The sequence below is a fragment of the Lynx canadensis genome, chromosome D3 (genome assembly GCF_007474595.2).
Source record: "Lynx canadensis isolate LIC74 chromosome D3, mLynCan4.pri.v2, whole genome shotgun sequence".
Lineage (NCBI taxonomy): Eukaryota > Metazoa > Chordata > Mammalia > Carnivora > Felidae > Lynx > Lynx canadensis.
Window position 1 is genome coordinate 72,407,941 of NC_044314.2, and position 254,678 is coordinate 72,662,618.

At 42.3% G+C, this 254,678-nt stretch overlaps 4 protein-coding genes, 1 long non-coding RNA gene and 2 pseudogenes across 31 annotated transcripts; 3 read left to right on the forward strand and 4 right to left on the reverse strand.

Moving 5' to 3' along the window:
- The first annotated feature begins 10,220 nt into the window (after positions 1-10,220).
- DRG1 (developmentally regulated GTP binding protein 1) lies at positions 10,221-46,113 on the forward strand. 2 transcript variants are annotated; one of them, XR_003973094.1, is made up of 10 exons: positions 10,221-10,360; positions 11,206-11,329; positions 13,247-13,422; positions 20,190-20,259; positions 23,526-23,695; positions 25,461-25,591; positions 27,258-27,425; positions 27,699-27,821; positions 33,963-34,508; positions 41,662-46,113. XR_003973094.1 is itself a non-coding variant. In XM_030335653.1 (9 exons), exons 1-9 carry the CDS (start codon positions 10,319-10,321, stop codon positions 34,060-34,062), a joined length of 1,104 nt encoding a protein of 367 aa, XP_030191513.1. In that variant the 5' UTR covers positions 10,221-10,318; the 3' UTR covers positions 34,063-34,590. The 2 variants fall into 2 exon arrangements, 1 of the variants encoding a protein (XP_030191513.1); XM_030335653.1 differs by lacking the exon at positions 41,662-46,113 and having other exon boundaries at positions 33,963-34,590.
- EIF4ENIF1 (eukaryotic translation initiation factor 4E nuclear import factor 1) lies at positions 39,906-84,472 on the reverse strand. 4 transcript variants are annotated; one of them, XM_030335651.1, is made up of 19 exons: positions 84,379-84,472; positions 83,319-83,441; positions 70,867-70,940; positions 67,637-67,764; positions 64,624-64,910; positions 63,901-64,102; positions 59,046-59,221; positions 53,736-53,871; positions 53,343-53,522; positions 52,371-52,603; positions 49,441-49,512; positions 48,802-48,985; positions 47,749-47,828; positions 47,278-47,417; positions 44,512-44,596; positions 43,101-43,239; positions 41,675-42,019; positions 41,236-41,400; positions 39,906-40,664 (listed from the first exon to the last, which is right to left on the reverse strand). In XM_030335651.1, the coding sequence occupies exons 2-19, from the start codon at positions 83,412-83,414 to the stop codon at positions 40,423-40,425; spliced, it is 2,964 nt and encodes a 987-aa protein (XP_030191511.1). In that variant the 5' UTR covers positions 83,415-83,441; positions 84,379-84,472; the 3' UTR covers positions 39,906-40,422. The 4 variants fall into 4 exon arrangements, with proteins under 4 accessions (XP_030191511.1, XP_030191509.1, XP_030191510.1 ...); XM_030335649.1 differs by having other exon boundaries at positions 47,278-47,420; XM_030335650.1 differs by lacking the exon at positions 84,379-84,472 and adding an exon at positions 84,081-84,159 and having other exon boundaries at positions 47,278-47,420.
- Positions 84,473-88,971: 4,499 nt separating this feature from the next.
- Positions 88,972-192,231, forward strand: SFI1 (SFI1 centrin binding protein). 20 transcript variants are annotated; one of them, XM_030335886.1, is made up of 34 exons: positions 88,974-89,094; positions 89,226-89,453; positions 98,139-98,262; positions 112,346-112,519; positions 114,413-114,484; positions 123,232-123,342; positions 127,998-128,092; positions 140,393-140,510; positions 142,798-142,900; positions 152,567-152,723; positions 154,088-154,249; positions 156,071-156,141; positions 157,463-157,555; positions 159,617-159,714; positions 161,115-161,181; positions 165,018-165,148; positions 177,906-177,987; positions 178,304-178,482; positions 179,250-179,325; positions 179,792-179,887; positions 180,077-180,189; positions 180,269-180,364; positions 181,377-181,479; positions 183,329-183,425; positions 186,319-186,491; positions 186,941-187,015; positions 187,890-187,964; positions 188,089-188,265; positions 188,343-188,602; positions 189,352-189,456; positions 189,554-189,785; positions 191,025-191,356; positions 191,833-191,944; positions 192,017-192,227. In XM_030335886.1, exons 3-34 carry the CDS (start codon positions 98,165-98,167, stop codon positions 192,119-192,121), a joined length of 4,038 nt encoding a protein of 1,345 aa, XP_030191746.1. In that variant the 5' UTR covers positions 88,974-89,094; positions 89,226-89,453; positions 98,139-98,164; the 3' UTR covers positions 192,122-192,227. The 20 variants fall into 20 exon arrangements, 19 of the variants coding, with proteins under 19 accessions (XP_030191757.1, XP_030191748.1, XP_030191750.1 ...); XM_030335877.1 differs by having other exon boundaries at positions 191,833-192,227; XM_030335885.1 differs by having other exon boundaries at positions 186,319-186,461; positions 191,833-192,227.
- On the reverse strand, positions 107,119-107,494 carry LOC115528090 (annotated as a pseudogene).
- Positions 112,591-113,382, forward strand: LOC115528707 (annotated as a pseudogene).
- On the reverse strand, positions 177,795-180,881 carry LOC115528091. The gene is made up of 2 exons (XR_003973133.1): positions 180,294-180,881; positions 177,795-178,471 (listed from the first exon to the last, which is right to left on the reverse strand). It is a non-coding gene; the product is annotated as an uncharacterized LOC115528091 (long non-coding RNA).
- PISD (phosphatidylserine decarboxylase) lies at positions 192,177-228,751 on the reverse strand. 4 transcript variants are annotated; one of them, XM_030335903.1, is made up of 9 exons: positions 228,660-228,739; positions 219,656-219,735; positions 215,708-215,894; positions 196,729-196,894; positions 195,093-195,329; positions 194,788-194,926; positions 194,437-194,583; positions 194,056-194,216; positions 192,177-193,460 (listed from the first exon to the last, which is right to left on the reverse strand). In XM_030335903.1, the coding sequence occupies exons 1-9, from the start codon at positions 228,722-228,724 to the stop codon at positions 193,236-193,238; spliced, it is 1,407 nt and encodes a 468-aa protein (XP_030191763.1). In that variant the 5' UTR covers positions 228,725-228,739; the 3' UTR covers positions 192,177-193,235. The 4 variants fall into 4 exon arrangements, with proteins under 4 accessions (XP_030191763.1, XP_032451355.1, XP_030191767.1 ...); XM_032595464.1 differs by lacking the exon at positions 196,729-196,894 and having other exon boundaries at positions 215,719-215,894; positions 228,660-228,751; XM_030335907.1 differs by lacking the exons at positions 215,708-215,894; positions 219,656-219,735; positions 228,660-228,739 and adding exons at positions 198,438-198,686; positions 202,896-203,115.
- Positions 228,752-254,678: the final 25,927 nt, after the last annotated feature.

A 254,678-nucleotide genomic window follows, 5' to 3' on the forward strand; every position in this document is an offset into this window, starting at 1 on the left:
AACATTAAAAATATTTATCTATGTATTTATTATTTACAGTGCTCTTTTAAAAATTTTTTTGAAATGTTTATTTTTGAGAAAGAGAGACAGAGTGTGATCAGGGGAGGAGCAGACAGAGAGACACACAGAATCTGAAGCAGGCTCCAGGCTATCCGTGTAGAGCCTGACATGGGGCTTGAACTCAAGAACTATAAGATCATAACCTGAGCTGAAGTCAAGTGCTCAACCAACTGAGCCACCCAGGTGCCCCTTAAGATTTTGTTTTTAAGTGATCTATCTACCCAGAGTGGGACTCGACTTGAAACCACAACCCCAAGATCAAGAGTCACACGCTCTACCCGCTGAGCCAGCCAGGCACCCCCTAGTTCAGCAGTTTAAAGATATTGCTCTGATATCTTCTGGCATTTGCTACTGCTGAGAAGGGCGTTGTCACATTTATTCTTTTCTACCTATATGTAAATGTGTCTTTTCCCTTCTGGCTACTCCTTAGATTTTCTCTTTATCAGTGTTTTCAGTGCTTTGAATATTATGTTTTCAGGAGTGTGTTTGTATTTATCTTCCTTGAGGTTCGCTGAGCTTCTTAGATCTGTAGGATGATGTTTTCTGCCAAATTTGGGAAATTTGGGCCCTTCCTTCTTCACAAGGTTTTTCTATCCTTTTATCTCTTTTTTACATTTAAAAAAATTTTACATTTTTTACATATTATACATTTTTAATATTTTTTACATTTAAAAATTTTTTACATTTTAATATTTTTTACATTTTTAATATTTCTTATTACAGATATGTTACAGTTTGATATTACCCTATGGGACACTGAGACTCTTCATTTTTTTCTCAACTTTTTTCCCTTTGTTTTTCAATTTAGATCATTGTTATTGATCCTTCAAGCTTTACTCTGCACTTTTTAATCTTTTCATTTAATGATTTTTCATTTAATGATTGTACTTACCTATTCTATAGATCCCATTTTTTGTATCTTCCATTTCTCTGCTGGGTGGTTTCCTCAGGTTTATAATAGTTGTGTTAAATCCTTTTACTAATTCCAACATCTGGATCCTCTTGGGGTCTTTTTCCATTGACTTTCTGTAGATTGTGTGTCTTGTTTTCCTTCATCCTTGCAAAGGTAATAATTTTTTATTGTATAGTAGACATGAATGACACATTGTAGGGCATCTGAATTTTGTTGCATGCTTTTTAGTGGTTTGAGTTTTGTTCTGGTAGGTGGTTAAATTACTGGTGGAGCCTGTTGTACCTATCAGGTTTGGTTTTAAGTTTTCTTTGGGAGAGTCTCTTGGTATTGTCTTTGGTTCTAGGGCATGGCCCTTACTCTAGGACATAGTCCTTTGTCCCATCGCACGGCCTTTTGGAGTCTTAACTGAATGCCCAAGATGTTCAGCAGGCCTACTCTGGTTAGGTTTGAACTCTAACATGTTCCAACACTGAGCAAACTGTGGTATCTCTGATCAGCTCCCAGCCCTGAGCAGTTGTGCTCTGCTAATCCTCCCAGAGGCTCACTCTGTACACACATAGCCCACAGCCCAGCCTTCTTTGGTCAAAGACTCAAGAAGTCTGTGTAGACTTCTGCCTCCTCCTACTCCCTGTTGCATTATTCTCTGCTCTTCTGTACCCTGACCTGCAATTTCCTGCTGCTTCAGCATCTCTGAATACTGATTTCTGCCTCTTAAGCTTGGGAAGACCACTCCTTTGCTTGGGATTCACTGCAGTTGGGTAATTATCCCCAGGCAGAAAGCCAGGACAAACGTGGGACTCATCTAGTCTATTTCTCTTTTTCTCCAGAATCATAGTCTATGTTGCCTATTTTCCAATGCCTGAAAACAATCATCTCCAGTTTTAGAGTTGTTTAGTATTAGAGGATTAGCTCATCATCACTGGAGTGGAAGTTCTACTTAAAAAAAATTTTTTTTTAAATGTTTATTTATTTTTGAGAAAGAGAGAGACAGAGTGTGAGCAGGGGAGGGGCAGAGAGGGAAGGAGACACAGAATCGGAAGCAGGCTCCAGGCTCCAAGCTGTCAGCACACAGCCTGATACAGGGCTTGAACTCATGAACTTTGAGATTGTGCCCTGAGATGAAGTTGGATGCTTAACCAACTGAGCCACCCAGGCATCCTACTTTCTTTTTGTAACATCTTTCTTGTCTTTTTGTAAACATCTTTTTAAAGGTATCATTGGCATACAATACATTGTATACATTTACTTATTTAAGTTTTATTTATTTATTTTGAGGCCAGGGGGAGGGACAGAGAATGAGGGAGAGAATCCCAAGCAGGCTCTGTAGTGTCAGCTCAGAGCCCAATGTGGAGCTCAAACCCACGAACTGTGAGAGCATGACTTGAGGCAAAATCAAGAGTCAGATGCTTAACTGACTGAGCTACCCAGGTGCCCCTACGTTGTACATGTTTAAAGTGTATAATTGATGCATTTTGATTTATGCATATACCCATGCAACCATCACCATAATGAAGAAATGAAGATAATGAACACATCTACTACCCCCAAGTTTCCTCTTGTTCTTTAAAACTGAAGACAGTTCAGTTGTAAAACCATCTGTACTTGGTGCTTCTAAGATGATTGATACTTATCTTTCCCATCTCTTTTATAGTTATTAATTTATTTAGGCCTTCTTTCTCTTCTTAGAGGAATTATAGGTTTTTGTTTTTTGGGGGGTTTTTTTGGCCAGGATATATTTCCCCTAGATTTTCTAAATATCTGGCATAGAGCTACACATAATATCCTCTTTTAATTGCTATTATTGCTGGTTATATTTCCTTTCTCATTCACGATTACTGTTTATTATTGTTTTTTATATACTTTACCCTCTATTCAGGCTTGCCAAGATATTTTTTCTCTCCTATTTTATTGGTCCTTTCAAATTCTTTAAACTATTTTTGACAAATTGTTATTATGTTTAGTTATTTTTTAAAGTTTATTTATTTTGAGAGAGAGCAGGGGGAGGGGGCGGAGAGATAGAAGAGAGAACATCCCAAGCAGGCTCTGCACTGTCAGTAGGAGGCCCACGTGGGGCTCATATCTCACAAACCATGAGATCATGACCTGAGTCAAACTCAAGAGTCAGAGGCTTAACCTACTGAACCACCCAGGGGCCCCTATTTTGTTAATTTTAGATTTTAACTTTTTTGGAATTTTCTTTCCATTTTATTTGGGTTTACACAGTTCTTATACTAACTTTAAATTTTGAATATTTAATTAATTCATCTTTTTTTTGAATAATAAAAACCTTTAAGACTCTAAAATTCACAGGGCACCTGGGTGGCTCAGTCAGTTAAGTGTCTGACTTCAACTCAGGTCATGATCCTGTGGTTGCGGGTTTGAGCCCCATGTTGGGCCCTGTGCTGACAGCTCAGAGCCTGAAGCCTGCTTCAGATTCTGTGTCTCCCTCTCTCTCTGCTCCTCCCCTGCTCACACTCTGTTTCTCTCTTGCTCTCAAAAATAAATAAAACGTTAAAAAAAAAAAAAGACTCTACAATTCCCTGTGAGTACATCTTTAGCAGTATTCCTATGTCTGGTATGAAGTGTTTTATTCCATAAGATTACAGACAACTTGAAATTTCACTTTTTGATTTTACTTCTTTAGGAAAGTATTTCTTAATTTCCAAGTCGTTACATTTTCCTCCTATATTTGTTGCTGATATTTAGTTTTCCTGGATTATGTTCAGAGAATGCAGCCTATGTAATCTCTACTATTTGGAGTCTTTGAAAGATTTTTAAAAATATTCTTGTATTGGGGGACCTGGCTGGCTCAGTCACTGGAGCCTGAAGCTCTTGATCTGGGGGTCATGAGTTCAAGTCCCATTTTAGAGATAGAGATTACTTAAAAATAAAATCTTAAAATATGTATTCTTGCATTTTTTTACTACAATGGTTTTTAGCACATTCACAAGGTTATGCAGCTATCATTACATTACATCATCACCTCAAAAATAAACTTCATACCCCTTAGCAGTTATTCCCCTCAGCCCTTACCCCCTAAAGTCCTAGGCAGCCACTAATCTACTTTCTGTCTCTATAGATTTGCTTATTCTGAACATTTCATACAAGTGGAATTATATAATATGTGGTATTTTTGGTTGGCTTTTTCCATTCAACATAATATTTTTAAGTTTCAAGTATTTTGTAGCATGTATCAGTAATTCGTTCATTTTTTCATTGTTGCATAATGTTCTATTCATGGATATAACTACAGTTTATCCATTCATCAGTTGATACACATTTGGCTTATTTCTACTTTTTACCTATTATGAATAATGCCATTTGCTTTTTGTTTGCATTTATCTCACATATATATTTTAACATATTTTTAAATGTGTATTTATTTATTTATTTTGGGGGGGGCAGGCAGAGAGAGAGAGAGAGAGAGAGAGAGGGAGAGAGAGAATTCCAAGCAGACCCTACCCTGATGGTGCAGAGTTCGATATGGAGCTTGATACCATGACTGAGCCATCCAGGCGCCCCTATCTGGCATATATTTGACCATGTATAAATCTGTTTTCATTCATTCTTTTCTTTTAAGTAATCCACCCAACATGGAGCTCTGACTCATGTCCCTGAGATCAAGAGTCGCTTGCTCTATGGACCGAGCCAGTCAGGCACCCCCATTTGTTGAATTAATCAATCAATTAATTAATTAAAGTAAGCTTCACATCCAGTGCAGAGCCCAATGAGCTTGAACTCATGACCTCGAGATCAAGACCTGAGCTGAAATCAAGAGTCGGCCACTTAACCAACTGAGTCACCCGGGTGCCCCCCATTCATTTATTTATAACCTTTCGTTGTCACATTGTTTAGGCTAGTCTAAAAAAAAAATCCAATTTAACAATATCTGTTTGAAAGGGGGAATTCAGCCTGTTTATTGTATAATAACAGATACATCGGATGTTATTCCTTTCGTTCTATTTTATGCTTACTATTTATTCTACTTTATGATTCCCTTTGTCCTTTTCCTTACTTTTATGCCTTAATCACATTTCCTTATCTCCCTGTTATGTTAGTAATCTATACACCCAAAGTGGGGCTCAAATTCACAACCCCAAGATCAAGAGTCACATGTTCTTCTGACCAAGCCAGCCAGGCACCCTACTCTCCCTGTTATTTTAGAAGCTCTACTATGCTATTTACTTCTACCATGGTTACCTTCCCATAGCTGTATTTTTTTTATTAACATACTACAATTAAATAATGACTAAGTCTTTAGGGCACATTTATTTCTCTATTCTTTCCCATTCTCAATGCCTCCATTTCGCTACACTAGATTGACATTTCTAGTCCAGGTTTTTTTGTTTGTTTTTTATATTCTACCATTTTAATTAGATTAATTAGATTTACCTTTAATTCATTTCTTTGTTGTTTTTTATTATTTTTTTAATTTAAAAATTTTTTTTTGTTTTTTAATTTTTAAAAAATTTTTAATGTTTATTCATTATTGAGAGACAGAAAGACAGAGCATGAGCATAGGAGGGGCAGAGAGAGGCGGAGACACAGAATCCAAAGCAGGCTCTGGGCTCTGAGCTGTCAGCACAGAGCCCGACACGGGGCTTGAACTCACAAACTGCAAGATCATGACCCAAGCCGAAGTCGGACATTTAACCGACTGAGCCACCCAGGTGCCCCATTTCTTTGTTTTTTAAAGAGAAGGGAAGAGAATCTATTTTTTTTTTTAATTTATTTATTTATTTTGAGGGAGAAAGAGACAGCATGAGTCAGGGTGGGGCAGAGAAAGAGACAGAGAGAGATTCCCAAGCAGGCTCCATGCTGCCGGCACAGAGCCCAATGCGGGGCTTGAACCCATGAAACCGGAAGATCATGACCTGTGCCAAAACCAAGAGTAGGATGCTTAACTGACTGAGCCACCCAGGCCCCCCCTACTAATTTTTTAATGTTTAGTTTTGAAAGAGAGAGCATGAACAGGGGTTGGGGAAGAGAAAGAGGATCTCTCAGAGGCAGAGGATCTGAAGCAGGCTCTGTAGGACTCGAACTCACTAACTCATTGAGTGAGATAATGACCCTAGCCAAAGTCATTGAAAAATTGAGCCACCCACGTGACTTTTCATTTCTTCCGTTTTGAACAAGTTTTTCTTTTCTTTTTAATTTTTTTTAAACGTTTATTTATTTTTGAGACTGAGAGAGACAGAGCATGAACGGGGGAGGGGCAGAGAGAGAGGGAGACACAGAATCGGAAGCAGGCTCCAGGCTCTGAGCCATCAGCCCAGAGCTCCACGCAGGGCTCAAACTCACGGACCGCAAGATCGTGACCTGAGCTGAAGTCGGACGCCTAACCGACTGAGCCACTCAGGTGCCCCTTGAACAAGTTTTTTAAACACTTTTACAACTTTCTCAGAAGGTGGCTAAAGAAGGAAAGTGAATTATCTTTTTTGACAAAGTAGTATTTTGCTTTTTACAAAAAAAAAAAAAAAAAAAGAAAAGAAAAAAAAAAAAAGAAGAAGAAGACTGCCTATGTGACCACAATGCCATCTCAGTTGGGTGAGCAGGATGTGTGTTGATGTTCAAGGATAATTTTCTGTTTGGGGAAGTCAGCATATACACTTACCCAGCCCAACAGTGCTCATGGAGAATACAGATGTGTGCTGTGCCTCCCTTTGCCCTGTACTTGTTCATCTGTCTGGAATGTTTCCTTTCTTCCACATCTGTTTCTATCTTCCCAGGCTCCTCTCTTTCAGAGCCCTTTTCTGACCCAAACCAGATGTGGGCACCTCCTTTGAAGCCCACAAGGTTCCTTGTTTATATCTCTTCTGATACTTACCTCATTCACTGGGCCTTGTATTACTGAGGTTTGAGTATTTTCATACCTTCACCTCTCCCCTCTTCTCTTTCTAGGAGAAAAAATACAAGGTATCTTGTCTTTGTATCCCCAATGCACATAGTCCCTGGCACATAATACATGCTGAACTGAAATGACCAGAATGTATTATATGGGTCAAGGAATCGCCCACTTGGCAAGAAAAGAAAGAAAGAAAGAAAGAAAGAAAGAAAGAAAGAAAGAAAGAAAGAAAGAAAGAGAAAAAAAGAAAAAAAACCAGACTTTGATTTAGTGAGAAGTCTTTTGTATTTTTATTATTTGCATCTAAGAGACAAAATGTTTGTAGAGAAGAATTGTCTTCATCATGCCTTAAATGAGCACATTCTCCAGAAACCCCCTTCTAGAAGCAAAACATTTATCATTCATTAATGATATGAATAACTATCCTTCATCAAGGGCTTCCTACTCTCTATTGCTACAGTATCCTGGGAATTTTGATCTGTTTAGAAAGTAGGCTTAAAAAAGTGGTAACATGGATTTTTCATGTGTCATTATCCTGTTACTTCTCATTCCATCAACTAGAACCAGGTGTTTAGCTCGTAATCACTATGGTGTCTGTAATGTTATAAATGCTCGTTTAGGGGAAAAGGGCATTTAAATATCTGTTCTGCTTCTTAAATTTTTTTTCTCTGTCTCTTTGTTCTTATTCTCATTTGTTTAATAAATATGTTTCAAGAGCTTGGTATAGCTGCCTCCATGCTGGTTCTGGAGATATACACTGCTTCTCCCTGTGGTCATGGGTTGGTGGGGAATCAGACAAGCAAACAAGCAGAGTGATTGCTCTTTGATGGGGTGGAGCCCTGTGACTGGAGAACCTGGAAGCGGACTCCTTACTAAGCCTTGAGTACCAAGGAAAGTTTCTCAAAGAGTTCAGAAGACTATGAGGTTGAGGAAGAGTTAGCTAGAAATGGGTGGTGGAAGAAGGAAAGGGTGGGAGAATAGGATACTGAGCAGGAAAAAAAAAATGCCAGTGAACCCCTGCACATTTGAAGAAGTGCAATTATTTCAGAATGGTTGGAGTGTCCTGGCAAGAGATGAAGCTTTTTTTTGTCTTTCTTCTGTTTCATTATTTTTATTTATTTATTTATTTATTTATTTATTTATTTATTTATTTATTTATTTATTTTTAAAGAAATAGTTGGGGCGCCTGGGTGGCTCAGTCGGTTAAGCATCCGACTTCGGCTCAGGTCATGATCTCACAGTTCGTGGTTCAAGCCCTGTGTTGGGCTCTGGGCTGACAGCTCAGAGCCTGGAGCCTGCTTCAGATTCTGTGTCTCCCCCTCTCTCTGCCCCTCCCCTGCTCATGCTCTCTCTCTGTCTCAAAAATAAATAAAAACATTAAAAACATTTTTTTTCAATAATAATAATAAAAAAGAAATACAATGCCAAGGCACTGGTGGTTTAGCCATCTGGCAAAACAGGTCCTCCACTGCAGTTAGTACCAAGCTGACCTGAGTTAGCTATGGCTCTTAGGAGCTGAGCTTAAAGGCCTGGCCTTGGCCTCCTAACCTAGATACTTCTTAAGTGCAGAGACAGTGTCTGATTCACTTTGCTCTGTCCCCAGTTCTGGTACAGTGCCAGGCAGCAGTCAGACCTCAGTAAATATTAGTGGAATGAGTAAGACGGCCACCCAGAACCCTGGGGAAGATGAATATTACCCTTTGGCACACTTTTGGCAGCTTGGGGCCCCCCAGGTGAGTCCTGGGGTGTCCTTGAGCAATGAGATTGTTAACTTAGTTGCAGGAGAACCTACTCACAGAGCAGCGATGCCCTTGATACTGTCAGCCAATTAATTCCTTAAGTACTTTGAGTTAGGAAAGACCTGCTGATTTGATTTTATCTGTCTTTTAAGACTGATCATCATATCCCATTCCAGCTGGACTTCCTCTCCTCTTCTTCCCTCCTCCATTACCAATGGTAGAAGATCTAATTACCTCATCACCCCTTAATTTATTTATGAAAAGGCTGAGGTTAAAAAAAAAGAACAACGAAACTACTAGGCCCTTTGGGGATCTAATGTAAAAGCTTTCCTTTCCCCATCCCCTCCCTTATGCCTAATAAAACCTCCTTTTCTGTCTCTGGCAAGTTGGACTTCTTCTTACTTACAAATTTATATAAATAAACTTCCCTCCCAGGGCTGAGTGGAGGCCAGCCTTGTGGGTTAAGCCTAGCCCAGGGACTCCCAGTGGATCAACCAATCTATCAACAAGAATTCATTGATCCCACAGGAAGCTGCTTTCAAAACCAGCACATAGCTCCTGGATGTCCTGGCTTCCTCTGCACAAGACATTCAGGGAAGAGAATTGTCTTTTGCAATTTTTAATTTTATTATTACACAAGTAATACATGCATAACATTCATCTTTTTAAAAAATTCAAAAGATGTAGATGTAGAATAACAAGTTAAAGTCTTTCTTCCTCTCTCCTTGTATCCCATTCCACTGTTAGGAGCTTGAGACTGTATCCTTTTATTCAGACCTTTAAACAATGCACTTTCATACACGTATACCTATATAAACACCTCATTAAAAAAAATAACATAAATGGGATCACAACGTAGGTGGTTATTTATTCATTTTTAAACAGTATGTCCCGTACATCTTTCCAGTCAGACCTCACAGATCTATGTTTTAATGGCTCAAATAGTGTTTTACGTTATTTATCCATTTCCCTACTGATAGGCCTTTAACATAGTTTCATAGTTTTCAGTATTACAAGCTATGTTACAAACACTGGTACTGACATTTATCCATTCAACCATGCACTTATTGCAGGTTCACCATGTGCCACACACTGCACTCGGGGTTAGGGACAGACAAAACAGACACCTAAATATAGTTTTGAATGACTGAAAGGGGGCATTTTCTTTTTCCAAGAGGGCAAGACAGGCCGAAGATCAGTCTCTATTCAACCTAGGAGGCCGAGGGGTTCGCCGGGGACTGTCCCCAGCTGTGAAAAGGGGCCTCCGAAACCGTAGGTGCTGTTGAGGAAGAGAAGTAGATGGTTTGAGTGAGCTTTTCACTCACACCGGGCGTTGACGCCCAAGGTCGGAGGGCTGCGGCTCTGTCCGGCAGTAACCAGAAGCCACTATCACACACCAAGCGCGGGGGGCCGGGCGCGGAAGAGTACGTGGGCGCAGGTCCGGTGGGGCGGGGCCGAGCGGCGCGCGACCCTCCGCGCGCTCGGGGAGGCACAGACCAGGTCGGCCTCTCTGGCCCCCGCTCCCGCGGGCTCTATGACACCGCGCTGGCTCGCGGGACGGGGCGGGGTTGATTGAAGGGGAGGAGATTCCTCCAAGCTGTACATCTCGCGGTGAACCTTGCGCGAAGTCTCTCGCGAGAAGTAGGAAGTACCGCGCTTGCGCGCTGCAGTAACGCCGGTGGCCTTAGCAGGTCCGCAGGCGGCTGTGTGAGGGGAGGTAGGCTGTGTGCAGGCCACTACGCCCCCCGGTGACTCGCCGCCATGAGCAGCACCTTAGCCAAGATCGCGGAGATCGAAGCCGAGGTAATGGGCACAGCTGGCGCTTCACTCTCCCTCGGAGCGTTCCTTTTTCGGCAGTGTTGCCCTTGCCTGTACTCCCTTCAGCCGCGTCAGGACCGGGCCTGCGTTCTCCGACTCCTCTCAGCCCGGCCCCGTGTCCCCCCACTCCCCTCAGCCTCCGCCGGAGCCCCCCGACTCCCCTTAGCTCGGACCTTGCACCTTGGTCGGTACCCCGTTCCAGTGTTCGGCTCCTGTCCGAACATCGTTCCTCTCAGTCTTCCTTTTCTGTGGTCAACACCGAATCCTGTTCCTCTCTGTGGTCCAGCCCTGACCAGCTCACGTACTTCGTTCAGTATCTTTCTTCAGCGTTCAAAACCCTTCTCCCTTTCCCCCAATCTCTACTTGATGGCTGAATTTCCCAGAGTATTGCTCCCGGGAATGGATCTGGGATAACATCTGTGGTAGCTGTTGATTCCACACGAATTACTATGTGATTGTATTGTCTGAAGTGCTCAGAGCTCTTTAAAATCGGGAAAGTGGTGACCCTGTATCAGACGGTGCATATCAGGTACAAGCATTGGAAAAGGAATCCACAGCTCAGTTTTAGTCTGATCTGTGAATGCTAATTGTAATGACCTTGGTCGTGTCTTCTTTTTGGGCCTCAGTTGTTTGCTCTGTAGTGAGAATGGGCTGGGTGATGAAGAGAATGGATTTTTACACCCCCCCCCCCTTTTTTAAGTCTGACTAAAATGGGTATACTGACAGTAGGATCTGGAAAAAAATCATTCAGATTTGAGGGAGCATTCATTCTGGATATTTTAACCTGTGGGAACTGCTTCTGATTTATGACTGTGATTCCTCCCTTACAGATGGCTCGGACTCAAAAGAACAAGGCCACAGCACACCACCTAGGGCTCCTTAAGGCTCGCCTTGCTAAGCTTCGTAGAGAACTCATTACCCCCAAAGGTGGTGGTGGTGGTGGGCCAGGAGAAGGTTTGTGTTTTTCTTCAGCATTGGTTTGTTTTGTTTTGTTTTGTTTTTTGGTGTATTTTCTATCAAAATAATATAGCTGTGTGGTTTAAAAATAATTAAAAAATTTCTATCAAAGTAGGTGCTCCTGGTTGGCTCAGTTAGAGAATGTGACTCTTGATCTTGGGGTTGTGAGTTTGAGCCTCACATTGGGTGTAGAGATTACTTAAAAATAAAACCTTAGGGGTGCCTGGGTGGCTCAGTCAGTTGAACATCCGACTCTTGATTTCAGCTCAGGTCATGATCTCACAGTTTGTGGGTTCAAGCCCCACATCGGGCTCTGCGCCGACACTGCGGAGTCTGCTTGGGATTCTTTCTCTCCTCTCTGCCCCTCCCCTGCTTGCTCACTCTCCCTCTCAGAACAAACAAACAAATAAGTAATTAATTAAAACAAAAATCTTTAAAAAAGTCTATCAAGGTAGATTTGTATTTTCTAATCCTAAATTCTTGAGCTGTGCTTATTTCAGTCTGCTGATTTCAAAGGCAAATGAGTATTTTCTAGGTAATGAACTAGGGTTCTATATATATCTTTTTTTATTTAAAAAAATTTTTTTATGTTTATTTCTGAGACAGAGAGAGAGCATGAGTGGGGGAGGGGCAGAGAAAGAGGGAGACACAGAATCAGAAGCAGGCTCCAGGCTCTGAGCTGTCAGCACAGAGCCTGACACGAGGCTTGAACTCACAAACCATGAGATCATGACCTGACCTGAAGTCGATTGCTCAACCGACTGAGCTACCCAGGCACCCCTATATATCTTTTTTTTTTAAGTTTATTTATTTATGTTTGTAATCTCTACACCCAATGGGGCCCGAACTCACGACCCCAACATCAAGAATTGTATGCTTTTCTCAGAATGTAGGCATAACCTATGTCCCAGGAGTTCTACTTCTGGGGGCAAGCCTATCAAAAATGCATACATATAGTCATCAAAAGAAATGTACAGACTTGTTCTTAATCCCAAGCAGAAAACTCCCAGATGACCATCAACAGCAGAATAGTTAAGTACATTGTGATATATTGTATTTATAAAATGGAATGCTGCACCAAAATGAGAAATCAAATGGGACTGATCTGTTGTCGTAGAAGTCAGAATGGCAGTTATTCTTTTGTCAGTAATAGCAGGATTGGGGGATGAGGGGGCTTCTGAAGATGGTGAATATGATTTCTTGTGGTGGATGCTGATTACTTAGCTGGTTTGCCTTGTGATAATCAGACACTTTTCTATGTGTATCTTTATGCTTCAATAAAAGGTTTAAAAAAAAAAAAAAAAGACAGCCAGACAGGAGCCCTTATGTATATCTTGTATTGATCCCAAAGAGGTTTTCATTGGCTTACAGGAATATGTACATACATACATCAACAAAATAAAAAATAAGGATATTGGTGCAAAGGGAAATGTAAGTAGGAAGAATAAGTTGAAGCCAAGAGAGAGAAGGTTGGGACCAAAAATAATGTCATAAAGTCTGTACACTTCCTAGAGGAGGGCCATAAATTTGCCTTTGAACTTGTTTGCAGCCATTACAAAAAAAAAAAAAAAAAAAAAAAGAAAAGCAAACCTAGTTAATCATACAGTTCTTAGAGTTTGTAAGACAAAAAAGAAACCCATTTTTTAGATCAATTATTATATAACCTTCGAGCCTAAAATACTGTGGGTGCTAGAAATGTATATAACAGTGAAGAATAAAGTTTCTAAGTAAATATTCCATGTTAATTGCTCTAGGGAAAATCTTGTGTGCTTAAGTTCTGGAAAGGTAAACTGTAGAAAGCTGGAGAAATATGTCCTAGATGGATAGACTACTAGAATGTGAAAGGAATTACCTGAATCTCAACATTTTAAGAGATAACTTTCCTCTTCTTTTTGATATTTATTGATGTTTTAGGTTTTGATGTGGCCAAGACAGGTGATGCTCGAATTGGTTTTGTGGGTTTTCCATCAGTGGGGAAGTCAACACTACTTAGCAACCTGGCGGGAGTATATTCTGAGGTGGCAGCTTATGAGTTCACTACTCTGACCACTGTGCCTGGTGTCATCAGATACAAAGGTGCCAAGATCCAGGTGAGTCAGGCCTGCAGGCCACAGAAGGGAAGAAATCCAGTCTTTCGTTAATTTAAAAAGCACTTATGGGAAGCTGTGCGTATGCCAGGCCTAACCTTTGAACTACTAGGCCCTTTCTGTCTAGCAAGCATGATAGAGTAGTACATACAGACAGTAATACAGTGGGATAGTGCCTGTCAAAACACATAGAAAGAAGGGACTGCTTTTTCACCTGAGTATATTGGGGGAAGGTCTGGTAGAACTAAAAAAGCTTCGTGTAGAAAATGACAATGGAGGAGTGTCTGGGTGGCTCAGTCGGTTGAGCGTCTGACTCTTGATTTTGGCTTAGGTCATGGTCTCATGGTTCGTAGGATTGAACCCCATGTTGGGCTCTGTGCCTTGGACTGACTGTCTCTCTCTTTCACAAAATAAATAAACGTTAAAAAAAAAAAAAAGAAAAAGAAAATGACAGTGGAGGTGGGTCTTGAAGTTCAAGTAGAATTTTATCAGCCAGAGAAGGTGAAGGGCAATTTCAGGCAGCCATAATGGTAAATAGCTTGCTGTGGTACAAGCTTAGGTGTGGACAGGAGTGGTAGAAACTGAATCCGGAAAAGTAGGTTGGAGCTTAATTATGAAGGCCCTTGTGTGCCTGCTAAGGAAGTTGAATTTTATCTTATATGTAGCTAGGAACCATCAGAAGCTTTTAAAAAAAGAAATAACATGATAAAATCCTTTTTGGAAGATAATTCTTATCCGTGAGGCCTGATGAAGTTAGTGTCCTGAGTTTTTCTTAGATGATAGATTTAGGGCTCCCAAATGAAGAGTTCCTTTGGGTATGAAAGAAGGTGTACTATAAATGTAAGATATAACGGAACATATTCTTGTTGGCTGCACAGCTAAGAAAGCAAGATTCTGATTTTTTTTTTTAAGATTCTGAATTCTATGACATTTGAATCTAGGCTGGAGGTTCCCAGACTTGCTTGATTCACAGCACCCTTAGTGTCTTAGTAATTATTTCCTGACAACTTTTCTTCTCCCAGTAATTTTTCATGGCACTCTAGGCCAAAATAAATACCTAATGGTTCCGTTTGTTAGGTCCAAGCAACAACCTAAGTATTTATGTCCTTACAGCTACAGTTATTTATTAATGGGATGTGTGCACTGTTGGGTACCACATAACTTCTCAAACCATGGAATCAGATTGGATACCACCACATTTGTTTCCTTTTCCACATTGATTTTTGTGTGGTGCTTTTTATTATAGCCACTGATGAAAAATCTAACTTCCCAAAATTTCAATCTGACATAATTGAAAGCGGTGTAGTAGGCTGTAGTGTTGAAATTGTGAAGTATGTGGAGCTAGTAGTTTCCCCATTGTCTGACATATATCAAGAATTGCTGTTTCTCTTGAAAATTTAGAATATCCCATGGGACTCTGAGTTCTCTGTGGTGCCACAGAGTACCTTGGCTCATTGTTAGGGAACTCTTGGTATAAGCATTTGTTTTCCCTCTTGCTGAGCTATGCAGAGAGTTGTAAAGTGTATTCATACTTCTTTATTATAGAATCTGAAGTTGGAAGGGACCAGTATCTTGGTAATATCTTCTTTCCTTTTTTTTAATGTTTATTTATTAAAAAAAATTTTTTTTAACGTTTATTTATTTTTTGAGAGACAGAGAGAGACAGAGTATGAGCAGGGGAGGGGCAGAGAGAGAGAGGGAGTCACAGAATCTGAAGCAGGCTCCAAGCTCTGAGCTGTCAGCACAGAGCCCGACGCAGGGCTTGACTCACAAGCAGTGAGATCATGACCTGAGAGGAAGTTGGACGCTTAACCGACCGAGCCACCCAGGTGCCCCATAATGTTTATTTATTTTTGAGAGAGAGAGAGTGTGTGCATGCTAGCACTAGCTGGTGGGTGGGGAGGCCGGGTGGGGAGGTGGGTGCAGATCCAGAGGGAGACAGAAGATCCGAAGTAGGCTCTGACAGCTGACAGCAGAGAGCCCGATGCAGGGCATGAACTCATGAACCTTGAGATCATGACATGAACCTAAATTGACACTTAACTGAGCCACCCAGGAGTTCCACCTGGTAGTATTTTCAATGGCTTTTTTTTTTCCTGCTGGTTAGGTGCCCATGCAGATCTTTCTGGTACTCCATGTTCAAATGTATATAATAAGAGTGAGGATGCTTGGGCATATCTGGACCACTGCTTGATTGCATCTTGTTTCAGAGTCTTACTGATAATCACAGTTTTGGCAGCTCCTAGAATAACCTCTTCCCTGATGAGATGCCATTGACATCTCTTTTAGGGCTTCTGAGTGTATCAGAATAAAGAGTTACTTAGCCCCTTTCTTTACTTGTGTTTCCCACAAAGCATTCATTTCAGTGTCTCCTGACCTTTTAGGTGTTTTCCCCCTTTTTTGCATGGTGCTTTCTTTTCTGCCTGTGCACTCTCCTCTCTTTTTCCTTCCCTTCTGACTTTCTCCAGAAACCAAGTTAAGGAGTACACAACAGGATTAAGATGACTGCCCTCGAATGTTTTTTAAATGGTTGCTTTGTGGCAGAGCACTCATTATCTGTGACTTGGAAGGGAGAGGTGTACAAAATTAGAACCATTTACTACTAAGAATTATAAGGAGGGAGATTTCTGGGTTTTTTGTTAGGAAGGATGATGTTTTTTAATAGTAAAGGTGTCTAAAAATGGAATGGTACCTCCTGAGACAAAGAATTACTACGTCTGGAGGTGACTGAACCACCACTTACCAGGGATGTTATAAAGAAAATTGATGTATCACATAGGTGGAGATTAGCCTGCAGAGAGGATGTTCAGTTTTTAAAATTATGGGGCTTGTTTTCACCTTGCTAGTGTCCCTAGCACTCCTGTTATTCTATGTATATAATTGATTTGCATATTTAAGTTAGTTGCTTTAACCTCTAAAGGCATTTGAGTTTGAATTAGTTTAACATTGAATTCTTTTTTTTCAACGTTTATTTATTTTTGGGACAGAGAGAGACAGAGCATGAACGGGGGAGGGTCAGAGAGAGAGGGAGACACAGAATCAGAAACAGGCTCCAGGCTCTGAGCCATCAGCCCAGAGCCCGACGTGGGGCTCGAACTCCCGGACCGCGAGATCGTAACCTGGCTGAAGTCGGATGCTTAACCGCTGCGCCACCCAGGCGCCCCTAACATTGAATTCTTAAAATCCTACAGTTTCATGATTTAAACAAATATTTATTCTTTTCTTATCTCTTGGTTGTAATATGAAATTCAGATATGTTAAGCATTTGTTATTTTATTGAATGAAATTTGATTGCCACGTCTACAGCCATATCACCCTGAATGTGCCTTGATATTGTCTGAAATTTAGTTGCCACATTTAAATGGTTCATTCTAACCTTAAAGATATTTCCCTCTCAAGACAAGCTAAAATTAAGTTGTTTTTACTTTTCTAGGGCCTCAATAAATTTTCCCCTGCGTTTTAGTTGCCATAGGTAGAAAACTTGTGTTCTTTTCTCTCAGTGTAATATTCTCTTTCAGATGCTGTTTTATATGATATTATAGTCATATTCTATGTTTAAGAGTTTTAGATTATCCAGATGGATTTTCCTTTTGAGTTTTTGATAGCATCAGCGAGGTTCAGTGTATATAGTAAAGCCTTTTGCTTATGTTATGTATATACATATAATATATATATTATATTATACTTATATAATTATTATATAGAATATATATTGTGTAAAATATATAATTAGGTTATAATTATATAATTAAGTATAATATGTAATTATATATATTATATATATCATAATATATATAGCAGAAAGAGATTTACTAAGTGTTAGATTATAGACTCTTTGGGAGAGTTGAAGTAGACTCTAGACTTAATTTCTAGGAACAACTGATGATGAACTTTTTGTTTTTTCAAACCTCTTTATTGAGGTGTAATTTACATACAATAGACTAGATAAAGTATAAAATTTAGTTAGTTTTGACTTAGCTATATACTGGTGAAAACATCACCACAATCAAGATCATGAACATACCACCCCCAGAAATTTCCAAATGCCCCCTCCCTCATGGTCCCCTTCATCTCCAAGCAATTACTTATTTATATTTTGTCATTGCAGATTAGTTTACAGGTTGAGTTGTGTATAAATAAGACCATTGTGTAAATATAAACGTACTCTCTTTTGGTTAGCTTCTTTCATTCAGCGTAATTATTTTGAGGTTCTCTTGTATCACTCATCTTGATGCCTCTTATGTTAATATTCTACATAATCACAGAAGAATTACTAGAGATAGATTAATATAGATGCAGTGATCACTAAACTACAGACTGCAGATTTTTACCAATTTTCCCACCAAATGCCTTCTCATTCCATGGTGCATTTAGTTCTTTTTTTTTCATTCACCTGCTGTCTGTAATAATTACTCTGTCCTGTCCTTTAAGACCTTGACACTTAAAGAGTACTGAGTAATTGTTCTGTAGAATGTCCCTCAGTTTGGGTTTGTCTGATATTTTCTCATAATTAGACTGAGGTTTTAATATATTTTTGGTAAGAATGCCCTGAAGTGATGGTGTGTCCTTCTCAGTGCATCTTATCATGGGATTCATGATGTTACAGGTTTTAAATGCTGTTGCTGACCTGCATTGGTTGGTTAAATACATTAGTATCTATAGGATTTCTCTACTGTAAAGCTATTATCTTTCTTTTTTAAAAAGTTATTACCTTTCTTTTTGTAGTTAATAAGTATCTTGGGGGAGGTACTTTGAGAAGATGCAAATCCTGTTTCTCAAACTTGCCCACTCATTTTAGCGTTCATCTGTGGATCCTGTCTGCAGTAGTTATTACTCTGCTTCTGGCCTAATAGTGATTCTTTTTTTTTCTCTTTCCTACTACATGTTTTTAATTGGAATTCTGTTTGGAAGAATTTTTCTGTCTTATTTATTCAATAGTATGTATCAATGTAGGCTCATGGATATTTATTTTATGGGTTATAGTCCAGTACTGCCATTATTTTAGTACTCGTATTGTTCCAGTTTTGACAATTAGGATCTCCTTCAGGTTGGCTCTTGTGTTCTTTTCCATAAGCCCCCATCTTTTTGAGAGTACTTATTTTTTGGCAAGACAATGCTAATCTTAGATTTTTTTCCCTGCTCTAGCCCTGAAGTCAACCACTTCTGAAGGAACTCTAGTTTCTTTTATTGGAGAATGATGTTTAGAAATCAAGATCTGGTGTGCTTATTACTTCCCATGTAGCCTTGTAAATCAGAGTAACTAAAGTTTCCAAGACAAGGTTGATGTATTCAACATGCATTATCTTTTGTGAAGAGAGAGGATTTTGTTGTGTTATATTAGTCTTAGAGAAGGTAACATTATTATGTAGTGAAGAATAGGGAGGAGATTTGAGTAGGTTCTTGAAAGGAAAAGTTGAACTGTTTAAACACCTTCTGAATTCTTTTTCATTGTGGTTTATTTAATGTGAAGTATGTTTTTATAAGGTCAGATGGGCTTATAGCAAAAGCTAGTTTTAAATGATGTTTTGATGAGCTGCAACTCTGTTCCTTGTCCATTTATGTGGATAATTCAGTATTGGCCATGCAGTGGACCCTTGGTATTTTCAGATTTTGTATATGCTCTTAACTGTTTTCAGTGGACTCTTAAGGGCTTATGACTAATAGTTTGCAATTTTGCTGAGATGTGCATTTGATTTGTGTGCTATGAAGTTGGTTTTTATGTTCTTACTGTTAGGTATACACAGTAGGACTTCTCTGAAGTTTTACTTTACTGCATTTTCTGGGCATTTGAGCGGTCATTTTCAATTGGGAACACACATCAGAGTCACCCATGGAGCCTTTTGAAGTACATATCAATACGTGAACTTTGCTCTTCTAAATTAAAAATTTTTTTTTTTTCAACGTTTTTTATTTATTTTTGGGACAGAGATAGACAGAGCATGAACGGGGGAGGGGCAGAGAGAGAGGGAGACACAGAATCGGAAACAGGCTCCAGGCTCCGAGCCATCAGCCCAGAGCCCGACGCGGGGCTCGAACTCACGGACCGCGAGATCGTGACCTGGCTGAAGTCGGACGCTCAACCGACTGCGCCACCCAGGCGCCCCTGCTCTTCTAAATTAGAATTTGCAGGATGGGGCTCAGATATCTGCATTTAAAAAGGTTTTGCAGGTGACTATTCTGTGCTCACCAGCTTAAGAATGACTGCAGAAATTTTTGTGAATTGGGCAATTTGGAAGATTGGCAAAGCTCTGAGTGTATCATGTGAATATCAAGATCTGGCTATTGTCTACAGTAAGGAATTGGTGTGGGGGGCTCAACCTTCTGAAAAGAAGGGGAATATTAGGGGAATACTAATGCAGAATAATGAGTTTGGCCCTCAAAATGTGAGGGTTTTTTTTTTTTTTTTTTGATTTAAATTTTAGTTAGCCAACATACAGTGCAATATTGGTTTCAGAAAATTAAGATCTTACTTGATTTGGACTGTGATTTTGGGCAAATCACTTAACCTGTATGAACCTCAGCCAATATCCTGGTCTCAGGGTTGTTAGACATTTTAAACTAGATGTAAAGTATATAAAAAACTTGTAGCTGACATTTGGATGCATAGTAAAGTAATACACAGCTTATAAGGAAGATCAGATTTGAATCCTTTATATTTTGGATACTTGAAAAATAAATTATTCTATTTGATCTGTTTAGATTTATGACTGTTTTTTGTGTTTTTTTTTTTTTTTTTTCCTTCTCTCCTTTCCCCATCCTTAATCTTGCAGCTCCTGGATCTTCCAGGTATCATTGAGGGTGCCAAGGATGGGAAAGGCAGAGGCCGTCAAGTCATTGCAGGTGAGTGGTCCAGGACTGCCATCATTCTGGGATATCATCCCTTTATCAGGTACTGTTGCTTTAGATGGGGACTGTTGGACTTAGAGATTTTACTACAATGAAGGGCATAGTTTTACTTGACTTCTTACTGGAATAGAATGTCAGAACCTGAAGGGACCTCAGAGAGTAACAATCCAGATCTCCATTTGAGGAGAAACATTAAGGACAGGAAAAGTGAAGTGCTTCAGTCCAGTGTAGCACTGTTTGTGGCAGATTCAGAAGGATTCAGAACTAGAACTCGGGTTTCCTGACTTCCACCCATGTCTTTCCTTCTTCTTTTATGTAGAGTAAAATGTTACAGGGGTGCCTGGGTGGCTCAGTTGGTTAAGTGTCAACTTCTGCTCAGGTCATGATCTCGTGGTTTGTGAGTTCAAGCCCTGCTTCGGGCTCTATGCTGACAGCTTGGAGCCTGGAGCCTGCTTTGGATTCTGTGTCTCCCTCTGTCTTTGCCTCTCCCCTGCTTGTTTTCTCTCTCTCTCTCTCAAAAATAAATAAACATTTAAAAAAAAGTAAAAATGGGGGCGCCTGGGTGGCTCAGTCAGTTAAGCGTCCGACTTCGGCTCAGGTCACGATCTCACGGACCGTGAGTTCGAGCCCCGCGTCGGGCTCTGGGCTGATGGCTCAGAGCCTGGAGCCTGTTTCCGATTCTGTGTCTCCTTCTCTCTCTGCCCTTCCCCCCTTCATGCTCTGTCTCTCTCTGTCTCAAAAATAAATAAACGTTAAAAAAAAAAATTAAAAAAAAAAAAGTAAAAATGTTATAAAAGGCCAGTCATAAATTGCAACAATCTGCTACTCCACCTCTCCTCACCTCCACCATCATCCCCATTGGCAAATATTCAACGGTTCTTTCTGTTTTTTACCTTCATTTTTTTTTTTAAAGTTCATTTATTTTGAGGGAGGGAGGGGGGGGGGGGGAGAGAGAGAGAGAGAGAGAGAGAGAGAGAGAGAGAGAAAACACACGTGTGAACTAGGGAGGGGCAGAGAGGGAATCCCTAGCAGACTCTGCACCAATAGCACAGAGCCTAATGTGGGGCTGAACTCAAGAACTGCGAGATCATGACCTGAGCTGAAATCAAGAGTTGGTTGACTGACTGAGCCACCCAGGCGCCCTTGCCTTCATATTTTTAAATATTATGCTTATATTGCCATTTCATGACTAATTAATTAATTTTAGATATCATCTGTTGGTTTCATGTCATGGTTGAGAATTAGCTCTCTTATACTCTATACGACTTTTCCTATTTTTTTTTTAAGATTTTATTAAAAAATTTTTTTGTGTTTAATGTTTATTTGAGAGAGAGAGGTGCGCGTGTGAGCGGGAGAGCAGAGAGAGAGGGGAACAGAGTTTTCCGAGGCCAGTACTGCGCTGACAGCAGAGAGCCTGATATGGGGCCCTAACTCACGAACTGTGAGATCATGACCTGAGCTGAAGTTGGATGCTCAACTGACTGAGCCACCCAAGGGCCCCAAGATTTTATTTTTAAGTAATCTCTACACCTAATACGGGGCTTGAATTTATAACCCCAAGGTTAAGAGTCGCTTGCTTCACTGACTGAGCCAGCCAGGTCCCCACCTACCCCTTGTCTTTCAAAGAAATTATATCACAGTTTGTAGTTAACTTATCAATTGTAATTTACATTATTATGTAATGAATATATAACTTTTGTTCAATGCTAAGATAAGTAGTGTGTTGTGACTTCGCTGCTTTTCTCTTGAATCTGTTTTTGAAATTTGTTTTTCATGGAGTAATTGTTTTGTTTTATTTACATTTCTGTGTTTGCTACTATTTTTCAAATATTCTAACAGATCAAATGCTTATCCATCAGTATTTTTCTAGATACTTAAATATAGCTCAAGAGTTACTGATTTCATTCTTTCCCCACAACCCTGACACTACTGTCCTGTACCCTGTCTTCTTTCTTTTTAATTTTATTGTCTTTTTTAAGTAGGCTCCACATGCAGGGTGGGGGTTGAACTCACAACCCGGAGATCAAGAGTCACATGCTCTACTGACTGAGCCAGCCAGGCACCCTGTCTTCTTGCTTTAATCTGGATTGGTTGCTTTCTAGATCAGCACTGTCCAGGAGTGCAATGTTCTGAATCTATGCTCTCCAGTATGGTAGCCCCTAAGCATGTGTGGTTGATGAGTGCTTTAAATGTGCCTAATGTGACTAAGGAACTGAATTTCAATTTTTTTTCACTTTAATTAGTTTAAATTTAAATAGCCCAGGTGGCTAGTGGAGTCTATATTGGATAGTGCAGTGCTAAACTCTTTTGCATGGCTGTCATCCTGAGACTTTCTTCTGTGTTCTTGTGTGGAATCCTCTGTTTCCTAGAGTCGGTGTTCTTTTTGGGGGTCATTTTTGTTTTGCTGAAGCACATTCTTTAGTAAACTACCAGAAAAAAGATAAATTGATAGGTAAATTTTTCTGTTTTTTTCATGTTTGAAAGTGTTTTTATTCTACCTTTATATTGAATTACTAATTTTAACTATTTATAGAATCATATGTTAAAAGTTATTCGTGGATGAATATCAGAAACATTATGCTAAATTAAAACGGTCAGGAACAAAAGACTGTATTTTGTATTATTCCATGTATATGAAACTTTAAAAATTGCCAAACTAACCTATGTGACAGAAAGCAGATGAGTAGTTGAATGGGAATCAAGAGGAAGATTGATTTCAGAGGTGATGGAAATGTTCTGTATCCTGCTTGCTTATGGTGGCCATACAGGTATATATATTTGTCATTAAACTGTATGACATGGACACAGTTTATTTTTTTTTAATTACACTGATAATATATAATATATGTAATATATGTGTATATAATTATGCTGGTAATAAAGTTGACTAAAAATATGCTAAGCAGATGATCTTTTTTAGAATTCTTACTGTTTTAAATCTTTCTAAACTTTTTCAGGGATTTAGGTTATTGCCTGGTTCTTATCTTCATTCTGACTTGTTTTTCTGCTAGTGTATCTAGAAGTTAACACATCTTTTAGAGATACCAGGAGAAAACAAGGCATACATTGCAAATTGACTTCTGGGATAGAATTTGGTAACCTTAAGAACTTCATGTGTGTCTTTATATTAATAGGAAAAAAAAGTCCTTTGTTTCTAAATGGAATTCTACCCCTCCCAATACTCCAGCTTTTGAGTATTTGGCTTAGTTAAGTCTTTAGTGACCTTTGCTTACATATAAATTATTTTTTCCATTCTTCAGTGGCCCGAACATGTAACTTGATCCTGATTGTTCTGGATGTCCTGAAACCTTTGGGGCATAAAAAGATAATTGAAAATGAGCTGGAAGGTTTTGGCATTCGTTTGAACAGCAAACCCCCTAACATTGGCTTTAAGAAGAAGGATAAAGGAGGCATTAATCTCACAGCCACCGTAAGTGGAGGTGACATGGGTGGGACAGGCTGCTGAAGGAACTAGGGTGGAAGGATGTTGACATTTGGAAATTACCTGGCTTCTAGCACTAACTGAGGTAACACAACAACCTTGTAATGACTGACAGAGTAGGACAAGAATCAATCTCAGACTTAACCTTTGCAACTTCATTTCTTCTTTTAGGTTATTTTTTGGTATGGTATGGGAGTATAGACCAGTCTTAATGCTTGCATAAAGTACATGGCTACTAATATCAAGTGTTTTCATTCATTCAACACAGATTTATAGAGCGCCTACCATGGGCAAAATGTTGTTTTAGGCCCTTGTTGGGAAGGGAGGGAAGTTGGAAGAGGGAGCAAAATAGACAGAAATCTCTGTCCTTACATTCTGTGTGGAAAAGTAACGAACAAAATTAATGAGTCCATACAGTATATTAGATGATGATAAATCTAAAAATTAAACTAGGGAAAAGGGATGGAGAGTGTTGGTGGGGTTGTAACAGTGGGGGAGATAGAAGTGCTTGATTGTCAAAAGATTTTGGAAGTAGCTGGTAGGAATTACACCTGATTTGGATGTGGGTTGTGAGAGAGAGGACTATAAGATTTTTTCCTCAGCTGGAAAAATAGACTCTTATTATTAAAATGGTAGCACTTTGGGTAGGATAGGATTGGAGGGGAGGGGAAGATCAGGACATTCGGTTTGAGATGCTAGTGAGACATCCAAGTATTACCATCAAATAGGCATATGAGGAATAATCAAGGCTGGAGGTACAAATTTGCTGGTTAGCAACTGTAGAGCCATGGGCTTAGCTGAGATCACTAAGAAGTAAGTATAAATAGAAAAGAGGTTCAGGGATGGAGCTTCCTCCCCAACTCCCGCCCCATGATTATAGATTGGGGAGATAGGAAGAACCAGCAAATAAGACTTCTTAGAGAAAGAAGGAGGAGAACCAGAAGAGTTTGAAATCTTGGAAGCCAAGTAAAGAAAATGTTTCATATTGGAGGAGTAATCAGTTTGCTCCATGCTGCTTGCTTCTAAGTCATATAATTGAGGTCTGAGAATTTCCTACAACATTTAACATTCTAGAGGTCCAGATAATATGACTAGCATAAAGTTAAGCTGTCCTGCCCAAAAGATCTTTCCCGTTATCCTGTCATAATTGAATTTGAACATTTCATATTATTTCTGAATTTTTTGCTAAGGCTGCCATAATAAACTGCTATATAGATTGGGTGGCTTAAACAACAGAAGTTTATTTTCTCTTAATTCTAGAGGTGCTGGGTATCTGAGATCAAGGTACGAGTAGGGTTGGTTTCTTCTGAGGCCCCTCCTTGGTTTGTAGATGGCTGTCTTCCCTTTTTGTCTTCAGATGGTCTTCCTTCTGTGTGTCTGTATCCTAATCTCCCTCTCTTGTAAGGATATCAGTCACATTGAATTAGGGCTCATTCATATGACCTCATTTTAACTTAGTTAACTCTTTCAAGACACTGTCTTTAACCCTAAAGGTCACATTCTGAGATACTGCGGTTGGGACTTCAACATATGAATTTGGGTGGGAGTGATTCAGTCTATAGCACCTTCATTTGAGTTTAGAAAGATTATTAGTTTTCAAGTATTTGCTAATAAAAGTCATGTACTCTCATCCAGGATAACAGACTTCAGAAATGAACTTGCTCCTTAGCTAGAATTATTCGGGTACAATGATGGATACTCTTGGGAGACTTTTTTGCTCTGTGACCAGTTACTGTCTTCTGTGCTCATTTAGTGCCCTCAGAGTGAGCTGGATGCTGAAACTGTGAAAAGCATTTTGGCTGAATACAAAATTCACAATGCTGATGTGACTCTGCGTAGTGATGCCACAGCAGATGACCTTATTGATGTGGTGGAAGGAAACAGGTACTGACTACATGTACAGTCTGGTGCTTGAGTTTCAATTTAAGCCTTGTAGTGGAAACATTGGATTATGAATCTGGATATTCTAATTCTGGATATCTTGATTCTAACTCTAGCTGTGCTAGTATCTCAGATAAATAGTGGGCCTTGGTTTTGTTAGCTGTAAATTGATTTTGGTTTTTGTAAATTGAAATTGGTTTTGATTTCTAACATCCTTCTTTGCTCTTAAATTTGGTTATGATGGTTAAATTCCCCATTTCAGTTACTTGCTGTGGACTAGGTTGTCCCCTAAGCTGTGTCATACAATGGTGGAAGGGAGTAGTTCACAACCTGCTGTCCCAGAATTAATCCATCTGAGAAAGCCTGTAGGCTGTCCTATAGAACTCAACATGCTGGGCTGTATCTGTTCTCTCTAAGGGTAACCTAAGGGTATGTAGCTAAAGCCCTATTTCATGAAAAAGTACTATTATTAGTATTTTAAATTAATAATTTAAGCTACTGTAAAAATTTTTCCTGGCATTTGAGCATAATATTTTTTATTTTTATTATTTTTTATTTTATTATTTTTAAATTTTATTTTTATTTTTTCCTTTATTTATTTTTTAAATATATGAAATTTATTGTCAAATTGGTTTCCATACAACACCCAGTGCTTATCCCAAAAGATGCCCTCTTCAATACCCATCACCCACTCTCCCCTCCCTCCCACCCCCCCATCAGCCCTCAGTTTATTCTCAGTTTTTTTTTTATTTAAAAAAAAATTTTTTTTTTTAACGTTTATTTATTTTTGAGACAGAGAGAGACAGAGCATGAACGGGGGAGGGGCAGAGAGAGAGGGAGACACAGAATCGGAAGCAGGCTCCAGGCTCTGAGCTGTCAGCACAGAGCCCGACGCGGGGCTCGATCTCACGGACCGTGAGATCATGACCTGAGCCAAAGTCGGACGCTTAACTGACTGAGCCACCCAGGCGCCCCTATTCTCAGTTTTTAAGAGTTTCTTATTGAGCATAATATTTTTTAGTTGCTTTCCTGTTCATTTGTTTCTATTTGTTGGATGGATTTATTTGATTTTCATTTGAAAACAAGCAAAGGCTAATTCTTTGAGTTAGGCCATTGTATAAGTGAGGCATTTGAAGCATGAGAAGTTGTGGCTTGCTATCAATAATTAGTAGCCTTGGCTGCCCTATTGATTGGACATTAGGATTGTGACTTTGCCAGATGTTATGTTTTTTATTTAAAAAATTATCATGAAACATGTTATTAAAAGTTTATTTACATTTATAATTCATAAAACAACTTTGTAGGAAATTGACTCTGAGACTTTCCCAGGGACTTACATCTAGGAAGTGACAAAGGTGGGAGTAGATTTAGTCTGTGTGACTCCAAAGCTTGTGTTTCTTCTATTGCAGTATGATCTCTCAGTAATTAGCTGCATGGCTCAGACTAGGGCCTGAGTTTTGTTACTTCTCAACCCATAGTTTACTTTTTCAGACATTTGACCTTATTTTGGTAGGAAGCCTTTCGTGGGGAGGGATTGAGGGGTTGATCTGCCTCTTGCGCCTCTTGAGAATCTCTGATTTGGGGTCCTGAGCAAGGAGATGCTAATAATCACACTGAGAGTTTTGTCAAAGGCTCCAGACTAATGTCTTATTTTATTCTATTTCTGTAGAGTTTATATCCCTTGTATTTATGTATTGAATAAGATTGATCAGATCTCCATTGAGGAATTGGATATCATCTATAAGGTGCCTCACTGTGTCCCCATTTCTGCCCATCACCGCTGGAATTTTGACGACCTATTGGAAAAGATCTGGGACTATCTGAAGCTAGTGAGGATGTAAGTCTTAGTGGAAAGGGTCATATTGCTGTAGGAATTAAACCAGACTGTCCTAAAATGATACTTCCTGGAACTCATTAACATAATTTGTCTCTTTTTGGAGATACAAGTATATTAATTTCTATCATGTGCCAGGCCATATTGTGGGCACTTTCTTCCTCAAGTTGAAAGTTATCTGTGTCTGATCTTCTCAGGGGTGATGGAGGGTTGATTTGCATTTAACACATGAAACGTTCCAAGAAGTAAGCAACCTCTGCTCCCTCTCTGTCCTAGTTACACCAAACCCAAAGGCCAGTTGCCAGATTATACATCCCCAGTGGTACTGCCTTACTCTAGGACCACGGTGGAGGATTTCTGCATGAAGATTCACAAAAATCTTATCAAAGAATTTAAATAGTAAGTATCATGGGCATGTAGTGCCTTCTTTTCTATGGGAGCTACTGATTCCACTAACTACCAATTCTTAGGGTAGCATTAAAGAAAACGGGCATCAGGGAGACTGCTGAAATGCTTGCTTGGTTAGAACTCTGCAATGTCTTCCTAAAACCATGCTAAGTTGGAGCAGGAAGAGCTCTAGAAGCCTCATCGGCTCAGGAGAGCTGACAGTACAAAGGGCTCTGACTTTATTCTGTTAATTCATATTCCTCTTGGCAAACACAAATGTGAATTCTTCTTGCCAGCATCATATTGGCCTCCAGTGGTTACTGAGACCCACTCTAAACCTTAAGCATGGGTAAATTTCCCTAAATCTCTTTCATATACTTTTCATTGCTGATACAGGCTGAAAAAAAAATTCTAACAGGCTGAAAAAAAAAAAAAAATTCTAACATTATATTTTGAGCTAAGTGAGCTAATTTTAGACTTACAGAAAAGTTGAAAAATTAGGTAAAGAGTTTCCTTATATCCCTCACCACTTTCTGATGTTACCAGCTCACATAACCATAGTACAGTTATCAGGAATAGAAATTAGCATTGGTATAGTATTAACTAATTTTTAGGCCTTATTTGAGATTTATTTATTTTTTTTATTTAAGTAATCCTACACCAAACATGGGGCTTGAACTCACAACCCTGAGATCAAGAGTCCCATGCTCTTCTTTTTTTTTTTTTTTTAATTTTTTTTTTTAATGTTTATTTTATTTTATTTTATTTTTTTTTCAACGTTTATTTATTTTTGGGACAGAGAGAGACAGAGCATGAACGGGGGAGGGGCAGAGAGAGAAGGAGACACAGAATCGGAAACAGGCTCCAGGCTCTGAGCCATCAGCCCAGAGCCTGACGCGGGGCTCGAACTCACAGACCGCGAGATCGTGACCTGGCTGAAGTCGGACGCTTAACCGACTGCGCCACCCAGGCGCCCCATGTTTATTTTATTTTTGAGAGAGAGAGAAAGAATGCGAGTGGGTTAGGGCGGAGAGAAAGGAGACACAGAAGCAGAAGCAGGCTCCAGGCTCTGAGCTGTCAGCACAGAGCCCAATGCAGGGCTCGAACTCACGAGCCGTGAGATCATGGCCTGAGCCTGAGTTGGACGCTCAACCGACTGAGCCACCCAGGCGCCCCATGAGTCACATGCTCTTCTGACTGAGCCAGCCAGGTGCCCTTTATCTGAGTTTTAATACCTTTTCTACCAGTGTCCATTTTGTGTTTCAGGAATCTACGTGGCATATAGTTGTTACTTCTCCTTAGTCTTCCAGTTTTTCAGTCTCCCAGTAATATTTCTTTAGCTTTTCACTGTCTTTGATGACCTTGGCACATTGAAGAGTACTGGTCAGTTATTCTGTAGAATGTCCCTCACTTTGGGTTTGTTCAGTGTTCTCTCACGACTGAAGTGACATGCGTTTTTGGTAAGAATATCACAAAAACTATGACATATCCTCAATGCATCCTATCAACAAGAATCATGATGTCAGTATATCCTATTGATAGTGATATTTACTTTAATCACTTGGTGAAGTTGGTGTTGGTTCGGATTCTTTACTGTAAAAATAGTACTTTTCTTTCTTTGTATTTGATAAATATTTTGGGGGAGTTACTCTGAGACTATGCAGATCATGTTTCTCTTCTTGCTGATTTTAGTACCTATCAGTGGAGCTTGTTGGCAACTTTTATTGCAGTGTTGTTTGTCTAATGGTGATTCTTTATTTCCCTCTTTGATTTTACATTTATTTACTGGAGTTCTGTGAGTTAGAGCTATTGCTTCTCTCCTATTAATTTAATTCATAATTATATTGGTATGAGCTGTTGGGTATTTTTTCCATGGGCCATAATCCAGTACTACCATTATTTTGTTACTCAAAGTGTTCTAGGTTTGGCAGTTAGGAACTCCTTCAGTTGGCTCCTGTGTTCTTTTAGTAAACTGCCATTTTTTTTTTTTTTTTTTTTAAGCATTTCCTTACTTTTTGGCACTACTAGATGTTCCTGATTCATAATGATTTTTCCCTGCACCACCCCTGGAATCAGTCACTTCTCCAAGAAGCCCTGGTATACAAGATGTGTGTGCTAGGTGTGTTTGTTCATTGTTAGTGGGCTATCATTGTTTATAGGCCGTTTCAGCAGACAGCTAGGAAGTGTATGTATGGATACTAACCCATGCTTACATCTTTATTTCTGTGTCTCTCTTGTCCTTCCTATTTATCCATCTGTTTACCCACCCTCGCATCCTTATCTTAAAAACCATGAACTTAGGGACGCCTGGGTGGCTCAGTCAGTTAAGCATCCGATTCTCGTTTTTCGGCTCAGGTCGTGATCTCATGGTCGGAGATCAAGCCCTGCATTGGGCTCTGCACTGATGGTGCTTCTGTCTCCCTCTCTCTGCCCCTCCCCTGCTGATACACACACAAACACACACACACATTTTTTCTTTCTCTTTCATAAATAAATAAATAAATACATGCATACATACATAAATACATAAATAAAAACCAAAAACCTGTGAGCTTATATGGTTACCTCTGATTCCAGTTCGACACCACAGGGTTTGTTTTAAAGCCTTTTCCTTTTTCTTATCTTTAACATCTTTCTTCAACCATGAGAAACCTGGCTATCATTACTTAATCTACTTATTTACTTCATTCTAGTGTGTGTGTGTGTGTGTGTGTGTGTATACACATATATATATGTAGTAGTTCAGAATTGCAACCTATAACCCTATGAGAAATATTTTAACTAACTGGATTATAGTATCTATGAATAGTTCTTTTCAACTCTATGGGCTGAAATTTAAAAAGTTGTTTTAAAATTGAAGAAAATAGAAAATCATTGTAGAAGATCAGGAAAATATGGAAATAATGACATTTTAAAAATACTTGTTTTTTGTCCATTGATTGATGAATGGATAAAGAAGATGTATACACACACATACATGCACTGGAATATTATTTGGCCATAAAAAGAATGAAATCTTGCCATTTGCAATGATATGGATGAATCTAGAGAGTATAATGCTAAGTGAAATAAGAGAAAAACATACCATATGATTTCACTCGTGTGGAATTTAAGAAACAAAACCAATGAGAGAAACCAAGAAACAGATTCTTAATTATAAGAAACAAACTGATGGTTACCAAAGGGGAGGTGACTAGGAGGTGGGGGGATGAGTTAAATAGGTGATAGGGATTAAGGAGTGCACACTTGTCTTGTTGAGCACTGGGTGATGTATGAATTGTTGAATCACTATATTGTACATCTGAAACTAATATGACACTGTTAACTGACTGAAATTAAAATAAAACTTGGGGTGCCTGGGTGGCTCAGTTAGTTAAGCACCTGACTTCAGCTCAGGTCATGATCTCACGTTTTGTGGGTTTGAGCCCCATAGTGGGCTCTGTGCTAACAGCTCAGAGCCTGGAGCTTGCTTCAGATTCTGTGTCTCGCCTCACTCTCTCTCCCCCTCCCCTGCTTGTACTCTGTCTCTCTCTGCCTCTCAAAAATAAATAAATGTAAAAGAATAAAAAAAATAATATACGTAAAAAAATAAAAATACTTGGGGTGCCTGGTGGCTCAGTCAATTAAATGTCTGACTTCAGCTCAGGTCATGATCTCGCAGTTTACGAGTTTAAGCCCCATTCACCCTCTGTGCTGACAGGTCAGAGGCTGGAGCCTGACTCAGATTCTGTATCTTTCTCTCTCTCCCTCTTTCTTCCTTTCCCTGGCTCATGCTCTGTCTCTCTCTGAAAAATAAACAAAAAAAAAAAATAAAAATACTTGTTGCTGATCCTAAGAATATTAGAAGAGTGAAGACCTTTATTAAGCCTGACATTCCTTTAATCCAAAGTAACTAAATTCCATGTGCAGGTGCTAATTTTCACTATCCTCAAACCATTATATTTTAGCATATATTTCAATTAATGCAGGAGAGTCTTGTGAAGTTAGATATTTTCCATTTTCAAATGTGATAGATTTCTAGATAATTCTTACCTTCCATGGTGGCAGGACGCTGTTCTAAGCCTCTAGAGAACTGTGTTAGCCAGGGAATTAAATGAGGAGGGAGAAAAATATTTTGGAGAAGAGACCTATCAAAGCAAATAGAGGGGCACCTGGGTGGCTCAGCTGGTTAAGCATCTGACTTCAGCTCACGTCATGATCTCACAGTTTGTGAGTTTGAGCCCTGTATCAGGTTCTGTGCTGACAGCCTGGAACCTGCTTCGGATTCTGTATCTCCTTCTCTCTCTGCCACTCCCCTGCTTGTGCTCTGTCTCTCTCTCCCTCAGAAATAAAATAAACATTTAAAAAATAAAAAAAAATTTAAAAAAAACCAAACAGAGTTTTGTTTGGTTGCTATTTTTCTGTTTTCTTTCTTTTTTTTAATTTTTAAAGTTAAAAAATTTTGTAGCACATGCACTGGGAAGGGGCAGAGAGAGAGGGAAAAAGCATCCCAAGCAGGCTCCAGGCTGTCAGTGCAGAGCCTGATGCGGGGCTCGATCTCACACACCTTGAGATCATGATTTGAGCCGATATCAAGAGTTGGATGCTTAATGAACTGAGCCACCCAAGGCACCCATCTTTTTTTTTTTGATGATTAAACAAAGAGCATTTTAACCATCTTAATAAAAATTCAGCTTTAGGCCTACTAATTATAACATTTGTCCTTGTTGCATTCTTTTTATGTCCTTGACCACATATACATGTCCTTTGATCATTTACTACATGTTTTCTGTGTGTTGCAAGATTCACATCATTTTTATAACCATGTTTTTGCATTTTTTGCTACTTTACATAGTTTTCTTGTCTTCATACACAGACCTTTCCCTTTTAATTACTTTAATCTAGGATTAGTAATAATATGGCCTTTGATATGTTTTGGTGCATTGCTCTCCAAAAGGGCTGAACCTGTTTACACTGCCATCAATAAAATAGGAGGCACTGATATTGCCGCAGGCATTGAATATGATTATTAAAAACTAGTTTTCTAGTTTAAGATTATAAAATGGTCACCTTGCATTTATCTTGCTTGTTAGTGCATTGAAAAATTTTACCTATATTTGTTTTACTAATGGTGTTGTATCTGTAACTGTCATTTATCTGTTTTCCACAAAGTGAAATCTCGTTCAGTGATTTCTTTTTGGAACTAGGTTTTTAAAGATGTTTTGTTGCAAAGACCATATAATAACAACATGGCCACCTTTTTCTATCGCTTGGTACAAGATTCTTAGCCTCTGTGAGGCAGGTCTTAATGTTTTGTTCAATTTCCGTTACTAGCACAACAAATTTTTAGTATTGGAGGCCTGTAGATAAAAAATTATCTTCATAATTCAAAAAATCAGGAGAACATACTAGTTACGGTGTCTTGGGAGGGAGGAAGAATTTTCCTAGCATGGCTGAGGAGGGAGGTGCTTTATGGTTTTAGTAGACCCAATAAAAACTGGTATTTCAGTAATAGTCTGTAACTGACAGTATAAGAATCAGTTTTCAGTCTGAATTATTTCAGTGGATTTTCTATGACCCTTATTTTTTCCTTTTAATTTTAAATTAGTCTTGTAACATTTCTCATTTGTGTTTTTTCTCTTTGACTTTCCTAAATTGGCTCTGGAAGAAGAGGAACCACACAACTTCCAAAATTTTTTGCCACTTTGTATCTGAAGGTGCCATTGTGCTATACTGCCGGGAAAGTTAATACCTCTGGGCTTTGAATTTGGTCCTTGCTCTGGAGAGGGGGATTTTGGCTGTTGTAAGCCTATAGTTCTTAAGAGCTAGAATGCTAAATCTGAGCAGAAAGGTGGCATCCAGGGGCGCCTGGGTGGCGCAGTCGGTTAAGCGTCCGACTTCAGCCAGGTCACGATCTCGCGGTCCGTGAGTTCGAGCCCCGCGTCAGGCTCTGGGCTGATGGCTCAGAGCCTGGAGCCTGTTTCCGATTCTGTGTCTCCCTCTCTCTCTGCCCCTCCCCCGTTCATGCTCTGTCTCTCTCTGTCCCAAAAATAAATAACGTTGAAAAAAAAAAATTAAAAAAAAAAAAAAAAAGAAAGGTGGCATCCAGGTAAATAGGGTAGAAGCTAGGTGATTATTTACACTGACTATTTTTTTTATTTCCCTTCTCTACAGCGCTCTGGTCTGGGGTCTGTCTGTGAAACACAATCCTCAAAAAGTGGGTAAAGACCATACGTTGGAAGATGAGGATGTCATTCAGATTGTGAAGAAGTGAAACCTATCCCTCTGCCAGGCCAACCACAAGAGCTTTCCCCATGACTAAGCACCCTACCCGAGACCCCTTCTGGCTTTGGCAGCCAGTGGATCAGGATTCAGGGGAGGGAAATGGAGGCACCCAAACTGGAACTTTACTTATCTTAACTTGGTGTCACCTTGTAAATTCAACTGCATAAAGGACCTGGTAAGCCAGCCAGCTATATGCAGTTCACGTGTCATTGTCAGAATTTGTTTTGGGATGGACTGAATGAAGATGACTATGTACAGTGAGGCAGCTGCAGAAGGGGTTATTTGGGAGCTTGGTTTTGAGTGTGAAATGGATAAAAATGTGACTGCAACATCTTACTTGATGTTTAGTCATGGGAAACCCTTCCAACTGGATGTGGCCTTCACTCTTCTCAAGTGGCCTTTCGCAGATGATACTGGAAAGAGGAAGGACTTGATGTAAGTTACTGATTATTCCCTGCAAGGCTAGCCCATGTGGGAGATGTGTTATGTAGCAGTTGAGTAAAGTACTCTGACCAGACGCAAGATTTCGAATTGCATGGCCACTTCTAATTAGCTTTGAAACCCTGCATAAATTATACAACCTCTATAACCATCAGTTTCTTCATGTAACATGGAGATGGTAATAGCATTTGTGTTCTAGAGTGAGATTGTTAGTATTAAGGGAGATAGTACTTGTCAAATACTTAGCACGGTATCTGGCATGTAGTACTTAGTGAATGTTGGCTCTTATTGGTCTCTTTCCTTACCTGAGCAGAGGTTTGTGTGTCCACATATGTGTATGTATGAAGGGGGATGTTAGATGGAAAGGTGAGGTCAAGACTATTTAAGAGGGCACTAAGGGCATAATCAGAGGTTTTTGCTGGAAAGACAGGAATAAAGGGATTTCCTTGAATATTGGGAAATTTATTGGCAAAAATTTTGTGCAGTAGACTGGTTAGTGAGAATAATGGCAAAGGGAAGGTGTGGGCATGTACGTACCGAGATTGACTTGCTCTGTGGAAGAAGAGAAGTCAAAGATTATTCAGTATGGATTACAGGGGTGATAGAGAAGGGTAGTCCCTGAGAAAATTAGGAAGGGAAACAGATTTGCAGAAGTTTGATTTTAGGTGAAGTGAGCTAGAGCTTCTAACAGGTTGGGGGCTGAGGATGTGGGATTATCCATATACTCAGCCTTTTCCAGTGCTTGTTACTTATGCTACCTGAGTGACAGTTGTTTCCCTGATAGTTTTCCTGGAGCTTGAGCTCACCTCTGTCCCCAGACATAGGAGATAAGCCCCTCAGGCCTGGTGTCCCAGTCACTTTGCAGGATATGGACCTTGATATCCCTGGTGCATTCATGATAGAGGCCATACTCTAGAGCCTACCCCAATTCTTTAGAGAAACATTGACTTTCTGAGCTGTGAGATTTCCAGCAAGGTTTGCTCTCCAACCAGAGCAAATACTGTGTTTTCAGGGGAGTCCTCATGTTCAAATTTACATCATTGGGCAGAGAATTAGCATTGCTAGGATGTTGGGTAGGGAAGGTTGCTGAAATCCAGTTCATCCAGGGACTTCTGATGTGCTTTGAATAGGCCTTGCTTCCATCATTCAACATCCTCCCCTCCCTGCATCATTGGCCCCTTGATGCTTGAGGAGAACATTACCTTACCTTTTTCCTTTCTTTCTTTTTGGGCTCAGACTTGAGAGTTCTGGGAGAGGAGTATAGTTTTGTGTTAGAAATGCTGTCTGGGGTAGGGCTGCTAAGGAGAGGCATTCCCATAGTAAAGGCTTTCTCTTGAACTCCAAGACTACAGTGGTTTGGCTTTCAAAGCTTGAATTCCCTGTACAGTTACATACTCCATTTCTTTCCTGGTTTTTAAAAAAATAATTTTGTTGTTGTTGTTGTTTATTTTTGAGAGGAGAGGCAGACTGCAAGCACAGGAGGGGCAGAGAGAGAGGGAGACACAGAATCCAAAGCAGGCTCTAGGTTCAGAGCTGTCAGCACAGAGCCCAATACAGGGCCTACACCCACGAGCCGTGAGCTCATGACCTGAGCTGAAGTTGGATACTTAACCGACTGAGCCACCCAGGTGCCCCTTTAGTTTTTTTTTTAAGTTTGAGAGAACTTGTGTGTGCATGCCTGTGGGGGAGGTGTAGAGAGAGAGGGAGATAGCGAGAATCCCACGCAGGCTCTGCACTGTCAGTGCAGAGCCCCACGTGGGGCTTGAACTCGTGAACCGTGAGATCATGACCTGAGCCATAGTCAAAAGTTGGACACTTAACTGACTGACCCACCCCGGCACCCCTTAAGTTTATTTAAACAATCTCTACATCCAATCTGGAGCTTGAACTCACAACCCTGAGATCGAGAGTCACATACTCTAATGAGTGAGCCAGCCAGGCACCCCTTTCCTGATCTTTTTTATAGCACAGATAAGCAGACTCAGTGTCCTGTGCCTTTAATGTTAGAATGCGTTTAGTTGTATTTTACAGCAAATACTAACTAAACCAGCTGAAGTGGAAGGAAACTTGGTGTCTCACATAAGTTGTCTGGAACTCACTCAGATGGGCTCATGGCAGCTGTAATGCCATTGAGGATCCAGATTTTTTTTATCAATCTACTCTGTCCACTGTAGTTTGGGTTTGCTGAGCAGCTGGCTCCCCTCACAATCACAGAATACGATTTACATTGATGCTTTACATCAGCATCCAGAGGATACTAAAGAGGGCTGGTTTTTATCTTTTTTGGGAAGCTATTTCCCAGAAACTGCCCAATTTGTCCTGTGTCTTACGGCCTTAATTGGGTCACATGCCTATTACACAGGGTTTGAACCCACAGACCGTGAGATCATGACCTGAGCCAAAGTTGGACGCTCTACCAACTGAGCCACCCAGGCACCTCGCCTATCCTTGAATCTGTTGTTGGTAAAGGACATAGAATTATTGAAGAATCAGAGTATACACCTGTAAGTTATCTTCATTCCTGGAGTTTGTGCTCTTCTCTTTCATTTACAAAGAAGTCAGTGGACCTGACTTCGGTTCAGTCTTAGAGTCTGGCTTATAAGGTATTCAACTATGTTTTGAAAAAGGGTTGGCTGTACTTGCCAATTTTTTCCCCCACTTCTCATTGCTTGCACTGACTTCCCAAGTACTGGCTGCTCAACCGCTTCCTTTTGGAGGCACCGTTCTTTCCTCCTACCTGACCACTCTCCTTAACAGTAGGTCTTCCATGAGGTTCTTTGTGGCCTTCTTCTGTTTTGCATTGAGGAGGCCTTCCATATTCCTTAGCTCTTAACCTTTTTTAAAATTTTTATTTTTGGGGCGCCTGGGTGGCTCAGTTGGTTAAAGCATCAGACTTCGGCTCAGGTCATGATCTCACGGTTTGTGGGTTTGAGCTCCACGTCGGGCTCTGTGCTGACAGCTCAGGGCCTGGCGCCTGCTTCAGATTCTGTGTCTCCCTCTCTCTCTGCCCCTCCCCTGCTGGCGTTGCTCTCTCTCAAAAAATAAACATTAAAAAAAATAAAAAATAAAATTTTTTTTTTTTTAAAGATTTTGAGAGTGAGAGCACAAGTCGGGGAGGGGCAGAGAGGATAGAGGATCCGAAGTGGGCTCTGCACTGACAGCAGTGAGTCCAATGTGGGGCTTGAACTCACAAACTATGAGATCATGACCTGAGCCGAAGTAGGCCGCTCAACCTGCTGAGCCACCAGGTGCCTCTTAACCGTTTTGTTTTTTAAATTTAAGTATAGTTGACACACAATGTTACATTAGTTTCAGGTATACTACAGTGATCCAGAAAGTTTTACATGTTATGCTATGCTCACAGTTGTAGCTGTCCCCATACAGCATCATTGCCTGTATTCCTTGTGCTGTGTTTTATTCCCATGACTTCATAACCTCTGTGTTGCACATCCTTCTAATCCTGATTGCTTCTAATCTCATGCCTGCTAGACTTCCCAAAGTTGGTCCATTTAAGACCTCTCTCCTGTTAGCTTAGACATCACTTCCTCCTGCTCTACCCTTTTATCAGGTCTTAGCTCCTTAAGACTGAATTAGCTTCCTGTTTTGCTTCCACTCCCCCCACCCCAACACCAGAATAGTTTTGAAATCTGTAGGTCTACTTCGTAATGTGCTAGCGTTAGCAGCATTCCCTTATTTCCTTCTGGCTGTATCTTACCAATCAGTGGGCTAATGGCTCTGCCAGTTGCTTGGTGCCTATGTTCATTTGATCCCTACTAGCTTCTAGCCTGAAGAGAAACCCTTGGGGCGCCTGGGTGGCGCAGTCGGTTAAGCGTCCGACTTCAGCCAGGTCACGATCTCGCGGTCCGTGAGTTCGAGCCCCGCATCAGGCTCTGGGCTGATGGCTCAGAGCCTGGAGCCTGTTTCCGATTCTGTGTCTCCCTCTCTCTCTGCCCCTCCCCCGTTCATGCTCTCTCTCTGTCCCAAAAATAAACGTTGAAAAAAAAAATTTAAAGAGAAACCCTTATTGGCAGCTCCAGCTGAATTCTTCCCACCCTACTTCTACAACTCTTGGTTCAACACCAAGGGGAAAAGAAGTCAAAGAGGACAACACAGGAAAGGTAGGACTGGATTCAGGCATCTGTGTTCTCCCATTGTTACTTGAGACTGCTTTCTAGCTTACACCTGTGGCATTTGTAAGAATTCTAAACATAGGATCTGTTTCTGAAGCTAATGGCATCCCACTGATGTAAATCCCATGGGGGTTTGGGGAGCAGGAGGATTAATGAAATACTTCCTAGGAAGACTTCATGCTCAATCCACAAAGCTAGGTTTAAGGCAACCTGTTTTCTTATATTCCTGGAAGTGATAGGGTGGACAGCTCCAGGTTTATAGGCAATGCGCCTAACACTGAAGACTCAGGCTGTTTTTTACCCTTGCAAGTCAAAATCCAACTACCTAGCCCTTCACCTGTGAATCCAGAACAGCCTCATTATTTGACCCTCTAGCATGAAGTCAAAGTAGTTTGATGGCCCTAAATGAACAAGTACTGAGAACTAGGGCAAATTAACTTGAGAAATAAGTTACCACCTCAGATCACCAGGACTGAAAAACCTTCAGTCAGGAAAAGGGGACTCAAGACCATAGCTATAGTATTCTTGTAGAATCCTGTTCTCTAATGCTATGCATATAGTTAAGGTGAATAAAATAATTGTGAGCTGAGGATGAGATACAAAACACAAGGAGACTGCATCAGTCTTAAGGATAGTTTCGTATGGAAAAAGAATGGGTTGAATGAGAACTAGGAGGCCCTGTTTTTCTTTATAGGTGACTTTGAGCTTGGAGAACAGGATGCCACAGACTATTCAGTTCTGCCCTAGTAAATGTGGATTTGTTTGGGAAAAGCTACCATATGCATGATTACCCAATAAATTGTTTTCACTAGGTGGTTTTAAATCTAAGATATTATACATTATAATCTGGTGTTAACCACAAGTCTTTCTATAGGGCCATTCAGCCTAAGCTGTCCCATTAGAGTCTTCAAGGCCCAGAAAATGTGGACAGTGTTTCCTCCTCCTAAATGAGATCGAGCTCAATTCTGAGTTTTAAAGGAAAATTAAGGGGCACCTAGGTGGCTCAGTCAGTTAAGGGTCCGACTTCAGCTCAGGTCATGATCTCGTGGTCTGTGAGTTTGAGCCCTGTGTTGGGCTTTGTGCTGACAGCTCAGAGCCTGGAGCCTGCTTCAGATTCTGTGTTTCTCTCTGTCCCTCCCCTGCTCACACTCTCTCAAAAATAAACATAAAATTAAAACTTCAGGTTCCCTAAGGGAACTTCCTGAACCTCATAGGTCAGCTGTGGTAAATGAGAAGAATGAATTGAAACACAACAGCGCCATTCACTTCATTCACACACTTAGCATATGCAACTTTAATCAACCAAAAGAAAAAGTCCCAAATGTACAAGTGAAAAAAATCCAAACTGTTGACACAGGCTTAACTAATACCAGCTACTTTTATATACAGCTGTATAAGTTCAAAAAAGCTATCCTATATGTATATACAAAAGTTGTTTATACACAAGTCTGTACATAGGGTCTATACATTTATTTCCTTAGAACCCTTAGGTGCCACCTCTTGGTGAAGACACCAACACTTCATTCACATATCTTACAAAAAAAAAGACTATTTCCAGGACTGACAACACTGTGCATCCTATATTCAGACCATGTAGGCTCCATTCAATTGGTTAAGATCCTTCTGTCAATGCAGACCACACCAGGTGCCTGGGCTTCCCTAAACAGCTTTGCACAGAATGCTCCAAAGTAAAAGCCTGTAAATCAACCCAAGATGAAGCAGAATCCTGATCAGGGTACCACCATAGGTCCAGGCATAGGTGAGCCTGCCTGCCCTGTTCATTGTCGGTATTCCAATTCATCTACACTGATGACTTTGGCAGGCATGGAGGGTAGGGGCTGCTGTAGCACATCTGAGCCAAACCACTTGGCGAGGCCCACTGGGGAGCTGCTCCTCTGGCTGGGGCGGTGCTCCAGCTGAGAGTGCATGTGAGGCAGGCCTGATCGGGTGGGCACATTCTGAGGGTTCGTCTGAACGCTGACACCTGCTGCCTGGGAACCAGAGCCTGGGGGATGAAGAAACTATGGGGATAAGAAAGAAGGGTTATCACTCAGCATGTAGGGAAAGTAGTTCTGTATCAGAACTTGCCTTACTCAAATCCTATTCATAAAACTACAAATAGAATTTTTTACCAGAGGATTTATTATAGGGCTTAACTCCTTTACAAAATACCTTGGAAAGCAGGGCTATTCAGAAGTCATCCACATTGAGAAGCCATCCTAAATGGCACGTCCACTACTTACCATGACAAGCAATCATATCATAAAAGTACTAACATTAGATGGGGAGAAGGCATCTACTCTGTACAGTCCCTGTGCTGAACCTCTGTCAGGATTCTCAGCCTCCTCTCTTCAAGAGGCAAAGGACAAAAATGCCAGAGCATCATCAGCTCCCATTGTCTTTACAGGGACAGGAGTTCCAAATCCCACAGAAGTGGGTTCGTATTCTCTGATTATCCCCTTATCCCGATCTTGCTAGGATAAGTTTAAAGAATGAACTGTGTTAATTCATCCCCTCCACTGGAAACTGGTCCAAAAGATTTAAGCCTGTTCAGCCCATCCCCAGCTCCCCTGGCCCATTCCTGAACCTACCTGAGCGCTGTAGCTGCTGTTGCATCATTGCCAGATGCAGAGGTGTCCCAGGACGAGGGTTTAGGAGAGGGTGACTAGCTGCAGGTAAAGGGTAGAAGGGTTGACCCAGGATTGGGCCTGATATTCCCTGTAAATGAGCCAGGTCCATCCCAGGAGGAAGCACACCTGTTGGACAGGGGGAAAAAAAGTGATGAGAAGTAATCTACCTGGAAATTTTCAAGCTTTGCTGATCTACAAGTTTAACAATGAACAGTGCTTAAGTTAGGTTCCTAATATTTTAATGGACTAAGGGATAGACTGGATTGGACCCACTGCCCACCAGTTAGATGGAAAAATCTAGCAACATCTTTCTAGAGATAAGAAACAAACAAAAAAACCTCTCATAGTACAGTACTTCATCCATTCTGGCAAATGCTGTCATGCCAGGTCAGAAACTTACCAGCTTGGAGCAAACTTGGAAGATGCTGTGGATGTACTCCCTGGGCCAGCATCCTTTGGACCAACCCTGGGTGAAGCTGGTGAGCAGGCCGAACGATTGGAACGTGGGGGACAAGGGGAACTTGGTGGACAGGGCGGAGAAAAGGTGTTCCTGGAACTGGGGATGCCAAGGTGGGTGTTTTTCTCCCAGTTGCTTTAGGTCGATAATCTTGCTCTTTGGTGTAACGGTTGGTCTGAGATAGTGGGGTAGAACATGAAGACCGCTGCAATGTTGACAGTTTGGGATTTGTAGTGGGAGAAGAGTCTCGATCAGCACTGGGCACAGAGTTGGAGGACACTAGGTTCTCTGTAAGGACCCAGACAGAGAATATTTTGGTACTGGCAAACTTCTCCCAAACATGCTGTCTTCCCAACGATCCAGTAAATCTCACTTCTTAGGAAGTTTACAATCTTATTTGATCTTACAAATTCAGAGGATTGTTTCATAGGAAACACCATGTACCTTATGGGTAGGCCTAGTCAAGGACACAGGGGTAGTTTGTCAGGGACAGAGCTGGAACAAGACCACAAGTTTTCTAGTCTCCAAATACATTGCTGGAACAGAGTTTACTCTTCTTCTAATCTTCCCAACCCAGGAATAGCTATGGGCAAGTGAATCTGGCTTATGGTCTGGTGGTCTAACTCAGGCACCTTGCTTGCCTGCCCATATGGTTGTGGTCTGGATCTGTGTGGGAGCTAGTACTATCCTAGATTAACATGCTTTTTTAGCCTAAGGGGAAAGTCAAGTGAAAGTAAAATTATGCAAATCCACTGCAATGGAAATTTAAATTACAGACTAGTGAAGAAATCTGAATTGCCTTTTAGTAGGACTGACAGGATTTTTTTTTCAGAAGCTTTCTCACAGGCAAAAAGCTCTCAGACCAAGACTCTAGACTTGTGTAAACCTATTAGAACCACTTCACCATGTCCTTGACAATCCCAACTGTGCAATTCCTAAAAGCCTTGCTCACATTTTCTATACACTTCTAAAAGGCTTTCCACACCTTATTATTCACCCATTGCACAGATTTTGTTGGATACTTAGTCTCTGTAGACCAGAGAGAATCTTTCAGAAGTAAAACTGGTTGTACCATGTTAATTTAATTTGCTGAATGTACTAATAATTCAACTATGAAGCCTCAATAAGGATTCTAAACGAAATCTCAATCTTCATCCTGTACCACTATTAGATTGGTCAGAATTTCAAGTGGTTAAGCAACCGTGAAGCTGGTTGAACACTTCTCATTGTCAAACACAGAACTGTGTATTCCAAAGCAGGCAGGGGTTTTGTGCAGGGATTTGCAGAAAATCAGGTCAGCTGATTAGCACTCAAGCCCGTGCTCTGTCACATACTCTTAGGCAGTACACCCTCAACAGCTCTGCAGTACCTTCACTGGCCTTCTGAGTGTCCTCTTTACTGTCACCAAGAGCTGCTGCTGCTTTTCCAGATGCTGGCTCCTCCTTGCTTTTCTCTTTGCTCTCATACATCTTACGGATCACTGAGGTAGGGGTGAAGGAAGGAGAAAGCTGCAGAGAAAAACAGTATTAGCACATTCTCTAACTGCCTTTCCTAATCAAGCCAGAGTTAATTGGTCAAACTGAAGAGTCCCCTTACTGGCTACACGTGCAGAGGCCAACTCCAATGTTCTGGTGTTTACCCGCTAGAGGAAAAGAAATAGATGGGCCATATGGGTGGTGTCCCAAGTGCATCATCCCTTGCTCACATCTCACTTTCACCAAAACCTAGACTTAGCTCTAGCACAAAGGTAGTTAAAGCATAGAACTTCAACCTACCTGTCTGTGTCTGTGTTGATAGGGACCTACCTATGCAACCTCTGCTTCAGCCATTTTCCCAGCCTGGGATTAGGCTGAGAACAGGGGAAGAACATGGCCAGAAGTATACTCTAGAGCAAGAGCCCTGTCAACTGGGAAAGGATAATTCAGAGACAACCTCAGAACCTAAATTCCTCTATAGTCTTAATTATACCCCATCTTAACTTGGCTACCAGGAAATTCACAATTATCTTAATAATCTCCTCAGGCCCTAGGACTCACCATTTGGGGTCATTTTTTCCTCATCTCTTCACTGCCTGTTTTACTTTGATGATTTACTGTGCATGTGACTTTTCTCATTAACCCTAAATCCTTGATGGTAGGAGACAGGGCATGAATTATGAACACAAGAGCCCCTTCTAGTAATGCAGAGACCCATTTGGGGTCCGGAAGCAGAGTAATAGTTTTTCCCTTTGTCTATCAGCTTTAACTAGGTGATAAAGATCTTTGGGGGATAAAACTTAAAAAAAAAAAAAAAATGCTGGTACATGAATGAGTCAGTGGTAAAATTAGATTTATCATCATAAAGAAGCAAACTCCTTTGTCCTAGCCTTAATTCATATCACTGAGACCTGAATCTGAATTTGTGAAGTCTCCACTGTTTCATTGGATTCCTCATGATCCAACCCCATTCACCCCTCCATCTCACCTATCTTTGGCCCCTATCCTCCCCTACTCCCCAATCCAACTGTTCATTTGTTTGAACACACATTACCTTATATGTTATAGATCATACTCCTCTATCTGCTGGAACAAACTTTCCCCAATGTAGGGGCTTCACTAGAATCTTAAGAGTTAGACTATATCCTGAAAGGGGAAGACCTAATAAATAAGCAAGTGTAAAAGACTGAGTCAGTTATTCCTATGGAAGGCACTCAAGGACACTTTGGGGCACAGAGTGATACAACATAGGTACAATTGAACGGAGAAGCCTTGAAGTTGTTCACAAAAGCAAATGTCACTGACCATGCTTGTGATGGAGGCAGCAGGGGCAGGGGAAGAGGAATTCCCTCGGTGCACGGGTGCTGGTGACTTGGTCACTCGTTGTTGCCTGTGAACAAACCAAGTATCAGTATGAGCTCCAAGCTGCTCCAACTCCAAATCCTAAAACCACAGAATACTCAAGACCAGCTTAGAACTTTAATATCCTGTTTCCCTCATCCATTTCAATTTCCCAAGCATTTATTAAGTGCCTCATATATGCAAAACCACGTGCTAAGTTCTAAGGGAAGACAAAAGATTAAACATGGTCCTGGGCCTTGCAGGAACTCTTTTGTCCACTGGGGAGACGCTAACCTAGGGGAAACTAAGGTATGTACATATTAGATACTAATAAGGTGTAATGGGAAAATGAGGTATAGAAGGAGTGACAGAATACTCCTACTGAAGGGACCATGGGAAGGAACTGCATTGAATTGGGTGTGACCAATGAGAAAGCTAGAAGATGGAGAACAATGATTCAGGTAGAAGGATCAGGTATACGGTCTTGGGAATGTAGTTATCCAGGGCTGGCATATACTTTACTTGTAGACTATGCCAGTGAGGTAGGCTAAGGAGGGCCTTCGTTCTGTGGTCCAGGTTGTGCTCCAGAGAGTAGGGAGCAATACTGATCAGCACAGGGCCTGGCACAGAATTGATGCTTCGTAAGACACTGGTTCAAATAGAGGGCCAAGAGCTTCAGCTATTTTAAGACCCAGTTACATGCAGCATTCCCCATCACTCTTGGTCCACACACAAAGTTGATCCCAAGTCTTCCAAATAAAGTTTAAAACAACAGATTTCTCTTCTCTCCCCGTTGTATCCATTCTCCCTTAACTTGGAGAAAACAGATGATGAAGATGTAAACAGGCTGAGAGAAAAATGAATTATATGAGCTCACTGGCTAATGAGAGTTTCACTGCATTTCAGCTGTCAGACCTTGTGCCATGAGGGCCAAAGCCTTAGTGATTCTGGAAATTCCTAAATCATAAAGATGAGAATGCTAAACCATGGCTTCTTTCCAGTCAGTACCAGATAAGCCCCACTGCTGCCACAGAGAATCTGAGCATGACAACAAAGAAGAAACAGATCAGTAGTACTCTGAGTGATCATGAGGAAAACCCCAAGTCTGGTGGTTCTGCACAACCTATCATATATTCCTTCTGATAAACATTTTTGTGCTAGAAACGGGTAAGTGCTGGCGATCCAGCAATAAACAAAACAGACAAAAAAAAATCTCTGGCCTCATTACATTCTTTTGTTTGTAGGGCAGAAAAGTTACTATAGGCAGAGAAATAGACAAAACATAAATAGTAACCTGGAAGGTGATAAGCACAATAAGAAAAAATAGAGACAAGGAGAAAGGCATATCTGTTAGGGGACATAACTGTATACAGGGTGTTCAGGGAGGGCCTTAGAGGTTGACATTTGATCCAAACAACATAAAGGCTCTACTGACACTGACTTGGGTCTTCATTTTGAGTAACTTGCATTTTAAAAACCTAAGTTTCTGTATCTGTAAAATGCAGTTATTTACACCATCTACCTCAGGATTGTTGCCAAGAGCAAATAAAATTATGGATATCAAAAGTGCTTTGAAAGTCAATTAAATCAAGTCAATGAATTATTAAGAAACTACATTATATTACAGAGAGAAATCCAGTGACGGGTTCAATAGACCAGTCCTGAGATCTCCCTTTAGGGTGAGGGCTACTATATATAGGATGCATTTATGCAAGAATACACAGTACTTACTAAGTCTCAGTGTCTTCTGAAAGGGTCAACATATAAAAACAGATGAAGCCAGACAATGAGACACTGATACAATTTTAAGAAAAATACCAAAACACAAGTACCTCTTAACTACCGAGTATACTGTATGGGCAGGACTTAATGTTTCAGGGATAAACATTTTGGTGATAAAATTGAAGAAATGAAGGTGGCATTTCCTTTTATTTTTCTTCAATTTTTAAAAGTTTATTTTTTTTAGTAATCTGTACACCCAACGTGGGGCTTGAACTCATGACCCTGAGATCAAGAGTCACATGCCCCTCCTACTGAGCCAGCCAGGTGCCCCAGTATTTACTTTTAAAGGCTGGATGGGATGACTTCTGAGGGAGGAAAGGGGTATTACTGGTACAGGGCACATAGCTTCTGGATAGCTAACAAGGATTTTGTCTTGTATAAGCTGTACATTTGTTTAATGCAGTTTTCTGTTTTATTTTACAACAAAAAAGAACAATATTGCTAGCCCTTTTCCCCTAAGTAATGGCTTGTTTTACTACTTGTTGCAAATATCGGAAGGAACAGGAGGAGACTGAAGTCATTAATCATTTGTTAATAGCTTTGATCAACAAACCTTAACTCTGACCAACAAACCATGGATCAACAAACCTGCATCAAAGGACAGTTTGGTAACTCAACAAGGAATCTGTAGGGGAAGAACCTAGGTGGAGTTTTACTAAATTTTCATCATCTAACAATTATAAATAAGGAGCTATATTAGCTAGCTACATTTGTAAAAATGAATCCTTTAAATCAAGAATATAAAAATCCTATATAATGAAAAAAGCCTATGTCCCTGCAGAATTCAATCATATCGCTTCCTCTACTGAACACTTGGGAGACAGAATTCTCACCATATATTGTACAATGTAGCAGTGTGTATCACAGAATTTTACTATGGATAACCAATTTGCTAATCTGATGAAAATTAATATGCAAATCCCCACAAGGGCAGGATTAGTAACTTACCTGTTTCTGAATCCGTCTCTGGTTCTGTCCACCTGTGGTTTGCCAAAACCAGGCTGGTAGAAGTTTGCTGCTTGCACCGCAAGGTCATGTGGCAAGGCCAGCCCCTCCAAAGCTGCCTGTTGTAATTCTAGCTGGCTCATCTGCTGAGCAGAAGAGGCAGAGGAAGATCCGAGAAAAATGAGGACAGTCAATGCACTTTCTACAAAGGTCTCTCTTCACTCTTAGAAAGGTATGTTTATGCAGCAGCTGAGAGAAATTAGATACTGCAAACCTGACTAAACTGTGCTGCCACCCACCGAACAAGATTTTAACAAAGTGTGACTTTGTTCACCAATTTTCTGGCCTTCATTGAGCTTGGTTTATAGTTCAAACTCACTTCTAAGCATTGCAACAATTTAATTTTCCATCCCACAGTCAACAAGAAGGATGAAAAACAAGCGAAAAATTGAGTTAGAGAAAGCTCAGACTGACCTGGGCCGTGACTGGGCTCATGGGTTTGCGCATGCCTTGGAATGGATCTCCGAGTAGCTGCTGTGGTCCTGGTGTAAAACCTGATGGGAAAGTTGCAGATTCAATGAATGTCAAGAGAGCACACATCCATTAGAGAGACGTTATCACTAATGCATGCTGCTTCTTACTGAACACCATCTCTTTCAGGGAAGTGTTGACTTCCAGGCTGATGATGTCCCTCTTCTGTAGTCCACACTGGGTGATGTGGACCTTAATCAGAGCACTTAATGATCCAAACTGCTATATTCACATCTTCCCCACTAAGCTTCAGCTCTGTCCCTTCAGAGCTGAGAACTCTCAGAGAAGTGCTTTTTACTCAGTGATTTGGCTCCTTATCATGGAAACAGCTGACAACCAGAGTCCAGTGCTTTGAGGTTTACATTCTTTCCATTCTATCTTGCGAATTGTGGAAGGAAGATTACAAAAACTTACTCTCAAGGTATGACTGGCAGGGGCCAGAGTGGCCAGCAGCCTAATGTGGTCCAGGGTGACAGAAAACAATGAGATTTTGCTCAACACTTATGTTAGACCGCTTTCTAGAACTGCTTCTTCTATTTACATTCTGTATCAGCGCTCACAGTTAACTGCATACCAACTTCATTAGGTTGGTAGAGAGCCACTAGCCTGACTTCTACTCTATTAAGGAAAAACCTAGTAAGCCAAATTAACTTTTTTGGATTGAATTCCCAAAATAGGCAACAAGACTAAAGAGCTAGATCCAATTTATATAATTGTGATCAATCTTAGGAGAGAAAACTATAATATGAACATATTTATCTAGAAGGGCAGCCAGATAAACTATCTTCCAATTTTGTGCCTCACCATACCCCCCCCAAAAAAAAGCATAATAAATTCTCAGATTTCTTTTTAAATTCTTCAAGGATACCCATGAAAAAGACTTTGCCAGTTCTAGGGGACAAGTATAACCTTTGTGGTGGTTTAGGGGAGAATGGACAGACATCTGTGCACAGCAGCATTTACCACCCAGGCGCCCCAATGCACAGCAGCATTTACCAATTGGTGATGGTATTCTAGGACGAAGGTAGTCTGCTGAGGCTGCTCGCGTTTGAAACACCTGTGACAAGGGAGGAGAAGGTGCTCTTTGGCCTAATAAAGATGTTGTAGGCTCCAAACTCCCCATAAGGCCACTGAGAAGATTGGAAGAAGCAGGTCTCTGAACTGGTGGACCCAGAAGTTCCTAAAGGCAGAAAAAGTAATCCTTGTGAACAAGCCTATTTCTTTCTCCTAGTCAGAGGCTATGAATTATGGATTAACTTTTGGAAGCCAACGATGAATCTCTCTCATGCTCCACTGAAGGAATTGGCACATGTACATGCAACACATTTCTCTCATTGTTCAGCTAGCAACATTTGCTTTAAGTTAGTGCTACAAATATAGGTTAGATACTTTAAATTTCTATAGAAACTGCAAACCTGTAAACTGGAAGTCAAGAGCTTTGTCATCTTCAGCCACCTCCCCACCCCACAATGAGATTAACAGTGACACAGAACTATGCCAGGTAGCAACACTGTACCCTCAACTGTCAGACCACATGGATCATTCTCTAAGGCCCAAAGTTGGACCACTACACAAAACCAGTTCAGAGGACTAGTGTTCAGGACTCCGAGGCCATGATATAAGATGGTGAAGTACCTGCAGGATGTTCTTAGGGACAGGCTGGCCTGGAATCTCAGCAGGGGACATCAAATGGCTTTCAAGGTTTCGCTAAAAAAGTCAAAGGAAAACTTATTTTAACCTTCTTACACACACAACTTACAGATTAATTGGGGACCACAAGAAAGCATTAAAAACTCCCCAGGGAGTTGGCACTTAAGCAGAATGATGTCAAAAGCACAGAAATCTAAGTTGGATCAACCTGTTCCACTTGCTCATCACACACAGGTCCCAAAGATCTGGAAATGGAAAGAATCTGCACGTGTACATGCAAAGTCCACTCAGAGACCCTCAGATGGTCTTTTCCTCCCTGTGGTAACCCTAGTGCATTTCACTGTCTCTACTACTGTGACCCAAAGAAGAGAAAAAGGAAATGGTGAAATAGAGGAGCACCTAGTAAGAAGCAACAAGAAGGAAATTTTGATAATTTATAGATTTTAATTTTCAAGGCAACCTTTGCTACCCATTATCTTTGAAACAGGATTTATAGACTACAGATGGTAGTTAAAAACCTAGTAAACAACATTAAAGGTTGGCCAGGATTGTTATATTTCAGAGTTTCACATTTCAGGAAATTTAAACTTTAGTATTTTTAATGAGCTGTTACAAAATGGGTCTCATATACAGGACAAAATTCAGATCCTCCACTTCTTGTGCTTTTAATGCAGCAGCAGTCATCCAAATGACATTACCTCCTGCACTTCAGGACATCCTTATGTCCATTTAGCTCTGCCTGAAGTGCTTTCTCTGGTACACAGTTTTCTTTTCTACTAGATGAAGCTGCCAAGGTCCACAGCAATGTCCTCAGGCATGACAAACAACCCAAAGATCTCCAAGTGTTTTATTGTTGGTTTTGGAATTGGGACTGCAGAGGATTTTAATAAGAGATCTCAAGAGTCATTTAATTCCATCTAACAAAAAAGGGCAACTTTATACTACATGGCTTACTGTATTTGGAGGATAGAGTCTCTACAATTCAATTTGAAATGGAGGTTAGATGGAACCAACATATCCTTTTTTGGTGATGAAACAATATGGTTGAACCTAGACAGATGGACGCGGATAATAGTATACACATAACACACACAGCCATAGTAATTGACTTGATTTTAAAATAGACCATGAGTTAACAACAACATGCAGCTCAAGCAATACGTTGGGATAATACCTGGTGTGCTAAACATTAGTTTCCTTGTTGCTTTCTTTTCTAGGTTAGGTTGAGTTTGTGTTACTTTTTGTGTAGCAACTTGAATTATATCATCCATCCCTTTACACAGGTGTTTGAGGCTCACTCCCTTGGCCAAATATTATTTCAGACCACTGAAACCCCAACATCAAACCAGTTACCCTCACAAGGCAGGGTCAACTGTGTCAATATCAAACCCTAGCATCACATCTGAAACAAAATGTTCAAAAGCATCAGGTAAACTTTTGAATCCTCCTGTTCCCACTTCTTTACTCATTCACACTAAAAGAAGGCACTTAACAAGACTTGACTCAAGCACTTGACTTACAAGCACACAATCACCGAGACACAGATGAATGAGAAAAGTATAGTTTGCGATCTTTTAATCTGGTGCTCATGTGAAAGCATCTGGATCTAGTAATTCTTTGTATGGACGTAACTCTGAAGCAGTTTAAGAGAAAACATTCCCCTATAACTGGCATGGTGTGGTCAGATACAAAGGAATGAGTCTACTTAAGATGATTTCTTCCAGAGGTAGTCAGTCCTGGCATTAAGGCCAGGAACAATGGCATCTCTGTTGGAATCTGTCAACTGCTGGTCAGATAAAAAAATTCCCACAATCAATTGCGCCTTCCCTTGGTACAAGGCACGATGAATCAAACAGTTACTGATACCATGACCAACTTGTAGTTCCCAGAAATGATGATGTTAGAAGAAAACAAGAGGCTGGGGCACCTGGGTGGCTCAGTCAGTTAAGTGTCTGACCAGCTCAGGTCATGATCTCACAGTCCGTGAGTTCGAACCCCATGTCGGGCTCTGTGCTGACAGCTCAGAGCCTGGAGCCTGTTTCAGATTCTGTGTCTCCCTCTCTCTCTCTCTGACCCTCCCCCATTCATGCTCTGTCTCTATTTCAAGGATAAATAAACGTTAAAAAAAAAAAAAAGAAAGAAAACAAGAGGCAAAACTCAATTTAATAAATTTGCTGTAACTTAGCAACAAATCTATGTTTACGTTTTTATTGTTCATGTTTGCCCTGCTTCCCTTATCACGTTGTATCATCAAGGGACAGCAATACTGACACAGGCCATGGCTAAGAACCACCGCTAATGTGTTATGACAAAGACCAGTACGCACTATACACCTGCATCTGCTGGCATGCAGTCACTACCTAACCAACTTCATGCCCCAGGATGGTTTTACATGTCACAGCTTTTTCTAGTTAGTAAATTAACAGAATGCAATAATCTTGAAAAATCCATCTTAGATACTTTACAAGTTATTCATAGCACTGTCAATTGCCTGATCAAGAAAGCAGGTAATTCCCGGTGTGTAGGAGTGATTAAAAAACGTAAAAAGAAAGATGTACTGTAAACATATGGTGAATTATTTTGGCTTAAGTAGCTGAATAAATAGGAAACTTTCTTTAGAGTACAATCCAAAAATATTTTTACACCTTTTTTTGGCAATGACTTAAAGTTATATCTGAATTTTTCTATCTTTATAAACTATCACCTATAAAAGATCCATCAACCACAAGCTGCTTTTTCTAGTAACAAATAGCACAGTGATAATTAAAGAACACACAAAAGCATCAAGGACCAAATGCCTATTAAAGAACTTCCAACTTAGAATACCATTTTTTTTAAAGTCCATTTATTATAGGGGGAAGTGGAACAGAAAGAAGGAATAGGAGAAAAGGCTTGGGTTTGTGCCAAATACTTACGCTGACTTTGGGCTGAGAAGGCAAAGTCCCACTTGCCTTCATGGTGCTCACTAGTTTGTTGAACGCGGTCATATCTCCATCTTTTTTGAGTTGTCGATTGCTGGTTACAGCACTCAGGGTCTCCTCTAAGTGTTCTGCCATGAAGGGAGTTGAATTCTTCACTTGCTGGTCCACCTTCAAGCCCTTGAGCCCTGCTTCTACCTCTTCTACTGACAGCACAACTCCTGAATGCGCTGAAACATTGAGAAAATCCAGATTAAGCCAAGTAAGGGAGTATGTGGTAGGAGTTCTCTGGGGCTATCATGATGGTTAAAGTGAAAATTTATTTCACAGTTGAAGTGAGGTTGCCAGAAAAGGTTGATGCCCTAAATGACAAACTGATAACCCTTAAAATCACAGCTGCACAGTGGAAATAAGGCCATAACTATGTACTCAGTACGAAATGGCATAAATAAACCTTAAGTGTTACAATGCTAGAAACGGGAGACCACTTGGGGTGTAATGCTTTAAGACTTGATAAGATCTTTAATGTGCATCTTGCAGGAGGACCTCTCATAATAAGTCTTCTGGAGACTTGTTATCAGGGACAAGAATCCCAGATAGCCTAACATCAGTAAGGTTGCTACCTTCGCTATGGTTATTTTATCATTAAGGTTTTATGTTGAGAGTGCATAACATAAGAAAATGGCAGACTGGGGCAAACGTGTGAGAAGCTGCCAAGTTATGCCCAGGAGAACTATAACATTAGCTGGAAGTGTTATGATCAGGATCCAGGTAATAAGGAAGACTTGGATGGAAAGTCTACTGACTACCAGATTCTCAAAGAGGTGGTACTGTTTGATAAAAAGTTTTTTGAAAAACATTAAATAGAACCCACTATCTGACTTTTGATGAAACAGCAGTATGTTAGAACCAACTGCCTGATATCCACACTTTTCCAAATGCCTAAAGCAGACTCTAATAAACACTTACAGCTCTCCTTAAGCTTTTCTTTATTTGCAGAAAGACTGGAAAGAAGAGGTTTTAAATCCACTTTGGCTTTCTGTAGCATTTCTAAAATATCCACTTTATTTTCAGCATGGTCTTCCAGTGGGATAGGAGCAAAATAATTCCCCGAGTTCTGTCCAGGAGAGAGGATGGCTTGTTCCAGACCTAATATTGCAAGTAAATACATTTATAATCAATTAGTCCCAATAAAACACAGAAACAGATCTTCAACAGTATTAAGAAGGCATAAACTGAAGGGGTTTTTAAGTATCCAGAGAGCCTTTAACCCTAATGGACCCTAACTAATGAAGACAGAATGAACCATTATCAGAGAAAGCTCCAATCTACATTCAAGGTCAGAATCTGAAGCCATTTTACCTGCTAGTCTCTCCAGTTCTTCATGTGGTGTTGACCCGAGACTGCTGGATCGGCTTCCTGATCGGCTCGGGTTAGAGAACCACCTACTGAACCGACTGGCAGAGACTGACCCTTCTCCCAAAACATCTTCTATCATCTAAAGGGAAAGACAAAAGGAGCTAAGATAACAGTTTCTAGGTGAAAGGGACAACAAGGTTCAAATTTTAAGAAAAGGTCACTTACTTTGAAGCTTCCTTTGATGCTGCTGACCTGAAGGTAAATACTCTCAGAAATTACGATTTTCAACATCTTTAATTTTTCTTCCCCTCCAAGGTCATTTGAGTAACCCAAAGGTAGGCGTTACTGATCATGTACTTTCTAAGCATATAACGAAAAATCTCTTGCCATATAATGTGTTTTGGATTTCTATCCTTTGCCTCATTAGAAACTCCATGAACTACTTAATGTTCTCAGAGGACATAGTTTCAAAATCAAAATTACCATAGTAAAGCATTCCATTGCCAAGCTGATGAGTGGTCTTCAACTAAATATTAAGTATAGAGAGATGATGACAGCCCTTACTTCAAACTTCAACTTTCTCAAGGCTGTAATGAACATCAGAAAATTCAATGGTGACAATTTCGGAAGCCAAAAGCTAAAAAGTAGAGCTCACAGAGATCATAATTGCAGTCAAAGTTTAGAATGTGTCAGGATGTGAAAGATTAACTTTTAACTGTCCTCTAATATTGGTTTATTTTTTTAAACGTTTATTTATTTTTGAGAGACAGCGCGCGAGCAGGGGAGGGGCAGAGAGAGAGGGAGACACAGAATCCCAAGCAGGCTCCAAGCTCTGAGCTATCAGTGCAGAGCCCGACGTGGGGTTCAAACTCCCAAACTGTGATATCATGACCTGAGCTGAAGTCGGAAGCTTAACTGACTGAGCCACCCAGGTCCCCTTGTCGGCATGAATTTAATAGGGAGTTTGCAGGTGTTTGTTTTCTTTTAACCCCAATCTCAACAGTTTTCAGTTTAGTAAGAACAATTAAATGATGCATTATAATCAGAAATAATTTCTCAACACTATTTCATAATAATTTCCATGATCAATCCTTCTTAAAAACTAGATTGAAGCATTAAAAAAATGCATATTTTAATTCTATGCTATCATAAATCCAGTTAAATATCCAAATTGATCTTTATGCAGTGTTCTTATCCATATTTAGAAAAGACAAGGTAAAGCAAATGTCAATCCAAAAAATGAGGCACATCCTTGAAAGTAAGGCATAAACTTTCATTTCTATACCAATGATAAAGAGAAAACAGGTTTTCCCCAAAACTGGTACACGGATGGCAAAGTTAGTGACTCTGTTTCATCTAAGGCCTGGAACCCCCAATTTCCAAAGTGCAGCAACAACAGGTTAGATTCTTTTATTCTCACCTGGGAGAATTTCCTTATAATGTACCCAAACTAAGCCACAGAGTACTTCTCTTGAACACAAGAATGAAGGATTTTAACTCATGACATTTATTATTTGTGGCACTTCTATTTTCTGATTCAATTTCAATCACACTTCACTTGTAAGACTCACACACCTTCAATATTAATGCTGTCAAAGTGTAAATTTTTTGCAATAATTAAAATATAAGAGAAACATTATTAAATATTTTTTCACTGAAAAATTGAAAATTATATCTAAAGTATAACCATGTCAGTGACAAATAGGAATTATTTTAAAACTAAAAGCTATAGCCATTAAAAATGTTATAATGTTGAAGAGTTTGACATTTTATAAATAGCAAAAATCTCTTTGCATTTTAATCCTTTTATTTCCTCTGACCATAGTGTATAGGAAAAAGGTCAGAAGATACACAGGAAGAACATGAAAAAGGACATGAATATAAAGTAACTGGACATTTTCTAAAGATATGACAGTAAGTGTTGAGAAAGTCATTTCCTTCCATACTTCGATTAATGACCAACTTTGTTTCTGTTAGAGTGGTTTTATTATAGCTAAAACATAAAAAGTAGAAACAAAGTTACTCATTCAATTAACTTTTATTTATTAAGTAGGCTCCATGCTCAAGGTGGGGCTTGAACTCATGACCCTGAGATGAGAGTCATGTGCTCTACGGACCGAGCCAGCCAGGCACCCCTGACACTAAGTTACTCTTACACACATTTATTGGAAATTCCACTTTCAGGAAAGTAAAGCATTTTAAACCCCAAAGGAATCCTGAGAGGATTCATCCAAGCAGTCATTATTACCACACAGCAAGCAAGGATCTAGCAGTAGTTAGATTTCCTGCACCTTGGTACAGGAAATGGAGAGCTGCACCCACTGCTCTGACTTCTTGGTTAAGACATCCTCTGTGAACATTCTTGTCAGCTATCAGCTGTTCAAGAAGAGGAGCCTATAAATGTAATCTGGTAGGTTTCATCTGCTCTTTCTAGATTTTTAATAACCTTTCAAAGTAACTTACGACTGTTAGTCTGGTCCTTCAAACAAAAGTCATTTGATAAGTCTTATCTTAGGATTTGTATTATTCTGATCAGATACTGTAAAATATTTTCTTTGACAATGACTAGTAAATGATTAACATTCTTCTTTTTTTTTTTATTAAAATTTTTTTTTCAACGTTTTTTATTTATTTTTGGGACAGCGAGAGACAGAGCATGAACGGGGGAGGGGCAGAGAGAGAGGGAGACACAGAATCAGAAACAGGCTCCAGGCTCTAAGCCATCAGCCCAGAGCCCGACGCGGGGCTCGAACCCACGGACCGCGAGATCGTGACCTGGCTGAAGTCGGATGCTTAACTGACTGCGCCACCCAGGCGCCCCAACATTTTTCTTTTAGTACCTTCCACTTTTATGGAAATTTCTATATTTTTGTATTTGTTTCACTCTAGTTTGACTTTGGGGATTTGCAATTAATGTACCTAAGGCTATACCTTTTCTTCTGAGCATACTTCTGATCACACCACCAAGGGTTTTCTGTGTCATGGTCCTTGTTCATCACTCTAAATCATTTACGATTTCCACTTTGATTTCCTTTTTCTTCATTCAACATACATAAGCACCTGTTACATGTCAGGCCCTATAGTAATAGTTGCATCATATCTAAAACAAACTTATTTTTAATTATTTAACTGAAATTACTTGCACATGTGATCCAAATTTTCAGTTTGCATAGATTTTTATGACTTTCAACTTCTAATGTGATGTAATCCCAGTAAATATAGCCTACAAATACAGGTATAATTCTATTTTTATCTATTAATACCTAACACTGGTAGAGCTTACTAAGTGCCATGCACTACTTCAAGCACTTTATATAACACTTGTCAACTGATGCTCAAATCCTATATAGTTCTTATTTTTCCGAATTGGTCATTTAATGAGCAAATATTAGAGTTATACAGCATAATCAGTATTTTTAACTGATCCCAGTTTTGCTTTTAAGTGAACCTATAGAATATACACCTTAATGAGCAGGACTTTCATGAAAAACATGGAGACCTCTTAGCCTAGTAGCAACTACTGCTCAGCTTTAGCCAAATTTTGGTTGAGGGTGAGGGCCAAATATAGTGTGAAGTTCCTATTCCTCCTTTTATACTTTAGAGGCAGTCTAATAGTTATGGTGAACTGAAAACAAAAACTCTTAACTGAAACTGCATGAATCAAAATTCAGTTTCTACCACTTACTACATGTGTGACTTTGGGCAAGTTATTTAAACCTGTGCCTGTTTCCTCGTCTGTAAAATGGAAACTGTAGTAATTAATTTATAAGGGTTTTGTGAGTATTAAATGACTTATTGTATGTAAAGCCTATAACAATCAGCACTCTATGCGTGTTACCTATTATCAGGTTTAGTTTTGGATTCTTCTTCTACGTAGGCACACGCGTTAAGCTTCACAGGTGCTCACATTTGGAGCCATAATACGCCTATAAATTTTTACCTTTTGCTGTGAAAACTTTTTATAGTAAGATTTCCACCTAAGAGAGTGAAGGGGGGGGGGGATGGGGAAGCCACTAACATCCCCTCAAAAGCTAAGAATTTTACACCAAAAAAATTAAGCTCACATCTGAATGCAACATCTCTGCTCACAGTGAGCCAAAGGACTACTACTGACTGGCTGACTGTAAGTGAGAACCAAACACACAGTTACCTGAAGAGTGCTCTAGACAAGTGTGTTCTTGGACCACATGGAGGTAAGTTGAGAGAATGAAAGTAAATGCTTAGAAACTGCAGCAATTTGGCACTGCTGTGACTTTTGTACTTTATACTCAAGTATTGGTTCTCAATGGACTGAAAATAGAACCTGGCCCCTCACCACAGAGAATTTAAGAGGTACTGCCCTAGAACTCACCTGCAGCCCCATACCTATTAGTGCTAGGCAGTGTCTGCTCACCTGTTCCAGGTGGCCATCTTTTGAGGACTGGGACCACAAATGACAAAGGAGACAAGCCAATATTCTTGGGTTCTGTCACACCCAGTTCTCTCTGCTCACGGGATAATCAAATAAGGAGCCATCATAGTTAGGAAGTACAGTCATTTAAATTCCATGAATCACCAATTTTAAAGGACAGGTCAAATGTATTTGCTATTGTAAATGGGACCTCTAGAACATACAGATGCTTTTGGGCAAATGTTTTTAAAATTCTGTTTCATCATGGTTCTCTGCACTCTTTCAACAACCACAGAACAACTTCATTTCTGTGTGCACAGGTCAGAGTGCTATCTTTTCTCCAATTTGTTGAGGCTATAGTAATCCCTAAATGACCAAAGGGGCGAGGAGCAAAGGCAGCAGCAAGTGAGGATTTGGGATGCTTACTGATTCTACTTTGAAAGTTGAGAAAAACTGGACCTCAGTAGTTTAACAGCAACACTGAAAGTATTCCAAGCTGCTTTTCATTGAAGATTTTCAGAACCATCACACCACAAAGTTATCACCTAACAAGTCAACCTTACCCAAGGAATGTACATCAGCATGATACTAATCACCAATTATAAAAATCCACCTCTGCAGCAAGTCTAACAAACACTTAACTACCTAAAAATAAAAGCAATGTTCTTAACATCTAAAGATTTCTTACTTCAATGCTACCAGACTAGAAAAAGAGGTAAGTGGTACAGAATTCTCAACTTGGTCATTTCCACTCAGACTCCCAAAACAAAGCCACAAAAACTCAAATAATATTTAAGAATAAAAGCCAAAATCCCCAAAACATCTACCAAAACAATACTTTAAAAAGAGGTATCTGAGATACTTAGGTCAAATTTAACCATACAGTTGCTCCATCTCATTTATAAGCGTGCTGCTACACTCACCGAAGCCAAGCATGGCACCTTATCAAGGTTAAAGAACTCATTAAAGTCAAATTCTCCTGGGGACTGCTCAGGCAAGACGGCGTCCCTTGGCACTTCCTGATCAGCAGCAGGCTCCTGTGCCAGGATGACCTCCACCTCATCCTCTTCGGCCACTCCTCCATTGCACTCGACTATGCCTGAAAGCAAAACCAGGACAAAAACAGACTTGATCAAGTGAACTGCTCTAGACTTATTCTGTGGCCTCAGCCATCATCACACATGCAAAAGAGCCATAGCTAACTTTAAAGACAGACCTTAGGTGCCGATATAGTATTTACAACAGTAAAACCATTCGCTTCCTATGGGAGCTAGGAAAAAAGCCCTAGTAACAAGCCAGAACACCAACACAATGCAGGAAAGATTATGGTCCCTCCACCACCCATTCTTCAAGTTTTCCGTAATGCAGCAGGTTCTATTTCTAATGGCATTTTTTTTTTTAAAGATAGTTTTTTCAAGTCTCTTGCTGCTTAAAAATGGAACCAAATTAATTTGGCTCTGCCTTCACCCATGTAATCTATACCACTGCTTTAAGTCAGGGTTCAACAATCTAAGGTATTTATGTGAAATCTGGCATGAGGGCAATTTTCACTTGCCTACAGGTTGGTTGTAGCTCATCCTTCAAGGCAAACCTCAAATGGTACCTCTTCTGGGAAGGCTGACCTGCCTACCTGTATTTACCCTGCCCAGAAAAATTAATCACTGCCTTCTCTATAATCCTTGTGTTGTCTCTCAAAGTGTCTACTGATACCGACCTTCCTGAAGGCAGGTAATCTGCTCTAATCAGTTTCGTCTTACTCTCAAGTGCCTGGTATATCTAAAACTTAGTATTGTTCGATTGTCGTTATTAGGATAAGAAGGTAGGGTCTAAATGAAACTACCAAGTGTTAACATTTGAGGAATCTAGTATCTTCGTTTTAGCTGGGATATGGGCAAAAGGCAAAATACTTAGGATAAAAAATTTTTCTTCTTTTAAAGAAGTGCCCTGAGATATACTAGACATTCAACTTTTTAAAAAATGTTTATTTACTTATTTTGAGAAAGAGAGCATGAGTGGAGTAGGGGCAGAGAGAGGGGGAGAGAGAGAGAATCCCAAGTAGGCTCCATGCTGCCAGTGCAGAGCCCAATGTGGGGCTCAATCTCACCAACTGTGAGATCATGACCTGAGCCAAAATGAGTCAGATGCTTAACCAACTGAGCCACCCAGGTGCCCCTAGACATTCAAATTTTTTTTTTTTTTAACATTTATTTTTGAGACACAGAGACAGAGCACGAGCAGGGGAGGGGCAGAAAGAGAGGGAGACACAGAATGTGAAGCAGGCTCCAAGCTCTCAGCTGTCTGCACAGAGCCCGAAGTGGGGCTCAGACTCACGAACCATGAGATCATGACCTGAGCCAAAGTCAGACGCTTAACCGACTGAGCCTCCCAGGCGCCCCATCAAACTTTTTAGTTTGAAGGACAGAACTCCCAAAGCCCCATGCTGCAAAAGTACCAATGTAAGAACTGCCTGTACTTTCAAGATCTACAGCAGACACGAAGCCTTCCCGTTAAAAAAAAAAAAAAAAAAAAGCGCCAAATCTTGGACCCATCCCTTCTCAAAAGTCCCTAATAGTTACCTCAGTCTTGTTATTAATCAGACCAAGAGACACTAAATGCCATCAGCTGCTTTCATTCCAGTAATGCTTCAAACACTGCACAGCAAAGCAGGGAATTCAATAACTAAAGGGTTAAGTGGCTTGCTTACCCAAGGTCTCAATACTAGCCAAGTGGCAGAAGCTTTAACCCTAAGATGGCCACCGATACTCTTCCACACCAAGCTCTGAGTATTACAGCAGCACTGCTCCTCCACAGGGGTGGCTGCCATCTAACTACCGTGAGCCTTCTGACAACCAGTGAAACAGACAAGGTTTGTGAGCCATCGATAAAGCAATCAGCAGTCTCTCCAGTGGGTTAGAACATACTTACTGAAAAGAGAAGCAAATACTATCCCTTAGAAACTGACATTTAAACTAAAATGACTATTTGGTGGAGGTATCCTCACTTTACAAAGAAAATGGGCCCTAGAAGAATTAACAATAGCCTAATCAATGCCCAGTTTGTGTCCTTTTCCATTAGAGCAGTGCTTCTGCCTGATCCATTTTACTAAGCAGAACCTGCCAGCCCACCTCAGGATCGACAAGTGATAATACATTTTGCTGTAGTTTTGGGTCCCAACTTAAGGATGAAAGCCAGAAACAAGAGTCTGTACTTGGTTCATACATTTACAAAAGAAATTTTAATATTTCTCCTATGCCTTTTATTTTGTGTTGAGATGAGAAGATCTCTTAACAGATAAATAGCTTTTGCAGATAACAAGAATGTTCCACATGCAATTTTATGCCAGTGTCAAGGTTTCTGGAAAGCAGACAGGGTCTGTCAACTGAGAGTGGGTATGAGTGGGTAGGGATATGCATTAGTAGACAAACACAACTGGCCATTTATCATGGTAGACTCAAAAGGCAGAGGCCCAGAAAAGATAACTAGGGGCAAGTTTTACCACATTCAGAAGGACCACATACTTTCATTAGAGAGAAAAACTGAAATTTTCTTTTCTATCAATGGGGGGATTTAGCTATTTCTGACTTCTACATAATTTATTTTCTGGTTACAGGTGTAATGCACATTCAAATTGTTTCGTTAATATTACCATATATGCATCACCTAACTGTCTAGAGTGAGTACTCAATACACATCAATTTTAAAATCATACAGGCAGTGAACATGTTTGTCCTATTAACTGCTACACTGCCAGCACTAGTATGTGCCTGCAGAGAACTGCTACATAAAAAATTCAGGGGAGGGGGGCCTGGGTGGCTCAGTCAGTTAAGTGTCTGACTCTTGATTTCAGCTCAGGTCATGAACTCACAGTTGTTGAGGTGGGCTCCCCACTCAGCATGGAGCCTGCTTGGGGTTCTCTCTCCCCCTCTCTCTTTGCCCTCTCCGCTTGTGTGTGCATATGCACGTGCTCTCTCAAAATAAACATTAAACAAAAATTCAGGGTAAAGTTAGAATACAAATAAAAACTGGACTAAAAGGCACTCATCATCCCTCCTCTCATTTTTGTAGCCAAGATGAAATTACGGGGTACCTGTTTATCCTAAATACAGTGGTTAGGACAGCCTAGGGACCACTGGCAATTAACTACTGGGATGAGTGAGCTAGGACTCCCGGATTCCACATGGGGCTCTGCCATGAAATCCATGTGACAGGGTCTTGGGTTGTCCCCTCTTCCAGGCCTGTCTCTCTCTGTATCTATAAAGTAAGGAGGTGATACTCTCACTCCTTTTGTTCATCCACTTGTTGATACAAGAATGGTTGAAATTCACATTGCAGTTGAGTTATGAAAACATGTGCTTCTTTTCACCAGAAGCCTTATCTTTATCATTATGTGAAAAGACCACACTGGGCTGGTGCTCGTTAGCCTGAGAATGACACAAAGCCATGTCTCAAAGGTTATTTAAGAGCAAAGCTTTACAAGTTACCCACTGATGTCATGCATCACTCTAGGGAACAACATGTAACAGCATAAAGATAATGGTAATGTCTACTGTATTTTAAAGATATTACAAAAAAAAAAAAAGACAAGTGATTTCTCCCTTTCCTTTCTCTTAAATTCCACTAGCTCATTTTCTACGCAAATATATCTTAGCCTTATAATTTTAAGGTGGCACTACACATTTATGTATCAAAATAGCTTTCTTTCTTTCTTTTTTTTTAAGTAATCTCTACACCCAATGTGGGGCCTAAACTCATAATCCTGAGATCATGAGTGGCACACTTTACCAACTAAGCCAGCCAGGCACTTCTAAAATAGCTTTCCACTTTTGTTGCCTAGTAGCTGCCAAAAGGTATTTTCCAACCAAACGTGAAGGCTGAAGAGAACTGGAATTTACTGAAGAAGTGCCCACAAGAGGCTGAGCTCTGATGTTCACATTCAATCTTTAATGCTAAGAGTAACCCTTAAAATTATAGAGTAGGCAGTCTTCACCTTACAAAGAAACAAGTCCACCTATAAAGAGTTTTATCAAAGATTATCCTTTTTGTAAGCAACTGCCCCAATACTCAAATCCAGGCTAGCCGGCCTGGCCACCTCAAAGCCAGGCTACTGGAAAATGACTAATGGGACCCCCCAACTCTGCACCAGGCACCTCTCACACTGTTAACTCTGGCTTTTCAGTTTAGTATGGGAGCTACCTGACCTTATCTCATAGTTGACTGAGTCTGGGAGAAGCCAAGTCAGAAACAATTGATGTAGGAAGTCTAACAGTATGGTGAAGAAGGTGGGCTCTGAAGTACAAAAGAAGTTGCTCAATTCCCAATTTCACTACTTACTTCGTTAGTGTCCACAGACAAGTCACTCAAGCCTTCTGTGCCTCCATTTGCTCATCCACAAGATGGGGAAAGAAGTACCTACCTCATAGGGTTGTTAGAAGTAGGATTACACAGACAAAACACTTATCACTGGGTCTAGTGCTCAATGAATCAAACTCCTCCACTATTTTTACCACATTTCTTATCTCTGGGGAACCCTTTTATGTACACAGTACTCTTACAGGGGAATGTGAGACTTTTCTGTTTAGCACCACAGGCAGAACAAGTTGAGGATATAGTATCCACACCTAATAAATTCAAACTTAGCAGCTTCAAAATCAGGCTGCAATGTTAGAAACTTGCTACTTCCTTGCAATGGGTACAGTTGTTCCTAAGTGCACATTCAGGCCAATTACAAGCACATCTCATTTTAGAACAGTGAGCTCCCCTCTCAAAGTTTTTTCTGACCTTCCTTCACAGAAGTTGTCCGTCGCCTTGTTCTTTTTCTCCCCTTGTGATCTTCTTCCAGTATCTTATCATCAAAGCCAGTCAGCTCAATGGTTTCAGACTGACTTGTGGGTCCAGCTGAGAACCATTCTGGTTCTTCTTCTGTGTAGGAATCATTTCTTCTTCGCTCACCAAAGACACGTTTACTATCCCCAAACTCCCTCTGGAAAAGTACACAATCAAGATAAAAAAAAATAAGGTTCTAGTTAAGGCATTTCTACCTCAGTCAAGGTCTTGATGAATTAGTTAATGCTCAATAATGTAACGAAGATACTATGCTGCAGACTTGAAGCACCCCCACCCCCACCCCACCCCACCTCCAGCACTCTTTCTGCTCCTCTCTATCTGGCTTAAGAATGGGCTCTGTTGGCGCCTGGGTGGCGCAGTCGGTTAAGCGTCCGACTTCAGCCAGGTCACGATCTCGCGGTCCGTGAGTTCGAGCCCCGCGTCGGGCTCTGGGCTGATGGCTTGGAGCCTGGAGACTGTTTCTGATTCTGTGTCTCCCTCTCTCTCTGCCCCTCGCCCGTTCATGCTCTGTCTCTCTCTGTCCCAAAAATAAATAAACGTTGAAAAAAAAAAAAAGAATGGGCTCTGTTCATCCAGCATCTCAAAATAACCTGGTATAAACAAACTGCATATCAAGTCCCTAAGCACATGAGGGGCCAGAGGATCTAGAAGACAAACCCTAAATCGCTTGTCTTTATAGTCCCTCTCTCGATCTCGGTCTCTCAAGTCCCGCAGGTCCTTATCACTGAGTCGGTGATCCTTCTCAAAGGTCCGAGCAGAGATTATTCTTCCACTGCCAATCCTTCGTCCGCCAAGCAGGCGAAGCCCATCACTGTCTTTTTCCAATGGACTTCCTGAGTGCCGGGAACTAACAGCGGCTGTCACATGGCAGCCCCCTCCAAAGCTTCGTCTCTGTGGGCTGAGAACAACATCTAAGTCATCTTCTTTCACACGCTCTCGTGGATCTGGAAAGGTGGCAGAAAGGGAAAGTTAAGCAAACCAGTAGGGTATTTTTATTTTCTCACTGGTATGTCCATGACTAGTGGTGGTGAGAGTATTGGAAAAGAATTACCACTGAAATAGTTACAGAGTGATATGTACATTACATATTTAAATAAGACTGAGTCTTTTGCTTTTTCTCTTTGGAGCAATAAATGTACTTCATAATAATTTTCCAGGATTACTCTCCACAATCCCTAAGACCTTATGTATTAGAAAATATCTTGTCAATTAAAAAACTATATTAGGTGTCAGTATTTGAAAGAATAACTGAAAAGTTGAAGTGTTTCAAAAACAGGTTAAAGTGTTTCTTCAACAAATGGTATTTAATAGGTGTATACCCATATGAAGAACTTGAACTGATACCTGGTACCACATACAAAACACAAAATAGATCATAGATCTAAACTATCTAATGATAGAAAACTTCCAGAAGAAAATATAAGAGGAAATCTTTGTGACATTGGGTTAAGCAGAGTTTTCTCAGGCACAACACCAAGAGCACAACCCACTAAAAAGAAGAAAAAGCAGGGCGCCTGGGTGGCTCAGTCAGTTGGGCATCTGACTTCAGCTCAGGTCAAAATCTCACGGCTCGTGACTTTGAGCCCCACATTGGGCTCTGTGCTAACAGCTTGGAGCCTGGAGCCTGCTTCGGATTCTGTGTCTCTCTTTCTCTGTCCTTCCCACTTGTGCTTGGTCTCTGTCTCTCTCAAACATTTAATAAAAAAAAAAAAGATAAACTGGAGTTGATCAAAGTTTAAAACTTCTGCTCTTTGCAAGGTACTATTCTGAGAATGCAAAAACAAGCCACAGACTGGGAGAAAATATTTAGAAGTGTACATGTGATAAATGACAGACCTATATCCAGTACGTATAAAAACTCTTCAAATTTAAAACACAATCGGATTTAAAAATGGATAAATGCTTTGACCAAACATTAAAGAGGGTATCTGGATGGCAAATAAACATATGAAAAGATACTCAACATCATTAGTCATTAGGGAAATGCAAATTCAACCATAACGTGATACCACTACACATCTATTAGATTGGCTAAAGTCGCAAAGACTCATCATTCTAAGTGGTGACAAGAATGTGGAACAAACAGAACTCTCATACACTGCTGCCAGAAATGTAAGGTGGTATAGCCATGTTGGAAAACAGCTTGGCAGTTTCTCAAAACGTTAAACATACATTAACTATAGGACCCAGTCATTTTACTCTTAGGTATTTACCCAAGAAAAAAGTGTATGCCTATATAGAGAATTGTATATGAATGTACATAGTTTTGGTTAATTGTCAAAAACTGGAAACAACTCAAATGTTCACCAACAGATATATGGATAAACTGTGAATTCATACAATGGAATACAACTAGTCAATAAAAAGGAACTATACACCCAACATCACGACTGAATCTTAAAATAACTATTCTGAGTGAAAGAAGCTACCCAAAGAGTGTATACCGTAGAATTCTATTTATAATGAATTCTAGGAAATGTAAACTAATCTGTAGTGATAGAAAGCAAATCAGTGCTTGGCTGGAGGGGTGGGAAGTAGGAGTTGGGACTCACAGAGATACTAGACAACTTTTGGGCATGATGGAAATGCTTATTCCTTTGATTGTGGTAATGGTTTCACAGGTGTATACACTGTCAAAACATCAAATTGTACACTTTATGTGCAGTCTATTGTAGGTCAATTATATCTCAATAAAGGTGTAAGAAAATCAAACATGTCACCACACTAAAATTCTTCCTAGAAAAACCAGAAAACCATAGTCCAAGTGAGGAAAAGCTCCTTTAATCTTCTCACCAGAAATAATACCTAAAATGGTATGTACTTCTCCAGAATTTCTGTGTAGTGTCTCCATGTTTTCCAAAAACCAGACACAGTATGGACAAGCTTCCAATTTACAGTTTAATACTCCTACATATGGATGTACCAAAGTTTACACAAACCGTTTCTACCACTGGCCATTTAAGTTGTCTAGGAGTTTTCATCACTTATTAAAATCTCCATGCACATCTTTGATGATTCTCCTAAAATTCTGTTTGAGGGACATTACTGCACTAAGCATACTGTACAATTGTGTAGAAGGATCAAATATCTCAAGGTAGAGTCACCCCTATCTTCTTTGCCAGTTCCAAATTTGTTTTATGATGGTATTTCCACTTATCACAAAAGAAGCTCCCTCTGCAACAAGTTCCTTGACTAGTTTCTATACTGCCAGCCTCCATTTCACTCTTCAGTATCTTTTCTGGTTTAAATCGGTAAAGGTACGGAAAATCTAACTTCAGTCCAGTCTCAAACCATATCCAAACCCTGTATTAAAATTGTAATCTACTATTAAGAACTGCCAGACTGTTTAATACCTGAGGACTAGGTCTCATACATAAGACTAAGCAGAACCAGATTTCCAGCACAGCATTATGCTCACTACCCTTACTCAGTTACCCTATCGATGAAAAACATCAGTACTTTTAATTCCAAAAGCACATAGTCTAATACGGTCTACTTGTCACTGCTATATAGGAAGGCCAAGATTTTTCTCTGTTAATCAGGAAAAACCCAACTGATAAATCAGTTTCCTGATCATGACATTTTCCCTGAATAAAACTCTCCACTAAGAATGAAACTAGCAGCAAAGAACACTGTCTCCAAAATTGCTGCCCCACTTCTACATGCTCACCTACTATCCTGCGCACAAGGGAAGGCCGGTCTGAATCCAACTCTTTCTTCAGACTTTCCACTGGTGAGTTCCTCCCTGAAGCTGGATAGAGAGAGGCATGCCACTTTTCAGGGTCCCAGACGCCATCACTATAAGTCAAAGGGTACCAACAGTTAGCACTTACACCCATAGATTACATGTGTGGTCTGATTTCTAAACTTCTTCAGGCAGTAAGTCATGGAAACCCCTTTCCAATTTAAAACTTCATGGATACCATTAGAATGGTTAGCTCTTTTAAGATGGAAACAAAAACAGCTACAGACAGTCCCTGTGGTTCACCTAAAGATGGTTCCATTTTTCAATGGTACACATTCAGTAGAAACTGTGCTTTGAATTTTGAAGTTTGATCTTTTCCCAGGCTAGCAACATGTGATCCAATAACCTCTTGTGATGCTGTGTACCAGCAGTAAGCCACAACTCCTAGTCAGCCAACGTGAGTACAAGAGTAAACCACACCATTCTGTACCCAACCATTCCGTTTTTTACTTTCAGTATTTGTATATATATATTTTTAATTTTTTTAAATGTTTTTATTTTTGAGAGAGAGAAACAGAGTGCAAGCAGGAGAGGGACAGAGAGAGGGAGACACAGAATCTGAAGCAGGCTCCAGGCTTTGAGCTGTCGGCGCAGAGCCTGATGAGGGGCTCGAACTCACAAGCTATGAGATGATGACCTGAGCTGAAGTCAGACATTTAACTGACTGAGCCATCCAGGAGCCCTCAGTACAGTATTCAATAAATTATATGAGATGTTTAACACTGCATTATAAAATAGGCTTTGTGTTCGATGACTGCCCAACTGTAGGCTAGTGTAAGTGTTCTGAGCACTTTTAAGGCAGACTAGAGTAAGCTATGATGTTTGGTAGGTGAGGTGTATTAAATGCATTTTCGACTAATAATATTTTCAACTTATGATGGGTTTATTTATTTAAAAAAAATCTTTTTTAATGTTTTTTTATTTATTTTTGAGACAGAGAGAGACAGAGCATGAGCAGGGGAGGGGCACAGAGAGAGGGAGACACAGAATCTGAAGCAGGCTCCAGGCTCTGAGCTGTCAGCACAGAGCCTGACACGGGGCTTGAACTCATGGACTGTGAGATCATGACCTGAGCCGAAGTCAAACGCTTAACCAACTGAGCCACCCGGGTGCCCCTCCCTAAAGGCTCTTAATAACGTAAAGTGTGTGCTTTGGGTTCTATTCTGTTACTCCCTAATGATAAGGTGGCAGTTGGTACAGCGTGCAAAGCAGAAACGTTACAGCCCAATGATTTGGGATCAAATTCTAGTTTTGCCATTACCACCATGGACCTCCAGGACAAGTTAATAAGCTATGCCCTTCACTATTCTTTTGAAAGGACTTCCCAAACCCGAGACTAGACCAGGCTGTGCTATACACTAGCAGGGTACTCTGCACTTGTCCTTCACAGTCTATAATGGTGGTAATGATAAACTCTTGAGTATCTGACTGTATCCTTCCATGGACCAATGTTCCATTAAGGCAATTTCTGATAGTACCTGACATAGTATTTGCCACCTAACAGGTTCCAACTGAACATCTCTTGAATAAGTGAGTCAACCTCTCAATCTCTAACACCTCACAATAAAGGAAATATCACATATCTTCTGGTATGTTGTGAGGATTATTTGGAGTTTAAGAATCAAACAAATTTTAATTCTGAGAAGAGAAATACCAGGATGACAAGCTCTTTCCTCTTTCTCTCTTATTTTCATTACTATTACTAGCACATCTTTACTTAAAATAAAAGTGAGTAGGGGCGCCAGGGTGGCTCAGTCAGTTAAGCGTCTGACTTTGGCTCAGATCATGATCTCACGGTTTGTGGATTTGAGCCCTGTGCTGACAGCTCAGAGTCTAGCTTCAGATTCTGTATCTCCCTCTCTCTTTGCCCCTCCCATTTGCGCTCTCTCATTTTCTCTCAAAAATAAATATTAAAAAAAAAATATTTAAAAAATTTAGAATAAAAGTATGTGGACCATAATTTTATTTTATGCCAAGAAGAAATAGATCTAAGAAAATTCAACTTGAGGCATAAAAAAGATTGACAGCTTTAATGAAGGAAAAAACCCAAACAACAGCTTATCTGAGACTTATCAAAAAATCCTAACCAACTGGAACCGCCTTTATTCAAGTATCATCTTCATCAGCAGAAAATGGTGAGGAGTCCAGACTTAGCAACCTTCTGAGTAGATATACAAATAAAAACAGTATGCCCTATTCAACAAAGAAACTAAACATAATATATACTTTATATGTTAAAAATGTGGGCCATATGAACCATTTACCTTGATATTTAAGAAGTGACCTTATAGTCTTAAGATGACCATAACAAGTGCAATGTAGGGTGATTGTAAACATTTTCAGACCGTAATTTGGCTCTAGTCTTCTCAAACCAAAGCGTTCTGCTTATGAAGCAGCCCAAGATGCAAAAGGGCTCGTCTGAGTGGCTGAATGGTTTTTTCGTTTGGGAACAGAAGGATGGGGTAATGCTACATGGCTCAGAGTCCTCCTGATCAGCTTTCTCTGGGCAGGCCCTTGAAGGACCCCCAAAGTACAGTGTGAAAACCACCACTGACAGAAGACCCTGGAGAGGACTCATGTGTTTAACTCTTAAAATTGCTTTCTCACTATTGTCTCTGACCAAGTCATTTTCTAACTTTAGTTTCATTATCAGTTTGTTGAAAGGAAATTGGGTTGGTTGTCCTTAGAGTCCTGTAAAGCTCAAAAAAATTTTTTTAATGTTTATTTAGAGAGCACGTGTATGAGAGAGTGCACGCACAGAAGCAGTAAGGGGAAAAGAGACAGGGAGACCGAGAATCCCAAGCAGGCTCTGTGCTGTCAGCACACAGCCCAATACAGGGCTCGATCCTACAACTGTGAGATCATGATCTGAGCTGAAATCAAAAGTTAGACAACTGACTGAGCCACCCAGGCATCCCCTCAAATTTTTGAATAGTTTAAAGCTAATTAATAATGAAACCAATGAGGACAATGCAGGAAACTATTTAGTTCATAACTTATCTAGGATATATTTGTGTAGAAGCCCTAAATCATTATCCCTGAAGTCTCCCCCACTCATCATTCTACCAAAAAACTCCAAAACAATTCTTAAATTACCATGTTTGGTAAACAAGACGTTGACTAGGAGGAGCACTCCGCTCCCCCTTCACCCATACCTGTCATATTTTTCAGAGAGGCATGATGGCCTCTGTTTGGAATGAGGGCGTTCTTTTATATCCAAGAGCTCCTCCTGGAAAGAGAAACAAATGGTGATTTTGAGTAATATTTCTCATGCCACATATTTTCAACTTATATTTGTTCTCAGTAATGACTGGAGTGCCTATCTTAAGCATGTCACACAGTTCTTATTTTTTTATGCCTTGACTTATTCCAGAAAGGACTGGAGTTAGCTCAAGATTCTTACAAGAAGATGCTCAAGCAGAATTGGCAAATAATAGTGATTAGCTTTTTTCTAAAACAATTTTCTCACAAATTGCCATCCAATTACATAGTTATAGTCGACCACACTGAATGTTCATCAAGGTACGGAAGCTTCAGGCTTAAATAAAATTTCCAGTTAATTTTTCTACTCTTAAATGTATTAGAGGCCAACTTACAAGTAGATAGTTTTTTTTTTGTTTTTTTTTTAAATTTTTTTTTTTCAACGTTTATTTATTTTTGGGACAGAGAGAGACAGAGCATGAACGGGGGAGGGGCAGAGAGAGAGGGAGACACAGAACCGGAAACAGGCTCCAGGCTCTGAGCCATCAGCCCAGAGCCCGACGCGGGGCTCGAACTCACGGACCGCGAGATCGTGACCTAGCTGAAGTCGGACGCTTAACCGACTGCGCCACCCAGGCGCCCCGACAAGTAGATAGTTTTAACATAAATTTGCAGAGAAAAAAAAGCACAAAGCACACACCCATTTACCATTTATCTGATCTGCCTGTTAACATTTTACTTTAGCATTTGGGTTCTCCACACCTTTTTTTGTTTTTGTTTTTGTTTTAAACCATATAAGTGTTACTCCTCAATACTTCAGTGCTTATTTCCTAAGAATGAGGATACTCTTTCATAGTCTCTTATCTGGTTCCATGAGAAAATTAAGCCTTATAAAAAATGATTTGAGTGACTAGTTTTACCATTCTCCCAAGGATTATGCTTGGCCTGTATCATTGCAGATGCCTAAGAGAGAGGCAAATCCATTACAAACAACACATGCCTGAGGGCCTAAGGGCTTACTTCTGAAGAACCTAGTTAAAAAGGGCTGTCAGTTTTATACAATTATAAATGATACTTTTATCTAACCTACCCCTCCAGATTCCAATTTGTCAATTGACCCAACAAGGTCCTTTATACTGTTTTACCCTCCAACACAGGACCCAGTCTAGAATCAGATATTGGTTGTCCTATTTCTTTGGAACATTTCTACAACTGGAACATCTCTACAACTTTTGTCTTCGATGACACTGACATTTCTACAGAGTGCAGCCTTTTTTTTTTTTTTTTTCTAAGAGAACATTATTCATTTTGGATTTATCTACTGTTTCCTCATGATTAGATTGAGGTTAAGTATCCAAAGAAGAGAATACTAACCCCAGAGATGTTGTGTCCATCTCAGAGCATCACCTCTGGACACCTGTGATGTCCATCTGCTGCTTAGTAGTGGCAGTATGCAGTCTGTAGGGAGACTGCAAATATCCTGGTCTTCATCAAAATTTCCCCCTAAATTTAGCATCTATTGATGAATCTTGCCCAAATTGATCGTGATTTCCCAACTCTAGGCCTCTCTCCATATTGACCAGTCAGCACTTGGCATTTCACTGGTAGGGCAAACACTAATCCTCCCCTTTCCCCTCCCTGTGTGTTTACCTATTATTGGCATGGGCTCACAGATACCTAATTTTTCCAATGGTCTATAATTCATTAATGCCCTTAATTGTTCAGGGGCTCAAATTAGGAGCCTCTTCAAGCTGGTTCCTGGGTCCTCTGTACATTCCCCATCATTTTCTAAAAAGCCCTTCCTTACTTTCTGTCTTATCTTGTACCATCCTAGCCCTAGTGTCAGCCATTTTCTCTGAGAAATCTGAGTTCCTTTAAGTGAAGCATGGTATCAGAAACCAAGGTCTGGGAACTAAATATTCCCATTTGCTTCTCGGTTCTCTCAGAACTAGGAAACATGTGCAATTACACATGCACATATATACCTATGTGTTAATGCACACACATTTGCTCATACACCTGCATATACACGAAAACCCACGGCCTTTTTATTTACATTTCAATACTTTTACGATAAAGTAAAAAAGGCAATTCCCAACCTTTCACTACCAGTAAAACGCTACAACTACCTTGCAAAAAAGTATATACATACCACTGTGCCGGGGCCTCTGCAAGCCTCACAATAGAATGCTTGCTGTTGCTCTGATCACTGCTTCCCATATCTTGGGGTAAATATGGGGGAAGAGACTTACTCTTTCAGCCTATAGGAATCATTGCACGTAAGCATGCCATGAGTTCACTCAGTGTCTTCAGACACTTGAAGCATCTAAATATTTTCTCCATGATCGCAAAATGCCCTATGCCCAGATGACATTTTAATTTTTAAAACCAGATTATCAATCATGCATTTGCATTGTTTTAGGATTTATGAATTATAAACAAATAATTTGGGAAAAAATACGTAGAAAAATGAAGAAGTCTGAGATAAACAAAATTCCAAATATAAGAAAGTATTTAGAGAAGGCCCCAAATTCTGAAAAAATTGTCAAAGCAACGACCTACAACCTAGAAATCATCAGTAATGACTCAAGTCCAGTGAAATCTACAGGGCAAGCGCGGTGTCAGTGGCGCAGGGTGACACAAATTTGGCAGTGGGTGGAGGAAGGGTGGATGGACCAATAGTAGTTACAATGAAGTAAATATTACAAGAAAGAAATCCTGAGGACAGGAAGGCTTAAAACATTTTCCAGCAGAAACAGGAAAGATCTTACAATACAGGAAATACTTATACATATACTACAGGAAAAAATATTGCAAAGCAATTTTCTGTTATTAGAAGCAACCCAAAGATTATTTCATATTCCCTTACTCCACCACCCTCAAATACAAATATTGAACTGAACCCTAGTATACTATTAAACTAAGGGCAATATATTTTATACTTAAATATGTATGCTTCATATACTCAAATTTCTAAACAATAAGGCTTTGTTTGAAACTTTTAATCCCCAAAGGTAACAGGGAGCCCAAGTGATAGGCGTTTTCTATTACTACAGCTGTCTGCTGAAACTCATGATTTTACTGATTTATTTAGGAGTCAACTGGAAAAGATTTAACATTTTAACATAGCCACAAAACATGCTGGAGGACCAAATGTTCTATTTGTGGGGAATCAAAAAAAATATTTTCACAAAGGTAACAAACAGTCTTACAAAAGGGAAATGGGAAGACTAAGGAGAGAGGATGACAAATTGAATGTGGAATCCCAGATGGGATCCTGGGACAGAAAAAGGACATTAGATAAAATAAAGGACAGGTAAGTAAAGCATGGACTCTAGTTAATAACATGTATCAGCATTGTTAATTGTAACAAATAGACCATACTAACATATTAACAGGGAAAACTCTACTATATTCCCAGTTTTTCCATAAATCTCAAACTGTTCTAAAAGATAAAGTTTACTTCCTTCTACCTCATACCATATACAAAAATGAACTCAAAATATATCAAAGACATAGATATAAGAGCTATAATTATAAAACTCTTTGAAGAAAATGCAGGTGTAAAAAGTTCATGACCTTGGATTAAGCAATGTTCCTCTAGCTGGGACACTGAAAAAGGGTAAGCAACCAAAGGAAAAAACATATAAATTGGATTTTAAGTTTAGGAACTTTTGCGCTTCAGATGACTATCAAGAAAGTAAAAAGGCAATGCACAGAACAGGAAAAAATATTTACAAATCATGGATCTGATAAGGGTCTAGGGTCCAGAATACAGAGAGAACATGTAAAATTTAACAACAAAGGGGCACCTGGGTGGTTCAGTCAGTTGAGCTTTTGACTCCAGCTCGGTGATGATCTCGCAGTCGTGGGATTGAGCCCTGTGTTGGGCTCCACACTGGGCATGAAACCTGCTTGGAATTCTCTGTCTCCCTCTCTGTCCCTTCCCAGCCCATGCTCTCTTTAAATAAAACAGATAAAAGATTTCAATAGATTTTTCTCCAAAGAAGATACATAAATGACCAACAAGCACATGAAAGATGTTCAAAATCATTTGTCATTAAGGAAATGCAAGTCAAAACCATAGTGAGATACCACTTCACGTGTACTAAGTTGGCTATTAAAAAAGAAAAATGGGAAAATAACAAGATTGACAAGGATGTGGAGAAACTACAGCTGCCAGTGCAGCTGCTCTGGCAAACAGTGGCCGTCTCTCCAAAAGTTACAGTTACTATATGACGCAGCAATTACAGTCCTAAGTATATACCAAAAGGAACTGAAAAAATTATGTCCACACAAAAACTTGTACACAAATGCTCACAGCAGCATTATTTACAATAGCAAAAAAAATAGAAAGCCGTATGCCCATCAACTGATGAATGGATAAACAAAATGTGGTAAATCCATACAATGGAATATTATTTGGCAATAAAAAGGAATGAAGTACTGATACATGCTATAACACAAACCTTGGAAACATTACGTTAACTGAAAGAATCCAGGCAAAAAAGGCCACATGTGGTAGGATTCTGTTTATATGCAATGTTTAGAATAGGTAAATCCATGGTCAGAAAGTAGATTAAGGCTTGCCAGGGTCTGGGGAAAAGGGATAATGAGAGTGACTACTAATGGGGGTACAGAGTTCCTGTTTGGGGTCATGAAAATATTTTGGAATCAGATAATAGTGATGGTTGTACAACTCTGAATTTACTGAAGACCACTGAATGGTACACCTTTAAAGGGGTGAATTTTATGTTAATTATATCTCAAAAAAATATTTTATTTTGAGAGAGAGGAGGAAGTGGGGAGGGGCAGAGAGAGAGAGATGAAGGGAGAGAGAGATTCCCAAGCAGGTTCCAAACCCTCAGTGCAGAGCCTGATGCAGGGCTTGAACTCCCGAGCCGTGAGATCATAACCTGAGCGGAAATCAAGGTTGGATGCTTAACTGAGTCACCCAGGCACCACTCGATAAAAAATATTTTTTTTTTTTTAAATTTTTTTTTTTCAACGTTTTTTATTTATTTTTGGGACAGAGAGAGACAGAGCATGAACAGGGCAGGGGCAGGGAGAGAGGGAGACACAGAATCGGAAACAGGCTCCAGGCTCCGAGCCATCAGCCCAGAGCCTGACGCGGGGCTCGAACTCACGGACCGCGAGATCGTGACCTGGCTGAAGTCGGACGCTTAACCGACTGCGCCACCCAGGCGCCCCTAAAAAATATTTTTAAGTAAATGAAACTAAGGTGTTCAGTTACCCAGAGGTTAATATTTTATTTAATTTCTTTCTTACAGACTTACTGCTCTAACCACAGACTGATAAATGCCAACTATTCTCAGATGAGAGTTGCTTAGGTTGGTAAAAATGTTTTAATTTTCCTTCCCAAGTTATTCCAGTTTTCTTTGTTGACTTTATATGCTTAACATATACTAGGTGTTAATAAATATTCCAGGGACTGATTATACAACTTGACAGGCCTATAAGAGCACAGGGTAGAGCAGTGAGCCAGCTGTATACACTGGCATTAACCATGCCAGCAGCACAAATGGTGCTGCTGACCAAGTGCAATGGCTAAAACGTCGCCCACCTGTCTATAGAGGATGAAGAGCCATTTTGTTTAACAGGCTGATAACTGGGAAAACAAAATGGTTCTTGGATTGTAAAAGCTGCTGGGAATAACTTTAAACATCTAGATAAAGTTCTACTTACTGTTCTTGAAAGCAGGGCTTCTTAAACCAATTTCATGGCCTCAAGGAAACCATATGCAACACTGCATTTGTGCAATTTCTGCAGTGAGTACTCACACCTTCAAAAGATTTCCGATGGGCCCCAAAGAAGTTAAGAAGTGGTACTTTAAATGGTTGTTTCTGAAAATGTGGCCCAAAGTGCACTTGGACATTTAGGGACAATGAGAGCTCCTCCTCGTGGGGTTTAGAGAGTTAGATCTGTTATACCTTCCACCAACATCTTAAGTGGCATCAGATGGTATCCCAGACTAAGAAGGTTCCCCATTAAGGTGGGGAGGGGAGAAAACATGAGCTAATTCAATACAAAAAATTGCTTTTTTCATAGCTGTACACAGAACATTTCCTGCGTACCAGGCTTAGTATCTAGAATACACAGATGACCCTTGGCCCTGACCCCATAGCTCTCCAGTTTCTCAAGAGAAGTGTTCTTGAACTTGCCATTTCATCAAGAGCCCTTTAAGAGCAATATTCCAGAAAAGGCAAACTCTTTGGGATATTTTCAAAGAAAACCTTCAACTTTGGCTAAAGGCAAAATACGTGGAAAGTGTTCTCTGAGCTGGGAATGCTCCTTCCCTAAGAATATTTCAGGGGGTAATGGGAGATTACCCTTTTGCAGACTCCTACGAACCCACAGGAATTTACTAATTATAAACAAATTCACGGGGTGCCTGGGTGGCTCAGTCAGGTAAGCGTCCGACTTCGGCTCAGGTCATGATCTCGCAGTCCATGAGTTCGAGACCCACGTCAGGCTCCGTGCTGACGGCTCAGAGCCTAGAGCCTGGAGCCTGTTTCGGATTCTGTGTCTCCCTCTCTCTGACCCGCCCTCGTTCATGCTCTCTGTCTCAAAAATAAATAAACGTTAAAAAAAAATTTTTTTTTATAAACAAATTCACTACAATTACCATCTGGACAAGAGAACAGTTAATATGTGAGACCTTACTTTTTGCACAGGTTTTAAAACCTGACTAGGCAAGAATAAGCTGCTAACTGCCCAACAGCCATTTTCTTAGTTTTAGCAGCTAAACTAACATTTTCCTTAAAGAAAATGTCAAGCTTCCCAAAACAATTTGAGAAGTACTAATATGGGCACCCACTTTTAGTGATCAATATTAAAGTAAAAAGCAAATGAATGTGAATATAAGCCCAAAACAACAGTGGTTAAAATCCACATCCAGTTTCTTGTTGCAGAAATCTCATGCAGAAGCAGCTGCAGGTTCTGATGACATTCTTATGTTCTAGAAGAATTTCACATGAGTCACTGACATAAGATGAAAGGGGAAATATTTACCTTTGTGAGTTGAATTCAATTCACAAGAGCAAAAAGCTCAACTTTTAAAATATTAAGAGATATTTTATAAAAAACCCAAAGTTTTATTTCATTGTTAATGGTCAAAGCACTGTAGAAGTGACCCAGTACCTTATTAGTGTGTGTGTGCCTGGCTCTTCCTAAAGAGGCTCTGCCTAAAGAAGGCAAATGTCCCCAGAACAGTGTTTATAGGTTGGGTCATCTGCCTTTGACCTTCTCTCCCAGTCCCCACCCTCAATACAACCACTAGCACTGGGACTGGTCATTGGGCTCTTAGATGGTTGCTGACTGACCAGATATTCATTCTGTTGAGTCAGATGACTTTTCTGAAAGGATTAGAAACCTGTTAAAAATAGATCACAACGAGGTAATGGTACCCACAGATGATAGCCGGGGCAACGGTGAAGTAACAACATAGGGAACACATGGGATACATTCCACCATCCACCATTTATGAAGTTTGTTGCTGTGGGCACCATTTATAACAGTTCTTACAGGTAGGTCAGAATTCAAAGGATCCTGCAGAGCTGTTAAGCAGGACCTCAGACCTGGATTCATCCAAGCATCTAATGGTGGCTGATCTGATGCAAAGACTTTCGCCTACTGAAAGATTTGAAACTAAGAAAATGCGAATGGGGGAAAAAAACCCACCAAAGTCTGTTTTCTCCATTAATCTGGCCAACACAAAAAAATTAATCTTGGCTTTTAAATGTGTTTATACAATGGATAAAAAACAATATAAAATGTTAAGTAGGTAAATACTAGAAGAAAACTTAAAACCATTTTTAGGGTAGTGACATTACATCTTCAATAGGGCTTTCTGGTTTCATATTAAACTGGAAATAGTTACTGTGACATTTAAAAATTAAGCATCTTGATCTGAAGTTGGTATCTAAAGAAGATATCTTTTAATACCCTCCTTATTACATCCTAAAGAGTTTTTAGCACTTACTGTGCGTCAGCCACTTTTCTAAACACTTGACGTGCATTTTCTCATTTATTCCCCACAAAAATCCTATGAAGTAGATACTATTCCACTTGGCATTTTACAGAGGAAAAGGATGAGAACCAGAGAAGCTAAGTACGTGACTGAAGGCCACACCAGGTAAGTAAGTGGTGATCCTAAATCAGGCAGTGGGGCTCAATGCCCCTGATCCTCTTGTCTTCACTGCTTCTCTGGGGAGGACAAGGAAGGTGCATGACACCTCCCAGCAGCTGCCACTCAGTGTTGGGTTTGTCCCTGTCCAGCGGGACTACCAGGAACCCTGAGCCAAACTGCCACATCCTTGGGTAGGCTTTCCTTAAGTCAGCCTCCCTTCATAGCATCCTTCACTGAATCAAAGGCCCAACCCACAAATCTTAATGTTAACAGTTCCAATTGTAAAATGACCGGTTTCTTATCTAGCTAGAAGTTCCCACCGTGAGCAAGGAGGAAAGTATACTCATGGGGGCAAGAGCCCTGAATCCCCACTTTTCAAGATGACTTAGAATTGGAACAGGTAAGAAAGAACAACCATAAGACAGTATCTATGGTGTTGCCAGCTGACCCCCTGTAAGAACTTGTAGTTACCTAGTTTTCTGAACAGCTGAAACATTAAGATTGTATGATTTTTCATACCATAATTCCCCAATATAAACAAATATCCTTAACTTTTATATTAGCTTAAGTTTGTAGCTAAGTATGTCACTGAAATGCGACCTGTTAGAGGTTACTTCTCAACTTGGTTTATGAAAGGTATCTACGAAGTTATCAAATTAGATATCTAAAAATTAGATCAGGTATAGTTAAACCTGATCATCTGACTACTGATTTCAAGCTAGGACTTAAATCATAGGCCCTCTTTTCTCAGAGGCTGGACTTCAAGTCTTATAACTGATTCTCTCCAAGAAGGCTAGGAGAATTACTCAAATTAGTCCACTTCTGGTGCCTTTTTTTTTTTTACCGGTTTAAATTTTTTTTTTTTTTTTTTTAATATTTATTCTTCAGACAGAGAGACAGAGCACGAGCTGGGGAGGGGCAGAGAGAGGGAGGAACACAGAATCTGAGGCAGGCTCCAGGCTCAGAGCTGTCAGCGCAGCTGTCAGGGTTCAAACTCACGAGCCGCAAGATCATGACCTGAGCTGAAGTCGGACGCTCAACCGACTGAGCCACCCAGACGCCCCTTTTAAATGGTTTTAAAGCAAAGATATAAACATGGCTGTATCACGGTGATTAAGTGCCCATCAGCCACAAATCAGGGTGGAGTGCCTCCTCTGAAGATCCCTACAGACACCAAAATGGTGCCAAGGCAATGAGCACACATGAAATTAAACTCAGTAAAATCCAATCCCTACTTTTTTTAGCTGGTAAATTGGACAGGTATGATTAACCTGGGCAGTACTAAGCTGAATGTTAGCAGTGCCCCCTGCTTTTATACCCTGTTCAACTGGCAGGTGATAAAATTTGATAAGGAATCAGTGACAAGACACAGGAGCAGAGAAGGAGCAGCACTAAATATGTACATCCTAAAATCAGTCTGTCTACTCAAAGAAAAAGAACATGGATCTGAATAGTGGAACAGTCCAAAGCATTTCTACTTTGTGTTTGAAGCAGAAGATGGTGTCACCAAGAGCAGGTACCATACCTCAAGAACTAGTAAACAACAAGGACCTCTGATGAAGGTAAGAAAAACTTGAATAGGCCTCAAAGTCTTTCCATTAATAAGCATGACCACCTTATCTTGTTTTCCTAAACCAACAGTTCTCAAACTTGAATCAGAGTCAGAATTCCCTGAAAGACTTGTTATATGTGGACAAGGCCCTATCCCTAGAATCTGATTCAATACCACTGAAATGGGGCTTGAGGTTTTATATTTCTAAGAGGTTACCAGTTGGTGCTAAACACTAGTTCAGAGACCACTGTTTGAGAACCACTGTCTAAAAACACTTTTAATCCATGACTTTGAGGGGGAGATCCCACTGTGTAACCTCCAAAAGCTCTTCAACATAATTCAAACACTTTATACATGCACATTTAAGTGTTACCAAAACATAGCTTTTGGTCTTGGGAATCTGGCCTAGCGAAACGGACCTGAGTGAGCTTATAAATTAAGGGCTCAAGATTCCCAGAATAACAGGTGCATATGATACATCCACTTATAACCATTCCAGTTAATCATCACTGAGGCTTAGGGGTAGGCCTGAAAGTACCTAATGTGATTCTTAACTTGACTTCCTAATACATTCATGGAAACACAATGGACACCAACAGAACCCTAGGGAGTAATTATGCATCTGACTTGCTTGACAACATCAAGACCATATATCAAGTTCTCCAAGGAAGACTAAAGACTTGCTATTCAAAGCATGGTCAGTGGACCTGCAGTAAGGGCACCACCTGGGAGGTTAAAAAGCCAAAATTTGAAGCCCACTCCTAACCTAACAGAATTCACACTTTATAAGGGTTCATAGGTAATCCCCAGACAAACCAACATTTAGGAAGCAAGATGGACAATATAGCACAGGAGACTCTGATATGTTACTTTTAAAAGCACTAGGACAAATATCTGGACTTCTCCACCTTCATGGAAAAAACTCTAGAATTCTGAACAGACTACTAACATCATCTCATAAAACAAATGAATGCTAAACTAAGAAGGGTCAAAGTTTAAGAAGCCCTCTCATCTAGCCAATATGTTTTTTAGTCTTGTAGTTAACATTCCACATTTACAAGTTCTCACAAACACATCACCTATAAAAATCACTGAGGACAGTTTCCTTCTATTGCTTCTAAACTTTCTAGCCCATGCAGAAACATTACTATATGCTTTATTCCAACAGTTTGATCTCAGTATGTAGGTAAGGAGTAGGATGGCTGAAGTATTATTCCAGTTGTGCAAAAACAGACCACTTACTATAGTTCTCAGAACACAGGATTGTTTCAAGCTTTCTTCAAAGGAGAAAGGCTTAGTTTGCCTCAAGGACTAGATTAAGTAGACTGTGAGAAACACATATGCATGAAACCACTACCCTAACACTGCCTAAACATGATCCTAAAACTGCCATGAACTAAATCTTCTCGAATGGAATGGACAGTAAGCCAATTTCCAATCAATTTTGGTAGAGAAGACCATTAAATCTAAGATTCACTGTCATTAACCTAAAAAATGCTCTTAATCATTTCTTTGAGGCACATTTATCTAAGTATGACAAAATTCTAAGACTATATTATCAAAAGTGGGCAAGACTGACCTTCTTTATCTTTACTGTAGACACACACAAGTTCTAGCCTAAGAGAGATCAATAATACCTTCCCTAAAAATGACTTAAGCCTAAATATGGATATACATATAAAGATGGTCTATACATGCCGCCCTTTGATCATTATGAAAGTGATTCAAAAGCCTCTCTGCCTGGATTCTACAAGTAGAATACCAATTAAGAACTTTTATTCAAAAAGTGCTAGGAAAGTTGAAGTCACGTAAGCATATAAAATAAGCAGTTCAAATCAGTTTCTCTTCATTTAATAAGATTTTCTGCATTTGGAATTCAACTATCAACATTTTAGATAATGAATTTAAATTGTGAAACATGGCTTCAGCACTTTCAGGTTTGAGAAAAACTACATTTGGGAAGACCAAATCTGAATGAAAAAATGAAATGCTTTCAGATTTTAATACTAAAAATGAATATTACTCTAACAGCACTTGATACTTTACCAAGTAGTGGCACCAGTACACAAACAAGGCCTGACTTCAAAATATTAATCATTATTCTGGAAAGTCAGGGATAATAACCACATCAGAACCCTTGATTGGGTCCATACTTAGGAAATACAGATATGGGACCAACTAGAACATGACTCTTCCTGTCAACAGTCCCAAGCACATTTTTTGTACTCCGGCCAATACATTTCAGGGAACGAAAAATGAATTCACAGCTGAGTCCTGTCAACCTCTTCAGAAACATTTAGGAGCCAGTAAGATACTGAGCAGTAGCTTCAACAAGTACAGAACCTTGAGTGATTCGCATGCAAAACTGGAATCCTTACTCTACAGTATATAAATCAGTAATATACCAGTTATGGTTGTTATAGAACATTTGAGCCAACATACACTGATCCACAAATTCATATGCCATCTAAGCCAATATTCTCTTCACATGAAAACTACTCAGAAGCAAATTCTAGTTTAAATTGCGTATTCACACTTCCAGAAAAAAATTCAAAGAAATGCTTTACTAAATTTAGTAATATTTAGTCCATATAGTGAGTCAGAATGAGACTCCCACTTTTGATAATACTAATGGAATATCTACACAATGTTACCAACCTCCCCCACCTATAAAGAAACACTATTTCATTAGTAACAAAGCTTACTTTTGTATAGCGATGGGGGGATTTGGAGGCTGGTTGCTTCTTCAGGTCAAGAAAGGCATCTCCGTTTTCTGTTTCTCCCACACTTCTCCTATCCATGGCTCCTTGGTCTACAATTCTTTGCACCTGGAAGATAAATCAGCAAAACTGTTACAGAGAACACTATGTTTTCAGAAGACTGTTTGAAACTCTTTTATCTCTTAAAATGACTACCTTTTAAAAACAAAGTCTCATTCAACAACTATTCCATAAACCAGAACCTACTTGGAAATAGAACGACTGGTACTTAGCTCTTCTAGTTAAGTGTTCTAAGCATCAAAGGGGTAAGGAAAGCATAAGTAGAAGGTGCCCAAATCAGGGTACAGCCTTCAAGCAGCTTTTAAACAAAAAGAAACCAAAATTAGTCACTGCCACCCATGAGGACCTTTCAGACAGCAGTGGGGAAGTTTTCCGAGTGGGGGCAGGTAGGAGACTAGTTGGGGCTGGGGATCCGGGAAGTCGGACTGTGGTAAAGTGCCTGTCACTTGCCAATGGACGGCGCCAGCTGCCCCTTGTTATCCAGAGGCCAGGGGCTGGGGCCCGAGCGCCCCCCACCCGGCCGGCGGCACCTGTGGCCATGTCAGGGGCGCCCGTAGCAAGGAAGGGGCGAGATCCGGCTTCAGCTCCGAAACTCGGCTTTCCCGGGCCGCGACCCCAACCACCGGCCCCTCGCGCAGGCCGCGGCCCAGCGGCCTCCTTCGGAGGAAGGGCGGGGACTGTACTCACGGAGGGGAAGCGGGCCGAAGGGAGCGGGGAGACCGAATCCCCCGGCCCGGCCGCTCCAAGCTGGAGCCGGCGCAGGCCCGCCGCCGTCCGCCCCGGCCCGGCGGCTCGGGCCCCGCCAGCCCGCCAGCCCGCTGTCCGCCGGCCGCCCCGCTGGCCTCGCGTCCCTGCCCGCCCCCCCGCGCGCGCCCCGGCGCTCGCGCTCACGCACGCGACCCCGGGAGCAGCGCGCCCGCGCCCCTGCCCTTCCTGCGGCCCTTGGCGCGCGGCGCCTCGGCTCCCGCCGCCACCAGGCCCTTACTCTGTGCCTCCGCCGCTCGGCGGCCCTTCGCCTCGGCCGCCGCTCCCCTCCCTACTGCCCGCGCCGGTCAGAGGGCTGCTCCGCGCGGCCTTCGCTCTCGCCCCCCCCCTCCCCCCGCCAGCTCGGACTGTCTCTCTTCAGCCGCCGTAACCACGGCCCAACCCTCCGCCCCTCCTCCCGGGCCCCCTCCCCCTTAATAACTCCCTCCACGCACCCGGGCCCCAGCACCGCCTTCACCGCCGCGCGCCCGGATGTGAGGTGGCCGCGGCAGTGCCGGGCGGAAAAGAGAAACATCTCGGCGCGCTCCTGGGGCGCCGGCCCTTGCGTGTGTCCGGCGGCGGGGAAGCGGAGGCGCGGAGGAGATGGCGGCGGCGGGGAGCGGGAGGCGGCGGGGACGGCAGAAGCCCTTACCGGTGCACACAGGCGGTCGTCCTGGGCAGCCCTGAGGAGGACTCTGCGTTCCCACGCGCGCTTCGGGGCGGAGCAGAACGGGCGGGCGGTGCTGGGAGGCCGAGGCCAGAGGCTGGCAGTTCTCCCTGGAAGGCGGTGGCACCAGCGAAGTGGGCCAGGGTCTGCGGCCTGGTGCGACTTGGGAGCGCGTCGACTTCGACGTTCGCACAGTTCGCAACGGCGGAGAAGCCTGGGGCTTCGGCAGTGGCAGTCTGAGGAGAACCTGGGGGCTTTTGAGCTTCCCAGTTGTGGGCCCGAATCTCAAGTTTTTCATTAGTGGGTGTAATGTTGGGCAAAGCCCGAACAACTTTTGAGTTTTCGCTCTCCTTTCTAAAACGGCCCCTTTCTATAAATTTATGAGATTGTGCGTTGTTGCATTAACAAACTTGCCGCGACTGCTTTCGATTGAGCGAAGGGCGACTGACAGATTCATTGAAAGGGTTTTTTCCCCCATCATAACTCGAACCTTTCCATAGCTTGCACAGGAAGGGGAAGGGCGAGTGTCAAGCGCTTAGCACAGTGGCGAGACTGCAAATGGGAACACAGATGCAAACATAATTTCCCTACTCTGAGACATAAGAGTAACTGCCGTGCTTGGGAGGAGCGATCAGTAAAGGTATGACGGTGATCACCTGTGAGCCTGATCTGCGGTAATATCACGAGCCCCAGTCTCTGTCCCTTGCGACCGCCTGGGGTTGATGTGAAATGATGTGTGGGCGTAGATTGGGATTGGGCATTGAGTGATCACTAAATTCCCTTCCTAGGAGTCTTGCCAACCGAGAAAATTATGAAAACGTTTTTCATCTGGAACACGGAATAAAGTGTATACTATCTTTGCAGGCAAGAGGCAGAGGGAAACGTTTGCAAATTAGGCCTGAGTTCACATCCCAGCTCTACCACACACTACAGGCTGGGGAGAGTTAGGCCATTTATTTATCCTTAGCCTTGGTTTTGTAGTCTGTAAAATTGGAAAGATAATCCACTCACAGGGGCTGTTGTCAAGATTAAAAAGGTTAAGGTGGTTAAAAAGCCTTATACTGGTTTTGTGTGTGTATGTGTGTTTTAAGCCTATTGAGAGACACATTGTAAGTAATGAAACATTGTTCGTCTTAATATTTTAGAAATCAAGCTGCTTTTGGAATCCAGGTTCTTCAGAAGACTGAGGAACTGGTCTAATCCCATTGCTCTCAGGAGTAGTGAAGAAGGCCTATTCTTTCAAGCTCTTAAATCCTGGCTCTGCCACTTAGTGTGAAACCTAAGCCAGTCATTTCACCTTCCTGAACCTGTTTACTCCTCTGTCAAAAAGGGACAGCAGTACCTATTTTTCAGGCTTATAGTGGGAATTAGAGATAACATTAAAAAAATTGCTCTAGTCAAGTATGGCTGTATAATCAACCATCCCCAAACTCCAGTGGCTTAGCTCAATATTTATTTTGTACCCAAACCTTCAATTTAGGCCAGTTCTACTGGGGACAGCTAGAACTAAATGGTCTCTGCTCCATTTAATAGGTGGAAAGCTTGGGGCTAGGATCATTTAGTGGCTCGCTTACTCACATATTTGGTGTTTGATGGTGGCTGTCAGCTGGGACTACTGGAGCAGTTGGATGGAAGTTTACACATGGCTTCTCTCTGTGACCTGAGCTTTTCTTACAACATAGTGCCAGGATTCCGAGGGCAGCCAGTTGCTGAATTGTCTTTTCTAATCTAGCCTTAGAGCCACTCGCTGTTCTGCCACAAGAAACTATCTGCTCCTTAGATAGAAGTCACCAAGGGGAGGGGACTTAGACTACTTTTATATGGGAGAAGTGTCAAAGAATTAGTGGGCATATTTTCAAATTACCACAAATACACACAAAATCTGCTCGAGGCAATGTAGCTACCATGATAGAGGCCTGGTGCTAATTTTCTGGGCCCTCTGGTCTAGTTGGGATGCAGTCTTCCACCAGGCTCTTCTTCAGTACCTTGTAGAACCTTGGTCTTAACTCCCTTATCTTTCAGAGACTCAATTTGTCCTTGTGAAAAGAGAAGCAAATTAGTACCTGGGAATAAAGGTAATAAATAAAGGAGGGCATCTATAAATGTCTTTCACCTGTGCCATGCAAAAGCTAGATGCTTGCAAGTCCTTGTTTCATTGTAGCTTTCGAGTATCATTCTCCTTGGTAAGAATGATAGTTTGTAATTCTACAATGCCTCTCTTTGCAGTTAATAATGAATTTTCAAATATCAGTATGAGAAGCCTCTTTGAGAGAATAAGAGAAATTACTCTTGTTCTTTAATACATATTTGTAAGGTCTTAGTTTAGGTTCAATTGTTGGCTCAAAGTTTGGCATAAGGGGACTCAAAAGGTCAGTCTGTTGGGGAAATTAGCAGTCCAAGGGCAGTAGAGAAGCACATGAAAATACTAAAAACCTGGTAATTTTGAGAGCAGCCTCATCTCAGTTGGGATTACACCTCAACTACCCAGCACCTCTCTAAGTGGGCTTTTCTTGTTCATTTTTTCCTGCTCCAAGGGTAATCCCTGGTTCCAAGAAAATAAAATTTCAAGTTTCACAGGTATGTGGCATCATGTACTCAGGTTAAAGACCATAAAGAAATTAAGGGACTTTTAGAAGACCACACAACAGGGGCACCTGCATGGCTCAGTTGGTTGAGCATCCAACATAGGCTCAGGTCATGACCTCACAGTTCTGAGTTTGAGCTCCGTGACTGACTCTGTGTTGACAACTCAAAGCCTGGAGTCTGCTTCAGATTCTGTGCCTCCCTCTCTCTCTCCCCCACTCACATTCTGTCTCTCTCTCAAAAATAAACATTAAAAAAAAGAAAAAAGACCACACAACAAATTCTTTGCAGAGCCTCTACCATTTCTGGGACTTTATATCTTTGATTTTATTTATGGGAAGTACTTAAAACAGAAACGGATGAAATCATGCAAGTGCTACCGCACTATTATTCTATACAGTTATGTTCTAATCTTTCCTGGCAGGAGTAATTATATGCATCATAATAACTCAAATGAAAATAACCCTTCCTAAGTTAGAGTTGTTGGTAGTAAAGGCACATGACAGGAATAAAGTATCCACAAATCATCTAGAAAGTATAAAGTACTCATAGGACTAATTTTAGTAAATGTTAGTGTTAATTAGGACTTTGAAACTCACTCAATTAGTCATCCCTAAAAGATTGGTTTCACGTGTCCAGCTAACGTGGAACGTCTTTTAAACAACTTGTTTTTGGCAACAAAAATTAGCACACGTAAAAAGCAGAGCAGAAATGCAAATTACCTGCGTGATTCTAATCCAGGGATATTCAACAAGTTATTTTACCTCATGTTTGTAATATATAATCTTCCAAGCATTTAAGTACAAAATGCTAGCCTTTGCTCTCTCCACCAGAAATCTCATGTGCTTTCAAATGTTTTATAAAGCATAGGAGAAAAGCATACAAAGATGCCCCACCTACTTTCTCTCACCCCTATTTTTAAAAGATCGGAATAGACTCATTTAAAAAAATTTAACGACTGTTTACTAACAATTAGTGATCGCTAATTACAATTTTAAAGGAAGAGTTAAGAGAAGATACCAGCTGGGGATAAATTAAATTCGGGGGCTGCGGAAAGACATCTCCCTCCCTCACCCTTCCAGATTGACTACGTCCCTGGTCCACGCGTGCGCGTCCTAGTCCTTAGGAGCTGGCTCGCACTCCCTGGGAACGCACCGTGGAGAACCAAGAGCCAGAGAGGCTCACGCGGTAGCCTGAAGGTGGGGGGGTGGGGGGAGGAGAACCTTCGTCATCGTGGGCCACCAGACGGGAACCTCATACCTAGTGCTTGCCGCACGAGGCGTAGCTCCGAGATCCGCTTCGAAACAGCTCCTACCCTTGTCTAAAAGTAGCTGTAGGAAGCTGAGCTGTGAAAGAAGCGAATGGGCCAGGAGGCCGAAAACTCTCCTTGGGGTTGCCCAAACGATGCATTCCTCCCCACACCTTGGGACCAGCTCGGCATTGCAGGTGCCCCTCGACTGCCAGAGGGAGGCGTGTCATCTACCGGACGGAGGCTGCGCGAACTACAGGGTCCCAGATGGGGCGTCTCACACGCTTGCCGCGTCACCGTGGAGACGGGGGCGGGGCCGGCGCAAGACTCCAGAGCAGAGGCGCGGGAAGCGCCAAAGGCCGGCGGTGGCCGCGGGGGGCTAGAGCAGCGCCAGCTACGTCTGCCCACTCCCGCCGGGGCTTCTGGAGGCGCGAGGCCTGAGGGCTCGGCTTGTCCAGGTATGAGGCTGGATCGAATCGTCCCCAGCTTGTGAGTGGCTCGGCCTCCTCGGTTGGGCGGCGAGAGCATGTCCCTCCGAGTTGGGCCCAGTAACCTACTCTCCTCTCTGAGCCTCCGCTTCCTTCCCTAGAAGTAAGTGCAAGCGGTGCTGCCTACCCACTGACTGTGATTCGGGTGTGGAAGAGGTGTGAAGAGAGCGCGTAGGAGTCGCGGAATCCGCCTTTCTCGCCCAGCGCGGAGCTCGCGTCCTTCTCGTCCGGGGCTGCTTCCGGTCAGCGACTTGTTGCTCAGGCCCCGGGGCGCCGCATCCTCCCGCGATTCTGGTGCGCTGAAGGCGGGTGCGGGTGCGTGCGTCCGGGTAAGGCTCTTTAGCTTGCGCGGTTCCCCGCTGCGTGGCCGGGCCAGGGACTTCTGTGCACAGACCTCGGGTCCCCGTCTGATCCCCGAAGGGCCTAACAGAGCAAAAACAGTGAAGCCTCTCCAGCAGTGGGAGACCAATGCTTCGTTTTTATTTCATAAGAGGCTAGTCAGGTTTCCTGTCAACCTCTGTGTAGATGCAGTCAATGTTGAACGGATGGTGTTAGGGACCTGAGTACCAGCCCTACAGCTTAGCTAGTTACCTCAATTAGATACTTCGTTGGTAAAATGAAATGGCTACCGCCCGTTCAGGTGGTTGTTAAAAAGCAGGTAATTAATGAAAAATGCTTAGTACCATCTATACTTGGCACAGAGTACCCGCTTCATTAGTGGTGTTTGTTTTGTTTTGTTTTTGGTCTATTCGTTTTAGATTTAGTGGTACCCGCCTAACTAAGTGCGTTGAAGGTATGAGACTTCTAATGTCAGAGAAGCCTTCCTGGAAGAAGTAGTTGAAACTTATTCTGGGGCTTAAGATATAAACATAGGCCTTTCATCGCTTTTCTTTCGTAGGATCACTCATTTCTCATTGTTAGCAGCCACAAAATACTGTAGAAACTTCTTTTTTTAATTGTTTCTTTTTTTTTTTTAACGTTTTTATTTATTTTTGAGACAGAGACAGAGCATGAATGGGGGAGGGGCAGAGAGAGAAGGAGACACAGAATCAGAAGCAGGCTCCAGGCTCCGAGCCATCAGCCCAGAGCCCGGCGCGGGGCTCAAACTCCCGGACCGCGAGATCGTGACCTGGCTGAAGTCGGACGCTTAACTGACTGCGCCACCCAGGCGCCCCTAGAAACTTCTTTAAGAAGTTAACTTCGTCGGAAGGACATGCTCTCGCCGCTCAACCGAGGAGGCCGAGCCCTCAGGCCTCGCACCTCGAGAAGACCCGCCGGCAGTGGGCAAATATACGTGATTTTTAAAAACTAATATTAAAAGTTTGTAATAGAAAATAGCCCTATTCCCCAGTTATAATTTCCATTCTGCTAGCTCTTTCTCTGGCTCTTCTAGAAGTTGGAAGTAAATATCCTTATGGGTGATATTTCCTGATTTTTTGGTTTTACACATAAAGTATTGACTGCTTCTTGTGGAAGATAAGTGCTTAGCTCAGTTTTCCTTCCATCTTATCGCCATTGTGGTTATGTGTTAATTTAATGTTAAATTAATGGTCGGGGCCCCGGGGTGGCTCAGTTGGTTAAGCATCTCTTAGTTTTGGACTCAGGTCTGATCTCATGGTTGGTGAGTTTGAGCCCCGCATCAGGCTCTGCACTGATGGTGAGGAGCCTGCTTGGGATTCTCTTTATCTCCCTCTCTCTCTCTCTGCCCCTCCCCCGCTCAGGTGTGCACGCACACGCTCTCTTTCTCTCTCTCTCTCAATAAATAAATAAACTTAGCAAAAAATTTTTTTTAAATTAATGATCAATGTTCTATAACATTTCATAGCTAAATCAAGTAGAGTACTGCAACTCTTTCTTGTCCATCCCATTATTTTTTCTGAGAATTAATAATTATCTTTTTTTCTCATTTGCCTGGTATTCCATACACAGATCATTAATTTTTTTTTCTGAGTGATTCAGCATTTCTTTTATGCCTATCAGTAATTTTCTGCAAAATTACTCTAAAAATGGTCAATTTCCTCTCTTTCTTGGAGATCCTCCTCTTCTCTAATCTGAACTGGTTGCTCTGCGCCTGCTGTACTCAGTTCTAATCTGGAGACTTCTTTTCACATCTATCCTGGGATTTTCTTCTTTTTGATATTGTATTGAATTCATTCTTGCCTGTATTCCCGTTTTTTCCCCCTTAATTTGCTTCCTTGGTTTTTGGGATACCTTTTCCTGTAATAACTGCTACTTCTACTTCCTCCTTCTCTTTTTCTTCCTTAAACAGCTTTATTGTGATGTAAGTCGCATATGATACAATTCACTAATTGAAAGTGTTCAGTATTTTTTAAATCTATTGTTATGCCACCATCTCACCATACTCAATTTTAGAACATTTTCACCATCCAAAAAAGAAACCCTTATTTGTTAGTAGTAATTCCCTTTTCCCTTCAATCCTCCCAGCCCTAGACAGCCAGGAATTTACTTTATGACTCATAGATTTATCTGTTCTGGACATTTCATATAAGTGGAATTGTATGATGTTATAGGTCTTTGTAATTGGCTTCTTTCACTTAGCATGTTTTAGCATGCAACCATATTTTAACATGTAACAGTACTGTGTTTCTTTTTATGGTTGCATAATATTTCATGGTATGGTTATACCATATTTTGTTTGCCCATCTATGAGTTGATGGACATTTGGGTTTTCACTTTTTTGGCTATTATTAATGTCGCCGTGAACATTCATGTACAAGTTTTTGTATAGACGTTTGTTTTGAGTTCTTTTGGCTATGTACATAGGAATGGAACTGCTGGATCAAATGGTAACTCTATTTATCTTTTAGAGGAACTGCCAGTTTTCCAAAGTGGCTTGCACCTTTTTATATTATCATCATCAGTGTATGAGGGTTTCACTTTCTCTACATCCTCACCAACACTTACTATCTTTTTGTCTTTTTATTTTGAAGTTTAATCTCTACACCCAACATGGGACTTGAATTCAAGACCCTGAGATCACATTGCTCCCTCCAACTAAGCCAGCCAGGTGCCCTAATCTTTGTCTTTTTGATTACAGCCATCCTAATGGTTATCTTATTTGATTTGCATTTTCCTGATGGCTAATAATGTTGAACATCTGTAATGTGCTTATTGGCCATTTATGTATTTTCTTTGGAGAAATGTCTATTCATATCCCTTGTCCATTTTTAAATTGGGTTTTTTTATGGAGTTGTAGGAATTTTTAAAAATATAAACTAGATGTGTCTCTTAGCAGATTTGCAAATATTTTCTCCCATTCAGTGAGTGGTGTTTTCACTTCCTTGATGGTGTCCTTTGAAACACAACTGTTTTTAATTTTGACAATGTCTAGTTTTCCTGTAACTTCTCAAGAACCGGGTAGCTTAAGCTTTTTCTCCCTGCACGTGGGAAAAAGTGTTTGATCTACTCTGACATTTAGCCTCTGTGCGGGACCTCTCATCTGAGGATTTATTTCAATTTTGAGAGACTTTCTTCTCATTTCTTTGATCATTTCTTCCTCTTTCACTCTCATCTCTCTCTGGAATACCTGCTAGTTGCATATCTGATCCCCTGGATTGAGCCTCTGATTTTCTAACTTTTTTTTCCTTTTGTCATTCCCCCCTCCCTTTCTCTTTCTGGGACATTTCTTCAATGTTATCAGCCACCTCCTAATGTTTTAGCTCTCCTGTTTCTTGCTCTTCTTTTGTTTTCTTTTAAATAACCCTTATTTTATTCAATGGATTATATTATTCTATAGTATGTACTCTTTATGTTTTTGAGGATATTAACTATAAGAGTTGTCTTTTTGTTGTTGTTGGTTTTTTCTTGTGTTCCCCATATTGTCTTTGTTTCATCCAGAATTTTAAGAAACATTTTGTTATGAAATGTTTCAAGCACTTATAATATGTACCCATCACAGAGAACCCCCCCCCCATATAACTTTATCCACGTTTACTACTTTCCCTCCCATTTTAAAAAGTCTTTTCCTTCATGATGGTTGCAAGATGGGGTTTTTCCAACCCTACCTCTTCCACATTTCTCAGTGAGCATTCTGTGTATGGATGAGCGCTCCCTTCTCCCACATGTATCTGTCTCTTCATTTGTTTATTTTCAGCCCTGACTCATGAATAGCCATTTTATTCTATGGGTTTTATTACTGTCCTTAACAATTTTAGTACTCAAATTTATCCTATCTTATCTGTAATTTTTTTGGTATATTCTGTAAAAGATGAGGTGCTGTTTTAAAAAACAACCAACACTGCTATCACAGTAAAAACCTTAATGGTAATTCCTTAATAACTTATTAAAATATTTTTTAGTGTAGAAAAAGTTTAGGGGTGCCTGGTTGGCTCAGTCAGTTAAGCTTCTAACTTTGGTTCAGGCTATGATCTTATGGTTAGTGAGTTCGGACCCTGCATCAGGCTCTCAGCTGTCAGCACAGAGCCTGCTTCAAATCCTCTGTTCCCCTCTGTCTCTGCCCCTCCCCTGCTCACGTGTTCTCTCTCTCTCAAAAAAAAAAAAAAAAAAAAAAGTTTAAATGTCCCTGATTGTTCCATGTTTTTTTAAGTTTATTTTTCTTTTTTCTTTTTTAAAGTAGGCTTCTTGCCCAGTGTGGAGCCCAAAGTGGGGCTTGAACTCATAACCCTGAGTTCAAGACCTGAGCCGAATTAAGAGTTGGATGCTTAACCAGTGGACCCACTCAGGTGCCCCCAAAGTTTATTTATTTATTTTTAGTAATCTCTACACCCAGCGTCGGGCTTGGACTCACAACCCCAGGATCAAGGGTCACACACTCTTCCAACTGAGCCAGCCAGGCATCCCTGTTTCATGTTTTTTGTCTGACAGTTGGTTTGTAGTTAGATTGTTAAAATCAAGGTCGAAAATCAAGATCCAAAGTCAAAGTCCATATGTTGCATTTGGTTGCTATGCATCTTAAGTGTCTTTTTTTAATTTTTAAAGTAATCTCTACACCCACCGTGGGGCTTGAACTCACAATCCAAGATTGAGTCACATGTTCCCCTGACTGAGCCAGCGAGGCACCCCTTTAGTGTCTTTTAATGTATAAGTTTCCCTCTCTTTCCTTTGCTGTTCACTTATTGAAGGAACTGGTTGTTAGTCTTGTGGTTTCCTACATCATTGATTTTGCAGATTGCAGAATCATTTTTATTTGTTCCCTCCATTTTTTATAAGTTGGTACTTCATTGTAGATGAGGCTTGTTGATATTTAGGTTCAAGTTCTTGGCAGGAATACGTCATAGGTTGTGGCACTTACTCAGATTCCTGTTTTTGGAATTGGAGGTCACATCTTATTGGAGGTCACATCTACATGTCTTGTGATTCTTGATTGTCCATTTGTACTTAAGTGTCAGCAACTGAGAAATGATTTGGAAGCTCCTAGTGTCTGAGCAGGACTTGTAGGTTTGTGAGCTTTTCTCTAAGGGCAAGCCTACGTTTTCACTGAGGGAGGTGGGCACAGGTATGAGAATCTTCAGGGCTGTTCGTTCTTAGCATCTTCTGCAAAAATTCTTCCCATCTCCCATCTCTCCTGACTCCTTCCCATCTTCCCATCTCCTCCCTGATTGGGAGGTACCAGTCTAGCTGCCAGAATTCTGGAAGCAGAGTGTGGAGAAGGAGTTGGATACCCTGTCTGGCAGGGGTTGGGAGGAGACCAGGGCCCCCAAATGCTCACCATATAGACTTTCATTCAGTCCCCTCATTTGTGGCCTATAGCTATGATTGTGGGAGCCATTCCTTATTCCTTCTAGTTCTCAGCTCTTCTGGGATTCTATGGGCCTGCTGTCTTTTGTATCCCACACTGTAGATATTCACTTCTCAAAATGTTAGGCCAGTTAATTTTCCTCCTTTTTCTTGCAAAGATTTGTGGAAATCTTTTCTATGATCTCTTCTCCTATCTCTTGGACCTTAGGGTTTATACCCTTTTATCCTTTACTATCATCTTAGGATGTCAATATATAGGTTTAACTGGGAGTCCACACTTACTAATCTTGTTTTTCTTGGATTATCTTTTGTATTTGGTTGTTATGTGTATTCCAACTCAGGAGCGAGTTCATATTCATACATACCCTTACTGAGATCTGTCTGGGTCTTTCCAGTATTTATATATCTCATCTGTCAAGTTCCAGACATTGCTTTAGATATTGGAGATTATAGTGGTAAGAAGGTCAGATATGTTTCTGTTTTCCTGTTTTCATGGGATTTATATTCTAGTAGGGAAAGCAGATAGTCACAAGTAGTTGGAATGTTGGCACAGAGTATATAACAAAAGGGAATCTTTGACTGCAGATAACATTCCATGGAACCATTATAACAAGACATATACCCAAGGCAATGACCCATTTATTATAACAGTATTTAGCCAAAAATCCCTATTTGATTATCCTTTAATTTACAGAAATAGTCGCTAATGGTGACCTTTGTTACTTGGAATGTGATACTAGAAAGAGTAGGAGGACAAACGTTTGATGTCAGTAAGGACTATTTTTTGTACAGATTAACTCTCTTCTCTAGCTAATTCCTTTTCTGATTGTCATTGAAATATATGACCTTGATTATAAGGGTGATTTTATTCTTTTAGAATGAATGTCTTTTTACGAATGCCTCACAATTACTCGACATAGGACAAGTCCGCCCTATTAGCTTTCCTCCACCATGTACTTAAATCTTACTCCTTTGTCTTACCACTTGAATTAGTTTCCAAAGGCTGCTGTGACAAAATGGTATACACTGGGTGGCTTAAAAACAACAGAAATGTATTGTCTCATAGTTCTGGAAGCCAGAAATCTGAAATCAAGATGTCAACAGGGCCATCCTCTTTCTGAAGGCTCTGGAAGAGGGTCTGTTCCATGTGCTTTTCTTAGCCCTTGGTGTTCCTTGCCAGCAGCCCTTGGTGTTCCTTGGCTTATGGACACATCATTCCAGTCTCTGCTTTCATCATCACATGCTGTTCTCCCTGTGTGTCTGTATTCACATGGCATTCTCCTTTTGTGTATATCTGTTCCTGTTTCTCATCTTTGTTTATAAGGATGCCAATCATATTGGATTAAGGGCCCACCTTATTCCAGTGTGATCTCATCTGAATTACATCTGCAAAGATTCTATTTCCAAATCAGGTCACATTCATAGGTACTAGGGGTTGAGACTCTAGCATATCTTTGGGGAGGACGCAATCCAACCCACAACATGGCTATTCTTTGCATCAAGAAATAAATAAGGGGTGCCTGGGTGGCTCAGTCGGTTGAGCGGCTGACTTAGACTCAGGTCATGATCTCATGGTTTGTGAGTTCAAGCCCCATGTCGGGCTCTGTGCTGACAGCTCAGAGCCTGGAGCCTGCTTCACATTCTGCCTCCGTCTTTTTCCCTCTGCCCCTCCTCTGCTCTCTCTCTCTCTCTCCTATAAATAAACATTAAAGAAAAAAAGAAATAAATAAAAACATGTTATTTAGTTTGTAATGAATATAACTAGTAGAAATTATCACCCACTGAAAATGGGGACTGTATATAGTAATTTACTATTGACCAAAAACTGCCTGGAGATTCTTTTTTTTAAAAATTTATTTAAATTTATTTTTTATTTTAACTTGTTTTATTTTTTATTATTTTTTTAAATTTACATCCAAATTAGTTAGCATATAGTGCAACAATGATTTCAGGAGTAGATTCCTTAGTGCCCCTCACCCATTTAGCCCATCCGCCATCCCACAACCCCCCCCATAACCCTCAGTTTGTTTTCCATATTTATGAGTCTCTTATGTTTTGACCCCCTCCCTGTTTTTATATTATTTTTGTTTCCCTTCCCTTACGTTCATCTGTTGTGTCTCTTAAAGTCCTCATATGAGTGAAGTCATATGATTTTTGTCTTTCTCTGACTGACTTTCACTTAGCATAATACCTTCCAGTTCCATCCACCTAGTTGCAAATGGCAAGATTTCATTCTTTTTGATTGCTAAGTGATACTCCAGCATTTTCTTTATCCATTCATCCATCGATGGACATTTGGGCTCTTTCCATACTTTGGCTATTTTTGATAGTGCTGCTATAAACATGGGGGTGCATGTGTCCCTTCAAAACAGCACCCCTGTATCCCTTGGATAAATACTTAGTAGTGCAATTGCTGGGTCATAAGGTAGTTCTATTTTTAGTTTTTTGAGGAACCTCCATACTGTTTTCCACAGTGGCTGCACCAGCTTGCATTCCCAGCCTGGAGATTCTTAAAAAAATTTTTTTAATGTTTATTTATTTTTGAGAGAGAGAAACAGAGTGTGAATAGGGGAGGGGCAGAGAGAGAGGGAGACACAGAATCTGAAGTAGGCTCCAGGCTCTAAGCTGTCATTACAGAGCCTGACATAGGGCTCAAACTCACGAACCACGAGATCATGACCTGAGCCGAAGTCGGACACTTAACAAACTGAGCCACCTAGACGCCCTTCCGGCTTGGAGATTCTTATACGTAACAACCAAAAGAATTAGTCTAGGCAAAAAATAAGAAATCTTGTCTTCTGCTGGTGTTCTTATGAAGGGACGTTGGAGGTCTTGTAACATCACCTGGACAGGAAGAATGAGCCACTTATAGCCTTTTTTTTTTTTTAATGTTTATTTATTTAGAGAGAGCAAGCATGAGTTGGGGAGGGGCAGAGAGGGAGGGTGAGAGAATCCCAAGCAGGCTCTGCACTGACAGCATGGAGCTCGACCCTGGGCTTGATCTCAGGAGCCATGAGATTATGACCTGAGCCAAAATCAAGAGTTGGATGCTTAACTGGCTGAGCCATCCAGGGGTGCTGCCAGTTATAGCCTTTTGGTGTCATTTTCTCTCCTCCCAGTTTCCTTTCTTATAACTTTTCAAAAATGCAAGTAAAAAAAATTCAGACTTGCTATGTTCATCTGTTGTTGAGTTAAGGGAGGGCAGGAGATTAGAAGCTGGCATGTACCTGTTCAGAAATGTGGCTGCTAATAGGCTTCAGGTAATTTACTCTCCTTTTCCTTCTTTTTCTTAAAAGGGGAAGATAAAAGACTTTTTTGATTCATGAAGAATCTGCTCACTAAGAAGCATATATCAAGCCGCTGGTCAAATTTCCATACAAAAGGAATTAAGCAGAGAATGCAGAGGAAGGTGGACTCTAGGTGAGTAATAGGACTTGACAAAAAAAAAAAAAAAAAGATAACTGAAATTATGGCCCGTATAAAAACCTGTAAACATTTTGTCTATAAAAATAATAAATAATAAATAAGTAGTTTTTTTTCCTAAATCATGAATGGTGAGAAAGGAACTTCAGGTAAGGATTTTTTTGTTGTTTTAGGTTTCTCATCTAGAATGTAGAGTATAATGCACATTTCATACTTTATGTTACAGTTCAAAACCATTTTGAGTGTGTGAAAATATCTGTCATTAAAATTTTTATTTTGAGCAAGAATGACGATTTTCCCGTGGAAGTTATCCACCCCCCCCTCCACACACACAAGTGCTTTATTGAATTCAATTGTAGACTGACATGTATATAAAATGCTGTGGAAGGAGTGAGAGCCTCAGGCTATTGGCAGCTGCTGATAGCTTCTGTAATGTTTTATGATCTCTGAAATTGCTTCGAAAATTGTCAGTGAGCCAGTGGCGAAAGTAATAATGTATTGTAATGGTCAGAAGGAGGCCCAAGCCCAGGACCCAGATGTTCAGGCACTTGGTGGTGGAGGTGTAGACCTGGGCCCCAGCATCACCCGCCATCTTTCGGTACTTAGACTTCATGAAGTAGGTGAATGCCATGAAGGCCAGGCAGCACAAGTTCATGAAGATTGTGTTGAACAGGGACCAGACAATGTGGACGGGCACCTATGTCTTGATGTGAATCACAGTAGTTGCCACAGGACCTGAGCTCTGGGGCACCCTGAGTACAGCCAGCTTATGCTTCATCTTGAACATCTCATATGTTGTGGGGACACTGGTGTGAGTGCCAGGGAAGAAGGGCTGGGAATTGCTGTTTGTGGTGCAAGACGGAGCAGCTGTGGTCCGGATGCTGGATGGTGCTCTGGGCCCTCCCTTTCCCCAGGAGTTTTGATTTCTCTTAACATTCCTTTTTTGGTGTTTGGGGAATCCTGAGGTTAGAAGTTCTAACATCAAGGCTCACTGGGTGTTGTATCTTTCTCCTACTTCTTACCATGGTTGCTTATAGCCTATACTAAGGTTCTTTTGATTCCAAATAGCAGAATCAGCTCTGGCTAACCTTGATAAAAGGAAGGAATTTACGAGAAAGACTGCGGTTTACTAACCAAGCTGAGCCGCCCAGGGTCTCCTCCTTTATAATTCTTTTAATTTATGAGAAGTCAGTGGTAATGCCCTCTCTTTTATTCCTACTTTTAGTGATCTATATCTTCTCTCTCTCTCTTTTTTTCCCTAGCTTGTCAATTTTGTTGAAGGGTTGTTACGGTTATACTCTTTTTTCCTTAAGCTAATTTGAACTGGGTTTTTACTGCTTGTAGCCTATGATGCTAACTAACCTGTAGAAATTTTTTATAGAATCTATTAGGCCTTGGGGGCAAGGTAGAAGCCAGGGTATAATGGGAGGAACCTATTCAGCAGTGGTTTGGACCCTTCCTCTGAGTGGTCCTTATTGGTACTTCAGCCTCCAAAGCCTGTTCAGTCTGTATCTCAGCTCAAAATTCAGTCCTGGGAGAATGAATCTGGTTGGTCCGGTGTGACTCAGGTTTCTTCTTCTGTCCTAATCCACTGGGACTTGAAGGAGGGTCACAAGAGTTCCAGCATAGCTGCTGAGGTCTGCCCTTCCTGATCCCACAGAAAAGGGATCCAGCACCCTGACTGTGTTTACTGTATAATTTGTAGAGTACTCTGCAGGCCTGCCTTATTTCATCCTCTGAAGCAAGTTAACCATGGCTTAAAATGAAGTTCTGTGACCTCTAACTCTTGTTTAGTTTCGCTAATTACTGTACTGCTTTAGATGTGGGACCTTGAGAAGGGAATATGTTTGCTTAAAAAAAAAATTAAACTGTTAGATATAACACAGGTGCAGAAAGGTGCATAAAATGTACTGTTAATTATATAATTTTGAAATAAACATGTAATCATCATCCCCCACCCCGGGTAAAGAAATAGCATATTGTCAATACCTCAGAAGTCACTTTTACGTATCCTTTCCTTTTTTTTTTTTTTTTTTTAAAAAATAAGTAGTGATTTTTTTTTTTTTACATATCCTTTCCTAATCACACCCACTCCTTCTTTCCTAGAGTAATCCACTGTCCTACCTTAATAGTAATCATTTTCTCAAATTTGTTTACATTTTTACCAGTTAAGTTGCATTACCAAACAATATAGTTTAGTTTGGCCTCTGCCTTTATATAAATGAAATTGTATGTATTCTTTTGTGTCTCGAATTTTTTCTCTCAAGATTTTTTTTTAATGTTGATTTATTTATTTTGAGAGAGAGAGAGTAAGGGGAGCAGGGGAGGGGCAGAGAGAGAATCCCAAGCAGGCTCTGCCCTGACAGTGCAGAGCCCAGTGTTGGGCTTGAACTCACAAACCATGAAACCATGACCTGAGCTGAAATTGAGTCACACCCTTAATCGACTGAGCCACCCACCCAGGTACCTCTCTCAAGGTTTCAAGATTCCTTCATGTTATTGTCTATAGTTGTAGCTTGCTCATTTTTCTTGTTCTAGAATACCACATTATAAGAATATTCCACAATTTATCCATTCTGTTGATGGGCATTTGGGCTGTTGCCAGTTTTTGAACGTGATGAACACTCTCATATGCATAGTTTAGCACACAGTGGTTCTCAAGTTTGAGCCTGCATCAGAATGCCATGGTGGGCTTGGTAAACAGGATTGCCGGATTCTACCATCACTTTCTGATTCAGTAGGTCTGGAGTCATGCTCAATTTGTATTTCAGGTAAGTTCTCGGTTGATGCTGTTGGTCCAGGGGTCACACTCTGATAACCATTATTTTAGGTATATAATTGGGAACAGGTTGCTGGTCAAAAGATAAGAGAATCTTCCATTTTGCGAAGTAATGGCTTTGTAAATTGGTTGTACTAGTTTGTGCTCTCACTGACCATGTTTGGATTTGTTACCCCACATCTCACCAACACTGTGCTTTGTGGTGGGGGTGTAGTCATAGCTCACTGTGCTTTATATTTATATTTCCTAATTCCTGTTGCTGTTTAGGACCTATTTTGAGGCATCTGTATCTTCTCCCTCTTTGTGGCTCACTTTTTTCACTCTGGTATCTTTTGATGAATTACAGTGTTTTAAACTTTAACTTAGTAAAAATGATCAGTCTTTTTTATATGTCTTTTCTGTCATGTTTTAAGGGATCTTTTCATTTCCTGAGGTCATGAAGATACTCTGTATTGCCTTCACTGCTTTATTATTTTGCCATTCATACTTCTTTCTCTAGACCATTTGAAAGTGATTTTTGTGTGTCATGTGAGTTTCTTTTTTTTTTTTTTTTTTTCCATGTGGATATCCAGTTGTGCCAGCACAGTTTACTGGAAGGACTTCTCTGTATCCTCACCTTTATCATTCATCAAGGGTCCATTTAAGCTAAGGTCTGTTTCTGGGCTTCTACTTTGTGCCTGTGGTTGATTTGTCCCTGCTACAAAATCACTGTGTCCTGATTATATAGCTTGACAGTAAAGCCTGAGATTTAAATTTAAGTAAGGTCTCACCTAGTAATTTTTTTATTTTTTTTTTTCCTGAGAGAGAGCATGCCTGAGCAAAGGAGGGGCAGAGGAAGAGAGAGAATCCTAAGCTCTCCACACTGGGTGTGGACCCTGATGTGGGGGTCAGTCTCATTGATTGTGAGACCATGAGACCAGGACCAGAGCCTTTTTTTTTTTTTAAGTTTATTTATTTATTTTTGAGAGAGAGCAAGCAGGTGAGGGGTAGAGAGAGAAGGAGAGAGAGAATCCAAAGCAGGCTCCACACTGTCAGCACAGAGCCTGACATGGGGCTCGGATTTACAAACCATGAGATCATGACCTGAGTTGGATGCTTAACCAACAGCTACCAGGCACCCTGAGCCTTTTTGTATTTTTCAGTTTTTTTAAATGTTTGTTCGTTTGTTTATTTTTAAGTTTTAACTTTATTTATTTTTAATTTACATCCAAATTAGTTAGCATATAGTGCAACAATGATTTCAGGAGTAGATTCCTTGGTGCGCCTTACCCATTTAGCCCATCCGCCCTCCCACACCTCCTCCTGTAACCCTCTGTTTGTTGTCCATATTTATGAGTCTCTTATGTTTTGTCCCCCTCCCTGTTTTTATATTATTTTTGTTTCCCTTCCCTTATGTTCGTTTGTTGTGTCTCTTAAAGTTCTCATATGAGTGAAGTCATATGATATTTGTCTTTCTCTAATTTCCCTTAGTATAATACCCTCCAGTTCCATCCACATAGTTGCAGATGGCAAGATTTCATTCGTTTTGATTGCTGAGTAATACTCCATTGTGTATGTGTATATATATATATATATATATATATATATATATATATATACCACATCTTCTTTATCCATTCATCCATCAGTGGACATTTGGGCTCTTTCCATACTTTGGCTATTGTCTGTAGTGCTGCTATAAACGTGGGGGTGCATGTGTCCCTTCGAAACAGCACCCCTGTATCCCTTGGATAAATACCTAGTAGTGCAATTGCTGGGTCATAAGGTAGTTCTATTTTTAGTTTTTTGAGGAACCTCCATACTGTTTTCCACAGTGACTGTACCAGCTTGCATTGCCACCAACAATGCAAAAGAGATCCTCTTTCTCCGCATCTTCACCAACATCTGTTGTTGCCTGAGTTGTTAATGTTAGCCATTCTGACAGGTGTAAGGTCGTATCTCATTGTGGTTTTGATTTGTATTTTCCTGATGATGAGTGAAGTTGAGCATTTTTTCATGTGTCAGTTGGCCATCTGGATGTCTTCTATGGAGAAATGTCTGTTCATGCCTTTTGCCCATTTCTTCACTGGATTATTTATTTTTTGGATGTTGAGTTTGATAAGTTCTTTATAGACTTTGGATATTAACCCTTTATCTGATATGTCATTTGCAAATATCTTCTCCCATTCTGACGGTTGCCTTTTATTTTTGCTGATGGTTTCCTTCACTAGGCAGAAGCTTTTTATTTTGATGAGGTCCCAGTAGTTCATTTTTGCTTTTGTTTCCCTTGCCTCTGGAGACATGTTGAGTAAGAAGTTGCTGCGGCGAAGATCAAAGAGGTTTTTGCCTACTTTCCCCTCAAGGATTTTGATGGCTTCCTGTCTTACATTTAGGTCTTTCATCCATTTTGAGTTTATTTTTGTGATGGTGTAAGAAAGTGGTCCAGGTTCATTCTTCTGCATGTCTCTGTCCAGTTTTCCCAGCACCACTTGCTGAAGAGACTGTCTTTATTCCATTGGATATTTTTTCATGCTTTGTCAAAGATTAGTTGGCTACACATTTGTGGGTCCATTTCTGGGTTCTCTATTCTGTTCCATTGATCTGAGTGTCTGTTCTTGTGCCAGTACCATAGTGTCTTGATGATTACAGCTTTGTAGTATAGTTTGAAGTCTGGGATTGTGGTTACCTCCTGCTTTGGTTTTCTTTTTCAAGATTGCTTTGGCTATTTGGGGTCTTTTCTGGTTCCATACAAATTTTAGGATTGTTTGTTATAGCTCTGTGAAGAATGCTGGTGTTATTTTGATAGGGATTGCATTGAATATGTAGATTGCTTTGGGTAGTATTGACATTTTAACAATATTTGTTATTCCAATCCATGAGGATGGAATCTTTTTCCATTTTTTTTGTGTCGTCTTCAATTTCTTTCATAAGCTTTCTATAGTTTTCAGCATATAGATTTTTCACCTCTTTGGTTAGATTTATTCCTAAGTATTTTATAGTTTTTGGTGCAATTGTAAATGGGATCGATTCCTTGATTTCTCTTTCTGTTGCTTCATCGTTGGTATATAGGAATGCAACCGATTTCTGTGCATTGATTTTATATCCTGTCACTTTGCTGAATTCATGAATCAGTTCTGGCAGTCTTTTGGTGGAATTTTTAGGGTTTTCCGTACAGAGTATCATGTCATCTGCGAAGAGTGAAAGTTTGACCTCCTCCTAGCCAATTTGGATGCCTTTTATTTCTTTGTGTTGTCTGATTGCACAGGCTAAGACTTCCAATACTATGTTGAATAACAGTGGCGAGAGTGGACATCCCTGTCTTGTTCCTGACCTTAGGGGGAAAGCTCTCAGTTTTTCTCCATTGAGAATGATATTAGCGTTGGGTCGTTCATATATGGCTTTTATGATCTCGAGGTATGATCCTTTTATCCCTACTTTCTTGAGGGTTTTTATCAAGAAAGGATGCCGTATTTTGTCAAATGCTTTCTCTGCATCTGTTTAGAGGATCATTATGGTTCTTGTCCTTTCTTTTATTGATATGATGAATCACATTGTTTTGTGGATATTGAACCAACCCTGGGATTTGTATCCCAGGTATAAATCCCATTTGGTTGTGGTGAATAATTTTTTTAATGTGATGTTGGAGCCAGTTGGCTAATATCTTGTTGAGGGTTTTTGCCTCCATGTTCATCAGGGAAATTGGTCTATAGTTCTCCTTTTTGTGGGGTCTCTGTCTGGTTTTGGAATCAAGGTAATGCTGGCTTCGTAGAATGAGTTTGGAAGTTTTTTCCTTCCATTTCTATTTTTTGGGACAGCTTCAAGAGAATAGGTGTTAATTCTTCCTTAGATGTTTGGTAGAATTCCCCTGGAAAGTCATCTCGCCCTGGTCTTTTTTTTTTTGGGAGATTTTTGATTACTAATTCGATTTCCTTACTGATTATGGGTCTGTTCAAATTTTCTATTTCTCCCTGTTTTAGTTTTGGTGTTGTGTATGTTTCTAGGAAGTTGTCCATTTCTTCCAGATTGCCCATTTTATTGGCATATGATTGCTCATAATATTCTCTTATTATTGTTTTTATTTCTGCTGTGTTCGTTGTGATCTCTCCTCTTTCATTCTTGATTTTATTTATTTGGGTCCTTTCCTTTTTCTTTTTGATCAGACTGCCTAGTGGTTTATCAATTTTGTTAATTCTCTTAAAGGACCAGTTTCTGGTTTCATTGATCTGTTCTATTGTTGTTTTTTTGTTTGTTTTTATTTTTTTGGTTTCGATAGCATTGATTTTTGCTCTTTATTATATCCTGTCTTCTGCTGGTTTGTGGTATGTTTATTTATTTTTGAGAGAGGGTGCATGCATGAGTGGGGGAGGGGAAGAGAGAGAGAGAGGGAGACAGAGGATCTGAAGTGGACTCTGCGCTGACAGCAGAGAGCCCCATGTGGGGCTTGAACTCATAAACCATGAGGTCATGACCTGAGCCGAAGTCAGATGTTTAACCGACTGAGTCACCCAGGAGCCCTCCTAACCTAGTATTTTTAAAAGACTGTCTGTAAGCTATTCTTGATCTTTGCAATTATATATAAGCTTCAGAATCAACTTTCAAGTCTTTTCCCCTTCACACAAAACAAAAACTGTTGGGGTTTTAATTGGGATTACTTTGAAGATATAGATCAGATTGGGAAAAATAATTGTATTTTGGTGAGTCCTAAAATTTTCCCTGTAAGAATGTTTATAACCTTACCCCCCCCCCGCCCCCCCGTAATCACTACACCCAACATGGGGCTTAAAATCATAACCCCAAGATCAAGAGTCACGTGCTCTACCGACTGAACCAGCCAGGTGCCCCAAATGTTTACAACTTTCGTTAGATTTACTCCTGTGCTTGGTGTTTATGGTTTGAAAACAGTATATAAATCTAAATAGTTTTATTTTTGTTAGTTTATAGAAATACACAGATTCTGAATTTCTGAATTCACATAATCTCCAAAATTTCTTTTCCCCTAAATCTCTTGGTGTTTTCTCAGCACTCTCAGAGTCATTCTGAGACATGTGTAGAGCCTTATAAAATTTGACTTGCTCAACAGGCACATTCTCTACTGAGATGGTACAAGGAATGCTTTGCCCTTTCTTTTCCTTTGTTTTTATTGAGGTATAATTGATGTACAACATTATGTTAGTTTCAGGTATACAGCATAATGATTTCTGTGTTTGTATATATTGCAAAATGCTCACTACAGTGTCTAGTTAACATCTTTCATCATACGTAATTACAGAATTTTTTTGTGATGAGAACTTTTAAGATTTACTCTCTTAGCAACTTTCAAATATGCAGTCTAGTGTTATTAACCATAGTCACCATGCTGTACATTATATCCCCATGACTTATTTATTTTATAACTAGCAGTTTGTAGCTTTTGACTCCCGGCACCTGTTTTGACCACCCACCCCACCTCTGGCAACCACCAATCTGTTCTGTGTATCTGTGAGCTTGTTATTTTGTTTTTTGTTTTAAGATTCCACATATAAGCAAAATCATATGGCATTTGTCTTTCTCTGTGTGACTTGTTTCACTTAGCCCAATGCCCTCAAGGCCACTGATATTGCAAACGGCAGGATTCCATTCTTTTTTATGACTGAAGAATATCCTATTGTATATATTATTACCACAATTTCTTTGGTCATTTACCTGCCAGTGGACACAAGTTATTTCCGTCTTATTCCTTTATAATATATGCTATATATATATATACATATGTATATGCTATAGTGAATGTGGGGTTGTGTATATCTTTAAAATTTTTTTTTTAACGTTTATTTATTTTTGAGACAGAGACAGAGCATGAACAGGGGAGGGTCAGAGAGAGAGGGAGACACAGGATCTGAAACAGGCTCCAGGCTCTGAGCGGTCAGCACAGAGCCTGACACGGGGCTCGAACTCACGGACCGCGAGATCATGACCTGAGCCGAAGTCGGACGCTTAACCAACTGAGCCACCCAGGCGCCCCGTGTGTATATCTTTTAGAGTTACTTCAGATAAATCCTCAGAAGTGGAATTGCTAGATCATATGGCAGGTCTATTTTTAATTTTTCTTTTACCTTATAATCAATTTATTAAAAAGGTTGATTTAAGCATCTGTAATGGTGATGTCAACCTCAATTCCTGGCTCAATACTGATGGAAGTAATCTGTTTAAAAATCTCAGAAGGATTGTGCAAATCAGTGAGTCGCTTATGGATCCTCATATGAAAACGACCTCAAGTCTTAGAACCGTCACCACAAGGAGTTTCTCTTGTAATGATTCTGAGAGTCTTGGTAGGCATCCAAACTGGTCCTTTCACTTTTCTTTTGTGCCTCTGATCAAGTCAGCACGTACCTTCTCCAAAGATTTTACATTGTGGCTGGTTATAGTAATTCTAATTTGGAGAATTGCCACCTCTTGTTCCATGGGTGTCTTCCTGGTGTCTTTAGAAGCCATGGCTGCATCATGGCTTCCTGAACGACTTCTTCCTCAATAAGACAAACAGCGATGAGTCAGGAGCAGTCTATCTTAAATTTTTTGAGGAACTTCCATATTGTGTTCCACAGTGGCTCCTGGAGTTTGCATTTCCACCAATAGTGTACAAGGGTGTTGTTTTCTCCACATCCTCACCAACGGTTATTATTTCTTATATTTTTGATACGGCTGTTCTCACAAGTGTGAGGTGGTATCTCATTGTGGGTTTTTAAAAAGTTTATTTATTTAGAGAGAGAGAGAGAAAGTGTGCACGAGTGCAAGGGAAGGGCAAAAGAGAGGGAGAGTCCTAAGAAGGCTCTGCACTGAGAGCAGGCTCTGCACTCAGCACAGAGCCCAATGTGGGTCTCCGTTTCACAACTATGAGATCATGAGCTGAGATGAAACTAAGAGTCAATCACTTAACATACTGAGCCACCCAGGCACCACTCATTGTGGTTTTGATGTGCATTACCCTGATGATTAGGTATGTTGAGCATCTTTTCATGTACCTGTCCACCATTTGTATGTCTTCTTTGGACACATGTCTATTGAGATTCTCTGCCTGTTGTAAACTATGAGTCTGGAGTTCTCTCTTGTCCAGCAAGAGAGTGGATGCAGAATTGAATAAGAGAAAGGCTAATGTCTGGGAGGAGACAAGAGCCCCGAATGGGATTTCGTCTCTGTATTTATTGAGCTCTCATGATCTTACACATGTGGTGACGTGAAGAAAATAGTCAGGTAGTAATCGTTAACTTGTGTGTGTAAAAAGCAAGGGCCTGGGTGGCAAGTGGCATTTGTGATCAGAGCACAATAGTATATTGGTGCCAGATGGAAAGTAGTTTACTATAACGAGTTACTTGTGATCCCATTATAATATCTTGCTAACTAACCTTGAGCACTTTCACCCTGTGGTGGCGACTTTCAGCCTTAAGCTTTTTTAACTCATTTATGTAAGTATAAGGAATTCTTGAACCTGTTTCCCCACATCTGCCCATTTATAAATTGGATTGTTTTTTTTTTTATTTTTATTTTTTGCTGTTGAGTTGTAGGAGTTCTTTATATACTTTGGGTATTAACCCCTTATCAGACATATGATTTGCAAATATTTTTTTTCATTCGGTAGATTGTTTTTGCATTTTGATTATTTCAGTTGCTGTGCAGAAGGTTTTTAGTTTGATTTAGTCCCATGTGTTGATTTTTGCTTTTGTTGCTTTTGCTTTTGGTGTCAAATCCAAAAAAATAAGTACTGAGACCAGTGTCAAGGAGCTTTACCATTTATGTTTTCTTCTAGGAGTTTTATAGTTCCATGTCTTATGTTCACGTCTTTAATTCATTTTGAGTAAATTTTTGTGTATGGTGTAAGATAGTGGTCCAGCTTTATTCTTTTGCATGTAGCTGTCCAGTTTTCCCAACATCATTTATTAAAGAAACTTTCCTCCACTGTATATATTCTTGGTTCCTTTGTCATAAATTAATTGACTATATATGCATGAGTTTATTTCTGGGCTCTCTATTCTGTTTCATTGTTCTGTATGTCTGTTTTTATGCCAATGCCATACTGTTTTGATAACTATAGGTTTGTAATATAGTTTGAAATCAGGGACCAGGGGGTCTCCAGCTTTGTTCTTTTTTCTCAGGATTGCTTTGACTACAAGGTCTTTCTTGGTTCCATACACATTTTAGGATTATTTGTTCTATTTCTGTGAAAAATGCCACTGGAATTTTCATAAGGATTGCATTGAATCTGTAGATGGCTTTGGGTAGTAAAGATATTTTAACAGTATTGATTCTTCTGACCCATGTCACGGAGCGTTTGAGGTGACTTGATAGAATACTGCAAGTAACAAGAATCGACTGTATATACATTTTTGATATTGACTTTGTATCAAATAGTCTTGACAGATTCTTATAAATTTTAGTAATATACCTGTAGGTTTTTTGGGGTTTTCTACATGCATAATCATGTCATATGCAAAATGACACTCTATTGCCCCCTCTCTAATCTTTATGACTATAGTTTCTCTTTTGTGCCTTAGTCTGCCAGCCAGGACCTCCAGTACAATGTTGTACAGAAATGGTATTGGTCTTACTTGTCATATTCATAATCTCCAAGGGAAAGCTGTCAATGTTTCACCTTAAGTATGGTATCTGCATAAGTTTTTCTTAGATAGCCCGTAGTAGATTAAGGCTAGTGTAAGATTTTTGTCGTGAATGGATATTGAAAATTTTTTAGTCAACTCTGTTTTCTGCATCTAATGAAATGACTGTATGATTGTCTTTTCTTTTTTAAATTTTTATTTAATGTTTAATGTTTATTTTGAGAGGGAGAGTATGTGTGCAAGCAGTGGAGGGGCAGAGAGAGAGGGAGATCCCAAACAGGCTATGTGCTGTCACCAAAGAGACTGACACAGGACTCAAACTCATGAACCATGAACCATGAGCCATGAGATCGTGACCTGAGCTGAAACCAAGAGATGGATCCTTAACCAACTGAGCCACCCTATATGATTGTCCCCTATATGATTATCTTAATGGTTGATTTTTCTTTTCTTTTCTTTTTTTTAAGGTTTTATTTTTAAGCAGTCTCCACACCCAGTGTGGGGCTTGACCTCACAACCCTGAGAGCAAGAGTTGCACTCTCCACCCACTGAGCCAGCCAGGCTCCCCTTCATGGTTGAATTTTCTAATATTAATTAACCTTCTCTCTTTCTGGAATTAATCTTCCCTCATATTATATTATCCTTTTTCTATGTTGCTGACTTAAGTTGGCTGCTATTTTGTTTAGATTTTTATGTATATATTCATTAATGAGATTGATATAAATTTTTCTTTCTTCAAATGTCCTTGTTAGGTTTTGTGTTAAGGTTATGGCTAGTCTCCTAAAACCACCTAATTTTATATAGATTTTGGGTGGGTAGTGTTCCTTTTTTAAAAAAGAGTTCTCAGAGTAGTTTATGTGAGATTGGCGTGAATTTTTCCTTAAATTTTGACAACAAATCATCTAGGCCTAGAGTTTTCTTTGTGGGAAGGTTTTTATTACTGTTTATTGTTGCTAATGGTTATTGGACTGTTCATATTTTATACTTCTTGTGTGGTTTTGATAACTTTTTTTTTGTAGCTGTCTATCCATTTTACCTGCATCTTCATATTATTTGTATCAAGTTGTTTACAAGTATATTCTTAGGATCTGTAATGATGTTTCCTTTTCCCCCCTAATATTGATTTATTTGGCTTTTTCTCTATCTTCTTGACCAGTTTAATTGACTCTTTGTCAATTTTTTTTTTTCAACGTTTATTTATTTTTGGGACAGAGAGAGACAGAGCATGAACGGGGGAGGGGCAGAGAGAGAGGGAGACACAGAATCGGAAACAGGCTCCAGGCTCCGAGCCATCAGCCCAGAGCCTGACGCGGGGCTCGAACTCACGGACCGCGAGATCGTGACCTGGCTGAAGTCGGACGCTTAACCGACTGCGCCACCCAGGCGCCCCGACTCTTTGTCAATTTTATTAGTGTTTTTGAAGAACTAACTTTTCTTTTTGACCTTCTCTATTTTTGTTTTCTATCTATGCAAAAAAGAATTAACATCGCAGGCTGGAGACTGCTATTCTTAGAAAGTCCTGCTTGCAGGGGTACCTGGGTGGCTCAGTCAGTTAAGCGTCTGACTCTTGATCTCAGCTCGGGTCATGATCTCAGGGTTGTGAGTTCAAGTCCTATATTGAAAAAAACGTAAGATAAAAGAGGGGAGCCTGGGTGACTCAGTCAGTTGAGGGTCTGACTTCTCTTCAGGTTATGATCTTGTGGTTCAGGAGTTCAAGTCTCACATCAGGCTCCCTGCTGTCAGTGTGGAGCCCACTTCAGATCCACTGTCTCCCTCTCTGTGCTCTTTCTCTCTCCAAACAATATAAACATTTAAAAAAATGAAAAAAGAAAAGAATGTCCTGCTTACAAGGTTGGCCCCTGACGTGTCTAGAAACTTAGATTTGAAGACGGTTCTCACCAATCCCCAACTGATAAGGATAGTTAACTGTGCCTGAACTGTTTGTGCAAACAATGTGGTATATGCTGAATACCTGCTCTCCTTCTAGGAGTCTAGAATTTTGGTATGTGATCGGTAGAGGGTGCCTGTAGGACCAGCACCCAGTAAAAACTTCGGGCATTGAGTCTCTAAAAAGCTTCCCTGATAGACAATACTTCACACATGTTCACACAGTTCGATGCTGGGGGAATTAAAGGTATCCTATGTGACTAACCTGGCAGAGGACTCTTGGAAGCATGCATTTGATTTCTAGCAGCCTTTGCCCCATTCCCCTTTTCTCTTTTCTGATTTTGCTTTGTGTCCTCTTGCGGTAATAAATCATAGCTATGAGTATAACTATATGCAAGTACTGAGTCCTTTTTTTTTTTTTTAATGTTTGTTAATTTTTGAAGGAGAGAGAGAGAGCGTGATGGGGGGAAGCTAGAGAGAGAGAGGGAGACAGAATCCAAAGTAAGCTCCAGGCTCTGAGCTGTCAGCACAGAGCCCAATGCGGGGCTCGAATTCACAAACTGAGAGATCATGACCAAAGTCGGACGCTTAACTGACTAAGCCACTCAGGTTCCCCCTCTGAGTCCTTCTTTCTAATCATCACTGAACCTAGGGTAGCCTTGGGGATGTTTGACACACCATTGTGAATGGCAGGTATTTCTATCTGAGATTGGGCTACTTATTGTCCATATTTATCAGTCTGTCTCATTGAGCTTATCTATTTAATTTCACTTGCGCATTAAAAGAGATTTGCATCACATACAGAGATAATTTGTATCCCTTTTCCCCGTTACTCTTCAAATTTAAGGTCTTTTAGAGATGGTGCAGTTAAGAAACCTTATCCTCCAAAGATACTGGCCAACAAGAAGTCGTCTGCCTTCTCTGGGATCCAGAGAGAGCTACCTAGTGCTGGTCATCCAGTGCAGTATCATGCCTCTCATGGTTGGACCCGAAGGAACCAGTTACGAGAATTGCGCATCAGGTGAGCTTGTGAGTGGTCATCTGCCTGCAATGATGTTTCCATTGTTCTCCCTTCTTGGTTAAAATGAGGGAATGATTCTTCTTTTCGTATCTCAGTTATTTAGGTGGGGACTTTGATGCCTGCTCTTTGTGGCAGAATGTTCAGGAGAAAAGGACATTTAGGAATCTGCAGACTTAAAATCTGTCATTCTGTGTTTTCATTCACATTCTCTAGTTGGGCCCCACAATGTGTTAAGCTATAAGGAGTCTCCAGAAAAAGTCTAAACATAGTCTGAGAGAAATTAGTGTTTTCCACTACTTTTGATTAGGTCTACCAAAGGCATTCATTTATTCATTTAACAAAAATTTATCAGGCCTTCTCTTCCTTGGCGCTGTCTGTGACAGCCATTTCCGGTTGGCATCATAGCTGCCCTCGGACCTCTGGTGAAGCCCAAGGTCATTTAAAAGAGGACCAAGAAGTTTATCTGGCACCAGTTAGACCAGTATGTCAAAATTAAGCGCAACTGGCAGAAACCTAGAGTCATTGACAATAGGGTGTGCAGGAGATTCAAGGGCCAGATCTTGATGCCCAGAATTGGTTACAAGAGCAACAAGAAAACAAAGCACATGCTGCCCAGTGGCTCCCAGAAGTTCCTAGTCCACGGTGTCAAGGAGCTTGAAGTGCTGCTGATGTACAGTAAATCTTACTGTGCAGAAATTGCTCACAGTGTCTTCTCCAAGAACCGCAAAGCCGTTGTGGAAAGAGCAGCCCAGCTGGCCCTCAGAGTCACCAATCCCAATGCCAGGCTGCACGGCGAAAAAAATGAATAGACAGCTTATGTGCACATCATATTTGGGTTAATAAAACCATAAAACTACAAAAAAGATTTGTCAGGTACCTATTTAGCCAGGTGGTGGGCTAGATGCTGAGCATACAAGATGAATAAGACATTCCTGGTCCATGACCTCATGAAAGCTTAAAATCATGTGGGCTTGACAGACTGTTAAACAAGTCACAACAAAGCATGATAAGTGCCATAAGAGGATGTGGCACTGCGTGCCACGTGGTTATAACAGTTCCACTGGTGTAGCCAGCAGGAACTTCCCAGAGGAAGTGGGGTTTAAGTCAAGTCCTAAAGGATAATGTAAGAATAAGCTGGATAAAGGGCAGAAGGAAAAAGAGTGTTCCAAGCCAAACCTGGAGACTAACTGGCCAAGACAAGCCAACTTTTTTTGTGTATACCAGGTACTGTGCTGGGTACTTGGGATGCTATAAGACATGGTCCCTGCTCTCAGGGGCTCACAGTCCAGAGCCAACAACAGGCACCCTGTGAGCCCATTACTGTGATTTGGTGTCATAACTTTACATTATACTAAGGGTTGAAACAGAGTTTTGAGGGTGTAAAGCTATTTACTATGTTTGGTTTGGGGAAGGTCCAGGAAGGCTTCACATAGGAGCAAGCATTGAAGATGAGCCTTGATAGGTAAGTGGGCATTTGCTAGGTATTTTAGGCAATAAGAAAAACACGAATAAAAGTATTATCATGTACTTCCTTTTCCTCAACTCTGAAGTTTCATTGACAAAATACTTTGTATTGAAAATATTTTTTGAAAATAATCTGCTTGGGGTGCCTGGCTGGCTCAGTAGGTAGAGCATGCAACTCTTGATCTCAGGGTTGTGAATTCGAGCCCCACAGTGGAGGTAGAGACTACTTAAAAAAACTGCTTGATCTTGGTTTTATAAGTCTGTCCCATCCTATGCTCTATTTGCTACAAGATCAGCTATGATTCACCTTTTGACTCATGCTAGCATCTCTCCCCCTGGGACCTTAGTTTCCTTCTGCTTTCCAGAAAGTTGATAACATAAGTCAAATGGAGTTTTAAAATGTGTATATCCTTTCTTTGCTTCTTTCAGATGCGTGGCCAGAAAGTTCTTATATTTGTGGATTCGAGTAACTTTTGGAAGAGTATTTCCCTCTAAAGCCAGGTAGTATTAGCTCAGAACACCAAACTTCTCTGAGTTTGTTCTAGGTTTTATTTTATATTAAGCTCATGTGTAACCTTTGTTATGGCATGTGTTACATTCTTCTCCTGCTGCCCTCCAGTGTCCAGCAGGCATCTGATATAATGGTGACCTAGCAGAGAGTAGTTTGAATGCATGTGTGAAGCAATCGGAAATAAACCAAGATAGCTAAGACCCTCTGTGAAAAGGTATTCTGAGTATTTGCCCAGAAATAAGCAAGTTCCTTCAGGACACTGTTGAGACTGACCACATTGACATGATCTAGGACAGGACCTGGGGGAAAAGTTGCATTGGCAAGGGGAGTGAAATTTTAGTCAAGAGAATGTCCCTGTGCCGCACCTTCCCTCTGTATGGGCCACTGCCCCCTGCTACAGGTTTTGGTTAAAATTGCTTTAACTGCAGTACCCAGAATGGATTGCTAGGGGGAGCCACCAGCATCAGGGACACATGCAAGAGGTAGTGGGGTTGGAGAGAAGGGGCCAGTGTATGGTATATTTCAGAGGAAGAATTGGCAGCCGTTGAGATGTAAGCATTTTTTAAAAAAAAAACTGGAATGTTGTGGGTTCTTAACCTCTCTATTCTTCCCTTATCACAACCTTTCGTTTCATTTTTCTGACATTGTCACTTTACTAATATGAAACGTCATCCAAATTTTTTGATTCAAACTCCTTTAAGCAAATTTGGCCTGTGGGTGTTCTCTGAAATCTTTTTTTTTTTTTCACTTTTTTTATTTCACTTTCATTTTTGAAGGATATTTCACTCCATAGAGAAATCTAGGTTGCCAGTTTCCCCTCCAGCATTTTGAAGATATTTCATTGTCTTATGGCTTCCATTTGTAAGTTGTTAGTCTAATTATTGCTGTTTTGAAGATTCATTATCTTATTTTTCAAAGTTTTAATATGATATGCCTAGGTATGGATTCATTTTCTTAAAGTCTTAGCTCATGCTGACATAATATGTCACAGGGTTTTGGTTTTTTGCTTTGTTTTATGTACACATCTTCCTGGCATACTTTCTTTGTCCAAAGTCATGTTATTCTCCTTTTCCTTTCTCTTACAATCACTTGCATGAGATTTGACCTCAGATACTTTGTTGCTCTTTTTATTTTTCTTATTTTTTAATGTTTATTTTTGAGACCAAGAGAGTGAGAGAGAGCGAGAGACAGAGAGAGAGAGAGAGCGCATGAGAGTAGGAGAGGGCCAGAAAGGGGAGACAGAGAATCAGAAGCAGGCTCAGCACAATGAGCACAGAGCCTGGTGCAGGGCTTGAAACCAAGAGTCGGACGCTTAACTGACTGAGCCACCCAGGCGCCCCATTGCTTTTTTTATTTAAAAAAAAATTTTTTTTTAACGTTTACTTATTTTTGAGACAGAGAGAGACAGAGCATTAATGGGGGAGGGTCAGAGAGAGGGAGACACAGAATCTGAAACAGGCTCCAGGCTCTGAGCTGTCAGCACAGAGCTCAATGCGGGGCTCGAACTCACGGACCGCAAGATCATGACCTGAGCCGAAGTCGGACGCTTAACCGACTGAGCCACCCAGGCGCGCCCCCCCCCCCCCCGTTGCTTTTTATGTGGAATTAATCTCTCTGAACTTCTAGAGCGAGGCAAGGTCAGTTAACTTTCCTGATTTCACAGAGATGTCTCATTTGTAGTATTAAAAAAAATCATGCTGTCTTGCTCTATACGATATCCTGGTTCTGTTCTCCTAAAATACTTGGTCTGATCCTCTCTTTCCTCTTCTCGATTGTCCCTCTCCTCAATTTCTATTCTACTCCCCGCAGCTTTTTCTCAGTATGAAGCTCTGTCCTAAAAGGGAGCCTGGCATGTTGGGTCTGAGACTATAGGCACTGGACTGCTCCAGCTCTTTCGGTTCTTTCTACATGAGCCGTGGTAACTGAGGGGACAGAGTTCCTCTCAGGTTCAGCTGCTAGTCTCAAATTGGGCCTCTGCATTTTGCAGTGACTGCTTATTGGTGTTTGGAGGTTTTCCCATTCTCCAGCTCCTTAGATGCCATCCTCATTGTTCTTTCTTCCTCCTGTAGAAATATTAATACTATGCAGGTCTTTTGACTGTGGATGGTTTGTCCCTGTCTGCTTGCATTTTGGATTTATGGCGATACCTTGTCACCTGGTTTTGTTGTAACTGATACATGAATTTTTGGTTTTGCTACGTGGTTGCCATGTGTGTTTTACAGGGATTCAGAGACAGGAAAACTATGTTGCGCCCTCTACTATCTTCACCAAATTCTTTTCCTACTTAATTTTACTTTACTTAATATTTGACCCATATTTAACTGGAAACCTTTTTTTTCAAGTAATACTCATTTATATTCCAAATACTTGGGAAATGCTGATATATCAGTTAGAAATGCATTATAGGGCCCCTGGGTGTCTCAGTCTGTTAAACATCGGACTTCGGCTCAGGTCATGATCTCGCAGGTTGAGAATTTGATCCTGGAGTTGGGCTCTGTGCTGACAGCTCAGAGTGTGGACCCTACTTCAGATTCTGTGTCTCCCTCTCTCTCTGCCGCTCCCTCTACTCACGCTGTCTCTCCCTCTCTCTCTCAAAAAAATAAACATTAAAAAAAAGAAATGTATTTGATTCTAAATAAGAGAAACTCTGGCAATAGCTTTAACAAATTGGGATTTGCTTTTTCTCATAAGCAGTCTGGAGGATGGTGTTGGTTTAGCTGTTCAGTGATGCCATCAGAGACTCAGGCTTTTAGTACCTTTCAAGTTCACCATTCTTAATATATTGCCCCTTTGTTCTCAGAGATGACACTGCATAGTTGCAAAATGAGTGTTCTATTTTACACAGGAAGGAGTAAGGGAAGGGTGGTGTCAGCTAGATCTGTCTCTTACGCAGGAAAACAAAACTTTCCTGAAAGCCCTCAGCTGCATTCTGCTTCTGCCTCATTGGCCAGCAAAAAAGCTGACTACCTTTTGCTGCAAATCAGGCTGGGAAAGAAACCTTTCCAGCCTCTGCAGTTGGATGCCTGTGAGGAAGCAAAGGCTTGACTCTGGATGTTGGGTTAGCCAGTGACAGATGTTGGCCATACTGCTTTGAAATGATCACATTATTATACTCTTTACTTTCTTTGCTCTTGAATAGTAAGGGTATGGAGGAAAGAATACTGGACTGGAATTGGGGAGACCCAAGTTTTGGTCCTAGCCCAGATCCTAGGTAATTGTTTGGTCTAGGATAAATTATGGCTCTGGGCCTTCTCAAATTGTAAAAAGAGAGAGTGAGAATGCTATTTGTTGTCTAAGCATCTATCAGAGTTAGTATTCTGATACTGTGTATCCATTGACTTAGAAATTTGTGATTTTTTTTTTTTCAAGTTGTAATCTCTCTTTAAATCAAGTGGGTTATTATTTGGGGGAAAATTTTACATACTGATCTTTGCTTTTTTTGTTATTGTTTTGGTCTTTTTCCATGTTATTTATTCCTCACTTTTAGGAATATTAGAGAATTATTTCATACCAGAAAATGCAGAATAATGCCTTTATATTCTTGGAAATTTTTTTAACTTTTATAAACTGGCATTTTTTGTCATTAATAAACTGAATCAAAATGATCATTGAATTAGTAGGGTGAAAATAATGCAGTATATGTCCATTTATAAGGTAGTCATAAATATGAGGTAGTTAGCTATTTTTCTGAAGAGGAGATCTAAATAAAAATTTTTGGCTAACTTGGGAAGTAGGTAAAATGCTCTTGTCTATTTATAGTATTTATTTTCTAAGTTTATTTATTTATTTTGAGAGAGAACAAGTGGGTGAGGAGCAGAGAGAGAGGGAGAGAGAGAGAATCTCAAGCAGGTACTGCAGTGTCAGTGCAGAGCCCAACACAGGGCTTGAAGTCACAAACTGTGAGATCATGACCTGAGCCAAAACCGAGTTGGACACTTAACCAACTGAGCCACCCCAGCACCCCTATTGTATTTATTTATTTTTATTTACAATATTTAATTCATCAATATTTCTTTCTCATTCTTAGCTAATGGCCTTGCTTCCTATTTTCTTGATAGAAACAACAGAAGAGACTTGCACAAGCTCCCTCCACCACATCCACCCACTCACCGTGAGCATCTATCACCATGCAACTTGCTTTCCCTACTGTTAGGCCAGTGACCTGTCCTTGCTCTCATCTGCGGCAAAATTTTTGGCTTCTGCATTCGGTTGCCTTTGTGCCTATTCAAGGCCATCACCCTAGCAATTTTTTTTTCTCTTTTCTGCATTATCAATGTTTTTCTCTCTACTGGATCATTTGCACCAGCATATAATACCCTTTATTTCTCTTATCCTGAAAAAAATAAAATCTCTTTGGCTGTAGGTCCTCATGCAGCTAGCACTCTGTATCTTTGCTCCCCTTTACATCAACTCCCCTGGCCAGACTCGGTGTGTCCAACATGTCTTGTAATCTACCCTTAAATCTATCCCACTAGGCTTTAGATTCTACTCCTCCACCAAAACTATATTTGTTAAGGTCATTGCATTTGCCAAAATTAGTGGTAAATTCTGAAACTTCCTCTTACTTGGCCTACCAGGAAGCGAGACAGTCTGTCATTCCCTTCTCTGAGAAGCCCTTTCTTCTTGCACCTTCCAGGTTACCATCCTCTCATGGTTTCCCTTTTCCCTCTTTGACTGCTCCATCTTTCTTTTGTGGATTCCTCCTCACCTAAATACCCAGTGCCACATCTTTGTGCTGCTTCTGTGTACCTCACAATCGTGATAATCTCATCAACTCTCAGGATGATTCCCAAATATATACACCCCGCCCAGACCTCTCTCTTGTCCAGATGCTATGTATGTGACAATTCCACTGTGTGTCTAATAGATGTCACAACTTAACTGTGTCCAAACCTGAAATCTAGAGCATCCCCACAAACCTCTCTGCTGAGCCTTCTCCCTCTCCGTTAATGGAAACTCCCATATTTCCAGGGACTTGGGTCAGAAACCCGGGAGTCACCTTTGACATCTCTCTCTCATACCCCAGTTTACAATGCCAAATGCCCAAATTGTGTTGACATAACTTTCAAGATATATTCAGACTCCACCTCTCTTCAGCACTTCCAGTACCACCCTGGTCCAAGCCATCATCATGTCTCCCCCTGAATGACTGCAGTAACTTCACTGGTCTCCTATTTCCAGCCCTAGCCCCAGTCCGTCTTTTCACAACTGGTATTCTGAGTAAATCAAGTCATGTCCCTCCTCTGCTCAGATGGCTTCCCTTCTGGCCAAGAGTAAAAGCCATAGTCCTTATGGTGCCCTATAAAGCCAATTGACTTTTTTGTTATCTATCTATGGATTTTTTAAAAATTTCTGCTGTCGTATTTAAAATTCCCAACATCTCTTTTTTGTTCTCTGAATATTCCTTTTTTTTTAAAGAAATAGCATCCTGTAGGTTCATAATCTTTTGAAGTTAATGTAGCTATTTGTTTTTAGGATTTTTGCTTATATTGTCTGTTTCTTCTGAGCCCTTTTTTTCTCTGTGCTTTTGGTCATTGTCTGATATTAGAGCCTTTCCTCAAATATCAAAACGTCCTTTCATTGTCTATTCATATTTAAGAGTTAGGCACTAAAATGCTAATTTTGGAATCCTTTCTATGTATGCATAAGGACTTATAAACTGAAGGCTTCACTTTAGGCTTTTGAGGTAGAGACTGGACAGTTTCACTGAGGAACCTTCAGCTGTCACTATCCAGAAGCCTTTTCTGTTAGGTGGTTGATCATGTTCCCCAGAGGAGAGGAATCCTCCAAATTCTTTCTGGGCTGGAGTGGCTTGGAGGTGGGTGGTAGTGATTATACACTTGGAATGTGGATCTCACTGTTGAGTATGTGGACTCTCCATTTAAGACCCTCTCCAGATCTCTGCTGATATTCTGCAGTCCAGTGTTCCTCTGTTGAGCTTCTCCAGAGATAAACCCAAGTCTCTGCTTGGGTGAATAAAAGGATGGAGGGGCCTAATTGCTGCTTATGCCCAGGCTTGCAAACAACCCTGTGTTTTCATCTCCACCCAGGGCTCCCTCATTCCTGATGCCTCATGTTCCCATGCCTCTCTGAGGTCTGTGCCACCAGCTGGTTGCTTCTTGACTCCCACAGGACAAGATACTTAGTACTCTCTTGGCTTTCTCTGATATGGTATGATATGTTGATTCAGTTCTCTGATATGGTGATTCAGTTGCCTGCGCTGTCATTTAAAATTTGTTGACATCTTGGGGCGCCTGGGTGGCTCAGTCGGTTGAGCGTCTGACATCGGCTCAGGTCACGATCTCATGGTTTGTGGGTTCGAGCCCCGCGTCGGGCTCTGGGCTGATGGCTCAGAGCCTGGAGCCTGCTTCCGATTCTGAGTCTCCCTCTCTCTCTGCCCCTCCCCCATTCATGCTCTGTCTCTCTCTGTCTCAGAAATGAATAAACATTAAAAAATAAAAATAAAAAAAAAATTTGTTGACATCTCTAATCTATCATTGTTGCTCCTATTCTCTTTGTCTTTGTGAGTTTACACCTTTTGAAATGTATGTGCTGTTATTTTAGTGGGGTTTAGGAAGAGAAGGAGGTTGATGGATAGTAGTAGATGATGGAAGGAAGTACATGTGCACATGGAAGTGGTTCTTTTCCATGAAATTTTTTAAAAATTGTGATCAAAGTTGTTGTTTAAAAATTCTTCAGGGGCACCTGGGTGGCTCAGTCAGTTAAGCGATCGACTCTTGATTTCAGCTCAGGTGATAATCTCACCGTTTGTGAGACTAAGCCTTGCATCAGGCTCTGTGCTGTGAGCTTGGGATTCTTTCTCTGCCCTTCCCCCAGTCATGCTTTCTTTCTCTCAAAATAAACAAACATTAAAAAAAATTTTTTTTTAACTATAGACACATGTAATAGGAAACACTAGTCTTCTATAATCTTCCTGAGAGAAAACCACTGGTAATAGTTTGGTATTGTGGAGATGTTTTCAGGCTTTTAATATGTATAATATAATTATTTTTATGTATGCAGAGTACATGCATATAGATGTATATGTTTTTATGTATGTCTACAAATATGTATGTGTGTGCATACATTATATATGTGTAAATATATACAAATTTGTATGCATTCTAACATAGGAGTAGTGGAAATACAAAAAAAAAGTAACTTTAGAGGTGCCTGAGTGGCTCAGTCGGTTAAGTGTCCGATTTTGGTTTGGGTCAGGATCTCATGGTTTGTGAGTTCAAGCCCCACATTGGGCTCTCTGGTGTCAGTGCAGAGCCTGCTCCTGATCCTCTGTCTCCTTCTCTCTCTGCCCCTCCCCCATTTGTTCATGCTGTCTCTCAAAAATAAATAAACATGAAAAAAATTAACTTTAGAAAATGGTGTCATACATACTATGAGGTAGCTTTATTTTTTCACCTAACCACTTCTCTGGAACATCTCATTTCAGTATCTTTAGCTCCACTTCACAAAAAATGACTAGGTGAAGTTAGTTGAATTTAACCTATCCATCCCTTTGAGGGACATTTGTTGACTTTTATCCTCTTTTATTATGAACAAGAGCGAAGTGAATTTCCCTATGAATATTTTTGCTAGCTAGTTTTTTAAAAACTGTGAGTGGTGAGGAGGAAGCACATGTTAATAAGCTGCAGAACTATGAAAAGAAATTCAAAGTGACTGACAGGCACAGAGTTTTTGAATTATCAGTCACCTCCACAGTGCCTGTTAGCATCAACACAATCTGCCATTGCTCTTGTTTTCTTTCTTATTACCTTTGTCCCCTCTTTATTGCCTCTACATATCTTCTGCTGTGTTTATAACTCTCCTGGACAGATTTCAGTGAAACTAGTATGCTCTGTTCTTATTAAGTACTAGGAATAACATTAAGTATTTGCTTATTTTATAACTTTTAATCTCCTCTATACATAAATGTGAAGTGTAGTTACTACTTTAAAAATATTTTTTAGGGCCACCTGGGTGGCTCAGTTGAGCATCTGACTTTGGCTTAGGTCATGATCTTGTGGTTTGTGAGTTTGAGCCCCACATAGGGCTCGCTGCTGACAGAGCCCGCTTTGGATCATCTGTCCTGCTCTCTTTGCCCCTCCCCTGGTTGTGCTCTCCCCAAAATAAATAAATATTAAAAAAATAATAAGAAGAAAAACATTTTTTTAGTCTGATGAAGAAAAAAATGAAGAATAATTTTCAACTCATGGTATTTGAAAAGTCAGATTTTTATTTTACTTTAACCTCCTCAATTGGTAAGATCTGTAGTATAACATTTTTAGCTTTTTTCCTAGTTTAAGTACTTTTTTTCCCTAGTTTAAATACTTCTAATACTTTATTTTTTTTTTTTTTTCAACGTTTATTTATTTTTGGGACAGAGAGAGACAGAGCATGAACGGGGGAGGGGCAGAGAGAGAGGGAGACACAGAATCGGAAACAGGCTCCAGGCTCTGAGCCATCAGCCCAGAGCCTGACGCGGGGCTCGAACTCACGGACCGCGAGATCGTGACCTGGTTGAAGTCGGACGCTTAACCGGCTGCGCCACCCAGGCGCCATCCTAGTTTAAATACTTCTAAATATTTGATCTGAAAATATGTTTTTATTCTATTCTGGTGTTATCAAATAATGAGCCATGCTTTTCTATGAGAATGTAACAGCAATATGAAACTAATTTGGGAACAAATACCAGCTCCCACATCATCATGGATTTTTCTCTGATTTTTGTTCATTGCCAAAGGTGTTACTATGAGCAGAGAATACTACGGAAGGTCTTTGAAGAATGGAAAGAAGAGTGGTGGGTTTTCCAGCGAGAGTGGAAACTCTGTGTTCGAGCAGACTGCCACTATAGGTCAGGTTTCATGTTATATTACTTTAATTTTGCTGATTCACATTATGAAATAGTTATCTGTTGGCATATTTCTGGTCAAAAGGAGAAAGTTTTTTTGTCCCCCAGTTTTATTGAGATATAACTGACATATAACTATGAGTTTCAGGTATACAGCATAGAGGTTTGACTTACATATATTGTGAAATGATTACCACAATAAGTGTAGTTAACATCCATTGTCTCATAAAGATACAATAAAAAGAAATGGAAAAAAAAAGAAACAAGCTTTTTTTAGTTATAATGAAAAGTCTTAGGATTTATTCTCTTAACTTTTACATATATCATACAGTAGTGGTAACTATAGTTATCATGTTGTACCTTTCATCCTCAGGACTTACCTATTTTATAATTGGAAGTTTGTACCTTTTGACTACTTTCCTCCAATTCCTTCTCCCCCTACTCTCCCACCCCCACCTCTGGTAACCACAAATCTGATCTTTTTCTATGAGTTTTTTTGGTTCGTTTTTAGATTCCACAGGTGAGTGAGATCATACAGTATTTATCTTTGTCTGACTTAATCATTCAATATAATGCCCTTAAGGTTCATCCATGTTGTCACAAATGGCAAAATTTCTTTGTTTTTTATTCCATTGTATATATAGACCACAACTTTATCCATTCATCCATCATGGACAATTAGGTGGTTTCCATATCTTAGCTATTGTAAATAATACTGCTATGAACATGAGGGTGAAAATACCTTTGCAAGTTAGTGTTTTTGTTTACATTAGATATATTCCCAGAAGTGAAATTGCTGGATCATATGGTAGTTCTACTTTTAATTTTTAAGGATCCTCCATATTGTTTTTCATAGTGGCTGTAGCAATTTACAGTCTCCACATTCACACCAGCATTTGTTATCTTTTGTCTTTTTGATAATGGTCATTCTAATAAGTATGAGGTGATAGCTCATTGTGGTTTTTCATTTCCCTGATGACTAGTGATGTTGAGCATCTTTTCATGAACCTGTTGACCTTACATAGACCTTCTTTGGAAAAATGTCTATTCAGGATCTTTGCCTATTTTTTTTAAAATGGGCTCCATGCCCAGCGTAGGCCTTTGACTCATGACTTCAAGATCAAGAGTTGCAGGCTCTACCAACTGAGCCAGCCAGGTACCCCTTTGCCTATTTTTAAGTTAGATTATTTGGGGGGTTTGCTCTTAAGTTGTATAAGTTCTGTATATATTTTGGATATTAACCCTTTATCAGAATTATGGTTTGCAAGTATTTTTTCCCATTCCACAGGTTATCTTTTTCACTTTCTTGATTGTTTCTTTTGCTGTATAGAAGTTTTTTAGTTTGATGTAGTCCTACTTGTTTATGTTTATTTCATTGCTTGTGCTTTAGGTGTCATACCAAAAAAATCATTTCTAAGATGTGAAGGTGCTTTTTCCCTATATTTTCCTTTAGAAATTTCATGGTTTCAGATCTTATATTTAAGTCTTTAATCCACTGCAAGTTAATTTTTTGCGAGTGGTTTAAGATATGTGTCTGGTATCATTCCTTTACATGTGAATATCCAGTTTTCCCAACACCATTTATTGAAGAGATTGTCTTTTCTCCACCGAGTAGTCTTGGCTCCTTTTTCAAATATTAGTTGACCATATATACTTGGGTTTATTTCTGGGCTTTTGATTCTGTTCCATTGGTCTGTTTGTTTTCATGCCAGTACCATATGCTTTGATTACTATAGCTTTACAACATAGCTTTAAATCAGGAAGTGTGATGCCTCCTGCTTTGTTCTTCTTTCTCAGAATTGCTTTGGATATGTGGAGTCTTTTGTGATTCCATAGAAATTTTAGGATTGTTCTGCTTCTGTAGAAAATGCCATTGGAATCTTGATAGGCTTACATTGAATCTGTAGATGGCTTTTGGTAGTATTACTTTAATAATTTTAATAATATTTTATTAGTTAACACTTAATTACATAATTAATTAAATTACATAATGTAATATAATTTTAATAATATTAATTCTTTTAATCCACGAATGGAATGGATACCTTTACATTTCTCTTTTTTAATGTTTATTATTTTGAGAGAGAGAGTGTGCACATGTGTATTCACACAAAGGGGAGAGGTAGAGAGAGAAGGAGGGAGAGAGTCCCAAGTAGGCTCTGCATTGTCAGTGCAGAGCCCTACATGGGGTTCAGTCTCACGAACTGTGAGATTTTCACCTGAGCCAAAATCAAGAGTCAGACACTTAACTGACTGAGTTACCCAGGTGTCCCTACCTTTCCATTTCTTTGTGTCTTTTTTGATTTCTTTTGTCAATGTTTTGTAGTTTTCAGAATAGAGATCTGTCATTTCCTTGCTTAAATTTATTACAAAGTATTTTATTGTTTTTGATGTATTGTAAGTGGAATTGATTTATTTCTTTTTTAGATAATTCACTGTTAGTGTACAGAAATGCTACTGATGTGTGTGTTGATCTTGTATTCTGCAAAGTTTAATGAATGTATTTATTAAATATAATAGTTTTGAGGCCGAGTCTCTAGGATTTTCTATGTATAAAATACATAGAAACTGCAAATAGGCAGTTTTACTGCTTCCTTTCCAATTCTGATGCCTTTTACTTTTTCTTGACTGCTTGCTCTGACTAGGACTTCCAGTACTATGTTGAATAGGAGTGGTGAGAGTGGACACTTTTGTCTTGTTCCTCATCTTAGGGGAAAAGCTCTCAGGCTTTCTCCATTGGGTATGATGTTAACTGTGGACTTGTCATGTATGGCCTTCATTATATTGAGATATGTTTGGTCTATGCCTAATTTGTTAAATGTCTTTATGATGAGTGGTTGTTGAATTTTGTCAAATGCTTTTTCTGTGTCTACTGAGATGATCCTATAATTCTTTTCTTTTATTCTGTTAATGTGATATATCACATTGATTTGGAGAAAAGTTTTGAATCATATTCTGTTTTGCTTCAAAATATTTTTAGAGTAAGTAAGATCAAATTCCTAAATTAAACCCAAGCACATGTGCATGTGGGCACACACACACACAGACACCTTTTTAATGTAAGTTACCATTATGTGTTGGTAATGTTCATGATTTCAATAGTGTTTTCTCACTGACACTTCTGTATAATTTCTAATTCTGAGAGTATTCTGTTTTTTAAACTAATAAGTTGATTTAATTTTTATTGATTATGGGAGAAAATATATGCCCAATAGCAGACAGTAAAAAAATAGAAATGGGAAGGAAAAAAAAACTCTAAATCTTGATGTTGGTCAAGGGATAAGTAGAGGAAAATGTAAAAATGGGAATTATATTAAATACACATTTTTATACTTGTTTAATTTATTTTTTTTAATGTTTATTTAGTTTTGAGAGAGAGAGCACGAGTGGGGAAGGGGTAGAGAGAGAAGGAGACACAGAATCTGAAGCATGCTTCAGGCTCCAAGCTGTCAGCACAGAGCCAGATGCAGGGCCCAAACTCACAAAGGTCATGACCTGAACTGAAGTCAGACACTCAACCAACTGAGCCACCTAGGCACCCTTTTTATTATACCTTTTCTAATAAAAGATTAATGTACCTTATACATCATACCTTCTTAAAATAGTATTCACTCTCATAATCTTCTTTATTTAGGTTCTTTGGGTCAGAGTTTCTGATTTATAGATATTTCAGATAAAATATAGACAATGTTGAATCATTCTAATAAGGTGGTAGAGTATGAAATCAAGTCTTAGTCGGGGCGCCTGGGTGGCTCAGTCGGTTAAGTGTCCAACTCTTGGTTTCAGCTCAGATCGTGAACTCAAGGTTTTGTGAGTTCAAGCCCCACGTTGAGCTCTGTGCTGACAGCACAGAGCCTGCTTGGGATTTTCTCTCTCTCTCTCTCTCTCTCTCTCTCTCTCTCTCTCTCTGCGCCCCTCCCTGCTCATGCTGTCTCTGTCTCTCTCAAAAAAATAAATAAATAAACTTTAAAAAAAATCAAATCTTAGGACATGAGATAGTGAAAATATGGAAGGGCTGATAGTCTTTCTTTTTAAAAAAAAAATGTTTATTCATTTTGAGAGAGAGCAGGCATGAGCAGGAAAAGGGCAGAGAGAGAAGAAGAGAGGGAATCCCAAGGAGGCTCCGAGCTGTCAGTGCAGAGCCCTATGTGGGACTCAGTCTCCTGAATTGTGAGATCATGACCTGAACCAAAATCAAGAGTCAGAGACCCCCAAATGAGCCACCCAGGTGTCCCAGGACTGACAGTCTTAATGGGTACAGTGTATGTCTTGAGAAGGAAAAGACAAAGGAAAAGTGTCATTGACCATGTTTTAGTGCAGAGGAAAGGTGTAATGTTTTATATAATGTGGATGATTAAGGTGATAATATTACTGTCATTCACAGCTTTGTGAATGCTGAAGGTGAAGTTATTCTTGGATAATTCCAGCCTATTTTTCCTTAATGATTCTATGTGGTGAGGAGAATGACTCTGCATTAAGGAGAATAGGTTTCACTTTGATTGTGGGAAATGAGATTTTTAGCTTAAGAGATAGGTAAGACTTTTTTATATCAGAATCATCCATGTTAATATCTCCTGAGTACAGAACGGATTTGGTATATTGAGTTAGGAGTTTTTTTGGTTTAAAGAAATACCATTTGCTTTTTTTCACCTCCTCAGATATTACTTGTACAATCTGATGTTCCAGACCTGGAGGACCTATGTGCATCAGCAGCAAGAGATGAGGAACAAGTACATGAGAGCTGAGAATCATGGTGAGAAAAGGAAGTACATGTCTAAAAAAATTCCTTCATTTATTTGATTTTTTTTAATGAAGACTTAATTTTTTAGAGCAGTTTTAGTTAGGTTCATAACAAAATTGAGAGGAAGATTACCCAGTGATTACCCATTTATCCCCTTCCTCCCATATGCATAGTCTCTCCCACTATCATCATCACTCACCAGAGTGGTACATTTGTTACAATGAATCTGCATCCACACATCGTTATCACTCAAAGTCCATAGACCTCAGGGTTCACTCTTGGTGTTACACATTCTATGGACATGTATCTCATTACGGCATCAAACAGAATATTGTCACTGGTCTGAAAATCTTCTGTGCTCTGCCTGTTTAGTTCATTTCCTCCCCCTTGCAACTTTTAACTGTCTTCATAGTTTTGCCTCTTCCAAAATGTCATATAATTGAAATCATCTAGTATGGATGTAGCCTTTTCAGATTGGCTTCTTTTACTTGGTAATATGCACTTAAGGTTCCTCCATATCTTTTATGTCTTGATAGCTCATTTCTTTTTAGTGCTGAATAATATTCCAATGTCTGGATGTACCACAATTTATCCATTTCTAAGAAGGACATCCTGGTTGCTTCCAAAGTTTGGCAATTATGAATAAAGCTTCTGTAAATCTCCATGTGCAAGTTTTTGTGTAGATATAAGTTTTCAACTCCGTTGGGTAAATACTAAGGATTGCAGTTGCTGATCATATGGTAAGAGTATGTTTAATTTTGTAAGAAACTGCCAAACTGTCTTCCAGAGTGTCTGTACTGTTTTGCATTCCCACCAGCAATGAATGAGAATATCTCTTGTTCCACATCCTCACCAGCATTTGGTGTTGTCAGTGTTTTGGATTTTGGCCGTTCTAATAGGTTCGTGTAGTGGTATCTTGTTTTAATTTGTATTCCCTGATGACATATGATGTGGAACATCTTTTCATATGCTTATTTGACATTTGTGTATTTTTGCTGAGGTATCTGTTAAGGTCTTTCGCCCATTATTAAAATTGGATTGTTTGTTTTCTTGTTGAGTTTTAAGAGTTCGTTGTATATTTGGGATAACAATTTTTTTTTTATCAGATGTGTCGTTTGCAAATATTTTCTCCCAGTCTGTGACTTGTTTCCTCATTCTCTTTACATTGTCTTTTGCAAAGCAAAAATTTTTAATTTTAATGAAGTCCAGCTCATCAAATTTTTCTTTCATGGAAGATGCTTTTAGTGTTGTATCATACCCAAGGTTATCTGAGATTTCTCCTATGTTATTGTCTAGGGGTTTTCTAGTTTTGTGTTTTACATTTAGGTCTGTAGTCCACTTTGAGTTACTGTTTATGAAGAATGTAAGGTCTGTGTCTAGATTCTTTTTTTGTTTTTTGGTTTTTTTGCATTTTTAAATCGAATTTTTTCCGCACCATTTGTTGAAAAGACTGTCTTTACTCCATTGTAATGCCCTGCTACTTTGTCAAAGATAAGTTGGCTGTATTTACATGGGTCTGTTTCTGGACCTTCTGTTCCATTGAAGTATTTGTCAGTTCTTTTACCAATATCACTTTGTTTTGACTACTGTAACTTTATAGTTAAGTCTTGAAGTCAGGTAGTGTCATTCCTCCAACTTTATTCTTCTTCTTTAATATTGTGTTGGCTATTCTAGGTCTTTTGCCACCTATAAACTTTAGAATCTGTTGATTTTGGTTGGAATTGCACTGAGTATGTAGATCAAGTTGGGAAGATCTGACATCTTGACAATATTGAGTCTCCCTATCCATGATAATGGGATATCCCTCCATTTATTTAGTTCATTGATTTCGTTCATCAGAGTTTTTCAGTTTTCCTCACACTGACATTGTATATATTTTGTTAGATTTATACCTATTTCATTTTTTGGGGTGCTAATGTAGATTCTATGGGATTTTCTATGTAGATAGTTAAGCCGTTTGTGAACAGAGACCGTTTTATTCCTTCCTTTCCAAATTATTTTTATTACACTGGCTAGAGCTTCCAGTAAGACATGAAATAGGAGTGGTGAGAGTGGACACCCTTGCCTTGTTCCTGATTTTAAGGGAAAAGCATTCAGTCTTTAACCATTAAATATGACGTTAGCTGTAGGGGTTTTTTTTGGTAGATGTCCTTTATCAATTAAGGAAGTTATTTTTTATTCCTAGTTTTCTGAACACTTTTATCATTAAGAGGTATTGAATTTTGTTGGATGATTTTTCTGTATCTATTGAGATGATTCACGCTTTTCTTTTTTAGTCCTTTAATATGGTGAAACACATAGAGCAATTTTCTAATTTTGAACCATTCTTACATTCCTGAGATTAATGCCATTCTTTATATATTCCTGGGTTCAGTTTACCAACTGTTTTATTGAAGATTTTTACATCATGTTCATGATGATATTGGTCTATAGTTTTCTCTTGTTGTAATGTCTTTGTCTGGTTTTAGTTAAGTGGTAATCCTGGCCTCATAAAATGAGTTGGGAAGTGTTTCCTTGTCTTCTATTTTCTAAAAAGGATTTGTAGAATTGGTATTATTTCTTCCTTCAATATTTGGTAAAATTCTTTAGTGAACTCATCCGGGCCTGGAGTTTTCCTTGTTGGAGAATTTTGAAGTTTGAATTCAAGTTTTTGAGTAGATGGAAGACTATTTAGGTTACCTATGAAGCAGTTTTGGTAATTTGTCTTTCAAGGAATTAGTCCATTTTAAATATGTTGTTTAATTTATGGCATAGAGTCATTTGAAGTACTCCATTATTATAATGTTAATGTCTGCAGGGTCTGTAGTGATAGCTCCTCTCTCATTCCTAATATTGATCATTTATATCTTTAACCTTTTATTCTTGGTTAGTGTGACTAGAGCTTTATCAGTTTTATCCGTCTTTCAAATAACCAGCTTTTACATTCATTCTGTTTTTCTGTTTTCAAGTTCCTTGATTTCTGCTCCTGTCTTTATTATTACCTCACTTCTGTAAGGTTTGGTTTCAATTTGCTTCCCCCCCCCCCCCCCCCCCCAGTTTCTTAAGATGTAAGCTGAGATTACTGATTTGAGGCTTTTCCTTTTTTCTAACACAAGCATTTATGGTAATAAAGCTTCCCTTAAGCATCGTTTTAACTGCACCCCCCCCCCCCCGATTTTAACATTTGCAGTTCTGTTTTCATTCAATGAGAAATGTTTTCTAACTTCTGTGATGACTTCCTTTTTGACCCACAAGTTATCTAAAAGTGGGTTTAGTCCTATATTGGAGATTTTCTAATACCTTTCTGTATTTATAGAGATAGTTAAAAATAGGAGAGGAGTTAAGATGGCGGAGTAGTATGGGGACCCTGAGCTTGTCTCATCCCTGAAATGCAGCTAGATCAGCATCAAGCCATTTTGAACACCTAGGAAATTGATCTGAGGATTAATGCAACAATCTGCATGATTTGAGCCAGAGAACTTGGCAGGTATGCAGTGTGGAGAAGTGAATTGGGGGAGAGAAAAGCCATGGGGCTGCTGAGGGTTGAGAGCCATTTTGACGGAGAGAGGACAGAGAAAGAGAAAGGAGGAAAGTGTAGTGTATCAAGATCACACACAAAAAAGCACTCTACCCTAAAGTAGCTGGAGAGAGAGAAAGGGTGAGAACACTCACGGGGGACTGGACAAGAAATCTGTTCCCCAAAACCATTGATGAAGAGAAAGGAGAGGGTTTCAATATCTCCAGGATTCTATAAACAGTCGAGCACAGAGTTTGAAGTTTCAGAGCTCCAGTGAGGAAGATGGGCCAATCCCCAGGAGGAGGCAGTGTGATCTGAGGGGTCCATGTGCCACATGGAGAAAAGTAGTTCCCCTACTTGGAAAGCATTTGGTAGAGGCTATATAGCCTTCCCTGTGGGCAAAAATCCAGCAGACCCCAGAGAGCTGTAAAGCTTACTGATATTGGAACAAAAACACCAGAGTGCGGCAAGACCTGGTGGTGGCTGTGTGTTGTTATTTACTATAAACTCTGAGTCTCTGCCACCATCCAATCATGCAAACGTTTTCTGGGGCAAGTCAATACCTGGCCATTGCTCCACGAGACACTCCCCCAGAGAATCACCGTGGGTCCAAGCCATGGGGTCTCTGAAGTATGGGATTTTGAAACACATCCCCATTTGAGATAAAACTCTGAAGGGAGGTGCCACCTGGCTGGCAGACAGCTTGGACACAGACAGGGTAAAGGAGGGGGGAAGACAGATGCCTGAGACAAAGGAGAAGTGCTTGATCATGTGTTTGTGAGGGCACGAAATTCCTGCACCAGAGACTAGAGAGCTGGGTGAAGCCATTTTCACCTCTAGCACACACACAGATCAATCCCAGTGAGCTAAGCAGCACCACCAAGTGGAGAACAGAGCCATCATGCCAAGCCCCACCCACTTGTGCCCTCCAGGCACATCCCCCAGAATAGGAGCACAAATCCCTTCCACCTTCTTAATCTAGGAACTATAATGTGCAGAGTTTCAATTCTAGGGGAAACTGGATGTAATTTCATCCAGATTTCATTCTGTTGGCTTGTTCGTTTTTGTTGCTTCTGTTTCTGCTTATGTTGTTTGCTTTTTTCTTTCTCTTTCTTGGATACAGAAAGAGCAAATTAATTTTTTGGTTTTTTATTCTAGTTTATTTTACTCCATTTTATTTAAAAATTTATTGGGGCGCCTGGGTGGCTCAGTCGGTTAAGCGTCCGACTTCAGCTCAGGTCACGATCTCACGGTCCGTGAGTTTGAGCCCCGCGTCGGGCTCTGGGCTGATGGCTCAGAGCCTGGAGCCTGCTTCTGATTCTGTGCCTCCCTCTCTCTCTGCCCCTCCCCCATTCATGCTCTGTCTCTCAGTCTCAAAAATAAACATTAAAAAAATTTTTTTTTAATTTATTTAAACTTTTTTTTTTTGTCTATTTTTTCTCTTTTTTATCAAGCTTCTTTCTTTTTTTTTTTTTAAATTTTTTTTTTTTCAACGTTTATTTATTTTTTGGGACAGAGAGAGACAGAGCATGAACGGGGGAGGGGCAGAGAGAGAGGGAGACACAGAATCGGAAACAGGCTCCAGGCTCTGAGCCATCAGCCCAGAGCCCGACGCGGGGCTCGAACTCACGGACCGCGAGATCATGACCTGGCTGAAGTCGGACGCTTAACCAACTGCGCCACCCAGGCGCCCCTATCAAGCTTCTTTCAACAATCAGACCAAAACACATCTAGGATCTAGATTCCTTTATTTGATTTTCTGCTTTGTTTTTTATTTAAAAATTTTTATTTTTTATTAATTTTTTTCTTCCTCCAAAATGACAAGATGGAAGAATTCATCCCAAAAGAAAGAACAGGAAGAAATGATGGACAGAAATTTAACCAACACAGATATAAGTAAAATATCTGAGCTAGAATTTAAAACCATGATTATAAGAATACTAGCTGGGGTTGAAAAAAAAAAAGCATAGAAGACACCAGAGAATCTCTTTCTGCAGAGATAAAATAAATAAAATCTAGTCAGGCTGAAATTAAAAATGCTGTAACCAAGATGCAATCTCTGATGGATGCCATGATGGTAAGGATGGATGAAGCAGAGCAGTGAATCAGTGATACAGAAGATAAAATCATGGAAAATAATAGAGCAGGAAAAAAGAGGGAAAGAAAGGCAAAAGGTCACAATACAAGACTTTTTTTTGTCGTTTATTTATTTTTGAGAGAGAGACAGAGCATGAGTGGGGGAAGAGCAGAGAGAAGGAGACACAGAATCCAAAGCAGGTGTTAGCACAGAGCCCAACATGGGGCTCGAACTCATGAACTGCAAGATCATTACCTGAACTGAAATCAGACTGAGCCACCCAGGTGCCCCAATCACAATACCAGACTTACAGAACTCAGTGACTTATTAAAGAGGAATAACATGTGTATCATAGGAGTCCCAGAAGATGAAGAGAGAGAAAAAGGGGCAGAAGGTTTATGTGAGCAAATTATAGCTGAAAAACTTTCCTGATCTGAGGAAGGACACAGACATCAAAATCCATGAAGCACAGAGAACTGCCATTAGATTCAACAAAAACCGACCATCACCAAGGCATATCATACTCAAATTCACAACACACACAGACAGGAAAGAATCATGAAAGCAGCAAGGGGAAAAAAGTCCTTAGCCTACAAGGGAAGACAGATCAGGTGCACAGCAGTTTTGCCCTCAAATACATGGCAGGCCAGAAAGGAGTGGTGGGATATATTCAGTGTGCCCAGTGGGAAAAATATGCAGCCAAGAATTCTTTATCCAGCAAGGCTGTCATTCAAAATAGAAGGAGAGATAAAGTTTCCCAGACAAACAAAATCTAAAGGAGTTTGTGACCACTAAACCAGCCCTGCCAGAAATCTTAAGGGGGACTCTGACTGGAGAAACAAACAAAACAAAACACCAAAACAAAACAGACCAAAAGCAACAAAGACTAGAAAGGACCAGAGGACATCACCAGAAACGTCAACTCTACAAGCCACACAATGGCACTAAATTCATATCTTTCAATAATCACTCTAAATGTAAATGAATTAAATGTTCCAATCAAGACAGGATATCAGAATGGATTAAAAAAAATAAGACCCATCTAAATGCTGCCTATAGGAGACTCATTTTAGACCTAAAGACGTGCAGATTGAAAGTAGGGGGATGGAGAACCATCTATCATGCTAATGGACATCAGAAGAAAGCTGGAGTAGCTGTACGTCTATCAGAAAAACTAGATTTTAAAACAAAGACTGTAACAAGTTGAAGGACATAATATCATAATTAAAGAAGAGCTAACAATCATAAATACTTATGCCCCCAACTCGAAATCACCCAAATATATAAACCAATTAATCATAAATATAAACTCATTAATAAAATACAATAGTAGGAGACTTTAACACCCCACTTACAGCAATGGACAGATCATCTCAGCAGAAAATCAACACAGAAACAGTGGCTTTGAATGATAAATTGGACTGTATGGACTTAACAGATATATTCAGAACATTTCATCCTAAAGCAGCAAATACCCATTCTTCTCGAGTGCACATGGAACATTATCCAGAAGAAATCACATACTGAGTCACAAAATCAGCCCTCAAGAAGTACAAAAAGATTGATATCATACCATGCATATTTTCAGACCACAGTACTATGAAACTTGAAATCAACCACAAGAAAAAATATAGAAAGACCACAAATACTTGGAGGTTAAAGAATATCTTATTAAAGAATGAACGTGCTAACCAGGAAATTAAAGAGGAAATTAAAAAGTACATGGAAGCCAATGAAAATGAACACATGACAGTCCAAAACCTTTGGGATGCAGCAAAGGCAGTCATAAGAGGGAAATACATAGCAATCCAGGCCTTCCTAAAGAAGGAAGAAATGTCTCAAATACACAACCTAACCTTATACCTAAAGGAGCTGGAAAAAGAACAGCAAATAAAGCCCAAAACCAGCAGAAAACGGGAAATATAAAGATTAGAGCAGAAATCAATGATATAGTAAAAAAAAACCAAACAAACAACAGAACAGATCCACAAAACCAGGAGCTGGTTCTTTGATAGAATTAACAAAATTGATAAACCCCTAGCCAGATATATCAAAGAGAAAAAGGAAAGGACCCAAATAAATAAAATCACGAATGAAAGAGGAGAGATCACAACCAGCACCACAGAAATACAAACAATAATAAGCGAATATTATGAGCAATTACATGCCAACAAATTGAGGAATCTGGAAGAAATGGATAAATTCCTAGAAACATATAAACTACCAAAACTGAAACAGGAAGAAATAGAAAATTTGAACAGACCCATGACCAGAAAGAAATTGAATCGGTAATCAAATCTCTCAACAAATGAGTCCAGGGCTGGATGGCTTCCCAGGGGAATTCTACCAGACATTTAAAGAACAGTTAATACCTATTCTTTTGAAGCTGTTCCAAAAAATAGAAATGGAACGAAAACTTCCAAACTTATTCTATGAGGTCAACTTTACCTTGATTCCAAAACCAGACAGACCTCACTAAAAAGGAGAATTACAGACCAATTTCCCTAATGGACATGGTCGCAAAAATTCTCAGCAAGATGCTAGCAAACCAAATCCAACAATATATTAAAAGAATTATTCACCACGATCAAGTGGGATTTATTCCTGGGCTGCAGGGGTGGTTCAGTGTCCACAAATCAATCAATATGATTCATCACATTAATAAAAGAAAGGATAAGAACAACATGATCCTCTCAATAGATGCAGAAAAAGCACTTAACAAAAAATAGCCTACTTTATTGATAAAAACCCTTAAGAAAGTAGGAGTAGAGGAAACATACCTCAACATCATAAAGACCATATATGAAAGACTCACCACTAATATCATCCTCAATGGGTAAAAATTGAGAGCTTTCTCTCTAAGGTCAGGACCTGTGACAGGGATGGCCACTCTCACCACTGTTGTTCAACATAGTACTGGAAGTCCTAGCCTCAACAATCAGACAACACAAAGAAATGAAAGGCATCCAAATTGGCAAGGAAGAAGTCAAACTTGCACTCTTGCAGATGACATGATACTCTATGTGGAAAACCCAAAAGACTCCACCAGATAACTCCAGAACTGATAACATGAGTTCAGCAAAGTCACAGAGTATAAAATCAACATACAGAAATCAGTTGCATTTCTATATGCCAATAATGAAGCAGCAGAAAGAGAAATCAAGGAATCGATTCTATTTACAATTGCACCAAAACCCATAAGATACCTAGGAGTGAACCTAACCAAAGAGGTAAAAGATCTGTATGCTAAAAACTATAGAAAGCTTAAGAAGTTGAAGAAGACACAAAGAAATGGAAAAACATTCCATGCTCATGGATTAGAAGAACAGTTATTGTTAAAGTACCTACACTACCCAAAGCACTCTACACATTCAATGCAACCCCTGGCAAAATAACACCAGTATTCTTCACAGAGCTAGAACAAACAATCCTAAAATTTTTATGGAACCAGAAAAGACCCCAAATAGCCAAAATAATGATGAAAAAGAAAACCAAAGCTGGAGGCATCACAATTCCAGACTTCATGCTATATTACAAAGCTGTTATCATCAAGACAGTATGGTACTGGCACAAAAACAGACATATAGGTCTGTAGAACAGAATAGAGAACCCAGAAATGGACCCACAAATGTATGGGAAACTAATCTTTGACAAAGCAGGAAAGAATATCCAATGGAAGAAAGACAGTCTCCTTAGCAAATGGTGTTGGGAAAACTGGAGTGACATGCAGAAGAATGAACCTGGACCACTTTTTTACACCATACATAAAAATAAACTCAAAATGGATGAAAGACCAAAATGAAACACAGGAAACCATGAAAATCCTAGAGGAGAACACAGGCAACAACCTCTTTGACCTCGTCCACAGCAACTTTTTAACTAGACATAGCTCCAGAGGCAAGAGAAACAAAAGCAAAAATGAACTATTGGGACCTCATCAAGATAAAAAGCTTCTACACAGTGAAAGAAACAGTCAACGTAACTGAAAGGCAACCAACAGAATGGGAGAAGATATTTGCAAATGAAATATTGGATAAAGGGTAAGTATTCAAAATCTATAAAGAACTTCTCAAACAACACCCCCAAAACCAAATAATCCAGGGAAGAAATGGGCAAAAGAAGACATCCAGATGGCTAACAGACACATGAAAAGATGCTCAACATCATCACTCATCATCAGGGAAATACAAATCAAAACCACAATGAGATAAATACCTCATACCTATCAGAATGGCTAAAATTAACAACTCTGGAAACAACAAATGTTGGCGAGGATGCAGAGAAAGGGGAACACTTGGGCACTGTTGGTGGGAATGCAAACTGGTGCAGCCACTTTGGAAAACAGTATGGAGGTTCCTCAAAAAATCAAAAATAGAGCTACCCTGTAATTCAGCAATTACACTACCTAGGTATTTATCTGAAGGATACAGAAATGCTGATTTGAAGGGGTACATGCACCCCAATGTTTATAGCAGTACTATTAATAGTAGCCTGAGTATGGAAAGAGCCCAAATGTACATTGATGGATGAATGGATAAAGACGATGTGGTATATTTTATACGATGGAATATTAGTGATCAAAAAGAATGAAATCTTGCCATTTGCAACAACGTGGATGGAACTAGAATGTATTATGCTGAGTGAAATAAGTCAGACAAATATATGATTTCACTCATATGTGGAATTTAAGAAACAAACAAATGAACATAGGGGAAGGGAAGGGAAAATAAGACAAAAACAGAGAGGCAAACCGTAAGAGACTCTTTTTAAAAAAAAAAACATTTTTTTAGGTTTACTTGTTTATTTTGAGAGAGGGAGAGGGAGGGAGGGAAGAGGAGGGGGGGATGGGTGGGGGGAGGGGCAGAGGAGAGAGAGAATCCCAAGTAGGCTCAACACTGACAAAGCAGGGCTTGAACCCATGAACTGTGAGATCATGAGTTAGACACTTAACCAACTGAGCCACCCAGGCCCCCCAATAAGAGACTCTTAAATACAGAGAATAAACTGAGGGTTGCTGGAGGGGTGTTGGGTAGGGGGATGGGCTAAATGGGTGATGGACATTAAGGAGGGCACTTGTTGGGATGAGCACTGGGTGTTGTATGTAAGCCAGTTTGACAATAAATTATATAAATAAATAAATGTATGTATGTAAGTGATGTAAGTGATGAATCACCAAATTCTGTTCCTGCAAACATTATTACACTATATGTTAACTAACTTGGATTTAAATAAAATGAAAAATATGAAGAAATATTCAAAATATCTTTATTGATGTTCTAATTTACTTCATTATGATCAGAGAACTTAGTATGACTTCAGTTCTGTTACATTTGTTCAGGTTTGTTTTATTTTGTTTCAGAACATGCTTTGTCTTGTGAATATTCTATCTTTGAGGAATGTGCATTCTTCTGTCTCATATTATTATTTAAAATTATAATGAATACAGCTATATTATGGGGTAGAAAGAAAAGTCACTTGAATTCTTCAGATAAAAAGAGTTGTTTCTGACCTATGACAGTTGTCTCAGGCTATGCCCACAGACCTCAGGGAGTATCTTTTCACTCTCATACTGTTAAGTAAAAAAGTAACAAGTACTTTTAGGCCTTTGGGAAGTGTGGTTCTCTAAATTGTCTAGAATCATGGCAGAGACCATTAATGCAGATTCTTGTATACCACCCTCAGGAAAATAACAGCTTGCATTTATTGGAGACACTTTTCATAGATGATCTCATTTACCCTTGGCAAACATACCTTTAAAGAAGGCGCCATTTTATAGATGAGGAACTTGTATGATGTTACTCAGCCCAGTGATAAGCTCAGTATTCACACCTGGTGTGTCTTACTCAGGAACCCAAACTCTAAACCACAGCAGCATTGCCCGAGGGGCCTAAGGAAGCTACACGTTGTATTCTCTGTGTTTTGACTTGATTGGTTAATTGCTATGAAATAGAAATAAAGCTCTTGTCTTACCACATTTTGAGAAAGTCTTGAACACGGTTGACATAATTTTGTTTTCTCCTTTGTGTTCTGAAAAGAACAGAAATTAACTTCATTAGTGATGGCTTTCATAATGAAAATGGCATTACTTCAAAGGGAGACCTATGGACCTTTACACTTCCCGTATTTAGTAAATTCTCTTTCTTCCAGGAACACTACTGGTCCTTTTTATTCTGTTTTCCAAGCAGATACAGATAGTATCCTTTTCTTTTGTCTTGCTTATTCTACTTTACAATTATTATTTCAAGCAGCAAGTTTTAGAACATAATTTTTTCTCCTTTAACTTTATGCTGTGGGAAGTTTTAAATGTCTACAAAATTGGAAGATGAAATAATGAACCTCCATGTACCTGTCACTCAGCTTCATCAGTTACCAACTCATACCAGTCTCACTTCTCTGCTTTTTTGTGTTATTCACATTATTTCATCTGTAAATATCACAGAATATATATCTAGAAAGAATGTCGTTTAAAACAGAAGATTTCTGAACAGTGTAGTATATTTATTTTCCTTTAAGTGGTTTGTAAATGTCATCACTTGTATAGCCATTCTTCACCTGTCCTTTTGTCTTTATTCATTTTGTAGATTTTCACAACTTTTCCACCAGGGGGCACTTGAAGGCTGGATGAATTTAGATATTCAAAAGGAGGGTGAATACAGAGAGCCCATGAGCTTCTCGATAACCCAGAAGTACTCTGTTATCTTTCCCTACTCCTTTTTGAAAATCTTTTTGATGCATCTAGATGCAAAGCAAAAGATGCGGCAGGCCTGGAAGTCCTGGATGATCTACGTGGTTTTTCGTAGAACCAAACTTCAGATGCAGACCACTGCCCTGGAGTTTAGGCAGCGAAGTATTTTATGGTGAGTGTGTTCAATTGCTCTGCAAATCAGCAGCTGTCATTTGACCTCTGTTTTGTATTATGCACATAAATACCCACCTTAGGGGTGCCTGGGTGGCTCAGGTGGTTAAGCATCTGACTCTCAATTTTTTCAGCTCAGGTCATGATCTCACCGTTTGTGAGATCCAGCCCCCTGTTGGGCTCTGCAGTAACAGCATGATGCCTGCTTGGGATTCTCTCTTTCCCTGTCTCTCTGCCCCTCCCTTGCTCGCTCTCTGTCTTTCTCAGAATAAAAAAAACATTTTTCTAAAAACCCACTGCAGGGTGTCTGGGTGGCTCATTCAGTTAAGTGTCTGAATTCAGCTCAGGTCATGATCTCACAGTTCAAGGGTTTGGGCCCTGCATTGGACTCCACGCTGGTGGTGTGGAGATTGCTTGGGGTTCTCTCTTTCTTCCTCTCTCTCTGCCCCCTCTCAACTCATGCTTTCTCTTTCTCAAAAATAAATTAATTTTTTTAAAAAACCACCTTAAAACAGTGTTTCAAACATAGTTGACCCTTAAATAAATATTTATTGACAACTTGTTCAACTACACTATCAGGTTTTCACATAATCAGCAGTAACAGTAATTGAGTACTTACTGTGTTTGAGTAAACACTGTTGTTTGTGTGTGTTAATTTTTTAATGTAAAGTCTCATTTCATCATCACCATAAACTAAAATAAGTACTTTTTTTGTAAATATTAAGATACACAGAGTCCAAGGGCACCTGGGTGGCTCAGTCATTTGAGTGTCTGACTCTTGATTTTGGCTCAGGTCATGATATCACAGTTTGTGGGTTTGAATTCCACGTTGGGCTCTGCATTGACAGCATGGAACCTACTTGGGATTCTCTCTCTCCCTCTCTCTTCTCTTTCTCCACTTGTGTGCACACCTGCATTCTCTCTCAAAGTAAATACATAAACTTTAAAAAAAAAAAAAAAAAGATAACACAAAGGGTCTCAGAAAGGTTGAGTAATTTGCCCGAGCCCATATAAGTTGTAATTGGTAAAATAGGGCTCAGCTACCCTACCCATCTTTCTGATGCTAAAGCCCATTTTCATAACTGCCCTATACAGCATTTCATCAGCATTGTCCACACCTTGGAGGGACATGAATTAGTTGACTTTGAAAACCAGACATGTGTAACAATGAGCTGCTTTTATAGTGGGACTGATCCCACTGAATGTTGTCTCTGGTTGGTCCTTTAGGTGTCCTGAATGGCAGCATATTAAAAGCTCAAAAGAGGTGGACCCTCTGATATAGATAAGAGCAGAAGCTTTGCAGCTAGACTGACTTGTGCTCAAATCCATGTTCCCACATGTATAGTTGTGTCCTTTCACCTCCACATTTCACTTTCCTCACTTGTGAAATAGGTACACCTTGAAGTGTCTTTCAGGGTTGTCATGGGAGATAAATATGATGACATCCGAAGTATTTAGCATGGTATCCAGAACATCAGTACACCTAAAAATTCTTTTTTGTTTTAAATAACCTCTTTAAGTTATTTAAAATTTATTTGGCAAATATTTTTGAATGCTTAATAAGTGTACATTTCTATCAGAGTCTATGGGGGATGTTTTTACATAATTTTACTTATTTACGGGGCTTAAAATGTTCCTAGTCCTGTACTGGCTGCTGGGACTGAATTCAGGCAACTTGTAATCCCCTAAGTGCTTATAAAGGTAAGTAGTAATGTAAGATAGCTTGAGATTTTGAAGTCAGTGATGCTGCTAAGCATGGCCCAGGTTAGGACGACATAAAGATTTTGCTAGGTTAGAGTGACCAAAGTGAGTGCTTCTGTAAAAAGCAGAGGTTGCAAACTCTCATTTCCTCATTACTGTTTTCCTACAGCTAATTAGAAAATAAGCAGAAAGGACGCCAAGACTGGAGATCTAAAAGCCATGTTTTTTGTAATTTGTTTTGTGAAATCTCCTGATTTTTTTGTATGTTGGCAATAATTCATATTTTTAAATGTGTGTAGTTCCAAATAGAGCATGTCTGGAGTTTCTAAGACTGGAGCTGACCTTAGGAACCATCAGTTTCCAGCCCTAAATTAGCTGTTCTAGGACTGCTTCTCGTTTTTTTTTGTTGTTGTTGTTGTTTTATTTTTTTATTTTTTTCAGCAGTGGCTCCAACAGATGTCAGTCGAGATGGCACAGTGAGGGAATAGAGACTTGAGACAAGGGTCCAAGGCCCAGCCCTCATTGACCTTCTCTTTTCTGGGTGGCTTTTTTTTGACTGGTTCTATCTTTGGTTTGTTCTTTGACAGGGTGTGGTGGAGCCACTGGAGGCAGCAGCTGGGATGGGTCCGTGTGGGCCATGCCCTCCATGCATCAGCTGTGAAGCACAGGGCCCTGAGCCTCCAGCTGCAGGTGAGCGCAGCAGACTTTGGCATAGGTGTCTTCTGTCCATGTTGTCAAACCCCACAGCCACAGAGGGCAGGGTTGGATTCCCAAGAAGGCTGGCCATCATGCTGCTCCCTCTCTCCTAGGCCCTCCCTGCAGCTAAGGGGGTCAGGGGTGGTGGGCGGGGGTGGAGGGCAGAAGCAATATGGAAGGCTGGGTTCAATGGATAGAGGCTGCTATTAGGAATATGCCAGGGTCATCTGGGTGGCTCAGTCAGTTAAACATCCGACTTTGGCTCAGGTCATGATCTTGTAGTTGGTGAGTTCAAGCTGCACACCAGGCTATGTGCTGACAGCACGGAGCCTGGAGCTGCTTCAATCCTGTCTTCCATCTCTACCCCCACCCTCCCACTCAGGTGCACAGGCACACATGCACTCTCTCCCTCTTTCAAAAATAAAATAAAAAACATTTAAAAAATATGCTTAAATGTGATTACCAATGGTTTGTATGGTGCATTTGCTAATCATGGAGCTGGAAAGGCATTTATGAATTAGTTACAAATATGATTAAAGAAACAACAGTATATTCTTTATTTCTTTATTGCTGTTTTCCTATAGCAAGTTAGAAAATAATGAGGGCAGAAAAGAAACTGAGACTGTAAAGAAAACCTGGCTTCTAAATACAATTTTGCTTATATTGAGGTTTCTTTTGAGGATGCCACTAGCTTTTGGTCAGTAATAAAGGCCTAACATCTGTACTAAGACTATGCTGTGGTGAAGCTTTCTTATGACCTTTGATAGACTCTGAGTTTCTCTCAGTTCTTTGGTCTGCTGAGTACTTCTAGGGCTGCCATGTCAGTTATAGAGAATAGAACAGGGAATAGGGAAAAAAAAGAAGTGACCTTTACTATATATAGGAGTAAATCTCTTTTTAATCTGACAACATGTTACATCATCAGTGCAAAGGTGTGCAGTATATGGAAATCACATGCAAATAGCATATATAATCATCTAGGTCAGGGGTCCACAGAGTGGCCCACTGTCATATTTGGCCTACAGTCTGTTGTAAATAAAGTTTTATTGAGATGCAGTTATACCTGCATTGTCCAAGGTTGCTTTCAGGCTACAAGGGCAGAGTTGAGTAGTTCCCACAGAGACTGTGTGTCATGCAAGTCTAAAATAGTTATTAATTGACTTTGAAGAAAAAATTTGCTCAGGGCACCTGGTTGGCTCAGTTGGTTAAGTGTCAAACTTCGGCTCAGGTCATGATCTCTTGGATCGTGAGTTTGAGCCCCATGTTGGGCTCTGTGCTGACAGCACAGAGCCTCTGTGTCCCCCACTCTCTCTGCCCCTCCTCCTCTCACCTTTCTCCCAAAGAGCCACTCCGAGAGCCTATAAACCCATTCTGCTGGTGCTATTGCTCAGAACACTTCAGAATTCCCTTTTGATTGTTGTCTTCAAAGCTTGCAACGACAGATTTGACTGAATAATTTTAGTGAGAGCAGGTTTTCATGGTTAGTGGTTGGATTTAACATATAAAACAACCCAAGGTCATTCAGAGTCAAATTCAGTGAAAATTATGAATCATCAAGATCATATTAGTATATACGGGGCACGGGGTGTCTGGGTGGCTCAGTCAGTTGAGCATCTAACTCTTGATTTCAGTTTGGGTCATGATTCCACAGTTTAACAGGCTCTGCACTGATACTGTACAGCCTGCTTGGGATTCTCTCTTTCTAAATAAATAAATGAACTTAAAAAAAAAGATATTGATATGGACCAAAAGCTGTGTGAAACTCTAAGACCAGATTTTATTATGCAGATTATGAGTAATAGTGCATTATGTCTAGTAAGTACCATATGGTTTACCAAGAATTTATACTTAAGTCATTTCTTTTAAGCCTCATGACATCTCTGAACTAGGCAGCATAGACATCATGAGATATGTGAAATTAAAAAAATGTTTTTTATCAATTTGTGTACCTCAAACATAGAAACACTGAATATAAAACCTTTATAAAAACATGAGCAGATACCCAAGTAACCACTACCCAGATTTAGAAGGTGTTCGCATTTTCCATACTTGTTCAAACACTGCTCAAGCCCTGCTCTTCCTCCATTCTGCCACCATCCATCCTCAGAGATGTCCCCTGCACTGATACAAGGTTATCATTCCCTTGTGTTCTTTTTTACTTGTAGAAATGTGTGCATACATACCACAAAGAAGAAATGTTCTGGTTTTGTGTAGTTAGGAAATTGATGAATGGTGTCATACTGGGCATTACTATGCAGCTTGCCTTTTTTATGCAACAGTATATTTTTGAGGTGTATCCTTGTAGGTATGTAGAGATCTATTAACCGTACACTATGCCATTGTATGAATAAGGTACAGTTTATCTGCTTCAATAGTAGTCAGTATTTATGCTAATGATGGACTATTGATTACTTCTACATATTTTCAATTACAAATGGTTCTGCAGAGAGCATTTTTAAACATATATTATTGTGCAAGAGTCTGAAAGATTCTATATTCTGGTTCCTGGAAATGACCTTGTTGGTTCATTGGGTACTCATCTCTCTGTCTTTATTAAGGATTGCCTAGTTGCTTTCCAGTGTTGTGCCGATTTAAGTGCTAACGTTTCAGTTCTCATTTCTTTCTGCTCCTTAGCACTGTGCATTGCCAGACTTGGTCATCTTCACCAATTTGATAGGTATGGAACAGTAATTCACTGTTGCTTTAATTTGTGTTTCACTGATTCCTGGTGAGGCCCAGCATCTTTTCAGATGTTTGTTTGCATTTGGGTTTCTGCTTTTGAGCTTGTTTACATTCCTCACTCTTTATTATGTTGGGTTATTTGACCTTTTTTTTTTTTTAATTTTTTAATGTTTATTTTTAAGAGAGAGAGAAGGAGATAGATAAAGCATGAGCAGAGGAGGGACAGAGAGAGAGGGAGACACAGAATCCTAAGCAGGCTCCAGGCTGCTCAACGCGGGGCTCAAACTCATGAGCTGTGAGATCATGACCTAAGCCGAAGTCTGATGCTTAACTAAGCCACCCAGGCACCACCCCCCTTTTTTTAAATACTGATTTGTGGACATTGTTTTAGATTCTGCTTACTAATCTTTTGATGTTAGGGGTGCCTGTGTGGCTCAGTTGGTTAAATGTCTGACTCTTGATTTCGGCTCAGGTCATGATCTCACGATTTGTGAGTTTGATCCCCATGTCAGGCTCTGTGCTGAAAGTGTGGAGCCTGCTTGGGGTTCATTCATTCATATTCTCTCTCTCTCTCTCTCTCTCTCTCTGTCTCCCTCCCTCCCTCTCATCTTCCTTCTCCCTCCCCCCTCAAGAATAAATAAATAAATTTAAAACAATAAAAACCAAAAGCTAATCTTTTGAGTGTTATATACTTTACACGTACTTTTTTCCAGTCTATAGCTTTTTAAAAAAATTTTTTTGCTTTGCTTATGATGCCTTTTTTTCCATACAGATATTATTAATTTCACCGTAGCCTAATTTATTCTTGTATCTTATGGTTTGGTCTTTAATACATTTTGGGTTTAATTTTATAAATTGTGTGAAAACGGTCTTAATTTGTCATTTTCCATATGGATAATTAATTGCTGCAGCACTATTTGCTGATTCATCCATCCTTTATCTTTTTTTTTTTTTTTAAGTTTACTTATTTATTTTGAGGCAGGGAGGGGCAGAGAGAGAGAGAGGGAGAGAGAGAGACTCCCAAGCAGGCTCTGCATGGGGCTTGATCTCACAAATTGTGAGATCATGATCTGAACCAAAATCAAGAGTCAGATGCTTAACTGACTAAGCCACCTAGGTGCCCCTGTCCTTTATCTTTTTTATATGATTATTAATCTACTTTCCCTATAAAGTCCCAGTTATTCATGGGTCTGTTCTGGGCTCTTCATTCCATTGGTCTGTATTTCTCTCTCTGAGCCAATACCACACTATTAATTGTGATTGAATAAAGCAGGTAAGAAAGACTACCTAGGTTTCCACCTCAATCACCTATTTGCTTTGTACCTTTTAATGAGTTACCTACCCTCCCTGTACCTTAGATTTTTTTTATCTGTAAGTAGATAATAATAGTGCCTACCTCATAGGTTTGTTGAAGATTAAGTGTGATGATACATGTACTAGGCTTAGAGCAATACCTAGAATATGGAAAGCTCAGTAAGTGTTAGCTGTTTATTACTGTTTCTACTTTTACGAGCTATCTCTTGTCTTTATACATGAAAAAGGATGACCTGTTTTATTCTCGATCTTTGTAAAATCACCTTACCTATTCTTTTTACTCTTTCTTACTAATTTTAGGATCAACTGTCAAGTTCCACCTCTAAGCCTACTAGGATTTTTACTATAATGCACTGACTTTTTACATTAGATTGGGGAAAATTGTCATGTTTATGATACTGAGTCATCCCATCCATGAACTTGATCCATCTTGTGATATGTTGATGAGCATGAGAGGGAGAGTAAGAAGGATTAGGTCATGAAGTACATAAGGAGGCAGAGACTGTAGGTAAGGTCTTGCAGGCTACGCCCATGAAGGCTTTGGTTCTTATTCCAGTGGAGGTAAGAAGCTGCTGTCTTTGAGCGAGGGTGATATGATCACACTTACTTCTTAATGGGATCCCTTTGGTTCATCATGTGCTGCCTTTTGGGAAGAAAGAGAGGTGTGTGTGTGTGTGTGTGTGTGTGTGTACACACGTGTGTTTATATTTTTGAGAAGAACTAAGGGAAAAATAAGCCCAAAACTAACAAAAAGTGGTTTGTTAGTGGTAGGGGGTTGCAGGGAATAGTGTGGAAACAAAATATTTCTGTGATTTTACTTTCTTATACAATTTTAACTTTGAACCGTGTAGATATTTTATATAATTAAAAAAAAAACACTCAAGTGAATCAAAAAGGAAAAAAAGCAATCCCTAGAATTTTGAGGCACACTAAAACAAACTTAAATTTGTAGCCATGACTATACAGAGAAAATAATTACTTCAAATAACTTTAAAATAGAATATTTTGACTGTTCATCCCTAGTGGGATGCATTCTAAGGACACAAAGAACTTCTAGGAAATCCAAAACCCGCATTCAATAGTCTTATTGTTCATGGCAGGTTTAGAAACTATTATAGCTACATTGTGAAATAGAGCAAATGACTATGGCAGTGGCATTGGGAATCATGATTTTCAGTTTAAAAGAAAAGATTACAAATATAAACGAAATTAACTAAAAAGCCCTGTCATCTGAGATTGGAAATGTAAATATCAATATGGACTTAAGATGTTTTTTAACTTAAAAAATGTATTTCTAGTTCTGTTTACTGAAAAATTAGAAGTAATGAGTAGCAAGAATGTACGGCATTTAGCATTCCCAGTGTCCAAGTTATGGTCTCTGTTATGTCCTGGCTGAAAGGAACTGAGGCTTTTTGGAGAAATGGCTGATTCCAGGTCTAGAGCAGGATATGGACATCATAAGCCCAGGATATAGTCTGCTGGAAAGTGAGGAAATTAGCAAAGGCTAATGGAATTGTGTCAGAACTCAGCCAAAAGACTCATAGACTTACGATAGAACAATTGGGACCTTAGAAAGTAATGACTGCAGTGAATGAAAACACATCAAATATATAAAAATCCATGCATGTATAATGGGGGAGGAGGAACTCACTGGTCACATATTTGGGTTGTTAGAGCATTTACTCAATTAGAAAATTAATGAAAGCCTAGGTGGCTCAGTTGGTTAAGCATCCGAGTCTTGATTTCAACTCAGATCATGAGTGAGTCCCATGTTAGGCCGAGCACTGGGCATGGAGCCTGCTTGGGATATATTCATTCTCTCTTTCTCTCTCTCTCTCAAAAAAAAATAAAATTAATGAAAGCAAAAAATCAAGCATTTTCCCTGCCTTTCCTGTATAAATTATATCTTTGCAAAACCAGAGGGTAGGCCTCTTTACAAAATTCCAGTTAGTAGATGCAGAAGGATTACTAGAATCAGAAAATCAGTTTTGCCACCCCTAATGAGAAAATGGATCTAAGCAGCAACCACTGACTGAGAAGACCATGAGGAAAAGTAATGGGGGGATCAGGCTAACTTCATCCGAAGCCACTGACAGTCTTGACATGGCTAAAACTGGGGCAGCCAGCCATGATGTGCCTCATGATGCGAGGTAGTGGGAGGCCCCAGCACCACTTGAGAAATGTTCTTGCCTAAAAATTTGAACATGACTCCAACCAAGTCTAACATGAATCTAACTATCAGTTCCCAGGAAATATAGGGATCAAGGAGAAAAGTCAAAGACCCTTGCTGAGACAATCAGCCAAATCTAAAATGTGGGACATGTTTAGTGTCTCTGAAAAATTGGTGGCATGAAAGAGGAAAAGAGGCAGGGAAGAAAACTGTCCCATAAAAAGGAGAGATTTAAGTGACATAACCAAAATAAACCAAAAAGGATCGCTCTGGCTATGTAACCAAACCACACAAGTGTTCATCCATCCAATGCACAGCAAGCCAATAAAAACTGATACCAAACTTTTGCTGTGAAGAAAGATAGGCTACTTATTAGCGTGGCACCACCCAGGAGAACGAGAAGGTAATGTTCAAAAGTCCCAAACTGTTTTGGGCACCTGAGTGGCTCAGTTGGTTAAGCATCCGACTTCAGCTCTCTGGGCTCTCTGCCGTCCGTGCAGAGCCCACTTTGGATCCTCTGTCCCCCCTCTCTCTGACCCTCCCCTGCCTGTGCTCACTTGCTCTCTCTCTCAAAAATAAACATTAAAAATAAATAAATGAAACAAAAGTCCCAAACTCTCTAATGGCTTTACAAGCAGGGGTTTTTAAAGGGTCAAAATTCAGGGTAAGGGTCTCAGGGTCTTGGATCACACTTGATTAGAGTTAGGTCAGCTATCACATTTCCTTCCTTGATCATCTTGTCCCTTTTGGCATCTCCCAGTCTGGTTTCAGTGTGATTGTAGTGAGATGGTCGTTCTGCTTCAGGGACCCGGTTCTGCATTATGGGCCTGGAACTGCAAAACATTCATAGGGATTGCATTAGTGATGTCATCTCTAGAGTACAAAGGCAAAAGTTCTACATCCTGTGACTATCACTAAGCTGCAAATTATTATTTTTTTTCTGGCAAACACAGCACATTGTTTTTGTTATCTCAGGCAGAACAGCATCCCACAGAGTTGTTGAGAGGCAAGTTTATGTTACTCCCTGAGGCATCTTTACAGGTTTTTTTAAATAGTAAGTAGGGGCTACGTGACTCTGGTCAGAGGCAGCTAGAAGCCATATGTCTAAATTGTGGGTTCCAGGGAGGCTTGCATCCCTGGTTTCAGCTGTTGTGTTAAGAATAGACCATAAAAGATCAAGAATGAAAGCAGGGAGAGCAGTTAAGAAGCTATTACAAAATCCCAGGTGGGATTCTAGACAAGGATGATAGCAAGATGGTGTTGGATTCTGGGTATACCTTGAAGTTAATGCTGACAAGACTCGCTAATAGATGGTTAAGACGTAAAGCTTCAGAGAAAGAGTCCAAGGTGACTCCCAGGTTTCTGGCCTAAGTAACTGGAACAGTGGAGTTGCCATTTAGTAAAATGGGGAAGATGGAGGGGAGTTAGCTCCATTCTGAGCTTTGTGTCTTCAGCCTATATTATAGGCCTTTTGAACATCCTCAAGGAAATGTGAAGGAAGCAGTTGAATATATGTGGAGTATGGAGGACAGGTCCAGACCTGAGATGTAAATTTGGGAGTTCTTGGCATGCAGTTGGTATTTAGTCATGAAACTGCATCAAAGGACAAAGGGAGTGAGTATAGCTTGGGGGGTCGTGGGGGGAGGGCGGATTAGTCCCAGGACTGAGCCTGGGAGGAATAAAGGCGAAGGTAGCCTGGAGAATCTGCAGGCCTGATTGGCCATGTCAGATGCTTCTGGCAGGTCAGGGAAGGTGAGGAGTGGAATTTGACCTTTGGATTGAGCAACGCGGAGATCATTGATGCTCTTGGTAAGAGCAGTTTCAGTGAGCCTGATGGGGAGAGGATTCATGAAGGCCTTCCTGGGAAAAGAGAAATTAGAAAATAGACCCTTCTTTTGAGGAGTTTGGAAAGAAAAGAACTCCAGTGTTAGCTGGATGGCAAAGTGGTGGTTTGCTTAGGAATCTGATTTATTCCTTTCGGGTAGTGTTTTTTGTGACAGTAATCTTTTCCCCACAGCTTTTTATTTTTGACAAACACCAAATGACAGATACTGTATTCTCTTCACTGTTTATCCTATTGCTAACATCTTCCTACATTTGCTTTCTCTAAGTATATCAATATATTTCTTTATATTTTCTGAGTCGCTTAAAGTTGCAGACATAAAAGTTTACCCTAAATACTTCAGCTTCTATCTCCTAAAAATAAGGATGTTCTTCTATATAATCACAATATCATTATCATATCTAAGACATTCAATATTAATATGGTAATATCTACAATACAATTCATATTTAAACCGTAGATTATTGCTATTTTAGTGTCAGGTCCAGGGTCCAATCAGAGGTCATCTGTTGTTTTCGATTGTCATATCCCTGAAAGGATTTGCGTTTTAGGATTGGAGAAATAATAGCACATTCATACGCTGATTTTAAAAACCTAGTAGAGGGTGAAAACCAATGATGCAGAAGGAGGGGAAATTGCTAGTGATGAACCTGAGAAGGTGAGAGACATGGGATGTATCCATAGTGGGGGGTGAACTTCTGATGGAAGGGAGTATGGATACTTTATTCAGAGTAGCCAGAGAGAAGGCAGAGCCTGTGGGTAGGTAGGTAGGTAGATGTGAGAGAAGCTTGAGAAAATTCTCTTTTGATAGCTTTTATTTTCTTGGTGAAATAGGAAGAATGGTATTCAGCTGAGAGGAAGGAAAGGAGAATAGGTGTTACAGGTTTAAGAAAAGAAGGTATGAAGTTGTCATCTGAGACTGTCATCTTCAAACTAGGGCATGCATATAGCTAGGCACACATGAAGACTTTGCTAAGGGTGCACAATTATGGATAGTCTTGAGGGAATCCTTTTGTAGACCCTCAACTTCTGCAGGTCACACTTCCCAGAAGCTAATGTGCCTGAGACGATAGGCTTCCTCCCACTTGGGAGAGAAAGGCAGACCCTCGCCTATCCCAAATCTGAATTAAATATATCACCCCTTGGATTGTCACAGCTTCTTGTCTGTTCGTTGATTTTATTATTCCTCTTTTTCCTTGTTGTTCTTTTAAAAAAAATTTTTTAATGTTTATTTTTGAGAGAGAGAGAGAGAGAGAGCATGAGTGGGGGAGGGGCAGAGAGAGAGGGAGACACAGAATCTGAACCAGGCTTCAGGTTCTGATTCTGAGCTGTCAGCACAGAGACTGACATGGGGCTCGAACCCACAACTGTGAGATCATGACCTGAGCCATAGTCGGACCCTTAACCCACTGAGCCACCCAGGCACCCCTCCTTGTTCTTAATCCAGAAAATAAATTACTTTCTGGAAGTAGAATGTCCTTCTTAAAGAGCCTTTCACTGCAAATTTCTATAGCTCATGATCCTGCTTGGGAGTTGTTACTTCCTTGTTTCTACTTTTAGCTTTGTATCTCAGTTTCTCTTTTCCCTCACCAGTACTTCACCTCTGTTTTCCTGCCTCTCCTTTGATTGTTGCCTTTTCTCTGGTTTTCAGGCTTGGTCACAGTGGCAGGAACAGCTCCTGTATGTCCAGAAGGAGAGACAGAAGATGGTCTCCGCAGTGAAACACCATCAGCACTGGCAAAAGTGGAAATCCCTGAAGGCCTGGCTTGGATACCTGCAGGTCCGCAGAGTGAAGAGACAGCAGAAGGGTGAGCAGGAAGTCCCAGGCTCCAGAGACAGAGGATCATGTCACAATTTACAGTCTTCTGCCAGTGGTGCTGCTCTTTATTAGGAGAGATATACCCAAAGGAAAAAAAAAAATAGAGATAACCACATTATGCCACAAATTTTGGAAAAAAGAGATTGAGGAGGAACATACATCATCTTCAATTCACATTTAAGTTATTTCCTTCTGGCCTTTTCCACTAAAAATATTTTTTTTTCAACAGGGTTTAATTATTACATAAATACTGTGATTATTTATGATTAATAGGATACATACAACTTTGTATCTTTTTCTACACAACTAAACATTTTCCTATGTCTTTCAGTATTCTTCATAAATGTTATTTTTTTAATGATTGTCTGCATTTTGTAGGATGGCTTACCTTAATCTATTTAGCCACTCTTGTATCTATAGATATTTGGATTGTTTCTACTTCTCCCCAAATTATGCAACCCATGTGATATAGGATATTGAGGGTTTTTTTAACCACTATTCTCATGGTTTAGTTTCCCAATTAGAGTTCAGAAGTAATAACACACTGATCATGATCATTGGTACTTTCTGTACTTTGGTTTCTGGAGCCCACACAGAAGTGAGTCAAGCAGCGTGCTAGACGTGGCTGGCTTTCACCCAGGCCTCCCTCCTGGGCTGCCAGGCCAGCACTGCCTTTTGGGAGAGTTTGAATGTGTCTGTCTGAGGATAATGAAGGAGACCCACTGTCTGGTTGCCCAAGCCTGGAAGGTGAAGGCATGAAGCTATTTAGCATGATAAGCTGTTATTTAGGCACTGACTAATGTGCCCCTCTTTACAGCATTTGAATTCCAGGACCAATTCCCTTCCACTTCCTGGACTTCAGTTCATCAGGCCATTAGCTAATTAGTATTAAAAGCAGGTGACTGGCAGCCAGGATCAGTCTGGCTAAAAGCTCGAAAAACACCTTTGCCAGCATGGTGACCAAGTTGTGTCATTGAGTCAATCCCTGAAGTCCCACCCAGGAGACATCAGTAAAGAGGCAAATGTGAAAGAGTCTTCTTTGAAAGCAGCCGCCACCATTCCTGGTCATCAGTAGTTAAGTGGAAGCCTCAACTCTTTAATAGAACTGATTTTGTAACATCCTCCTCCCTAAAATTACAGACCTTTTCTCTTTCCTTGGAGAGAAGAAGTGTAGCTAAGGGCTTCCAAATTACCCTCCCCTGCCTAAAAAAACTTTTATTTTAGAATTCTTTGTAAGAACATCCTCGAATCCCTGCTGTCTGCCAGTAGTAGGGTGCAGCTTATCTTAAAGATGCTTCCAGCTCATCTCTCAACCTTGCAGGGGGCAGCACGTAGTTACTTTCTTTGTTGCAGACATGGCTGAGCGATTCCACCGGGTCACTGTGCTCCAGACACACTTCTGTGATTGGCAGTGGGCCTGGGAGCGGAAGGAGAGTTTGTATGCCGTGCACGCACGCGTGGAAGGGCTGGCCAGGAAGATGGCAATGCGGCGGGCCTTTACTCATTGGAAACACTGTATCCTTTTCAGTCACCCAGCCCTATCCATCACCACAGCCAGGGCATCATGAGCTCAGCAGCCTTTGAGACAAAGGGCAGGAGATATTTGGAAAACAATTACTGACAATATAAGGTGGTCCTGATCTCTGTTTTCTTTTTAAAAACTTTTTCACTGGACATGTGCTTACAAAAGAGTATGTGTAGTACACATTAACAGTTTAATGAATGGTATTAAAATACCTATGTACCCACTACCCAACTTAAAAATTAGAACCTTGCTGGGGCACCTGGGTGGCTCGGTCAGTTAATTGTCCGACTTCGGCTCAGGTCATGATCTCACGGTTTGTGAGTTTGAGCCCCGCATCAGACTCTGTGCTGACAGCCTGGAGCCTGCTTTGGATTCTGTGTCTCCGTGTCTCTCTGCCCTTCCCCCACTCGTGGTCTGTCTCTCTCGCTTTCTCTCTCTCTCAAAAATAAATAATAAAAAAACATGAAAAAAAAATTAGAACCCTGCCAATTTGCTAACACTGTTCATCCTTGATTGCATTGCCTTTCCTCCCCCTCAGTGGTAATCCCACTATCCTGAATTTTATGTTGCCATTTCATTGCTTTTCTTTACCCACTAGGTGGTGGAAATAGCCATGGCTGTGTGTTTCTTGGCAGCCCTAACATTATGATCATAGTTTCCATTTATTGGGCTTTACCATGTACAGACTATGCATTATCTGTTTAAGCCTCATAGCAACCCTGTGGAGTAGATGTCAGTATTTCCATTTTATAGATGAGGAAACCCAGATTCAAGGGGGCTCAATTATTGTCAAAGTCACAGCATATCATTGGGCAGAGCCAGGAGCTTTTAACCCAGGCATTTGACTCCGGTGCTTTGACTCCTGTGCACATGTCCATAATCACTGCCCTCATTACAGTATATGCCCAGATGTGCAGATTCAGTCAAGGAGGTGGGGCTTGAGCTGACTTTGTCCTTAAAGGATCACAAGGTCACCTAGCAAAGTCGGGAAGAGTGTTTCAGGTGGAAGGAATGGCGTTTACACATAGATGAAGAAAAGATCCAAGGGCAGTGACAGGGATCTGTTACAGAGCTGTGGGGGTATGGATGGCAGTAGGGCAGTGCAGGTAGATGCAGGCTAGGGAACAGCTTGTAGAGCCCTGGATGCAGCGGTCAGGAATTTGGGCTTTCTCCTGATGGCACTGGGGATCCTCTGGAGGTGTTTAAGAAGAGAAGTGATGGAGCAGGTTTGTACTTGAGAGGTCTGGATTACAGGGCAAAGCTGGCACGAGGAGAGCAGTTACATGAGACTCTCACCAGTCTATGTGAGGAGCAAGTCAGATGCACTGCAGGGCATCAGGGGTGGGAACAGAAAATCAGGAGAGATTTCAGAGGAGACCAGATGGACTTGGCAGCCCAGTAGATGGAGAGAGTGGGAGGAGAAGGTTTGAAAATAACTCCAAGGTTTTTAGCTGAAACATCTGACTGGGGTTTTGGTGCCAAAACAAAGGATGCAGGAAGACAGGAGAGCTTTAGATAAGGTTACTTGCAAATGTTTACTGTAATTCGTGGCAATTTATCTCAACTGTTCTTGCCTGTCATCAAATGGGCATCAGAAGGGAGAAAGGCAAGGCCAACTGTTTGATAAGCAACTCACACAGTTTCCCTTTGCCTCCTCCTCTTCCTGGGATCATCAGGAGGAGGCAGAAGTGGACATAGGCCACCTGGCATGCCTGTTTTCCCTCAAGCCAGGACCCTCCCGATGGGTCACTGGGTTGCAGTGTGCTGGGGTGGGAACACTTTTGAGATGAAAGGCCTTAACTCCCTGGCGGATGTGCTGCTGTGCACTGAAGAAGCGGCCCAGTGGAAGGCGGCAGAAGATCACAGCAGACACAGCTTGCTGGTGAGAACACGGAAGCCTCTCAAGGCCTTTTTTTTTTTTTTCTTCGTCAGGAACTGCCAAAGTTTTAGTGTTTAATATTTAACAGCACAACTGACCAAGGTCCAAGATGTGACATTACCATATTTAAAAAACTCTATAAACTAATTATAAAAACTATAAACTAATTATATAGTATGTGATAAGAAGAAAGCACACTTTATAATAGAAAGCCTATCTACACATAGGAGTTGCTTCAAAACCATAGTTACCAACCCTGCTTAACCATCCACTTTTGGGGAGCCCAGGCCCACATAATGCTCTTCAAGTATATCTGGTTGTGGGATTAGCTTCACTCAAGAAGCTCTGTTCCATTGTACGTGTCCCTGTTTTCATTTTGGATAAGAAATGGTAATGGTGTGGGGTCAGAGGGTCTGGAGCTGTAAGGGAAACTTGGAGGTGATCTAGTACTGCACTTTTTTACATGGTGGGCCCTCTTTTTCTTCTTTTGTTTTTAAGTACTCTCTACTACACCCAATATGTGACTTGAACTCACGACCCCAAGGGCGGGCCCTCTTTTTAATTGTGGGAACCTAGTCTGTGAAATCAATCAATGCAGAAATTCTGCGGATGAAGCAGGGTCTGGGGAGTAGTCCCTCTTCTGCTGCTCTCCCCAACCCTCACCACATAAGGAGATCTTCAGACACTTACAGGAGCCTCTGGAGTTCCACAGACCACAATATGAAAACCCCTAAACGCTTCACTTCTGTCTCAGAAAACTGGAGCCCAGGGCATTGGAGAATAGGCTTTGCTTAGGTGACATGTGAGGCAGTATTGCTGGAGCTGGAGCCAGTCTCGCGTCTTGCCCCTACCCCAGCCCCCCTACTCACCAAGGCTTCCCTCTCCTCCTTTGATTCTATTCTACAAAACTACTTTCTAATTGTATAATGTGCATGTTGACACCCCCTCCACACACACATGGCTTGAAAAAAACACACCATAAGCTAAAAGTCTGTCTCTTTTTCTGAGAGGCAAAGTTGATGTTTTTAACCTTTGTCTGTAGTGTTCCCTCTGGGCCATGGTATCTCTCCTGGTCAGAGGTGAGGGTGTGTTTGTTCTTGTGCAGTAACAGTGGACAGCGGAGGATCAGTTAGACAGCTATTTATTAAGTGCCTACTGTGTGGGCTGGCTTGTATCAGACTCCCAACTGAATCTCAAAGCAGAAAGGATCCCAGGGACATGGGAGCAGCTGTGAATATCCACGACTGAGCCTCTGGCTTAGCTGCTCTTACTTTTACAGATGCTGCTGATTTGTAACTAGTTGTGTCCTTCCTTCTATTCACAGCACTTCTGTTTTCGAGCCCTAAAAGACAATGTGACCCACGCCCGTCTCCAGCAAATAAAAAGGAACCTCGCTCACCAGCAGCATGACATAATGGTGAGGGTCATCTGTATGAAGGGACCTCTGATGGCCATTGTAGAGTTTTGTCCAGACTTTTTAGACTCCAAAACCTTAGTGTCCATTTTCTCTAGTTAGCCATACTGGCTAACTCTTGGTTTTCCCTAATCTCATTTTTTATCTGTTTGCTCAGAAACTTGATAGCAGACTCAGAGGTCAGGCTCCTGATCTAGGGAATACACTTTGAGTCTTGCATTCCAGGTGGTGTTTGCACTGGGAATCTGTTGTCTTCAGTGGTTGGTTTACCTGAGGGCAACAAACATCCTATCTCTACTTATAGATCGTGTTTCTGGGTTTAGGAGGATGGGGTTTTTTGGTTTTGTTTTTCATTATGAAAATGTTCAAACATACAGAAAAATATAAAGAACAGTATAATGAACATTTATATACTTACAATCTAAATTCAAATATTAGCTGATTATTAATATTTACATTTTTTTGCTGAATCATTTTAAAGTAAATTACAGACAACATGAAACATTACGCCTAAACTTTTCGGCATGTATCGCCCAAAAATAACATTTTCCTTCATAACCACAATATCATTGTCACCCTTAATAAAATGAACAGTAATTCCCTAATTTGATCCAATGCCCAGCCCATATTCAGATCTTCACAGTTGCCCTCAAAATGTCTTTATAGATGTTTTTTTCAAACCAGGATCCAATAAAGGGTTGGTGACTCACTATATTTGGTTATATCTTTAAGCCTCTTAATAACAGCTCTCCTCCTTCTACTTCTTTTGTTTAACATGTTTATCTTGTAATTGTAGTAAAAAAAAAATAACAAAATTTATCATCTTAACCACTGTCAAGAGTACAATTCAGTGACATTGAGCACATTCCCATTATTGTGCAACCATCACTGCCATCCATCTCCAGAACTTTTTTCATCTTGAAAAACTAAAATTCTGTCTCCATCAAACACTAACTTCCCATTCTCCTCCCCCCTCCACCCCCAGCACCTGACAACCACCTTTCTCCTTTCTGTCTCTATGAATTTGACTACTGTAGGAACCTCATATTTACAGTACATGCCCTTTGTTTGTTTGTTTTTAGCATTTATTTTTGAGAATCGGAGACTGAGCATGAGCAGGGGAGGGGCAGAGAGAGAGGGAGACACAGAATCTGAAACAGGCTCCAGGCTCTGAGCGGTCAGCACAGCTGAGATTATGACATGAGCCAAAGTCAGATGCTTAGCTGAGCCACTCAGGTGCCCCCAGTACATACCCTTTTGTGACTGACTTAGTTCACTTAGCATAAGGTGTACTTTTTTTTTCAATCACACTGATTTTTGGAAAAGAAGGGCCAACTATTTTGTACAATATTCCATACTCTCAATTTATCGGTTTCCTTTTGATGCCATTTCATCTTTCTTTTTTTAAAATATTGTTCATGTAAACTAATGGTTAGATTTAAGGGCTTGATTAGATTGAAGTTAAACTTTTTTTCTTTTTTTTTTTTTTTTTTGGCAAGCCTATTTCATAGGCAGTAATATCTGATAAGATCAGTTTTAACTTTTAAAATGGCATTGTTGGGGCACCTGGGTGGCTCAGTTAAGCATCCGACTTCAGCTCAGGTCATGATCCCATGGTTCATGAGTTTGAGCCCCACATCAGGCTCTGTGCTGACAGCTCAGAGCCTGGAGCCTGCTTCGGATTCTGTGTCTCCCTCTCCCTATCTCTCTCTCTGCCTGTGTGCCCCTCTTCTCTCTCTCTCTCAAAAATAAAACAAACAAAAAAAGATAAAATGCCATTGTCTTCTATGAGGCCCAGATGAGGAATAGCTTCAGCTTCTTCATTCTGATTTCCATAAACTGGAAAATCCATCTTTTTGCCTTTTATGTTGGCCCACAATAGCTCTGTATAGCTTAGCTGTAAATATTTTGTAAACTTGTTATATGTTGGGTACTCCCAGCTAAGGTAATTCCTGCTTTGGGGGAACTTGCAGTCTTTTGGGGTAAGGATTTGCTAATAGATTAAGAGAGATCATTTTACCTTTTGGCTTAATAAACCTCTGTTTCCTTCCTGTTTTACTTCAGCTGCTGCACAGGTTCTGGAACCTCTGGCAGTCTCGAATTGAGCAGAGGAAAGAGAGGGAGCAGCTCCCCTCACTGCGTGCTGCCTGGGACCACTGCAGGTAGGAACTCTGGCCTTCTCCTGGGGCTCTCTGGGGACTGACTCGCTGCACTCCAGAAGTGAGCACTTACTGTCCCTGCATGACTAGGCAGATGCAGAAAGGCCCTGCTATAAACCAGCAGTTCCTGAGCTTGCATTTTCCTTTTAGCTCATCAGATGAGAGGTGGAGTGAAGATGTTTGTGTTGGTTCTTGGTCACCATAGTTTAAAGTATGTACCTGCTGGTTCTCTGCCTCAATCCTTCAGGCTGCAGTGACGTTCACATCTTAGAATTCATGCATTGATAGTGTTAAAGAGAAGGCTTAGGCGAGTGAGTATTTGTGGCTTGGTCTTGAAGAATGCAGAGAGTGTCTTGAGTTTTTTGGAGTTAATTATTCAATTAAAATAAATAAGCACTACATGTCAGTGAGGAAGGCAGGTATAAAGTGAAAACTGAAAGCTCTCTGAATCCCTCCAATTCCTAAGTCCAATTCATTAGGTTCTTCAGAGGGAACCACTGTTCACTTTCTTGCTGCCAGAAATGTTCAACGTGCCCTCCTCCCCAGTAGTATAATCAACTTGATTCGCATAGTTGTAGGTCCCATTTTGGAGCATTTTTTTAATGGGTTGTTGAGAATCTCATTATTTAACTAAACTTGGAGTTATCAGGGTCTGTCATTGCTCTAAATCCTGGTTTACAGAACTGAATGTGGTTCTCACTCTTAGTATCACTTTTGTGAAAGGAGCTTGTCACAGACCCAGGTGGTCCTACAAGCCCCAGACTAGTCATAAAACCAGAAAGTTCAGGATAGTTAGGGGATTTCATATGTATTACTCAAGTTCCAGAGACACTGTGCTTGGTGATCTACTTAGGTTTGTAAGAAAGTTGTCAAAATTTGGGGACAAGCCACAGCCCAAAATCGGGTTGACAAATTTCATGTTGAATAATAGGTTCTTATTTCTCTCTCTCCCAGAGTGAAACCCATGGGTTGCCTTTAATGCTAAGATGTAACCACACCCAGACTTTCCAGTCTTAAAAAAACAAGCAACATTTATTTTTATTTTATTTTATTTTATTTTAATTTTATTTTATTTCATTTTAATATTTCATTTCATTTCATTTCATTTCAATTTCATTTCCATTTCATTTCATTTCATTTCATTTCAATTTCCTTACGAGAGTGAGTGTGCATGGGAGCAGGGGCAGAGCAGAGGGAGAAAAAGATTCTTAAGCAGGCTCCATGCTCAGCACGGAGCCCAATGCAGGACTTGATCTCACAATTGTGAGATCGTGATCTGAGCTGAAATCAAGAGTCAGACGCTTAACCAACTGAGCCACTCAGGTGCCCCCAAACAGCATTTTTAAGACCCAAAGCCTGAAAGTGCAATAGGCAATACCTTGGTGTTATGTGTTTTATTTCAGAATAACGTTGCTATGCAAGTGTATCAAATTGTGGTTACGGTATACTCAGAAGAGACGATACAAGCAGGTATGGAGTACTTCATAGTAGATAATTCCACTGGGTTACATTCTTGGATCCATTTGCTTTGGAAAGATTCTTGGAAAAGACCTATACTAAGGGGTCTTAGTGTTCTGATTTGGAAGAGGGGTTGCTGTAAAAAGCTCAAAGGTATTTCCCCCAGATCCCTCTAGTGACATTGGAAAGTTTGCTTAAGCCCCATTCCTTCATCTGCTGGGAAAACACACATGCTGAGAGTGATGAGCTCTTAACCAGCCATTCCATTCACATCATTACTCACTTATTATATTAGGTGGCCAACCTTCAGGAAGTACTGGAAAAGGTACAGAACGTAAGTGCTGTGTCTGAGCACTAAACAGTGTGAGACCAGTACCCACAGCAGGTGGGAGGATGTGAGGGTCAGGCTGGCAAATTAGTAAAGGTAGATTGAGAAAGGATTCAGTTCCATTTTTTTAAAGTTTTATTTAAGTAATCTCTACACCTGACGTGGGGCTCAAACTCACAACCCCGAGATGAAGAGTTGCATGCTCTTCTAACTGAGCCAGCCAGGCACCCTCTAATCAGTTCCATTTAAGAAAGACTCATTTAGCATCTGCTGTACCTCAGACACTGCTAAGCACTGAGAATACAGTTGTGATACAAACCAAGTAAAATTCCTGCTCCCGCAGGCCTTGTAATTTAGCACCAGGGTGGCAAATTAGCTGTAATGATGGGAGCAGCTGTTGAGAGTGCTGAACCAAGGATTTCAAGGCCACCTTTAGGCTTGGGGGAATTTGTGTTCAACTGATAATGTCTGCATGGGCATTGCAGTAGTAAGTGGTGCTGCCCATGGCTCTTTTTGGCCATCCATGGTGAAATGGAGGAAGACACAAACCAAACTCCTGCCAGTTGTTTTTCTGCTGCCTTCTCCACCCCCACCACCATCTGCTTCTAAAGTCTAACACATGAATCTGAAGAATTTGGCTGTTTCCTCATAGTGTTGAGATAGAATCTGAATTTTCTAACAAGGTGTACAAACTCCTTTGGGAGCTGGTCTCTGGCTGTTTCTCTGCCCTTTCCTATTACCACTCTGTTCCTTCATAACAGCTAAGCTGCAAGTCCTTCCCTGAATGTGCTTCTCACTGTACCTGCACTTTTTTTCTTAAGTTTACTTATTTATTTTGAGAGAGAGAGATGGCAGGGGAGTGGCAGAGACAGGGAGAGAGAATCACAAGCAGGCTCCGTGTTGTCAGCACAGAGCTCAGTGTGGGGCTTGATCTCACAAACCATGAGATCATGACCTGAGCCAAAATCAAGAGCTGGTCGCTTAACCAGCTGAGCCACCCAGGCATCTCTGTACCTGCACTTCCCTGTCCCTCCTACCTGTTCAGCTCAGGTGCTACCTCTTTCCCCAGCGCCACACCATGTGTGGTTTTACCAGCATATTCATCATATCATTATGTTGGTGTCTACATGCCTCTCTCCTGCCAGACTGTGAGCTACTTGAGGGTAGACCCTGTCTCTTTCTTCTCAGCTCGACAGTGTTGACAAAGGGAAGGTGCCAACTAATGTTTAGACAAATGAATGAACAAACAAGTGAACAGACTGCCATTGGTTGCTTTGGAGTTTTTCCTAAAGATCATCCCAATTCTTGCTCTTTGGGTGGTACCAGCCTAGGGCATCCTTTGCCTTCCACACCTGGAAAATGCTTAGAGTTGCTGCATTATTTGACATTCCTTTGGATGATGTGGCTGTTTCTGAAAGGATGTTGCCACTTGGTCTCTTAAGCTCATTTAATGCAAGCTCACCAGAAGATAGAGACCTTTTAGAAAAAGAATCTGCTTGCTAGGGTTGAAAAGTGTTTATTTAAGGTGGAAAAGAAACAGAGTCTCCTATTTTCCTCCTGGAAAAAGAGAGCCCCTGGACACTGGGACCCAGCATTGGTGGAAAGGTCAAGGCAAGTGTCAGTGTTCTTATCTCTCACACTGCTCTTACATGGCCTGCATAATATAGAAGGTCTGAAAAATAGTAAGAGACCTTGCTTAGTTGCTGTTGGATTTTTTTTTTTTTCAAATCTTTAGCTAACAATCTGAACGTCATCTAAGGAGATGACATCAGAGAACATCAAGTTCTTTAGGGAGAACATCAGTTCTTTCTATTTCAGGCAAAGATAAAAATATTATTCATTGTGGGTTTCTTTCTTTTTAAAAAGTAATACGTAAAGAATGGCAAAATGTTTGCTGATTGTTGGTGCTAGATGGTAAGTTCATGGGGATTCATTATAGTATTGCTTCTACTTCTGTTTACATTTGAAAATGTAAATGCCCTTAAGCAATATATAGACATTATAATTTGAGAAGTGTAGGAGTACATAAAAGAAAAAAAAAATAAAACACCCATAGTCTTAAGATAACATTTGGTGAGTAAGTCTGGTATCTTTTTTCCTCCGTGTGTGTGGGAGTATGTATATCATATATTCACACACACACACATATGCTTACTGTTCAGTTATCTGTTGCTATGTGAAAAATCACCCCAAACCCAGTGGCTTAAAAAAACAACCATTTTGGGGCGCCTGGGAGGCTCAGTTGGTTAAGCGTCCGACTTCGGCTCAGGCCACGATCTCGCGGTCCGTGAGTTTGAGCCCCGCGTCGGGCCCTGTGCTGACTGCTCAGAGCCTGGAGCCTGTTTCAGATCCTGTGTTTCCCTCTCTCTCTGACCCTCCCCCATTCATGCTCTGTCTCTCTCTGTCTCAAAAATAAATAAACATTAAAAAAAAAATTAAAAAAAAAACCCAACCATTTTATTATGCCTATGGATTCTGTGGGTCAAAAATTGAAAGAAGACATAACAAAGATGGTTGGTCTTTGCTCCATGATTACTGGGGCCTCAGCTGGGAAGTCTGATGGCAGGGCATTAGGATCATCTAGAAGTTTCTTTACTCACATGGCTGGTTCCTGGACTGGAATAACTCGAAGACTGAGCTCATCTGGGATTGTTAACCAGAGCACCTACATCAGGCCTCTCTGAGAGGCTTGGATTGCCTCACGCATGATGATGGTGACCTCAGCGCGGTCAGACTTCCTGTGTCGCTGCTCACTCCAAAAGTGTCACAGTGAACCAGACACAAGCTGTGTGGCCTTTCATGACCTAGCCTCCGAAGTCACATGTTGATATTGTCACCATTCTCTGTTGATCAAAGCAGTCACTATCCTGCCCAGATTCAAGGGGATGGGACTTTTCAGTAAAGGAAGACCCAAGAATTTGAGGTCCTGTTTTAAAATCTACCACATGTTTTATCCCAAAGTTTTGGATCATGAAGGCATATGTATTTTTTTATGTTGGTTTTCTGTCTTCCTACTGATATTTAGTGATACAGTAGTAGCCTTTCATAATTACATAAAAATTTAAAGAATCTGTATTGCAAATAAACATCATAAAATCAAAAGATATATTACAGGGTGGGAACAGTGTTGTTAACACACATGACAAAGAACTGATAAATTTCATAAGGTTCAAAAAGCCCATTTATATCACTGAGGTAAGCACTGGCAGATGTAAAACAGGCAATGGTATGAACACTTAGTACATAGGACAAAACATTTAGATATATGCATGTATATATGCACACACACACACACACACAAATGTGTGAAGAGATGCTCAACCTGTTTTTAAAGTAAAAATCTCTTCCTTCTCATATTTCATTCTTCACCTATTGTGTTGACAAAGATTAAAAATAATTATCTTAATCTTTTTCTCAATTTTGTGTAGAAAGCAACCGTCCCTCTAGAGTGTGACCCTGAAAGGTCATTTTTTTTAATAATATAAAGTACAAATAAAGGCCATTCATTGTTTTACTGTAGCGGCTGCAGTCCAGAGCAGACAGTCACTTCCAGCAGAGAGCCCTGCCTGTGGCCTTTCACGCATGGAGAAAACTCTGGCGATGGCACCAGCAGGAAAGTGTCCTCAATGCAAGAGCAGCACTCTTTCACAGGTATGCTGTGCAGCTCCTGTCTGTGCAGGCTTCTCAGGTCTAATTCTGCTGCCCCCACTGCCATTTGTGTTGTTTTTCTGCTTCCTAGGCCCTGGTTTTTCAATTAGGTGGGCTCATTTTTCATGGAGCAGGAAAAGACAGCCACTATTTCTTCTGGGAAAGCTTTTGCTCATCTTTATTGCAAATGCTTTCAAAACAGCCCGAGTTTTATGCCCCTTTCCTCATTGCAAGCCAGTGTGAGCTCCATTAGAGCTGCCCATTAGCTTTCTGGATCAGAGTGTGGTTGGACCTTGCTTTGCCTTGGCAGGCATTCTTGAGTGTGATTTCCCTGAAATGCTTGCTTCCTGTTCTGCTAGACCTGACTTTCTGAAGTTTGAAATATAGTCGTCAACAAAATTAGGATGGGCAAAGAGCAGAGAGCTATGTCTTTTTAGCTCCCACAGAGGTAAAATTTGCCCATAGCAGATCCTTGCTGCATTCTGGAAGAATATAACAAAGAACTTAATAATCACTGACTGTGTGTCTACCACTGTGGTGGGTGTGGTGTAATGGGAGAAAGGAAACAGATATATAAGCTCATTCACCTATGACATCACCAACTTCATTAATAATTTTCCTTCTCACAGCAGTCCTAAGAGAACAGGCTCAAAATGACAAATGACTCCCCCATGTAAAACAACCAGTAAGTGGCAGAGCCAGGTTTCAGTTCAGGTCTCCTTGACTCCAGAGACTTTGTGCTAGATCAAAAGGAAGATCTTTTTGATGACTTTGTAGAAACTTTCAATCTTTGTGAGGAGGTAAGACTGATACACAAGAAACAATTGAGGAACCATTCCAGAGAATAGATCCATGTGTCCTCAATTATGTCAGCCCCGAGTTCTTCTAGAGCTCAGAGCTGGTGCTGAGGGAAGTCCCTGGGGGAAGCATGCTATGAGCTGAGGGGTGAGGATGGATGGCAGGAGTGGGCAAGATGAGGAGGACCAGACCCAGGGGATCACCCAGGCCCATAGAAAGATAACAGATGTTTAAGCAGGTGCATGTAACTAGTAAAGTGATAGTTATGGAGATTGCCCTGAGAAAAGTGTATATCAATTTAGGACAGAGAGACCAAGAGGCAGGGATGTAGGAGAAGTTACAATGATTTTGACTTTGAAGGACTCTGAATGCTAGTCTGAGGGGATCAGCCAGAAATCTGAGTCCTTAGCACAATGTTCAAGGAGAAGATTATTAGGGGGAAGCCCTGAGAAATTAGAGGCTGACAAGGGGACAGCACTTACCTTTTCCCCTTCTGCAGACCATGGCTTCACCTTTACCTAGTTCCTGTATTGATGTCTGATATAAGATTCCTTTGAAAAATGTCATTAATACTTAACACACACACACACACACACACACACACACACCCACACACACACCCTTTGTTTCTTTTACAAAGTCATGATTTATTCTGTTGCTTTTTTGTATTTTGGCATGCTGCAGAGACTTTCACATTTTGAGAGTACTTTCAAAATAGCCAAGAGGAGGGGTACCTAGGTGGCTCAGTCAGTTAAGTGTCCAACTTCAGCTCATGTCATGATCTCACAGCTCATGAGTTCAAGCCCCGAATTGGGCTCTGTGCTGACAGTTCAGAGCCTGGAGCCTGCTTTGAATTCTGTGTCTCCCTCTCTCTCTGCCCCTCCCCCACTCATACTCTGTCTCTCTCAAAAACAAATAAACATTAAACACACACACACACACACACACACACACACACGCACACACAATAGCCAAGAAGAGTTTCTAAAAGAATTTTTGTTGAGGCACCTGGGTGGCTCACTCGGTTAAGCATCTGACTCTTGGTTTCAGCTCAGGTCCTGATCTCAGAGTTTCATGGGTTCGAGCCCCACATTGGGCTCCATGCTAACCATGTGGAACCTGCTTGGGATTCTCTGTCTTCCTGTCTCTCTCTCTTTGCCCCTTCCCCACTTGTACTGTCTCTGTCTCTCTCAAAATAAATAAATAAACTTAAAAAAAAGTAGAAATTAAAAAAAAAATTTAATTAAAGGATTTTTGTTGGGGATCAGTCTTGGGTGATTTTACAGTTATCATTCTTGAGACAAAAAGGTGGAGGGTGAATTGGAGACAGGGAAGTAGCCAGAAGGCTTGGAAGATAACCAAGGCCTGATGTGGATTTAGCCTGATCTGGATTTTATCTTGTTTTAGTTTAGTTGGATCTTTTTAGAAAACTTAGTTTTTTAGGTTCCTGCCTTTCTGATCATGAGGGAGCAAAGTGATGGAGAGCCTGGCTTGGAAGCTAGACAGGCCCGAGTTCAGACCCTATCTTATAGGGTTGTCATGAAAAGTAGTGAGATAATCCATGTGGAATACAAGCAGAATGTCAGCACAAAATATCAACCTTCCTCCTAACCCCTAGAATTGATTTGTGATTCAAATACAAATCATCTCAATTTGTGATTCAAATACAGCAAATGAATATTCGTAGGTTTCCTACGGAGTTTAGCAAATCAGAGTTCCCCCAAAATATGTATGTTCTATTTTTCCATAATTCTTAGGGTATTTTTTGAATATCTTAGGAATATGGACAGAATTTATAGTGGGAGCTCATGAATGGCAACTAAAAATTGTCGTTTCTTAACCTACCAGTGAAATACTATTCTGAGAATGAGACAAGACTGGTTTGTCTTTTTTTTTTTTTTAATTGAGCTAAAATTAATAGTGAAAGGCACATATGTTAAGTAAATAGTTTGATGAGTTTTCACAAATTGTATACCTGGATAATCAACAACCCAGTCAAGATCCACAACATTTCCATCACCTCAGAAAGTTCCCTCATTTCCTTCCAGTTAATTCCTAACCCTCACATGTAACTATCATCCCAGGTTAATTTTGCATGTTTTTGAACTTTATATAATGGGATCATACAGTGTATGTTCTGTTGTTTCTGGCTTTTATTATTTATCTTTTGAGAGAGAGAGAGAGAGAGAGAGAAGGGAAGGACAGAGGGAGAGAGAGAGAATCTTAAGCAGGCTCCATGCCCAGCACAGAGCTGACATGGGGCTTGATCTCACAACAGTGAGATCATCCCCTGAGCTGAAATCAAGAGTCAGATGCTTAATCCATTGAGCCACCCAGGCGCCCCAGTGTCTGACTTGTTTTAAAGTTCAATGTAATGTTTTTGAGGTTGAGCCATGTTTCTTGTTTACTGAGTAGTATTGTATGAATATAAGACAATATTTTGATCCATTTAAACATATGAGTTGTTGCCAGTTTGAGGCCATTATGAATAAATCTGCTGTGAACTTTTAGGTGGATGGTGTTGTCATTTCTCTTGAGTAGATACTAGAAGCCGACTTCTGGATCACAGGGTAGAGATATGCTTAATCTTAATCCTACAGGGGGTCGTGTCATTATACACCCACCAGCCTGGTTGTTCCACATCCTCATCAACATTTGGTTTTGACAGTGTTTTTAATTGAGCCACTCTGGTTGATGTGGAGTGCTGTCTTGTTTCCCTGTCGACTAATAATGCTGAGCATCTTTTTAAAGCCTCATCAGCCAGGATCAAGTCAGATTGATTGCCTTTGAAGGAGGGAATTCCAGAGGAATTCTGGAATGGTGCTGTTTCTGAGGGAAAGGAATTTGTAAGGTTTGTGTTCCCACTAAAGGATTCTGAAGAGGGAAAAGAGAAACAGGGATTAGTTTTGAATTGTTCACTATTTCTTTCTTTCTTGTGTTTTTTTTTTTTTTTTATGTTTATTTTTGAGAGAGAGCAAGCAGGAGAGGGGCAGAGACAGAGGGAGACAGAGGATCCTAAGCAGGCTCTGTGCTAAGAGCAGACAGCTGATGTGGGGCCCGAGCTCACGAACTGTGAGATCATGACCTGAGCCGAAGTAGGACACTCAACTGAGCCACTCAGGTGCCCTGGATTGTTTGCTGTTTCTGAGGCAAAATTAGGAGGGATGAGCAGTGGGGTTCACTAGGGAGTACTGTTATGTGTGCCCTCAGGAATAAATGAAAACAGCAAAGCTTGTCTGGAGCATCATTGGTAAGGAAGAAATCACCACTCAGAGTAAAGAAGCCCTTGTGGCATTTTACAACTAACTGCTGCATACCTTGGGAGAAACCATTTCCTTGCAGCTGGCTTTATGAATTAACAGTATTTTTTTTGATGAGCAAGCCTGTTTAATTTTGTTACAGTCCAGTTCATCAAATTTTTTCTTTTATAATTACTGATTTTTGGGTTTTCTCTAAAAAAATATTTACCTATACCCAAGATCTTAAAAGATATTTTCCTACATTTCCCCTGGAAGGTTTATAGTTTTAGCATTTCATGTAGGTCTGTGATCATCTTGAACTTTTTTCTGTATATGGTCTGAGGTAGGAGCCAAGAATTAACTTTTTTCTGTTTTTCAGGTTTTTCCAGTACTATTTGTTGAAAAGACTTTTCATTCCTGAATTGAATTACCTTGACACCTTTGTTGAAAATCAGTTTGCATCTATTTCTGGACTTTCTCTTCTGTTCCATTTATTTACTCATTTATCCTTATGCTGTTACCATACTGTCTTGATTATTGTATCTTTATAGCAAGTTTTGAAATCAGTTCTTCAATTTTGTTTTTCCTGGGATTTTTTTTATTTGGGATTGCACTGAATCTATATAGATCAATTTAGGAGAGATTGGACGTCTTAAACATATTGATACTTCCAATAAGTGAACATGAGAACGTCTCTATTTATATAGCTTTTCTTTGTTTTCTCAATGTTTTGTAACTTTGCATAGGAGTTTTGTATGTATATTGTAAAATTTATTCCTAAATGCCTTTTTTATGATACTGTGAATAGAATTATTTTAAAAATTCATTTCCAATTGTTTGTCCTACAGTATAGAAATACAACTGATACCTTGTGCTTTGTGACCTTTCTAGATTCATTTACTGATTTGAGTCTGTCGTGAGATGAAGCCCCATGTCAGCTCTGTGCTGGGCATGGAGCCTGCTTAAGATTCTGTCTCCCTCTTTCTCCCTCTGCCCCTCTCTTCTTCTCTCTTTCTCTCTAAAAAATAAATAAAAGCCAGATACAACAGAACACATACTGTATGATCCCATTATATAAAGTCTTGTCTTATTGCACTAACTAGCATCTCCAGTAAAGTCTTGAGCAGAGGTAATGAGAGGATACATAATTGTCTTTTTCCTACCTTGGGAAAACAAAAACAGTTTTCACCATTGAGTATTTTTATAGATACCCTTTATTAGATTGACAGTGTTCCCTTTTGTTTATTTAGAGTTTTTATTATGAATGGTGGTTAAATTTTTCCAGATGCTTTTTCTTTATTTATTGAGATGATCATATGGTTTTCCTGATTTCTATATTAAATCAACCCATATTCCTGAGATATAGAACCCCCTTAGCCATGATATATTATCTTTTCCACATGCTGTTGATTTTTTAAAAATATTGTAAAAGTTTTTGTTCATTTGTTTTGAGAGAGAGAGAGTTAGGGGGAGGGGGCACAGGGAGAGAGAGAGATTGAAAGAGAGAGAGAGAGAGAGAGAGAGAGAAAGAATCCCAAGCAGGCTCCACATCCCAAGCAGTCTCCGCATCCCAAGCAGGCTCCGCATGCAAGGCTCAAACTCACAAGCCATGAGATCGTGACCTGAGCCGAAATCAAGTGTCACATGCTTAACCAATTGAGCCACCCAGGTGTCCCTCACATGCTGTTGATTTTGGTCTGTTAATGTTTTATTTGAAAATTTTACATGTACTTTCATGAGGGATATTGGTCTGTAGTTTTCTTGTAATGTTTGTCTTTCTTATTTCTTTCAAATTTTTGTAGAATTTAATAGTGAAATTATCTGGACCTAGAGTTTCCTTTATGGATATGTTTTTGGTTACAGATTTAATTTTGAAAATAGATACAGAGCTACTAAGTTTCTTTTCGTGTTAGTTTTGATGAGCTCTGTTTTTCAAGGAATTTTTCGTTCTATCCAAGGTGTCACATTTAGTGGCAGAAAGCTGTTCATAAAAGTGTCTTTTAACTCTTTTAATGTCTGTAGAATTAATGATGATACTACCCTGTTCATTCCTGATTTGGGTAATTTGTGTTTTTTCTCTTTTTTTCTTGATTAGTCTCACTAGGAATTATCAGGTTGTGTTTTTTTTTTTAACTTTTGCTTTACTGATTTTCTTATTGTATATTTTTCTTACGTTGATTCCAGCTCTTCATTTTGCTTCTCTTTCTACTTACTTCAGATTTAATTTGCCCTCTTTTTTTTTTTTTTTCTTAACCTTAAGATGGAAGCACAAATCACGGTTTTTGGGTTTTTTTTTTTTTAATTTTATTTATTTTTTAGCAATCTCTACACCAGCATGGGGGCTCGAACTTATAGCCCCAAGATCAAGAATCGCATGCTCCGTCAACTGAGCCAGCCATTCACCCCCACCTTTTCTTTTTGTTGTTGTTCGATTATCCATTTTAAATGTTCAAATAGGAATTTTCAATTTCAATAGGAATGTTCAAATAGGAATTTTCTTGATATATTGTGTTTTTTTTGTTTTTGTTTTTATTTATTTTTGAGGGGGGGGAAAGCACAAGTGGGAGAGGGGCACAGAGAGGGAGACGCAGAATCCAAAGCAGGATCAGAGCCCAGTGTGGGGCTTGAACCCACAAACCCCGAGATCATGACCTGAGTCACAGTTGGATGCTTAATCAACTAAGCCACCCAGGTACCCCGATATACTATTGTTTTTAATTATTAATTTAATTCCATTGTGGTAGAGAACATACCTTGTATAACTTCAGTTTTTGACTGTTTTGACATGTTTTATGGTCGCATATATGTGGTCTCTTTTGGTGAACTTTTGTTTTTTCCCATGTGCACTTTAAAAGAATGTTTATACTACAGTTGTTGGGTATAGTATTCTATAAATGTCTATTAGGATGATTTGGTTGGTAATCATCTTCAAATTTTTATATCCTTATGGGTGTTTTGTTTGTCTACTTGTTCTCTCAATTACTACAGAGGAGTGTTAAACATCTCTAGCTATGGGATGTCCGGGTGGCTCAGCTGGTTAAGCATCTGACTCTTGATTTCAGCTCAGGTCGTGATCTCACGGTCATATACAATCAAGCCCCGTGTCAGGCTTTGTGCTGGGCATGGAGCCTCTTTGGGATTCTGTCTCTCCCTCTCCTTCTGCCCCTCTCCCACTTGTGTGAGCATGCTCTCTCTCTCTCTCTCTCTCTCTTTCTCTAAAGAAAAAAAAATCTCTAGTTATGATTATGGATTTGTCTATTTCTCCTGGTAATACTAACAGTTTTGCTTCATGTTTTTGGAAGCTCTGTTATTTGATCCATGTACAGTTATGATTGTTATGTTTTCCTCATAAATTGCCCTTGTATCATTTTGAAATGAACCTCCTTATTTTTGGTACTAGTTCTTTTCTCAAAGTCTACTTTGACTTAAAATATTCTCACCAGCTTTTTTTATATTTACAGTTTACGTGGTTTACCCTTCCTACTCTTACTTTCAGTTTATCTGTTTGTCTTCCTATTTAATAAAGCATGTCTCCTGTAAACAGCATATAGTTGAAGTTAATTTTTTATCCAGTCTGACAATTTCTGCTTTTTAATTAGTGTGTGGTTCATTTATATTTAATGTAATTGTTGATATGGTTGGGCTGGAGCCTATGTCTGGTTTTTGTTTCTCTGTTCCTTCTTTTCTGCCTTATTCATTTAAAAAAAATTTAATTGTTCATTTAAATGAAAAATTTTAATTGTTCATTTAAATTTTAATTTACATTAAAAGTAAATTAAAATTTACATTTTATTTCCTATATTGACTCTTTAGCTCTATACCTTTTATATTTTTAAAATTGTCTTTCTAGGGATGCCTGGGTGGCTCAATTGGTTGAGTGGCTGACTCTTGATATTGGTTCAGGTCATGATCTCACAGTTTTATGGGTTTGGGCCTTGTGGTGGGCTCCGTGCTGACAGCACAGAGCCTGCTTGGGATCCTCTTTTTCTCTCTGCCCCTCTCTTGCTCATACATCCTCCCACACGCACTCTCTCTCTCTCTCAAAATAAATAAACTTAAAAAAAATAAAAAATAAAATTGTCATTCCAGGAATTATAATATGCATCGTTAATTTATTACCTATTTAGTTCTATCATACCACTTCATGTTAAGTGTAAGAATATAAAAACAGTAGAATTCCTTTCCTCTCTATCCTTGATGGTATTTGTTGTCCTACATTTTACCCATGTAATGTTACTATTTTTGCTTTAAACAGAATTCTTTTTAAAAATTAACAGGAGAAAAAAGACAGTCTTTTATACTTACTCACATATTTTCCATATTTAATATTCTTTGTTTCTTCCTATAAATCTGAGTTTTCATCTGTATGCTTTCATCTTTTCAGCCTGAAGAAGATCTTTTAGCATTTTTATAGTATAAGTCAGCTGGAGATGAATTATCTCTGCTTTTGTTGATGGTTCTTTCACTCTCACTTTCATTTTTTTTTTTTTTAATTTTTTTTTTTTCAACGTTTATTTATTTTTGGGACAGAGAGAGACAGAGCATGAACGGGGGAGGGGCAGAGAGAGAGGGAGACACAGAATCGGAAACAGGCTCCAGGCTCCGAGCTATCAGCCCAGAGCCTGACGCGGGGCTCGAACTCACGGACCGCGAGATCGTGACCTGGCTGAAGTCGGACGCTTAACCGACTGCGCCACCCAGGCGCCCCTCTCACTTTCATTTTTAAAGGACCTTTTCCTGGCAGTGCCTGGGTGGCTCAGTCCATTAAGTGTCCAACTCTTAGTTTCAGCTCAGGCCACGGTGTCCCAGTTCCTGGGTTTGAGCCCCGTGTCAGGCTCCATGCTAACAATACAGAGCCTGCTTGGATTCTCTGTCTTTGCCCCTCCCCTGCTCATGCTCTCTCTTGCTTACTCACTCTGTCTCAAAATAAATAAGTAAACTTAAAAAAAACAAAAAAGGACCTTTTCCTAGATATGGAACAATGAGTTGATTTCTCCACCCCTCACTCCTGAGTTATTTATTTATTTACTTAAAAAATTTTTTTTTAATGTTTATTTATTTCTGAGACAGAGACAGAGCATGAGTGGGGGAGGGGCAGAGAGAGAGGGAGACACAGAATCAGAGGCAGGCTCCAGGCTCTGAGCTGTCAGCACAGAGCCTGACGCGGGGCTTGAACTCACAAACCATGAGATCATGACCTGAGCTGAAGTTGGTCGCTCAATCGACTGAGCCACCCAGGAGCCCCCCAAGTCTTTTAAAGACATCTTCCCTTGTCTTCTGGCCTCCATTATTTATGTTGTAAAGTCACCCATCATTTGTATTGTTCTTCCCCTGGATGTAATCTGTCTCTCTTCCTTTGCCTTTAAGATGTTTTTATTAAGCTTTGGTTTTCAACAGTTTGGAGTGTGATATGTTTTAAGTGTAGTTTTCTTGTGTTTATCCTGCTTGGGGTTGGTTGAGCTAACTTGAATCTGAGGTGTTTCCCCCTCCACCACCACCACCACCAAATTTGGAAAGTCTTTTACCATTATTTCTTTAAATAATTTATCTATCCTATATCCTTTCTTCCCTCTTTCTATGACTCTATAATTACACAATGTTAGACTATGTGATGTTGTCCCACAGGTCACTGAGGCTCTGTTTGTTTTTTTTTCTTTTTCTCTCTTTTTCAGATTGGGTACTTTCTATTGATCTTCCAATAGAAAGTCTTTAGTGGTCTCTTTCCTTCACTTTCTCATTTGTAGCTCATCCAGTGGTTTTTCTCCTTCAGATATGGTATTTTTCAGGTCTAGAATTTTCTTTCTTCCTTTCTTTTTTCCCAATTCTGGTAAAACATAACATAAAACTTACCATATTGGTAATTTTTAAGTACACAATTCAGTGGCATTAAGCACATTTGCAATATTATGTAGCCATCACCACTATCCATTTCCAGAGCATTTTCATCATCCCAGACAAATTCTGTATCCATTAAAAATTAACTTCCCATTTCCATCTACTCCTAGCCCCTGGGAACCTCTCATCTACTTTCTGTCTCTGAATTTGCCTATTCTAAGTATCTCATTTACATGGAATTGTGTAATAGTAAACCTTTTGTGTCTGGCTTATTTTACTTAGCATAATGTTTTCAAGGTTTATCCACGTCGTAACATGTATAAGAATTTCATTCCTTTTTATGGTTGAATAATGTTCCATTGTATATACCACAGTTTGTGTATGCATCCGTATGTTCATAGACACTTGGATTATTTCTACCTTTTAGCTATTGTGGATAATGCTGCTGTGAGCATCGTTGTACATACATATGTTTGGGTCCCTGCTTTTAGTTCTTTTGGTTTTATATACCTGGAAGTGGAATGCACCAAATCATATGGTAATTCTACATTTACTTTTTGAGGAGCCACCACAGCATTTGGTTCTTTTTTGTACTTTCTATTTTTCTGTCAAGATTCCTTGTCTGTTAACTAATTTTGTTCATCTCTTAAGTACACAAACTTGGGGCACCTGGGTGGCTCAGTCATTTGGGTATCAGACTCTTGATTTTGGCTCAGGTCATGATCTCCCAGTTCGTGAGTTCAAGCCCCGCATTGGGCTCTGTGCTGACAGTGCAGAGCCGGCTTGGGATTCTCTCTTTCCTTCTCTCTCTGCCCCTCTCCTGCTCTCATTCTTTCTCTCTCAAAATAAATAAATAAAATTTTTTTAAAAAAGTACACAAACTTATTTATAATAACTTTTTAAGTGTTTGCTAATACCAACATTTGGGTCATTGTCTTGTTGACAGCTATTTTTCCTTTAAAGGGTTTTGCATTTTATTCTGGCAGGCAATAGTTGCTGTTTATTCTGGTGGTTCCTGTTGATCGTATCAAATATGATTCTATTCTTCATTTGTGTGGGTCTGTGTGTGTGGGTCTGCGTGTGTGTGTGTGTGTGTGTGTGTGTGTGTATGTGTAAGATTTTATTTTTTTTTTAATTTTTTTTTGTTAACGTTTATTTATTTTTGAGACAGAGAGAGACAGAGCATGAACGGGGGAGGGTCAGAGAGAGGGAGACACAGAATCCGAAATAGGCTCCAGGCTCTGAGCTGTCAGCACAGAGCCCGACGCGGGGCTCGAACTCACGGACCGCGAGATCATGACCTGAGCCGAAGTCGGGCATCCAACCAACTGAGCCACCCAGGCGCCCCAAGATTTTATTTTTTAAGTAATGTCTATACCCAGCATGGTACTTGAACTTACCACACTGAGATCAAGAGTTGCATGTTCTATCAACCGAGCCAGCCAGGCACCTCATGTGGAAGCTCTTTAAATGTTGTCTTCAGTGTTAGAGCATAGCTCTTGTTACTGAGGCTTAGCCTTTCTGAATTCTGATGTTCTCAGCAAAGTCTCTCCATTCAGGCTGGGTCAGAACTCCATCTCCCAGCCCTTTCCAACCTCTGGTCATCTCCATCCAGCTGTCAGCCCTGATATCAGCTATCAGCCTCACAGAGCCTACCTGTACAGTGTTATATGTAGATGGAGCAGACTCACATGGAAGTTTGGGTGTTCCCCTTATGGAGTGTGCAAGGTGTCTGTGAGCATGCCTCTGGGGCAGGGCGAGTTCTCTACCTGCCCAGGTTCAGGAAGGCCACATGTGTCCATACAGTCTTTCACCTGCAGTTTTGAACTCTAGTCTCTGCCTCAACTCTGTGAAACTGTCCTCTGCTTGGATTCCCTCCCCCTGCCCCCATGGTTCAGAACATGCCCTTGGGCAGAAAGTCTGGGCAGCCAGAGAGCTCACCTTACTTGTTTCTGGTCTCTAAGTATCACAGTCTGTGTTGCCTGCTGTCCAGGGCTGAAAACAGTTGCATTATATATTTTGTTCCATGGTTTTACCAATGCACAGCTCCTAGTGGCCATTGACCAGTTGTCCCAGTGCTGCTTTTGCAGGATTTGACGTCATTATGGTGAGTAGGGAGTCCTAGGCAGAGGTGACGAAGCAGTGGTTCTCAAACCTGTCTCCTTGTCTGTCTCACTTGGAACACTTGTTTTAAACATCATTTCTAGGGGCCCACTTCAGACCTACCATTTCCTGGGGCCACAGTAATTCCCGGAGGCCTGGAATCTGTTTTCAACCACTTCCCACAGGGATTTATGTAGCAGCAACCTGGCTGGTCAGAATGAACTAGAAAGGCTTTCACTAATGATCATTGAGCACTGTTAGTAATGCAGTGTGGAACTGAACTGATGAAGAGACAGGGTCTCAAAGTCAGTCTTTTTCGTACTGTGTGAATGCTTCGCTGACACCAGAAATCACTTGGAGAGTATTGGGTTGTCTGTGGGGCTTTTTGGTTACTGTTGTTTGCTTTCCTGGTCTTTCTCTTTCCTTCCCCCCCATATCAACTTATTCACCTTTTTTTTTTAATGTTTATTTATTTATTTTTGAGAGAGAGAGAGAGACAGAGCACGAGCAGGGGAAGGGCAGAGAGAAAGGGAGACACAGAATCTGAAGTAGGCTCCAGGCTCCAAGCTGTCAGCACAGAGCCTGACTTGGGGCTCGAACCCACGAACCATGAGATCATGACCTGAGCCAAAGTCAGATGCTCAACCAACTGAGCCACCCAGGCGTGCCATCAACTTATTCAATAGCATAAGAGGAAAAATCCAATTATTTGGAACTTCTCATTCTTTTTTATAGTTGCTTTGTTTTAAGTCCATTATTATAATGATGATGTTTGCCATTTTTAGGGAAATGTTGGAGAGGAAAGTATTTGCTGTGTGGTGGCAGAAGATGTTTCAGCATCGAGAAAACCGCCTGGCAGAGAGAATGGTAAGTGGCCATCCCTGAGGAGGCAGGACCTGTTTCAAGTCTTTGCATTTGCTGCCTCTTCTGCTCTGGATGTTGCCTGGAACCCAGACCCACACTGAGGGGTGTTCTGCCTGTGACCAGGACTCACGAGACAGGGCACGGCGTGGGGTGCCTATTGACTTTGTCAGCAGAGTCTATATGTGGCTTCTAGGCCAGGGCAGCTTGTTAAAGCCCATTTCTTTGGCCTTGGTCATTATTTTTGGCCTGTAGATTCTTCTTGGCTCCTGTACCCATGCTACCTGACCCGCTCTGTTCTTTCCCTGCTGTCCTGCCCCAGGCCATCCTTCATTCAGAGCGGCAGCTTCTGCGAAGGTCCTGGTCCACGTGGCACCAACAGGCAGCAGCTTGTCACCAGGAGCGGCAGCGGCAAGCAGTGGCCTGTGCCCACCACCACCACAGACAGCTCAGGAAGGCTTTCTGCATCTGGAGGAAGAGTGCCCGAGGGCTGAGAACAGAGTGAGGGGCTGCTTCTGGCCCAGACGCTCTGCCATCTCAGGCCAGCTTTGACCATAGTGGCAATGCCATCAGCTCTGAATGCCCATCGGAGAATCCTGTTAGCCTAGACTCTGGTTTTAAGTTCCAGAAATTCTACCTGATACAGTCTGTGCAAAACCAGGGCTCAAGTGAAAGTATCCTGGGGTACCTCCTGGGGCTCCCAGCCTCAGGAACTCAACTAGGGACAGACATGCTCCGTGGATCTGAGGTCCTATCCATTGGATGCATCCTACTCACTGGTTGGGGCCCATTCAAAGTGACCGTGGCCAGGGACTAGACTGATGAGCCCATTTCAGGGTAGCTGACCTCCCCCAGGACCAGCGGCTACAGCCTGGGGACAGGTTGTGGCAGTTTTTACCACACTGTGTGGTCAGAGAGAGCTGGGGCAGACAGCCCACGTGGATACTGCAGACACTGTCCTGCTTTGATGCCTTTCTGCACCCACTTTGTGCTGTGAGGATCTCCCCCACTCTCAAATTCTGGCCACATTTAACCTCCTAAGTTGCCTTCACATGAACGTGCTTCACTGGTACTTGAGCCCTTTAGTTGTATGCAAAAATTTGACTAGGTGCTCACTTTCCTGAGGTGAGAGCCCACATCCTTTGGCAGCTCTTCAGAGAAGGTCTTGGTCCCCTTCTCCTCCAATTTAACAACCACTAGGTAGGGGCCAGGGACCTTGAGGGGTGCCCAGGTCCAGGCTGCCATGCTGACTCCAACCCTCCCCATAGGAAGATGGGCCTAATGCTTGCTGCAGAATTCCACTCGGTACGGCTCCTCCACTGGGCCTGGAACAGGTGGAGGGAGGTAAGGCTTTGGCATAGACGCCCCCGCATGTGGTTGTGGCCAGGCGGAACTGTGTGTCAGCGTGACTCAGAGCGGACATATGGCTTCTCTACAGCCTCTCGGCAAGCACCAGCCTCTGAGCATAGGGGAGAGGCCAGGCAGCAGAGGAGGAAACGCTAACCTGGTTTTGTGAGATGATTGGCTCAAAGTCCCTAATATTCTTTTAGGTTCTTGCCTGAACCCACTGAACATAAAATTCCTGGTCTAACCATTTATAAGCATCCTACTTGGGGTAAAAAGTGTTTAGACCATCACCATTGCTTGAGCATTTACCCTGAGTCAGGCACTTGCCCCACCTGATCCTCACAAAGCCCCCAAAAGATATCTATTCAGAGATGAGGACTCAGGCCCGAGTACCCAGGCTGGGTGTAAGATAGAGGCACAGCTGAGCCACCCCTGGGCCCCTGGCCCTTCTTTCTGTCCACAGTGCCTGGCCCTGCGTGATGCCGAGCAGCGGGAGCTGACGCGCGCCAACCTGCATCACCGGCACACGTTGCTGCACAGGGCGCTGCACGCCTGGGGGGTAGGGGCTGCTGCTTTCCTCCATGTCCCGCCTTGCCGGGGGGGGGGGGGGGTTGCTGGAGACTTGGCTTCCCTTCCTTGTTCTCCCTGCCCCTGCTGGAGCGAGTAATTCCACAAGCCTCACAAAGAGCAAGGTACCTGGGCTGTGGGTCTTACAACCACAGGGCTGAGCTCTTTGATCCTCCCTCAGCAAAGTAAAAACAAGTGCTGCTGGAGGTACCAGCCTTACCGTCCAAGTGGCCTATTGTCCGGGCACTCTTCTGACCTTGGGACTCTGGGCTCTTGGCCTCTGCCCCCTCTGTGGTGAGTGCTCTGGGCATCACAGCACCTGTGAGGCCTGCCTAGCTATAGGGAGTGGTGTGGGCCCACAGCTGGCTCCTAGTCCTCTTGGTCTCCCACAGACTTACCAGAGCCAGGTGCAGAGCATCCTACGGGAGGTGGCGGCCAGGGAGAGCCAGCACAAGAGGCAGCTGCTATGGTGAGTCTCTCGGCATCTCTGGGCCCAGCCCGAGGAATGGGGCGCAGACTCCAGAGCCGGGCCAGACCAGACGCTCACAGCGTGGCTTTGGTGTTTCCACAGCAAGCACCCCATTCATTGGTTCATCTCCTGTCTCGAATTCCTGCTATGTGCAGAGTGGGGTCTCGAGGAGGCAGCCGTCACTTGGACATTTGCGAGAACTCCCACTTGTCTTGCTCCTCTCAACACGGCTCCCTCCCCTGCAAGATTGAGCACCTCCTGCTCCAGGGCTGCAGTGGCTCCCTTGGCCTCAGCCCCGCCTCACCTGCCTTCCCGCTTGGTCCTCCAGGCCTTTCACTGATTCCAGAGGCATCTCTCACACCCTTCAGTCACTTGCTCTCTCAGCTCCAGCTCTGTCATGAGTCCACCCTCCAGCTCTTGCTAAACCAGGCTGTGTACTCCCTGCTTCCTGGCAGACCTCCCTCATTCTGCTCTTTATTTTCCTTCCTCTGGATTTGTTCAGCATATCATATTCCAGACTGCTTGTTGGTGGTGGGTCTTGTGGACTTAACATCTCCACCCTCCAGGGAAGTGCCCGTCCAGCTCTTTAGACAGAATGAGGAAGAGGGAGTCCCTGAACTAACTCAGCAGCATGCATGGTGATGGGGCTCCAGTGCCCTTATGCCATCTCTATCTGTGCCTCTCTTAGGGCATGACTCACCTACACTGTCACCGTTCTGTGTGCCCTGCAGCACATTAACGTGTGTGGATGTCGTATTTGGTCTTGTTCACCATGGTGCCCCCAGTGCTCCCCCAGTGCCTGGCACAGGGCAGGTGCTCACCGGCCATGTGTTGAGTGTCTGTGTCAGCATAAACATGGCTGCCAGTGAGACCAATATTGTTAGGGACAAGGAGTCCAAGGTACCTTGTACCTCGACTGAGGAATGAGTGGAAGAACCAGAAACAGCTCACAGAAACCTTGTACTGTCTCCACACTGGTGTCACCCCCATCTCCCCGGCCTGTGTCCTACAGGAATGTGTTCCATCGTTGGAGAGAGAACACCATGGCCCGTGTGAATGAAGCAAAGAAAACCTCCCAAGCAAGTGCTCACTATAGGCGGACCTTGTGTTCCAAGGTGAGGCATGAGGAGACCAGCTGGTCACCCAGGAGGGTTTGGAACTGTGCTTCTGCGAGGGGGTGGCACCAAAGATTTGCACTGAACGTGGAACCTGGGAAATGGGCTAACACCCTCCTCTATGCATACATAACAGCTGTGTGAGCATTTAGTTGGGTTTTATTTATTAATTTTTTTTTTTTACTGAATTAATAACCGATATCCATTAAAACAAAAACATAGTGAGCAAACTGGTTCTTACCAGAACCAGTATTTCCTACACATGTGGAATTTTCCACTGGGACAAACTAAGCATGCTTCTGTCTTTTTATCAGAAGAGGTTGCTCACTCATTGTGGCTGGTTTTGTGGCTGCAAAGGCTTTCTGGAAAGCATATAGCACCCCAGGAATGTGAGATTGTTGGTCATCATCCGTGGGAAGTGGCCCCCAAATGCTATGTGTGGGGCCTGTCCCCCGTGCTAGAGGAGGGAGGGCATGCCAGGATGCAGCTGTAGGAAGAAGGCATGTTACAGATGGGGAGGAATGACAGAAGTGGTCCCTGGACTTGGGGATGTTTTAGAAAAAAGCAGTTTGCCAGGAACCCAGAACAGCAGTGGTTCACCTGCTTGAAGGCTAGGAGGCACTGGTACTGGTCCTGACAACTCTGAAGCCTCCGGAGGATGAAGAGTAACACAAAGTCAAGGCCCAGTCTGTTGTCAGAAAAGCTCCAAGGCCAGCCCTGGAAGGAGGGTCAGGACTCTGCTTCAGGGCATGGAAGGGAGAAGGCCTTTTTGCGGGGAATGGCATTCATGCCTGGGCAGCAAGTGTCCCCTGGATGCTTGACTTCTTTGTAAAGTGTTCTGTTAGTGTGATTTCGTGTGTGTCTCAGTGTGAAAGATTTGCATGCAGGGGCACCTGGGTGGCTCAGTTGGTTGAGTGTCTTGACTTTTGATTTTGGCATAGGTCACAGTTCATGAGATTGAGCCCCATGTTGGCTTCTGTGCTGACAGCATGGAGCCTGCTTGGGATACTCTCTTGCGCGCTCTCTCTCTCTCTTACCCCTCCCCCATTCGTGCTCTGATGCATGCTCTCTCTTTCAAAAATAAACTTAGGGCACCTGGGTGGCTCAGTTGGTTAATCGTCTGACTCGATTTTGGCTCAAGTCATGATCTCACTGTTTGTGGGTTCAAGCCCCACATCAGGCTCTGCACTGACAGTGCAGAGCCCACTTGGGATTCTCTTTCTCTCCCTCTCTCTCTGCCCCTCCCCTGGTTGTGCACTCGCTCGTGCTCTCTCTCTCTCCCTCTCTGTCTCTCAAATAACTAGGGGTGCCTGGGTGGCTCAGTTGGTTAAGCATCCGACTTTGGCTCAGGTCACGATCTCACGGTTTGTGAGCTCAAGCCCTGCGTTGGGCTCTGTGCTGACAGCTCAGAGCCTGGAGCCTGCTTCGGATTCTGTGTCTCCCCCTCTCTCTCTGCCCCTTCCCTGCTCATGCTCTGTCTCTCAAAAATAAATAAACATTAAAAAATTTTCAAAATAAATAACTAAACTTAAAAAAACTTGCATGCGTATAACATATAGCTTCATTTAACAAGTAATAATAGAACAAAAACCCACATAATGACTTTTTGATGGCCGGTAGGAAGTTTAAGTTCTTCTATAGAATAGTCCCATCACCTGAGATACTGGGCTTCCTGTGGGGACTGGGGGTTTGGTCATTGCCTGTGTGGCTGGCTGGCGTTTCCCAAAATGTGCATGTGTGCCGTGTTCCCAACTGGGCTTATTCCATGAGGAGCTGCCAGCACAGCTGGTGTGTCCTGGGAAGTCAGGATGTGCCATGATCACATCTCTGCTCTTCATCTGCCCCTTAGGTCCTGGTCCAGTGGCGGGAGGCTGCATCAGTGCAGATATACTACCGACAGCAGGAGGACTATGCCATTAAGGAGGCCCAGAAGGTGCTGGATAGGGGTGAGCAGAGTTCCTGGAAGCTGGGAAGAGGATTGTGAAGGACACAGAACTGTCTTGTGTTCCATTTGCTTCCCCTCAGTCTTTGTATTCTTCTCCTGTAGGTGTGTTTCCTGATGCTAAAGTACCTTAGGCTAGGAAGTTTAAAACATCAGAAAATTGTTCTCTCAGTGTTCTGGAGGCCCGATCCGAAATCAGGGTATTGGCAGGGCCATGATTCCTGTGAAGGCTGGAAGGGAAAGTCCTTCCTGGCCTCTTCCAGCCTCTGATAGCCCCGGTGGTCCTTGGTGTTTGTGGCTTATAGACTCATTACTCCAGCCTCAGCCTCTGTGTGCACAAGGCTCTCTCCCCTGTGTCTCTTCTTAGAAGGACACCAGTCCTACTGTATCAAGAGGTCCACTCTACTACAGGATGGGGTCAGTTAATTGTGCTGACCCCCTTGCTAAATAATACACCAACCCTCAGGTTCCAGGATGAACATAAACGTGGGAAGGGGTAACTGTTCAACCTAGTACATCATAGCATTCTGTTCCCAACCAATCCCAGCCAAACACTTTGTGTTCATTTTTTTTAATGTTTATTTTTGAGAGAAAGAGAGTGTTTGTGGGGGTGGGCAGAGAGGGAGAGAGAGAATCCCAAGGAAGCTCTGAGCTGTCAGTGAAGAGCCTGACGCAGGAGTCGAACTCACAAACCATGAGATCATAAACCGAGATCAGATGCTTAACTAACTGAGCCACTCTGGTGTCCCAACCAGTTTATGTTCAAATGCAAGACCAAGGCTTAAAATCTAATTCTTTTTTTTTTAAGTTTATTATTTATTTTGAGAGAGGGAGGAGGAGAGGGGAGGAGGAGCAGAGAAAGAGGGAGAGTGAGAGAATCCCAAGCAGGCTCCACATTGTCAGTACAGAGCCCAACGCAGGGCTCAAACTCACGAAGCATGAGATCCTGACCTGAGCTGAAATCAAGAGTTGGATGCTTAACTGACTGAGCCATCCAGGTACCCAAAAATCTAATTCTTAAAGAGGGGTCAAAGGTGGGGTGGTTTCAATTGGAAAGTCCTTCCAGGGGCTGGCTGCTTCTCAGGTCAGCCCCATCACATAGGATCCTGCTTCCTTGTATGTTTAGGGAGCAGTGGCCTTGGGCAGTCTGAATACCTTCTATAAAAAGCCTGGAGTAGATGGTCCAGACAGAAGCAGAGATGAGATGCAGGGAAACTGAGATCCATGTCCCTGAAGTGGGGTATCCAGCACTCTGAGGGGAAAACCAGTGCTTAGAGTAAATGAAGATACAACTGGAAGTGAAAACAAATGGAAATGGTTTAAATCAGACCATAGGGAAAACAGATCAAGTTGTTAGTTTGCTCCAGGACAAAAATTGATCAACTTTGGTTGGGTTCTGACTTTGGTTGTGTTGATAAACACAGATCTCTGCTTTCCTCTGGGCAGAACCCTGGGGTCAAACATCCCACACCTGCTCCACCCCTAATGTGCTTTTCTATGTCCTCACGCTGCCCTTCACCCCAGAAACCAGTGCTGCGTTTCCAGTTCACTCCAAAAAAGAAGCTGAGGGGCTCAGCTCATCCCTTGGCCTCTATTTGGACAGAGCTTTGGCATCAAGGGCTGCAGAGGCCTTGTCAGTGCCAGTGTGGGTCAGGCATCCACACTCGGCCCAGGTGGTCACGGTGGGTGTTAGAGGTGACAGGCATGGGGTGCAGCCTGAAGCTGCTTCTCTGCAGGGCCAAGGGGCAGGCAGTTTCCGTAGAAGGGAGTGACACCATGTGGTGGGCCCTGCGTGGGGCCATTACAGGTGGTACAAAGGATTTGGGAGGCCACGTGACAAGACGCTGTGCTCTCAGCAAACTGCAGATGCACACAGTACCTGTGGAACCATTTTTAGGCTTAGTTAAGGCCTCGGGTCTCAGGCACACCTTGGCAGCTCAAGGATGGGGCCCAGTGCTGGGGGAGGATGAACTCAGGGCAAGGCGTCATAAAACACATTCAACAGAATGCCTAGTACAGGCGGGGTCAGATGCTGGCTGTGTGACCTCGCCAAGTATTCTTTGAGCCTCAGTTTCTCCATCTGTAAAATGGGAGTAATAGTACCTGCCTCTTGGGGTGGTCCTGTGGGTTCAGTGAGACACAATAGGCACACTTGAAGCAGTACCCAGCACGTATCAGCACTTGGTACTAATGCTCACCTCCAGGCGTGTGAATCCTCCTTCCCTGCCCTCTCCAGCAAGTCCCAGAGGACACCCCATCTTGGCATCAGTTCCCTGGTACCAACCCTCTTCTGTTGTCTCTAAAAGAAACTTCTCTCAGGACCTAAGAAAAGGGAAAAACCTGAAAGAAAAAAATAAAAACAAAAAAACAGAAAGTGCTTGCTCCCTCAAGGGAGAATCTGGTGACATAAACGGAATGCATTATGTAGCCTCTGCCTGCCTGCAGTGCCACAGTGGCAGAGGACATGGCCCAGCAGACACTGTGCCTGGCTTGAGCTGCCCGGACCAAGCCTTTGTTTCCTCCTGGGCAAAATCGAGTCATGGCGCCCCACTCCCTCAGACCAAGGCAAAGGTCTTATCCACACCCCCGGCAGCATCCTGAGGACACTCCGCAGGGGTGCTGCAGACCCGTGGCTGCTGTGGACAGGCTGGTGGCTCTGGAAGGCCCTTGCAGTAAACAGCAGACCTGGTTCCGGCCTCCAGGGTGCTCACAGCCACTGAAGGTGGCCAGAGCTGTCCTCAGAGTGGCCACTGTCTGCATGTGGAGGTTTTACTGAGTGCAGCTGACGCCCCAGTTCCACCCCCACACGACCTTTTCTGCTCTCTGAATTTCCACCATTGCAGAGTTGTCCGTAGAAACCCTCCAAAAGAGCAAACTCTGACTCAGATCTGCCTTAGGATGTCTCAGGACCTGGTTTCAGCGCTGGCGGGACCGAGGCCAGAGGGCAGCCCAGCGGAGAGCCCAGCGGAGAGCCCAGCTCGAGAGGGCAGCTGGGCATCACCACCGGTGGCTGCTGCTGCAGGCCATGGCCCAGTGGAAGGTGCACCATCTGGGCTGTGTCAGGAAGCGGGTGAGGCAGGCGGCAGCTCCCCACGTGCCGCTGTACAGAGGGGGTGCTCCAGGCTGGGAGACAACCATCTGGGGAAAAGGAGGGCCTTTCTGTAGAACCCACGACCACCAGGATGGGTGCTGGGTAGTTGGGATCCTGTAGGCACAAGATTACCGGAGCCTTTCTGAGAAGACTGAGGGAAACCAGTTTCAGGGTCGGGTCTCCCCCAGGCAGAAGATAGCCCAGCAGAGAGATCTGATTCATTCTGAAACATGGGATATCAGAGCTGGGAGACCTCCAGAGTCCCGTAGACACCCATGCCTGGTATGGGAGGCCCTTGGCTTCCTCCAGAACTCCTCTTCCTGGGGATGGGAGGACAATTCACTTGGGCCCAGAGCCTTTCACCCTCTGGCTGCACCCAGGTGTTTGTGATACAGGGCCCTGATTGCTTTTGTCTGCTCTCTTCCCAGCTCCTGCAGAGGCAGGGTGCCCAGCTCCTGGCCCAGACTCTTAGCCGGGCCTACTTCCGCCAATGGAAACAACAGGTGGGAGCCAGCAAGAAGCCCCTTCCCCTTCCCACTGCCTCCCAAGCCCATGTTTAACTTTTTTTAAATTATTATTTTCATTTCTTTTAAGTAATCTGTACACCCAATGTGGGGCTTGAACTCATGACCCTGAGATCAAGAGTTGCATGCTCCAAGGTGCCTGGGTGCCTGGGTTAAGCATCCGACTTCGGCTCAGGTCTTGATCTTGCATTTCGTGAGTTTGAGCCCCGCATCGGGCTCTGTGTTGACAGCTCAGAGCCTGGGACCTGCTTCAGATTCTTTCTCCCTCTCTGTCTGCCCCTCTCCCACTTGCACTCTGTTTCTCTCTCAAAAAAAATATTAATAGCATTAAAAAAATTAAAAAAGAGTCTCACACTCTACTGACTGGAGCCAGCTGGGCACCCCCACGTTTAACATTTTTAATTCCACCCTCGTCCTAGGGCCCCCCCAACCTTAATCATTTCCTAGCACTGCCACTTCTTCTACCTGTGACCTGTACAAGCTCAAGTCACTTCAGGGCCTGATTTCTACAGTGTCACATTAGAAAATATTTCAGGGGTAATATCCAAAAAATTAACATGAAATGCATGTCTTTCCCAAGGACTTGATAAAACACCAGGCAGGATTGCATCATGCCCAGCAAACCTTCATGTGCAGGTGTCTGGTGAGCCCAGCACACCGCCCCAAGCTGCTCCCTTCCCTAGGAGCTTTTTGCCTTTGTTCTTCCCAAAGGATCACTCCTTGGCCCACCAGCACTGGGCCCTTTCTAATGGAAGGAGGGCAGCGAGAAAAGGGTCTCAGAGTGACCAGGACGCTGTGGTCAGGGCAGCCTCCTTAAAGGCTAAACTTCCATAGTCCTCTTTTTGACCCCTAGCTGGCGAACAGGAAGCGAGAGCAGCGGGGCACGGCCCGGGCCTTGTGGTTCTGGTCCTTCTCACTACAGGCAAAGGTAAGGGGGGCTCCACACCCCACTGCCCCTGCCTCTCCAGGAGAGGGCCATGCCTCAAAGGAGGGCACACCTCCAGGGGGAGGCTTAAGCAAGGTGATCTGGGCCTCATCTCCTTTCCCTGGAGGTGTGGGCCGCGTGGCTGGGCTTGGTACTGGAAAGGAGGAGAAAGAAGGCGCGACTGGAGCGAGCTGTTCAGGCCTACCACCAGCAGCTCCTTCAGGAAGGTGCCACACGCCTCTTACGGTTTGCAGCCAGCATGCAGGCCTTCCGGCAGCAGCTGCATGCCCAGCAGCAGGTGCAGGTGAGCCCTGGGTCCTCCACCCCTTCTCCTGGGGAACAGGCAGGACCAGGCATGACCTGACCAGAGGCCTGTTGCAGGCGGCCCACAGTCTCCACCGTGTGGTCCATCGCTGTGCCATGCTGTGGAAACAGAAGGTTCTGGGCCAGGGCAGGGAGCCTCAGCCCCTGACATCCACCATGCCCAGCAGGAGAGTGACATTTGACAGTCCCCTTTCCACCTGTGTTGCTGCTGGGGCTGGGGATGCCGCCCTGGAGGCCAAGAGGACACGAGATCCTCAGTCACGGGGAGCTCTGGGCAGCTTGGCCCTGGCTGCTGGAGACTCCCAACTTCTAGAGCTGTGAGTAGCCCAACCCTCACCTCGTCCTCCTTTCTTCCTGTCTGGGCAGAGGCTTGGACTGTACAGGAGGGAGGTCATGGCTGAGCTGCTTGGACCCCTCTCCAGTAGAATCCTGTCACATCCCTCCCATTCCCATTGGGTCCCAACTGACAGGACCGCATCCTCTGTTCCTGCAGAGCATGGGGGAGAGAACATGTAGTTTTAGGAAAAGGAATATAGGCTGTAGGGCAGCCCTGCCCTTGTGCCCCCAGACCTTCCAGTCTCCCTGCTTCTCCACGTACAGCTGAGAAATGGGCTCCCTCTCGGAAACCCTACTGCTTGTGACCTGGCCCATTCCTGCACACCGGCTCCAAGTGACCAGCACTACCTGAGCCTGGCAGAGAGGTTACCTGTGGTGGGGGCGAGGGGGGGGGTTTGGGTACTGGACTGGGCCTCAGTCCTCTCTGCCTCCCTTACCCCCAGCCCTGATAGGGTCTGACCATGATGAGCCTGCTCCCACTCTGATGTGGGAGGAGCACCAGGTTGCTATAGAGGTCAAGTGAGATGATGTGGGTGAGGCATCCCCACGTCGTCAGGCTCACTTCATTGGAATTACTGGAAGTACTATATGGCCCAGGATCACTTCCGGTTCACCGCTTACCTTGGGCAAGAGCCTCTCCTTCTCTGGCCCTCAGTCTCCCTGTAAGATTGGAGGGGTCAGACTGGGTGCCCCAAGCAGCCTAGAGGAACAGGCCTGTGTTTCTTCCCAGCAATGCTGCCCGCTTGGCAAGAAAGCAGCCTCGACGCCCACATTTCCTGCTGGAGCCCATGCAGAGCCAGGGGCCCCTGGGGTGTCGCACCCTTGGGAGACCAGGGTATGTTTTATGGTCCTAGGGTGAGTGGCCCCCTTTCCCTCCTGGTCCTCAGGAGGGTACTGTGGCCTGACCACCTCCTGCCCCTCCCTCTGCGTAGGCCTGAGGCACCGTGGGAGTGTAACCCAGGTGTGACCCAGCCAGCGGGCCCTTCCCTGATGACGCCTTGCCTGCCAGAGGCCTGGACAGCACTGGTCCCAGGCAGCCCCCTGCCCCAGCCCAAGACCCTACCAAGTCACCCTGGCCCAAAGTTGCCCCCCACATTGAATATGGGCCCAGAACTGCTGCCCCCTTCCTCCTTCATGCCATGTGGGGTGGAAGCACCTGCCAGGGTAAGTCCTCCTGGTCACCTGGGGTCTCATTCTTTGGTCTGGCCTTCAGTGCTCTTCCTCATGTGCTCGGTGCTGTAGCCGGAGCTGTACTCACTGCTTCCAGAGCACTGCCAGCTCAGGAGGATGCAGCGAGGCCACTCATGCATTCACCAGGTGTAGGTGTCCCTGTCCTAGGGACACAGTATGGAAAGGCTGCTAAGGCCCCCCTTGTGAAGCTTCTATCCTAGAGGTAGAGACCAAAGAGCCCCAGACATAGATGAAGACACTGCAGATCATGGAGGGTCCTGCAGGCCCTGGGGGAATGTCTGGATTTTAAGGAAAGTAGGAAATGGTGGGGGCCTGTTGGCTGCTGTGTTCCCATGGCCCAGCGGAAGGTGCTGGGAAACAAGATCAGGTGGTGGCTGTGGGCAGAGCCCATCGTGGGAGGCAGACTAGGCAGGACCTGCTCTGATGCTCCGATGGGTTTGATAAGGGTGAGGAGGGAATCCAGGATGGCTCCTGGGTTTCTGGCTTGAGTAACTCCAGGAAAAACGAGTTCTTTTACTGAAAGAGGGAAATGGGGGTAGGGAGCCCATTTGGGGTAAAGCCTGAAGAGTTTATCTTAAACCTGTCAAATCTGAGATAAAACAACAAGATTCTGGGTGTGGTCAGGGCTGGAGAGCAAAACTCAGTCCACATAAGGTGAAGGTAAACCCTTGGGACCTAAAGAGGTCACCTGGGAGGAAAGGGGCAGAGGCTCCTGAGGGCATGTGACATACAAGTGAAGAGTCTGGGCAGGGATGGCCAGGTGGTAGAGAAGGTCCCAGTGCTTGGTAAAGGAGGAGACGGCAGCAGGGTTGGGACACCCCCAGAGTTGGTGCCCGAAGAGAGCTGGTCAGTCGTCACCAGAAAGGAACGGAAGGTGTGGGGTTTGACGAGGATAGTTGCCTTTGACCACTTTTCTCCCTGAAGCGCAGGATCGCCGCTCAGAGTGAGGTGAGGGTAAAACGGCTGCTTGGGGAGGTAAAGAGCCAGGCTCTGGGGAAGGGGCGGGACTGGCCTGCACAGGTGTGGAGTGTTCCTTGAGCTGCTTGTGGGACGTCCTCCTATCAGGTCCTGAAGAAAGGGGCAGAGCCAGGGCCAGACTAGGTGAGCTGGCTAGGTCAAGTCCTGTGGCCTCACCTCCCCATACCCCTGCAGTGGGTAGCCTGGGTGCCCCTCCCCAGCCTTCCTTCCTGCTCATCTGTCCTCCCTTTACAGGCATCTACACAGCCCATCACCCCTGGGCTTGTGCCCCAGGCCTCTCCATCTGCAGCCAGTGTCCCCCACCCCCACCTGCTGCTTCCTGGGGACTTCACAGGCACTGGGCCCGGGCCAGGCTCTGCAGGCACAGGTGTGTGCCTAAGGCCTGTCCACACTGTGAGCGCTCAGGCCCCTGCCCGGAATCCCTCCATCCAGCCGTGGCGTAGCCGGGAGGGTAACCAAGATCAAGCTTATTCTCCTGTTACCATGGGCCATACTGACCTGGAGGCCGAGCTTGAGGGCATCCAGCAGCAACTGCAGGACTACCAGACCATGAAGCAGAACCTCTCGTAAGACCCAGAAAAACCCCAGCCGTGTCCCCAGAACTGGCTGCCAGGTTCCTTGGGGTGTTTTGCCTGTGCCCACCCCCCACACGTGGCACATTTGTCCCTCAGTCCAGCTCAGGTCTGCCTCACCTGTGGGACAGAGGATAAAGGGGAGCAAAACTTTCCACCTAAGTCAAGTGCGAGGCCAGCGGTCCAGTGACTGTGCACGATGAAGGTGCAGAAAAGACAGGCCTGTGCACAGGGGGCTGTCCTGTCTTGTCTGTGATCCAGGTCCAGAGCCTGTCTCCCCCCATGCCCAGGAACAGGGACGGGGAGGAGTTCCACCAGGGCCCACCTGAGTTGCCTGAGCTGGTGGTGGAAGCTGACAGAGGAACAGAACCCTCCCTGCCCCAACCAGAAGTAGCAGATGTGCTGCTTCCCTAGCTGGAGGCACTGCCAAGGGCCTGGCCGGGCTGGCAGCAGATGTCTCACTCCCTCAGGTCCTGCCAGCGGCAAGCCAGAAGCCTGCGCCGGTGGCTGGAACTGAGCCAGGAGGAGCCCAGGCCTGAGGACCATGAAGCAGAGCAGCAGGTGCAGGAAGAACTGCAGGAGGTGAGACCCCAGGCAGCCCTGGGACAGCTCCCTTGGCTGTGCTTTGTCTCAGCTCAGCCTCCCGTCCCCCAGGTGGAGTTGCAGATCCAGCAGCTGGCCTCTGAGCTCCAGGCCCAACGCCAACCCATTCGTTCCTGCATCGCCCGTGTCCAGGCCCTGCGGCGGGCTCTGTGCTAGTCATTGCCCCAGGGAGGCCTCAGCCCACCTCCAGGAACAGAACGCAAAGCTGCAATGAGTTTTATTTTTTATTTCAAAATGTTGCAATTAAATGAATTACTGTTCAGAAGTCTCCCACTTTTCATACAAAAATACTGTGCTACTGATACAGTTGAAAGAGTTCAAATGGCTTCTCCTGCAGGAGAAATTCACAGCGTCCCCAGGAAACCTGAACCCTGGTCCCACTGTCGGTGGCTCCCTAAGGATTGTGTACCTGTTACCTGGGGACAGGTGTGGTAGGCACGGACCCGCCCCCTCCCAATACACCAAGGCTCCTCCTCTGCTTCCAACACAAGCCCCTGAATCAACAGCAGCAACTTACCATGTTTTATGTGGGTCTGGATATGAGTGGGGGACAAGCTCTCCCCTGGCCCCCATAGGTCACCCCTGCCTGCCTGTCCATTCACTTTGGACACCGTTCAGGGGATTCAGTAACTGGTCTTGCTTACTGGAAAGAGGACTTGCCAGCTCCGGAAGGTCACTCAATGGGACCTGCTAAGCGCCATGCCATTAGACCCCCTCAGAAGACGCTGGCAGAGTCCAGGATGATGCATTCAGCCACAAGTGCAGAGAGACAGCTTTTCCCAAACAAGCAGGGTGGGATGAATTGGGAACAGAAAGCAGTTGTGTTAAAGGCCACATGGCCCTGCTCTGGGGGCAGCACAGCCCAGTCAGTGCAGGAAAGGCAGAAGGGGAGGCCAAAGAGCAGTGCTGGGGATACATAACCACTTCTGTCTTACAACAGAAATCAAGACCAACTGAACACCCAGCGAGGAGACATAGGGTCTCCAGTTTATACAGATTAAAAAAATCTCCAAAAGGGAATTTGAGATCTTGGCCTACATGTTCTTTCTCTTTAGAGTGGGAAGAGGGGACCACATAGGTCCAGGGTCAACAGGGGCTCTGACCTCATCTACATTTCTGGGACAGCAGAAACTAGTCACCCAGGTCCTGCCTGGTCAGACTCCACAGCCCTGAGACCCCTCCCTGACCAGCCGCGGAGGCTCCCCTCTAAAAGACCCTCCTGTTTCTGTTTGAAAAAGCTCCCACAGTAGCCACCACCAGGAGAGAAGCTCTAGAGGGAGCCCAGAGCCTCCCCAAACCGAATCTTCTGTCCAGCTTTCAGCTTAAAGTTGAAGTCCTTGGGGGCCTCGAAGATGAGCACGATGGTAGAGCCCAGGTTGAACTCGCCCAGGTGCTCTCCCTTGCGCATGGGGATGCCCTCCTTGTTGGCATGCGTCACGAAGCTGAAGTCATTGTAGGAACCCTTGCTGTAGCGCGGGCTATTTGTGTGCAGGTCCTGTGGGAGGCCAGAGGCATAGCATGTGGAGTCTGCTCCTGGACTCGGAACATACCTCTGCTGCCTGTCCCCAACCCAGACTGGAAAGGGAGCTAGGGACAGTGACTTGATGGGCCAGGTCTAACCACAGTCCCCAGTATCAGCTGTGAACTGGGACCCAGAAAGACATAGAGGAATCAGACCCAACTCTCCTCCAGCATCCAGGGTGGGTGAGGCGGTCACAAGCTGACACCAAGAAAGGCAGCTCCCAGGGAAGGACAGGCAGTGGCCACCCTCTCACATGCTCAGCCTCCAAGCAGCACGCCTCACCCTGAGCTCAATGTTCTTGCTGGGTTCCCAGCAGAAGCAAAGTGCGGGCTGGGAGGTTAACCCCCTCCCTCTCTAACCACCTCCAGACGAGCAACTGGCAGCACATCTGGGGTTGGGGCTGGCAGAGCAGGAGCCCAGGACCCAGCCCCTCCTCAGGGCAGCTGCTCAGCAGAGCCAGGCCTAGCAGGGGCCCATCTAGAACTTACAGTCCCAATAGATCTGGCTGCATGGAAGAGGAGGTGAGGGAACTCCAAGTGGCCCAGCCCTTGGGCCTGGCTCTGCTTACCCGGTCAAAGTAGATGCGTATAGAGCCCACATTGGTGGCCCCCACGGCCGTCAGCGAGAAGAAGCCGTGTTTCCAGTCCCCGGTGAGGACCACCCGTTCATTGTGGCAAAAGAGCTCTTTGATCCAGCGGGCCATGCCGGGGTTCACGGACATCAGGGAGCCTGTGGGGGTAGGGACACTGTTATTCCCCACCCAGCAAGAAGACCAGCCTCCCAGAGTCCCATGTCCACCCATATCATTCCAAATGCAGAATGGGCTAGACCCCAGGCTGCACCTTGCTGCCCACATCCGGCCAGACTAAAGCAGTCACCACCCCACCTCAGCACCCCAAATGTGGAGCCCCGGTCCCTTGACACCAAAAAGCGGGAGGCTCTGGCCAACCTGGGAAGTGGCGCCGGTGGGAAATAGTCCAGTCAGTGGGAGAATGGAAGCAGTGGTAGTCCCCGGGGGCCAGGTAGATGACACAGTGGTAGAGCTCATTGCCTTCTCGAGTGACCAGCTGGTTCCTGAAGGAGCCGCAGGGGGTAGCTGTGGGGGGCAGACACGAGGGCCAGGCTCTCAGACAAGCACCTGAGCCTGTGTAGTCTGGACGTGGGCTCCAGGGATGCCATGAAGCTCCACACAGTGATTCCTGGCCCTTCCCTCCCCAACCCATTCACGTCCTTCTCCCGGACACCCAGCCCAGCACTGCTGCAGCAGGGCTGTGGGGGCCACCACCAGGCACCAACCTACCTGGAGGGAAGGGCAGGTCCTCTGTGGAGATGCGTGGACCCAGGAACGACTCCAGCGAGTAGGTGACCCCCTTCACCTGCTCCACTTCGCAGTTCTTCACCTGCCCAAAGTTCAGGATCTTCCCATCTGATGGGCTGATCTGAAAGGGCAGAGAAAGGCTTGCCACTAAGGGAGGCAGGGGGACTCCCCCAGCCTGACAGGAGTAACCATGGGCCACCAGTGGAGGCTGCCGGGACTGGTTCCCAAAGACACAGGTGACAATCCCGCTTCTGAAGGGAGGAGTGGAGGGCAGGATTGGGCCTCACCACGCTGTGCAGGCCACACACGGGCCGGGCCTGCGGCTTCAGCTTGCGCCGGAAGAACTCGCTGAGGTTGCGGTAGTGGTGCAGGTCCTCCACGGCGGCCTCCTTCATGTTTACCCCGAAGGTCCAGATATACAGGCTGTACACAGGCCTGCGCAGCCAGTGCGGCAGCTCCACCTGGTTGAGGCGGCCCCAGGCCCGCGACAGCAGGCGCGTCGGCACTGACTTGTACAGGGCCACCTGCAGGCCACAGACAGGCAGATGAGTGGGTCGCCCTGCGTGCCCCCTGCCACCCCCTAGTCAGCCACCACCTCTGGCCACCTGGGCACCCGCGATGGCTTTGTGATGTGGTTGTTTCCTACTAGGAACCAGACTGAGCTTCCCAAATACTCTCACAGACCAAATACTGGCCGAGACTGTGACACAGTGACCTAAACTCAGTATTTCAGTCATTTTATACACAGGTCTAACAGCAACTGCCCTGGTCCCCAGGAGAGACTGGCCAGCACAGTCTCACTTCTTAAGGAAAGGAGGGGCATAAATGGCTCTGATACCTGCACAGAGACGCTGTGGCAGAAAGGGGCAGGACCCTGGATGCAGGCGAAAGTTCACAGCCCAAAGCACACATTCTGGTCCAAACAGAAAGCGGAGGGAATATGGCCCGCACAAGGTCGGGGACTTTCATATGAGGATGCACTGTATCACTGTCACCCCCACCCCAGCCGGCAAGCACCCCTGGACACAGCTGCGCCCTACCCAGCCTGCCTGAGCTCTGAGGCACTCTACTGTGAGAGACTGGTCCACAAAGCTGTCTGCACCTGGGGCTGCTACCCCGAGGCACAGGGGAATCGGCCCCAGCTGTCTCTGTTGGCACCGCGGGCCAAACTCCCAGGGCCAGGCGACCTGGAGGGGGAGCGCCTCTTAAACCCCAGGTGCTGCTGCCACAGTGGGACCTGCCTCTAATTGGCAGCTGCTGCCTGTCAGCCCGACCTAGACACCAAGTCCCCGCGGTGTAAGTATAATTTCATTCCAACTTTAAACACCTCTACAGTGCACTGAGCTAATGGCTCCCCAAACTCCTCACAGCTGACGTGCCCATCTCAGCATAGGGTGCCCTACTTGGGGTCAGCCTGCCCAGAGAGCCCAGGGCAAGGGAGCCGGCCCTCTAGGGAATGGTGGCCAGGTCGCCCCCTCATCCAGCTCTGCCTGGGCTCCCACATCCTCAAAGGCATCCACACCCTAAGGGGCCCAGACAGGCACCAGCCTTCCTGAATCACCCTCTGGCATCCTGGAATTGATACACATTCTTCTCAAAATCACCTCTGAGCTCTCTTCTACCTGAACCCAGGGAATCAGACACCATTTTCTGAATGCCCAGTGTGGGTTCCTCTCAGAAACAGAGCCCCTAAATGGCACAAATGCAGGCAAGGAAAACAGGCGGTGCACAGCAAGCCCTCAGGGCCACCAACCAGCCTGGCCTTCCCAACCAACTCGCCTGTCAAGATGACCAACCAGGGGGCTCAGCACCCACACCATCACCTCTAATCTGACAACTGTTTCCTTCTCTGTTTCCGTGTCCTGGGTCCCAACCTCAGGCCTGCGCCCAGGACGGCCGGGCCAGCAGTCTGTGCACACTTACCCTGCTCACGGGCCTCCATCCCACCCGGCTGAGCGGTCTGAGGGCACCGAAGGGCAGGAGGTAGTAGAGGACCGTCAGGGGCCAGGAGCGCAGTTTCAGGGCAGGTCTGGACATACAGCTCAACTGTCCCAGCCTCCGCCTCAGTGCCAGCTGGGGGAAGTGCAACCTGCAGAGCAGATGTCCGCGCACAGCCAGGTCAGCAGTCAGGGTCTGGGAGGCCCCACCCCACCCTCAGCAAGCCTGCCTCTCTATGGAGTCCAGCAGCACTGCCATGGCCCCTCAACACAAGCCCATTCTGAGTTGGGGGCTCAGCTGCCTCTGGTCGGCAGACTCACATCCCAGTCTCACCCACCTGCCTACCAGCTTAGGAGGACTAGGAATCAGGGGCAGCATGGGGAAGACGGAGTGCACAGCCTGCCTCACAGCCCCCAACTCCTGGGGCCAGCTCTGCCCACAGAGGCGCCAGGAAGACAGTCTGATCTGGAGCCCCAACAGTGCAGAAGCACAGAGCAGCGGGGAGCTACGGCTACCATTGCACTGCAGGATCTGGGAAAATCTCTTCAAGGCTCTGGGCTTCTTGTTTCCTCATCAGATAAATTAAGGGATTGGGCCTGGCAAGACCCCAAAAGAAAACACCCATGAACGTGTACCTGCACACACGCACACCCCTAACAGCTACAGCTCCATCCACCTGCCTGGTCTTTCTACATCACATCAGGTTCTCCAAAACAGACCCAGAGGTTGGTGGGGGGAAACTCCCCAGAAACCCTGAGACCACCTCCCAGGTCTGCCGGGGTCACACACCTCAGCCAAACCCCTCCTTTCAACAAAGCCAAATTCAGTGCATTCAGCACAGGCTCAGCCTTGCGGGGATCTGAGGCTGGGTGGGCCTTTTCACCAGAACCCTGGCCTCCTGAGACACAACAGGGACACCCAAGTCCCCTGGTCTCATGCCTAAGCACTAGAAAATGTTCCTGAAGCCCCAGTGCAGCCATCAGAAGACCACCTTCACACCCGCTCTGAGAATGTCCCCAGGCCTAAGTTTCCTCATTTGCAAAAAGACTGCATTCAACTGGATAATCTAAGGCTCCCATCCACTCTCAGAGAAGCCATGTCCTCTGCCCCCACTTGCTGAACAAACCAAGGAACAAAGAGGCATCTCAGCTGATACCAAAAAGAAAAAAATGGAGAGCCAAGCTGATGGCCGGGCACCTGCTATTCAATGATGGCAATGGAAGATGCTTCTTTCCACAGCTCACCAGACTCCCTGCGTTCATTCTCTCCCAACCCACCCCACCCCACTGTGTTTTCAAAAGGTTCAGGAAGGTAGTAGGGGCCAAACAAAGCTGAACAAACTCCTGCTGTCCCCAGGGCTTCCCCCACCCGCCCTGATCACTGCAGAAGCCCAGGGACCAATCCTAGAAGAGTGGCACCTCTCCAGAGCAGGGTGGGGAGCGCCTGGGGGTGGGGGCCTGGGAGCAGCAATTAGGGAGCAGCAGACACTAGGCCACCAGCCCGCTCGGCCTCCCCAGGTACCTGAAGCGGGATCTCCGACTCAGGCCCCCCAGGCCGGGCCCCTCCAGCCTCGGGGGCTGATCCCCCTGCCCCCTGCCGCCACCTCCACCTCGGGGCCGCTGGACGTGAACTCTGACCTTCCGGAGGTCGTGGCGGGGCACAGTGAGGTTAGGACGCGGCCGGCAGCATCTCACCATTTCGCTGCTCGGAGCTCCGGTCCTCGCCGAGCCTCTGACTGACACATGGTGGGCGGCGCCAGGCACACTCGCCTTTGTTTCTCCTCCTTCCTCCCTTCCCCCCAGCCAGGAGCTCCTGCGCTGTCACCACTCCTCGGGCTGGCCGCCTCGTGGCTGGTGGGCCGCTTCCCAGCTCAGTTGGGTCCTGTGGCTCACTGGGCGCAGCTTAGAGGTTGGGGCTATCGTGAAGACAGGCACTGGTCACACCTGCTTGGGAAGCAGTGGGGGCCTGAGGCCTCGGACACAAGCCCCTGCCCTCCACCCACTCTGTCCCCAGGCTGGGCCACCTGCCCCCTCCAGCGCAGCGAGCTAATGCCAGAGAAGGGACCAGGCGCCTGTGGGCGCAAGAAGCACAAGCTTGGAATCTGAGCCCTGTGCTCCAGGCGGGCACCCAGCGTCGGCCTGTCTGCAGCTCGAGCGGCCCCTCCCTCACCAGGACCTGACCCATTTTCCATTCAGGTGACAAAACAGCATCTGAGGAATGAGGGAGCGGGAAGACAAGAGAGACACGGTGGGTGGGGGTCAGACGCTGGAAACCTGACCTGCTCCAGCTCTCTCACCAGCCCCCCACAGCCAGGCGTCAGAGCCTCCCATCCTGGCACAGACCCCGCCAAGGCCTCCTCAGCAGATTAGCACACTCATGACGTGATCTGAGGGAAAACCAACCAGGACTGAAGCCCAAACCAGCCCCTCACTCCGATCTTTGCTGTGGACAGCACTCTGGCCCTGCCTGGTGATCTGGGAGGACACGCCCACAGGCCCTCACAGATAATAGGAAAGGAGAGCAAACATTCCACAGTCCTTGCTGTCTGAGCCCAGGGATAGTCAAGGACCCAACCAGCCTGGCCTCCAATCCCAACTGCGGGCTACAGAGGACAGGCACTTGCCACCATCTTTAGACGCAGAGATGCAGGCCCTGAGAGAAGCTCCCAAGGCAGAAAGCTGACCCAGCAGAGGTCAGCTGGTGGCTGGTGGGCCGCTTCCCAGCTCAGTTGGGTCCTGTGGCTCACTGGGCGCAGCTTAGAGGTTGGGGCTATCGTGAAGATAGGCACTGGTCACACCTGCTTGGGAAGCAGTGGGGGCCTGAGGCTTCGGACACAGGCCCCTGCCCTCCACCCACTCTGTCCCCAAGCTGGGCCACCTGCCTGCTCCAGCGCAGTCCCAGGCCAAATGCTGACCCCCGCACAGCCAACTGACTCACAACAGAACAAGAGGCCCCACTCAGACCCGGCTCCACCCACACAAGGGTGAATGTCTGATGCCCTGGCAAAGGCACCTCAGCCAGAGGTGAAAATGCCAGTCCCTGGCGAGTCAAATCCCTGGGAGTGTAGTGTGCAGTGGGAGCCGGCACAGGTTGAGTAACATCCGAAAGTAAGCATGGATTTCCAGCCCTGACCAAGGAAGTGGCAAGGCCTGGCCACCCTGGACCCAGACCCCTCCAGCAGAGATCATCCCCAGGCCACTCACCTGAGTGGCAGGACAGCTCACTATGGGTGGGCACCTGGTCTCAGCCAGAAGCGGATACGCACAGGAGCCTCCTCTGACCTAAGGGCCAGGCCCTGGGACCCATGGACACCACTGTGTCTATCCCTCACCCATGCTGAGCCTCCTAACTTTCCCATCTGTGACAGGTCACTTCAACTATATCACCCATGTACTGAGCACACACCCCACCCCTCCATGGCCCACCAGGCAATGGGGCCCCACAATGGCCTCCTGTCAGCTCCCCAGGCCCAAAGGGGTGACAGGCAGTCAGGACTAGGCACAGTGCTTGAAGTGCTTGACTTCTAGGACAAGGCTCTTGCCCCCACTCGAGAAAGCTCAGACTGAGTGCACACCTGGGATTTCCGGTGAGGCCAGTGAGGCCTTGTGGAAGAGGATGGGCACCCCAGTCTCAACCTGCCTATTTCCCCCACTATGTTACCAGATGGGGCAGTGACCACTGCAGCATGCTGCCAGAAAGGCACATGCTGGAGCCCACAGACAAACCTAGTTAGACCCGAAACCTCAGGTCCTCAAAAACAGATTCCTGTGTATGCCTCTGCCATTTCATTTACCCCAGGGCCCCCAGTGCAGGGACTTGGCCAGGCCTCATGGCCCACCACAGTAAACTGGGCCTTCACCCTTCCTCCTGCAGTGCAGGGTGCTCAAGGGGGCCCAGTTCAAGTTGCTGCTATCCTAGACTCTAAGAAACTGCCCCCACAGGGCCAGGAGGATGTCCTGAGCCCTCAGTCCTACCTCCACCACCACTCTACCTCCTCTTCTGAAATGGGTCAGGGACCAGACTGTCAAGTTTCTTCCAAATCACCATGCATGGGCCCCAAAAGGTCCCCAGGGAGCAGACATGAATTCACCTGTCCCCAGAAAACAGGCTTGGCACCCTCTGTCTAGCTCAAAGCTGCAGGATGGAGGAAAGGGGCTCCCCTAAGGCTCATTCCTTTCTGCTTCCCAAAGGCAGAGCCACTTCCTAGGCCAACAGTGCTCCTGGCCTCCCCATTATGGTGCCCCACTTGCCCTCCATTCCTGCGATGACCCTTGGAGCCCAAGCCAAAATTTTCTTACTCTCTGGCTCCTTGGAGCCAGGCCCAGATGAGGAACCCAAAAGCAGGACTCCCTGAAGCAAGGGAAGTACAGTTACATTCCCTCTCTCCTCCATCTCAAGGACACTCTGTGGAGAAGAGTTGTGAGCTGTGACCAGTAGGAGTTTAAAGTTATCACAAGGCCTAAGGACCAGCCATACTGAACAGGGGAACTCAGAAGCTAGGCTTTGGTGGGGGAGGGGGACAATCCAGTTACTGCAATCCTGGCTGCCCTACCCTGAGAGCTGGGAGAGGCCTTGCAAGTCACAGGTGCTCTGTGGCTATCAGTTTGGCTATCTGGAAATGGGAAGGGTCACTCCTCCTGCTCACCCCCTCGAGGCTCAGATCATAGTAGCAACACTGGCCCAGAACTCTGCTCTGCTCAGAAACACCATGCCTCACTTTCACCCGAGACCTGGTGTCGTCTCATCCCCTAGACCTGACTCCCAACACCCCACCTCCGTTTCCAAACCCAAACTCTGGGAGCACCGAGGTATGCTCCCACTGGCAAGAGAGCAGGGACAGGGTGGAGTCAGTAGTTCTGAAAGAGCCCAAATCACACGGACACTTGCTATCCCTATGAGAAGATTTGACGGCCCAACAGGACCAGGTAGGGGGTCACCTTTGTCTGGACGTGCTATTCTGGGTATTCACACCCGACCAGTGCTGCCATGTCCCCTCACAACCTGTAATGAAGGCAACAATAACCCCCTCAGTGGAATGGAACGTTCCAACTGAAGTCAGATGGACGAACCCAGGCCAGTTACCAGTTACTACAGGTGTGGGGGCAGGGAGCCATGCTCCTGACTGGTTCCCTTGGACTTTGATGGATTCAGGTTTGAGTCTGGACAAGGTCAGGAAGGCAAGGACGGAGTCAGACTGTCTGTCCCCCGCCCCCCAATAAGCTCTCCCTGAGCACCAAGGGCCTTGCAGCCAGGCACACAACCTGCCAGAGACAACCTAAGAAATTTGTTCTTGCTCCCTGAGCGGAACTCTCACTGGGTGCCAGGGTCACTCCCCCTGAAGCCGCAGCAGAAAGCCTCAGTGTCCCCGTTTCCCCAAATTCTGTGTCCATCTGCTTGACTTTCTGGGCCCGCTTCCACCTTGGAAGGCAGGGCCACTACCCGACACCCCCAGCCCCCCACCCAGCTCACCTGAAGCATGACACAAACAGCTGTGTCCAGGTGGGACCACCAACCCTTCCTCCCTGTGTTCTAGGACTAGAAGCAGACAAAACTTCAAAAACAGAGAACAGGGAAAATGGATTCTCCCCAGGTGAAACGGGTGAGCCATCTTGGGGAAGCCTTGGGCAAGAGAAGAGGAAGGAAAGAGAAGGACCCAGAGATACTTCTTTCAAGCCAGCAGCCAGGGAAGGGTGGTTGGAGGTGGGGACAGTCCTCCCCGCAGCACGGGACTTCTAAGAAATTTAAGAATCCCAGAAAGGAAAAGAACCTTCCTTTGGGGATAGGGCTCTGTGAAGGGCAGCTTGTCACCCCCCTCTCTGCCCCTCAGGTGAGACCCTGGGGACACCTACAGGTCCCACTGAGAACAGGGCAGCTTTCTTCCCTAACTGGTGCCAGTCACTGAGGAAATCTTTCGGAGCAAGAGGGGACTTGGAGCCCCAGCATTTTCCCTTTCCCGGCCGGCTGAGGGCCAGGAGATGCTGCCCGGCCTGGCGGAAGTGAGCTCATCCAGGACAGCCCGTGACCCACCATGTGGGCAGGAGAAGCCCGTGAAGGGATGAAGACTGTGGGGTGGGCTCTCCAGCCGAGGGCCCCGCAGCTCCAAGGGGCGACCGGCACCCAGGGCGGCCCCGCTACGGGCTCCGCTCACTCACCAGCAGGTAGTCCGGTCTCGCTGGATGTCAGGCGCCGACGCCCAAGGAGGCGCCACTCGGAGAGGAAGCCCCGGCAGGCAGGCGGGGGCTTGGCTCTGGCCACTCGGACCACCCAGGGCGGGGATGGAGGGCGGACACCAGAAGCAGTCACGCTCCGCCCTCGGGCCAGACCCAGCCACCGGGCCCAGGGCCCCTTTAAGAGGAGGGGCTGTGGCCAGGGAACCAGCCCCGCCCGGTCACGGGATTTCCCGGCGACACCTCCGGGGCCTGGGGGCCATTCTTCCTCCTCACTCCAAACTGGGCAGTCCCAGGCTTCAACGTGTGGCTGACCTCACCCAGGGCCAGCTTCCTGGGACTGAACAGAAAGCCAGCTACCTTTTCTAGCCCTCGAAAAGGCATCTAAGTCCTTGGCTCTTTCCCACACCCCACCTGGAAGGCACAGGATGCCCCCACCTCCACACCCCCCCCTCCTCCAGGCAGACACACTCCTACCATACAAATCCCCTGCCACACAAAATCTGGGATAGACCCCCAAAGAGACCAGACTCAGTAAAAGCAAAGTTCCCCTCTGGCCCCAGGCTGTGAAGTGATTCATGCAGTGTCCTTCTACCCCAGTAGATGGCAGGGCCCAGCCGGGGGGGGGGGGGGGGGGTCAGCACCTTACACCCCATGCCTGCAAGCACTCGCTCCACATAGGATGAAGAGACATTTTCTAGGTGAGATAGAGTGAACGGGGAACACCAAAAAAACCCCAAAAAACAAACAAATGGTGAAATTCAGCAGTCAGACTGCCTCAGAAGGCTCAGTCTTCATGCTCTAGGCCACTGAACAAGGGTACAACCCTAGCTCCTTCTGATCACTGAAAATTTAATTTTTTTTTTAATATCTATTTATTTTTGAGAGTGAGCAGGCATGAGTCGGGTAGGGTCAGAGAGAGAGGGACAGAGGATCCAAAGGCAGCAAGCCTGATGTGGGGCTCAAACTCACAAACCGTGAGATAGTACCCGAGCTGAAATCACTCAACCGAATAAGCCACCCAGGCACCCTGAGAATTTGATTTCTAAAGCAACATTTGGAACAGGAAGAAAGAGCCTTTAGGCTTTCGGAGAGATGGGCAGCTGAGCCCAGGCAGCCTGGAGCAGGACATGGTGGCATACAAAGCCCCAAACACCTATTCTCATCTGGATCCACTCTGCAAGTGCTCTGTGACAAGCTACAGACCTGGGATGCCACAGTGGGGATAGGGGCAGAAGATGGGCAGGGTCCTTCCTTGTGGACTTCCATAATGCTGGATACTTCCAATACACAGCAGGAATAGGGCAGCAGGGGTGCACTATGCAGAGTTCCAGCCCTCTAGGGCTCAGGTTCCAGCACAGGGGCTGCACCTTGCAGTCTCCCAGCCTAGGCCCACAGCATTCTCTGAGCCTCAGTGAGACTTAAGACCCCTTCTCACCCCAGAGCTCTAAGCAAACACACCATGAAATGGGATAAAAAGTAGTGAAAGCACAGGAAGATAACAGAATCCTGGCAACACTAAATTCCAGAACCAGAAAGATCCTGGAGGACCATTCTGACTTCCCCAAAGCCTCCAGTACTTCCAGACCAGGCCTTGTCCAAGTTACACTTAGGGGAGGAAAACAAAAGCCCAGGTTCTCATTTGCTGAGCAGCCTCTGAAACACCAATGCTCTCCCAGTAAAATGAACAACAGGGACACTCCAGGTCTACCAGGGTTCCTTTGTAATCATTTTAAGCCTCTCAGGAAGACTGGTGTTTAGAAAACTCATAAACCAGCCCACAGGTCTGTCCTGAGATTAGCCTTCTAACCTGACTTCCACCACGTATGTTTCAGTAAGGAAATGCCTTCTAGATTCCAGATAATGGTTAACAAATGATTTCTGGGAAAAACAAAAGTTTATGTTCCCACCCTGAACGAGGTCCCTTCCAGCCACACTGGGTCCTCCTACCTTGTTGGTACTCCCCTGGGTGGGAGTGCCACCTAGCGCCACCGCAAGGCTCTGCAGGCCCCAGGCCTCTTGGCCTCCAGCACCCGTGGACAGGTGTCCCACGTCACTCGTGCCACTGTAGTTCCCTGCCTAGTGAATTTCATGCACTACTGTACAAGGGGATGAAGGTAGCAGTAAGGCAGGGGTGGCAGGTGCTTTCTGCTAATTCTCATTCCCTGGGGGCTGGCAGAAGCCTCCTGAGGAAGACCAGTGATGGCTGGTGTCTCAGGGCTGGTGGCTGGTGCAAGAAGCCACGGGCAAGTTAGCAGCCTCACAAACGTGCCCTCAGGCTATTTCTTCATCTGAAACCTTCTCCCAGCCCTACCCCCTTGCATTTGCCAGCGTTTCTCAGCAATCCCACCAGCAGCTCCTGGAGGAGGGGGCACGGAGCAGGGGTGGTCTGCAGCACAATAAAGGAAACCGTGATTTGTGGCAGAACAGCCTGGCAGAAAGCTCCACACAGGGCCCTAAAGGTTTCTGAGTCAGCCACCCTGGACTCCTTCCAGACCCAGAGCTCAGCTTTATCTTGTTCCTCATCTTCTTCAGGCAGTCCTCAGCTCTTCCACACACCACTCAGCGTTGTCCCTGGGCTGGGGCAAGCAGGGAAGAGGCAAAGCACAGCCTGAGTGACCTGGGGGTGTGGCCGCCACAGTTCCTCCCAGATAGGGGCCCTGAGGCCCCTGAGATGCCCTCTTGACCTTGAATGAGCCCAAGATTCTCTGAGGATAGAGCTGGGCAGTTAGTAAACGACACCTGAGCAGACAAGTGGGATCTACTTCCCTGCCAACTTGACTGTTCACTTTAACATCCACCTTTCCTAACACCTATTAGGTAGGAAGTAAAACAGTACAGGCATACCTCAAAGATATTGCTGGTTTGGTTCCAGCATACTGCAATAAAGCAAATATTGCAATAAAGCAGTATGCCTGGGGGGTTCAATCAGTTAAGCATCCAACTCTTGATTTCAGCTCAGGTCATTATCTCACGGTCCTTGAACTTGAGCCCCACATCATGCTCTGCACAAATAATAGGGAGCCTGCTTGGGGTTCTCTCTCTCTCCCCCTCTCTCTCTCTCTCTGTCCCTACCCGTGCATTCTCTCTCTCTCTAAAGAAATAAACTTTTAAAAAATGCAAGTCAAATGAATTTTTTTGATTTCCCAGTGCCCTTTCCCCGCTCATGCTCTCTCAAAATAAAATTTTTAAAAATCCTTTTTAAAAAAAGCAATGTATGTAATTAAAACACACTTTATTGCTAAAAAATGTTAACCATCATCTGAGCTTTCAGCAAGTCGTAGTCACTAATCACAGATCACCATAACAAACAGAATGAAAACGTTGAAATACTGCGACAATTACCAAAATATGACACAGAGACACAAAGTGAGTAAACACTGTTAGAAAAATGGTGCTGACAGACTCACTAGATGCAAGGTTGTCACCAACCTTCAATTTGTAAAAAATAAAATAAAATAAAAAACAAAAAAATGCAATTACCTTCAAAGCACAATAAAGCAAAAGCACAATAAAATGAAGTGTGCCTGTATTTACTGAATTTCTACACCCTGCCAGCATAGAGCGAGGTATTTACACATACATCATTCTCATTTAACAACCTTATGAGGGAGTTTATAGTAGCCTGTTTACAGATAAGAAGAAGAGAGCTATAGTAATTATATAAAGTTGTAAAAAAAAGTGCAGAACATGTTCAATACTGTCCAGCGTCATAGGCACCACAGCACAGAGGGGTGTGCTGAATGCAGGCAAATGGAGCTCCAGGCGGGTGGGCAGGAAAAAGGACATAGGGTGATATGTGGGCACAGGCTGATCTGTCCTCCCTCATTCCTTTTAATGAATTGGAATGTTGCACCATACATTTTTTAAGTTCTAAACTGAGGCTGGAAATAAAGCGTTGCTAATGCAGGGAGTGAACATGGATGTGGGCCCAGCTGCTCTGGACTGAGGCCTACTGCTACGCCACTGGTCCCTGAACACCTCACACCTTGCCACAGGACCCCATGGCTAGGTCAAAAACGAACAACAAAACCAAGTTGTTATACTCAGATGCGTACTAAAGTTTTTAGAGGTGAAGTTTTGTAATGACTGCAACATACTTTCAAATGATTCAGAGAATAAAAGATATATATACACATGAAGATAAAGCAGGTATAATAAAACATTAACTGTTCAATCAAGAGGTGTGTAACTCTATTCTCTTGACTTTTCTACTCTATTCACAATTTAAGAGTTGGAAGTTTGCTTTAAACCACAGAAAATTCCCTAAATTCTATTACTGGGTGGGGGGAAAAACCCAAGACCAGATTCCACATACAGAGCATCTCCTGCTGATAGGTGAGGCAGAACAAGTCAGGCCTGTTCTCAGCACCCGCTGCTGCTGCTTCACATGGAGGGACTCAGGGCTGAACTTTTTTTTTAATTTTTTTTTCAACGTTTTTTATTTATTTTTGGGACAGAGAGAGACAGAGCATGAACGGGGGAGGGGCAGAGAGAGAGGGAGACACAGAATCGGAAACAGGCTCCAGGCTCTGAGCCATCAGCCCAGAGCCCGATGCGGGGCTCGAACCCACGGACCGCGAGATCGTGACCTGGCTGAAGTCGGACGCTTAACCGACTGCGCCACCCAGGCGCCCCATGGGCTGAACTTTTTATATGCTGTCCACTCAGCCAGATATGTTCAGCACCCGAAGTGCCTGGCTCCAGGCTGGGTGCCTCCAGGCTAGGTGCAGGTGTTCAAGTGAGAGCCCTTTGCACCTGATAAGAAAGGCCAGCTGCCAATCCCCACTTGCTCTGCAGTCATAGGCCCACCTCTGTCTGTGGATCACCTCTGGAGGCTGGCAGGAAGAGAGACAGGAGGACTGCTTCCTCCCCAAAGAGTCCACCATTTCCAGCAGGCCAGCTTTCCTACCAGATGCATCTCTGTTCTCAGGTCCAGCAGTCAAGAAAAAAAGGACACCCTGGAAATGCCAGAGACCAAAGGAGTCTGCCACCAGATGTCATCCTGCATGGAACTCAAATCACCTAGGTGTTCACAGGAAGCCTTGGAGTCACTATGCTGCACAGGTGTGCACTGTACACTTTAGGTTTACAGATGCGACACACTTCGACCCCTCTTGTTAAGAAATGCCTATGAAGGTTTTGGTTCCCTTTTTGACAATGAGGACAAAAGGACAATGAGGACACAAGGACAGCATATCTGGAATCACAACTGCCACACAAACCCAGAACATGTGACAGCTGCAGGCACACCTGGTTGTCTTCTATCCCCTGTGCTATTCATGCAAAGCCAGCTCTCTGCAGAGAGATGCCAGTGTCAAGCACCCTCCTTTCTAAGGCCAAACACCAGGCCTTGAGCAGCCTAACTGAACAGGCAGTTTGACCACAAACCCAGAACTTGTCCATGACATCATGGGTTCCTGAGAAGAAACTCCTGAAAGCAGCTCCTCAACTCTCGGCTCCTGCTCTAAGGCCAAGGGCATCCTCAAAGTAGCACAAAATGTACCAAAAACCTAAACAGAAGACCTACAATTTTTCTTAAAAAAAAAAAAAAAGAGAGAGAGAAAGTCCTAATTTTTCTTAGAAGAGAATCTTCACAATACTGGATTCAGAATGACTTCTTGGATAGGACAACAAAAACATAAGCAATAAAGGTAAAAATAGATAAACGAGACTTAATCAAAATTAAAAATTTTTTGTGTATCAAAACATGTTATCAAGAGAGTGAAAATACAATCCACAGAATAGAGTATTTGCAAATACATGTATCTGGTAAGGGTCTAGTATCCAGAATATATAAAGAACTCCTGCAACCCAACAACAAAAAACAAACGACCCAATGTAAAATGGACAAAGGTCTTGAATAGACATTCCTTCAAAGAAGATATATAGGGGCACCTGGGGGGGCCTCAGTCGGTTAATTATCGGACTTCAGCTCAGGACATGATCTCATGGTCCGGGAATTCAAGCCCCACATCGGGCTCTGTGCTGACAGCTCAGAGCTTGGAGCCTGCTTCAGATTCTCTCTCCCACTCTCTCTGCCCCTCCCCCACTCGTGCTCTGTCTCTATCTCAATAAAATAAAATAAAAACATGCAAAAAAAAATTTTTTTTTTCAACGTTTATTTATTTTTTTGGGGACAGAGAGAGACAAAGCATGAACGGGGGAGGGGCAGAGAGAGAGGGAGACACAGAATCGGAAACAGGCTCCAGGCTCTGAGCCATCAGCCCAGAGCCTGACGCGGGGCTCGAACTCCCGGACCGCGAGATCGTGACCTGGCTGAAGTCGGACGCTTAACCGACTGTGCCACCCAGGCGCCCCTCAAAAAAATTTTTTAATAAAAAATAAAAGAGAGGGGCGCCTGGGCGGTTCAGTCGGTTGAGCGTCCGACTTCAGCTCAGGTCATGATCTCACCGCTCGTGAGTTCAAGCCCCGCGTCAGGCTCTGTGCTGACGGCTCAGAGCCTGGAGCCTACTTCCGATTCTGTGTATGTCTCTCTCTCCGCCCCTACCCTGCTCACACTCTGTATCTCTCTCAAGAATGAATAAACATTAAAAAATTTTTTAAAATAAAAATAAAAAAGCAACAATGAACTGTATACTTAAAAAGGGTATGTTTTATTGCAAGTAAATGACAATACATGAGTAAAAGTGACTTAAAAATGAAATCATCATGGCAGCATTATTTACAATGGCCAAGACATGGAAACAACCTAGTGTCCAATGGATAAACAAGTTGTGGTGTATATGTATGTCTGTGTGTGTGTACATACATACATCATACATACATACATTGGAATCTTTTTCAGCCAGAAAAAAAATGAAGAAATCCTACCACCTGCAACAACATGGATGAACCCTGAAGGCATTATGCTAAATTCATTAAGTGAGCCAGAGAAAGACAAATACTGCATGATCTCACTTATATATAAGTGGAATCTAAAAAAAATGAATAAAAGGGAAAAAAAAAGAAAAACCAAACTCAAGAGGAAAAGGGATCAGACTATAGGGGGTGGAGCAGAGGGAGACAGGGAATTGGAAGAAGGTCAAAAGGTATAAACTTCCAGTTATAAGAGAGATAAGGACTAGGGATGTAATATACAAAATGATGCCTATAGCTAACACTGCTGTACATCACATAGGAAAGTAAAGAGAATTAATCCTAAGAGTTCTCATCACAGGAAAAAATGTTTTCTTTTTTCCTTTTTTCTTTTTTAAAAATGTTTTCTATAGAGATGATGGATGTTAGCTGTTATTCTGGCAATCATTTCACGATATATGTAAATCAAACTATCATGCTTAAACTTACATAAGTGATGTATGTCGATTATTTCTCAATTAAACGGAAAAAAATTAAGTCACCTTTGAGTAGCCAAAATATATGTAAGTAGGGAGAGACATTCTGGAAAGATACAGTAACGTTAAAAACGCTTGCATGCTTGGGGCGCCTGGGTGGCCCAGTCAGTTAAGCGTCTGACTTTGGCTCAGGTCGTGATCTCACAGCTCGTGAGTTCGAGCCCCATGCTCGGTGCTCACAGCTCAGAGCCTGGAGCCTGCTTCCGAATCTGTGTCTCCATTCTCTGCCCCTCCCCCGTGCACTCTCTCGCACTCTATCTCAAAAATAAATTAAAAAAAAAAAAAGCTTGCATGCTTCTGGAGAGTAGGGATGGGATTAGTAGATGGGGCAGAAAATGGAAGATATTTTTATGTAAACCCTTCGGTAGTATTTGAATTTTTATATAATCATGTTTTATTTAAAAAATTTTAAACATTTCGGGGCTCCTGGATGGCTCAATTGGTTAAATGTCCAACTTTGGCTCAGGTCATGATCTCACAGTTTGTGAGTTCAAGCCCCATGTCAGGCTCTGAACTGATGGTGTGGGGCCTGCTTGGGATTCTTTCTCTTTCTCTCTCTCTCCCTCCCCCTCCCTGCCCCTCCCCTACTCATGTACTCTCTCGAAATAAATAAACTTAAAAAAATTTTTAAACTATCTCATTAAAAATTAACTCGGGTGCCTGGGTGGCTCAGTCAGTTGAGCGTCCAATTCTTGATTTCAGCTCAGGTCATAATCTCTCGGTTAGTGAGCTCGAGTCCCACATCGGGCTCTGTGATGGTGGTGCAGAGCCTGCTTGGGATTCTCTATCTCCCTCTCTCTGCCCCCACCCTTAGAATAAATAAACATTTTTTAAAAATTAAAATTAAAATACATATTCCTAAACATCTAAAAGCCCGGAAGGGCTAAGTTCCCCAAAATGTGAACTGTGGTTTCCTGTGCACTGTGGGATGGTGGGTCACTACTGTTTTCATTTTCATATTTTGTAATGTTTTCTGATTTTTTAAAAAATGAACATTTACCTTTACAAGCAGGTAAATGACCAAATTATTTGGTCTCAACAGGCTACTTACTTTGCTGCTAGTTGCAGAATTCCCTTAATCACATAAAACAAACACACAGGTTTCATTTCTACTCAGCCAACTACATGTGCTTCTTTTCCTACCATGAAAAGAATAGGACTCTCAGAGCAGGCAAAGAGGCTAGAAACATTTTCTTAAATGTGAAAAACAGAACACATGAAAATGAAACACACTCAAGACCCACAGCTGAGTTCAAGTCTCCTTAAATCACATCCAACACCCACCTCCCCTCTGCAAGAGCCATGCCCTCTCCCCGCACCCCAGAGTAGAGCTTGCAGTGAGTGAGATGGCACACATTTTGGAGCAATGGTTTCTTCTATACTGTTAGGGAGGAGAAAGGGCAGGGAGATGGACAGGAAGAACTGAAATAAAGGAAAGATATGTATATAAATTCTTCAAGAGTATTATGATGGGGGATGGGTGGCATAATATGAATTCTCACATGTAACTACAGACAACTTTTCAAGTCAGTATACTCAATTCACCTCATAATTTAAACAGGCGGAGCCCTCACAAAATGGAGGTACCTTGAGTACACAGCAAGCCCCAGTGGGCAGGTTAAAGCTTACATCTATCTCTTGCTATCACTGTCTAAATTCTGTACTAACAGCACCTTTTATTGGCAACATGGTATTGTTTTAAAGAGTGTGGGATTGGGCATCGAAAGATCTCTGTTCTGGAACCCACTCTGCTATCAAATGGTCTTTCTTTTTGTAAAATGGCTCTAACACCGGCCTTTGCCACCTCAGTGAGCTGTTATAAATAAATGGATTCAGAAAAAATGTGAGGTGCTGGGGTACGTGGGTGTCTCAGTCAGTTGAGTGTCTGACTCTTGACATCAGCTGAGGTCGTGACTTCATGGTCATGGCATGGATCCCCACATTGGGCTCCATGCTTATTGTAGAGCCTGCTTGAGATTCCCTCTCTCCTCCTCTTTCTGCCCCTCCCCTGCTCATGCATGCACACACGCACACGGTGCGCTCTCTCACTCTCAAAATAAATAAACTTTAAAAACAGAAAGAAAGAAAAACTGTGAGGTGCTATTCAACCTAAAGCATTACAAACATGCTCTTAAGAGTTTTGATACAGGGGGGTACCTGGCTGGCTCTGCCAGTAGAGCTTGTGATTCTTTTTTTTTTTTTTTTTTTTTTTTTGATTTATTTTTTGAGAGAGAGCACAAGCAAGGGAGGGGCAGAGAGAGAGGGGAACAGAGGATCCAAGGCCAGCTTCAAGCTGACAGGCTGACAGCAGCAAGCCCGATGGAGGGCTCGAACCCACAACTGCAAGATCATGACCTGAGCCAAAGTCAGACACTCAACCGAGTCACCCTAGCACCCCTAGAGCATGTGACTCTGGATCTTGGGGTCATGAGTTCAAGCCCCATGTTGGGCACAGAACTTACTTAAAAAATAAAAAATTACCAAATTACAAAAGTTTTGGGGTATTTGGATGGCTCAGTCGGTTGAGCGTCCAACCCCTGATCTTGGCTCAGGTCATGATCTCACAGGTTCATGAGTTTGAGCCCCTCACAGGGCTCTACACTGTCAGTGTGGAGCCTGTTTGGGATTTCTCTCTCTCTGCCCCTTCCCTGCTCATGCACGCATTATCTTTCTTGTTCTCTCTCTCAGAAAAATAAACAAACATTTTAATTTTTTTTTACTTTTTTTTTTTTAACGTTTATTTATTGTTGAGAGAGACAGAGTGTGAGTTGGGGAGGGGCAAAGAGAGAGGAAGACACAGAATCTGAAGCAGGCTCCAGGCTCTGAGCTGTCAGCACAGAGCCCAATGCGGGGCTTGAACTGACAAACTGTGAGATCGTGACCTGAGCTGAAGTCAGACGCTTAACCGACTGAGCCACCCAGGAGCCCCAAAACAAACATTTTTAAAATATTTTAAAGTTTTGATAGAGAGGGATGCCCAGATATTTCTTCAACACAAGAGAAACTTACAGGATGGGAAAGGGGAACAAAAGCTTCCTGCTGGCACACTGACCAACAGGAGCTAGCAGGACTGCTTCATGTGTGGGGAAGGCTACATTGCCCCTAGACCCATGTCTATCTCCTGGAAATCCAGAAAATGCTATTGGTAAAACAAAATCACCCAGTCACCTCAACTGTGCCACTGACCCCAGGAGCTCATCTCAGCCTAACTACCAGCCTGTCTTCTCTTAAGCTCTGGAGATGCCTGACTTGACCCAAGGATATGAAGAGATTATATTCCAGCAAAATCACCCACAGAAATTTTCATTTGCCACTTAAAAACAGAGCCCTGAAGGGAACCTTACAGCTCATCTGCCCATGGTTCCTACATTATCATCAGAATCCTCAAAGGGGCTTTTTAAAAACAAAGATCTTGAGTCTTGCTCAAACTTTCTAAATCTCCAGGGATAAGAACAAAGAATTCATAGTTTTAAAGCTCCCCAACAATTCTGATGATTGACCAGATTGGGGTACTCTCATTTTTCATGAGATGACAGGGATTAGGTGGGGCAGGGGTAGGACTAGGATCCAGCCCATGACTCCTAGTCAGCACTCTCCCTTCTCACGACCTGCTGCCTCTCCGGAAATCCTACAATATCTGGTCAGAGTCCAGAGTCCAGACCATTTCCCTTTCATAAAGTGAAATGCTGGAGTCCTGCTGTAAATCCAGCAGTCCTATGGCCATTTTACTCAGTCAAAAGAATCTAACAGTATCTAACTTAAACCCAGCTCTGAACCAATAGGGGCTTCAGACCTTGTGCAGCACTGAGCCACTCTGATCCAGTATTCTGTTACTGTCCAGGCCCTAGAACTTATAAGCCAATCAACCCTGTCCTCTTTACAAACGGTCATCTTTCAGACATTGACTCACATATGGCAGTAGTTACAATTATACAAATGGTGAATGCTAAAAAATATGACTGACATTAGTCTTTTATGATTTTAGAAGTCACAGATTTCTTCCAAATGTAGATTCTCTTGGAAGACCTTTGAAATGGGTCTCGAGCTCATCGCAGGGTGACTCAGCCTGACAAATGCTTGGGGTCAGAGAGAAACCATCTTGAGTGGGGTCATTGATCCCAGTCTTACAAGTATCAGCCTAAACAAGAAGGTACGTTTACAGAGGAAACCATCAATGTCATGGGAAATAGAGTACAGCAAAATTTCAAAGTGTGACTCACATACTACACAATTACCCTTCACCAAAAGGACTTTGTATATACTACCAGAAAACAGAAAGCCTTTTTTTTTTCTTGGTCTGAGATAGGCTATTATGAAGCCCAAGGTGTATGAATAGGCCAGAAAAAGGACACACGGGCAAGCAGGTATCTCCTTGGGTAACAGCCACATCTGGATCTGTATGACCAGCTGAATAAGTCACAGTTTTATAGGACTGGTGGAAATCAGGTGAAATCTTTACACTAGATTCTACTGGAGGAAGAGGGTCAAAACCAAAATTCAAAACAGGATTTTAGGAGGAAGCCTATAATGTAGCATGTAATGCCAATGCCAACAAATATTCCTAGATAAACTATGCTAGACCTGGAAGAAATCTCGAGTTGGGTTCCAATCCAACCTATTTTATAGTTGTTTATGACATTGTCACACAGAGAACCAAATGGCAAGTGACACGTTCACGTTCACACAGCTACTGAGGAACATGGCTGGAACTCGCCTTTAAGACCCACATGCCTTGGTCAGTGGATTCAGCAGAGCTGGATTACTGATAGGGAACGGCTCATGAGGAAACCCAAGAGCACCATCTAAATACCATAAAGTCTCTACTCTCACCCCCCCACCCCCGCTTTTACCCACTGGTTCTACTAATATTTCAGATTTTTTATTTGCTAAATTATGGCTGAGAAGACATTTTTAAGCTTGCATCTTAATACTCAGTTCCAAATTTACTGACTGTCTACTCTAAGTTACCAATCATTCTGGGCCACTGGAGCACAGATGAATAAGACAGTTCTATCGTACATCATTCATGGTTCAACAACATTGAAGCCTGCCCCTACTGAAAGGTCCTATTGTCAGGGAAGCATTTTGAGCAATAAAAATAAAGGAAATTTTATTATTTCAGTCTGGTTCCTGGTGAGAACTTATCCACATCCCAAAAGTCCAACTGTTTCAGCTTATCCTCAGAGAAGGGCATGAACTCTGAGGATTTCAACAGCAGGTAATGAATTTCTCCTCAGAGCTGTTAGGGAGATTAGGAGTAAGTGTGGACACAGAAGGAAAGCCCAACATGACACCAAAGGTATAATGTCTGTGTCTGGCCAAAAACCCACTGGAGACATGAGCTCCAAAAAAGAACATTGCACTTTTTCAAACATTTCAACTTTGGGGCAATTTAAAAAGTGTCAGATAGTTGTGTTAAATGAGAATTCACAGTGACTGCACCTTAGTCCTACCTCCCAGGGACCAGCAAGTTTGGGTGGAATCTCCAAGCCCAGCTTCTCCAGCTCTCGCTCCCTGTACTTCTCATACTGCCGGTAACCTGCATACCCGCTGCCTGTCACCAACAGAATGGGCAGGGGGCGCAGCAGGAACAAGGTTCGAGCCGGGGCAGTGTGGACTCTTCTGGCATCTGTTAACAAAAAAATAGAAAATTCTGAGACTGGGAGAAGGGACAGGGATGAGTCATGCAAACAGCACCAAAAGGAGAACCAGGAAAAGTCACGCATCTTAGAAGCCTTCAGTAGGGGTGCCTGGGTGGCTCAGTCAGTTAAGCATCTGACTTTGGCTCAGGTCATGACCTCACAGTTTGTGGGTTCGAGCCCCACATTGGACTCTGTGCTGACAGCTCAGAGCCTGGAGCCTGCTTCCAATTCTGTGTCTCCCTCTCTCTCTGTCCCTCCCCCATTCGTATTCTGTCTCTCTCTCTCTCTCTCAAAAATAAATAAAAACATTAAAAAAAAAAAAAAAAGAAGCCTTCAGTAAAGGTTACAGGACCCTAAAGGGGTATGATAAGCAGGTGCAACCTTGAGTCACTAGTAAGACCCTTCTGTCTCCAAATCTTACCAATAAGTAAGGGACAAGCATCTTTCCTGTGAAACTACAATGCACCTCAACTGCCACCATAGCCAGAGAATTTAACATGAAAACACTGAATCACAAAAGAGATCAAGAAACAAAACTAATCAAAGTTGCCTGGCAAGACACCACCAGGTCCACAACTGGGAGTCAGGTATCACTTCTCATCCAGCACTCTCTGACCTTACTTTTACAATCCAGGCCCAATTCTGACTGGACACTAGTATACTACAATGCAAACTCTCATAAATTCTTACAATTTGATAATAAAAAAGACAACCCAATTAAAAAATGTACAAAGGATTTGAATAAACATTTCTCCAAAGAAGATATACATATGACCAATAAGCACATGAAAAGATGCTAAACATCTATTATGGGTTGAACTGTGTCCCCCCAAAATTCGTATGCTGAGTCCTAATTCCCAGTACCCCAGAATGTGACTTTACTTGGATACAGGGTCTCTAGAGAGGTAAACAAGATGAAATAAGGTCATCATGGTGGGCCATAATCCAATATGACTGGTGTCCTTATAAAAAGGTAAAATCTGGAGACAGACACGCTTATAGGGAGAATGCTATGTGAAGATGAAGGCAGAGACCAGGATGATGCTTCTACAAGCCAAAGACCACCGGCAAACCATTAGAAGCTAGACATGAGGCATGGAACAGATTCTCTCTCATGACCATCAGAAGGAAGCAATCCTGTGACACCTTGATCTCAAACCTCTAGTCTCAGAACTTGAGTAAGTTTTCTACTGTGTAAACCACTCAGTTTGTGGTACTTTGTTACAACAGCTGTAACAAACCAATACAACATCATTAGTGATCAGGGAAATGCAAATCAAAACCAAACTGAGCTACAACTTCACACCCACTAGGATGGTTATAATCAAAGACAATTCAGGGGCACCTGGGTGGCTTAGTCGGTTAAGTGCCTGACCCCTGATTTTGGCTCAGGTCATGATGTCAGGGTTGTGAGATCAAGCCCAGTGCGGAGGCTGCTTGGGATGCTCTCTCTTCCTCTCCCTCTGCCCCTCTCGTGCGCACTCTCTCTCAAAAAAAATTTTTTAGTTTAAAAAAAAAAAAAAAAAGACAACTCAGTATTGGCAAGGATGTGGAGAAACTTGAACCCCCGTACACTGCTGGTGGGATTTTATAAAGTGGGGCAGCCACTTTGAAAAAGAGTTTGTCAGTTCCTCAAAATGTTAAACATAAAATTACCATATGACCCAGCAATTCTGTTCTTAGGGATATTCCTGAGAGAAAAGAAAGATATATCTACACAAAAATTTGTGCAAGAGGGGCGCCTGGGTGGCGCAGTCGGTTAAGCGTCCGACTTCAGCCAGGTCACGATCTCGCGGTCCGGGAGTTCGAGCCCCGCGTCAGGCTCTGGGCTGATGGCTCAGAGCCTGGAGCCTGTTTCCGATTCTGTGTCTCCCTCTCTCTCTGCCCCTCCCCCGTTCATGCTCTGTCTCTCTCTGTCCCAAAAATAAATAAACGTTGAAAAAAAAATTAAAAAAAAAAAAAATTTGTGCAAGAATGTCCAACACCAGCCAAAAAACAGAAACAATCCAAATGGCCTTCAATTGGTAAATGAATAAACAAAATGAGGTATATCCATATAATAGAATATTATTTGATAATAAAAAAGGCATGAAGTATTGACACATGATATAACATGAACCTTGAAAATAATACATGAAAGAAGCCAGCCACAAAAGGCTGCATACTGTAGAATTTCTTTCACATGAATCGTCCAGTATAGGAAACATACTACAGAGACATAAAGTAGATTAGTGGCTGCAAGGGACTGCAGGTTTGGGGCGGGGTGGGGGCGTGTTGAGGCACAGTGAGGAGGGAATGAAAATGTTCTAAAGTTAAATAGTGGAGGGGCACCTCTGCCCTTCTCCCGCTTCTGCGCTCGCACTCTCTCTCTCTCTCTCAAAATAAATAAACTTAAAAAAAACTTTTTTCTTAAATAAATAGGAGCGCCTGAGTGACTTAGTTGGTTGAGTGGCTGACTTCAGCTCAGGTCATGACCTCATGGTCTGTGAGTTCAAGCCCCACATCAGGCTCTGTGCTGACAGCTCGGGGCATGGAGCCTGCTTGGATTCTATGTCTTTCTCTTTATCCCTTTCCTGCTCACACTCTGTCTCTCTTTCTCAAAAATAAACAAACATTTTAAATAAATAAATAAATAAATAAATGCTTTGCTCTCGCTCTCATCAACCATCTCATTTTATCCCCAAGATATTCTCACTGGACAGTTCAAAATGGCTTCTGATATGATAGAATAAAAAGGATACCTAGGTGGTGCCTGGGTGGCTCAGCTGGTTAAACACCCAACTCTCAATTTTGGCTCAGGTCATAATCTCACAGTTTGTGAGATGGAGCCCCACATCAGGCTCTGCACTAACAGCACAGAGCCTGCTTAGGATTCTCTCTCTCTTTCTCTCTCTCATTCTCTCTCTCTCTCTCTCCCTCCCTCTCTCTCTCTGCTCCTCCCCTGCTCACACATTCTCTCTCTCTCAAAATAAGTAAACTTAAAAAAATGGTATCTAAATAGTAAAGACAAGACACATTCTTGTACAAGTTCAAATGGCTGCTTACAATATCAAAAAGTTCACAATCCACAGTTTTGATGAGGGTGTGGGAAACTGACACATTCACGAGCACCTCCTACTCAAACACATATAAATGGAACAATCCTCTTTGAAGAGCAATTTGGCCTAAATACCAACTTGCAAAACACATAAATCTTCTGATTCAGCAAGTCTAACTACAAATTTATCCTGAAGCTGCACAAAGATATATTACCACAGAAATATATAGTAGAGAGGTCCTTGGGTGGCTCAGTCAGTTGAGCGTCTGATTTCAGCTCAGGTCACGATCTCACAGTTTGTGGGCTCGAGCCCCACATCCAGCTTATTGCTGTTAGTGCAAAGCCCACTTCAGATCCTCTGTCCCCACTCTCTGACCCTCCCCTGCTCGTGCTCTCTCTTAATAATAAACATTAAGGAGAAAAGGATAAGTATATAGTAGAAAAAGCCTAGAAACAATTTAAATGTCTAACACCAAATGGTACAGTCATTCAATGGAATACTATGCAGCCAGTAAAAATGATCAGGTCACAATCACTAGTGCTTCAGTAATAACTATATGCCTGGTACTCTAAGCACTCCACAGATATAAGGTCATTTAGTTTTAATTTAATTCTAATAATTTCCCTATGAAATAGGACCTGTTTATCCCAGTATACTGATAAGCAAACTGAAGCACAGAGAGGCCAGCACTACCTATAATTGCTACTTACTTGTATAAAAGGCTCTGACGGGCAGCTTCCTTAAGGACTGTAGGAAATGGCTCAGAACAGTGTTCTCATGGTGGAGGAGGCTATAAGCAAACAGAAATGAACTGTTAAACATTTACCTTAAAATTTTTTAAAAATTAGTGGAGCAACTGGCAAAACTTGAATACAATCTATAGATTCACTAACAATCTTATATGAATGTTAATTTCCTGGTTTTGACCACCGCTGTGGTTGTGTGAGAAAAATGTTCTTGTAGGAAAAAGGCTGAAATGGTTCAAAGTAAAGGAATATCAAATCTGTAATTTTCTCTCAAGTGTTTTGGAAAAATATATATATACACACACACATACACCTGAAGAGGGGGCAGGGAGGGAGAATAGTAAAGCAAATACAGTCGACATCTGGGGAATCTGGGTAAAGAGTATTTGGGAATTCTATTTTAACTTCTGAAACTATTTCACAATAAAGTTATTTTCTTAATTAAGCATAATATCATAACAGGCAGTAAAGCCAGCACTCTTCCACAAAGCCGTATGTTTCTGTACCACAAAAGAACTCTACACAGCCTTGTAAACATCTAACCCCCAGGGGAGGCCAGGTGGCTCAGTCGGTTGGGCGTCCGACTTCGGCTCAGGTCATGATCTCATGGTCCGTGAGTTCGAGCCCTACATCGGGCTCTGTGCTGTCAGTTCAGAGCCTGCTTCGGATTCTGTGTCTCCCTCTCTCTCTGCCCCTCCCCCACTCATGCTCTCTCTCTCTCTCTCTCTCTCTCTGTCAAAAATAAATAAACATTTAAAAAAATTTTTGTTTTTAAAACATCTAACCCCTACGCATTAAAGAATCTAACACATTTAAAATTTTAAAAATCTGTCCTGGAAAAAAAATGACACAAACCATGTGTAACTATTCTAATCTACTTCAAGTCTAGAAAGCTCAATTAATTTAGAATTTCTGGATTATCTTTTGTGGCTACTTTGCTACTTTGTCAAGCTATGCTGACAGATTGAACACGTTTCAGGCCTCCTGAGAAAAAAAATTACCAAGGATAGCTTTCCACTCTAAGAAAACATTATTTCTTTTTTTTTTTAATGTTTACTTATTATTGAGAGACATAGAGAGACAGAGTGAGCAGGGGAGGGGCAGAGGGAGACACAGAATCTGAAGCAGGTTCCAGGCTCTGAGCTGTCAGCACAGAGCCCAACACGGGTCTCGAACTCCCAAACCGCGAGATCATGACCTAGCTGAAGTCGGACGCTTAACCGACTGAGCCACCCAGGTGCCCCTAAGAAAACATTATTTTTGACTCAGTTTGTTTCTCTTTCACCTTCACCCAAGGAAACTGGACATTTTCCCAGTGGCAATAAATGACTGCCAGCAAGGAAAGCATTTGTGAATTTTCATTTCCCCTAATCAAAGAGCACACATCTCATTGTCAATTCAGATAGCACTTCGGTTTCCCCAAATTTTGACCTGAAATCTGAAGTAAAGAAATTAGTAAAAAAATAGTAAAATAAAGAAAATAGTCCTTGTCAGTAAGCACTTCTTTTTCTGCTGAGGCCTTTTATGTGAGATGTAATAATTTATTACAAATGTCTACATTGCTACTTTTATGGAAAATAAAACTACATTTATGACCTTCATACAATAATATACATTTTCATGGATATTTAGTAGTTATGTCTTATATAGATAGCCTGCAAACATGATCATATTTAGGCACCTTTTTTTTTCTTTTACTTGAAATTGACTTAAAAACACCGTCACAGCATGGTGCTAATATGTGGGAGAATCTGATTCTCCCACAGGCAAGTCAGGTTCATATAGAGAAAAAGTATGGAATCATGATAATCATCACCACTAAGGCCAGAGAGATGTACAGCTATTAACACAAAGGGTATGTTTCAGTATATGAATGTTCTTTCAGCAGTGAACAATGCTCGTCTCTAAGACTGGAAACTCCCACTACAAAAGCTAAAAGCCTCAAACCCTGCTTTCCAAACAGAATTAGAACAAGAAGTGTAAAAACTGACTAAAGGTACATTGTTGTTTTCTGTACACTGCTGTATTGTGTTCCAGAATGAATGCTGAACCCCCCAACTAAAAGAATGTTTGCAGACTGCTGAATAAGGCTTTTCTTCCCTTGGCTGGGGAGGTACAAATGGGAGATAATGGTCTATCCACTGTAACCAGACACACAGCACTCAGGTGGTTTGTCTTGCATATGGGCCTTCACCTCAGCACGCCTGCCCAAGAACACAGAGCTCAGTTCTCTCATACACCTCTGTAACCCCAGCTCCTGGAAAAAAATGCCTGGCAAATACCCCATTACACTAGTTAGTCTTTTATAACTGGATCATTCATATCCTGAGATAAATGCTGTATGTTCTCCAATCTTACATAAACACTGTCTACCATGGGCCCTTCTCTAGCTTCCACCCCACTTTTCTTCTCTCCTTCATAACAAGCTCTTAAAAAGAGCTACGTGCACTGTCAACTGTAAAAATCCTAGAACACAGGCAGTAACTTCTCTGACATTGGCTGTAGCAACTTGGTTCTAGATAGGACCCCTGAGGCAAGGGAAACAAAAGCAAAAACAAACTATTGGGACTACATCAAAATAAAAAGCTGCACAGCAAAGGAAACAAAACTAAAAGGCAACCTATGGAATGGAAGAAGATGATATATCCAATAAAGTTTAGTATCCAAAAAATATTAAAGAACTTAAAAACTCAACACCCAAAAAAACCAATAATCCAAATAAAAATGGGCAGAAGACAGGAGCAAACGTTTCTCCAAAGAAGATATACAGATGGCTAACAGTCACGTGAAATGGCACTCATCATCACTCATCATCAGGCAAATCAAAACTACAAAGCAATATCGCCTCACACCTGTCAGAATGGCTAAAATCAAAAACACAAGAAACAACAGGTGTTGGCAAGGCTGTGAAGAAAATGAAACTGTCTTGTACTGCTGGTGGGAATGCAAACTGGTACAGCAACTGTAGAAAACAGTATGGAGGTTCCTCAAAAAGTTAAAAATAGAACTTACAATCCAGGAATTACACTACTGGGTATTTACCCAAAAGAATACAAAAACACTAATTCAAAGGGATACATGCAGCCCTATGTTTATAGTAACATTATTTACAATAGCCAAGATATGGAAGCAGACCAAATGTCCATTGACTGATGAATGGTTAAAGAATATATGGTATACATATACAATGGAATAGTATTTGGCCCTCAGAGGAATGAAATCTTCCCATTTACAATGACACAAACGGAGCGAGAGAGTATAATGCTAAGCGAAATAAGTCAGAGGAAGACAAATAACAAATGATTTCACTTATATATGGAATTTAAGAAACAAAACATTAAGAGAACTGGTTGTTACCAGAGGGAGGTGTGTAGGGGACAGATTAAACGGGTGATGGGGATTAAGGAGTGCACTTGTCATGAAGCACCTGGGTGGCTCAATTGGTTGAGTGTCCAACTCGATTTTGGTTCATGATCCCAAGGTCTGTGAGTTCGAGCCCGACATCAGGCCCTGCCCTGGGAGATCCTCTGTTTGGGATCCTTGGGATCCTCTCTCTTGCTCTCTCTCTGCTCCTTCCCGACTCACCCGCACACTCTCTCTCAAAAATTAATAAGAAAACTTAAAAAAAAAAGAGGGGGCACCTGGGTGGCTCAGTCAGTTAAGCATCTGACTCTTGGTTTCAGCTCAGGTCATGATCTCACAGTTTGTGGATTTGAGCCTCGTGTCAGGCTGTGCTGACAATGCAGAGCCTGCTTGAGATTCTCTCTCTCCCTCTCTGTCCCTCCCCCTCTCTCAAAAAATAAATATTTAAAAAATTAAAAAGAAAAAAAAAAACAGTGCACTTGTCGCATGATGAGCAGCATGTGTTGTTTGGAAGTGTTGAATCACTGTACATTTGAAACTAATATAACATTGTACATTAACTGGAATTAAAATAAAAAGTAAAGAAAAAAAAAGAGCTATGTTCACTGGCACTACTTCCTCACCTCTAACCCTCTCTTAATCCTGCTCAACCAAGCTTTTGTTTCAACCATGTCACCTCTTGTCAAGGTCACTGACAACTTCCAGGTTGCCAACACCAATGCATATTTCTTGAGTCTCGTGTTATTTGACCTCTCACAGAGCATCTGCCACAACTGACCCCTTTCTCTCTTTTTTACTGAGGTATAATCGACATAAAACATTGTTAGTTTCAGGTGTACAACATAAATCAATATGTATATATACTATGAAAAGATCACCACAATAAGTCTGGTTAACATCTGTCACCATACAGTTAACAAAATTTTTTTCTTGTGATGAGAACTTTTTTTAAGATTTTTTTTTTCAAACGTTTATTTTTGAGAGAGAGAGTAAGAGAGCAAGCAGGGGAGGGGCAGAAAGAGAGGGAGAAAGAATTCCAAGCAGGCTCCATGCTGTCAGCACAAAACCCCATGTGGGGCTTGAACTCACAGACCATGAGATCATGACCTGAGCCAAAATCAAGAGTAAGATGCTTAACCAACTGAGCTACCCAGGTGCCCCAAGACATAAACTTTCACTGTGTTAAGTCACTGAGATGCTGGGGTTTACCTGTTACCATAGCAGCATTACTATAATATACCATTTCAGCAAAAGGCACCCTTTACACAGCTACACAAGTCAAAACCCTGAGACTCATTCATATAGAAGACGTTTCTCTCTCATTATCCACATTCAATCCACTGGCAAGACAGGAAGACTCTACCTTTAAAATATATTTATCTGTCTAGGAGCACCTGGCTGGCTCAGCTGGAAGAGCATGCGACTTGTTCTCGGGGTCATGAATTCGAGCCCCATGTTGGGTGTAGAGATTACTAAAAAAAAAAAAAAAAAAATGTAAAAAAAAAAATTATACACACACATGCATAGATATAAAGATATATAGATGTATATAAATGTATCTATTTCTCATTGCCACCACTACTCACACCCTAACCCAAGACACCTGATTCTCTTAACAAGTGATTGAGTAAGTCTGTTCTCCACTTTCCACTCTTGGCCCTCTATATCCTATTCACCACAAAACACCCAGAGTGACCTTTTCAAAACAGAAAAGACCAGACCCCATGTACTTGGTCCTTGCTGGATTCTCAGATATCCTACTGCTTTCTGTCTCCTCCTTACTCATTCCAGTTGCCACTCCTAGTACTCACCACACCTTTGCCTCTTTCCACACCCTTGCATTTGCTGTTTGTTCTAATGGGCACACCCTTCTATGTGGCCCACTCCCTCATCATTCAGTTCTCTGTGAAATGTTCCCTTCTCAGTTTGTCTTACCTGACTACCATGTGCCCTTTAATCACCTTCCTTTATTTTTTTCATGGCACTTCTCACTATCTGGAACGAAAAGATTGTGTGTGTGTGTGTGTGTGTGTGTGTGTGTATGTATGTATGTGTGTGTGTATATATATATATATATATATATATATATATCTCACCTATTTGTTTACTTTGCCTGCCTTCCCACTGAACTCCAATCTCAATGGTGAGATTAAACCCCAGAAGGATGAATGGATAAATTCAATCAGCTGACTCTTCTAGGTGGTGACTCAAGTGGGCATGCTGCAAGCAGGTGATTAAAGCCCATGAGTGAGCACGTAAGTCTGAATGCATGACTTACTACCACTCATTAGCAATGTGACTTTAGGAAACTCAATTAATTCTACGCCTCAATTTCCCCACCTGTAAAAACAGGATCCCATTGACACTACATGAGACAATCATAAAAAACCAGCACCTAGCTACATATTACTACTTTTTAAATGTTTATTTATGTTAGAGAGAGAGAGGGAAGGAGCCCGAGTATGAGCAGGGGAGAGGCAGAGAGGGAGAGAGAGAGAATCCCAAGCAGGCTTCACACTGACAGCAGGAGCACAATCTCACGAACCAAGAGATGCATGACCTGGGCCAAAATCAAGAGCTGGACGCTTAACCCACTGAGACCCCCAGGTGCACCCCTATTACTATTTTTTAAATTTTTTTTTTCAACGTTTATTTATTTTTGGGACAGAGAGAGACAGAGCATGAACGGGGGAGGGGCAGAGAGAGAGGGAGACACAGAATCGGAAACAGGCTCCAGGCTCTGAGCCATCAGCCCAGAGCCCGACGCAGGGCTCGAACTCCCGGACCGCGAGATCGTGACCTGGCTGAAGTCGGACGCTTAACCGACTGCGCCACCCAGGCGCCCCCCTATTACTATTTTTTAAAGTAACAGAGTTTATGTTCAGCTGGCACACACTGAGATGGCTATATCAACTGTCTATGACCAGGGGCCCATGGCTAGCTCAGTCAGTGGAGCAAGCAACTCTTGGTCTTGGGGCCATGAGTTTAAGCCCCACGTTGCGGGAGTAGACATTACTTTAAAAAAAAAAAAACTGCCTATGACGAGTATCCACACTGACTGGTCTATGGCCATATTGTCATGGTTAAAAAACACTTTTGGGGCACCTGGGTGGCTCAGTCGATTAAGCATCCAGCTTCAGCTGAGGTCATGATCTCATGGTTTGTGAGTTCAAGCCCCACATCAGGCTCTGCTCTGGGACCATGGAGCCTGCTTCAGATCCTGTCTCCCTCTCTGTGCCCATCCCTCATGTGCTCTCTTTCTCTCTCCAAAATAAAAAAAATAATTAAAAAAATAGAATTAAAGTCATGTAAACTTAAAGTCTTTTAACATCATCCCTGGTGGTGACATTTTAACTATAATCCTTCTATCTCTCCTGCCCCCCCCCCTTTTTTTTTTAACATTTATTCATTTTTGAGAGACAGAAAGAGACAGGGCATGAGTGCTGACAGCTCAGAGCCTGACACAGGCTTGAACTCTCGGACCATGAGATCATGACCTAAGCTGAGTAGGAGCTTAACCAACTGAGCCACCGAGGCGCCCCCATTTTTTTAAAAAAAATTTTTTTAGCATTTATTCATTCTTGAGAGACAGAGACATAGCATGAGTGGGGGAGGAGCAGAGAGAGGGAGAATCGTTCCTGCTTTCTGAACATACGAAGCTTTTCTAAAAATGAACTGGCAGACCTCCTGAAGGCCTTATTCCACATTCTATCTTGTGTTAGTGTTTAGTTGAGTGTTTTCTCTCTCTTCTACTAGACTGCAAAATTCTTTAAACAAAAAGCCCATTCCAAATGCTGTATCTTTTAATTCCTGTCTTCGTTATTCCTTTCCCCCATGGTCCCTGGCGCTATGGTTTGCAGTGGTAGGAATGTCAATATTTCTGAATGAAAGCCTTGTACAAGCCAACCACTCCTTAGGTACTAAGGAGTCAGTGTATGCTTGCCTGAACCTAAGAGTCATCTAAGACACCTGCAGTCCCAAGCTACTACACCTAGTAAATCTGAATTTGGCAGCAGGATGGGGATATATCTGGGAATCTCAATTCCTAATAAATACCTACCCTATTATTTTATCAAACAAATTTGGGAAACATGGCCCTTAATTACCCAAGACGTTGTTTTCTCTTTGTTCTATCACCTGCCACACGTCACCCAGTAACTGTAAAACTCCCCTGCAATATGAGGTTTTCATCTGTATGTCTCACAGCCATGCTTTACTTAAAGCCTATGAAAATGCTGTTTTGGTATTTGTTATCAACAATATATAATACCTTTGAAAATTAAAAGCTCTTATTGTACCCAAATCCTCATCCTTTCCAACCACTGCACCTAAATCCAATCTCATTTATCTATATTGATACTAAAGTAGGACTCCCCACCTCCAACCCTTTTTTTTAATGATGGTGAGCGAGTAAATCTTCCTCCTCATCTAAAAAAATATTTTAGGAATGCCATTTTTTAGTCATTCTAACTCATGACACAGTTTAGGTGAATTCACGGCTGACGGATAAACAGCACATCTGGTATTAATATCGAAAGCAGAGACCCTCCTTTCCAAATCCCAACTGTTACCACACATTGCAGAGCCCCCTCCTGAGAGAACTACACCATTTCTGAAATAGTCCATGATAGGAGAGTAAAGCTTTGATGGTAAGGACAATCAGTTTCTGCTCACTTTCAGTCCAAATCCAGTATCCTTTTACTTCCCCAAATCACAGTGATAGGTCACCTCTGGTCACAGAGCAAGTTTTGGTCAATGCTGACAAAATTAACCCTGCCAGAAAAACAAAAATCACTATGCGTCTCCAAACCTTCTCACTTTGAAATGACACCAAGCAGCCGACTCTGAGTCATAGCTACCCACATTTTAATCCATTTTCTGAGAGTCCAAATGGTCCCTAGCTATTTGTGGATAATAAATGCCCTCATGGTGGACAGCCTAAGGGAAAGCTCCTTGAGTGAGAGACAGAGGTAGCCTGGTCGGGGTCGGGACTCTGCTACTAATTGGCTGGGTAAAACTGAGCAAGTCCCTCCCTCTTTCAAGGCCTCAATTTCCACAATTCCAAAAACAGCTGGATTTAGATGACCTCTCACGTCTCTTCCAACTCTAAGAACTTAACAGTTGGGAGTCAACCACAGTAACCAAGACCTAATTTCTTAACAGACTATTTGCGATTACTGAATCCAACCTCTTCGCTTCAAACACCAAGAATCCAAAGTAAAGACCCCAACTTCTAGTCCAAAGCTCTTCCCACATCTTGTCGCCCTTCCAGGAACACAAATCCCGAAAGAAGCGTTCAGTCCAGCCTCGACTCTAGTGGCGGGCAGGCAACCATCTGTTTTGTTTGGTTTTCTTGTTTTTCTCCCTTCTGGACTTCCACTTAGCTGTAAAAGGCAAAGCGAGAGCGCTCAGGCCAGCCCCTAACTAAACCCGGACCTCCCTACACGCCGGGAGTCCCACCTGATTGAGGTGAAGGTGGATGGCGCCGTCTCCACCCGACCCCTCCTCAGGTCGAGCCCGTAATAGGGAAACGAGTCCTCCCTCCCGACTCCGGTTCGGTCTAAGCTGCCTCCGGCCCTGAGGCAACCTCCCCAAGCAGCTATACCTGCTCCGCCACGACGTGACACCGCGCAGCAACCTCAGGCACCGCGGCCCCACGGACGTCGCCATCTTGTCTCCTCCTTCTCGGGGGGCCACGCCCCCTTTTCCACACTCGTGGCGCACACGTGTGACGTCACCAGTTAGAGAGCTCACGGGGCCAATAAGGAAAACGGTGGGGTGTGGGCGGAGACGGGTAAGCCCCTCCCCTTGGCCGTTGCCCGCCCCATCAGCCTGGCTCTTGGGTCGCCTCCAGAGCCAGGTGGGTAGTTACCTGCTGTGCTAAATCCGGGCCTGGGCGCAGAGTCACCAGGCTTCTTTCTTTCCTCTGGCTTCCGTTTCCCCGTGCGCCTGGAAAATGAATCACCCAAGGTCCGAGAATGGACCAACTTAGCCAATTCCCTTATTTACAGACGGGGAAGTTAAGAGGGTCCACCGCTCAGTTACCATTTATTCCGCGCTTCCTAAGTGCCAGGGTCTGTTCTGAGCACTTTGAGTGCCCACTGTCTCCTTTTTTCCCAAACTGGAGAAATACACCTCCACTTTTTCCTCCCCTATTCTGCTAATTATAGTTGCTTTCAGACATTTGACACAAGAGGAATGTATTGCCTGGTGCCTGCAATTATTTCTGTGTGGTTATTTAAGCTCAACTAGAACACAACCAACCCTTCCATGGAGCCTAACAGGCATCAGATTTCCTGTTGGAGGGGAGACACCTCCCTCTATGAGCCTTAAAAGACTGAGAAAAAAAGAAGTATACAATTGGTTTTACTATTCAATTGAGAGTAGTAACTCAGAAGGAGGGGGCAGGGTTGTTTCAAAATTTAGGACAACAAATATCCACATGCAAATGAAGTGGACCCTTACCTTATAACATATACAAAAAGTAACTCAAAATGATTTGAAGACCTAAACTTAAGAACTAAAACTATAAACCTCTTAAAAGAAAACATAAAGGAAATCTTCATGATATTGGATTCGGCAGTAATTTCTTGAATATAACACCAAAACGCAGGCAACAACAACAAAATAAATCAATTGGACTTCATCAAAACTAAAAACTTTTGTGCACCAAAGAACACTATCAAGAGAAATCAAAGACAACCCACAGAATTCAAGAAAATATTTGTAAATCCTGTATCTATCTGATAAGCATCTAGTATCCAGAATATATAAAGAACTCCTAAAACTCGATAATAAAAAACAAACATGGTGCCTGGGTGGCTCAACTGGTTAAGTGTCTGACTCTTGATTTCAGCTCAAGTCATGATCTCACAGTTAGTTAGATTGAGCCCCGTCAGGCTCTTCAAGGAGCCTGCTTGGGATTCTCTCTCTTTCTCTCTCTCTTTCTCTCTCTGCCCCTCCCCAGTTCTGTCTCTCTCTCCTCTCTCTCTCTCTCTCTCTCTCTCTCTCTCTCTCTCTCAAAATAAATAAATAAACTTGAAAAATAATAATAAAAAACAAAACGACTCAGATCAAAAATGGACAAAAAACTTGAACAGATATTTCTCCAAAGACGTTATACAAATGGCTAATAAGATCCTCAACATCACTAGTCATTAGGGAAATGCACATCAAAGCCCCAATAAGATACCAACTTCACATCCAATAGAATGGCTATCATAATTTTTTTTAATGGAAAATAACAAGTGTTGGTAAGGATGTGGAAAAATTAGTATCCTTGTGCATTGCTGGTGATAAGGTAAAATGGTACAGCTGCTATGGAAAACAATTTGGTGATTCCTCAAAAAGTTAAACATAGAATTATCATATGATCCAGCAATTTCACGCCTATATATATATATATACTCAAAAGAATTGAAAGCAGGGACTCAAATACTTGTACACCAACATTCATAGCAGCATTATCACAAGAGCCAGAAAGCAGATTAATAAATGAATGGATAAACAAAATGCGATATATCCATATAATGAAATATATAAACTTTAATTACATTATGGTAAGTAAAATTAGTCAGACACAAAGAAACAAATATTGTATGATGCCACATGAAGTACCTAGAATAGGCAAATTTATAAACAGAAAGTAGAATAGAGGTTACCCAAGAGGTTGAGAGGAGGGGAGATTAGGGAGTTAATGGATACAGAGTTTCTGTTTGGGATGATGGAAAAGTTCTGGAAATAGTGGCAATTGTTGACTAACATTGTGAATATACTTAATATCACTGAATTACACACTTAAAAATATTATGTATACTTTATCACAGTTTGTTTAAATCAGCTGATAACAAATGTTGATAAGGATATAATGCAGAGAAATCACAAACTTCATCCTCCACTGGTAGGAATGTAAAAAGATGCAGCCTCTTTGGAAGACAATCTAGCAGTTCCTCGATTAAATATAGAGTCGCTGCAGTATGTCCCAGCAATTCCATTTGTAGGAATATACCCAAGAGAAATGAAAATGTAAAAACCTGTCCACAAAGGTTTTTGTGCTGTGTAGAAACAGCACAAATGTCCATCAAACTGACATAGATATGGAACAGATTAACAAAATATGATACATTCATACAATGGAATATTATTTATTTGGCTGTAAGAAGGAATGAAGAACCAATACATGTCATAACATTGGTGAACCTTGAAAATATGATGCTAAGTGAAAGAAGCCATGCACAAAGACCACATATTGTATTATTCCATTCATATGAAATATCCAGAATGGAGAAATCTACAGAGACAGAAAGCAGAATAGTGATTGCCTAGGGCTGGGGAAAAGGGACTGAGAGGATGGGGGATAACGAAGAGTATGAGATTTTTAAGGGGTAGATGAAAATGTTCTAAAATTGACTGTGGTGATGATATACATAAGTGTGAATATGCTAAACACCATTGAATTGTCAACTTAAAATGGGTGAATTATATGGTATGTGGACTACATCTCAATAAAGATGCTTAAAGTTTTTTATTTCTATTTATTGCTGGATACAGAAATATACTTGATATTTATATTTGAGCTTATATCTAATAAGATGTTTGGTGTAGGTGTTTATAGTAGATATTTTTCTGATTAAAAGTCTTCCCTTCTGGGGTGCCTGGGTGGCTCAGCTGGTTAAGCATCCGACTCTTGATTTCTTCGACTCAGGTCATGATCTCACAGTTTCTGAGTTAGAGCCCCGTGTTGGGCTCTGTGCTGACAGTGCTGAGCCTACTTGAGATTCTCTCTCTCTCTCTCTCTCTGCCCTTCCCCCGCACATGTGCACACACTCTCTCTCAAAATAAATAAATAAATAAACTTTAAAAAAAAAGTCTTCCCTTTTAGGGGCACCTGGGTGGCTCAGTTGGTTAAGCGTCCAACTTCGGCTCAGATTATGATCTCACCATTTGTGAGTGTGAGCCCCATGTCGGGCTCTATGCTGACAGCTCAGAGCCTGAAGACCACTTCAGATTCTGTGTCTCCCTCTCTCTCTCTGCCTCTCCCCACTTGCACTCTGTCTCTCTCTCTCTCTCGAAAATAAACAAACACTAAAAAAAAAAAAAGGCCTTCCCTTTTATTCTTAGCACGTGCAAAATGCTTATTATGAGTGTATACAAATGTACATTTGGGCATTTTTTAGGATTACCATATATTGTTGGGCTTTTTTGCTACTAAATTCTGTTAATGTGGTAAATTAGATTGATTTTCTTTTATTTTTTAAAACAAATGTACCAAAATATAAATTCACATGTTACAATTCACCCATTTTAAGTGTATAACTCAATGGTTTCTAGTATATTCACAGGTATAGTGTGGTTCACCATAATGAATTACACTTTCATCACCCCGAAAAGAAAGCCCACACTTTTTAGCTATCACTGTCATGCCCCCATTCTCACCTCCCCAGACCTAAGCAATAAGAAATCTCCTTTTTGTCTCTAGAGATTTTCCTATTTTGGATTTTCATATGAATAGAATCAAATAATATTTGAACTTTTGTAACTGGCTTCTTTCACTTAGCATAATGTTTTCTTTCTTTCTTTCTTTCTTTCTTTCTTTCTTTCTTTCTTTCTTTCAAGTTTATTTATTTTAAGAGAGACAGCGAGCGCAGGAGAGAAAGAGAGAGAGAAAGAGAGGGAGAGAGAGAATCCCAAGCCGGCTCCCGGATGTCAGCACAGAGCTCAACTCAGGGCTCAACCTTACAAATTGTGAATCATGACCTGAGCCAAAATCAGGAGTAGAATGCCTAACTTGATAGGAGGTTACCCAGGTACCCCATAGCACAATGTTTTCTAGGTTCATCCATGTTGTAACATCTGTCAGTACTTCATTTCTTTTTATTGCCAAACAATAATCCATTGTATGGATATACCACATTTGTTTATCCATTCATTGTTGATGGACATTTGGGCCATTTCTCTTTTGGAAATCGTGAATAATGCTGCTATAAACATTCATATATAATTTATTGTATGAACATATATTTTCAAATATTTTAAATATTTTCAATGTTTTCTCTTGTGTATATACCTAGGAGTAGAATTGCTGGCTTGTATGTTAACTCTATTGTTAATTGCATGAGGAACTGCCAGATTGTTTGCCAAGATGGTTGCGTTTTACATACCCACAAGCAGTGTATGAGGGTTTCAATTTCTCCACAGCCTCGCCAACACTTGCTATTTTGTCTTTTTAAAATTATTATCATGTCCATCTTAATGAGTATGAAGTGGTATCTCATTATGGTTTTGATTTGCATTTCCCTGGTGACTAATGATGTTGAGCATCTTTTCATGTGTTTATTAGCTATTTACATATCTCCCTTGGAGAAATGTCTATTTAGATCCTTTTCCATTTTTAAATTGGGTTGCCTTTTTATTACTGAGTTGTAAGAGTTCTTTATATATTCTAGATACAAATCCTTTATCAGATATATGATGTTTTCTCCCATTCTATGGGTTGTATCTTCATTTTTTGATGGTGTCCTTTGAAGCATGAAAGTTTTTAATTTTGAAGAAGTCCGATTTATCTACTTTTTCTTTTGTTGCTTATGTTTTTGACGTCATATCTAAGAAACATTTGCCAAAACCAAGCTCATGAAGATTTACACCTATGTTTCCTTCTGAGTTTTTTTTTTTTAATGTTATTTATTTTTGAGAGAGAGTGACAGAGTGCGAGGGGGGAGGGGAGAGAGAGAGACAGAGTGCAAGCAGGGGAGGGGCAGAGAGAGAGGGAGACAAAGAATCCAAAGCAGTCTCCAGGCTCTGAGCTGTCAGCACAGAGCCCCATGTGGGGCTCGAACTCATGGACCGTGAGATCATGGCCTGAGCCGAAGTTAGATGTTTAACCGGCTAAGCCACCCAGGTGCCCCTAAGAGTTTTATAGTTTAAGCTCTCACATTTAAGACTTTGGTTCTTTTTTTTTTTTTTTTTTATGTTTTTCTTTATTTTGAGAGAGAGAGAGCAAGTGAGCAGGGGAGGTGCAGAGAGAGGGAGAGAGAGACAATCACAAGCAGGCTCCGAGCTGTCAGTGCAGAGCCTAACATGCGGCTCAAATCCACAAACCGAGAGATCATGATCTGAGCCAAAAACAAGAGTTGGACACCTAACTGACTGAGCTACCCAGGCACCCCAAGACTTTGATTCATTTGAAGTTAAGGTTTTTTTGTATATATATTTTTAATGTTTATTTCTTTTTTGAGAGAAAGAGACAGAGCACAAGCAGGGGAGGGGCAGAGAGACAGGGAGACACAGAATCCAAAGCAGAGCTGTCAGCACAGAGCCCGATGCAGGGCTCGAACCCACGAACCATGAGATGATGACCTGAGCCAAAGTCAAATGCTTAACTGACTGAGCCACCCAGGCTAACCCCCCCGCCCAACTTTTTAAAATAATTTTTTTATGAGTTAAGTTTTGTACATGGTGTGAGGTAAGGATCCAACTTCATTCTTTTGCCTGTGGCTGTTCATTTGTCTATTGATTTTCATAGTTAAATCAACCTTGCATTGCTGGTCATGGTGTATTATCGTCTTTTATATATCACTAGATTCAATTTGCTAATATTTTGTTTAGGTTTTTTGCATCTACTTTGTGAGAGAGAATGGACTGTTATTTTCTTTCTTTCTTTCCTCTTCCTTTCCTCCTTCCTTTCTTTCTTCGTTCCTCTTTCTTTCTTTCTTTCTTTCTTTCTTTCTTTCTTTCTTGTTATACCCTTGTCATGTTTTTGTTATCATAAATGAATGTACACTTCTCTTTTTCAATTCTCTGGAAAGTATAAGATTGGTTTTACATCCTCCTTAAAATTTGGAAGAATTCATTAGCAAAGCTATGTGGGTATGGAGGGCAGACTCAATTACAGACTGAATAAGTTTCAAGATGTGGAGTGTCTGGCTGGTTCAGTCAGAGAAGCACAAGACTCTTGATCTCCGGGTCATGAGTTCAAGCCCCACATTGGGTGTAGAGATTAGTTAAAATAAAATCTTAAAAAAAATAATATAAATAAATAAATACATAAATAAACAAATAAAATCTTAAACAAAAACAAAAACAAAAAACCTTTATGGGATGCTTGGGTGGCTCAGTCGGTTTAGCGCTGACTCTTAATTTTGGCTCAGATCATGACCTTGTAGTTTGTAGGTTCGAACCCCACATCGGGCTCTGCACTGATGGTGTGGAGCCTGCTTAGGATTCTGTCTCCTTCTCTATCTACCTCTCCTCTGCTTGCTCTTTGTACCTTTCTCAAATATAAATAAAAAATTTTTAAAAACTTTAATAGATGGGTATTTGTTCAGATTTTCTATTCTTGTGTCAGTTTGGTAAATTGTCTTTTTTCCTAGGAATTTATTCATTTTATCTAAAATTTCAGTTAATTGGGGCGCCTGGGTGGCTCAGTCAGTTGAGCAACCGACTTTGGCTCAAGTTGTGATCTCACAGTTTGTGAGTTCGAGCCCTGCATCAGGCTCCGTGCTGACAGCTCAGGGCCTGGAGCCTGCTTCGGATTCTGTGTCTCCCTCTCTCTCTCTGCCCCTCCCCCACTCATGCTCAGTCTCTGTCTCAGAAATAAATAAACATTAAAAAATAATAAAATAAAATAAAATAAAATTGGGGCGCCTGGGTGGCGCAGTCGGTTAAGCGTCCGACTTCAGCCAGGTCACGATCTCGCGGTCCGTGAGTTTGAGCCCCGCGTCAGGCTCTGGGCTGATGGCTCAGAGCCTGGAGCCTGTTTCCGATTCTGTGTCTCCCTCTCTCTCTGCCCCTCCCCCATTCATGCTCTGTCTCTCTCTGTCCCAAAAATAAATAAACGTTGAAAAAAAAAATTAAAAAAAAAAATAAATAAAATAAAATAAAATAAAATTTCAGTTAATTGGCATAAACTTAACATTCTTTTATATTCTTTTTGATGTCTATAGGATTTTTAGTGAGGTACTTATGTTCTTTCCTGACATTGGTGAATTTATGAAGTTTCTTCCTTTTTTTTCCTCCTCATGATCAGTCTTGCTAAAAGTTTATTAATGTTATTATTTTCTCAAAGGACACATTTTAACTTTGGTTATTTGCTCTATTGTACATTTGTTTTTTTATTTTATTTTATTAATAACAGCTTAGCTATGTTACTTCTTACTACTTTCTTTGGGTTCAATGTGCTGTCCTTTTCTTTCTTTGTTTTTAATTATTTATTTTGGGGGGGAGAGCACAAGCAAGGAAGGGGCAGAGAGAGGGGAACAGAGGATCCAAAGCAGGTTCTGTGCTGACAGGCTGACAGCAGTGAGCCCGATGTGAGGCTTGAATTCACGAACTGTGAGATCATGACCTAAGCTGAAGTCAGATGCTCAACTGACTGAGTCACCCAGGTGCCCGTCTTTTTTTTAAATATTTATTTATTTTGAGAGAGAGAAAGAGAGCACACACGAGAGAGGCACAGAGAGAATCCCAAGCAGGCTCCTTGCTGTCAGTGCAGAGCCCGACTCGGGGCTCAATTCCACAAACTGTGAGATCATGAACCGAGCTGAAACCAAGCGTTGGATCCTTAACTGACTAAGCCACCCTATGCTGTCTGAGAAAACTTTATTATTATTATTATTATTTTTTAAATCTACATCCGAGTTAGTTAGCATACAGTGCAACAATGATTTCAGGAGTAGATTCCTTAATGCCCCTTACCCATTTAGCCCATCCCCCCTCCCACAACCCCTCCAGTAACCCTCTGTTTGTTCTCTATATTTAAGAGTCTCATGTTTTGTCCCCCTCCTTGTTTTTATATTATTTTTGCTTCCCTTCCCTTATTCTGTATGTATCTTAAATTCCTCATATGAGTGAAGTCATATGATATTTGTCTTTCTCTGACTAATTTCACTTAGCATAATACCTTCTAGTTCCATCCACATAGTTGCAAATGGCAAGATTTCATTCTTTTTGATTGCCGAGTAATACTCCATTGTATATATGTACCACATCTTCTTTATCTATTCATCCATCGATGGACAATTTCTGAGAGTACTTTGAGCATTTGTTTTTCAGGATTCTTTTCTAATATATACATTTTAGTCTATAACTTCTTTCTTTTTTTAATGTTTATTTATTTTTAAGAGAGAGAGAGAGAGAGAGACAGAATATGAGCAGGGGAGGGGCAGAGAGGGAAGGAGACACAGAATAGGAAGCAGGATCCAGGCTCTGAGCTGTCAGTACAGAGCCAGATGTGGGACTCAAACTCACAGACGGTGAGATCATGACCAGAGCTGAAGTCAAGCGTTTAACCGACTGAGCCACCCAGTATAATAGGTGCCCCTATAACTTCTTTCTGAGTACAGGCAGAGAGCCTCATCTCTGCTGTCCTGCACACCACTCTGTTGTGGTCTATTCAGTAAACTTCTATCTCCTCTAAAACAAAACAAACCAACAAAAACCCAGTTATTTCTAAGTACAGGCTTAGCTATACCTTCTCTTTTGAGCTATCATATTTTCAATATTATTCAGCTCAAAAAGCATTTTTTTAAGATTTTATTTTTAAGCAATCTCTGCAACCCAACGTGGGGCTGGAACTCTCAACCCTGAGATCAAGACTTGCACACTACCCACTGAGCCAGCCAGGTGTCTCCCAAATACCTTTTTAAAAAAGTTTTTAATTATTTTATTTATTTATTTATTTTGAGAGAGTGAGTGCGTGCACACAAGTGGGGGAGGGGCAGAGAGAGAGAGAATCCCAATCAGGTTCCACACCATCAGTGCAGAGACCGATGTGGGGCTCAAACCCACAAATTGCTAAGATCATGACCTGAGCCAAAGTTGGACACTTAACCTACTGAGCCACCCAGGCACCCCAGATTTTATTTATTTTTATTTGAAGCATGGTTCACACATTACATTAGTTTCAGGTATACAACACAGTAATTCAACAAGTCTATATGTATTCATCTCAATGTATTAAAGTACATTGTGAGGGCACTGGCTGGCTCAGTTGGTGGAGCATGCAACTCTTGATCTCAAGGTTGTGAGCTCGAGCCCTACATTGGGTATAAAGATTACTTAACAATAAAATCTGAAACAAAACAAATAAGGTACGCTGTGATTTCTTCTTTGACCCTTAGGATAAATATGTATTGCTTAATTTATTTTTTTTTAATTTTTTTTAATGTTTATTTATTTTTGAGACAGAGAGAGACAGAGCATGAACAGGGGAGGGTCAGAGAGAGAGGGAGACACAGAATCTGAAGCAGGCTCCAGGCTCTGAGCTGTCAGCACAGAGCCCGACGCGGGGCTCAAACTCACAGAGTGTGAGGTCATGACCTGAGCCGAAGTCGGACGCTCAACCGACTGAGCCACCCAGGCGCCCTGTGTTGCTTAATTTAAAAAGCCTTTGGATTTGTCGTGGTTTTTAAAAATTTTTTTTAATTTAATGTTTTTTTATTTATTTTTGAGAGACAGAGAAAGACAGAGTGTGAAAGGGGGAGGGGCAGAGAGAGAAGGAGAACCAGAATCCCAAGCAGGCTCCAGGCTCTGAGGTGTCAGCACAGAGCCCAATACGGTCTCAACCCATGAACCATGAGATCATGACCCGGGCTACAATGGAACGCTTAACCGACTGAGCCACCCAGGTGTCCCTATCTAGTTTTGTTTTTATTTGTAATTAATATTTAACATAACTCCACTGTGTTCAGAAAACACACTTGGAATTTCGATCCTTTGTATTTGTTGAGATCATTTTGGTGGCTCAAATAAGGTTAATTTTAAGATATATTTCAATTAAGTTAAACTGATTAATCAGGTTTTCAGATCTTCTATAACCTACTAATTTTTATTTACTTGTTCTATCAGTTGAGAGACACATGTTCATATCTTCAAACTGTAATACAAATTTGTCTATTTTTCCTTTTAGTTCTATTTTTACTTAACATTATTTCTGGGGTGTTTGGGTGGCTCAGTCGGTTGAGCGTCCAACTCTTGATTTCGGCTCAGGTCATGATCCCAGTGTCGTGAGATGGAGCCCTTCTTCAGGCTCTGCCCTGAGCATGGAGCCTACTTGAGATTCTCTCTCTCTCTCTCTCTCTCTCTCTCTCTCTCTGCCCCTCCCCACTCTCTAAAACAAATAAAATGAAAAAAAATTAAAAACCCATTATTTCAATGTTTATACAAATTTTAGATTGGGGGGCACCTGGGTGGCTCAGGTAATGATCTCACAGCTCGTGAGTTCGAGCCCTGTGTCGGGCTCGGTGCTGGCAGCTCAAAGCCTGAAGCCTGCTTCAGATTCTGTCTCCCCCTCTCTCTGCCCCTCCCCTGATCACACTGTATCTCTCTCTCTCTCTAACATAAATAAACATTTAAAAAAATTTTTTTAGATTGGTATGTCTTCCTGCTGAATTCCCCCCCCCCTTTTTTTTAACCATTAGGAACGTCCCTATTTGTCTCTAGTAATGCTATTTGTCTTGAAGTCTAGCCCTAGCTGATATTAATCACCTTTGCCATGCTTTTTGCTTTTGGTTTAGTGTTTGCATAGTACATCTTTATCCATCATTACGTCTTCAAACTCTGTGTCCTTATATAGTGTGTCTCTTGTAAGCAGCATATTATTAGCTCCTGTTTTTTAATTTAGTCTGACAATATTTATCTTTCAATTGGGGTTTTTAGTCCATCAATTAAATTATCAATACGTTTGGATTTAAATAGACTCTAGTTTCTATTTGGCCAAATGATCTCTATTCTCTTTTCTCTTTTTTTCCTCACCTACTTGTGGATACATTGTTTCTTTCTTAGTTACTCCACTCTTTCCCTTGTGTTAACTGATAGTTATTTCTGTACTAGTCTTTCAATGATTACACGAGAGATTAAAACATGTATATTTGCCTTTTTTTATTTACGTAAAATTTACATACACAGAAATGCAAAAATCTTCAATACAACTCGAGCCACACAACCACTAACCCAGTCAGGATATAGAACATTACCATTATCTCAGAATGTTCCTTCAATCTCTTCCACACAATCTCTGCTACCTGTAGGCAATTACAGTTCTGTCTTCTAGCACTATATTACTGTAGCCTGTTCTTGAACTTCACATAAAAGTGGGATCATTCTGAGGTGCCTGGCTGGCTCAGTCAGTAGAATATGTAACTCTTGATCTCCAGGTAGTGAGTTCAAGCCCCATGTTGTGGGTAGAGATGACTTAAAAAAATAAAATCTTTAGGAGTGCCTGGGTTGCTCAGTCAGTTGAGCATCCAATTCTTGATTTTGGCTCAGGTCATGATCTCATGGTCGTGTGATCAAGCCCCACATCGGGCTTTGCACTGGCCTGGAGCCTCTCTCTCTGTCCCTCCCCCACCCTCAAAAAAAAATAAAATCTTAAACATTTTTTTAACTTAAATTAAAAAAAAATTATTTTAGACAGAGAGAGAGAGAGAGCATGAGAGTGGGGGAGAGGGACAGAGTGGGAGAGAGAGAGAATTTTGGCTCAGTGCAACATCTGGCTCAGTGCAGAGCCCCATGCAGGACTTGATCCCACCATCCTGGGATCATGGCCTGAGCTGAAATCAAAAGTCCGACACTCAACTGACTGAGATACCCAGGCACCCCATAAATTTTTTAAAATTTAAACAAATGGAATCAATCATTCAGTGCATTCGGTCTCCTCTGCTTAAATAGTGTTTTTGAGATTCGAGCACGTTGTTGTACTGGTTCTGTCATTTTTACCACCAAGTAATATTCGATTATATAAACACACCACAGTTTGCCCCTTCTCCTATTGATAGGCATTTGAGTTCTGGTTTTGAGTTATTATGAATAAGACTGCTGTAAACTTACTTGTACAAGTATTTTTGTGAACAGAAGTTTTCGTTTTTCTTGGAGCTGGAATTCCTGCATTGTGCTTAATTTTATAAGAACTTGCCAAAAAAGGGGCGCCTGGATGGCTCAGTCGGTTAAGCGTTGGACTTCAGCTCAAGTCGTAATGTCACGGTTCATGAGTTTGAGCCCCCCATCAGGCTCTGTGCTGACAGCTCAAAGCCTGGCGCCTGCTTCGGATTCTGTGTCTTCCTCTCTTTCTTCCCCTCCCCCACTCGCACTCTGTCCCTCTCTCTTTCAAAAATATATAAACATTAAAAATTTTTTTAAATAAATAAACTTAAAAAAAAATTTGCCAAAAAGTTTTCCAAGGTGGTTGTATCACTTTACATTCCTACCATCAATGTGTCAGTTCTGGTTGCTCCACATTTTCACCAACATTAATTTCAGCCATTCTAATGGATGTGATGTGATATCTCATTATGGTTTATTTTGTATTTTTCAGGAGATTAATAATGTTGAACACTTTTTTTATGTGCTTACTGACCATTCATATATCTTCATTTGTAAAATGTCTGCTCAAGTCTTTTTCCCATTTAAAAAATTAGGTTGTTTGAATTTTTATTATTTTTTTAAATGTTTATATTTGAGAGAGAGTGGGGGAGAAGTGAAGAGAGGTGGGGACAGAGGATCCAAAGTGGGCTCCACGCTGACAGAGAGAGCCAGCCGGATGCGTGGGGCTCAAACCCACAAACTGCAAGATCATGACCTGAGCTAAAGTCAGATGCTCAACTGACTGAGCCACCCAGGTACCCCTGAGGGAGAGGGAGCCCCGCTTCTAGCTCTGTACTGACAGTGTGGAGCCTGTGTGGGATTCTCTTTCTCTTTCCATCTCTCTCTGTCCATTGCTCACTCGTGCCCTCTCTCTGTCCTAAACAAATAAATAAATAAATAATCCCAGTACAGGGGCGCCCAGCTGGCTCAGTCAGAAAAGCATGTGACTCTTGATCTTGGGGTCATGAGTTTGAGCCCCACATTGAGTGTAGAGATTACTAAAAATAAATAAATAAACTTAAAAAGAAACAGAAATCCTGGCACAATTTTTCAGGTGAGGGTAATTATTACAACACTTTTCCGGAGTGAGTAACAATGACAACAAAATTGAAAGACACCAATATATGACCTCTTCCATTTTAAGAATGCACACACACACACACACACACACACACACACACACACAAATTCCAGCCCTCCTAAGTTTTAAGTACACATATATGTTTATATATGTGTATATACATAGCTAAGCATATATAAACGTGTGTGTGTGAAATCTTTACGTGTAAAATCTTTAAGGCCTCCTTCCACCTATGAAGTTCTATGATTTTAAGGCAACTTTGCATGATTTGGGATCCTGTTCCATAAAATTTTCAAATAATGAACAAGTTCTAGATTGTGTCTCTTTAATGGGGAGAAGAGAAAGGGACTGGACGCGGGAGAGAGAGGGAAGAGATGTAGAGAGAACAAGGCAGATGTGGCATTAGAAACAAACAGGCCCATAATGAGCTGCGAATAGGAAAAGGGGACTAGAGGAGGGCAGGTAGGTGCCCGGACCTCTCCTCCACCTCCTGGCCTCCTAGGGAACATTATTACAGTTCTTTCAAAGCCGTGTTGCCGACCTAAACGTGGAGCGTGACGTGCCGGCAGGTCAGTGGAGCCGAGTTTACTGTAGGCCATCTTCACTGTCCCAGAAAAAGCTGTCTTCATGCAGTAGGTGCAGAGGAGCAAATAATAGATGGCAGTAGCTTATTTACCTGAAATGGGGTATGTGCAGATTTCATGCTGCAGCCAAAATGAAGGAATTACCCCTAAAGTAGCTTCTGGGGGACTCTTGGACAACAGTAACCCAATTCTAGTCCTTCCAAGTTGCCATTGATAACTCCTGAAAGCATCATCTCTACTGTAATGTGGGTGAGTGAGAGAGAGCCTACTTTTTCAAGCTTGAGGGAAAGAAAGAAATGGCTAACAGAATGGTTTAAGTAAGAGGCAATCCCAAACTCTGAAACACGCTCCCTGTCAATCAGTGCTTGCCCTCACTGTTTCTCCCTCAGTAGGGAAAGGCTCCTATATCTAGGAGGGGTGAGGCACCCAGTGCCTTAATTTCAGAGAGGCTGGTGGTGTGTGAGTAGATGTGATTCCAAAGAGCTGTGAATGAGGCAGCCCAGTCAAATCCCTTCTCTAATTTGAAAATGCAACCTCCTTAGAAGACTGCATTTAAAGACAATCCCCGTCATAGCCCTAAGCACAGTGTCTGGCTCCAAAGAAATGCAGACAGCATGAAAGATGCTGACCATGTAAAACTCTCCAAATATTCTGCTCTGTCTCCAAACTGGAAAACCTGGAGCACTACTGTAATTCTTACCACCGGGAGAGCTCATCTCAACAATGGGAAATCCAGATAAACCGGGTTCTCCATAGTGTTGCGCCACAGCTGGAGACCAACGCTCCATAGGGTCATGTGACCCTAGCTAAATGCTTTAAAGTACCCTGAATCTCATTGACTTATCTGGACACTGGATATCATTTACTACATGGGATTGTGAGGATGAAACCATATAGCACAATTTCAAAGCTCCTGGTGGGGTGCCCAGCAGCTACTGGGCATTTGTTTCTTCCAAAATTTCCCTACCACCACTAGGTGGCAGAGCTGACCTAGGATTTAAGAACAAATTTGCAATTCCCTGATATTCAATTTTCTTTTTTTTTTAATTTTTTTTAAATTTTTTAAATTTTATTTCTGAGACAGAGACAGAACATGAGTGGGAGAGAGGCAGAGAGAGAGGGAGACACAGAATCTGAAGTAGGCTCCAGGCCCTGAGATGTCAGCACAGAGCCCGATGTGGGGCTCAAACTCACGGACCATGAGATCACGACCTGAGCCAAAGTCGGATACTTAACCGACTGAGCCACCCAGGCGCCCCATCAATTTTCAATTTTTAAAGCTGTTTTGCAAACTGTGCATGGTGGTAGCTAGGCTATCTTATAGCTTTTGTTGCCTTAATGGACCCCTTCCTTGTAAAAAAATATTAAAAATTGCAATATATAACTTTGTTGATATAAAATCAATGGAATCCATGCCTTGTTTGTTGCTATAATTGTATTCTTTTTCTCCTTATTTTAATTTAAAAACATTTTTCAAACACTTATTCATTTTTGAGAGAGAGAGAAAGAGCATGAGCCAGGGAGGGGCAGAGAGAGAGATGGAGACACAGATTCCGAACCAGGCTCCAGGCTCTGAGCTGTCAGCACAGAGCCGGACACGGGGCTCGAACTCACAAATGGTGATCATGACCTGAGCCGAAGTCACATCTTAACTAACTGAGCTACCTAGGTGCCCCAAAATTTCTTCTTATAAAAACACCCCTCAGAATGGATTAGAGCCCACCCTAACAATCTCTACACTCAGTGTGGGGCTTGGACTGATGACCCGAGATTAAGAGTCACATGCTCTTCCAACTGAGCCAGACAGGCAGCCCTAACAGTTTCATTTTAACTGAGTCACCTCTTTAATCACCCTATCTCTAAAGGTAGTCACATTCTGAAGGTCCTGGGGGGACACAATTCAGCCCATAATACATTGTCATCTTGAGCAGTTGGTTAATGTCTTCAAAGTCTGCCCCTCCATCTGTTAACATGGGGCAACACCGGTGACTGCTTATGCACATTATTGTATTTTGGGGTGATGAAAATGTTCCCGAATTAAGTAGAGAGGATGGTTGTACAACACTGTGAATGTATTAAATGCCACTGAATTCTTCACTTTGAAATGGTTGGTTTTAACAACCAAAAAAACAAACAACCCAATTTCAAGATTGGCAAAGGACTTAAACACCACTTCATAACCATTAGGATGGCTATAATTTTTAAAAACCAAATAAAAAGGAAATAACAAGTGTTAGGATGAAGAGAAATTGGAACACCTGTACCATGCCGATGGAAATGTAAAATGATGTAGCTGCTGTGGAAACTAGTTTGGCAGTTCTTCAAAGAGCTCAAACACAGAATTACCTTTTGATTCAACAGTTTCACTCCTAGGCATCTACCCAAAGTAACTGAAAGCAGGAACTCGAACAGGTACTTGTACCCTTACTCTAACAGTAACCCTAATACTAACCTTTCAGTTTGATCTGGGTGGGCATGCTGCAGCTCATAGGTGTTGGAGAAGCTACCTGTTTGGAATCACACCCCCCTGCCTGCTTTCAATGACACTATGTTCTAATGGCACCTCTGATGTCACTTTATTCCTTCTTCTGTTTTATCATTCTTCATAGGCCCCCTCACTACCTGACATGACATCAGGTAGATCATCTGCTTATTATGCATATTTCCCACTAGAAAATAAATTCTATAACAGGAAAAGATATTTATTAAGTGGATGCCAAGATTTCTTGTCTCCATATGCGGCATACTTAAGGGCCAGGGCTGCAGTCAAATGCGACCCTCTGTTTAGGTGTGAAAAATTCTGGCCTATTCAGATATTTGGCCTCACAATCAGTATATATTTATATATACATGTATATATATATACATGTATATATATATATATACACACATATATATACGTGTATATATATATACACACACATATGTATGTACATACATATATATATATTCTTTTTCAATTTTTTAAATGCTTAATTTTATTTTTGAGAAAGAGAGTGCAAGCAGGGGAGGGACAGAGAGGGGGACAGAAAATCTGAAGCAGGTTCCGAGCTGAGAGCAGCAAGCCTGATGTGGTGTTCCAACTCACGAACTGTGAGATCATGACCTGAGCTGAAGTCAGAGGCTCAATTGACTGAGCCACCCAAGCACCTGTATATATTTTCTTTTTTATGTAATAAGGGAAGGAAGCACTTAAGAGTCAGAACCCACAGTAGGGGCGCCTGAGTGGCTCAGTTGGTTATGTGTCCAACTTTGGCTCAGGTCATGATCTCGCCATTCCTGAGTTCTAGCCCTATGTCAGGCTCTGTGCTAACCTCTCAGAACCTGGAGCCTGCTTCGAATTCTGTGTCTCCCTCTCTCTCTGCCCTTCCTCTGCTCGCACACTGTCACTCCCTCTCTCTCATGAATAAATAAACATTAAAACAATTTTTTTTAAGAGTCAGAAACAATATTAGATACTGGGGAGAGAAAAATTAATTCAAATCAACAAGGGTAATCAGCATGTATAATTTGAGTTCAGTAGACTTTTTGGTTCAAAAGCAAAGGCCATTTAATTTTTTTTTGAATATTTATTTTGAGAGATGGGGGGAAGAGAGAGAGAGAGAGCAAGTGGGGGAAGGGCAGAGTGAGAAGGAGAGAGAATCCTAAGCAGGTTCTGTGCTGTCAGCACAGAGCCCGATGCCGGGCTCAAATTCACGAACCATAAGATAATGACCTAAGCTGATATCAGGAGTCGGATGCTTAACTGACTGAGCCACCCAGGCGCCCCAAGCAGAAGCTATTTAGATTGAAACTATATCAATTGCTAGCTGTGATGAAGAGCCAAAAACCAATTTTAAACATGTTTGAGTAACCCGAGTTTAACTGTCTAACTCTATGAGCAAACTTCTGTTTCTCGACATCACATTCAACACTTACTACAGTAACTTGGCGGCTTGTGAGAGGCTTTATCAACTCCCTGTAGTTTCCTTCCTAGCACTCATCAGTTTGTCATTGTATATCTACTTATTACAATGTAAAAATTACTACTTATCTCTGTCTCTTTCCTCCAGAAGGCAGAATTCACACCTCTATTTGCTCATTAAGTCCATAGCACCTGCTGCAATGAGACATGGGACATGGGACATGCTGAACAAATACTTGTAGAATGAATGATTCAAAGCAGTTTGGACGTCACTGCAGTGTGCAGAACCAAGTGATTCTAAACTGGGGCCCAGGTGCTGGGAAAGGCTAAACAACTTCTTAGAAAGAGCCATGCTTTTGGATATTAGTCCATTGAACACGCGGAATTCATCCCATTTCTGCTGCTACTTGGCTTCCTAGCAGTCTTTCTTTAAGGTCTCCTGACACTACCCTCACTTAAGACAGCTCCTGAGGTCAAGGGAAGGACTGGAGAAGCGGACGCCCCTTCGTTCATTCAAAGACAGCTTCTTCAGAAACCCAGGACTGTTGGATCGAGAAGGCTTCCCTGGATACCCTCTACTCCCACCCACTGCATCAGGCACCCCAATGAGCAGCCCACCCATCTCACCTATATTGATTCCTCCCCAACCAGGATAGTTCTTCAAACCATATCTGGGCATAGATATAATACAAAAAGACTGAAAGGTAGACAGAGGCAGACTGACTAGGTAACTCAGAGTACAAGTAACAACATAGTGGTAATTTCCTTGGGTTTTCTTTTTGTCTCATATACCCCAGACTTGGAGCTGAAAATGTTGGCAACCAGAAAATGCCAGTGAGCATAGACACCTCCCCCCAAAAAAAACAAAGCCCCAACAAAAGCCTGCAATCTCTAGCCAAAGTACCAGGAAAGGGGTAGACTTTCAGAACAGAATAGATAATAGCCATTCTACTCCAGCCAAACACCATAAAAGAACTGTGGCTACACCCCCACCAGCAAAGGCTGAATGGGGTGCCTAGACTTCCATCTTTAGCAGACTGTAATGAAGCCCCTCAACCTTCCCACCTGGGGTGGTGTCAGAGAAGGCCAAGTGGGGAGCCGGTACTTCCATTTGCATCCATAGGTGACCAAGCTCACTCTCTTCACCGCCACAGTATCAGTGCAGACCACACTGGGGAACCTAACCTTCACCTACCTGAGAGGATCAAGGTGTCCCACTGGGATGGTGTCAGATGAGACTTGATGGAGAGTCAGAACTCACACCATTGACCAGCAATAACAAGGCAACCCCCTCGCCCAAACTCTGTGGTGTCAGTGGAGGCCCCATGGGGAGCCAGAATTCTCACCTCAATCCACTAGTGGGAGGAAGACCACCCCAGGTAGTAACAGAGGTGGGTGAGTGGGAAACCTGGCCTTCTACCCTTAACTGGCAGTAATGAGACAGCACCACCACTTCACCTGCCTTAGGGGTATCACTAGAAATTAGCTAAGATCACCTGGGTGGCTCAGTCAATTAAGCGTCTGACTTCGGCTCAGGGCATGATCTCACCATTTGTGGGTTCGAGCCTCACATCAGGCTCTGTGCTGACAGTGCAGAGCCTGCTTGGAATTCTCTTGCGCTCTCTCTCTTTCTCTCTCTCTCTCTTTACCCTTCCCCTGCCTGTGCTTTCTCTCTCTCTTATTAATAAATAACCTACACACACACACACACACACACACACACAAAAGTAAAAACAAGAAAGAAAGGGGCGTCTGGGTGGCTCAGTTGGTTGAGCGTCAAACTTTGGCTCAGGTCGTGATTTCATGGTTCATGAATTCAAGCCCCACATCAGGCTCTGTGCTGACAGCTCAGAGCCTAGAACCTACTTCAGATTCTGTGTCTCCCTCTTTCTCTGCTCCTCCCCTGCTCATGTTCTGTGTCTCAAAAATGAATAAAGATTTTTAAAAAATTGAAAAAAGAAATTGTATTAAAATATATGTATTTAAATGTTTATTTATTTTTGAAGGAGTGAGAGAGCATGAGCGGGGGAGGGGCAGAGAGAGAGGGAGACACAGAATCCGAAGCAGGCTCCGGGCTCTGAGCTGTCAGCACAGAGCCTGACATGGGGCTCAAACTCACTGGTTGTGAGATCATGACCCGAGCTGAAGTTGGACGCTTAACCGACTGAGCCACCCATGTGCCCCAAACATTAAAATATTTTAAAAGCTATCATCATAAAAATGTTTCAGTGAACAAACACATTTGAAACAAATGAAGAAAATAGTAACTTCTCCTCAAAACAAAATAGAAAGTCCTAGCAGAGACACAGAAAATACAAAGAACTGGGGCATCTGTGTGGCTCAGTCAGTTAAGTGCCCAACTTCAGCTCAGGTCATGATCTCATGGTCTGTGAGCTGTGATGACAGCTCAGAGCCTGGAGCCTGCGTCACATTCTGTGTCTCCCTCTCTCTCTCTGGCCCTCCCCTGTTCATGCTCTCTCTCTCTCTCTCAAAAATAAATAAACATTAAAAAAAATTTAAAAAAAGAAAATACAAAGAACCAAATAAACATTTTAGAACAAAAAAATACACTAACTGAAAAAAACAAAAAACACTCAGTGCATGGGCTCAACAGCAGAATGGAGGGACAGAGGCAACAATCAGTGAACTTGAAGATAGAACAACAGAAATTACCCAATCTGAAAGAAATATACTGTATCCTGATAGAAATTGTCTTGTCTGTTCAAGTGGCTATAGCAAAATACCACAGATTGGGTAATTTATAAACAACATAAATTTATTTCCTATAGTTCTGGGTGCTGGTAAGTCCAAGATCAAGATGCCAGCTTGGTCAAGGTCAAGTGAAGGTCTTCTTCTGGGGTTCACACTTCCAGTTGTATCCTCACATGGTGGAAGGGGCTAGGGATCTCTCTGGAGCCTCTTTTATAAGGCACTAATCCCATTCATGAAGTCTACCTTCATAATTTAAGCAGCTTTCCAAAGCCCCACCTCCTAATATCGCTATCTTTAGGGTTAGTTACTTCAACATATGAATTTGGGGGGGTGGGGGTGGGGGACACATTCAGTCCATAGCAGAAATGTACTGTTATCTTGACTGTATCAATGTCAATATTGTTGTGATACTGTATAGTTCGGCAAGATGTTACCATTGGCGGAAACTGGCTACTCTATTATTTCTTGCAGAATGTGCATGTGGATCTACAGTTATCTTAAAATCAAAATGTTTTTTTTTAACGTTTATTTTTGAGAGAGAGATAGGGCATGAGTGTACACACAAGTGGGGGAGGGACAGAAAGAGAGAGGGAAACAAAGAATCGGAAGCTGGCTCCAGGCTCCGAGCTGTAAAGCACAGAACCCGATGCGGGGCTGGAATCCATGAACCATGAGATTGTGGCCTGAGCTGAAGTCAGATGCTCAACTGACTGAGCCACCCAGGTGCCCCTAAAATCAAAATATTTTACTTAAAATAATTTTTTAAAATGTTTTATTTTTGAGAGAGAGAAAGAGAGAGAGAACGAGCCAGAGATGGGCAGAGAGAGGGAGACACAGAATCCAAAGCAGGCTCCAGGCTCTGAGCTGTCAGCACAGTCTGATGTAGGGCTCAAACTCATGAATGGCAAGATTATGACCTGAGCCGAAGTTGGATGCTTAACTGACTGAGCCACCCAGGCACCCTTCAAAATGTTTTATTCAAAAAAAATCTCAGGGGTGCCTGGGTGGCTCAGTCGGTTGAGCGTCCGACTTCAGCTCAGGTCACGATCTCGTGGTCCATGAGTTCGAGCCCTGCGTCAGGCTCTGGACTGATGGCTCAGAGCCTGGAGCCTGCTTCTGATTCTGTGTCTCCCTCTCTCTGCCCCTCCCCCGTTCATGCTCTGTCTCTCTCTGTCTGAAAAATAAATAAATGTAGGGGCGCCTGGGTGGCGCCGTCGGTTAAGCGTCCGACTTCAGCCAGGTCACGATCTTGAGGTCCGTGAGTTCGAGCCCCGCGTCGGGCTCTGGGCTGATGGCTCAGAGCCTGGAGCCTGTTTCCGATTCTGTGTCTCCCTCTCTCTCTGCCCCTCCCCCGTTCATGCTCTGTCTCTCTCTGTCCCAAAAATAAATAAACGTTGAAAAAAAATTTAAAAAAAAATTAAAAAAAAAATAAATAAATGTTAAAAAAAAAATTAAATAAAAAAAAAAAAATCTCAGATGGGGCTCCTGGGTGGCTCAGTTGGTTAAGCAGCCAGCTCTTGATCTCAGCTCAGGTCATGATCTCACCTTTCGTGAGTTCCAGCCCCTTGTGGAGGCTCTGTGCTGACAGTGCAGAGCCTATTTGGGATTCTCTTTCTCCTTTTCCTCCTCCCCTGCTTACGTGTGCTCTCTTCCTCTCTACCTCAAAAATAAATAAACTTAAAAAAAAATTTTGGGGGTGCCTGGGTGGCTCAGTCACTTGAGTGTCCAACTTTGGCTCAGGTCACGATTCCACGGTCATTGAGGTTGTGAGTTTGAGCCTCGTGTCAGGCTCTGTGCTGACAGTGCAAAGCCTGGAGTCTGCTTCGAATTCTGTGTCTCCTTTTCTCTCTGCCCTTCCCCCACTTGTGCTCTGTGTCTCTCTCTCTCAAAAATAAATTTTCTCTTCAAAAAAATTTTTTAAGTGACCAACTCTTGATCTTAGCTCAGGTCTTGATCTCAGAGTTGTGAGTTCAAGCACTGTGTTGGGCTCTGCGCTGGTTGTGAAGCCTACTTTAAACAAACAAATAATGAATGAATGAATGAATGAATGAATGAATAAATATCTCATTCCATAGGCACCTGGTTGGCTCAGTCTGTAGAGTGTGCAACTCTTGATCTAGGGGTAATGAATTTGAGCCGCATGTTGGGCATGGACTTAACTTAAAAAACAAATAATAAAGGGGTGCCTGGGTGGCTCAGTCGGTTAAGCGTCTGATTTCCACTCAGGTCGTGATCTCGAGGTTTGTCAGTTGAAGCCCTGCATGGAGCTCTGTGCTTATAGCTCGGAGTCTGGACCCTGCTTCACTTCTGTGTCTCCCTCTCTCTCTGCCCCTTCCTGCTTGTGCACATTCTCTCTCTCTCTCTCTCTCTCTCAAAAATAAATATTAAAAAAAATTTTTTAATAAATAATAAAAATAAAGATTAAAAAAATTTATCATTCTGGACAGATTTGAGTCAACCTTCTGTGCTTTCATTCAGCTGCCTCTGGAATAAACCCTTTCTTTGATGCATTAAAAAAAAATCTCATTCTGACTGCTTTGTACAGTTGGACTGAGGGAAAGCAAGAGTGGTTGATCAAGTCTTTCATTTTAAAGAGGTCATGTGACTTTCTAAGATTCATAGGGTCAGTAAGTGAAATGGCTGGGCTATTACACCCAGATTATCCAGCAATTTTTCGGGATGACTTTTTATGATTTCTGCCTTCCAAAGAATACTGGGACAGTGTGGGTTCCGAAGGGTAACAAAGGAACTGTTGCTGGTAACCAAATCCAGAGCTAAGGTGGAGAGGGGGTAGTGTGTGAGGAATGCCAAAGGCATTTAACCCCATTCATCAAACACAAGTTTTGTTACATTGTTGTGAGAGTTTTAACATCTGAGTGATTTGCAGCACACAGTCCCAGAAAGAAATTCAAAGGGTCCCTCCCTGCTAAGATTTTCATTTCTGTGACTTTGAAGTTGGGGCAACCCCCCCCCCCCAAAACAAACAAACAAACAAAAAAACCTGGCAAAAACTTGTTTGGCAAAGCAGACATTTTTGCTGTTCATAAGATCGTATCTCAGGTAGAGCAAGTGTTTGGCTACTTCCGACCATAATTGCTATCAATTTTGTTTTCTTATTTACACTCTGGTAGATTGAATTATTGACCATTTGTCCCAGTTCTTCACACCTACCTGTATTAAAATATTCATGTTCTTTCCTATATGGCTTTATGATTCTTCCTATTATGGGTAGAATATTTTCTTCTGTTCTGCTGATGTTGGCCATATGATGTTGCGGTTGCTCCACAGAGCAAGGAATGATATGAGGAGAGCAGAGGCCTTAAATGTGTTTGTGTGGTCTGGCTAGGCTTTCTTGCTTTGGGGAGCTATTGGTGCAAGGAGTGTGAGAGATCCTAAACGAAACTAAACTAGAACCTAAACTATGGCGAAGCCCACCTGACCTGAAGTTTGAAGCAGAACCACTGAACTGAGCCCATTCTAGATCAGCCAAACCACAGTTAATCGACAGCCCCATGAGCATGATAGTAAATGCTCACTGTTGCTTTCCACTAAATTTAGGGTGGTTTGTTATGCAGCAATATCGCAACAATGGTTCACTAATACACCCTAGGAATGCATGTCTAATTTAGATTTCGTACATACAATGTATTCAATTCAAGTTCATATAGTATTTTTACGATTTTTCTTTCCAAAGGAGTTCTTTCAAAACCTGTAACTTTTTATCTTGCTCATTTTTATTTCAGCCTTAATCTTGCCAAAAATCTTAACATTCTGGAATGGCCGGTTTGTTTTGTTTTGAGTTTTTTTTTTTTTTAATTTTTTTTTTTTCAACGTTTATTTATTTTTGGGACAGAGAGAGACAGAGCATGAACGGGGGAGGGGCAGAGAGAGAGGGAGACACAGAATCGGAAACAGGCTCCAGGCTCCGAGCCATCAGCCCAGAGCCTGACGCGGGGCTCGAACTCACGGACCGCGAGACTGTGACCTGGCTGAAGTCGGACGCTTAACCGACTGCGCCACCCAGGCGCCCCTTGAGTTTTGAGTTTTGATGGGGATTTATTTTTGAGAGAGATACAGAAAGTGTGCATGCATGTGGTGGGGGAGGGGCAGAGAGAGGGAGACAGAGACTCCCAAGCAGTCTCAGTAATGTCAGCGCAGAGCCCAAAGTGGGCCTCAATGCTCAATGTCACAAACTGTGAGATCGTGACCTGAGCCAAAATCGAGGGTTAGATGCTTAACCAGTTGAGCCACCTGGGGCCCCTGAGATGGCCAGTTCTTTAAAAGAAAGCTTCCTCTGAGTTTTGGAGATGACAGATGTATCACATTTCATCACACCCACCTGGAGCGTCACAGAGAAATGAGTCAATCTGCTAAATGAGGAGGTAGTCTCTTACTTTGAAAGTTCTTTTTCTTCCAAGGCCAAGAAGAGGTATCAAGACTTTGACCTCTATGTGCATATATTCATAATCCTTAATTGGAAAACCCATTGCCTTTCTAAAGCAGAAGTCCCCAGACAATTCCTGCTCTCCTTCAGTAGACTGCACCATCTCTCTGAATCCCTATTGGTGCAGGAATTCCCCAATTACATTTCTATGATGGTCTACTCTACAGCAATGGAAAGCAATGACCTAGATCTATGTTACCAACCTGAGTAGGTCTCAAAAATGAAATGTCAGTTGAAAATAACCAAGATGCTAATTGACACATACTAAGTATATGATTGGTGCATTTTATTTTATTTTTTAAGTTTATTTTTATTTAGGGGCACCTGGGTGGGCTCAGTTGGTTAAGCAACCAACTTCCTGGTTTGTGGAATGGAGCTCCATGTCATGCTCTGTGTTAACAAGGTGGATGGAGCCTGCTTGGGATTCTCTCTCTCTCTCTCTCTCTCTCTCTCTCTCTCTCTCTCTCCCGTTTATTTTTATTTATTTTGAGAGAGAGAGAGGTGGTGAGAGAGAGAGAGAGAGAGAGTGAATGTGTACGAGTGGGGGAGGGACATAGAGGGAGAGAATCCCAAGATGGCTGGGAGCTATCTGCACAGAGCCTGACCTGGGGCTCAATCCCATGTACCATGAGATCATGACCTGAGACCATGACCAGAGCCGAAATCAAGAGTCAGACACTTAACGAACTCAGCCACCCGGGCACCCATGATTGGTGTACTTTAAAAACAAAATACCTATCCTTTCTGCCCTCGGATGCCAGCAAGTAGGCATTGTTCAAGTTTCTCCTCCTCCTGTGTTCATGTCTAAATCAGTCTTCCAAAGATTCTGAGCAGCTGCAGAAGCTCTTCATGGAAACTTTGAAACAACCAATGGGTCTGAGGAGCCATTTTGAGCAATGGGGAATGCTCATAGACTGTGTGCTAATGGTAATGAGAGATCCAAACACCAAGTGCTTCAGGGGGAGGTGGATTTAAGAGTTGTGGAACTAAAGAGAAGATTGTCAAAGACTTGTGCTCACTTAACTGTGAAAAGGATTTTTTTG

Coding starts and splice junctions, on each gene's coding strand:
- DRG1 (XM_030335653.1), top strand. CDS start 10,319: ATGAGCAGCACCTTAGCCAAGATCGCGGAGATCGAAGCCGAG. Junction 10,361..11,205: donor TCGCGGAGATCGAAGCCGAG/GTAATGGGCACA, acceptor CCTCCCTTACAG/ATGGCTCGGACTCAAAAGAA. Junction 27,426..27,698: donor TATCTGAAGCTAGTGAGGAT/GTAAGTCTTAGT, acceptor TCTCTGTCCTAG/TTACACCAAACCCAAAGGCC.
- EIF4ENIF1 (XM_030335649.1), bottom strand. CDS start 83,414: ATGGATAGGAGAAGTGTGGGAGAAACAGAAAACGGAGATGCCTTTCTT. Junction 64,103..64,623: donor ATAAAGACAAGCGATTTAGG/GTTTGTCTTCTA, acceptor GTACTTTTCCAG/AGGGAGTTTGGGGATAGTAA. Junction 59,222..63,900: donor GACAACTTCTGTGAAGGAAG/GTCAGAAAAAAC, acceptor TTTTGCTTTCAG/GCATAGTCGAGTGCAATGGA.
- SFI1 (XM_030335877.1), top strand. CDS start 98,165: ATGAAGAATCTGCTCACTAAGAAGCATATATCAAGCCGCTGGTCAAAT. Junction 123,343..127,997: donor CGAGCAGACTGCCACTATAG/GTCAGGTTTCAT, acceptor TCACCTCCTCAG/ATATTACTTGTACAATCTGA. Junction 157,556..159,616: donor ACCAGCAGCATGACATAATG/GTGAGGGTCATC, acceptor GTTTTACTTCAG/CTGCTGCACAGGTTCTGGAA.
- PISD (XM_030335903.1), bottom strand. CDS start 228,724: ATGGCGACGTCCGTGGGGCCGCGGTGCCTGAGGTTGCTGCGCGGTGTC. Junction 195,330..196,728: donor GATGGAGGCCCGTGAGCAGG/GTAAGTGTGCAC, acceptor TGTGGCCTGCAG/GTGGCCCTGTACAAGTCAGT. Junction 194,217..194,436: donor CCACCGGCGCCACTTCCCAG/GTTGGCCAGAGC, acceptor CTACCCCCACAG/GCTCCCTGATGTCCGTGAAC.